We start from the raw sequence: 288,358 nt of genomic DNA, 5'->3' as shown, positions 1-288,358 counted from the left end.
GAAACATGTTGTAGTTCACGGTCCTGTGTTCCCTTTCATGAGGAATATATAAAAGTGGCCACTTCCACACATACTGATTCAAGTTACTTTTTTACTACTTTGTGACTCAATGTGTAGAAATGACATGTGATTGTCTTAATTTGTTATTTTTCTATATAAGAACAAATTTGGACTTTATCCAACGAGCATATGCTTATTGCCCACTTGCTTATATTTGGAGAAGTGTATATCCTTTGTCAGTGTATTATCCATTTTTTGTGTAATTCCAAGAGATCCTTATTCATTAAAGTTATGAATAAGTTCCTTATCTTTCTCATATCTCTGTTCATGCACTCAGTCACTCAGCCATGTCTGACTCTTTGGGACCCTATGGATGGTAGAACCCTAGGCTACTCTGTCCAGGGAATTTTCCAGGCAAGAATATTGGAGTGGGTTGCCATTTCCTACTCCAGGGCATCTGCCCAAGCCAGGGATCAAACCCAGGTCTCCTGCAACTCCTGCAGTGACAGGCCGATTCTTGACCACTGAGCCACCTGGGAAGCCCACTCTTTCTTGTCTGTTGAATGTGTTTTTCCAGTGTGTGGTTTGCTTTTTAATTTTGCTCATGATGCTTTTCGACATACCCACGTTTATTGTTGTTTTGAAGGTCTGTCCCATTGATTTGAGTCTTTCTGTGTCAAAGTCACAATATTTTATTGTGACAGTTTTAGAGTATTTTAATATTTTATGACACAAGCCTCCTATTTTATTTAATTGAAAAAACTTTTTGGACTATTCTTATACAGTCATTCTTTCTAAAATCCCACAGTCATGTTGAATTTAACAAATGATTGCACATCTGAAAAAGGTGTTCATATGTCTTTTGCATTTCAACTTATTGACACTATAAATCATAGCCATTTATTCTCAAATTAAACAGTTTAATGTCTTAAATAAACTCAAATAATCTTTTTCTTTCTCTTTCCTCTACTCCTCCCTTACTTTGGATCCTTACTGGTTTTGTATCTGGTTTATTATGAGTCACCAAAAAAAGACTCACTACCATACAATCTAGCCCATTCTCCAAACCATAGTGTTTTCTTCAAAGAATCAAGTCTGATGAGTTTTCCTGGTTCAGAAAAGGTTTCCACACCCTTCAGGATGAAGTCCATTTAGCACAGTGTACAAGGTCCTTTTATAATCTAGTCTTTGAATATCTTTCCCTTCCCCATCCCTCACCATTTATTCTCCCCTCTTCCATCCCAACCTAAAATGAACCTCTTTGCTGTTCCCAGAATAGGCAATATACTCTGTCATTGGTGCCTCTGCCCAGTCTGCAGCTTCTATAAAAACAATCTCATCCTTTCAAGGCCATGATCCTTTTGGCCTGTCTAATATCAATTCATGAAACTTGGCTCAGCCTTCATCTTTAAGATGCCTTTCTTTATCCAATTTTGAATTTATTCTCTTTCCTATGTAGTCTTAGCACATCTCATCCATGCTGCTATCTTTACAATGCTCAAACTGCACTGTTATTGTTGCCGAGTCTTTCAAGCCAAAAATGATAGCTTTTGTTACTTTTGTATCTCCAGAGTCTAGCACAGTGTCTGGCATATAAAAGTTGCTGCTGCTGCTGCTGCTAAGTCCTGTCAGTCGTGTCCGACTCTGTGCAACCCCATAGACGGCAGCCCACCAGGCTCCGCCGTCCCTGGGATTCTCCAGGCAAGAACACTGGAGTGGGTTACCATTTCCTTCTCCAATGCATGAAAGTGAAAAGTGAAAGTGAAGTCGCTCAGTTGTGTCTGACTCTTCACGACCCCATGGACTGTAGCCCACCAGGCTCCTCCATCCATGGGATTTTCCAGGCAAGAGTACTGGAGTGGGGTGCCATTGCTTTCTCCGGGCATATAAAAGTTAATATATAATGATTGATAGAATAAATATCTCTCAGTTTCCACATTTAAAAGAGGAGGATGGTATTTCCACTGAACAATGTTCAGTTCAGTTGCTCAGTTGTGTCAGACTCTTCTCAACCCCATGGACCACAGCACACCAGGCCTCCCTGTCCATCGCCAACTCTTGGAGTTTACTCAAACTCATCTCCACTGAGTCGGTGATGCCATCCAACCGTCTCGTCCTCTGTTATCCCCTTCTCCACCTGCCCTCAATCTTTCCCAGCATAGGGGTCTTTTCAAATGAGTTAGCTCTTCGCATCAGGTGGCCAAAGTGTTGGAGTTTCAGCTTGAACATCAGTCCTTCCAATGAACACTCAGGACTGATCTCTTTAGGATGGACTGGTTGGATCTCCTTGCAGTCCAAGGGTCTCTCAAGAGTCTTCTCCAACACCACAGTTCAAAAGCATCAATTCTTTGGTGCTCAGCTTTCTTTATAGTCCAACTCTCACATCCATACATGGCTACTGGAAAAACCATACCCTTGACGAGACAGGCCTTTGTTGGCAAAGTAATGTCTCTGCTTTTTAACATGCTGTCTAGGTTGGTCACAACTTTCCTTCCAAGGAGTAAATGTCTTTTAATTTCATGGCTCCAGTCACCATCTGCAGTGATTTTGGAGCCCCCCAAAATAAAGTCAGCCAGTTTCCACTGTTTTCCCATCTATTTGCCATGAAGTGATGGAACCAGATGCCATGATCTTAGTTTTCTGAAAGTTGAGTTTTAAGCCAACTTTTTTACTCTCCTTTTTCACTTTCATCAAGAGTCTCTTTAGTTCTTCTTCACTTTCTGCCATAAGGGTGGTATCATCTGCATATCTGAGGTTATTGATACTTCTTCCAGCAATCTTGTTTCCAGCTTGTGCTTCCTCCAGCCCAGCGTTTCTCATGATATACTCTGCATATAAGTTAAATAAGCAGGGTGACAATATACAGCCTTGACGTACTTCTTTTCCTATTTGGAACCAGTCTGTTGTTCCATGTTCAGTTCTAACTGTTGCTAACTGACTTGCATATAGATTTCTCAATAGGCAATTTTTCTGGTATTCCCATCTCTTTCAGAATTTTCCACAGTTTATTGTGATCCACACAGTCAAAGGCTTTGGCAAAGTCAATAAAGCAAAAATAGATGTTTTTCTGGAACTCTTGCTTTTTCAATGATCCAGCAGATGTTGGCAATTTGATGGTTCCTCTGCCTTTTCTAAAACAATTTTACATAATGGTAAAATTAAATACATAAATGAGAGGGCTTTGAACACTATTAATTAGTAGACAAATACAGAGTGATAATCAAATAAACAAAGTTATATTCCCCAATGATTAGAGTTGTTATTTCCTAGATAAAATAAGAAAATACATTTAATTAAATGATTAAAATAAATTTAATCATTGACTTTCTTTAAAACCCATTGATTCTCAAGGATAATTTTGAGTATATAAACACTATATTTAGAACTTTTTCATTAATGGGTAAACATGTGCTTAGGACATAAAGTCATAGTTATTTCCACCTAACCTTTATATTTTGTGACATTCTCAAGTTTGGAAACTTTCCTTTGCTAAAAGGTTATAGTCTATCAAACTTTTTTACAAAGAAGTTTTTCAGTTACCTCAAAATAAGAAATCATATTTTTTTTAACAATCTGAAAACTGGATAAATTCATTTGGGAATGCTTTTAAAGGGCAAGTCTGCATTCTAAATAACAAGTTACATGTATTAAATGAGTACAGTAATAATCAGAAAGGCTGACCTTAAATCTCTAAAGTTGCTGATAATCTTATCACATAAAAAAAGACCATGCAGTGGAAAGTTTTTTCAGCTGCCTGTTAAAAAGCAGTTTATAAATGGACTGAGAAACTGTGATCTCCTAAAACATTAAAAAATTAAAGATAAGCTTTTATGTTAATAAATGTATCAAACTGATTTATAGAGGCTATTCAGTTTTGCTGAAAACTTAAAATATTTGTCTTTAGTAATATATATGTACATATGCTTGTCTTAATATAAATTTATTTTGTAATTCTTTTTTTTTTAATTTTATTTTATTTTTAAACTTTACAAAATTGTATTAGTTTTGCCAAATATCTAATGCAACATGATTATGATATATTTATTAGGGTCAATGTTTTTTTAAACACAAATATGTAACTTAAGAAACAGGAGGAGTGATCTAAATCCTGTGCCCATTTTATACATATTATTGACTAAACATTTATCTAAAACGTTCAGAAAAATTTCATAAGTTCACTTCTAATTTTAATTGATTATGATCTAAAAATGTATACTTATATTAAATTTTACTTTTGAATTGCTTAAATTACTCTTAGATTTTTGCTTCTTTGTAAATGTCTTAATGTCTTAAACAATTAGCATTGCTTTGATCTCTCTTTTGAACTTCTTGGCTAATATTAAATCTATAGGAGAAGGTCACGACAGAAGATGAGATGGTTGGATGACATCCATCACCGACTCGATGGACATGAGCTTGAGCAAGCTCCAGGACTTGGTGATGAACAGGGAGGCCTGGCGTGCTGCAGTCCATGGGCTCACAAAGAGCTGGACATAACTGAGTGACTGAACTGAACTGACTAATATATTTGAAGGAACAGTTTTTATCCTTCAAAAAATAATGCATATATGATATAACTTTTGTGTATAGTGCTAACCTTAAAATGTCATGAATTAAAATAATACAAAAAATAAATAAATAAGAAGAGAAAGAGAGAGACTTCTCTTTCCAGTGGTTAAGACCCCATCCTTCCACTGCATGGGGGCACAGATTCGATCCCTGGTCAGGCAATTAAGATCTTGCATGCTGCAATGCGTGGTCAAATTTTTTTTTAATTATATATAAAAATAAAACAATGTATTCTTCAGAAAAGAAAAAACAAAAGCACTTCTGCTGGATGTGGTGGGGTGGGGTAGAATAAGCAGTGGTTGTAATGAATCTTCCAAATACTAAACTTCCCTTACACGTAACAATTCTCATCCTTCAATCTTGTTTTTGTTTTCATTGCTCTTTCTGGCTTGCACACTTTGGAACTAACTTTCCACAGGATATATAACCCCTTAAACACTTCATTTCCTTGGATTAATTCCCTCTCTTAACAAAGTTCCCAGCCCCTTCTTGCTGTATCCTCACCACCAAAACGCTTCATCAAACACATATGGATGCAGACTTGAAGATATGGCTGCACATCTTCCTTTTTCCAAAGGACGGCAAAAATGATATGGTGGTGGAGAGTCTGATGTATACAGTGTGTTAGTCACTCAGTCATGTCCGACTCTTTGTGTCCTCTGTCCATGGGATTCTCCAGGCAAGACTACTGGAGTGGGTTGCCATTCCCTTCTCCAGGGGATCTTCCCGACCCAACGATCAAACCTAGGTCTCCTGAATTACAGACAGATTCTTTACCAACTGAGCCACCAGGGAGATCATTCCTTTCTTGTTGACTTCCTCTTCAATACTAAAGGCAAAAGTATTTTCCCCCTCAATACTAAATGTTGGTACTTCAATGGACTCATGATAAATTTTTTAAAAATTAATTTTTCATCATTTGGCACCAGGGTTACTGAAAACAGTTTAGTATGTTATTTCACTTCCATTTGAAATGCCAGCATGGAATTTTTAGCATCTTGGATATGTTGTGGGATCGACACAACAGACTGACTATTAAGTTCATAAAAAGTGAATTTTGCATATTTTTAAATATACTTTTTACTTCTTAGGAAACAAAAAAAAATGATTAAAAAATAAAATTGACAAAAGTCACATAATATTAGGGGTAATACAGATTTCCAACAAATAAGTTCCTATACAGTATTAATTGAAAAGACTGATGAAACTGAAGCTCCAATACTTTGGCCACCTGATGAAAAAAGCCAACTTACTGGGAAAGATCCTGATGCTGTGAAATGTTGAAGGCAAAAAGGAGAAGGGGGTGGCAAAGGATGAGATGGTTGGATACTATCACCAACTCAATAGATATGAATTTGAGCAAACTCTGGGAGATAGTGGAAGACAGAGGAGCCTGGCATTCTATAGTCCATGGGGTTGCAAATAGTTGGACACAACTTAGCAGCTGAACAACAATATACAGACTTGTTTGAACTTTTTAAGAAACAAATATGCTTCTTTAAAAAAAAAAAAAAAACTGAACCTAGAAACTTTAGTGTGCACTACTTCAGGGAGCAAGCAACCAAACAATGCTTCATGTAGTAAGAAAGAGAGAAGTTACTTAAAACATTATTTTTACCCACAATAAGTGGTATTGGACTTCCTTGGTGGCTCAGTGGTAAAGAATCCACCTGCCAATGCAGGAGACTTGAATTTGATCCCTCACCCAGGAAGATCCACATGAACAGAGCAACATAAGTTTGTGCACCATGACTATTGAGCCTGCTAGAGCCTGGAACCACAGCTACTGAAGCCCATGCCCCCAGAGCCTGTGCTCCACAAGAGAAGACACCGCAAAGGAGAGCATGTGCACCGCAACTAGAGAGTAGCTCCAGCTCTGTGAAAAGTAGAGAAAAGCCCTAGCAGCAGTGAAGACCCAAAAGTAAATATATAATTTTTTTAATGGTATTATACATTTTGAAAACCTGATGTATGTGTCTCCACATTAGGAATAAACCTCCACTTGGAGAAATACACTTAGACAGACAAACTCATGGTTGGTGGCAGGATACATCTCCTCTGTCATCCAGTTGTATTTCTCAAGCTCTTTTTCATCAATGTCAAGGAACCCTTCTTAGTTACAACCTTCCGTCTATAATACACCTTATGTTCTAAGTTCATGTTCCCCAAATGTTTAAACTCTTAGACCTTATAAGGCCTTTTTGCTCTTATTTTCTGAGGCTCCTCATGTAAGATTTTTTAATCTACCTTCATTTTCTGTCATTTTAAAAGTACGCTTTCTGTATTTTATTTATTTATTTATTTTATATGTGGCAATTCTTAACGATATGTTGTTGTTACTGATATTTAATTTCCAGTATATAAAATATATGAACTTCTGGGGTATAGTTTAAGGAGTCTGGCAGTGGAGTATAACCATGTAAGCACCACCAAAATCAAGATATAGAACATTTCCATCAGCTCAGATAGTTCCCTCCTGCCCCTTTCCAGTCAGCAACTCCCACCAGAAACCAGCCCTGTTGTGATTACTTAGATTACTTTTGCCTGTTCTAGAAGGCCATTAACATGGACTCACAGAGTATTTGTTCTTCTATGGGTGTCCTCTTGTTCAGCATAACGTTTTTATAGATTTTGCTATATATATCCATAGTTTGCTCCTTTTTCACCACTCAATCATTTTCCATTTCATAAATATAGTCTGGTCATCCTGAAGGTAGACATTTGAGCTGATCTCAATGTTTGGCTATTATAAATAAAATCACTGTGAAGATTTTTATATGTCTTTCTGAGGACATATGTTTTCATCAGTTAGGGTAAATATATCAAAATGGTATTGCTGGGTCATAGGTTGACTTTCTGTACACTTTAAATATACTTTCCCAAAATATTTTTTTAAAAATCCATTCAATACATTGAATCAAATTGTCACCTATAGTGCTTGCTCAATTTCCATTTGTGTCTGATTCTGGGCTATTTAATCTCCTCCATTGTTCTACCTATTTATTCCTATGCTGTTTTTACACAACATTACACTGTTTCAACTGTCACACCTTAACAATACGGTTTACTATGTCTTTGATAAAGTCCTACTCATTACTCTGCTTTCTCGGAATGTTTCCAAATAATCTCACATATTTAGTTTTCCAATTAAATGAAGATTGTGTTGTCATGTAAAAAAAAAAACAAAAGAAATAAAAAACAAACAGAAGGGGTCTATGTGGTATATTTCTTTATAAATAAATTTACATAAAATTCACACCTTTACAGTGTTTATTCTCCCATCAAGGACATGTAATGTCTCTCCCTCTATCCTGATATCCTTTCATCTCCATTTAGCTGGTTGGTTTCTGCTTTGTCTTCACACAGATTTGCTATATTTTTCATTAAGTTTATTCTTGACATCCTTTGTATTGGTCTTGGACTTTGTATGGGAGATAAGATGCCCTGTTACTGGTTTAAGTGTGAAACTTACCCCTGCTTCTCAGGCCTTATTTCTAAAAACATAATTTTTTAAGAACTGTGATAGGCTTCCAGTCAATTTTGTTCTTGAAAACTCCATCATTTAAAACACAGCACCAGAAATTTTGAAAGAGGAGGCTTCTCCGTGCATCGCTACATCCACCTTGTCACTGATTCTCAATAGCTGTAAACGTGACCTGAGAACAGGCCTGCAAAGCTTTGGTTGCTTAGCAACAAATGGGACTAACTCCTCCTCTCCCCATTCTTCTAGAAATAAAGGCTTAAGCCTCAGGGCCCTGAAGGGAAACATCAGTTAGAACTCCCAGTAAAGGGCCTTTCTTCCTTAATCTGCTTTTGCTTACTTCTAAAAGCCCATTCTGCATTCCAAGCTTTGGTCACAGGATGAATTTATAAAGGGAAGTCTCATCACATAAGGGACGGAACCTGTACAGGAAAGCACCTCAGAGAGGCCAGGGTTCCAAGAATGTCCAGTTCCTCCATTTTCCAGTACAACATTATTCCCTAGTGTAACATTATTCCCTGTCAGGGTCTCAATCTTAACCAAAGAAATAGGGTTCAATAGAAGCCTCTGCTGCTATCACTCAGTGGTCTCTGAGCAGGAAGCAAGAGCAGAAAACACTTCCTGCTACAAAGACAAACTATCTATGCATTTCTCTGTCTGTTCTCCACCAGGAAGCCCAGGACAAGCTTCCTTAAATATATCTCTTCTACTGCTGTACTTCAATTAAGGCTACAAGGAGTTACCAATTCACTCCAACACTCTTCTACTCAGTTCATCTAATTCCCCAAATTTAAGAGATGAATCTCTTTTTTTTTTTCCAAAGCCTTTTTCAGCTTAAGACACAGAGCACAGGACACTAGTCAGACCATGGCTTGATTGTCCTTGGTTCCATCTCTGATTCCTTCAGCCGGAGCTAGGGACAGGCCAAGGTTAAGGGATGAAGACCATGACCTTTATCCTCTGGTTAGATTAATATTACATGGACTAAATGTGTCTGGGTAGTATCAATCAGCTTTTCTACCATACTTTTCATTTTCTTTTAATTTTTGAGTTGTTTTGTTTCAGCTGTCTTCCTTTTATACACCCTAGACACTGTTTTCGACTTAATTTGAGGGTACATCTTTTAAATAAATGAGAAAGAAATGAATTGTGGAAAACCACTTTCATTTAGATTTAATAATAGAATTTAAATTTAATAATTTAAACTAAATATATTAAATTATTTAATGTAATTAAGGCAATCACCATTTATGGAACATAGTATATGCTAGGTGCTGTCACAATCCTTTTTTTATATAAGTGACATATTACCATTTAATCCTCACACATAAGGTGTTTATTACCCTCATGTGGTAGATGAGAAAACTGAGGCATGAGCAGATTAAGAGATGTGCACACACTTAATCAGCATTCCAGAATGGGGACCTCTGGGTGACTGATTGTAGAGCAAGCTTATTTCTGTCATCTTAGTGGTTTTCCAGGCTTTATGCTGACTCCTCTATTTATAATTTGTTGCCTTATGGTTGCTATTTCCTTCTTCACCTCTTTTGGTTTCCTTACTCCTGTCCCTCTGCACTTCAGACCTACTCCTTCACAGGATGGAGATTCCCTTCTTCAGCTGAAGGAACTCAGGCTACTGTCAAAAAGCCAGATCAGGGGAACAAAGTGAGGAGGGGCTGGGTGCTCACTTTACATTCCTGGGATGCCAGCAGGGCCCTGGAATGTTGTCGAACCACGATGGGAAAGAGGCTCCAAGGCCCCATCCTTTCTGAGTCAGCTTGCAGCTCCAATCTTTGTCCCTCTGATTCCTGCCAGAATTTCCTTTATTTCCTGTAAGATTGTTACACTCTCCAAAATATGGCATCTTCCTTTAATTCACTTCTCAACTCTATATTTAGGAGACAACTTGGGATGTCTGTGGTCTCTATTTGGTGCCATTTCCAAAATAAGAATCCTGTCCCCCATCTCACTTCACCTTACCCCTGTGGTTTCTTTACTTTGATCAAAGAGGCCCTTTTTTTTTTTGATTGGCAGTAGAGTATGTGCCTTTATGCCACTAGAATTCTAGATTTGTTAGCTTCCTTGTGATTTATCCTATTTTAGATAATTTTTAATTCATTTCCATCTACATGAGGAACGTTTTGCAGCTACCCAATATCACCAAACTATGCCTAAATATTTCAGGAATGAACAATCAACAAGAATGAATTGTTTCTGTACACAGACTTTATTTAACTAGGGTACCTAGAAACAAACATTAAAGAAAAACAATAACAATGACAACAGATGGCAATGTTAATATTTATATAATAAACTCACTAAGTATTTGTATTTATTATAAATTAATACTTATCTACCAGGAATCTAAATGTCATGATAAATGCTATGGATTTATCAAAAAATTCCATTGAGACCAGGAAAAACATTAAAAGAACATTAACCTGTTGGACAGCACAAAGTTCACCAGTTTCTCATTTATAGTTTGTATTCTGGGATGGAGCAACAAATTAGATTCTGGATGTCTGACAAAACTTCACTGACTCCAGTAAAAGTCAATGGAAGTTTGCATGAGTTAGGTCATATACCTTAAGTTATTAAACATTAAGTACAAATTTGGACTAACAGAAGAGAAATTGACTAAGGTCAAGCAGTTTATAATTAATATGTAGACCAATAAGCACTGCAGAAAGTTTAATTCCAAAAGCTATTCTGGAATAGGACAAAAATAATTTAAAAATTAACTAAGAGAACCCTCAATGAATCTTATATTTTATTGAAACAGGTAAACAGAATAGTGTAACAATGTCTTCTTTTAAAGCTATAAACTACTAGCTGAAAAATGTTCATACTCCATGTGGAATCATCTGCCACAAAAACATATTCCTGTGGTTCTATTAATAAAAGTAGGGAAAATGTGTGTGTGTGTATATATATGTATATATATACTCATATATATATATATATATATATATATATACTCCATTAGTGTTTCAGAAACTAGTATAAGAAATACACTTCTTAAGTCTTTCTGCTACAGAAATATAGCAGCAAAATAGTCTAAATATAATATTACTAAACCTCATAAAACACAGAATCCTTTTTCACCACTCACGTCCTAAAAGGGGGCTGCAACATGGTCAGAACTATTTTTGGTTTTGAAAACATCAATTATGAAAGCCATTAGGATTGTGTTTTTACCAGCAACTGCTTACCACATATCTGGGAATTTGGTATAATTTTCACAAATGAGGTAGCTAATGCAGTTTTATGCTATAACTTACCTCAAAATAGTACCATACCTCTCAAGGAACATCCTAGGTCTTGGAAATATTGAGTGCTACACAGGAATTTATATCTATGCTCTTCAGAAAAAAGAAAAAAATATCATAAGACATGTAAACTTATGAAAGGAGAGGCAGGTGGAGCAGTATGTGAGAACAAAGATGACAGAAAGAGGGATAGGATTTTTAAAAAAGAGAAAACCATGACCTCTATTTGGCTAGAAAGTAATGATTCTGTTTTAATGTGAAGTATTTTCCATTGCCTTCTAGTTACATTTCATACATTTTCCAGTCAAGAAAAATACTTACTAAAAAAATTATGGGATATGGCTGAAAGCAATCCTTTTGCCCTCAGTGAGGTGGCAATTAACTCAGTAAGTGTTTAGCATCCAGTTGTAACCCTGTGATCCTTATATTCACCTAGCAACAAAACTGGTTTATGACTGTTCAGAATATAATTTTTCTACTCTGAATCATTTGCATAATAAATTACTTTTGTGACTCTTTTTATTATACTTGAAATTATTGCTTTACTTTAAAAAAATTAAGGAAAATGTGTCTTCTATATTTGGAAAATGATTTTTAAAAATCTTTTGCAACCTTTAGTCTTAATTCCGAAGACTGATCAAAGCTAACATTAATCTTCATTACAAACCAATATTGTCATACCCAAGACAATACCCAAAACATATTCAACCTAGTCATTTCAAGGCAACCTGTTAATTCCTCTTGGAAAGACAACTCTTAAGCCACACACACCCCAGGAGCTACACACAGTGTACCAACTTGTTGGTTCAAAAGAAGAAATGTCAAGGTAATGAAAAGTAATCTTTACATACACTGAAAAACAAATTAACAAGGTGGAGAATTTCTAACTTGTCCTTTTGCTCCCCAGATTGACACTGGTCCGGATCTAAGGAAGCTGGCACTAATTATACAAGGTCTTACCAGCAATGGGGCATTTGAGATAAATAGCATGAAATGAAGTATAAAGTAACTAAACACAGTGAATAGGATTCAGAATTAAAAACTACTCCTGTTTAACAAATTCCAGTGTCACAATGGCCAGACAAATAGTATAAGTTAAGTGACTAGATTCTAAGTACATATGTGTAGCCTAGTGTGTAGTGGGATCTGTGGCAAATTGGAGAAAACAAGTCAAGGGGTAGTATGTAAAAATGTATATATACTATACATTTTTTAAAATACAGAGTCACTCATTAAATATTTATTAGCACACTTCTGATCAGCACTCATTCCTTGGTATCCTCATTTCAGGCTCATGGCTTTAGAATCATTAATTACCAACGACAGTCAATGTTATAGTCTAGTCCAAACTCCTTAGCTGAACTCATATTGTCACATCCAGCTGCCTATTTAACATTTCCACTTGGATATGTACCAAGCACCTCAAATATAACACATTCTTGATCCTTGATTCTCCCTCTGAAATCCAAAAGATCGTCCTTCATTCTTTCCATTCTCAGTGAATAGCTCTACCACTTGCATTTCCTCAAATTAAAACTTTCAAGTGGTCCTGATGCCTCCCCTCCTTTTCTGGTATTTTACTATTCTTAAATCAAATCATAGTCATCTGGGCTTTACTTTGGGCTTCACTGGTGGTTCAGATGGTAAAGAATCGACCTGCCATGTGGGAGACCTGGGTTCAATCCCTGGGTTGGGACGATCCCCTGGAGGAGGGCATGGCAACCCACTCCAATATTCTTGCCTGGAAAGTCCCATGGACAGAGGAGCTTGGTGGGTAACAGTCCATGAAGTCACAAAGAGTCATACAAAACTGAGCGACTAAGCACACACACAATACTTAAATCATCATCATCTGGGGTTTGCTTTAGAAATATTCTCACAGTCAGACCATTCCTCACCATGTCCACCATTACTGTTCCAGTTGTATCTGTATCCTGGACAATTGCAAATAGCCTATTAACTATCACCCACCCAATCAGAGTTGAGGATTGAGATGTAGACATTACAAGTACTTACTATATAGCACAGGGAAGTCTGCCAAGTATTCTGTAATAACTTAAATGAGTAAAGAATTTGAAAATGAATAGATGCATATGTGTAAAGGAATCACGTCATAGTACACCTGAAACTAACACAACAGTGTTAATCAGCTCTGCTCCAATATAAAAAAACAGATTTTAAAAATTATCATCTTGTTTCTATTCATTTCCTCATAGCCCTACTCCAGGCAGCAGATAAAAATTCTATTAGATACTAAGATAAATAAAATTAAAGTCCTCCAGAGACATTTAGCTTCAATAAAATGATTTAAGTTAAGGGAGAGAAAAAGTATGTTCAATACTCCTCTACCTCAGAGATTTGCCCTCTTTGTTCCATCACTCTGATGGACACCAAATACGCACATCTCATCACAACCACTGCTCTGGAGCACTCTATCATTATCCAGCATATTATATATGTTCTCTTGTTATTTATTTGTCTTATGCCTCTAGAATGAAAGCCCCAGAAGGGCAGTCTTTGTCTATTTTCTTCACTGCTGCATTCTGAGGCAAGAACTGTGCCAGGGATGCAATGGTTGCTCAATAAAGGATGGATGGATGGATGAATAAATAGTTAAGATCTAAATCCAGACATGTAATCCCAAAGTATGTTTTCACCATGAAAGAGCTTGACTCCTAGATGGTGCCAGGTCATGAGGATCCTTAGGAGTTGAAACAAAGAGTTGTGGTTCTATTCTGAGAGCAAGAAGTTATTGAAATTTCTCAAATGGAAGAGTAACACAATTGGATTCACATTTAAGGAAGATTACTTTTAAAACATCCCTGAAAATATTTTGGATGGCAGGAAACCACTTAGGAAGATTTGCAATAATATCAGCAAGAGATGCTGGTAGCTTGGAATAAGGTTTTAGAGATAGAGATGGAGGAAAAAGAAACAATTAGAAAGCCTTTTTAATATCGATTCATCAGGGACTGGTGACTGACTGGGGAGGTAATTGAAGTGAGGAGCTAAGGATAATATACATAGTTACGGATGTCATTCTCTGGGATGGGTTGACTTGGGGGCTAATCAGTTCAGTGTGGTCATGCTGAGTTTAGATGATTGTAGAACACCCACATGGAGTTTTCATAAGGCCAGCAATAGAGAGGTCTAGCTTAGGGTTTAGATTTTGGAGTTATTTATTATATAGACTATATCTGGAGTAATTGAAGAGGAGATCAGTCAAGCAGACTATGAACATAAGAAGTTGAAAAGAATTTCGGATGAAAACATGAAGAAAAACACATAAAAGGCAGGCAGGGGAAGAAAAGCTTGCAAAGGAGAGTAAGAAGGATTAGTCAGCAGGTAAAAAGAAAAACCTTATTTCTGTTTGCCCAGAAAGAATTAAAGCAGCATACTGAAGTGCCTAATACATTCTCAAGAAATAGTAGGTACCAGGAGACTCTGAATCAAATTACACCATCATTCAAAAGAGCTAATGTGTAAAACCATCAGAACAGAGGAGATGGACAGGCTGGAAAGACATAATGGGTTGATCAATACAATGTCATGCTTGGTATTAAATATGGTATATGATAAATAAGCAGTAACAGACAGCAAGGTGCTGGGAAATGTCGAGTAGAGAAATGATGACAGAGGAAATAAAAGAAAGGAAAATGAAATATCATACCAGGGCTCAAAGCCTATATATTCAGTTCCACCTCAATCTTTCCACTATATTCACTGTTTACTGGTAAAATTTGCAGCATTTTGAAATCTCTGGAAATAGCCCCTCTTAGGAATATGTAGATTTAGTTGGCAAACTTTTACGTGGGTCTCTCTGTAATTCTACAGTACAGAGTTGTGTTGCTCATTGTTAATTCTTATGATAAAGAGACAGTGATTCAAATAGGAAAATCAACAAATTCAATGATTGTTTCAGAGTATTATTGCAAGATCTCTGAGATTGCTCTTTGAACAACTGTAAATGTCATTTCTCAGTATAATTTTACATAATTAAGATACTCATGAAAAAAGTTGGTATTACTTTTAACAATATGTCTTGTTTAGTAAGAGTTCAAATTTATTGAGCAATCAGCATGTACTTGGGAAACTTTTAAGTGTTATACATGTATCGACTAATTTAACCTGCACAACAGATTTTATAACTATTATTATTATTATTATTATTACTGCCATTTCACAAATGAAGAAGCTGAAACACAGAGAGTTGGTATGTTTTGCTTGCTCAGCAGTACAGACAAGAACTCTTACGTCTGACTATAGCACCATGTTCATTTTCTATGGGCTATTATGCCTCCAATATGTTATCATGTTGGCCATTCATTCACTCATCCACATTTCTTTTGGGTCTGGAAGATCCCCTGGAGTAGGAATTGGCACCCAGTTCTAATATTCTTGCCTGGAAAATTCCATGGGCAGAGAAGCCTGGTGGGCTATATATAGCCCATGGGGCCACAAAGGATCCGATGCGACTGAGTGAATGAGGACACAAATATCAAACACACCTTACAAAATGTCATGGAATGGTATCATCAACATTTTCTGTGATGCAGTATTAATTTTTTTATGTTGACAGTAGAAGCAAAGTTTCTTATGTTGCTTTTTGAACTGAAGAATCATACAGAAACTGAACTCAATAATGAAGCACTTACATATAGATTTTAATATGAAATAAATATAAAATTGTGATCAATATTTAATCTCTTACAAATAATGGACTTATTTCCATTTCCTGGTCAGAAAACCTCAGGAGAGCTCCTCAGCTGACAGACTGATGACTGGGAAGGGAGCACAGCTGGGCAAGTACTCTCCAAAGTAGCTCCTGAATGCCTGGTCTCTCTGCACTGAAATCGTTTAAAAGACTCATGGCACACCTTCTAAGTTCATCTTCTTGCATTTTCCTTTTGCCGCCATCAATTTCAAGTTTTCTGTAATTTCTCATAACTTAATCAATGTATTCACTGGCTAACAGGCATTTCTGACTACAATTTTATTCCTAGAGAATACTGTTGTTGTTTAGATGCTCAGTCGTGTCTGACTCTGTAACCAAATGGACTGTAATCTACCAGGCTTATCTGTCCATGGGATTTTTCAGGTAAGGATATTGGAGTGAGTTGCCATTTCCTTCTCCAGGGGATCTTCCTGACTTGGGGACTGAACCCACATCCCCTCTATTGGCCGGCAGGTTCTTTACCACTGAGCCACAGAGGAAGCATTGATAATCTGTATATTGTAATATCATATATGAAAAGTACATGTAAATAACTTTTGACTTAAAATAGAAACCATATAAAGCATACATTTAATTTAATAATTTCCATAAATGGACTTCAATGTCATTCATGTCTGATAAATATGGCTAAAATGTTGTTCAGTTGCTAAGTCATGTCTGACTCTTTTGTGACCACACGGATGGTAGCCCCCCAGGCTCCTCTGTCCATGGGGTTTTCCAGGCAAGAATACTGAAGTGGGTAGCCATTCCCTTCTCCAGGGGATCTTCCTGACCCAGAGATCAAATCCAGATCTCCTGCATTGGCAGGTGGATTCTTTACCACTGAGCCACCGGGGAAGCCCTAAAAATGCTATATTGAAAAGGTATAAGAGTTTGGTGTGGATTATGCCAGGTTGCAAGTCCCTCCTTGGTTGATGTTAAAATGTTGAAAGTGAAGGTGTTAGTCCCTCAGTTGTGTCCAACTCTTTTCAACCCCAGGGCCAGTAGCCTGCCAGGTTCCTCTGCCCATGAAATTCTCCAGGCAAGAATACTAGAGTATGTAGCCATTCTCTTCTCCAGGGAATCTTTCCAACCCAGAGATTAAATCTGGGTCTCCTGCATTGCAGGCAGATTCTTTACCATGTGAGCCACCAGATCCCTGTAATTAATATAAACAAGAGTTGAATGTGGAGTAAATAAATGAGTGAATCCTTGCATTTTCAATTTTATTCTAGACAGAGATATATAGGTATTGAGATGCTAGAGAAAAGTATTTGTACATTTGCAAAAACACAGAGTCAGATGTTCCTGAGTGTTGCTCAGGGAAATTTACATCAAAAGCACATGATCATTTGTAAATGATCCTGGTCCTTCTTAATCTAGTAGTAGAATTAACATTTCTTGAGGTGCTTAATTTCTAATTTTCCTGTTTGTTCAAAAAGTAAGTATAGGAAGGACTGGAGCGGCGGTGTGATGTTGGAACAGTTCAGTGTCTTGCCTGTAGTTGTGAATACAGGAATGAACACAGGTGAGGAAATCCTGAAGAACTCCACACCATGTATTCACACCCACAAATGAGGAAAAGTAAACTTGGGAATCTGAATAAAATGGCTGGATCGAAAATCAATGTCAATATACTGGTTGTGATAATATTTTATACTATAGTTTGGTAAAGTGGTACCACAGGAGAAACTGAACAAAGTGTGTAGGGCTCTTTTTGTATAATTTCTTATAATTGTATGTGAGTATATAATTATTGCAATGAAAATTTCAATGAAAGGTAATTACACAATTTAACTTTATTAAACACTGAGGTAAAATAAAAATCACATTAGTTTTTAAAAACCTACTTTTTTATGAATTAAAAATTTTCCTGTCTTAAATGTATTTTAAAGACCACTGTGTTTCTCTTACTGAAAAAGTACTTCATATTTCTGTAATTATTTTATTTTTGTAACTTTGATACTCTCTTCTGGGGCTCCCTCATTTGTTAATATTCTCATAAGTAGACTTTTTGCACAGACTGAAAAAGTGACCAAACAGGTTTTGTCTAAACCAGGTAGGGGGAAGATCATATTTTAATCTTGAAGTAGCAACCTTTGTGGGCTCGATTGTGTCTGACTTTTTGCAATTCCATGGACTGTAGCCCTCCATGCTCCTCTCTCCACGGAAGTTTCTAGATAAAAATACTAGAGCGGGTTGCCATTTCCTACTCCAGGGGATCTTCCCAACCCAGGATTGAACCTGAGTCTCTGGGATTTCCTGTAAACTGGCAGGTGGATTCTTTATCATAATGCTTAATTGAAATTGGAAGTAGAAAAAGTAGTTTTAACATGGAGGAAAACTACAATTTTTTCCCAAGTTGGATGGTAATAACATCAAAACAGAAGGACTTCCCTGGTGGTGTGGTGATTAAGAATACTTGCAACGGAGGTGATGCATGTTCAGTCCTTGGTGGGATAACTAAGATTCCGCATGCCTAGGAGAGACTAAGCCCATGTGCCGCAACTAAGGAGCCTGCTCCAAAGCCTGCAGGCCATAACTAGAGAGTCTATATACCGTAGGCCGCAGTAAAAGATCCTGCTTGACACAGCAAAGCTCCTGCATGCTGCAACTAAGGTCCAATGCAAACAAACAAATAAATATTTAAAAAGAAACAGTGTGATAGAGCAAAAAAAAGGGGGAGGGAAGAAGTAGAAGAGAAGATGAAAGAGAGGAAGAGGAAGGAAAAGAAAAACAGTACTCATTAAATATTTATTATAACTAAAATTGGGCTTCCCAGGTGGTGCTAGTGGTAAAGAATCTGCCTGCCAAAGCAGGAGATGCAAGAGACATGAGTTTGATCCCAGGGTTGGGAATAATCCTTGGAGGAGGAAATGTCACCCCACTCAAGTATTCTTGCCTGGAAAATTCCATGGGCAGGAGCCTTGCAGGCTACAGGCCACAGGGCTCTGAACAGTTGGATGTAATGGAGCACATAGCTAAAATTAATCTAAGTGCTTTGGTTTTATGACCTCATTTGATCCTTATCACAATCTTAAAAGATTGATAATATAAATATCTCCATTTTAGAGATGAGAAAATTAAGATGAAGAGAAATAAAATAATTCTGTCAAGGTCAAACATCTTGTATGAGTCAAGGCTTAAATTAAAAGCAAGGTAGATTCCTTTGTAACTTTAGTAGCTCAAACAGTCAAGCATCTGTATATAATGCAGGAGACCCGGGTTCAAACCCTGGGTTGGGAAGATCCCCTAGAGAAGGAAATGGCAAGCCACTCCAGTATTCTTGCCTGGAGAATTCCATGGACAGAGGAGCTTGGTGGGCTACAGTCCATGGGCCCGCAGAGTCGGACACAACTGAGCGACTAACACACACACCCAGATTCCTTTATGGGCTTCCCTGGTGGCTCAGATGGTAAAGAACCCACCTGCAATATGAGAGACCTGGGTTCAATCCCTGGGTCAGGAAGATCCCCTGGAGAAGGGATCGGCTACCCACTCCTGTATTCTGGCTTGGAGAATTCTATGGACAGAGTAGCCTGGTGGGCTATATATAGTCCATGGGGTCACAAACAGTCAGACAGGACTGAGACACTAACCCACAGAAGATTCCTTTTGGCCTTTAGTTTTCTTCAATATATCCAAATCCTAAGGTAAATCTTTCCTTTACTTAAGGTAAGACGACATTAGCTAAATAAAATGTTGATACTTGGCTTTTGGCTAGAATTACATTAACAGAACTGATAACACTGATAATTTCTTGCTAATCTTTAGAACTTTAGATGAACTGTCCTAACGTCTTAGGAATTTTTGTGGTTTGAGGGGAAAAGTGAAAACAGAAATTCCTGTCACAGCCTTTCCTATAGCAAGGAAGAGAAACAAGCAAAATATGAAACAATAAAACAATGATGTTTTCATATTCAGTTTAGTTAACAGTTTTAGAATCATTAATATGTGTTAACTACAGTATGATGCTAATGAGATCAAATGCACATTTTCATGTTTGATTTATTAATTTTACAAATATTTATAAAGGACTACTATATGCAAAGAAATATTTTGAAAGCTAGGAGCAACATGGAAATATATAAATTGTAGTCTTTGACCTCAAGGAGCTCAAAAACTATGCAGAAAGATAAGAAATATAGCTAAATAAATTCAGTGCAAGACAGCACATGTTGAGATTCAGATAAATGGCAAAAATAAAACATTTTAGTAGATGAGTATAAATATAATTCAGAAAGGGTGTCAGTTATGATATTTAACTAGCCTTGACAATAAAGGCAATTTATTGACTCTCAGACTCAAAACATCACTTGTAGCAGAAGTTGCAGGCAAGGCTTGATCTGGCATGTCTATGGTATTCCCTAAGGAGCAGTCTGTTTCTCTCTTCAGTTTACTTTCTAGAGTGGCAAATTTATTCCAAGGCTAGTTAACCTTGTGGTTGCAAAATTACCAATAACCACAATAAGAGGTTGGGAGTTAGAAAAAGAAAGCATGAGAGAATGATTGATTGACTAAATTTCTTAACAAAATCACTAACTGAATCTTGGACTTCCCTCTTATTGAACCATTTAAGTTCTCTACTGACTCTTAACCAATCTCTCTGAGCAGGAGAGCTGTGGTTGCACAGCACTAGAGCAACTGTGAGGAGATACCCCACACCCAGGGGCAAATAAGAAGCCCCAACAAGATGGTAGGAGAGGCAAAATCACATTTAGAATCAAACTCCATACCCACCAGAGACTCTTAGAGGGCTCAAACAAACTTTGTGCACACCAGGACCCAGAGACCCCTTAAAGTCTGAGCCAGACCTGTGTTTGAGTGTCTCCTGCAGAGGTATGGGTCAGCAGTGGACTGCTGCAGGGACAGGGGCTCTGGGTGCACCTGACTTGGATATGGCATAAGCCCTCTTGGAGGAGGTCACCATTAACCCACCATAGAGCCACCAGAACTTACACAGGACTGGGATACAGACTCTTGGAGGGAGGGCATAAACAAAACCTTGTGTGCACCAGGACCCAGGAGAAAGGAGCAGTGACCCCACAAAAGACTGGCCCAGACTTGCCTATGAGTATCCAGGAGTCTCTGGCGGAGGTGTGGGTCAGCAGTGGCCTGCTACAGCGTTGGGGTCACTGAGTGTAGCAGTGCATGCATGGGACCTTCTGCAGGAGGTTGCCATTATCTTCATTACCTACACCATAGTTTGGCCTCAGGTCAAATAACAGGGAAGGAATACAGCCTTGCCCATCAACAGAAATTTGAATTAAAGATTTACTGAGCATGGCCCCACCCATCAGAATAAGACCCAGTTTCCCCTTCAGTCGGGTTTCCCTAGTGGCTCAGACGGTAAAGCGTCTGTGTGCAATGCAGGAGACCTGGGTTCTATCCCTGGGTTGGGAAGATCCCCTGGAGAAGGAAATGGCAGCCCACTCCAGTATTCTTGCCTGGAAAATCCCATGGACCGCGGAGCCTGGAAGGCTACCATCCATGGGGTCACAAAGAGGTCTCTCCCATCAGGAAGCTTCCATAACCCTCTTGCCTTTCTCTATCAAAGGGCAGACAGACTGAAAGCCACAATCACAGAAAACTAACCAATCTGATCACATGGACCACAGCCTTGTCTAACTCAATGAAACTATGAGCCATGTTGTATAGGGCCACTCAAGACAGACGGATCATTGTGGAGAGTTCTGACAAAACGTGGTCCACTGGAGAAGGGAATGGCAAGCCACTTCAGTATTCTTGCCTTGAGAACCCTATGAACAGTATGAAAAGGCAAAAAGATAGGACACTGAAAGATGAACTCCCCAGGTTGGCAGGTGCCCAATATGCTACTGGAGATCAGTGGAGAAATAACTCCAGAAAGAATGAAAAGATGGAGCCAAAGCAAAAACAACACCCAGTTGTGGATGTGATGTGATGGAAGTAAAGTCTGATGCTATATTGCATAGGAACCTGGAATGTTAAGTCCATGAATCAAATTGGAAGTGGTCAAATAGGAGATAGGAAGACTGAACATCGACATTTTAGGAATCAGTGAACTAAAATGGACTGGAATGGGAAAATTAATTCACATGACCATTTTATCTACTACTGTGGGCAAGAATCCTTTAGAAGAAATGGAGTAGCCCTCATAGTCAGCAAAAGAATCTGAAATGCAGTACTTGGATGCAATCTCAAAAATGACAGAATGATCACTGTTTATTTCCAAGGCAACTCATCTATGCCCCTACCAATAATGCTGAAGAAGCTGAAGTTGAATGGTTCTATGAAGACCTACAAGATCTTCTAGAACTAACACCCCAAAAGATGTCCTTTTCATTATAGGGGACTGGAATGCAAAGTAGGAAGTCAAGAAATACCTGGAGTAACAGGCAAATTTGGCCTTGGAATACGGAATGAAGCAGGGCAAATGTTAATAGACTTTTGACAAGAGAACGCACTGGTCATAGCAAACACCCTCTTCCAACAACACAAGAGAAGACTCTACACATGGACATCACATGATGGTCAATACCAAAATCATGTTGATTATATTCTTTGCAGCCAAAGACGAAGAAGCTCTATACAGTCAGCAAAAACAAGACCAGGAGCTGACTGTGGCTCAGATTATGAACTTCTTATTGCCAAATTCAGACTTAAATTGAAGAAAGTAGGGAAAACTACTAGACCATTCAGGTATGACCTAAATCAAATCCCTTACAATTATACAGTCGAAGTGAGAAATAGATTCAAGGGATTAGATCTGATAGACAGAGTGCCTGAAGAACTATGGACGGAGGTCTGTGACATTGTACAGGAGGCAGGGATCAAGACCATCCCCAAGAAAAAGAAAGGCAAAAAGACAAAATGGTTGTCTGAGGAGGCTTTACAAATAGCTGTGAAAAGAAGAGAATTAAAAGGCAAAGGAGGAAAGGAAAGATATACCCATTTGAATGCAGAGTTCCAAAGATGAGTAAGGAGAAATAAGAAAGCCTTCCTCGGTGATCAGTACAAAGAAATAGAGGAAAACAATAGAATGGGAAAGACTAGAGATCTCTTCAAGAAGATTAGAGATATCAAGGGAACATTTCATGCAAAGATGGGCTCAATAAAGGACAGAAATGGCATGGACCTGACAAAGCAGAAGATATTAAGAAAAGATGGCAAGAATACACAGAAGAACTATATAAAAAAGTTCTTCATGACTCAGATAATCATGATGGTGTGATCACTCACCTAGAGCCAGACATCCTGGAATACAAAGTCAAGTGGGCCTTAGGAAATATCACTATGAACAAAGGTAGTGGAGGTGATGGAATTCCAGTTGAGCTTTTTCAAATCCTAAAAGACAATGCTGTGAAAGTGCTGCACTCAATATGCCAGCAAATTTGGAAAACTCAGCAGTGGCCACAGGACCGGAAAAGGCCGGTTTTCATTCCAATCCCAAAGAGAAAGGCAATGCCAAAGAATGTTCAAACTATCACACAATTGCACTCATCTCACACACTAGTAAAGTAATGCTCAAAATTCTCCAAGCCAGGCTTCAGCAGTATGTGAACCATGAACTTCCAGATGTTCAAGCTGGATTTAGAAAAGGCAGAGGAACCAGAGATCAAATTGCCAACATCTGTTGGATCATATAAAAAGCAAAAGAGTTCCAGAAAAACATCTACTTCTTCTTTATTGACTATGCCAAAGCCTTTGACTGTGTGGATTACAACAAACTGGAAAATTTATTAAGAAATGGGAATACCGGACCACCTTACCTGCCTTCTGAGAAAACTTTATTCAGGTCAAGAAGCAACAATTAGAACTGGACATGGAACAACAGACTGGTTCCAAATCTGGAAAGGAGTATGTCAAGGCTGTATTTTGTCACTCTACTTGTTTAACTTATATGCAGAAATGCCAGGCTGGATGAAGCACAAGCTGGAATCAAGATTGCCAGGAGAAATATCAATACCCTCAGATATGCAGATGACACCACACTTATGGCAGAAAGTGAAGAATAACTAAAAAATCTTTTGATAATAGTGAAAGAGGAAAGTGAAAAATTTTGGCTTAAAAGTCAACATTCAGAAAATGAAGATCATGACATCCAGTCCCATCACTTCATGGCAAATAGATTGGGAAACAATGGCAACAGTGACAGACTATTTTGGGGGGCTCCAAAATCACTGCAGATGGTGATTGCAGCCATGAAATTAAAATATGCTTATTCCTTGGAAGAAGGAGTTATGACCAACTTAGATAGCATATTAAAACGCAGAGACATTACTTTGCCAATATGGTCCTTTTGCCAAAGATATGGTTTTTCCAGTAGTCATGTATGGATATGAGAGTTGGACCATAAAGAAAGCTAAGTGCCAAAGAATTGATGCTTTTCAACTGTGGTGTTGGAGAAGACTCTTGGGAGTCCCTTGGACTGTAAGGAGATCCAACCAGTCCATCCTAAAAGAGATCAATCCTGAGTATTCATTAGAAGAGCTGATGCTGAAGTTAAAACTCCAATGCTTTGGCCACCTGATGGGAAGAACTGACTCTTTTGAAAAGACCTTGATTCTGGGAAAGATTGAAGGCAGGAGGAGAAGGGGATGACAGAGGATAAGATGGTTGGATGGCATAACCAACTCAATGGACATGAGTTTGAGTAGGATCCAGGAGTTGGTGATGGACAGGGAAGACTGGCATGCTGCAGTTCCTGGGGTCACAAAGAGTCGGACATGACTGAGCAACTGAACTGAACTGAACTGAGTTGGGGAATTCCACCTATTATGTTGGCTTAGGTTATGATTGACATCATGACTGTATAACTCAAATTGGTATCACTAATGACTACAGCCTTAAAGAAGCTAGATGAACCTAATTTCTGTCAAAACATGTGAGTTTTAGACAATGGGTACTGCAGAAAGAATCCCCGAGGTTAACCAACTACTCCACTAGGGTTCCCTCCATGTATTTGTATACACGCTTCTTTCCATACAAAAGCCTTCTTAAGAGAAATATCATTTGTGGTGATGACTGAAGAAAGAAAGAAATATACAACGATCCAATCTTCTTTTGATGATATCAGGGACACTTAAAAATGTTCTAGTGATATAAAGACATCATTATATTCAATTTACTGGAGTGAAAAGTGAAAGTGAAAGTAGCTTCTGACTGTTTGCGACCCGATAGTCCATGAAATTCTCCAGGCCAGAATACTGAAGTGGATAGCCTATCCATTCTCCAGTGGATCTTCCCAACCGAGGAATCGAAACAGAGTCTCCTGCGTTGCAGGCAGATTCTTTACCAACTGAGCTACCAGGGAAGCCCTTACTGGAGTGAAGGAGCAGTAAAATGCAGTTATTCAAGTCTCCCAGATGGACATTTAGTTTCATGTGGAGGACAACGTTCCTAGAGGCAGAGTTGTTTTGCTTCCTACATTTCATAAAGAATCTCCCGTTCATTCTCCACTCATCCAAAGTGAAAAAGAAAGAAGTTTTAGCCACTCAGTTGTGTCTGACTCTTTGCGATCCCATAGACTATAGCCCACCAGGCTCCTCTGTCCATAGAATTCTCCAGGCAAGAATACTGGAGTGGGTAGCCATTCTCTAGGGGATCTTCTCCAGCCAGGGATCAAACCCAGGTCTCCCACATTGCAGGCAGATTCTTTACCCTCTGAGCCACCGGGGAAGCGTCCACCCCCAATTGTCCAAGGAACCCTCTCAAAGTCAAAATTTTTCAAAACAGTAGCATTCTATTTAAGATAGTGAAACTTATCTTTCTCTGTCCATATTTATGGAGAGGCTTGCCTCTCCTGATATCCTATCCCTGGAAATGTCTGTGTTGTTCTTCAGAAGCCTTGGAACTAACTTCTTACCGTAATTCCTGTTACTCGTGTGTGCGTGCTCAGTCGCGCAGTTGTGTCCGACTCTTCGCGATGCTATGACCTGTACCCACCAGGCTCCCTCTAAGGTCCAAATTGCGGCCACCCCCTCCCCCGCCACATATTCCCAACTCTCAAATTTGATTTCATGATTTTGTCTCCATTTCCCACGGTGAGTCCTTTCTTTCTATTGATGCTATATATTATAAAATTTCTCTTAAACTTCTCTTGCACAGTTTGTATAATTGTCACCGAAAAATGTTAAATGAAATAATCATTTTATGATCTTATTTCATTACATTCTTCTTAAACAAGACTGGATTTTTTTTTAGAAAATACCACAGCATATTTTAGTATCTAGCATAGATCACACCTTTGCCCTTCTCATATCACTCAGTGGAGAAAAGAGAAATTGACTGGTCCTTAGGTCTCCAGATCTTTAACCCATCATTACCATTTTTTTCTATTTACTTCCTTTGATATTTAGAGCATTCACCACTTTTTAACTATTTGCACTTCCTTTTTTTCTCTCTGCCTCCCTTTTCCCCCAACAAACCTGACTCTTCCTTTTTATTTTTAGAATGTCAGAGTATGGCTTACATTTTTCTCTTTGTCCTTAAAACCAAGTACCATATCCTACCTGGCAGTCCAGCAATTAAGACTCCAGGCTTCCAATTCAAGGAGCCTGGGTTCAATCCCTAGTCAGGGAACTAAGATCCCGCATGCTGTGGTGTGGACCAATAAAAAATATAAACAAACTGAGTACCGTCATCAACAATTTCAGACTATTTGCTGAATGCTCACATTATAAAATGCATTTAAAATTCTTTGCTTTCTTTAAATCCATTAAATGTATGCCTTCTCTATAATGGTGCTCCACCAACATGACCAAATTTTTATAGATGGCATTTTCATAGGGTTCAGATTTACCAAGATTTCAGTCTTGATCCTCTCTCTCTTTGACCATACATTTACCTATCATCTGTCCCTCTCCCACTGTACTTATTATTTATTTTCCCTCCACCAGAGCTTAGTTATTTGATTCCTTCCACTTGACTCAGTCCAGGGACCCCTTTAAAAAGAAAATATTGGAGTATGGTCGATTTACAATGTTGTGTTAGTTTCAGGTGTATAGCAAAGTAAAAGAGTTATATGTATACATATATCCACTCTTTATTTTTTTAGATTCTTTTCCCATATAAGCTATTACAGAGTACTGAGTAGAGTTCCCTGTACTATACTGCAGGTCCTTATTAGTTATCAATTTTATACTTAGCAGTGTGTGTATATGTCAATCCCAATATCCCAATTTATCTCTCCCCCTCCTTATGCCTTGGTGGCCATATGTTTGTTTTCTATATCCATGACTCTACTGTTTTGTAAATCATTTATGTCCTTTTTTTTTTAGTTTCCACATATAAATGATACCATATGCTATCTGTGGTGATTGTCTGTGTCTGACTTATTTCACTCAGTATGACAATCTCTAAGTCCATCCATGTTGCTGCACAACCAACCCTTCTTGCTGCAACCATCTAAGTCCCAGGTTCCTTCCCCTGCCCCACAGAGTAAAGCTTTGACTGGCCCTTCAAGGCTTTTCTCACATGTTCATAATTTTCCATTTCTTTTCTTATGGTTTCCCAGTACAAATTACACTTTCTACTTAAACTAGTTTAATTACTTCCCTATGGATACATCAGTGATTATTTTTACTTTGTAATCTGTGTTCACCCTCTTTTCTGTAGAAGAAGGAGGCAGAGAAGTAGGTTATTACTTTGGTATCTACCAAGTCCTTCTCACTCTAAGAAATCATTAAATCTCCACCCCCATAAGACTATCCATGTCGACTCAAGCATAGAGTGGTTCCTGTTTCTTCTGAACACCTGTGACATGTGTCTCTACGATTCACTTTGGACCCTTTAATATAGACTTTATGATTAATTTGTCATGTGTATGGAGGGGCTTTTATTCTCAAGGACACAGAATCCCTGAGGGCAGGCTCCATGCCTTATGTTTCTTTGTATTTTCTATGAAGTGCTAAATACATAAGAAAGTTAAAGTACAGAATTGTTGAATGAAGTAAATGGAGAATAACTTGATTCTAAGACAGCAAACCCCAATTTACATGTTTATTATACATTTGATTTAAGCTACAGTGTTTAGTGGCAGAATAATGAAACAATGTAATAAGAAAGCACACAGTTCACTTTATTTAACTTTTTTTTAATGAATTTAACATAATGATCAAGCTTGCAGGCTCTTGAATCAATAAAATCTAGGTTTCAGTGCAAATTTATTAGATGCGTGAGTATGGGGGACTTTCTTGACTTTTCTCTAGGACTTATTTCCTCATATTTCAAATGGAAATTATAATATTATCAACCGTATGAGTTTTTTTAGGATTAGAGCAAAATACTTCACACCCTGTTGAGCACTTAGTCAGTGCCCAATAAATAGTAAATATTATTAGAAGATATCCATAGTATAAAAGCAATTTATTATTCTAAGATATTATTATGTGGCTTAACCAGTGGTTACATAAAAACCAAAAAATGCTTTCCCTTGGTGCACACTGACTTTGTTGTTCAATTGGTCAGTTGTGTCTGATTCTTTGCGACCCCATGGACTGCAGTACACCAGGCTTCCCTGCCCTTCACCGGCACCTGGAGTTTGCTCAAACTCATGGTCCCAACATTTCATGGCAAATAGATAGGGAAAAAATGGAACAAGTGATAGACTATTTTCTTGGGCTCCAAAATTACTGCAGATGGTGACTGCAGCCATGAAATTAAAAGATGCATGCTCCTTGGAAGAAAAGCCGTGACAAACCTGGACAGCATATTAAAAAGCAGAGACATCACTTCACAGACAAGGGTCTGTATAGTCAAAGCTATGGCTTTTCCAGTAGTCATGTACGGATCTGAGGGATGGACCATAAAGAAGGCTGAGCACTGAAGAACTGATACTTTCGAACTGTGGTGCTGGAGAAGACTCTTAAGAGCTAGAGAGTCCTTTGGGCAGCAAGGACAGGCAACCAGTCAATCCTAAAGGAAATAAACCCTGAATATTCATTGGAAGGACTGATACTGAAACTGAAACTCCAATACTTTGGCCACTTGATGTGAAGAGCCGACTCATTGGAAAAGACCCTGATGCCGGAAAGATTGAGGGCAGGAGGAGAGAAGGGGGCGACAGAGAATGAGATGGTTGGATGGCATCAACGACAATGGACATGAGTTTGAGCAAACTCTGGGAGATAGTGAAGGACAGGGAAACTTGGTGTGCTGCAGTCCATGGGGCCGCAGAGAGTCAGACATGACTGAGCGACTGAACAACAACAATAACAACAAGTCCATTGGAGTCGAGAATGCCATCCAACCATCTTATTCTCTATCACCCTCTTCCATCCTGCCCTAAATTGTTCCCAGCATCAGGGTTTTTTTTCCCAATGAGTTGGCTCTTGGCATCAGGTGACCAAAGCATTGGAGCTTCAGCATCAGTCCTTCCAATGAATATTCATGGTTGATTTCCTTTAGGATTTACTGGTTTGATCTCCTTGCTGTCCAGGGGACTTTCAAGAGTCTTCTCCAACACCATAGTTCAAAAGCATCAGTTCTTCAGTGCTCAGCCTTCTTAATTGTCCAACTCTCACATCTGTACATGACTACTGGAAAAACCATAAATTTGACTATATGGACCTTTGTTGGCAAAGTGATGTCTCTGCTTCTTAATATGCTGTCTAGGTTTCCCAAGCATGCCAATAATTATTACATGAAATATCAACATATGTATTTTGCAACAGGTAGTGTGCAAAGAGAGAATCAATGAAAATTGTCCAAAGAAGCATCTTTTTATACCAAGTGTCATGTCCTCCAACAAGTATCTGTCAAAGTCATCCTAGGTAACCAGAATCTCCCTACTACTGCCACGTGTGATCAGCACCATTGACATCTACTGACAAGCCTTTCTATGTTCAGTTTCCTCTTAGCCAGTGACCATTCTCAACTACACCCAACTTTCAAATGCTCTAGATTTCAGTAAGAAATTGTTTCTGTGTTCTATGCAGGGGCTACTGTGCTTTTTTTTTTTGCTTCTTGGACCATGTATGCATCTTCCCTACAGAATTCAAATGTTTAAAAATAGGATGCAAAGTCATGAATTTCTTCCTGCTAAGGCTTCTTTCTTATGTTGACAATTCAGTACCTCTTCTTACTCTTTATACAGAGTAGGGTTTGCTAAGTTTCTTCAGAGTGAGTCAATCAACAAGTACCTATTGAGTGTCAACTATGTGTCAGACACAGTTTCTATATGTGGAATCAGCACCTCTGCCCTCAAGTGATGTATATTTCAAAGGCATGAGATTTCAGTGACAAAGGGGCAATCACATTCCCTCATTTCAAGTTCATTCATTCTCCTCTTTGGGCTATTGGACAACAAGCTTCTAAGCTACTGCAAACTCTTTAAAATACTAGTGACTTTATGAGTCATTCAAAGATTATCTTCTCCTCAAAATGACTCTCCTTTTCAGTCCTGGAGCTGACAAGGAACTCCAGTAGACTCCGGGTTCACTATCATTAAGCAACAAATAGAGATTGTCAGTCTCTTGGGTGTATTAATGACAAGCTGTATCTTAAGTGAAACTGAATGCTCATCAACTCCTAAAATATTTGCCCACAGGGGCAGTTTTAAGCTCTTCTAAACCTACTTAAGAAGGTCAGAGGTCATAGCTCTGAATTTTAAGTAGGGTGTTTCTATTACCCTAAATCCCTGGAATATAGCAGTGGTATCGCCTTAAACAAATACTGAAAATATTGCCCTGATTTGTTGAAACAATTTTAAATGCACATGATTTAAAAAAAAAAAAAAGCAACCCAATCTAACTAAATAAATAAACATGCAAAATTTTTTAAAAATGGATTTGAAACCGGGTGAGAAACTATGTGTCTACTTTTTATACTATCTTTGCAACTATTTTTCCATAAATCTAAAACTGTTTTTAAATGAAAAGTTTATGTTTAAAAGTGGTTCCTGTCAAAAAGAGAGAAGAAAGTTGCAGATGTCATTTATTAATATCTCCCTTTATAGTTTTATTGTTGTTTTAGGTTATTTTCTTATTAAGAAGCTATTGGGCAGGAACCTAAAATTATATTCATTAGATAAACTACATTATATTTCTTCTTAAAACCTCTTGCTTGATTTGCCAAGAGTCAAGCAGATAAAAAAAGAATGTTGTTCTAACTCTCATACCAGATTAAAGAAAGACTTAAGTGCATTGACACATATGTTGTCCTTCATATATAATCATAAGGCTGACATCCTGTCAATAGCACTCAGCTTAGAGCTGAGCGGTGGTGACAGGTTGATGCTAAGCTACCCACAGAGTCAGAGAACATGTTCAGTGGAAGATGGGCCTGAAGCTTGGCTGTGAGTGGGGCTAAGTTAAAACTGATTTTGGTATGCCTAGATGAGAGTCCAATCGTATTAGAGGGGAACTGAGCTTCCCAGGTGGTTCAGTGGTAAAGAATCCACCTGCCAGTGCAGAAGATGCAGGAGACACAGGTTCAATCCCTCGATCAGGAAGATCCCTGGAGGAGGAAATGGCAACTCACTCCAATATTCTTGCCTGGATAATCCCATGGACAGAGGAGCCTGATGGGCAACAGTCTGTGGGGTCACAAAGAGTTGGACATGACTTAGTGACTGAACATGAGCACAGGGTATGGAATTCTTTCTGCCTTTGGCTGGGATGTTTACCAGGAACTGAGATAGGACTAAACTTGCCAACACTGGTCCAATGGTAGAGTCTTTAAGCCAGTGGTTTTGAAAGTGGGGTATGCCCATCCTTAGGGGGTCTGCAGAAAAATCTCTTGGGGTTAAAGGAAGAAAATTTTAGAATTTGTAGCTACTTTTTATATAGGAAAGAAATCTATTTAAATACACTGACATTTGGGGACCTCCCTGGTGGTCCAGTGGCTAAGACTGTGAGTTTCCAGTGCAAGGGGCCCGGGTTTCATCCCTGGTCAGGAAACCAAGAGGGCTTCCCAGGTAGCTCAGTGGTAGAGAATCTTCCTGCCAATACAGGAGATTCAGCTTCGATCTCTGGGTAGGGAACATCCCTAAAGAAGGAAATGGCAACCCACTCCTGTATTCTTGCCCCCAGTATTCTCCCATGTACAGAGGAGCCTAGTGGGCAGGCAGAGTTGGACACAACTTAGAGACTGAACATGCTCACAGGGAACTCGATTCTACATGCCGCAACTAAGACCTGATGCAGCCAAATAAATAAATATATTTTTTAAATTTACTGATATTTAATACATGGGTTGACCCTGGCATCACCCTAGATCTATTTAAGTGATTTTTGAAAGAGGGGATCACTGTTTTCTCATGAGTTGCTTCTATCAGATGGGATTTTCTAGGCCATTTCTTAGTCTCTCTCCCTCAAACCCAATGTAGTCAGTGTTATTTGAGCAGGCTTCTCTCTTGGGGAGGCCAGCCCCTGCCTAGTAAGGCCTAGACTGAACAGGTAAGTCTGCTCATTATGGGGTCTTGTTAGCAGGCCCATTCGGCTCCCACATTGTTACATTCTCTAACCTAAATTTTGGTAATAAAAATGATAATTTGTCTTCACCTACATGTCATTTTATTTCTCTATTTGTTTATAGAAGAGACCCCATTAGAGATCGCAACAGTCTTTTATCATATATTATTATAACAATAGGAAGTTTTCTGAGAAAAGTGTTGGAATTCCACAGCTGGAGGGCTTGTCACTGATATTCTCATTCATTCACTCACTTTCATTCTCTTACAGGTCACACGCATACCAGTAAGTGGTATTATAGCTGTGCCAGATATATTTCATTGATTCCTCTAAATCTAATCTTTTTACCCCTTCACACTGTCCGCTGTGCCCTGAAAGACTGAGTTCAATGGGCTACACGCCAAATCTCCTTTGACATTCAGTTTCTGGTCAGAGATATCTTCTGTTGCTACACTGCCCATGCTACTGCTGCTGCTGCTGCTAAGTCGCTTCAGTCGTGTCTGACTCTGTGCGACTCCATAGATGGCAGCCCACCAGGCTACCCCGTCCCTGGGATTCTCCAGGCAAGAACACTGGAGTGAGTTGCCATTTCCTTCTCCAATGCATGAAAGTGAAAAGTGAAAATGAAGTCGCTCAGTCGTGTCTGACTCTTCGCGACCCCATGGACTGCAGCCTTCCAGGCTCCTCTGTCCATGGGATTTTCCAGGCAAGAGTACTGGAGTGGGGTGCCATTGCCTTCTCCATACTACCCATAGACATTTTCAAACATTTAAATCACCAATTCCTTCATGGTGGAGGTAATGTTTTAACAATGAATAAAATAAGAATTGCTATTTCAAAAAAGTCATGCTATGGAAGGTATATTTTGAAAAGGAATTTCTGAAATGACTTAAATATAATTTTTTGTAGATTAATGTAAATAAAGCTGCCATCTTTAAAAATACTTCTCAATCCTCATACCTAGAATATTTAAAAATAGAATTTTTTGACTTGCTTAAAAATATTTTAGTGAGTTTGAGGTTCATTTGTCAAAATTAAAACAGTCAGCCTTTTAGTTGCTTTGTAAGAACCACTAATCAACATCAGGGAAGATGGAAATTCAAATTTAGAAGTCAAATTTCAACAAAATCTTTGTGCGATTTTGTGAACAGAACTGAAAACTGAATATCGTATTTTTTTAGTGCAGGCAAATATATATGTCTTCCATTTGGCTCTACCTCTGATGATGAGGAGCTCTTTTTCAGATGTGATAGCCATGAAGGATAAGTATTAAGCTGAACTTCTAAACAGACCTTTTCATTGCTTCAACAAAAAGTTTTAAACCAAGATTTTAAAAAATAAAAGTTTTGGTCATACTACATAAAATAAGATGGAAGGAGCCTAGTTCTCTTAATCACTGCCTCATAAACCTCATATGAGGTATGTCTCACTCCTCATAAACCTCCAATAATGTGTTATATGAACAAAAGTAAGCTTTAGTATATTAAGGCACTAAGATTTTAGTGTTCAGTTACTGTAGCTATCCTGTACAGATAAAAAAAAGAAATTGGTTCTTTGACATCTGCTGCTATTATAACAAAACCCCAAGATAAGTGACAGTGATTTAGTGACTGACCAGCAGAAGGTAAGGATGTATACTAAAGCAGCCAGGATCTCTGGAGAGTTCTGCCATGCCTCAGCACATTTTCAGTAAGGCTGTTATGGGAGAACTTGGAAGGCTAACCACAAAGGACTGAGTCTGTAGCTCTAGGGAAAGAGGTTGGAACTTTCACTGCAAGACTGTATTGGCCACTATCTACCCAAGAAAGACATGCACTCAGGTGAGTTTGGGCTGATTTTCAGGTGGACAATGGCAAGAGTAGAAAGTTCAGGGATCAAGGGCCTTCCATGATTGAAATGGGAATAGCTTTGGGACCTTAATTAAAAATTGACCCCGAGTCACAAACGCCAGTGAAGTTTCCCAAACAACTCCTCCCTTATATTAAGAGAGAGCCTTTTCCACTATAGCTTATTGTTGCTGATTGCCTCAAGGTTCAGTTCAGTTCAGTTGCTGAGTCTTGTCTGACTCCTTGCGACCCCATGGACTGCAGCATGCCAGACCTCCCTGTCCATCACCAACTCCCGGAGTTTACTCAAACTCATGTCCATTGAGTTGGTGATGCCATCCAACCATCTCATCTTCTGTTGTCCCCTTCTCCTCCCTCCTTCAACCTTTTCCAGCATCAGGCTCTTTTCAAATGTGTCAGTTCTTTGCATCAGGTGGCCAAAGTATTGGAGTTTCAGCTTCAAAATCAGTCTTTCCAATGAACACCCAGGACTTATCTCCTTGAGGATGGACTGGTTGGAGCTCTCCAAGGGACTCTCAAGAGTCTTCTCCAACACCACAGTTCAAAAGCATCAATTCTTTGGCACTCAGCTTTCTTTATAGTCCAACTTTCACATCCATACATGGCTACTGGAAAAACCATAGCCTTAACTAAATGGACCTTTGTTGGCAAAGTAATGTCTCTGCTTTTTAACATGCTGTCTAGGTTGGTCACAACTTTCCTTCCAAGGAGTAAGTGTCTTTTAATTTAATGGCTGCAATCACCATCTTCAGTGATTTTGGAGCCCCCAAAAAGGCAGCCACTGTTTCCACTGTTTACCCATCTATTTGCAATGAAGTGATGGGACCAGATGCCATGATCTTCGTTTTCTGAATGTTGAACTTTAAGCCAAATTTTTCACTCTTCTCTTTCATTTTCATCAAGAGGTTCTTCAGTTCTTCACTTTCTGCCATAAGGGTGGTATCATCTGCATATCTGAGGTTACTGATATTTCTCCTGGCAATCTTGATTCCAGCTTGTGCTTCTTTCAGCCCAGCATTTCTCATGATGTACTCTGTATATAAGTTAAATAAACAGGGTGACAATATACAGTGTTGACATACTCTTTTTCCTATTTGGAACCAGTCTGTTGCTCCATGTCCAGTTCTAACTGCTGCTTCTTGACCTGAGTACAGATTTCTCAATAGGCAGGTTAAGTGGTCTGGTATTCCCATTTCTTTCAGAATTTTCCACAGTTTATTGTGATCCTCACATCAAAGGTTTTGGCATAGTCAACAAAGCAGAAGTAGATGTCTTTCTGGAACTCTCTTGCTTTTTTGATGAGCCAGAGGATGTTGGCAATTTGATTTCTGGTTCCTCTGCCTTTTCTAAAACCAGCTTGAACATCTGGAAGTTCACAGTTCATGTACTGTTGAAGTCTGGCTTGAAGAATTTTTCACATTACTTTACTAGCCTATGAGATGAATGCAATTGTGTGGTAGTCTGAGCATTCTTTGGCATTGCCTTTCTTAGGGAGTGAAATGAAAACTGGCCTTTTTCAGTCCTGTGGCCACTGCTAAGTTTTCCAAATTTGCTGGCATATTGAGTGCAGCACTTTCACAGCATTGTCTTTTAGGATTTGAAATAGCTCAACTGGAATTCCATCACCTACACTGCTGCTGCTGCTGCTGCTGCTAAGTCACATCAGTCATGTCTGACTCTGTGAAACCCCATAGATGGCTGCCCACCAGGCTCCTCCATCCCTGGGATTCTCCAGGCAAGAACATTGGAGTGGGTTGCCATTTTCTTCTCCAATGCATGAGAGTGAAAAGTGAAAGTGAAGTCATTCAGTCATGTCCAACTCTTAGCGAACCCATGGACTGCAGCCTACCAGGCTCCTCCATCCATGGGTTTCCAGGCAAGAGTACTGGAGTGGGTTGCCAGTGCCTTCTCCATCACCTACACTAGCTTCGTTCATAGTGATGCTTCCTAAGGCCCACTTGACTTCACCTTCCAGGATGTCTGGCTGTAGGTGAATGATCACACCATCGTGATTATCTGGGTTGTGAAGATCTTTTTTGTACAGTTTGTGTATTCTTGCCACCTCTTAATATCTTCTGCTTCTGTTAGATCCATACCATTTCTGTCCTTTATTGTGCCCAACTTTGCATGAAATGTTCCCTTGGTATCTCTAATTTTCTTGACGAGATCTCTAGTCTTTCCCATTCTACTGTTTTTCTCTATTTCTTTGCAATGATCACTGAGGAAGGCTTTCTTATCTCTCCTTGCTCTTCTTTGAAACTCTGCATTCAAATGGGTTTATCTTTCCTTTTCTCCTTTGCTTCTCTTCTTTTCACAGCTGTTTGTAAGGCCTCCTCAGACAGCCCTTTTTTTTGAATTACTTTTTCATGTGGATGGTCTTGATCCATGCCCCTTGTACAATGTCACAAATCTCTATCCATAGTTCTTCAGGCGATCTGTCTATCAGATCTAATCCCTTGAATCTATTTGTCACTTCCACTGTATAATTGTAAGGGATTTGATTTAGGTCATACCTGAATGGTCTGATGATTTTCCCTACTTTATTCAATTTAGTCTGAATTTGGCAATAAAGAGTTCATGATCCGAGCCACAGTCAGTTCCCAGTCTTTTTTTGCTGACTGTATAGAGCTTCTCCATCTTTGGCTGCAAAGAATATAATCAATCTGATTTCGGTGTTGACCATCTGGTGATGTCTGTGTGTAGAGTTTTCTCTTGTGTCACTGGAAAAGGGTGTTTTCTATGACCAGTGTGTTCTCTTGTCAAAACTCTATTAACCTTTGCCCTGCTTCATCCCATGTTCCAAGGTCAAATTTGCCTGTTACTCCAGGTATTTCTTGACTTCCTACTTTTGCCTTCCAGTCCCCTATAATGAAAAGGTCATTTTTCTGGGTGCCTCAAGGTACCTGCACTTAAATTGAAGGAAAAACATAGGGATCAGGAAACAGAAAATAAGGCAAGTTTAATAACTATGCCTAGTTAAAAAAAAAAAAAAAAACTAAACAAAAAACTTTGGCATATGGAACTGGAAGGGAACACATCAGAAACTTGCCAAAAATTATTTTTTAAAAATTAATTTGACTGCACTGGGTATAGTTGCAGCATGTGGGATCCAGTTTCCTGACCAGGGATTGAACCCGGGCCCCCTACATTGGGAGCTTGGAGTCAACCACTGGCCCACCAAGGAAGTCACCCCTAAAAGACTTTTTGAAGGAATTTTAGTGTCAGGGAAATTGTGAGCCAGAAAGTCGTTAAAACCACCCTTAGACAAGAAGAAAGATACCGAAGCTTCACAATCGACAAGGAGAGGGCTTTCCTCAACAACCATGTCAGATATTTCTGCTGAGGATAATGGCTAAGGAAGAAGCTCTCAGAGAGATGAGCCAAGGGTCATAGAAAGCAGATTCAAGGACAGAACGAGAAACTGCATCTCGGGCAGTCAGCCTTGGGTAGACAGTGCCTACCCAAAGGATTCATCATTTTTGTGGGTCACTGACAGCTGTGTGTAACCTATTCTTTTTCTGACTGGAAGCTTTTATTGCACTTACACTCGGGGAGGGACGCAGCTCAGTGAACATAGGGAAGGCTATATAATTTGCAATGTCCACTACAAAATAAAAATGTAGGGCCCCTGGGGAAAGTTGCCATTAAAGCAGGGGTCCCCAACCTCTGGGTCATGGACTGGTACCTCCTGTCAGATCAGTAGCAGCATTAGATTAGAAATAAAGTGCACAATAAATATAATGTACTTGAATCATCCCGAAACCATCCCGCACTCCTGCTCCAGGGAAAAATTGTCTTCCATGAAACCAGTCCCTGGTACCTAAAAGGTTGGGGACCACTGCATTAAAGGCACTAAGCTATAAAACCTTATCCTTTCTTTTACAGCATTTTTTGACTTAATGGTATTTTATATTTGCTACTTAATGTTATTCTAAATAATATTTAATTTTATTACTCATCTCTCTATTGTGCCATGCCAGTTTTAAATGCAAATATGAGAGCATTTAACTCATGTGGAATTACTGAAATTACACAATTCTTATTTTGTGGCTCAAGCATGCATATGCATTTTGTTCCTGCCAGACCAGTGGAAATGCTGCATACTCCCAATTCAACTGTTTTTATTTTGCTTATCCGTGTATGCACATTCCTTCAATTTGCTTTACTACTTTTGGCTCACTGGTGAGTAAGGAAGGAATGAAAGAAGGAACTATGATTGCTCCATCTTTCTCTTTCCTTCTATGGCATCATTTTATGTAAGTGATTGGCTAATACAGGGAAAAACAGCACAAGAGAAAAGGATATGTTAATGATGCTCCTTGGTCTTTCGTATGTCTTAGAATGCCATTGCCTTCTTTCTGTGTTCAGAGCAAGTTATTGGCTCAATCAAAGCACAGTCTTTCAGTGACTGGATGGAGCCTTCGATGAGCTCACTTAGGGAGAGATGAGTAAGCTCTTTGTGTGGGAAAAAGAGTGAAACAAATATTTGCTAAATAAAGAGATAGACTATTGTACTCACCAAAACCTATTTCTTTTTTCCTTCAGGGCACATAGTTAGACCACATTTCCAAGCCTCCCTTATAGGTAGATATGCCATGAGACCGAGACCTGTCAGATGGAATGTGGGCAGAGAGATGCAAGAATGCCTGCCCACCAGCACTGTGCTTGGCCCATACTTTTCCCATGATCCCCTGCTGTCTTCCTTCCCTTGTTCATCAGGGAAAAGCAGAGATTTCGGCAGAGGCCTCCAATCCCCAAAAGACATGATTGAGCAAATTTGGAAAGGTCCTGAATCTCACTAAATTCTTTGAGCAAGGGACGAAATTCTAATGTGTTAAGCCCCTGAGATATTTAGGCTAGTTGATTATGTTAGTCTCTTCTGAATAAGAGAAACTTCTACCCTCATAAGAAGCTATTTTTAACAGGGATTTATCATCATGAGGACTTAAGTAGCAACAAGTCAGGTTGTCAGCTGATCCTGGAGACTGGACAGACACAAGGGTCAGTTCACAGACTTAAAGATGTTGGTGGTGGGAAATCATTGGTGCAGGAGGCCACTGGTTAATTGCAACATCTGGGTCTAGAACTAACCATGGATGTGTATGTTAAAGTTATGGTTTTAAAGTTGGTAAGCCATGATGGAGAGGGGTAGGGTCAAGAAGATTTTATAAAAAACCAGTATTATATATAGTTTCTAAGAGACCTTCTGTGAGACCTAAGTAGCACCTCTCCACCCGCACTTCTTTATTCTTTGTTATTATGACACCTGCTTATTTCCATCATGACATGTAAAACAGATATTCATTATATATTTAATTGCTGAATTCTTGATTGTCTGTTTTATCCAGGAGAATGTGTTTCATAGGCTTAACTTTGTCAATTTTATTAACTCCTGTGTCCAATAAAAGTGTCTGTCACTGAATGAGTGAATAAATAAATAAGTATATGAAACATACAAAACCTACACTCACTCACTGGGACATTTAACACTTCAGATCCTCTTCACTTGGCTCCTGCCATGTCCTCTGGTACATGGTGAATGGCTCTCCCATGATTGAGCTCAGTTTTGCTTGAATGGATTGTTGACTCATGCTCTTCAGTCTCTACAGCACTGGACACCCTATTCCTTAGACCTCTGCCATTTGCCTGCTGTTATTACCTTTGCCCAATACCTGCCCTGCCTCTGCTTGAGTAGATCTCCTAGGCCTTCTTCCTTGGATTTGGATGCTTTGTCCTTAGATGTTGCTGTTGTTCAGTTGCTAAGTACTGTCCGACTTTTTGAGACCCCATGGACTGCAATATGCTGGGCTTCCCTATCCTTCACTACCTCCTGAAGTTGGCTCGAACTCAGGTCCGTTGAATCGGTGATGCTATCCAACCCTGTGCTCATCTTCTCATTCCTGACCTATCTTCAGACTCAGGAAGTCCAAATGATACTTGCTTCATACCCAGGATCATGTATCTTCTTTCTGCCATTCTGAGTCTAAGCATACCCAGAGAGCAGCTGCTTTTCAGCTCTCTCTCCAAATATCCTTAAGCATTCAACATAGAACAGGTTATTTGGGCTTAGCTCACCAACTATTCTGAACTAATGTGGTTCATTTCAAACACATAAACTTTTTAAAATAAAATGGGACTGCTTAAAATAAAAGAGGAAAGGATTTACTTCAAAACTAAATTGTTGTTTCAGTTGCTAAGTTGTGTCTGACTCTTGCAACCCCATAGACTGTAGCCTGCCAGCCTCCTCTGTTCCTTCTCCAGGGCATCTTCCAGACCCAGGGATTGAACCTGTGTCTCTTGCATTGGAAGGCAGATTCTTTACTACTGACCCACTAGGAAAGCCCTTAGCACTAAGTAGTACTGGGGGAAAAAATGTTGATACTGTGCTAATCAGACATTAATCTCAAGGAAGGTCTGGACGGTCAGGGACTATGTATATACTACCTTAAAAGTGCTATGCACATAGCAAGTACTCAATAAATATTTTCTTATGGATTGCTTGGTTGTTGTGACTAGATAATTTTGACTGATATTGAAGTAGTGGAATATGCCAGAAAGTCTGTTCCTAGTTCCAGTCCTCTTTAGTAGCCTTGGCTTACTATCCAAATGATTACAGTCTGAGCTAAGTCTCTCATAGCTACATTTCATCACACTAGTGACAGCAGTGAAGTGGCTGAGTGGATGTAGAAACTGTTCATAAAATCATTTCAAGTAAAGGGCTTCAAGATCTTTCTGTTGTTATTCAAATCTACATCATTATTTACCACAGAACATAAAATACAAGGTATCGTGTATTTCCTCCATTATTGAACTAATACCAGCCAAACCTGTACACTACAGTTGGTCACTCAGGATTTGCTTCCTCAAGCATCCTATTCTTTCACTAAATTGTGGATAACTGGAATTGACAGTGTCATTCAATGCAATAGATGAAAACTTCGGTGTTTTGCAATGAACAGGCCATGGGCAGTGGATGCAGAAAACTGGAAAGTTATTATGTATCCATATTGAGACAAACACTTCGCTGCTGCTGACAGACTGTAACTTTTTATTATATGAAAAAAAAAAAGTAAGCCCCATGGGTTGCCATGGAAATGTTTATGATGTCACAGAGGATGATTACTCTCGTAATCTATAAGCAGCAAGAGCAGATGTGCTTGTAAGAAACAAAGATCTTGTTTTCATACAAATGTTCTCAAAATAAGACACAAAAGAAGAAAAATACCCAGAGCACATGATGCAAAGGAAAAGAACGGCTTCAAAATAGAATGTTGTACAAAGTTTTCCATAAAGCTTCAGCTGCTCCTCAGAGCACAACCAGCTTGAACATGGATAGCAGACGTAAGTACTCACAAAATTAGTATTCAAGCTGCACAATGTCTCTTTCAAAGACTTCAAGCATACTTGCATGTACAATTACAGAAGCAGGTAATGAGGGAGATTTTTATTTTTCCTCTATTGTTGTTATTGTACTTAGCTAGATAAGTCTCTATAAAAATTGCTTTGTTAACTATAAAAGTAAGCAATATTTATTAGTTCTATTGAAAAGATCTTCTGGTTCTTATTATAAGAACCATTGGATAATTTTCCAAAAACACACATTATTCTGTCTATGGAGATGGGTAGCAACATATCAACTTTTAGCAAAGAATTAAAGCTAAGTAACAATAATCTGCAAGCTATAGGTTTTTTTTTTTTTTACAATTTTATTATTTCACATCACAATTAATTTCACTTCAATTATTAGAGATTTTAAAAAGGATATTCAAAGTTTATGACTTGGACATCCTGGAATATATAGATAGGATAAATAATATATCAAATGAATGAGTTGTGTCAAAATATATTACAGTGCTTTCATTATGTCACTTTAAACTTAATCCTATACCATGGTGGTCATTGATACCTTCCCAAGTTAATTTTCCAGATTCTTAAATCACTCTTCCACAGTAACCTTAAATATTTCTTAGCATTAATCAAAGTTTAAATAATAAAAATGAATTAATTATAATAAAGTTCTCACTCCATGCAATAAAAAAACCCTCTCCATCCAACTTGCAACATGGATTTGCCAATAAAAATTTTAATTCTGATGTAGCTAAATGAAAGATATGAACCGAGTGGAAAGGAGATGAACTAACAATTCCGACAATTCTGAAAATATATTGCTCTTAAAGAAATCTACCACAGAACAACAGTTTAGATGAAAACATAAAAGGTAAGTCTAAAATATTAATATATTGAGCTATAAGTCTGCATTACTATTAGTAGCATATACTTATACATTTAATTTTACTTTCCATTTAATGTCCAAAGTAACTTTTTATTTTCATTCAAATGAAAACTTAATTTCTCAGTTTTACTGAGAGGTAAAAATACTAAAATTACCTATAGTAAAAATAAATAAAAGTTAAAGATTAAAAATTAAAAGTTCACCATGTTCTCTAGCCTTAGTTAAAAGAAATTGAGAATAAGTAACAGGTGTTTCTGAAAGCTAGACTTTAATCCTAGTTTTAGTTCTGTGATCACATTGAAGTCATACACTATTTTAAGACATAAGCTCACTTTTTAAAAAGTACATAATATGAATACAGTACTCTAAATGGACACCAATGCTAGGCGTGCACAATGTGAACTGAAATACTATAGTATAATCTCTAAAGAAGAGGATTAAAAACACTTAAGAGGCTTTTTCTAAACACTGCGAAGATTTAGGAGAAACAAAGAGATGTTTATTTAATAACCACAAAAGGCAGTAATAGTTTGGTTGATTTAGTCAAAGGCCTAAATTTTTTAAAAGGCATAGATATTTGAAAATAGAAAAAGAAAAAGGAAATTGCATTAAAAGTGATTTTTAGTGAATGAATAATTAGGCAGCATTATAGTATTTTATACTATATTATTGATGAGGGATTCACCTCTATAATTTTTATTAAAAATGATAATACCAAATTTGTGTAAATCACTGTATCAAGAAATAAGGATTCTAAAGAAAAAGACCCAGTCTTTCTATAAAATTGCTCTAGTATACTATGGGAGATAAGATGCAGACGCATGAAAAAATAGATTTTCAGTTCAGTTCAGTCGCTTAGTTATGTCTGACTCTTTGTGACCCCAGGACCTACAGCATGACAGGTTTCCCTGTCCATCACCAACACCCAGAGCTTCCTCAAACTCATGTCCATTGAGTCAATGATACCATTCAACAGTCTCATCCTCTACTGTCCCTTTCTCCTCCTGCCTTCAATCTTTCCCAGCGTCAGGGTCTTTTCAAATGAGTCAATTTTTCACATCAGGTGGCCAAAGTATTGGAGCTTCAGCTTCAGCATCAGTCCTTCCAATGAATACTCAGGACTGATTGCCTTTAGGATGGACTGGTTGGATCTCCTTGAAGTCCAAGGGACTCTCAAGAGTCTTCTCCAACACCAAAGTTCAAAAGCATCAATTCTTCAGTGCTCAGCTTTCTTTATAGCCCAACTCTCACATCCACACATGACTACTGGGCAAACCATACCCTTGACTAGACGGACCTTTGTTGGCAAAGTAATGTCTCTCCATTTTAATATGCTGTCTAAGTTGGTCATAGCTTTTCTTCCAAGGAGAAAGTGTCTTTTAATTTCATGGCTGCAGTCACCATCTGCAGTGATTTTGGAGCCCCCCCAAATAAAGTCTCTCACTATTTCCATTGTTTCCCCATCTATTTGCCATGAAGTGATGGGACTGGATGTCATGATCTTCATTTTCTGAATGTTGAGTTTTAAGCCAACTTTTTCACTCTCCTCTTTCACTTTCATCAAGAGGCTCTTTAGTTCTTCTTTGCTTTCTGCCGTAAGTGTGGTATCATCTGCATTTCTGAGGTTATTGATATTTCTTCCAGCAATCTTGATTCCAGCTTGTGCTTCATCCAGCCCAGCATTTCTCATGATGCAGTCTGTATATAAATTAAATAAGCAGGGTAACAACATACAGCTTTGATGTACTCCTTTTCCAATTTGGAACCAGTCTGTTGTTCCATGTCCAGTTCTAACTGTTGCTTCTTGACCTGCATACAGATTTCTTAGGGCGCATGAAAAAATAGATTTTACTGTGAGTTAAATGATAACATTATTGATGTTGATAGTAGATACCTAAATAAGTTAACCTAAATGAAATTACAAAGGGTGTATTTATAATGTATGGTAGAAACATAGATCCAGGACATAAACACAAAACGTGGTTTAATGACTCAATATAACTAGAGCAGTTTACACATAAGGTGTGAGTGAATACAGTGTCATTTCATACACAAAGCTTTTGTCTATAGTTTTTTTTTTGTCTTTGATTTCATTAAAAATGCTCAAGTCAAAATTTCCCATCTTAAAGATTCTCAACAAGAGAAAACAAAAACTGGATTCTTTTTTAGTCTTTGAGGGAGATAATTTGCAAACTGTAAACTTTTCATCCCAGACCTGAGTATAGTTGAGTTGAGTTCTTTGTTGCTAGGTTAGGTTTTTCAAGTCAAGACACAGAGGCTCTAGTTTTCAGTTGGCTGAGGTCCATATAAAAAAGTCTGAATCTGAGATATTTTATTAGGAGGAGGATGTTTTGAAGAATAAGCATGAGATATGGGTATTCTGACTGATGTGGCAGAGAATATGTTTATTTTTCTGATTTTCCTTTTAAAAAATGGAAAGAGATAAAGATACTGGGAAGGAACTCAATAGAAACATAAGATACAAAGCAATGGTCAGCTTTTATGTCATTTTAATAATTGCCTTAACTGCAATCACACTGACTTCAGAATGTCTTTTGTAAAACTGCCACTCAGAGTATTTGCTTACTTAAGTAAAGAAACACAATATAACCTTTACCAGGGAGCAGAGCTTGTCTCAGCCTTGCTTTGATCAGTTACAAATATTACTTCATTTAATTATTAAAAAAAAAAACCTTATGAGTTAATTTATATCATTAGGATGCACTTTAACAGATGAGGAAATAGAGTTTAAGAAACAGTTTCAACTGTTAAGTAACACAGTAAATGACAGAGCTGGGACCCGACCCTAGGCCTTCCGGATTGAAGACTCTGGATCCTTGTAGCACCAATGGCACTTTTGTCACTATCAGCTGGGTCAGATTTCTCTTGGAGCACTGAGCTGGGAAATGTAGTATGTTTGGGCTGCTGATTTCACAGCTTCCTAGATAATTAGGATTATGTCATCTATAGCATGTTTCCTCTTTTGCCTGATTACTATGAATTCAGAAGTATGTTTTGTGTTCAACTGCAGCTTTTTGGGGGAGAAAGCAGTGGCAACCCACTCCAGTACTCTTGCCTGGAAAATCCCATGGATGGAGGAGCCTGGTAGGCTGCAATCCATGGGGACGTGAAGAGTCAGACGCGACTGAGCGACTTCCATTTCACTTTTCACTTTCATGCATTGGAGAAGGAAATGGCAACCCACTCCAGTATTCTTGCCTGGAGAGTCCCAGGGACGGCGGAGCCTGGTGGGCTGCCATCTCTGGGGTTGCACAGAGTTGGACACGACTGAAGTGACTTAGCAGCAGCAGCAGCTTTTTGGAACCAAAAAGTTTTTTTTTTTTCTTTCCCCTTTGCTTTCTTTTATGTTACACATAGGATTTCATCTTACTGTTCTCTAGAGTTGAGTTTGGAGAAGGAAATGGCAACCCGCTCCAGTGTTCTTGCCTGGAGAATCCCAGGGATGGGGAGCCTGGTGGGCTGCCGTCTATGGGGTCGCACAGAATCGGACACCACTGACGGACTTAGCAGCAGCAGCAGCAGAGTTGAGTTTAAATTCTTTTAGGAAGTATTGGAGGATCAACCAATCATCAACTTTGAACAGCATCACTGACTCAATGGACCTGAGTTTGAGCAAACTCCAGGAGATAGTGAAGGACAGAGAAGCCTGGTGTTCTGAAATTCATGGGTCTGCAAAGAGTCTGACACAACTGAGAGACTGAACAATAGCAACAGTAACCAGAAATCAGTCTTGAACAGAACTTCTGTTTTCCAGTTGACAAATCAAAAAATTACAGAAGACCAGCAGTGACTCCCATCAAACATTTAAGATAAGATGTGGCTAAACTAAATGGAAAGCTCACCTGAAACCAGCGATCTTAACTGCTTCTAGTATTTAATGATAAAAGCACATATATTTAGTTAATTTTGACCTTTTCAAGGCATTCATTCTTTCCTTAAGTAGCACCAGAACCTCTGGTCACTGTTCCATTCTATTTCATTTCTTAAAAAATTGCTGGTTATAACACTCAGGAGATCAGTCCTGGGTGTTCATTGGAAGGACTGATATTGAAGCTGAAACTCCAATACTTTGGCCACCTCATGCGAAGAGCTGACTCACTGGAAAAGACCCTGATGCTGGGAAAGATTGAGGGAAGGAGGAGAAGGGCACAACAGAGGATAAGATGGTTGGATGGCATCACCAACTCAATGAACCTGGGTTTGGGTGGATTCCGGGATTTGGTGATGGACAGGGAGGCTTGGCGCGCTGCAGTTCATGGGGTCGCATAGAGTCGGACATGACTGAGCGACTGAACTGAACTGAATGGGTTGCAACCTGAATTTGAAAGACATTGTTATAGGTAACATTTTTTGAACCTCTACATCACTTCTAATACTCTGATATTCATTTAGAATGGAGTGGAAAGCTAAGGAGAGGAATGGGTAATCTAGCTTTGAATTTTAGCATGCAATGAAAGACATAGCTACATAGAAAAATATTTCAAAGCCATGTGGATGGCTTAGAAACAGAAAACAAGTTTGTGAATTACAGTTTTAGGCAGTGAGACTGATTTCTTATCATCAGGTAATTCTGAAAAACTGTGCATAGATTTTTAAATAAATGATTCATATTTTAAATCAATGCTGCATGCTTTCTACATTAAGCATTCCTATGGACAATTTATTTGTAAATTAAAATGAACATTTTTAGAAAGTGAAAAATCCCACTCATTTTAACTTGCATATTTATTTACCAAGATGACTGAAGAATATCTATAGCTCAGGGAAATGGCTTTATCTATATTTCCATAAATTACATTGGCAAGCTTTATGTCTCAGTTGTATTATCCTATATTATTTGTAGACTTAAATACAAATATCTAATTGACTTAAAGGTCTCCTTTGAATAATCTGTAATGGAGATTTCTGTTTTTAGTGAAAGTAAAACTGTTTCTTTTTTTTAAGAAAAGACTCTTCAATTCTATTTTGATTACATGTTATGTTGGTCTTTAAAGGCACATTTTGGCCTATGGCTGTGACAAGAAACAGACATAAGAATATTTTGCTTTTATCAAGACTGTTAATTTCTATTTACTTTTTGGTATTGTCATCTGACTTATTTTCTCTTATCCTTTTGCCATCAGCTCTCAGTGTATAATGCTTGGCAAAATCCAGTGACTTTGGTGAATAAACCAGACTTTATGTGATCCAGAGGCCTTAAGCTGCCTTGTTTTCTTACCCTGATTTTGAAGGAAGAAATGGAATTGAGTTGGCAGAGAGAAAGACAAAGCCGTCAAAGTTCAGAGTAAAGAGTGCTCGAAACATAAATGCAAGAATTAATATAAGCAAGCTATAATCTAGACTAGTGGTCATTTTATGACAACAATCTGTAGGAACTTGGACAATGTTAACTGTTTGTAAAGAACTATTACTGGAATCTTTCATTTTGTAAAATAAGAACTGCTACAATCTCTGGCCACAAAATTAAGATATAGATAATAACAGGCATATTTAACCTCTAAAGGCCTCTTTGTTCATCTGATTCTAATTTAAAGGAGTCAGAAAGTTGGTAAGAAAATTGAAATGGAGATGGGAGCTTCAGTGATCAACATATTTCTTTTGTACTCTCAAATACTATCAGTATCTGGTATCTCCTCTCCTCTAATTTCGGAGAAGGCAATGGCACCCCACTCCAGTACTCTTGCCTGGAAAATCCCATGGACAGAGGAGCCTGGAAGGCTGCAGTCCATGGAGTCGCTGAGGGTTGGACACGACTGAGCGACTTCACTTTCACTTTTCACTTCTATGCATTGGAGAAGGAAATGGCAACCCACTCCAGTGTTCTTGCCTGGAGAATCGCAGGGACGGGGGAGCTTGGTGGGCTGCCATCTATGGGGTCGCACAGAGTCGGACATGACTAAAGCGACTTAGCAGCAGCAGCAGCAGCTCCTCTGATTCAATGCCTCATTACTTCAGTTCAGTTCAGTCCAGTCACTCAGTATTGTACAACTCTCTGCGACCCTATGGACTGCCCAGCTTCCCTGTCCATCACTGACTCCTGGAGCTTACTCAAACTCATGTCCATTGAGTTGGTGATGCCATCCAACTGTCTCATCCTCTGTCATCCCCTTTTCCCACCTTCAATTTTTCTCAGTATCAGGATCTTTTCCAATGAGTCAATTCTTTGCATCAGGTGGCCAAAGTATTAGAGTTTCAGCTTCAGCATCAGTCCTTCCAATGAATATTCAGGACTGATTTCCTTTAGGATTGACTGGTTTGATATCCTTGCAGTCCAAGGGACTTTCGAGTCTTCTCCAACACCCCAGTTCAAAAGCATCAATTCTTCAGTGCTCAGCTTCCTTTATAGTCCAACTCTCAGATCCATATATGACTACTCTCACATTCATACATGACTAAACACTACTTCATCCCCTTCCAAATCTTTCTTATATAGTTTTTGGAACTCTTCTTTCAAACAAAACAAACAAATAAGCAAATCCATATTATATTTTCTCACTTATTTAAAAATAATTTATTTCCTAAATGAAAGAGCTTTTCCTTGGGGCTACTACTCCCCTTTAAGGCAGGGGGGAACATGTTACTTCACATAGAAACAAGGACACTTTTAAGAGTAAAATATAGCACTATTAATAACTGCATCAGGATCACAGGTGTAAATCAGGGTTGTTATGGGCAAACTAGATGCCATGGTCACCCTAACTATAATTTCCATTTCCTCTGATGCTCCTTCTGCTGCTCTTCACTGCCTCTCTCCCTTGCTGTTATTTATCAGCTGCCTCCTGGGGACTCATTCTTCAAAGACTAGTTCAGTATCTTCCTGTTCTCCCAAGACCCAAGATAATCTCCTGATTATCTTGTCACTTTTCTCATAATCCACATTTTGGAGGTCAGGACTCTCAACCTCCAGTCTGGATCCTGTTTTCTTGTCCTCAGCAGAGGCACCAAATTTCTCTTCCCGGTCCTCTATACTTACATACGTGTCACTCAGAATTCCCTCTTATATAAGTTATTCAACCCCAGTGGAATCCCAGGTCTCTGTATTGCTCTACTTCCCTCTTGGTCAGTACCTGACCTATTAGTATTCTTCTCTGTATAGCTTACTCAATCGTTGTTTCAATCTATTTCTTTTAACTGAAGATCTTTGATCAGTCTCCCAGCTCCCTACCTGCTGGAATTTCTACACTGGACGCACGTGGTTCATTTTGTTTCCAGATTATACCTGGGCTCTGAGACTGGCTATTGTTTCAGCATGGAGCACACTGGTGGCTTACTTGTGGTCACCAGCCTCAACTGGTTCCTCTATTTCACCCATCAATTTTCCATACTTTTTTAAAGTTAGTCTCTCTCATATTCTTTGTAGCAACCTATTCCAAGCTTATTCACTCTTTTCTTAAAACTTGGAATACAGTCACTTTTCCTTTCACTCTTAATAAATAATACTGATATCTTCTTCAAACCCTCCCCAACTCCCCATTATGTCAACTAACAAACTTATTTGCATCTGCATCCACCCTTTCTTGCTTAAGTACAGAGGTTATCTCCTTATCAGGAACTAATTATTTCACTTGTGCTCTAGGTTATTATTTTTTTCTGTCTCCTCAGGAACTTCACCAATTTGCTTCTATCTTCAATCTCTAAATCGTTATTGACAGCTTCTCATCAGCACTGAGGGATGCTGATGTCTTACACAAAAAACCAAAACTTTCCTCAACTACACATCCTCCTCCAGCTACTAGCCTCTGCCTTTACTTTTATAGCCAAACTCAGGGACATTCCTGCTCCATACAGCCTCTCTCCCTCACTTATTCTCTCAACTCTGATCTGTTCTTTGCTGTCATCACTACAGGCAGCATTTGTTGCAGTTAATTTCTTTCTCTCTCTTTCTCAGATCTCTAGGTTTCCATCTCAGATCTCTGAATGGTTCCATTTAGACAGCTTATCTCAAAAATATCGCTGTCCCTCACAAATCTCCATAAGCAAGCTAGCCTGGTTGAAGCTGAATATCCATTGAGGTTCTAAAGCAGGCCAAAGGCTGAGTCTATAATATTCTCAGGGGTCAGAAGAGAAATTTGGCCAAAGGACAAGAGTCATGTACACAGTGGTATGACCTTAGGGAGCTTCACTGTTCAGGGTCTGGCCTTTAGCCTTGTGGGGTAGCAGAAATTCAAGTTCCTAGCTGTACTACTAACTAAAAATGTCTAAACTCATAATACATGGTTGTACAAAATCCAAGAAACATCATTTATTCATAAAGAAAAACATAATTGCCAAGTTTGTTCTTGCCATGTAGGAAAATGACATGAAGAGTGAAAATATCACAAAGTTTCTAATGTTGGTTTTGATTTAAGGGCCTCTGTGTATGATAATTTGCCTAATGGTACCAGGTCTCAGAGCCTGTACTGTCCACCTGCACCTCAGGAATGACCTCTGAAGGCAATCTTCCCAAAGACTTCAGAGTAAGGTACTCCTCTCAAATTCATATTACATTGTGAAAAAGATGACCATTTTAAATTTTTGCTGTCTAGGTTTAATTGGCTTGGTTAAATATTTAACTAGCTTTCTGTTAAGCATTCATCCTCAAACATAAATACCATTGTTGTTTAGTTGCTAAGTTGTGTCTGACTCTTCTGGGACCCAATGGACTGTAGCCCACTAGGCTCCTTTGTCCATGGGGATTTCTCAGGCAAGAATACTGGAGTGGGTTGCCATTTCTTTCTCTCGGGGATCTTCCAACCCAAGGATTGAATTGGCACCTCCTGCTTGGCAGGTGGATTCTTTACCACTGAATCACCAGGGAAACCTAATGTAAATATTCAGTTCAGTTCAGTCGCTCAGTCGTGTCCGACTCTTTGTGACCCCAATAATCACAGCACGCCAGGCCTCCCTGTCCATCACCAACTCCCGGAGTTCACCCAGACTCACGTCCATCGAGTCAGTGATGCCATCCAGCCATCTCATCCTCTGTCGTCCCCTTCTCCTCCTGCCCCCAATCCCTCCCAGCATCAGAGTCTTTTCCAATGAGTCAACTCTTCGCATGAGGTGGCCAAAGTACTGGAGTTTCAGCTTTAGCATCATTCCTTCCAAAGAAATCCCAGGGCTCATCTCCTTCAGAATGGACTGGTTGGATCTCCTTGCAGTCCAAGGGACTCTCAAGAGTCTTCTACAACACCGCAGTTCAAAAGCATCAATTCTTCGGCACTCAGCCTTCTTCACAGTCCAACTCTCACATCCATACATGACCACAGGAAAAACCATAGCCTTGACTAGACGGACCTTTGTTGGCAAAGTAATGTCTCTGCTTTTGAATATGCTATCTGCTGCTGCTGCTGCTAAGTCGCTTCAGTCGTGTTTGACTCTGTGCGACCCCATAGACAGCAGCCCACCAGGCTCCCCCGTCCCTGGGATTCTCCAGGCAAGAATACTGGAGTGGGTTGCCATTTCCTTCTCCAATGCATGAAAGTGAAAAGTGAAAGTGAAGTCGCTCAGTCATGTCCGACTCTTAGTGACCCCATGGACTGCAGCCTACCAGAGTCCTCCATCCATGGGATTTTCCAGGCAAGAGTACTGGAGTGGGGTGCCATTGCCTTCTCCAGAATATGCTATCTAGGTTGGTCATAACTTTCCTTCCAAGCAGTAAGCGTCTTTTAATTTCATGGCTGCAGTCACCATCTGCAGTGATTTTGGAGCCCAAAAAAATAAAGTCTGACACTGTTTCCACTGTTTTCCAATCTATTTCCCATGAAGTGATGGGACTGGATGCCATGATCTTCGTTTCTGAATGTTGAGCTTTAAGCCAACTTTTTCACTCTCCACTTTCACTTTCATCAAGAGGCTTTTTAGTTCCTCTTCACTTTCTGCCATAAGGGCGGTATCATCTGCATATCTGAGGTTATTGATATTAAATATTAGGAAATGTTAAATTATTTTTAAGAATATATTATGAAGATATCAGACCCCTTGTTCATTTCATTTGTTGGCTATTCCATAATGTTTGGGGAAGCTCTTCTGGATTAGGGCAGGTTATTCAAAATGCCCTAAAACAAATTTCCCCCAATAAAGGTATTATTTCTTTTTGATTTTAGGGGAAAAAACCTTCCTATTGAGAGAACAAATGTGTAACTTTTACACCTGTGCAAACTTGGATAGAAAAAAAAACTAATTAAAACAGTATAGGTTTATCCATCTACTCCAATATTCACTGTATTTGTAGATTAAAACAGAAATAAAAATTCTAATCTCACAGGCTTCACTTAATGGGTCCTAGCAAAATGTCCAAATTGACCTTTACTATAAACTGAGAGCTGCTCTCTACTAAGACAAAACCTGTTTCTTGAAATTTAAAATGTCATTGAAGAACACCATAACTATTTAAAATCACAAAGTTCACCACAAAAACTCCTTTATTCTTTGCACATATAGGTGAAGTAAGTCTACAAAAGGGAGGAGTTTGATGCTTCTGTTTCTTGGCGCTATAAATCAGAAATGACCCCCTTTGAAACAAAATGTGCAAATATGCTTGGTGATCCAGAATTTAAAATTAAGTTCTTGTCTATATCTCTTTACTCAAGTCTTCAGAAGGTAGTTATCCTTTAATTCATCCTCAGTGGTTCTCTTGTCTTTGCTTGTTCAGAAGAGCTCAAGGTAAGTACTCATGAATATCTGATGCTAAAGTATTAGATGTCAAATAAGTTCTGTTTCACACACAATTAAGCACTGGTTTTGGTAGAATTCCATGCTGGCACCACATTTGAATAACCTCCTAAGAACATCGTAGACATTCAGTTTTCCTTTCAAATGTTTTCAGTATCAGACAGTATTACGAAATGGGCTGGATTTAACTACAGCAACAGGCTTGTATGATTAATAAATATATTTAGTTATTAAGAAGACAGAATAGCATACTGGTAATTACCATGTGGTTTCTAGAACTTAAAACATATCTTTAAGTCCAGCTCTGACATTGTAGGGCTCTGGCCTAGATAATAATGTCTCCAAGCTTCAATTTCTTCATACGAAATATGTGGCTAGTATTATCCCTCTAACTTGGGGCTTATGATGCCTGGCATAAAATAAATGCTTATAGTGACAACAACAAAACCTATGGCTTTCTTAGTCCCAATGGCACCCCAATTTTGTTGAGATTAGTTGAATCATCAGTTTAAAGTACTGCATTACATTATACAGTATTCTTTTAATACTGTGCCTCAAATAATTGTATTGTTGCTGAATAATTGCTCAGTTTTTATCACAGGTGCCATGAAAAATGTACCTGAGTACCTTGTTTGCTGTGTTTAGTTTTGTTTTTGAGTTGGCTGCCAGAAAGCTACACATTTTGTGGCCTGACTTAAGGAAATGTTTACATGGGAATTTTATGTAGCTTTAGTACTATTCTCACTTAATGTTTTCGCATGTTTTACTTTCTTCTTGCACCTCTAAATTTAATATTATATATGTAAATATAATACTATATATAATTTACTAATTATATAAATGTAAATATATGGTGTTATTGTTAAAGAATCCACTTGCCAACACAGGCAACTCAAGAGACGTGGGTTCATTCCCTGGTTTGGGAAGATCCCCTAAAGAAGGAAATGGCAACCTACTCCAGTATTCTTACCTGGAAAATTCCATGGACAGAGGAGCCTGGTAAGCTACAGTCCATGGGGGTTGCAGAGTCAGACACGACTGAGCAACTGAGCACATGCATTTATATAAATTGAGCACATATAATTATAGAAATTATATAAACATATATCCTTATAAGCTACTTTAAATCAGTCTAGAACAAAGTAGAATAAAAAATATAATAAAAAATGAAGTGCTGTAGATTCTGCATGAAGATTTCTTTCTCAAAAATAGTACACTTGAAAGACACAGTTTTCCAATGAAGCAGTTTCTGGAATATGGTTATGGGACATTTGATGATATCCTAAGTCTACTAAGTGGGACTTTCCCTGGTGTCTAGCACCTCACCATGACGTCAAATTTTCTGTACCTTTATGAAGTTTGAGTAGAGCTTCTGGGGGAGAGATTCTGATGGTGCTATTCTCATCTTCATAATTCATGTCTTGGGACATTTTAGAATGCCAAACTAGCCTCTATTTTGAGCTAACCTTTCTCTAAACCACAAGCCATGAAAACTAGATGACATTTGACTTTACTACCTGAGAGTGACTTGATTCAGTTCCCTCCTTCCATATCTCAAGCCCTCTTTCAGATTCATCAGACAGGAAATGGCTTCCAATACCTATCCCTGTAAGGCTCTTAATTCCCTAGGTTGCCACTATCTGGCTATAAAAAGAGGAAGGTTGAATCCCTGGATTCTTTCCTACACTTACTATTGCTAATGAGTTCTACTTTCTTCCATCGATACAGGACTGTTTAGGGACTTCCCAGGTAACTCAGTGGTAAAGAATCCACCTACCAATGTGGGAGACCTGAGAGACTTGGGTTCAACCCCTGGGTCGGGAAGGTACCCTGGAGGAGGAAATGGCAACCCAGTCTAGTATTCTTGCCTGCAAAACTCCATGGACAGAGGAGCCTAGTAGGCCACAGTTCCACGGGTCACAAAGAGTCGAATAGAATTGAGCATGCACACACACATACAGGATTATTTAAACCTGTGATTAAACTTTGCTAGATGGTGAAACAATTTTACAAAGAGCTGAGGCTTCTCACAAACACCAGGCATATAATTCTGTGAGCTTTTCACAGTATTAAAAAAATCAGGATCATATGCCTATTGGCAATGGTTTGACTACCAAATATTCCTCTTGAGATGCAACCTGCCATCACTTTGCTTTAGACTATGAATATCTCCAGCAGAATCCAACTATTGATGCTATAGATCTCTAGGCTAGTTGGTCCTATGTTCACCTTCCAATTCCAAAGTCAAATGATCACTTTTGATTTTCTTCTTATACTCAGAGGGTGTTTATTATTCTGTATCTAAAGTAATGCTCATGAGACAACGTATTCTTTTACTGTTATCCTCCATTCATGAACTGTGTCTTCAAAATTTGAATCATCTTTTTATTTCCTTGTACTAATATTTTAATTGGAGGTTTCCAATAACCTCAATATACTTTCTTTCTTTGATAATTTCATGACTTGCTAGAAGAATCTTCTTCCCCATGCTTTTTGAATTGTTTTACAAGCGTCATCTATCTGCACTTGTCCAAGTTCCTTCATTTTTGCACTGATCGTACTCATTTCTTCAAATGCTGAACACATCTACATTTTAAAGCAATTATGGAAGTTTCTAATGACATATCTAGAAATGTATACTTTCATTTTCTTTTCCCCAGAAATCTCTCCTGTCTTATCCCCTTGGTCTTAGTTTAACTCCCACGATTTATAATTCTCATTTGGGATAGAGATAGCTTATCACCTGCTCTACATCAAAATGTGCTTTCTAGAAGAAATCTGATATTCTACTGGACTGTGAATTTGTCATAATGCTACCTTTTCTAGGGACATGGGTATGTGCACAAGACCCTTATCAAACTGCAAAGTGACACTCTCAAGAACTGTTCAAAGAAACTACTGTTCAAGGTGGATGGAATGAGAAGACCCCTACCATGTGGGACTCACATGCCAGCGGGACAGACTCCAGACCATCAATGTAGTCACGGAGGCAAAGTTGGAAGATATTTACACACCTTACTTACGAAATGGATTTGATATCTTAGGATGTTTTCTTTGAAACTATGGTTCCATTTAGGGCTTCCTTGCTTCTTCACAGTGCCAATCTAGGTTGACAGGAGAAAGTGAGACCATTGTTCCATATCCTGCTTAAAAAGAGAACAACACTTCAAAGAGAACACCACCACCTGACAAAATAAAACAAGCAATCAGATTTAAAACACTGTGCCTATGTGTGCTTGGCAAACTTAACTTTCTCAGGAATTCAAATAATTTTAGGGCACCTTCTCTGGTTGGTTATGTTCCATATCTACCACAATAAAACTAAACAAGAAAAATCAGTATATAACTAGTTTCCAAAAAATGTCTTCTTTGATATTAGGAAAGTACTGCAGTGTTTCAAATTGTCCCTTTCTTCCCTCTGCTAAAAATAAAACCCAAACTTAAAAACATAAAGTTAATTGCTTGAATAAACAAAAATGAACTTTTAGTCTAATTCTTTTAAAGGGTACTAGGACTTTTAAATCTAAAACAGACAAAATAAATTCTCTGAAGAGAACAATATTAATACCTCATGATGTACCCACCCTTAATCTACTCTGCCTTTTAAAAATGTTCTTTGCTAACAGTACTTAGTAATTACAGAATTAAATCTGTTGCATTCTTTGATAGCTTGGTTTATGAACGATCAGATATTAACATGAAATAATTTATGAAACAGAGAGGTCACATAAATGTATTTTACTCAAAATATTTTTAACCAATTTTACTATTCATACATGTAAAACTTTATATTATCTACTAAGGTATCCACATTCTTCACATGGGTCATAAGACAGAGTCGACCTGTTAACGTTATTTGTAACATGACTTATGAGCCAAGAATTGATCAAATTACTTATGGAATTAGAGTATATCTTTGATCTTGTATACTTTTTGGCCCTTGAAAACAGATTAACACATGGAAGCTAGGTGAGTATGGGGCTAGCTCCATATTCATCCATTTAATAATTACTGAGTACTAACTCCTGTCAAATCCTGTGGTAATTCTGAGAAAACAACAGTTAGCAGGACAGACATAATCTCTGTCCTTAAAAAGATGACATTCTTGCGGGGGGAGTGGCAGGGATTTTCTTTTAAAAACTCAACAAATGAGTAACATTTACACAATGTATAATGAAAGAAATATGCCAGTGTAAGACAGGGATCAGTGTCTGGAGGGAGTTTCATAGGATGGGATAGAAGGGAGGACAAAGAACCAGCTATATGAAAAATGGTGGGGGTGGGGTACGTTTTCTCTCTACCTCCTCAACCCGCCCTCAAAGTGAAAATTTATCCAACTGGATATAGTAGCCAATGAACATACTATTGTATTTTCTTAGGATACATTTTTGTGTTAAGTATAACTATAACAGTACTTTAAAAATGTGTGCAGTTATGGCAAAGGCTGGAAATATAGATATCCTTTGACCTACACAAACAATGTTGAGAAAAACTGTGAACAAAGGGAATTTCTAGTTTATACAAAGGTTTCAGCCCCTGGAGAAGGAAATGGCAACCCATTCCAGTATCCTTGCCTGGAAAATTCCATGGATGAAGGAGCCTGGCAGGCAAGAGTCCATGGGGTCACAAAGAGTTGGATATGACTGAGAGACTTCACTTTCTTTTCCTTCCCAAAGTGGAACTGTTGAGTTTCAGAGCCAGGATTATTTGACTGCAAAGGATGAAACGGAACCCTAGTCTTTGTATGTAAACATGGTCTTGACTTCTTTGGCATGAGTTTGATATACCATGATCTTCAAATGAGAAAGGAACTTCAGATGTTAAGAAGAGGGAAGCTTCCCCAAATGATCTAATTCTCACAAGGGACCATGAGATCTTTGCCATTTTAAAATTTGGGAATCACTGCCTCCTGCCCAAATACCCATCCTTGGGGAGACAGGGCCATCAAATGTCAAGTGTCTGAATACTTGGCCACTAGAGGGAGAGAGTGTGCCTCTGGTGATTAGGGAGCCAATGAAAGGAACTCAGGAGAAGGATAGGCTTTCAAGGGAGCTAAATTAAGCTCTAACGAGCCAGGGGCAAAGACTCTATCAGCTGTGGTGGCTTTGGGGAACTTGAAGATGATTCCTTAGAACTTCACAACGAATCCACTTCTACTAACAGAATTAAATTGCTTAAACTATCCAGACACTTCATTTTAATTCTGAATATGTTTTAATTCATCTTTTCTAAGGACCTCCACAACTTTCAACACTTCGGCTTAGTCTAGAAAAGTTATGTTACCCTTTGTATACTGGGAATTTTATATATTAAGAACATTTCAATCTTGTATGATAATTTAAGATTAAAATTTTTGCTATCTATTCGGATGATTAGAATGATTTGTGGAGTTCTATGGTCTTTCCCAAATATAACTTTAGGAAAATCACTTTTATTTAGATAATTGACAGGTTAAAAAACAAAAAACAAAAACAAACAAACCTGCTTTACCATCACATAACTCACAGCTGTTCTTAAAATCGTCTTAAAATTTGTTGTTAGCCTGAGTCCAAATGATTTGCTCTCCAATGAAAACTGTTTAATCTTGTTTACAGCACAGCACCAACCACCATTTTCCATGATTTAAAAAACAAGCTTCTTAGTACAGCTGTTTAATAAATCCAACAAATGAAGTAAACTTTAAAAAAGGAATTCATTAAAAATATTAAATAAAGTTTATACAAGTCACAGGATGTCCATGATTTAGTGTGTATCAATATGAAAAGAATTCCTTCCCAGTCTCCGAATCTAAAGACATTATCCAAAATTTCCCAGATATACAGAGTGATGCTTAAGATACAGTTGACGATTTTATTTTCAATGTATCATTTCTCTTCTCTCAGCAGAGAGAAAAAAAACCTCAGCAACTATTTCTGGGATTCTTCAAAGGAGTAGGAGTACAGCGCCTGCTCCTACTCTTTCAGCATTGATTTTCTACACAATCTGTGATATGGTTTCTCAGAAATGCTGTTTGGCAGTGCTGAAAATTTCACGTGTTTTCAAACTTAAGCCATCCAGACTACACAGTTCAGTATTTTCAGCTCCTTTCATTTTCCTTTTCCCTTTAATTATAGAAGTCTCTATTCCCTCTTTTTGCAACTGCGGTCAGAAAGATGCTACATGCGACTGTTTGCAGAAAGAACGTTTTTGTTTTTTGTTTTTTTCTTCTCATGACGATTCACAGAAGTTCTTCCCAAATACAAAAGCTGCGCTATAGCTAACTGATGACACTGAGAGACAACGCTTTACTCCTAACAACTTTTTAGACCCTTACCCGTTCATTCTTTGACTGCGGAGGATATGCCACATGCCCGGGGTGAAAAAGCAAGTAGACACTCTAATTTTAAACTTGCACTGTAAAGCACTTTCAAAATAGTAATAGTTGAGCTGCATCTCAGACCTGACTTTCCTGCTCAATCCATTCCCCAGGACCCCTCTCTCCTGCTCCGAGTCCGGGTTGGTCGGGCGCCGGTTTCTGAAATCGCACCGCACAGTTTATTGCGAAGCTGAGTGGGTGGGTCCACGCGCAAACCCAGACTCCGGCCAGGACGCCGAGCCCGGAGCTCCGCGTCGCGCGCCTAGATCTCGGTCCCGCGCCCTTCGCCCGGCCTCACCACAGATCCCAGTTTGAAAGAAAACTTCACGAGGCCGAAATGAACCTCCCCTGGTCGCTGCAATTCTTCCTTTCGAGCCGGCAGAAAACGTGAGATTGATTACGACTCGGGGAGGAGTGGATGGGGGAGGCTGCCGGGGCACTCTCGGAAGCGGGTTACCTGGTCCCCACCCCCCCGCCCCGGCTTGGGGGGCGGGGTCCGCCGTCCGGGGGCGCCCGGCCAGGGGCGACGCGGCCCGGCGCGCGGGTGGGCGCGAGGGAGGGAGCGCGTCGCGGAGCCGCCGGGGCAGCACTTGTCCTGTAATCGATTGCCGAGCGCGCCGAGCGGCCCAGCGCGCAGAGACGCGCACACGCGCCTCGCCAGCCCGCGCACACACACATACACACACGCACACACAAGCACAAGCGCCCCGGCCCCGCACACACGCGCGCGCGCGCGCACGTCCGCCCGCGCCCAGGGCCCCGCCACCCGCCGCCAGCCCGCCCTCCGCCCGCGGCGTCTGCGCGAGCCCGGCCGGCGGGGGAGATGTGCTCTGGCTCCGGCGGATCGGTTTCTCGGGGTTTGACCAGCTGTCCCGGGCTAACCCTGCTTCTCGCTGAAGATGGAGGAAGTAAAAACAGGATTACCCTTAGCTACAGATCCACTGCCTTAGTTTCCACCACCAACTGCAGTGCACAAACACACGTTAGGCACAGGAAAGAAAGAAAGAGAGAGGACACACTAACAGTAAACACAAACAAAAGGGTGATGGGATTATTTTACTGCATGCACTGCTGAGGTAAATCTCCGCTTGGCTTTTGCGTGGTGAAGAACAGCTCTTGTTTTATTTGTCTTCTGATTCATAGATTATATATAATATGTGTATCTGATTTTCAAGGTGGGGGGAGTGTTTTCAAAGTTAAGTGTAATGATATAGCATCTCGTTTTGCACCGTGATGTGATCAAATGACTTGTTGCTGTTAACCAGTAATAATAAGATATAGATACTATAGATATTTTTTCTCTGGGAGGGATGCATTGTGGTTATGATTAGGCTAATGATTTCTGTAAAGGACGCTCAGGGAATCGGGTTGAAGATGATGTCTTCTGCCTTAATTTATCGTCCCCTGCTTATAATCTGTTTCTGGGATGTTAATCGATTAATCAGTTCTCATCTCTATAGCTGTCATGGATTTGGACTTGTTTTGCTTTGTTTTAACTTGAATTCCAAGAAAGGTGGGGTAGCTTGGAATAAATTGCAGCTGTGTATCTATCCCAGCTATAAGGGAATATCCAAATCCTGTTGGAATTAAACAACAACAACAAGCTGGTATGACACGTAAAAAGGCAGCAGTTAAATCACTTTGACAGGTTCTGGTGTGGGCGAAAGAGATGGACTTAAGATTTAATTTATTATTACTATTTTGCCAAGGGCGAAAAACTGTCCTGTGAAGTTGGCCTAGGTTCTTTGCTGGGTTCCCCCTGACTGTCCCTCCCCTATGCCCCCCCCCCCCCCTTCTTTCAGTTTTCTTGTCTTAGCTTTTGGTCGATTCTTAAGGAACCGGTGGATCAAGTTTTTTCTCTTCTTGTTAATCGCATTGCTGTAGCACTGACTGACCTCCCTCCCTCTCTCTCTTTTTTTTTTCCTCTTTCCTGAAAGTACGTGGTGCCATTCCTGAGTGACTTTTCCTACTAGACCATCCCAAAGGGACGAGGGGGAGGGGTGAAGGAGGAGGAGGTGGTGGTGGAGAAGAAGGGGGGTGTTCCTTCTCTCTCATTTCTTGGTTTTGTTTATCAGCCGATCTGTTTGCTGGATTTGGGCTCGGAATGACCCACCTGTAAAGTGCTTTTCCTTCCTCCTCGCCTTGAACTCTGCAGGGGGCTTGGCTTGGAAGGGGCAAGGGAGGGAAAGAGAGAAGGGGGAAACACAAAAAACTTCTTTCTTTCTCTCTCCGTTTATCTTCAGCACGACATTGTCACCTCCTCTTTGAGGGGTTAGAAGAAGCTGAGATCTCCCGACAGAGCTGGAAATGGTGATGAATCTTTTTTAATCAAAGGACAATTTCTTTTGTATGTACATTTCGTTTCTCTTTCTCCTTTTCTTTCTTTCCTTCTCTGAGGGTTAATAATCTTTTCATTGATGGGGCAGACTTCTTTCGCTTCTCCCTGACGTTTCTTTCTTAATATGTGTGTGTTAAATGTGTACATTTTTAAAGAGATAAACTCATTTGTAAAATATCCGAAGAAACTGCTCCCCTTTTAAACTTTATGGATGCCTTTCTTTAAAGCCTTATGTAATCATAATTTGAAAGAATTTGGTAGCAGTACAGCAGGTTGAAATTTAAGTGCTGTGTAGTGACTGAGTTGGGAATTTGATCTGATTATTCCATAAAGAAGAAAAGTTTTTTTTTGGGGGGGGGGGTGGTAGGGAGGGGTGGTGGTGAAGAAGGGGAGGGGAGGGAGAAGGGAAGTGGTTTTGGAGACAAGAAGTGAAGCTGCCTGTTTTCCAGTAAGTAATGGAGAAATTCCAGGAGCCAGGGCTAAATATACTTGGCGATCAATACAGAAATGGCTCATTGTGAATAATTTAGCTGCTGGTGCAGTGAGAGTTTTGAAACTAAAGGCAAAAAGGACCAGGGCCAAAGGAAAAAAAAAATAAGTAAAAATCATCTCAGGACATGTCAATTCTTTAAACTTTTTTCTTCAAAGAATACAGTTAGCTTATCGATCTTTTCATTATGTGGAATCAAAGCTAGGGGGTGTCATCTCATACAATTTATTTTTGTTTCTGAGAAGTAAGTTCTTCTTTGTGTCATTGGTGCATGAAAATAATTCCCCAAACTTTATAAAAGTGATCTCCTTCCCCACAGCAAAAAGTATATGAATTTTTTCAAATTGGAATGTATTAAGTAGTCTCGGCATTAGTACCCAACCATGGTCTGGCAGTAAATTAAGGTTATATTGAACAGGTGCTCACACAGAACTTGGGGCTGGCTAAAATGTCAATACAAGCCGGGCAGTTGGGTAACTGCTGCAGAAACCTTCCAGAGGTACTTGGGCACGAAGTTGTTTTGTTTTGTTTTTCCTGTTTGTTTGTCCTCCCCCCTCCCTGTTAGAACATGATGAACCAACTTGCAACAATTGTGAATAGAGCTATCTGTATACTCGGAAAGTCCTCAGACTGCAGCTTGATTGTAGGAAGTAGTGAATGGTAAAATACTTCAGTCCCAGTTAAAGCGGGCACATTTGAGGTGTATCCCCTTCCTCTTTTTTTCCCTCTAAACTGAGTCAATTCTGATGGAAAGTCATTACTTTCTCGATACAGCCCATCTCACAGCACACTTATCTTTCCTATCCTATCTCCAGCAGGAATCAGATCATTTGCAGAAAGAGTTCAGTGACTTGCAAATGAGCACATGCAGTACACCATAGTATGTTTCTTGGGCACAGGTTGCAGCCGCAGCAACGTGGGCTAACTGCTTGGAGCTTCATATAAGTTAAGCATTTAATGGCAGAGACTGAAAGGAATCCTTGTGTTAAGGGTATAATCTTTTGTATTGCAGCACTGCACATTGACTATGGAAACAGAGGCTATTGATGGCTATATAACATGTAAGTATTCATTTTCATTCATCTGTTACTGGTAAATAAAAGCATGTTTGTTACCTGTATTTTAACTTCTGAATTGGAAATTTTTATCAAGAATTGTATACTATTACTGTCTGTTCACAGTTTCACCTTGTAAATGAGTTTGAGAAAATAGCAGGAAAGTGACATAAGAAGGAACTATAGATACATACTTGCCATATTAAGGGTATTATTTCAGCCAGTAATAGTTTAGCAGATCAAAACTTTCCTACTTGATTCTTTTCACTTAAGTTTAGACTAGGTTGGGTTACATATATGTCTACTAATATGGCATGTACTAAATATTTAGTACTCTGTTACCTAATTTTTCAGACACAGGATATGAAAGAGAATTAGCTCACTTAAGTTGATTTTTTTTTTTAAGCAAACTCTCAAACATCCAACTCTCTGGCCAACGTTTTGAAAATACTCATTAAAAATACCGGGTGCTTAATGATTAAGTTAGATGTTAAAGAAAAATTTTTTTCAAGTAGAAGATCCTTTAGAAATTAACTACTGCATTTGTCCTTATTTTACAATTAAGATGAATGTGGTAGTGAAATTTTATAAATGTTTTATTGTGTGCTGGTTGTGGCTTTTCATCATTTCATTCATTTATTATATATTTCTAAATAACTCTTCCTTATAATTTTTTGAGGGAAAAATGTATTTCATTAAAATTTCAAGACTATGCATGCTTTTGCATATATGATTACAAAGTTGGTAATTAGATTTTAGGTGACAGTGAATAGAGACCAAAAGATTTTATTTTGTGAAAACAGGTGACAATGAGCTTTCACCTGAAAGGGAGCACTCCAATATGGCAATTGACCTCACATCAAGCACACCCAATGGACAGCATGCCTCACCAAGTCACATGACAAGCAGTAAGTCTTCATTTTATGATTTTTTTTTTCCTATTTCTCTAGTGATAGACTTGAATTTGTTAGGTCTGTAGGGTCCACTCACATTGTGGTGTAGCTGCTGCTATAGATTTTGCTAAAGAAAGAACAACACAGATTTATTCCTGCTCATTTTGGTATCATAAAACATGAGCCTCCTCACTAGTCTGAACTATCCCAAGGTGGCATTTGGGAGCTGGTGCTTACCTGTATCAGGTAAGAAATGTTAGGCTTTGCTGGTTATTCTTTTGTTTTGCCAGGTTTATGACGATTTATTTTTTGTTGTTGAGTAAAAAAACTATGGAAACATGTTACTTCATAGTAAAAAAAAAAAAGAAAAGGAAAAAATTATCTTCTCTTGCCTTGGCACAAAGCTAATACATTAGTGGTAGAATCGTAGTGTTAGTTGCTTTTTTAAGAAAACGTGGAATTTCTCCTCCAAAGCATTGGAAGTAATATGTGACTGAAAATTTGTAGAACTCATTTACATCCATTTCTCTGACGAAGTGAAAGCATTTTGTTTTAGGCTGTCAGAAAAGAACTGAGAAAATTTGGAAGGATATTTTGAACTTGCTGGAATAGTTTTGGCTACTGTTTTTGATAAAGAGTCATTCTTGATATCAAGATATAGCAAACATTGTTTCTGTGTAATAAAAAAGCAACTTGCATGCTGTCAGTGACAGAAGATAAATACTTTATTAAGGATTTGGTTTGTTTTCTCTTAATTACGATGTTTCATAAGTTGTCAAGTGCACATGCTTTATTACTCCTACTTAAACTTAATTTGAAATCTGTTTCCCTTTACTTCTGATATGTGTTATATTCTTATATAGAAGGGACATCTGACTTCCATCTAAATGCAATTTAATTTAAAAGCTTTCTATTTGGGTGACATGTGAAGGAAAGGCATTTTCTTTTCTTTTTAAAGAAGATTTAATAACAAGAAAACTGAATCATATGATGAATTATGAGCATATTCTTAATATGTTAATTCTGATTATCTTGAGAGAACAAATTTTTCTTTCCACTTCCCTCTTATAGCTTTCAAAACTAGAGTTTGTTGTAAAGTTACTAGCTTCATAGGTAGTTAAGTCTTCTGAATTATAAGCAACAGTATATAGAGTACTGGTAAATACATTTTGCAGTTTGTTATCTTTAAGCGACTCTAGCTATTGACTTGAAAGTTTGAGCTGTATGAACTTGCTTTACTTTTTTAAAAGTTTTCTTTGTTTTTATTAATGGGAATCACTTCCTAGGAAGATTTCATTCTAGAAGCAGTCACTGAAATTCCTTTATCACAGAGGAAGAAAAATTAATAGTAAGGGAATGCATGTTAAATTATAGTGCTAATCTCTTGTAATGGATCTTGTAGCATTAATTAATTTTTTTGCTAGTTGACTATTAATTTGATAAAAGTTACATACTGTTGCAATATAGAGAGTATAATTTTTACATTTTAACATTTAATGTGACTAGGTCCTTGGCAATATAGATTTTTATTTTTCAGATAATTTTCATTTAATTTCCTAAAGCATAAAGATAGATTGATATGCAGTTTCTGTTAGCTTAATATTTAGCTTAATATTGTCTTTAGAAACGTTGAGTGTAAGGGGTAGGTAATAATAGGTAATCAGACTTTGTTATCCCTGAGCCACCACTAGAATATCAGCAGGAAAATGCTTGTTAATTGGTTAATTAGATCCTTTCTTTGTGAATTTGATTTTGGTTTTGAAGTAATCCTTTCTAAAAGGCAGTTCACTCTTATTTTGAATAAACATTGCAGAGTTGTAGACATGATCAATTTGGACAAATAAGAACTGTGCTTTTGATCTTTGAATTTTTCTCACCCAACAACAGTAAAATTATGTTTGGTAAAGAGGTTTTGTTTTTGTTTCTTCTTTTTTTTTTAACTTACTAGCCTGTGGCAATTCCATCTTAGTAGAGTTTTTGGCTAAGCTACATGTGTTTTCATGTTCTTTTCCAAAGAGTTGCAGGTTAAATATTTTGGCTCTCACTTCAGAGCTGTCTGTTGCATCCTTTACATAGCCTCTATTTACAGTATCTAGGTTACCCACTTAGGTGTTAGATGGAGAAGATACCCATTTTTCCTCTCTTTTAGATCTAGGAGCATATCAGCATTTTAGATTGCCAAAGCAAATAGCACTAGAGAGGGACTCTTGTCTGTTAATTAGAATAAGAAACCTGTAGTTGGTCACTCAGATGTTTTTCTGTGACTTGGAATAATGATTTGTACATTTGCGACTTGGCAAATCACTTGTGGCCAAGATCAGTAGTTTACCTAAATCTCTTTATATGCATTGCTGACTTTATTCTATGAAAAGATCTTATTTATTTTCCGCATTTCTTTAATATCTTCAAATAGTCTTCCTAAAGGGCTGTGACTTCCAGAAACAGAATTGCAATTTTGATTGAAAGTATTAGAGCTGAAAGTAAATGTGAAAACCTTTATAGATAGAATAAGATAGGCTCCGTAGCAGTAAGGCGGGGACAGGAGTACATGTGTAAGAGGTGATAAGTTATTTTAAAACAGTTTAAAAAAATAAGAGAAATAGTATCTTTGATTTTTATGAGATAACTAACGTCCTAGCAGTAAAGTAACACTGCCATGTGAGAACCCACTTATTTTCACTGTAGGAAAGTGGTCAGTTGTATTCTGAGGTCATAGTCATTTGTTTGGGTTATTTGACGACTGTTGTAAGATGAAGGGTACCTGTGCAACTTGCTGCCAGCTATTGTATAAAAAGTAATGACAGCAGCTATCATTATTTGACAGTGCTAGAAGAGAGCATCGGTGACTTGGGAGAGAACTAAAAATGTACAATGCCTGACAGTCTTTGGTTTTAAAATTCAGCATGTAAGATAATCTTAAAAAGATGTGAGAGGTATTCGTGAACTTAACATTTTGTAATGAGTACTTCCTATGTTTTCGAGTGAATTTTCTTAGAGAAATTTGGACTTTTTCTTCTAGAATGAGGTTCTCTTTGATAAGAAGATGGGCATTATTGCCTGAGATCATTAGTGTACATATTGAGTCTGCTGACAGTCTCCTGTGTCAGGGATGACAGTCTGTGCCTTGATGGCTACTGGAAATACACAGTGTTAAGTGATTTTAAAAATAGCATCTGGAAGTTAAGAATCTGAGACAGACAACTCAGACAGAACAATATAAAAATAATCCATATTGTATTTCGGCCCATCGAATGAGACTTTATTTTGTGATTCCTTCTGTCTCTGGGTTAGCTCATTTCCAATTCTTATATACTTGTTTCTGTATTGGTTTCAGATTATTCTGTAACTGCTGCTGAGTATTTTGAAAGGATTTCAAGGTTCAAAAAATTGTAATTAATCCTATTTTCCTTATCATTGTCTGCTTTTATAATGCCAGTAAATAAATTTTCCTTGGAGATAGCTAATGGTGTGAAAGTGCTTTGTGACACAAATTTTTTTCCTATTACTTTAAAACCTTTACATAGATCCACTTCGCAGTCAATACCATTTATCAGTCAGTTTGATGGCCAAGTGGCATGCGTGGAATTGGAAGAAGTAGTAATTCTAGTTTTACAAGACTCTGACCAATAATCAGGTCAGCGAATCTAGTTTATTCTTTTTGGAGTGCTTCACATTCATTTTTTTTGTTGTTGTTGTTAGCTGGTTTCCATTTTTAGAACCTTGTGAAGTGTAAGTATATTCTGGTTTCTATTTTTCCTGTGTGGAAATGGAGGCTTGAAGAAATCAGTTGTCTTCTAAGGTTCCTTAGGAAAAGGATGAAGTTGTCAGGATTGGGACACTGATACTACCTTGTGGGTTAGTTATATCATTGATATCTGTAAAATGTCATTATCTCAGGGTGCCCAGCATGTCCACAACTGACCCATGTTTTAGTGACAAAACAGTATTACAGGAGTAGAATAGGGTTATTATGAGGGTGGAGTGATAACAGATAATCTTGTTAAGCAGATGCTCTAATGCACTTTTAAAAATATGGCTTGTATCTTGAGACTCACCAGCTTTCTGAGTTGTCTTCTGTAGCTTAGCTTGGCAGTTACCCTTGGTTGGATTTCCACAGGACACACCCTGATATAACACCAGATGGACTTGATGTAAAAGCTCATTCTGTTTTTCAATTGTAGTACTTAGTTTTGTATATATACGCAACATACCTTACATTTCGTTTTTACTTGTTAGGAAATATTTTTAAAAAGTTTGATTTGATTTCTTTATAGCTATCAGCAGTGTCATGGCCATGTACCAAAAAAGAAAAAAAAAAGAAAGGAACTAAAGGAAGTATATATGAGCAGGGAATTAACAGCAGAATTGCTGGTTGTTTTTTTTTTTTTTTGCTCCTCATTCTGCCTCCTCCCCATCTTTTAAGTCTGCTTTGAAATAAGAATAAATGTCTGTCTTGGAGAAACAAAATAGCTCACTGTAGAAGTGTTGTTTTTATTGCCTCTATCTTTGTCTAAATTTGTCTTCTCCAATGAAAATACACTGAAAACAGTATAACATGATTGGTTAGGTTCTTTTGGGACTCTTCCTTCAAGCTGTCAGGAATTCAGATCTCTGGGTCCCAAGCTCTTCTCTCCTCACTTTGAATATCAATATATTTTAATTTTATAATGTTCTAAAAGATTAGTAGCTGTGTGACAGTCCTAAAATGAGGTACACCGTGTTGTTTTTCTTTGCCTTTTTCCTTTATATCTGTTTAAATGAACAGATATAAGTATATTTTATACTTAGTGATATGGTAGTAGTTTCCTTTTATGAATTAATCAGGCTCAGGAATCTCTGTTGAAATAGAGAGTATTTAGGAACTATTTCTCTTAAATGCTTAATTGCACTGGTGTGAGAAAGAGAAGGGGAGTATAATTTATTGAGTATATATTGGATGCCTAGTGCTTTATACTAAGTACATCCCTCTTATTTCACTTAGTCTCCACAACAGCTCTGTGAGGATACTTCGCTTTATAATACCGAAAACTGAGGCTTAGAAGTAATAGATTGCAGGTGGTTAAAAATATGGGCTTTGGAGTTATATACCACCTTGTTAGAATTCTTGCTTTGCCACTGATTTGCTGTGAGATCTCAGTCATCTTACTTCACATCTCTGAGCTCCAGTTTCCTTATCTGTAGCATGGGGATAAACAATCCTTACCTCAGTGGACTGTTGTGAGGTTTAAATGAGGCAATATATACAAAATACTTAGCACACTTCCTGGCACATGCTAGCATCTAATCAATAATCACTGCTCTAACACTCAGAGCAGGCACATTGCTTCTGCACCAGTCCATGATTCATAAGAAAGCTTTTTTTCAAATCCATGTTTGTTTGAAATTCAGGTCTTTTGCTGTTTCCATTTTACTACAGAGGTCCATGGAACGGAAATAGGCATTTCTAATAATTTAGGGTAAAACTGGCAGGAAAAAAAAACCCTCTGTTATTTAAAGGATCTGTGAAGATTTGGATTAGAAAGAAGTAGAGTCCGTCTGTATGGCAGAATTTTTTTTTTAATTGGGCTTCAGTGTTCCTGAGCCTAGTTTTATGTTTTTGATTACATGTCAAGAAAATCATCGCTCAGCATTGGTACTATAAAGACACCAGTTATTACAAATAGAAAAAGTCCTCTTAATAGAGTAACCTAGCCATATCTAGAATCAGTTTTTTTCTTTGAAAATCTGTATCTAAAATTTTACCTCATTTGTTGCTTGCGGTAGAACCGTAAATTCTCATTTGATGATACCTGATCAAGCTGTAGGCCTGATTGTTGTTAATTGTGCATTTTGAGGGTAATAGTTTAGGTGTTTTAAATTTGAGATCAACTTAAAATATAATTATCACTTATAGGCATTTGACACGTTGCTGTATTGTTCTAGCTGATTAATTCGACAAATATTTGTAGGCAGTCTTTTATGTGTCAGGCACTGTAGGGTAGATTCAGAGGTGAATGGTACACTATTCTTGTCCTCCTGGAGCTCATACTCTAATTTAAAGAGACGGATTCATTTTGATATTTGGCAAAACTAATACAGTTATGTAAAGTTTAAAAATAAAATAAAATTAAAAAAAAAAAAGATTAAAGGGAAAGATTTTTCAATGGTGAGATCTAGGGTGTTTTTTCCTTCTTTCTATTACTTTTTTGTATAAGTTATATTCAAATGGCTAGTTGTTTCACTTTATTCAGGTCTCCTTGCTAGGAAAAAGAAAATAAACTGCTTAAAAAAAATAAATAAATAAAAAATAAAAAAAACATAAAGAGACGTCTAAACAAGGCAGTATTCTGTGATAAGCTCAGTGTTATTATTATGGAGAGCAAGGAGTGGTACTGGTTTGGGAAGACTTCTTGGAGGGAGAGGCTCTTTAAGCTGAGACTACTAAATGAATAGGATTTAGGAGAGAAGCTGAAGGCTTGTTCACCAATGAACCCACATGGGAGCTGAGAAATAGTACGATTATGTTCTGGGAAATAAAGCAGATTGGTATCTGTGGAGTGTGAAGTTGGAATCTTGGAATCTGAAGCCTGAGATGACTCTGGAGAATTAATCAGGGCAAGATAATGGAGTATCTTATATAAGAGAAAACTTGGATTTCATTTTCAAGGGAGCACAAAATTTAAACAAAGCTGATGACTTCAGTCTTCGTATTGACAGGAATCATACCAGCTATAACAGGAGTAAAAATGTTGTAGATGGGAACCAGTCCAGAGGCAGGGACTTCTTTAACAGGCTTCTGCAGTGATAGAATGAAAAGTCATGAGAGCTAGTGGTAGTGCATATAATAAGGAATAGAAGGATTTGGGAAATAATAGCTTAAAGTGGACAGGACTTGGATAGAAGTCTTAAGGAGAGGAGAAATTTCATGATGATGATCTCTATTGGATAGATGGAGTAGGTTCCATCAGGGAAGATAGAAAATAGTGAAGCAGGTTTCTAGGATAAAATTTAGTTTAGTTTAATCCTGCATGCAGAGTGTTTGACGCACCTGTGGAATTTGGGAGAGGCTAGCAATCAGGCAGGAGGATAGATTAAACTAAGTGTGAATTTTCCTAACTAGTGAAATCTAACATGTTAGCTTGTGATTTTGTTATTTTTCCTCCTGTATTACATTAACAATAGTTTAGTATTTCTTAAAAAAAAATTCTTCCCTAAGTAATTCTCAACATTTCATCATTGACCATATTTTCCCAACTGCCCCCATAAAATCAAAATTTTATATTGAAACACATGAGCACAGGTTTTAATGAACTCTTTTTGCTTAATGGAGTCCTTTTATGCTAGTGTCTGAAGTTGGACTAAGGGCTTCCCAAGTGGTCCAGTGGTGAAGAATCCACTATGCAATGCAGGAAACACGGGTTTAATCCCTGGGTTGGGAATATCCCCTGGAGGAGGAAAATGGAAACCCACCCCAGTATTCTTGCCTGGAAAATTCCATGGACAAAGGAACATGGTGGGCTACATTTCTTGGGGTTGCAAAAAGTTGGACACGACTGAGTGACGGAGCACAGAAGTTGGGTTAGTTGTTGTGACTGACTCTGATTTTTAAGCAAAACATGCTAGCCTTTCAACTTCAAATTTTGTGGTATATATAATATCATAACTTTGATGGTTACATATTTAAAAAAAATCATAAGGCTAACGTATGGCATGTACTCCAAGTCCTCTATCATAATGGTTTGTCTTTATTCTGTAACCTCTTTCTCATCTATAAATATATAATTTAAAACATGAGGAAAGATTTATTAAAAAGTACTAGCCAGTTCTGCTATGTTACTAGCTAAAGAATTTCATGATTTTAAGCAGAGTCTTTTTGAAAACCTTGTCATAAATACGCAACATGATATATATCATTTGAAAATCATTTGGTATAGAATTGTTTTAAAGTTTATGATATTGTGCTACTTGGGATAAAAGAATGTAGGGGGGAAAGTGTGGTATAGAATACATCTTAATCTATTTCCTCAAAATATATATTATAGAACTCTATCTTAGAAATGTAAGCTGTACCCAAGACATCATGAAAATTCAAGTGAATGTTGATGATGAAAAGAACTTCATCTGAGATTTCCTTTATGTAGAGATTCAGAACTCGCTATAGAGACATTTTTGTCTTTCAATTGTTGATCCAACAAACGTTTTTTAATGTTTTTTTTTGTGTAATTCACTGCTGATACTCAGGCATCAAAAATAAGTTAGGGATCTTTTTAGAGGAGGATGTTATTTTTCAAGGTCCAAATGAATTCATATTTAATTTGTAATATTAATGATCCTCTTGCATTTAGAACCAAATAAGTGTGATGTGCTCACCATGATTTATATCGATTTTCAATAAATAAACTGCTTCTCACCTTTTACACCTGAGAATTCTTCAAAAGTGTATAAATCTAAAGATGCACAGTGAAACAAAGGCGAAAACACAGTGAGCTTCTAAATTAAATTCCCAGTGGAGACCATTTCCTCAAGAAATTTTTTTATAATCTAGTATTTGGTTCTCAGCCTTGTAAGTTCCAAAACTTGATTAGTGGCACACATAGAGTGATCCCATATCTCATGGTTGACTCACATTAAACAAGTTTACAAAGTTGATGTTTCAAATTGGAATGCCAATTTATGTCCGTATTTTCATTAAAAATAAACCTCCAACTAATGTAGGATCTTGATCACTCCAGTTGACTTAACCAAATCATTTTTTTCTTGTGAACTGACTTATATGGGTAAAGCAACAAAAGTCATTTTGTTAGCAAGTAATCCAAACACAGGGAGTCAGTTATATCATTCAAGTGTTTAATGGCATCAGGCTAAAAGAGTCTAAAACGTTCCGCCTCACAGTAGAGATAGCATTGCCATTTGGATCATTATGGTTGAAGTCTTCTGTGTAGTTCCTTCTTCCCTGCCAAGTTGCTTCAGTCGTGTCTGACTCTGTGCGACCGCATAGACGGCAGCCCACCAGGCTCTTCCGTCCCTGGGATTCTCCAGGCAAGGACACTGGAGTGAGTTGCCATTTCCTTCTCCAATGCATGAAAGTGAAAAGTGAAAGTGAAGTCGCCCAGTCGTGTCTGACTCTTAGCGACCCCATGAACTACAGCCTACCGGGCTCCTCCGTCCATGGGATTTTCCAGGCAAGAGTACTGGAGTGGGGTGCCATTGCCTTCTCCGTCCTTCTTCCCTAAATGAACTTAAATTTAGATTCCCTAGATACAGGCTGAGCAAAAATACTTTTGAGTCTTTTTTTTTTTTTTTTCCCTTGACTTCCTTGGCTAAATCCTCCAGATTCAGTTTTTAACTTATACGTATAATCAGGTTATAACCAATTCTTCCTAGCCTAGGACCCATTCATTTTCTTTAGTGTACATTTTACATTTTTGCTTAGGCTTGTTAAATGTTGATTTTACAGCCTAACTCTATGAAAGCTATCTTATAATACTATAAAGGATATCCCAACTACTATTACCATAAATTCAAACTTCCATTCACAGAAATGTTGATATATGATATGGTCAGCCATTTAAGAGGTTTTAATATCTGCCTTAGATGAAGATAGGACTTCCCTGGTGGCTCAGACAGTAAAGTGTCTGTCTATAATGCGGGAGACCCGGGTTCAAACCCTGGGTCAGGAAGGTCTTCTGGAGAAGGAAATGGCAACCCACTCCAGTATTCTTGCCTGGAAAATCCCATGTACAGAGGAGCCTGGTAGGCTACAGTCCATGGGGTCACAAAGACTTGGACACAACTGAATGACTTCACTTTCACTTTCACCTTTGAATGAAGATAGTAGTACTGCTACTTGAGAAAGACATCTTATATAAGCTGGGGTCTTGAAGAGCTTCTAGTTTATAGGTCAGGAGAAATAAACATCACACTAGTTTCATGAAATCTTGGAAATAGTTCAACCACAGCAAATGAGATTTTATAGAAAATTATAGTATTTTAGGTTAGTTAATAGGGAAGCTTGTCTTAATTACTGAGTGTGAATTTAAGAATATTTTTTCAAAGCACACAACTTTATTTTGGGGCTGTACATTGATTATAAAGAAGTTAATTAGAGATTTTCCAGATGTGAATCTCTGCAGAAAATGTCAGTTTCTTATCTGTGGGTTGGCCAAAAAGTTCATTAGGCTTTTTCCTTAAGATGTTATGGAAAAATCTAAGCAATCCTTTTGGCTAACCCAATATTCTTTATTCCCAGTATATAGTATCATAGTGGGTCATTGTAGGAGTCCAGTAATTTTTTGTTGAATTTAGGAACTACTTGTGATTAGCATACTGCATAGATGTATTTAAATAATGTGTTTCTGATCTGTTTGAGGAAATTTGGAAAATTGATTTCTTAGATGTTGAAATAATTCTGAAATTCCATCTTGTTATGTTCTTTATTAGGATATGTATTTATACCATGTCTCAGTTTCAAAATGATTTTGTAATCTTCAAATCAGATCCAAACTGATGATCTTCAAGATTCTAAACATCTTTTAAGTTTCATACTATTCATATTTGGGCTTCTCTCATAGCTCAGTTGGTAAAGAATCTGCCTGCAGTGCAGGAGACCTGGGTTCGATTCCTGAGTTGGGAAGATCCCCTGGGAGAAGGAAATGGCAACCACTCCAGTATTTTTACCTGGAGAATCCCATGGACAGAGGAACCTGGCAGGCTACAATCCATGGGGTCACAAGAGTCGGACATGACTTAGGGACTAAACCACCACCACTATTCATATTCAGTAGACTCCAAGTTAGTGTAAATGTTTCCATGAATATTTTATAGTCATCTTCATCATCTTCATTACAATAACTTTATATGGCATATTTAGAGTTTACAGATTTCAAGCCACGTTCTTATAATTTTAGAATCAGTTCTCTATCACTTATTTAAAACTACATGTACAAAATGGAATGCTTCAATTAACTTTTCTTATGCTCTTCAGATATTTTGAGGAGCATATAATTAATCAGTGTAAAGTCACGTTCTAATAAATTAACATTCTGGGTGTCTACACCTTTGACATTTTTGTCATTGCTCTCTTATTATCATGGAAGCTGTAGCTCTCCTTACACCTGATGGTGTCAACTTTACCTACTACTTACTGAGACATCAGTATGCAGGGCTTGGCCGTATTTTGAAGTGCTTGGGAAACTGATGTTTCTGTTGAATTTCTGGCTGAATTCTAAAGAGGAAATTTTATTATTGTTTTTTGTGACTATATAAAACATTCCCCATAATGGTCATTTTCATGAAGAGACTTGTTTCGTTTTTGTTGATCAAAACAAACATTTTAGCAAGTAATATTTACATATGAAAATATATTTATTTTATAAGACATATCTTTCAAGTCTTTTAATCAAACTTATGGCAATACCTTTGATGTCTAGATAGTCTGAGGTAGATTGCTTGTTTTCAATACATTTGTTACCTTTTTTGTTAGAGAAGTAGCATTTATATACCTTTTAGGATTGAAGGTTTATGTTTAATTCCTGACTGAAGTAGGTTCACTTATTTTTGCTAGAAATGATTATTCACATCATCCATATATCACTTAGAGCTTAAAATTTGGGCATTTAAGAATTTCTTAGGTATTGTTAATAAGTAGGTAGTATCTAATCATTTCTAGGTACTGCTTAAAATTATAAATACTTAAAAACACTGATTCTGATGTAGCTTTGAATATATTGCTGAATATGTTGCTGAATGCAAAATGTTTAAAAGTGGTGATAGGTTTTGTTTGAACATAATTGAGAACTAGAAAAAGAAATACGAGATATTTTCTGTGAGTCTGCTGCTTTTAAACCCCCGAAATATGAATTACACACTGCCATCTGTCTGAACTATGACAAATTAATGACCTAATGACAGTTTTTGAATTTAGTTTTTTTGAAACAAAAGCAAACAAAAGAGACACCTCCCCAAGAAAATATAAATTAAAATAAATTATCTTTACATAAATTGTGTTTACCATAAGACTATTTACATAAAAATTTTTTTATGAATTTGAATAGTTTTAGTCTCACAGTTTGAGTACAATAACGTAATGAATTTAAAGATCCATTTTTCTTTTTCTTTTTTTAAGCAAATTAGAGAAACTATAGTTAACTAAACAGTTGCTTTCGTACAACTATATGTATGAGAGTGCCATTTATGTTTTAAAAGCTTGTGTGAGTATGTGTGTAAAAGCAAAGAATAAGAAAGGAAAGAAGAAAGGAAAGATCAGATTACTGGTAGTGTTCACTTTGGGTTATGTGACAGCAAATAGGGTGTTTTATTATTTATTCTAAATAGTTCTGCATTATTTGGATCTTTTATAAAAGATCTTTTACATGATGACCAATGCTAAAGCCGGGGTATTGCAAATGCTGTCAACAGACTTATTGGATATTATTTTAGATTTAGTCTGAGTGTGTTTTCTTAATGGCTCTGATATAGTGGAATTTCCAAACAAAATTTCATGCTCTGACATTTTTTGGGTGATATTCATTCAAAGCATGAGATACTATAAAGTAAATAATGTACTTTTAAATGTACTTTTGGCAATTGCCAGAACATGTAGCATTATGATGCCAGTGGAAATACATGCAGATAGCATTATGATGCCAGTAGAAAGGTGAGTAGAGTAAGTTAAAACTTATCCTTAGGTTTTCCATTCTACCTTGTATATTACAATCAAGTTTACTTTTTTAAAAGACCCTTAGTCTGTTTTTCATGTTCATCAATTTAAAATTCCATTGAGTGTTGCTCATTGCAAGCAAAGAGTAGATAGAGGTGTGAAGTACAGAGAACAGAGAAGACAGCTAGTTAAAGAAAAAATACCAGTGGCAAATCCTGAAGGGAGGGATAAGCCACTGAACTGATTTAGCAGATCCAAGAGAAGGAATACACAAATGAAAAATAGGGTCTTCTCCTCCCTTTTTTCTTCTTTAAGAAAACATAAATAAATACCTGAATTTATATACTTAAAGAAGTCACCTTCTGCTTGGATGAGGAAGAATGTAGCCATAAGATTAAGGTGGTTTCTGGTAGAAGATAAATACTGATGGTCGATAGAAAGAAGTGTAGTTTTTCAGATGTCTGAATGCCATAGAGTGAAAGATGGGGGTCGACCAGTTAGAAGAACTGGATTCCTAAGAGTATTAGATGGGAAGATTTTAGTAGTAGCAGTTGGTAGTACCTAGAATAGATTGTTTTCTGTCGTAAACCAGGGGTGTTACTGAGGGCCATCTCGGACTAATAATCTATTGTTTTTATCTTTTACAAAAGTGACTGAAATATATGTTGTGTCTGAGAGGTATCTTTTGTTCCTAAATTATCATGGATGCAGTAAATTTTGGTTTCGTACCCCAGTTGCCTTTTAACTTCCCTTCAGTGGGAAAGGGCATTAGGGAGTTAGGGTGACGATAAACCTGCCAGAAACATTAAGAAGTCTTTCTGCTTTCTTTCTTTTTACTGTCATGGGAGGTGACAATGAAGAAGGAACTTGATATTGAGCAGATGAGATGGGTTTTGCATCCAGTTTTTGTTCTCTGATCTCTCATTTTTCCATTTTCCTCCTGAAATATCTAAGACACAAGCACTGTTTCAAAAGACTTTCTTGAGATCATACCCTGTCAGAGATTTAGAATTCCCAGATTAACTGTTACCCACTGGAATACTCTTCTAAAATTAACCTTGTGATAAAAATTATCAGTAAAAATTATCAGATGTGAGATGAAGTTTACACATGTATTATTGTTGAAGGGAGGGTTTGCTAAGTCCATAAATAATGCAAACAAGATCAGGGTATATGTTTAACTGCCTTAAGAATAAATTAGATTTAAGTCTATTAAAAGTAATATATTTAAATAAAATATATTTAAACTATTCAGTAAAATATTTTAGACTATTCAGAATGCTTTCACATCTAACATAAAATATGCTCATTAAAACTTGATCTTAATATTTATTTAAGCAGTCTCAGAGGAATCTCTTCTTCCTGGCATTACTTAAGCATTTTATTTGTTACTAAAAAATAATGAACATATAGTTTTAAAAATACAGATCTGTATGAATTTTCTTCTTCCCCTTCCTATGTAGTATAAAAAAAGTAAGCCTTGATATATATCAAATGTGTAACCTCTAGACAGATATTTCATCTCTTAGTGTCTCAGTTTGTAAACTAGGGATATTAATAATCTGCCTTGTCAGAGAAATGGCGAGCATTAGAAATAACATACATAAAGTCTCCAGAATGATGACTGGCATGTGGTAAGCTAACTAGAATTGTGGCTATTATTTGATTGTTAGATAAATAGAGTATGAGAAAAAACTTGAATCAAATAACCAAGAAAAAGATCCCACATACATTTGTAGCAATAGTTTTCTCGAAAGGCTGTGCTTTTCATCTGCCTTTAATCAACAACCATTTTTAAAAAAAGTAGTCCAGAGCTATTGCCGATAAAACCCAAGATATACCTGCATCACTGGATGTTTTTGCTCTTCATCTGTCTGAGTGCTGTTAGGTCGTCCTTGTTTGAAAAGAAATATGTGTGCAGATATGAGGCAGTTATTAATTCTGTTGTATTCAAATCAGTTACTAAAGAAATGAAACTGAAATTACCTAATTAATGCAGATCACAAATAAACCTGTTCTGTTTGTGAGGGGTGTAATTGAAATGGTAATTATGCGGTAGGAACGCACTTCACTTGAGGATGGCAGTTCCAAAGATGTGTTTGGTGGCAAAATTTGACTGCAGAGTGTGCCTCTCTCCTGACCTGGCCCAGAGGAGGGTCTTGTTTACTTGTTTACTAGATATTTTGGGGAGGGAATGCCCAGTGTGGTTCTGAAATTCCATGACTTTCCATATTCACAGAGCTGTGTGTCCTACAAGGTAACTACCCATCTCTCTATTACATATCTGGAATTCTCAGAACTATGTATCAGACCCCAGTCATGTCCTTTTTATTCCCTCTTTTCTTGTGAACAGTCAAAAAGAAAAGCGGATGTTCTTTTAAAAGATTTTATAGTAGTACATATAAATAAATTACTCATAGGTCATTTGGCTAAAAGATGCAGAAATCTTTGTAAATCCCAATGAGATCATTTAAAGATATACATTTTGCTTTTCATGTCTGAAGTTTACGTCTTCCTGGGTCTGGGTTCCTGTTAGCATAGTGACTGTGCAATCAGTCCTTAACACCAAATGACCATCATTGTCCCTGAATAGTTTCCTCTCTAAAAACTAGAAAGGCTTTATCACTTCCTATCTTGTATCATTATTCCATTGCTTGTGTACATCTTATCTCCCCTATAAGACTGGAATCTCCTTGAGGGCAGGGAAACTGACTATAATCTCCACTGCCTGAGGGTAGTGGTCAGAGCCTGACTTGACTGCTGATCAGACTTGGGTTTGTGATTCAGTTTAAGCTGTGTATTAGTCTCCATTTCCTTGTTTGTCAAGGAACCTGTTGGGCTACAAGCCATGGGGTTGCAAAGAATCGGACATGACTTGGCGACTAAACAGCAGCAACAGCACAAGAAGTAGGCGGAGTTAGTCCTTGTCTCGGGGTTGTTGTGACAATTAATAAGTTCAGTAAAGCTTCTAGCACAGGATGTAACACATTTCAAGAAATATTAGTTTCTCTTTTCCTCAGAAGTTACCTAGTACAGTGGCTTATACATGTGTCTCTCAATCAAGAAACTTGCCTGTTACTTTTTCATTACCTTATGAGTTAACATGAATTGCTTATTCGGCTGGACACATTAGAGTTGTAACTCAGTTATTTCTGTAACTTATTGGTCAGATTAATCCCACAAGTTTGGTCCCTTCAGTCATCTGTCCTAAGGATACATCACCCAGCTAGTCTTTTTACCCACAAGGCAGTTTTAAAATAAATGGTCTAAAGTTAGCACTAGCTTAGGCTCTTAAACTCTCTTCTCAACTCTCATTCAAGCAGAATACTGTTAGACTAAAAACTTCAAGTGCTTAGAAGCTTCACATGATTTCATAAAAATGCATCTTTTTAGGCCAGTGTTGCTCTACAATACTGAGATAGATTTTATAAAGACTCTAAATGATCTGTAGAGAATCTTGATTTTATATATATGTATAATAAACATAGTATAAACATATTATGTATATTATATAAATGGAAATTTATCCCTAGACATTTTGGTTATTTGTTGTTAAGTAGTATGAAGTAAGAAATATTGTTGAGAACGTTTATACTTTTAAAATTATTACTCAGTATCCTGTGATAAACCATAATGGAAAAGAATTTTCAAAAGAATATATGTGTGGGTACATATCTATATATATCTCTATGTATATATATATCTGAGTCACTTTGTTATAGAGCAAAAATTAATACAACATTGTAAGACAACTATAATTCAATAAAAATAAAGTTATTATTATATCTAATGAAGGTTTCTAAGTTCTATGATTCAAGATCTCTCAAATCATGGCTTAGCCATTGAGTAGACACATATGAAAATGGGAGTATTACTGCTGTTGTTTTTGGTCAACTCTTAACCAGTAGGTAAATCCCCAAAATTGTTTAAAAACCCATAAATTGAATACCTTTTCCTTGAAAGTCTGCACAGTTTTGCTTATGCTAGATAGTGAAGCCAGACTGCAAATTTCTTAGAGCATTTGTGATACTTCTCATGTTTGTCCATGATATAATTATTTTAACAGTATTTAAGGTCAGCTATCCAACCTTTAGGAAATTTTTTTTGGTTTTTATCTGTATCCTTTCTTGAAATAATTGTTTTAAGGGTATCCAAGCAGGTTTAAATGTTATTTGGAAGCTCATAAAGTGTTATTCCCCTGGGTGTGTGTGTGTTGGGGGGTGCTGTGTGTCAGTCCTGTCTGACTCTTTGTGACGCCATGGACTGTATGTAGCCTGCCAGGCTTCTTGGTGCATGGGATTTCCCAGGCAAGAATACTGGAATTGGTAGCCATTTCCTTCTCTAGGGGATCTTCCTGACCCAGGGATTGAACCTGTGTCTCCTGCAATTGGCAGGCAGTTTCTTTACTGCTGAGGTTCTATAAATTAAGCCCATAATATTTAACTGGCATATGTGGGAAAGCAATGTACTTACTCCTAATTGAACTGAAAGTGCTTGTATCTCTATCCTAGGAATTTAAGATAACAGGTCATCTGCATTTTTATGCTGAAAAGAACCTTTTAGGATAATTCAGTTCAGTTGCTCAGTCATGTCCGACTCTTTGCGATAATCTGTAATTTTCTGTTTGCCATCTTTTTCTTTATTTTGTGAGCACTTGGAGTTGAATTATTGTAAGATATTTTTGCTGCTAGAAAGGTTGTTTTTAATCAAAGTGCCTTGTTACCTACGTGGGTGGCTCTTTAGGATGGTGGAGAACTTCAGCACTACCCCAGTTGCTTGCTTTTCAAATGTGGAGCTCATGGATGTTTTGGATCTGGAGGGACATATCTCTGGCAATTAATGCCTATTAGTTGTATATTTCACTGTATAGTAATAAAGCCTTTTTTTTTTTTTTTTTTTTTTTTGCTTTAAAATGCCCTCATGCTTTGATTTGATGTTTTACTTCTTTGCTGCCTGTGAGAGACCCTGGGCTTGGTAATTAGTATTTATTTCCAAGTTTCTGTTTTTACCATGTGTTTTGATTTTTTAGGTTGTTGGTTATTGAGATAAAGGAAATGGTCCAGTTAGTTGCCGTCAGAAAGCTACAAGCTTTTGATAGAAAAGTGGGAAAACATCTATTGCTCCTGTCTGAGAGAAAGAGAGAGAGGGAGTGGCTTCATTCAGATCAGATCAGTTGCTCAGTCGTGTCTGACTCTTTGCGACCCCATGAATCGCAGCACGCCAGGCCTCCCTGTCCATCACCAACTCCCGGAGTTCACTCAGACTCACGTACATCGAGTCGATGATGCCATTCAGCCATCTCATCCTCTGTCGTCCCCTTCTCCTCTTGCCCCCAATCCCTCCCAGCATCAGAGTCTTTTCCAATGAGTCAACTCTTCACATGAGGTGGCCAAAGTACTGGAGTTTCAGCTTTAGCATCAGTCCTTCCAAAGAAATCCCAGGGCTGATCTCCTTCAGAATGGACTGGTTGGATCTCCTTGCAGTCCAAGGGACTCTCAAGAGTCTTCTCCAACACCACAGTTCAAAAGCATCAATTCTTCGGCGCTCAGCCTTCTTCACAGTCCAACTCTCACATCCATACATGACCACAGGAAAAACCATAGCCTTGACTAGATGAACCTTTGTTGGCAAAGTAATGTCTCTGCTTTTAAATATGCTATCTAGGTTAGAAGTGTCATAATCAGTGGCTATCAATTCCTCAGTGAACAGAAAACATCTGGTACTCACCTTCATCCATTAGCAGCCCTTATGTTTCCATCTGCAGATCACGGTGTCTTTCTCACTTTCTTTCTTTAGTTACTGCTGATGCTTTGACTTTCCAGTCTGTATTTGGTACTGTTCCTTTCCTCAAACTCTGCATCCAGTCCATCAGAAAAACCATTGGCTCAACTTTGAAAATATATCTTGAGTTTACATAATTTTCACCGTGTTCACTCCTACATCTCTAGTCTGAACTATCACTTCCTAGTCCTCTAAACTTAAAATATTACAAAAATTTGTAGCTAGTCTTACTGCAACCATTATTTATTCTCTTTGTCCCATAATCCACCCAATAGTCAGACCTGAACATTGTGAAACCGAGACCAGATTATAACCATACATTGCTTTAAACACAAAAATTTTCTATTAAAACAGAATAAAGTTGAAATTCCTTTCCAGAATCTACAAGATCCCATAGGACATGGGTCTTGCCTCTGTCTTTGACTCCCCTTCCTCCATTCTTCTTCTTATCTGCTAAACTCTAAAAGGTACTTCCCTTCTTTCTTCTCCTTGGACATGGCAAGTTCAATCCCATTTGAGGGTTTGGAACACTCTTCCTAACTTTGCACGAAGCCGTCTTCATTTTTGTTCTCATTCATCTGTTGCTCCTTTGAAGAGACCTTTCCTGAGCACCCTAGATAAATAAGCCCCTCTCAGGCATTCTGTGACATTGTCAGTTGCTCAGTTATGTCCAACTCTTTATAACTCCATGGACTATAACCCACCAGACTCCTCTGTCCATGGGATTTCCCAGGCAAGAATACTGGAGTGGGTTGCCATTCCCTTCTCCAGGGGATCTTCCAGGGATCTTCCCAACCCAGGAATTGAACCCAGGTCTTCTGCATTGCAGGTGGATTCTTTACCATCTGAGCTACCCCAACAGCTGTGACATTACCCTATTCTATTTTGTTGTATGTTACAGTATCTGAAGTTATCTAATTTATTTGTCTTATCTCTCACCACGCAGTTGAAGAACATTTGTGTAGGTCACTGATGTAACCCAATACTCAGAACTGGGCCGGGAACATAGTAGGTGATAAATATGGATTCAAAGTCTCATTGGATTCCTGTCCTTTCCCTTCCATAGATAGAATTGTGTGTGTGTGTCTGTGTGTGTGCATGCATGTGTGCACCTGTGCATGTGCATGCACCAGTGTAGTAATCATAATGTTTTATACTGTACTATCTATTCCAAATTCTGTATTGTAGAAATCTGTGTATTGGGGCCCAAGGTCACATGGGGAGAGAGTAGCAGAGTGCTTCCTTGTGTTCTTGGTCTTGGCCTGGTGTTGCTTCCTTTGCATAATATGCTCATTCCTTCTTTTCATTCATTTGTTCATTTACAATAAATATTGGGTACCTGTTTGTTCTGGAACACTGCTGTCCCTGTGGGTGCAGCTGTCCTTATGTTTTGGGATGGGGCCCAGTGAAGGTGGTTGAGATTTTCAAGTTACATAGACCTAGGGTCAAGTTCTGCTTCTGCTCCTTACTTTAAGATGCATGTAGGAAATTGCTGAAATTTTATTGTTTTCTAGTTATGTGACTTTGGGAGTGTTCCTTGTATTTTTTACATTCAGTTTCTTCAGCTGTAGATCATAATACCTGTCATAAGGTTTTAAGAAATGAATGTAATAACTTCCATAAAGAACTTCATTTTCTGGCACAATTAACTATTATTCTTGTAGGTTATAAATATTTGCATATGATTTTTTATAGTTCTTAGATATGATTCCTAAGATATTACTTGGGCTTCCCAGGTGGCACTAGTGGTAAAGAACCTGCCTGCCAGTGCAGGAGACGTAAGAGATGCGGGTTTGATCCGTGGGTCAGGAAGATCCTCTGGTGAAGGGAATGGCAGTCCACTCCAGTATTCTTGCCTGGAGAATTCCATGGACAGAGGAGCTTGGAAGGCTACAGTTCACAGAGTTGCAAAGAGTCCTACATGCCTGAAGTGACAGCACAGGATATTACTTGAAATATAATTAGTATCAAGTCAGTCTAAAATTATCTCTTGCCTTTTAGAGAATATGTGTATTTTTCTGATTTGATTGTTATAACATGTAGAATACTCTTCTCCACTAAACAAACAGATTTGCCGTCTTCAAATTTCACTGTTTCACAAATCCGTTGTGGTGTTTCACAAGTTTGTTTTATTTTGGTAACTTTATTTAGCTTTTCTATTTGATTTTCTATTATACTTAATGGTATTTTAATTATTATGGTTGATTATTATGGCAATTTAATAGTCTGTTAGTACTTAGGGAAAAGAATCTTTCATAAAAACAATCAAATTGATTTCTTTAGTTCTTTGGATGTTTTGGAAATGCAGTTTTTTTAAGTTAGTTAATTGGGTAGAAAAATTACATGTTATAATTTTTAGAAAAGAAAATTGATATATCTAACCAAAAATTCTGATAATAGATTAGAATCTAAAGAGAACATGAAAACAAGATACCATTGATTGCAAATTACTTTTATTCAGATTGTGTTAACTCTCTTCATTCCATGACTATCTTTCCATAATATAGATCAATAAGGTGTTCAGAATGGGATTAACTATCTGGAAGGAAGTGGTGTTATTGAAACCCTACAGCTGGAAAATATGAGAATTAGAAACTTCATTAATACTGGATTACATAATTATTCAGTGATGAAAGCCTGCTACGTGGAACTGACATACTGGGTTTTCTTTTTGGAAAATAATATTTGAATTGTAATGGGGTTCCGCTGGGTATTTAGTAAAATGCAATTCACTAAGAACGCACTTAGCATTTAGAAAGAGACCTAACCTCTGTAGCTTGTTGGTTTGGTACTTCTGATGTCGATCTGGGGAGAGGTTTGAAATTAGGATGTAAAGTCAGAACAGCATGACTTCAGCTAATGTACTGCTTGCCCTTGACCCCTTCTCCACAACCTGCCAGTAATGATAGGCCTTTGACAAGTGTAATTGCCTAATGCCCATTTTATTTACAGTTTTCATAGCTGATGAATTATAAGAAAAATGTCCACCAGGACCCGATTGTTTACCTCTCTTAATAGCCATTTACAGATGGTGCATGTTGTGGCTGCTACCATGTACTATAATAGCGTTTGATATAACTGTCTGCTCACCATTCTGTATTGTGGTTGGAGCTGGAGAAATAGAAAATTGGTCATTTCCCGGCAGATAGCAGTAAGTTTCAATTCAGTCAGAATGCTGTATGTACTGTGATAGGTTTATAATTATTACCCAAAGATGGATGGTTTTTTGGTGAGTGTAAATTTCTGCAGCAGTAATCCATTAAGAAATCAATAATCATTCCATTCTGATGTGTAGTTCCTATTCACTGTTATAAATGTGTACTCAGAGCTGAAACCAGTGCCTTTTTTTTAATTGTATTTGACACTATTGGAAATGAGGGGATTATTATAACATTTCTTTCTTCAATCCGATTCCTTTTTCTTTGCCTGCATTCCCTTGCACCATATGGCATACCTAATGAAAGGCTGCATATTTTCATACTATTTGAAATTTTTATTTAGACCACCTTTAATGTTTTGGTGTCCTTTTCTCCATCTTTTACTTAGTTGTTTAATAATAATTTAATTATAAGTTTTAAGGACCTCAGCGTTTCTTTAGGCAACATGTAGGTGATTTATTACCAAACATACGTGACAAGGAAAGTGTGGTAGTTTCTCCCCTTTAAAATAAAATTATAACCATAAAGCTATACTCTCTTCATAAAAAGCAAATCGAACATTCATGTGTCACTCATACTTGTTAACTAGTGTGCCATGTGCCGTTGGGGGAAGCAAGGATTAAAAACATCAGCATTGACCCTGCTCTCAAACCAGCTTATGTTTTAGAGAAAGAGAGGCCGAAATCAGCACAAATAACATAAGGATGTGAAGAAAGAAGAAAAGTGGTGGGGGAAATGTCAGCTCTGAAACCATCCATTACGTAAGTTCCGAGCTGGAACTTTGGTGTTATGGTATGATAGTGCTAGGGACGAGGGGGTGTGGGTAGTGAGCCTCATCCCACAGGGGATGTGGCCAGTGTTACAAAATTCTGCCATGGTCTGAGGCTGCAGAGTAGTCTAAATAAAGATTCTAAATGAAAGTGGCAGAGGGGCAGTGTAGAAAGTTAAACAGTAGAGAAAGATAAAAAGTGAAATGTAAAAGCCCTACTGCCCAGAAATCCCAGTCATCTGATTCTCATGTTACTGATTTCTTAATTATCCTGCCATAATTTTTTTATATTCTAGTGTGTTCAGGATAGTGCTAGTTCAGCTAGAATATAAACTACCACGTCTGTTTTTTTTTTTTTTTTTTCCTTTTCGTCTAATACTAGTAGGATTTGTTGCTGCTGTTTAGTCGCTAAATCATGTCTGACTGTTTTGTGTCACCATGGACTGTAACCTGCCAGGCTTTTCTGTCCATGGGATTTCCCAAGCAAGAATACTGGAGTAGGTTACCACTTCTTTTTCTCCAGGGGGTCTTCCCAACCCAGGGATTGGACCCAGGTCTCCTGCATGGCAGACGGATTCTTTACTGCTGAGCCATCAGGGAAGCCCACCAGTAGGATTACACCGTTGTTTCTAAGGTTATTTGATGTATCTCAATTATGGTTACTTAAACATTATTTCATATGTTTGTTAGTTGGAATGCCTGTGTTAATATCTGTCCAGGAAGAGTGTTTCTGCTTCAGCATCCAGGAGAAATTATAATTAAAATCTCTGTTAAGAACTAGGAGAAAGAATTAAAAAGATTTTACTTGGGGTCCATGTTTCAAGGCAGATTTAATGGGAAGATACTGATTGATGTTAAAAACTTCCAAAAGTTAAATATGACAGAAAATGTAGCTTTTATTCCTGTTTCTGCTTTTATTTCACTGGTTCATCTTGCTAAATCACATAAGAAACTCTCAAGGTATTTAGTACAGCACTTCAATAAAGTTCAGAGGTTTACAGAATCTTAATTGTTAAACCATGAAACCTGGCTATCCATGTAGCATAATTCTTTTAGGAGAAAAGATTATGTATCTCAAAGATAGAAGTAGCAAGCAGAGAACACAGAAAGAAAAATAAGGTGTTATTTAAAAATTGATTGATTACATCAAAGGTGCTAGTTTTTGAATAGGGAGGGATGTTTTATAGGGTTATTTAATGAGCTAAGGCGGAGAAGGCAATGGCACCCCACTCCAGTACTCTTGCCTGGAAAATCCATGGACAGAGGAGCCTGGTGGGCTGCAGTCCATGGGGTCACTAAGAGTCGGACACGACTGAGTGACTTCACTTTCACTTTTCTCTTTCATGCATTGGAGAAAGAAATGGCAACCCACTCCAGTGTTCTTGCCTGGAGAATCCCAGGGACGGCGGAGCCTAGTGGGCTGCCGTCTTTGGGGTCACACAGATCGGACACGACTGAAGCGACTTAGCAATGAGCTAAGGAACTGCCTACATGGGACCTGAATTCTCCTTCTTTATTTCAAGACTGGCGGAGATCTCTGAGTTGGTCGGCTCATAAGCAAGTTGAATTGTCTAGAAAACACTCACAGGCTAGGCCTACCCTGAAGAAGGCTGAAGTCCAGGACTCTTTTTGTTTGTTTGCTTTCTGGTACGCTTTTTCAGGAAACAATAGGTTGCTCTCATGCGAGAACCTGAAACATGGTTGAAAGCAGAGAAAAGTTCATTTCATGACATCTGTGTTTGAGCAATTATATATCCAAACGTGTTGTCATTTTGTAGCTTCCAGTCTGTCCCAATACCTAGATTGATGGCATCCTGTTGAAGAGTAGGCTAGAGGTCACCAAGGACCTGGGCTTGTTCTTTGACTCAGAGAACATCCTGAGATGGAATAAACTTGAACCTTTTTCCCTTTCTTCTGTAGAATGGTGGTTTGAGGATGTGGCTGATTCAGTCTCTGCTTTTTGCCTATAAAATCACATTTAAAAATATCAGGCTTCTAAGTTCTGCTCTGGGTCTGCAAGTGTGTGGTGTGTGTGTGTGTGTGTGTGTGTGTGTGTGTGTGTGTGTGTGTGTGTGTGTGTTTACACCCATGTCTTTTATCTCACCACTGAAATAACCTTGGTGCATCAAACACTTTACTTGGAAGTGACCCCAGAGGTCATTTAGAACAACTTCCTAAAGAAAGCAAGAATATTCTTGGCAGCACGCATGACAGGTGGTCTCTGGGATTTTGCTTGACCACTTCTCTGCGAGAGAAGCTGTGGTATTGTTGGTCAGCTCCGATTCTTAGAAAGTCCTTCTTTATATTGAGCCCTCATCTGCCTCTCTGGAATGTCATTGCCTTTTACAAAGACACAAGCTAAACATCTCAGGGGAATTTTAGATGTTTTGTTCTGCATTAGTGCTTGTAATCCTAGGTTTTCATTGTGGGTTTTTAGAGTTTTGAATTGGCCCCATGTTTAAAAGACTGTCATAATTTATTCTAGGAATAATGCCATAGTTAGCATATATAGCCTGTCTTTTTCCATCTCTGCCCAAGTAAACCATTTAAGTTTGGTTAAGCAACAAAAAATAAAATAAAAAACTTTAACTTTATTTTCAGTAAGTTACATCTTAATAAAATCAAAAGTAAGTTATTTTACCCTTAAATCACTTGTAAGTCTTTCAACAGTTCAGATTAAGACAATATGTTGCCTGAAAACCGAGCATGTTTTGAAGATAGAAATTCACTGATTATGTTTCCATTTCAAATGGAATGCAAAATTTTGACTTTTTAGCATTACTATTTCCCCTAAAACTTGTTGCTCTAAGACTTAAAAGGGAAGGGCATATAGAAAGATGTTGCAAAACTCATGTTAAAAAAAAAAAAAAGGGATCATCTTTCAGACACTCATTTAATTTAGGATATGGAAACTTAACCAAAACTTTCCAGCCGAAATTTCTTGTGAAAGAGTCCTAGGTGAAAAAGATAAGATGAAATTTCCTGACAGGGGTTGTAGGCACCCACAGTTATTCCTCCCAGGGCATTAGCAATATTTAAATTGGCTTATGACTTTGTCTTTCTTCCCTGCCTGAGTGGCAGTTTCACTATGCCTTTATTGGATTTACTATTGTAATTGGATATGGAATTGTGCCGGGAAGCATATATTTCAATATGTGCACCTTAGCAATCTAAATTGTTAGGATGGTGACTCACTCACATTTAACAGGGGAATTAACTGGCTTTGTCTGTGTGTGAGCATTTGGGGAGAAGCGGACCCTAACTTCAGAGCTATACTTATGGGGGAAGTAAAGCTAGATAAACTAGCCCTGGGAATTTCTCTTGATTAGCCAGGTGAGGGTTTGTCAGACATGTCTTTGCTTTATTTTGAAGAATTATCTAATTGGGGATTCCCTAGCTGAGAAATGGTTGGATATATGTTCAGGAAACCTGTTAGCCCATTTAATGATGCCACTGCAAGTTTGTTAAGGGTGCTTCAGCAAGTTCATATAGTACCGTTGGGTCTGCTGTCATGGCAAGGAACATCATGAAATTCTCAGGAAAGGATAATCCTTTTACCCAAGTTATTTTAAAAATACTTGTGTCAGATAGCCCTGTCTCCCCAACTTGTTTGATCACAAGAATCATCGGGCTTATAAAACTAGAGGCCCACACCTCACTCCAGGTGAACTAAATCAGAATCAGCAAGGAAGAAACCTGTGAGTCTGTGATTCTGATATCAGGCAAGTTTAGGAAACACTATCAAATAATATCTATGCAAGAAACTGGAAAGGCCTGCTTTGGGAAAAAAAGGCAGTGATTGCTCCAAGGAGCTAGAGGATTACAGCACATTACTATCAAACACTAAAATGTCTCTTCTTTTTCCTGTGATGATACAAGAAGAATATGCCAGACTGTGTCCCTAGAGTTTTCAGGGGATGGGGGAAAGGAAAGGTGGAGTTTGTTCTTTTCAAGAAAAAGCTAAAAATGTAAAAATATATTCCATTGCTTTATTGCAGCAGGCAAAAGATCTTTACTCTTTTTTTCTCATTTCTTTTTCTTTTTTTCTTTTCTCTATCTGCCTTTGGTCATTTTCCTTTTTCTTGGCCTTCAGGGTTACTTTGTCTGGGATGTTTAACAAAACCATGTGCAACATTTTCACACTGTGTTTTCCAAGATGGAGTAGTTTCTCTCTCTGCTTCTCTGTCAGTTGTATTCCTTCAGCCTGTTTACAAAAGCCAGACACATGTTCCTGTTTCAGCTTGGGAGCTTGTGCATCTGTTGACACTTCAGCACTGAAATAATCAGTTTAGATTTCAACAGCTGATTAGTGCTCAGTTCTAACCAAACTGAGAGGGAACTCTTAAGAATGGTAACCGATATTGTGCTACTTAGTGGTCTATACAAAAATGTAATAATGATCATTTTAAAGCAATGCTGTGGTTATAAAAGGCCACTGCCACTGCTTCTTTATTGTACCTCAGAATAGCTGACCAGTTTGCTAAAAGCAGCTCTTTCAAGAATAAGCGCAAAAATTTCATTAGAGTCCTTTCACTTACAACAGCTCTGAATGTTAGAAAAAAAATATTGGAATATCCTATGTGATCTGCTAAAGAGTTTCACAGCTTCCACACTGAATTACTACTGAATGTAAGAAATATATGTAATGGTACAGTTTGGCACCCAAGTACTGATTGCCTAAGATAAGATGCCATATCCCCATGACTTGCAGCCAAAAGGAAAGAGGAGAGGCCTGCTTTAAATGCACTTGTGCAAATACTTACCTACTTGACCTTACACTTCTCTAACAGTCTGTAGAAACAGGCTAGAAATAGAATCAGAGAACATAAGAGAATCAATAGAAATAATAGAAAAGATAGAATCACAGAGCATGAAACCGATTTATTGCTCTTCCTCTAAAAAGAATGAAACTTAACAGGTAGAAGTAATAAATATATAAAAAATTAAATGTCAGTTGAACATTTTAGATGTGAATTTGAGGCGGTCAACAAGCATCAGTTTCCCAAATATATCCATATAATTAAGGCAGAGGATCCACTTATTTTTGGGGGGAAGAATTGGAGGTCATCTGCCTTCTAGTTAGAGACATAGAATCAATAATTTTCTTTCTGTAGCCTTGTCATCTATTTCTTTCTTTAGTACAAATCTGTTTTATCATTCTCCTTCCTTAAAACATTCATGACTCCCTTTAACTATGGGGAGTTATAAAGAACTCTATTACCTCCTCTGTGTTAAAGTGTAAGTTGCTTAGTGGTGTCTGACTCTTTGTGACCCCATGGACTGAAGCCCACCAGGCTCCTCTGTTCATGGAATTCTGCAGGCCAGAATACTGGAGTGGATAGCCGCTCCCTTCTCCAAGGCATCTTCCCAACCCAGGAATTGAACCCAAGTCTTCTGAATTGCAGGCAGATTCTTTACCTATTGTGTTATGGGGGAAGCTCATTTTATACTATACCCTTTATTAAATAACACAATTTATTAATCTTCATTTTCTGAAGTTCCCTTCCACATACACCATGATTCAAACAGACACTTGCCACATCTGTCTGGAACATAACAGTTTCTTTCAAATTGTCTCATCTTTGCATAAGCCCATCCCTTTTCCTGGAATTTCTGTCCCTTTTCCTTGACTCCCAAGAAACTCCCAATCCTTAAAGAGCAAACTTTACTGCTGCTTTAAAGCTCTAGTTGTTCCCCGGTAATCCTGTAGCATTGAGTGTGTGCATATTTCTATTATAGTATCTACTGCATTCTACTGTTACTGTTTTATACCTGTCTTCCATATTAGCCTTTGAGATCCTCCATTGCATAGCCTATCTCTTGTTCATTTCCTCTGAACCCGTGATCATGCAACTGCACCAGGTACAGAATAGGTGCATCCCTCTCCAATGTTTTATAATCAAAAGACTAAGGGAGAATGGATGGGCTTTCATAAAGTAGATGGTAGTGAATTGCATTTGGGAAAAGACAGATGGAGTCCCCTTTGGTTGGGGGTGAAGATCAAGAATAAAAGGCCAGTTTTGGTCTTATTTCACCTGCCCTGATTTGAACAGGATGCAGTAGGAATCTATAAAGGATGGTGACATCTAAACCTAGATCTGTGGGGATAATTTTGCCCTTAGCACTCAAGCCTCTTGAGGCCTCGCTTCCTGCTTATTCTTGTAGTTTGGCACTACAAGTATGAATATGAAGTATGTAGTATGGATATGAAGGACTTCTCAGGTGGCTCTAGTGGGAAAGAACCACCTGCAAATGCAGGAAGCCTAAGAGACATGGGTTTGATTCCTGGGTTGGTAAGCTCTCCTGGAGAAGGGAATGGCAACCCACTCCAGTGTCCTTGCCTGGAGACTCCCACGGACAGAGGAGCCTGGTGGACTACATACAGTCCATAGGGTGGCAAAGAGTCGGGCATGACTGAAGGACTGAGCACAGTATCGATACACGTCTATAGCTGGGCCTCACAGTAGGCTAGAGCATTAATAAGCAAAATTCCTATGGACTTCCTGCTATGTGTCATCTGTAACAGAATAATAACAGTGGTACACCCTTTATTCTTCGTCCTTCTCATATTTCTTCTCTCCCACACTTGCATCTGTCCTGTTTGTGCTGGCTCATGGTTTTAGACTTCTAATGAAACTTCCTCTGGCTAACCCTAGGGAAATTTGTTTCAGCTCAGGCATTTGCCCTTTGTCAAGCTGACCTATTTCATTAAAAAAAAAAAAAAAGAGGTTGTTGTGGGAAGAGTACTTAGAACATTGCAGGAAGGGGCATGCCACTGGTGCCCCAATCAAGGTTATGTAGATAAGGCTAGCTTTAGTGAAGCATTTGAGTTGTCTCTGGCCCTTTTGCTATTCTTTCTTCTTTCTTAGCACTCCTTTTAGAAACCCACTTCCCTTGTGGTACTTTCTTGTTGCTTCACTGCCCTACTCCATCCTGCCTCCCTTTCAGGGTTGTGTGATACTAATATTTGGCTCCACTATCCCACTCTATCCAAATCAAAACCTGTCTATGGCAGCAGGAATCCTTCTCAGCTTTCTGTCTTGTCATAGAACAATTCGGTAAACTCATTCAAGCTAAGTTTTTAGAGGCACATAGTTTAATGTATTACAGTTGTCTTATAGCAGCATGTGTGCCTTAGATAGAGGCTTTTCTAGAAATGCAGTCTTCAGCTGTTGTAATACGTTTTCAATCATGGGAATTTCAAGCATCCAGTCATACTAGAAGATATGGAGGAAAAGTTTGGGGCCCATGAATATTTTCCTTTTATTTTCTATAGAATTCATAACTTTAAAGTAACTTTTTCCAGCCCCAAAGTGGTATTTGACCTGTGTTGAGATGTTTTTCCCCCCCATGAGCACAGAATATCAGCAATAAAGACGAACTTCGTGGTTAAAAAAATTAGGGAGTATTAGGATCTGGAAGTGATTTCTTGGCCATTCTTTGCGTGAGTGTGTCCGCTTTAACCTCTGAGCCACCAGGGAAGCCAGTACACATGTTCAGTCATGTCCAACTCTTTGTGACCCCATGGAGTGTAGTCCGACAGGCTCCTCTTTCCATGGGATTTCCCAGGCATTGGCTTGGGTTGCCGTTTCCTTCTTCAGGGGATCTTCCTAACCCAGGGATTGAACCCACATCTCCTGCCTCTCCTGCATTGGCAGGCGGATCCTTTACCACTGAGCTACCTGGGAAACCCCTGGCCATACTTTGACCCTGTGCTAAATAAATTTTTGGGGTAGGAGAAGTCTCAGGTGGTATCTGTAAAGCCTTACAAGAGCTTGAGCTCAAAACAAGATTTGAAACTACCCTTGTCAGTTTGTTGGAGTGGGTGTTGTTTACTTTCGTTTGTTTTGTTTCTATATAAGGAACTTGAGGGTATAGTTTTATAAATATCAGATACATTTACAAATGTCTTTAGATATTGTAGAAATATGCACTTGATAATCTTACGGCAGTAGACCTCCGCCCAGCCCTTCTCTGTGGATAAGCAGTGCTCTGTCATGTGTGGTGTGGAAATGTGTGCTTAATTTAATAATTTCCACACTTGTCAAAACACTGCTATGGAAAAGAATTGCATCTGTTTTGGTAAGGTTCCATTAAAATGACAGCTTTTAAATATCTGTAAAGATGAAATTGGGACTTCTGTGGTGGCTCAGATGGTAAAGAATCTGCCTACAAATGCGAGAGACTGGGGTTTGATCCCTGGGTTGGGAAGATCCCCTGGAGAAGGGAATGGCTACCCACTCCAATATTCTTGAAATACTGGAGAATTTCATGGACAGAGGAGCCTGGCAGGCTATAGTCCATGGGGTCACAAAGAGTTGGACACAACTGAGCGACTAACACACAAACATAAAAAGGTGAGATTGCCTCAGGTGTAAAAATATGTTTTCCAAAAACATACCAAATTTTTCTATTTTTGGTATCCAATGCATTTCTCCTGGGAAAGAGGGATAACCTAGTCAGTTCGTTGGAACACACAGAACAGGAAGTCCTTAATATAACAGGGGGGATTGTCTTTAAGTCTGTTTGTAAACCAATTTTTCTTTTTTATTAAAAATGTATTTTTGTTCCATATCCTGATTATGGTGGTGGTTACATGAATCAATACATGCTGTAAAGCTCAATTTTTTCTTGTTGATAATTTAAAAGTAAAATGTTGGGAAGGAATGTACTTTTCATTTGAAACCATGGTAAAATGGTGTTAAATTTCCAGAACAACCATTGATAAAGCTTAGTTAATATGACATTTATCTTATCAATAGAATTATGCAGACTAGCAATTTCTGAGGAAATAGCATTTCAAATCAAACATCAGAACTTGAGGAATGTATTTCTCCCTGTATAGTCAGGAGTTCTGGTGGTAGTAGTGCTAAATGCAGTCATGATGACTGTTGTGCTTGAGGTAGGGGCTCTGGTTGAGAGTTGCAAGAGGATTGACTGAGAGTAACTGATCAAGAACCTGACCTTAGCAGGGCAACAGTGTTGATATGCCTAACATTTTGCGCAGAGCTGATGCTCAACTAGTGACTTGATGTTAGAGTCGAGCTTCAGCCTAGCTTCTTCCTAGGTTGAAATCCTGGCTCTACTTACGAGCTGTGCAATCTTGTGTAAGTTACTTAACCTCTCTGTGCCTCCTTGCCCTCCACTCTAAAGGTTGTGAAGATCACTTCTCTTGTAAGGCTGTTGAGAGGGTTACATGAGCTGTTAACAGGGTTTGGGGCACATAGGAAGGGATCTTGTGACTGTGAAATGCTATTATTACATAACTGTTGGATGAATGGCACTGGCTCCTGTGGCTTTCTGTACTGGGGAGGCAGTGTTGAATGATGCTGGCTCATTTACACGTGAACTCCTTGATTGAGGTCAGGAGCATTGGAAATTAATCTCTTTCGTAGTGCAGCATAGAATACACAGATGTCTAAAACTAATGTTTGTTTCTTTTCTTTTATATATATCTTTAATTCTGAGCTTTTTTCCTATTGAACTTGAAGTGTCATTGAGTGAAAATTATGAGGTATATCAGTTCTGTGAAGGATTTATCCTATCAGTTAGTCTTCCTGGATTGTGATTATTAGATGTGAAAAATCATGATTGAATTAAGTATATTTTAATGATATGCATTTTCTGGACTTGCTTGTGGTCCAGTAGTTAAGATTCTGTTGGTTACAGGGAGAGTGAGCTTGATCCCTGGTTGAAAAACTAAGATTCCCTCATGATGTGTGGCATGGCCAAAGGGGGGAAAAATGCATTTTATTGTCAATGCTTTTTATAGAAAGAATGTAGTTTAATTAAGGAGAAAAGGAAAATATTCCTAGGTTAAAAAAAAGGGGTACAGCACTCATCTCACAATCAGAACCGATTGCTGTGCAAAATAATAATAACAGAAATTCTTATAAGTCATTTACTGTGTATCAGATACCATTCTAAATGCTTTGGGTGTAATTTATTTAACAACATATGTATATCAAGGTTATTTTCTATGCCTTAATAAACACAGGAGTAGCTGGGATCATATATTTAAAGATTGCTTATTGTTTGTTTTTTCCTTAATAGTATACATTTTAAACAGTTTCCTTGTTCATATATTAAACATATATACACACATATATGTATGCATATGTATATATATGTGTGTGTGTTTGTGTATATGTTTATCTCATGATTTTTAACAGCTACTGAGTATTTCATTCTGTGGTAATGAACCTACCGGTAGGTCATTTTTGTGCTCTGTAATCACTGGAGAGTTTACCACTTAAGATATTGATAATATCATTTTGTTTCTCCTAAATTAAGTGTTATTCACCAGAAAGTTAATAAAGTATCATCTATTATTCTTATTAAAAGAGGTTCAGGCAGTACATTATTGTATCTAAGAGTTTCACCCTGATTTTTTGTGTATAAAGTAAGAAAGATCTGATGCAACACAGCTATTTTTTTCCATCATGCACCCAAGCAATGTGATTCTGAGATAGCTATTCATTTCTGAGATGTTGTAAATTTAAATAAGACCTAAGTATTTATTAATATTATGCCATGTGAATAATTAGACTTTCTGGGTTTCCTGACTTTGGCAGGTAACATTTCTGTTATCTTTGGTTTTGATAGTAAAACCTTGCTTTAATCCCAATATGATTATTCCATGATAGTAAAAGAGACATATTTGTTGAGATCCACATGGTTTAAGTTATGCAGTCCCTTCAACTATCCCTTTAATTTATTTGTAAGGCAGGAGATGCGAGTGATGGATTAGTTTCAGGGTGTGAACCCCAGTCTCTGATTGTAATTTGGAAGATATGTGGATCCAGAGTTGATGGGCAGGATGCCTAGTTAGCCAGGCGAGCTTCCATTATCTCAGGAACCTGCACCAATTAGTCTCCTATCATTTTGAGAGAACTCACTCTGAAAACAGACATGTTCCCAAGGTGGTGAAGAAATAAAAGGAAAATTTCTATCTGAGCTTTAATTCCTCCACTATTTCAAGCTTATAGAATTTCATCCAGCTAATGGGATTTATTTGCCAGAGGGCTAATGTCTGAGTTTTCTCTTCAGTCTGTTTCCCTTCCTCCTACCTCAGAATAAGACTAGTTCATCTGTAAGACATACAAATGTTTATTTTCCTAGGCCAGAGCCTTGCATAAACTAAAAGTTCAGTAAACTTATTGAATACTGAATGAATGAAATTAGTTGAAGAACTGTGTAGCAACATGAAATGTAATTTATAATAATATATGTGATTGTATATATTTATCTTCCAGCTTTTTCATAGCTACCATGTCCCACCATTACCTAATTAAGCTGTTATTTTTGCCTTCTTGGTGATCAGTTGAATCTACTGTATTGCAGGTTTTAAGAGTTAATATGTATTTCCTTTAATTCTACAAAGCTTTTTCCAGGAGGGCTTATGCTTTTGTTACATCAGAGGTTTATATGTTGATCAAAATCATATTAAACCAGACATTGTGGAGGATCAGATCTTTACACCTTTCTGGAGACTTTTTAACAATCTCAGAGCTTGATTTTCATATTCTTTTTCAGATACTCTGTTTCATGACGGTTCATACATTTGGTTCATATGATGTACATCACATAGTCAATCTGATCACTAATAATTACATCTCTCAGGCCCATCCAAGACTAAATCAAAGGGTAAAACATGAAAGGCTAGAGTATTAATAAGCAAAAAAAGAGATCTTTCTTACTTAACATTGTATTTAATAAAAATAATATTTTAATTTTTGTTTCAGTTTACCATTAGAACCTATCAAAATGATTAGAGTTCTCATCAGAATAAAACAACAACAACAACAACAAAAAACAACTCTTTTCCTATAACACAAACACGTACGTACACCCTCTTATTTTAGATGCAGATTAAATTTTAGATTTCTCTGAAGAAGATACCTTCCCCCCCCAAGAAATCCCATTGTCACCATTAGCAAATATGAGCAGTGAAAAAAAGTGTTGAAAAATTCCAGTCAGCTGTTATTTGAACCTGAGTTTTGGATTGGTCATTGATGTTGAAGGAATTCAAGAAGACGTGGAAGGACAGAGTGCAAGACCCCAGCAGATGTATCAGGCAGGACTGTTAGAGGCCTATTAAGAAGAGGGCAGTGCTAGAGCTTCAATGGGTCACAGGGTTCTGCCAGCCTGTTCGCACTTGCCATTCTTGTGATAAGTATGAAAATACCCATTTACTTTTATTTCTTTCAAATTTGGGTGCCCGTTGCCCTTCCTTGCTGAATACATGAACATTTTAAGAACATAATCCCAGTCAGATTTAGGAACATCTAAAACAAATACCTTCCTTCACCCCTTCCACTCAGTTAGAAAAAAAATGTTCCAAATGTCAACAGGTACAATTGGAAAATAAAAGAGAGAGAATAGGAAAAACAAAACTTTTTACTTCAAATGTTAACTTTTAAACACAAGTTTCTCTTTGTTTTGTGGAGAGACACACACTTGTATATTTAAAGGGTTTCTTGAGATTGTACTTGATGTTAATGTAACATATTTATCAGAGGTAGCATAATTATTAGTATCATTGGGTATGTATAGTGGTCAAATTCCAGCAAGTTGATGGAAAAGTGAACCCATGACTAATAAATACGTATTCTTCATTGGCTTCAAAGTTCACTTTCAAGAGACCCTGAAATGCTGGGAGTTAAGGAGGAAATATGGTAATATTATCCTCCAGACTGGATTATAAGTTGCTTTTACACCTAAATACTGTAAAAATACTGTACAGAGCCTCTTGATGAAACTGAAAGAGGACAGTGAAAAAATTGGCTTAAAACTCAACATTCAGAAAACTAAGAACATGGCATCTGGTCCCATCACTTACTTCATGACAAATAGATGGGGAAACAATGGAAACAGTGAGAGACTTTATGTTTTGGGGCTTCAAAATCACTGTGGATGGTCACTGCAGCCATGAAATTGAAAGACACTTGCTCCTTGGAAGAACAGTTGTGAACAACCTAGACAGCATATTAAAAAGCAGAGACATTACTTTGCCAACAAAGGTCCGTCTAGTCAAAGCTATGGTTTTTCCGGTAGCCATGTATGGATGTGAGAGTTGGACTATAAAGAAAGCTGAGCACCAAAGAATTGATGCTTTTGAACTGTGGTGTTGGAGAAGACTCTTGAGAGTCCCTTCGACAGCAAGGAGATCCAACCAGTCCATCCTAAAGGAAATCAGTCCTGAATATTCATTGGAAGGACTGATGCTGAAGCTGAAACTCCAATACTTTGGCCACCTGATGCGAAGAGATGACTCATTTGAAAAGACCATGATGCTGAGAAAGATTGAAGGTGGAAGGAGAAGGGGACGACAGAGGATGAAATGGTTGGATGGCATCACCCACTCAATGGGATTGAGTTTGAATAAACTCCGGGAATTGGTGATAGACCAGGAAGCGTGGTGTGCCACAATCCATGGGGTCACAAAGAGTCTGACATGACTGAGCGACTGAACTGAACTGAACTGTAAAAATTGAGCTTCCCGGGTGGTGCAGTGGTAAAGAATCTGCCTGCCAGTGCAGGAGATGCAAGAGACATGGGTTTGATCCCTGGGTGGTAGGAAATGACCGCCTACTCCAGTATTCTTGCCTGGAAAATTCCATGAAGAGAAGAGCCTGGTGAGCTGTAGTCCATGGCATCACAGAGTCGGACATGACTGAGCACACATGCACACACTGTAAAACTCAGGGTACTTTTGTCCTACAATTCAGACTGAGTGAGAGTTGCACCACTGTATATCTTCTGGATTTTTTTTTGTTACAGACATGCCCAGAGCCAGCATGGGTGTGCACTGTTAGTCTTGGTGGATAAAATAAAAGGATTCATATTCTTCTATTATTGTGAGAATGACCACTGGATACCTACATACTTTTATACAGATGTTTGCTCTGTGCTATCTCCACTTAATTTTGAATCCTCTAATAATTAGCATATAAATCTAGAGAAGGAAGGATATGTGTTCCTACCACCTCTTTTAGTGCCACAAGCTTCTCCAGTAGGAGTTCTGGGTAAAAGACATTGAACCTATGATTTCAAGAACCGGATCACTGAGTTCCTTATGGATACCTGTAGTTACATCAAGGATCTCAACCAGAATATTAAGGAGTTAGGGGACGGACAATAAGCTAGAATGTCCTTTAAGTGTCTTTAAGAAATAGCATAGAAGCGTTTCTTGATCATCAAGTTTACAGATTTGAAAATCAGGAGGAAAAGACTACATCTACTATTTGAGTTACAGTGTAGGTAACTTCTTTATAGTGTACTGTGCTTGTGCTTAATTGCTCAGTTGTGTCCAACTCTTTGGGAACCCACGGACTGTAGCCTCCCGAGCTCCTCTGTGGGATTCATGGGATTCTCCAGGCAAGAATACTGGAGTGGGTTGTCATTTCCTCTTCCAGGGAATCTTCCCCACCCAGGGACTGACCTGTGTCCCCTGCATTGCAGGCAGATTCTTTACCACGTGAGCCACTAGGGAAGCTCTTTATAGTGTACTAGTAAATCATATACTGGAAAAGGTCAGTTTTCATTCCAATCCCAAAGAAAGGCAATGCCAAAGAATGCTCAAACTACCGCACAATTGCACTCATCTCACACACTAGTAAAGTAATGCTCAGAATTCTCCAAGCCAGGCTTCAGCAATATGTGAACCGTGAACTTCCAGATGTTCCAGCTGGTTTTAGAAAAGGCAGAGGAACCAGAGATCAAATTGCCAACATCCACTGGATCATCGAAAAGCAAGAGAGTTCCAGAAAAACATCTATTTCTGCTTTCTTGACTATGCCAAAGCCTTTGACTGTGTGGATCACAAGAAACTGGAAAATTCTGAAAGAGATGGGAATACCAGACCACCTGACCTGCCTCTTAAGAAACCTATATGCAGATCAGGAAGCAACAGTTAGAACTGGACATGGAACAACAGACTGGTTCCAAATAGGAAAAGGAGTACGTGAAGGCTGTATATTGTCACCCTGCTTATTTAACTTATATGCAGAGTACATCATGAGAAATGCTGGGCTGGAAGAAGCACAAGCTGGAATCAAGATTGCCGGGAGAAATCTCAATAACCTCAGATATGCAGATGACACCACTCTTATGGCAGAGAGTGAAGAGGAACTCAAAAGCCTCTTGATGAAAGTGAAAGAGGAGAGTGAAAAAGTTTGCTTAAAGCTCAACATTCAGAAAACTAAGATCATGGCATCTGGCCCCATCACTTCATGGGAAATGGATGGGGAAACACTGGAAACAATGTCAGACTTTATTTTTGGGGGCTCCAAAATCACTGCAGATGGTGACTGCAGCCATGAAATTAAAAGACGCTTACTCCTTGGAAGGAAAGTGATGTCCAAACTAGATAGCATATTCAAAAGCAGAGACATTACTTTGCCAACAAAGGTCCATCTAGTCAAGGCTATGGTTTTTCCAGTGGTCATATATGGATGTGAGAGTTGGACTGTGAAGAAAGCTGAGCGCCGAAGAATTGATGCTTTTGAACTGTGGTATTGGAGAAGACTCCTGAGAGTCCCTTGGACTGCAGGGTGATCCAACCAGTCCATTCTGAAGGAGGTCAGCCCTGGGATTTCTTTGGAAGGACTGATGCTGAAGCTGAAACTCCAGTACTTTGGCCACCTCATGCAAAGAGTTGACTCATTGGAAAAAAACTCTGATGCTGGGAGGGATTGGGGGCAGGAGGAGAAGGGGACGACAGAGGATGAGATGGCTGGATGGCATCACTGACTCGATGGATGTGAGTCTGAGTGAACTCCAGGAGTTGGTGATGGACAGGGAGGCCTGGCGTGCTGCAATTCTTGGGGTCGCAAAGAGTCGGACAAGACTGAGCGACTGAACTGAACTGAACTGGTAAATTATAACTATTTAGCATGCTTACTGGCTTATAAAGTCCTTAAGGGACTTATGTGCATCTGTATATAAAAGGGAGAATAAAAGAGAAATCTTAATGCTTATTTAATTCAACAAATTTTTATTATTTCCAAGGCTTTGGGAGGGAAGGCACAATCCAGATGAGATGTTTAGATCATATTGACATGCTCATCATTATTTCTAATAGGTCTTAGGAAATCTATATTTTTAATGTTTTTTTTCCCCTTAGTTTCTATGTTTTATGGATGCTGTTTTTCTTTTGTTAACTGTAGGATAACTTATTTAATCTTCATAGGTAGATACTGTTGCCCACATCTTAAAGACGAGACATGGAACTACAATTAAAAGCCATTAAGAAGTAGAACTGTGCTTCAAGCCTAGATTTTCTTGCTGCAGAGTCCATGTTCTTAACTAGTATGACAATATTTCCAAAACTACAGATTGTATTTTATTAGTGGGTTGCAAAATTAATATAGTGTTTTTAACTAGAAGTTAAATAAAAATGATATGGAATAAAAAGGAAAAGAATATATGTATTTGTGTGTAGTAAATGTACATTTCATGTAGTAAATATAAATATTCTGTGAAACCACTTTGCATAGCCATATGCATATATTTAAACATGTAATATACAAATATATTTCTATACATATATATATATGTTGTATATACATATACACTCAGAAATGTATTTCTTTTTGTGCATCTAGGTCAAAAATTTTAAGCCACCGAACTATACCATAGAGCAGTCAGTGCCTTGAAAAAATAGATGTTCAGTATATCTTTATTAAGTTGAATTAATGTTTTGTTACATTTTTAAAATTCCCTACAAAGTATTAGGCTAAAAGGCTTTACTGAGCATGTAATTTTCCTGAGGAGTATAACTGAAAATGTTAGTTCCATAGTTCCTAACCAATGCACCTGCAACAATCCAATATAATTAATTAAGTTCTATCTAATCCCAAATCTAAATTCAAGTTCTCTTCCCCAAATCTTTCTGGTTGGAAATTTCTTATCACTTTAAGACTTGGTCTCTTACACTTTAATACTGTCAATTAACATGGCCGTAAATAAGTGGCAATTCTTAAAAAATAAGTCAACCAACAGTCTAGGTTCCATTAAAGTAGTAATACATTGCCAACAAGTGGGTTTTATTTCAGCAATACATGGATAGTTCAGTAGTAGGTAATCTGCTGTTTATCATATTAAACTAAGGAGAAAAATCACATGAGCCTATCTCTATAGACACTGAAAAGACATATGAAAACAATGAACAATTAACAACCATTCTTCATATCCAATAAAATAGGGTTGAAAGGAGACTTCTTCAGTGTTATAAAATATATTTATAAAAGCTCAAAAGTCATTATGATTGATAGGAACATATGAAGCATGCTTAACAGAATTGGAAGTAAGACAAAATCCAGTTCACTCTCTCTACCAATATTTAATGCTGTACTAGAGAAAACTGTCAATGCAGTTAGATAAAAGGATACAAAAATGTGAAAGGAAGAGATAAAACAATAACTATTTACAGATGATAAGATTTTATACTCACAAACCTCAGAGAATCAATTAGTTGAAAAATGATCACAAGCAATAACTTTGTAATGGGAAAGTTCAAAATTAACAGATGTTTTATTTAATTATGTAATATTTCTAACTAAGGAACATGACAAAGAGTACTTAAAAATGGGAAGAACCACTGTATTCTTTGACAGGTATATCATACAGTCCATATCACATACTGAACCTATAACAGCATCCATATCTCATACTCAACATCAGGATAAACTTTGAATTGGAACAAAGTTTTAAATGAGAAAGATGAAACTATAAAGGTAGTATAAGAAAATATAAATTTCTTATGGTCTTAGTATGGAAAAGGCTTTTTTAATAAAATTCAAAATATGAAAGTTGATTTTAAAAGAGTAATTTATTTGAATTGATAAAATCTTAAATTTCCACATGGCAAAACCATTAGCAAAACCATCAATAATAAGTTGAAGGTAAAAGTTGCAACTCATTATGGCTAAAGATCTGGCCTCCCCTTTATGTAACAAAACCTAATAATTGACAAAGAACACCTAATGAATATCTGGTCATATTATGCTATTACATAGTTCAAAGGAAAATACCAGTGACTCTTATAAAGAGTTTCAAAACAGAAAAATCTAAAACTATGCTTGATAGCATTTTAATACAGTACATTAGCAAACTACCAAATGTGTAATAGCGTACTATATTAGAAAGACTACCAGGTAATAAGGACTCTTATACATTGTTGATGAGAGTGTAAGTTGGTATGAATATGACTTTAAACAATATGCATGAGGTTTGATTTGATATTCCTATTTCTACAAGTTTATGATATGTTTATAAAATGTTAAATGTACAAATGTAGTCATTGCAGCAGTTGTTTTATAGTAAAAATGCAAAAACGTTTGAAAATCATGTCCATCAGTAGAGTATTGGTTAAATAAACTAGGTACTTTAACAAGGGTGTATGTAAAATGGTGAATCTTATGGCTATGGAAAGATTTCCATAATATATTACTGTTAAAAAAAAAGTACAGAATAATAGAAGCTGCTGCTGCTGCTGCTAAGTCGCGTCAGTCATGTCCGACTCTGTGCGACCCCATAGATGGCAGCCCAACAGGCTCCCCCATCCCTGGGATTCTCCAGGCAAGAACACTGAAGTGGGTTGCCATTTCCTTCTCTGGTGCATGAAAGTGAAAAGTGAAAGTGAAGTTACATTTCTGCAAAAAAGAAATTATATTTAAAAATATAATTATATATTTGATCATTATATTAAAAATACAGGAAAAGTTATATAAGAAACCAATAAATAAATAAATATGTTTTGTGAGTATTTTGGTAGAGAGTAGAAGGTTGAGAGCCAAGCAGATAAAGGAGTGGATTCAAAGTAAGACTCTAAACTTTATATTTTGTTAAAGCAAGACTTTTCACTGTATACCTTAAAACTTTTTTTGAGCACTACAAATACATATATCTAGTCAACAAAATAAAGAAAAGGTAAACAATGAAAAGAAAAAAAAATGTTATTCAGTAATTTTCCTCACAAGTGGTACTAAAAATGTCATCCTCATGGTTCCATGCAAGTGGGACTGTAAGAGACTAGCATAGTCCATTCATTTTCTTTCCCTCCACAACTTAGATGTAAATTCTGCACATTCAAATCATTTGTTGATAGTTTTCTCTACTGTACACATTTAATAATTTTAATTGCATTTGTCTTGGTTTCTACATTTTTTTTTTTTTTTTTTGGTTTCTACATTTTAATACCATCAAGCAACCTTTATCCAAAAATATGTGTAAGTGGTAGTTTAAAAAAAACAGTTTAATAAAAATTAGGACTGGAATTAATCTTAAACATTCCTGGACATCATAATATAATGTAATTATATTATATGATATTATATAATTATATAACATATAACTCTGAAAACTGTAATATTATTATAGCTCTCTGAATATATTTTGTCTTGCTTATGCTTATCTCCTTGCAGTATAATATTGTCAGCTTGGCATGCTGTAACACGATGGTAATAGTGCTGATGTTAAGAGCTTGTTTTCATTAACATTAAAATACAGTTAATAAATATGAATATACAGGATATAAATATAAATGAGAAAATTGAACATCTATTCAATATGGGGTTCAAGAGCTACATCTTATATTTTGGTATGATTCGTTTATAGCTGTGAGAATTATTTAACCTTTTGGAAAGTTGGTTTCTTAATGTGTAAAAAAGATACCAATATGTGCTTGTCTCATAGGGTTGTGGTCACGATTAAAGTGAATGCTTTTGAAAAAAACTTCGCATAGTAGATGCTGAATATAAGCACTTATTAGTTTTGTGGTGATATTAATCGTGATATGCAACGCTAAAATTCCAAGATGAATTTTATTTAGGCAGTGTGTATACAGTTGGCCCCTACCTATAATTGAATATTTATAATTATTCAGTTCATTTTACTTGAATGATAAATTCATTTTATTTGAATGAAAAAAGGGAAGTTGATTACAATTACAATTTTAAGCTTGTGTCTAACTGAATTCTTCATTTACTGAAAGTTTGGTAGACTCAATTGTTAAAATCACTTTTAAAATAATTTCTTTGAATAGAATATTTGATGTGAAGAATTAGCTGTTCCATTTAAATTCTTTGAAATATTTTAAATAATGGTTGATTGTTTAAAAAAACAGGATATCCACTGGAGAGGATAAGATACAGCCTAAATGTAAAAGGCTGCACAAGTTTGTTTAGTAGGGTCTCAAATTTGTAAATACAAACCCACTTATAATTGTATGTATACTTTTTGAAAGATAGGGAGAATATATATCAAATGTAACAGTAGTTATCTTTCAGTGTTGGAATTATATTTGGTTTATCCTTTTTTAGATTTCTGAATTTTCTACAATAAGCAGGTATTGCACATATGTATAATATTTAAAAAACAGTATGTTTTTGTATCTACTTTGAGGCTAGATTTCAGAATGAGTAGAATCCTAATACACATGCCTCCTAAAGAAAAACAGTTCAAAGCTTTATTAACTCTGTTAGTGGAATCCTATTCCAGAAGTGTAGAAGTTGGCACCTGGAAGCACTCTTGGCACATTTTCGTATCGAGGAGGGGTTTATTTTGGTAAAGTAACACTACCACTGTAGCCTGTTGGCTACTGAAGTGGGATCAGATCTCAGGTCACATCAGTTCAGTAGCTCAGTGTAGCTCAGCTCTCTGAAATTGTGGGCCACACTCAGGGTGCTTCAGAAGGTGATCTCTATGTCTTTTCATGTATCAGAATCTGCTTGTGGAGACCAGATACAGATCACAGGACACTGGGGATGGTACAAGTAGTATATCAACCTAATATAGGGACAATTATTTTATGCTCTGCAAACATGGGTAAAATGTAAAAGCAGTGGGTAAAGTTGTGCCAGACTTCTGTTCAATTTAAACAAATACCCTACTCTCCAATGAAATAATTCCATATCTTATATAGTTTTCATTATCTCATTTTTCAGCAACTAGTGTTCTTCTGGTTCACATCAGACATAACATTCATTATGAATACTTTGGGGAATATTCAGTGAGTTACACAATGAAAAGAATGTCTTGTGGGTTTTTATTTAGCAATTTCAATCATTTTCCCCTCAATTTATATGCATTACACCCTTCTGACAATTCAGTTTGGTGTCCCAGTTGTCTTTATGTTACTGTCCGCCTAATATAGGATCATGCCCCTGATACTTTTCATTTTATTTAATCATAGTTTTTGAGAGAGATTTCAACCCCCTTCATTTTAGAGATTTAAAAACAGACACTTAAAAGTTAGTGAATTGTCCAAGTAAATAGATAAATTTCAAGACTTTTGACTTCTAATTCAGGCTGTATTATGGTCTACCGTGTTCTAGTTATTTTTGAAAATTCTCAAAAATGTTGTCATGAAAGGCCTAAGGTTTTTATATTATCTCTCTTGGGAGTATAGAAATACATATGTGCAATGTATGTTTAATTCTTTTTTCTCCCCTATATATTCCTGAGGAAGATATATATATATATATATATACATATATATATATATATATATGTATATATATGTATGTATGTATGTATACATAAAGTATCAAATTATCTAAATTATCACTGAAACCTCTGGCACATTAAAGTAGGAATATAGTTCTTGTACTATCTGAACTTGAATCACAGTTCACTTGTGTTACCTATTAAGTTTGAGTCAGGTTCTCACTACAGATGACTAAATCTGTTCTTTCTATAGTGAGAGAATTATATAGAGACAATTCTACACTTAGAATTTTGAGATTTTATTGGAACTGGAAAAATGTATGTAATCTATATATGAAGTGAAGTGAAGTAGCTCAGTCATGTCCGACTCTTTGCGACCCCATGGACTGTAGCCTACCAGGCTCCTCTGTCCATGGGATTTTCCAGGCAATAGTACTGGAGTGGAATGCCATTTCCTTCTCCAGGGGATCTTCCCAACCCAGGGATCGAACCCGGGTCTCCCGCAAAGACAGACGCTTTACCGTCTGAGCCACCAGGGAAGTCCTAATCTATATATACTTAGTAATAAAGCATGCAGTATGTCTGGGATCAAAGATTCCCCTCTTTCAAAAGCTATAACCAAAAGTCATGAGACCTTATAATTATCATCTCTTGACATGCATGTAATGAATTTCACCCAAGTAAGAAGTAATTCTTTCTTTTTTTTGACTTGCTGAGCAAAGTTCTCAAGGGCAAGGGATTATAAAGAATACTCAGAGGGCCATTATTTTGTTTGTCTTTTATGAACAATCCAGGTGTTTTGTGATGACCTTTCTGTATGTATTTGAGAGAACCCTAAGTGTTTCTGAATCTGTACAGGCTAACTCAGCCCTCCTTATGACGTGTGTGTGTGTTAGTCGCTCAGTTGTGTCTGACTCTTTGCAACCCCATGGACTGTAGCTTGCCAGGCTCTGCTGTCCATGGGATTCTCCAGGCAAGAATACTGGAGTGGGTTGCCATTGCCTTCTCCAGGTTGCCATTGCCTTCTCCAGACCTAATGATATAATTATTTCTAAATTTATTATTTTTCTCATTTCTCAACATCATGATGTATCTCTTCTTTAACTTATGACTGGATGAGTGCAATGAGATATTTTGAATAAAAATTACATTATAATTTAAAAATATTTTAGCTGAAAAACTATTTAAAATGAGAGAGATACTTTTTAGTACTATTGTTCAAATATTATATATTAATCAGATGTTAAGTACATGTGTTATTTAATGTTTTCATCTTGGTATTAAGTGGGAGCAAGACATGTGAGAATGAGAATTAAGACAATTTACTTTTAGATTTTCCAGGTGGCAAAGGGCTTTTAGATATTTGGTATCAGTATGGAAAATCTACTAAAAACAAATGTATTTCCTTAAGAGTGGTTAGACCACCTTTTCATTTAGAAAGAGTTTGGCCCCCTCTTTCCATAATTGCTTTTTTAAGAAGCCATGGGAAAAATTTTTAAATAGGATCAATGTTAACATATTTAAATGCTAATTATTTGATTTATTATTTTCATTCATTATAGTTGTACACCTTTTTTAAAAAAAGTAGTGAATGAAGAAGTTTAACAGTTTAACTAAGTTAAGTAAGTTTAGGTGAATTTATATCTTTAAAAGGAAAAATGGAATCACATATTTTTGATTATTAAAGTATAAAGAAAATGTTCTCAAACAGGTTATACATTTATCTTTTGCCCCAGTGATGTTTTATTATCTAAAGTAGGCAAAAATTAAATAGTGTGAAAAAAGTTGTTTCACTACTCTTAAGCTCTTAGTCCCAATGTTACCATGAAATTGTTTTCTGATAGAGTTTGGTTAAACTGTAAGCTACAGCATAGCAATCTAACAACAGAGATTTTGAACATGCCAGTCTATCAGTAATTTTTCTGAAGAGATTTTCTTTTCACCCTAGATTTTTAATTTTCAGTGTTTGATAGATTAAGAAGGATCTTTGCACTGTCTTGATTTTTGTGACAATTTTATAAGGTGGTAAACTTTCTGTAAACTGTTGTTTTTGGTAGGGAAATACACACACATCTATTATACTTCTTGAAATGTTTTAGATAAAATCACTTCATCCACTGATTTGGGAAAGTTTGAGTTGATCAGAGGTGATGTAATATATTGTATGTAAACAAAACTTTCCGATAAGAGAAAAACCAGTTCAGGAATTAGAATATCATTCCTTCATCCTGTGTGTGTGTCCCCTTTCCTTCATTTCAGTGGTGTATTTTCACTAATAGTGATGTCAGGTTCTTTAGGGAGCGGGTGGAAAGGAAAACAGCAGGGGAGAAGAGGATTGGATCTTTGGGGAATGACTGGGAGGGAAGGCAGTTGGGGATTTGGTTTCTATGGGTAGCTCATGGGAGCAGGCTCTGCACTAGGAGAGGAATCAAATCTTCAGGGAGGTTCAGGGGAATAAAGGGTCGGGAATTGGCCATTTTAGGGAGTCATTGGAATGGAAAGAAACAAAGCCATGAAGGAATTCTTTTGGATTCTCCTCCAGGGAGACCAGTGAGGCAAAACAGTAAGCTCCTTCAAGAAAATTCTGGGATAGACTCAGGGAGTGAGAGGAGTGGAGTCTCTCCACGATTTATGTTGTTGGCTCCACTGAGGTCCCTGGTGTGAGGAAGGATCTAAGTAGTGGTAGTTACAAATTGGATGGCTGTGTAAATCTGTTTGCGTTTGTGAATGTTGTCCTGATTTCCTCCTCTTTTTACCAGCTTATCTGAGTCTGGGAATGGCTGAAGGCTTTATTGCTATCTGTGTGTTGCTTGCTATGTGGATCTTTTAAGGTGTGACTTTATCAAAGTTGACATCTAAATGCAAAGGAAAATGCAGGGCAAGCTTGTTCTAGTTGGGGTTCCTGTCCCCAGACCATAGTGATGTGGAACAATGGATACATTACCTGAATTCACAGGCTGCAAGCAGAGTCCCTGCTTCCAGCTTGTCCTTATCAGTGTTTAAAATAGCACCCAGGACTATGAGTACCATCTATCAAGAGAACACCTCCTTCTTATTCTCCTCTTTTCCCGATCCTTTGTGCATATTTTAGGGGGGAAGGCTTTTGTTTGAGTAGTTAGAAAATGTGGAAAAACAAGATTACAAGGTCGGGGTGAAAGTAGTACAAGATTGGAAGAATGAAACTCTTTTTCTTCACTGGGAGTAAAATGATACTCTTGGCTCAAGGCCAGAGAAACACAGGAGTTAGGATGGTGCAGACAGGCCTGGCAACAAGTTTGTTACGGAATGGGCTGAGGGAGCCTTTTCTCTGCCCCTTGGTGTATTGTTGTATTTGCCTTTTAACTCTTTGTTTTTTTGGTCCGTTGCAAGCCTTGGTCTCGATCACACTCAGGTTCAAAACCACAGCAAAACAAGTCTTTAAGGCAACTGTCGGGTAGCCTAAGAGATAGGCTAACAGGTTCTGTTTTAACCCAGCTGATAATTTTTTTTTGCTAAGGGTTTTTGCAAGGCATGGAATAGTAACCCTTTTATTCTCCTTCTACTTTATTTATATTGCAAATGAAATCTGAAGTGTGTGAGCACCAAAATAAAGGAAACAAAACACAATTTTATGCAGAAAATATATACATATACTGAATGTGCCTTTTATAGGATATAATTAGCATTCCTTTTATTTAGTGCATTTCAAAATATACTATTCTTTTTGCAATTTTAACATCCTCATAAATCTGAACACCTTATTTGTGATTAATAAAGAATTTTACAGTGTTTTTTTTTTGTAATAATTGTTCCAACATCTCTAGCAAATCTATATACACTTTAAGATAGTTCTTTTTACCTTCAAATATTGTATTAATTATCCAAAGTTTACAAAACAAACATTTATTGAAGATTAAGATTAGTTTTACGAAAACATTTTCTTTCAGAGAATGAAGGTAACAGTAAGAAAGGCTAAAGAGTTTCTGCTCTTTCCTTAAAAAAAATTAAAAAACAAAGCCTATTTATCTTTTGTCCGGATGCCCTCTTTCATTTATTCTTTCATTGAATGTACATTCATTAAGTGCCTGGTAAACTTATATTAAGCCTCTCCTTGTTAGTCTCAGTTCAGTTCAGTTCATTTCAGTCGCGTCCGACTCTTTGCGACCCCATGAATTGCAGCACGCCAGGCCTCCTTGTCCATCACCAACTCCCAGAGTTCACCCAGACTCACATCCATCGAGTCAGTGATGCCATCCAGCCATCTCATCCTCTGTCATCCCCTTCTCCTCCTGCCCCCAATCCCTCCCAGCATCAGAGTCTTTTCCAATGAGTCAACTCTTCGCATGAGGTGGCCAAAGTACTAGAGTTTCGGCTTCAGCATCATTCCCTCCAAAGAAATCCCAGGGCTGATCTCCTTCAGAATGGACTGGTTGGATCTCCTTGCAGTCCAAGGGACTCTCAAGAGTCTTCTCCAACACCACAGTTCAAGTCTATTGATGTAGTAAATCAGGTTATCTTTTGTAAGCATTAATAAGAATATTTTTTAGGCAGTTCAGGCTCTGGAGATAGTCATAGGTTAAAATCCAGGTGTTTCTGTTAGCTGTGATAAACACATATACATGTCTGTCTATCATCATTGATCACAATCGATCATCATTTACTCCAAAACATTGCTAGCTACTGACTTTGTGACCTCATGTGAATAAGTTAATATCTCTGAGTTTCAGGTGCTATACCTATATAAGGAGAAGTGATAATACTTACATTTGTTGACTTTGTCAGAACTAGATGAGGTATATGTTGAAGCCTCCTCTGTAGTACTGGGAACAGTATAGGAGCTCAGTTATTTCTTATTGTTATTGTTTATAGTATCATTATTGTGACTAGTCTGTAGGCTTGACCTTGCAATTATTTTCTTGCCTGCATGGTCTCTTACTCTCTTATTTTTCCATTACTGTCTAGTCCACAGTATTATAGAGTAAAAAAAAAAAAATCCATTTTCTCTGCCCTCTTGGTCATGCTTGTTCCTATCTGCATGCCTTCATACATGCTGCTGTAGAGTAGTGGAGGAATGCTGATGTAGCACTCCTCAGCATTTTTTTTTTTTCTTCCTCTGGTACAGCTGGGGATATGACAGAAAGAGTCAGGTTTTATTATTTGTAAATTTTTTGTAAATCAACAGTATATTTTTCTACAAACTCAATAGAACTGGTGCCTCCTTTTTTAAAATAATATTTATGGTCTTATCAAAAATTTTTACTCTATACTCAGAGTCCTTATGGACTTCCCGGATGGCTCAGTGGTAAGGAATCCACCTGCTGGTGCACGACATGTAAGAGACGCTGGTTCACTCCCTGGGTTGGGAAGATCCCCTGGAGTAGGAAATGGCAACCTGCTCCAGTATTCTTGCCTGGATAAAACCATGGACAGAGGAGCCTGGTGGGCTACAGTCCATGAGGTCACAAAGAGTCAGATAGGATTGAGTATACACACAGGTGGGTCCTTATGCATTCTTTTTGTTAGTTTCTGATAGTGAGTTACTGGTATATTAAGAAATTGACATTGTATTAATATTTCTTTTTTAAAATGCCTTTATGTTTTTATGTTGAAAAGAAACTAGAGGTAGAAAAACAACTTGGTGATTGTGAAGGGCTCCGGTATATTTTTATTAGAATTGCATTTTACGGTCAAATACTGTACTGCACAGTGCATTTTAATTCAGCACTGAAAATTCAATCTGCAGTTTTTTTTCTTTTTTCCCTTTCACTTTATGCTCCAAGAGTTTATTACCTTTGCTCCAGCTGGAGAAAAGTTGGACAAACAGATACTGTGACAACTGCTAACAGTACCACATCTTGGCTTTCCTGGGGACAGAAAATCGTCAGTTAGTTCTAGGATTGTGTATCTGTTCCATCTGAAAGATAACACTCACAAATTAGAATTAAAATATAATTGAAAAAAGAATTGCCACAACTTTAAAACTATTTATTGTATGTACTTCTTTCTTGGTTTTACCAAAAAAAGTGAAAAATCTATGTAGCAGATTGAGGTTTACAGCCTGGGATTCACTTCCTATTGGCTTGAAGGGTAACACTGTTCTTCTAAGTGTCAATTTTAAATACTAGTAACTGGTTATGGGTCAGTTGTCTGAAATGTTAGATTTATTTGTTAAGACAGGAATGACATTCTTTCCTGTCCATTGGACAGAGCTAAAGTGAGAATAAAATGGTGAGACTGCCCCTTTGCACTTCAGGTGTGAATGTACTATCGTTTGTGTTACTGATTTCATTGCCACAGCTACTATCATTAGCATCTTGGATCAAACATGGAACAAGCTGTACTATATTCTGTGTATGAGGGAATACAGAGACTGATTAAAAGTGTTTTCAAAGGCCCTGGATTATTTTTTGATAGCTTATTGTGACCTTATACAAGGGGGTCTTAAAAGTTATTTTCCATTGTAGATATTAAGCATTTTTAATCATTGCTTTTTGAACTGAAATATAAATTTAATTTGGACCTAGGGAAGGCTCTTTTCCATCTGAAACTCATTTGTTTTTGTAACCTCAGAATCATCTTCATAACTGGTAGTGAATTCAGTCTCTAGAAAAACCTCAAAGTGAAGAAAGCTAATATGTCGTTAAGTCCTTTCTCTAGGGAATTCTTTAAGGCACGTTGGAGTGAAGGTATCCATTCCATTTTATTCCTGATCTCTTCAGGACTACCTTGGGTAAGGAAATGTTTATTTTGACATCTGAAAGAAGAAAAGTTCTTTTGGATGGGAGGGATAATGAGTAATGCTGGTTTATTTATTTATTTATTTCTGGCCATCAGTAGCATGTGGGATCTTAGCTTCCTGACCAGGGATTGAAGCCACACCTCCTGCAGTGGAAGTGGCGAGTCATAACCACCAGCCACAAGGGCGGTCCCAGTAATATTAGTTTAGATTACCTTTTACCTTCCTTTCCAGTGCCACGCACTGTATAGTGTTTTAAATAACCAGAGAAAATGGCTCTGTAGCCTGATGGATAGCCCATTGGACTTATAAATAACCAATGAAAACATTTCTGGTTTCTGAGATTTTTTTAGGTGGGCCTGAAAGGTATGAAGTGATTGAGTGACTGACCAGACTTTGTCATTATAGACTTAAGAATGTTTTCTCTCTAACTCATCTTGTCTTATTGTGTTATTCTCTTCTTAGGGATAGAGATACAGGTGATTTTTATTTCATTAATAAAGGGATATTTCTATCCCTTCATTTTATATGCATATAAAATACATAAATATATAAAATATACATATATAAAAGGTCAGCCTTAATGAAGTTTGACTGCATAGATAGAGTCTATATTGTTATTTGCATTAGTGCCAAAACTGTAAGAGATTGTGTTGAAACCGTAGAAAAGACATAATAAGCATTATATATTCTTTAAGAAGGGGTTCCCTGGTAGCTAGGCTGGTAAAGAATCTGCCTGCAATGCCAGAGACGTGGGTTCGATCCCTGGGTTGGGAAGATCCCCTGGAGAAAGGAAAGGCTACCCACTCCAGTATTCTTGCCATGGAGAAGCCCCATGAACAGAGGAGCCTGGTGGGCTACAGTGCATGGGGTGTAAATAGTCGAACATGACTGAGTGACTAAGCACAGAACATCACATTCTATAAGAAAAACTGAACTTTTTAATATATTATTGACTTTATTGGCTTTATACTGTTGGATTTCTCTTTAGCTCTATGCAGGTATAATATGTAGCACTTTTTTGTTTTTTGTTTTTTTATAGTGCCATCTGGAGTAGCAACAGGTTTTGTTAAAGTCACCAAGTATTCTAAAATACATTGTAGCTAGATTAGTGTGAGGAATTTCATTTAATAATTTATATGTAAACCTGGGAGGTTTCTCTTATTGGTTGTTTTTCATAGTTTATTTAGTGACTGTTCTACAGTATAAAAGTTATTCTATACTGCTCTGTACTAAATCAATACTAAGTTAAAATCTAGTTCCTTCATTCAGTAGCCTTTCAAAGTAGTAAATTAATGATGTGGATTTTATGAAGGGTTCAAAATGGTATATTGGCTATTTTATTGTTTTTTTTTTAATATCCCATTTGAATTATTGAGGTCCATGTAAATGAAACATCATCAATATGAGAAGGATTATTAGTTTTTAATTTTAGTTGGTTTTATTATAAAGCAGTCCCTATCCATCATTCCTAATATCAGATATTCTTTATAGCAGTTCTACTTAATGTTCAGTCTATGGGGCCAGGAAGTGTTGTTACCAGTTGGCCTTGAGATAAATACAGAAATTAAGTGTTTAAAGCTTTTAAAAAAGATTGACAAAATAATACAGTTTTGGAGCTTGTATTTTGTCTTTTTCAACTTTTACTTTTATTGTATTAAACAAAGATATTTGTCTGTGACAAATTAGAAGATTTTTTTAAAGGTGGCCCTTCACAGATCCTTTGACAAGCATTGCTTTAGAGGACGTAACATAAGGAAAGGCACCTATATGTTCCATGTCAGTTACCTTAAATGCTACATATTAAAATATAAACATACCCCAAACCAACCTATATCATTAACCTACCTGTGTAGAATACCACATGATTTTTATGAATGAAACTAAAATGAAAATGAGGGCCAACTCTTCATGGCCTCTAAAAAAGCAGAGCTTTTACTATAGGCTGTATCAGATCAGATCAGATCAGTCGCTCAGTCATGTCCAACTCTCTGCGACCCCATGAATCGAAGCACGCCAGGCCTCCCTTGTCCATCACCAACTCCCAGAGTTCACTCAGACTCACGTCCATCGAGTCAGTGATACCATCCAGCCATCTTATCCTCTGTCATCCCCTTCTCCTCCTGCCCCCAATGCCTCCCAGCATCAGAGTCTTTTCCAATGAGTCTTCGCATGAGGTGGCCAAAGTACTGGAGTTTCAGCTTTAGCATCAGTCCTTCCAAAGAAATCCCAGGGCTGATCTCCTTCAGAATGGACTGGTTGGATCTCCTTGCAGTCCAAGGGACTCTCAAGAGTCTTCTCCAACACCACAGTTCAAAAGCATCAATTCTTCGGCGCTCAGCCTTCTTCACAGTCCAACTCTCACATCCATACATGACCACAGGAAAAACCATAGCCTTGACTAGACAGACCTTTGTTGGCAAAGTAATGTCTCTGCTTTTGAATATGCTATCTAGGTTGATCATAACTTTTCTTCCAAGGAGTAAGCGTCTTTTAATTTCATGGCTGCAGTCACCATCTGCAGTGATTTTGGAGCCCAAAAAATAAATTCAGCCACTGTTTCCACTGTTTTCCCATTTATTTCCCATGAAGTGATGGGACTGGATGCCATGATCTTAGTTTTCTGAATGTTGAGCTTTAAGCCAATTTTTCACTCTCCTCTTTCACTTTCATCAAGAGGCTTTTGAGTTCCTCTTCCCTTTCTGCCATAAGGGTGGTGTCATCTAGATTTTAATTTTTTATGTGTATTGTGCTCTAAAATCAGGAGCTAGTTAGGTGTAGAAAAGGAAAACTCAAGTATTTGCTCCAGTGGTAAGTGGGTACAGGAGTAAGGTGAGTCTTCATGATACATGTTGACCTCAGAGTCTGTTCGTACCAGTTATTAATAAGTGCAAAATTTTAGGGATAATGTGTTCAAATTATAGTTGATACTGTTCATAGGGTAAGATCTTTCATCTCAAAAGGGGGATGAGATGTGATTTTTGAAAGGCTTTCCAACTCATCATGGGGACACAGTTACCCAGCTCTTGAGATCTATGTATATAGTATTGGCATCTTAAAGCAATACTTATGGTATTTTTCTCCTTCTTCCACGTCTTTAATAATCTGTTTTCTCTTTATCTTTGCAAATGAAAAGAAGGAAGGAGGGGTGCGAGGGAGGAGGTGTGACTTTCCTCATGTAGAGTCCTCAGCAAAATAAGCCTTTGGATCTTCATCAATGATAGGTAAACTCAGTTGGTATTCTAGATGCTTTTCTTCCCTAAAGCTCTGTAATCCAACCAGCTAATATTATAATTTGTTTGTCTTCATTTGATCATTCTGTTGCTGATGATTCATGTGTTTATCTGCCTGATCACCTTTGGAGGGTGTTTATAGAGATTGAGGATAAAAACTGTCCAGGGCGAGACTAGAAGGGATGACTGACTCCTGGTTCTCTGCTAATGATAAAGGCACTGGATAAAATGGAGAAACAAGTGCCTGCATGTGTTGGATTTTGTTAGTTGGATCCAGCTCCAGCAAAGAGATGAGTGAGGTCACATCAGTGCGTCAGTGCCTTGGAAGGCTGGGAAGCTGGAACTGGTGCAACTGAGCCAGTCCCCAGACAAACAGGTTTTAACCAGGACAGAGTGAGAGAGAGCTTTGCTTTGGGGACTCTTTGCCCATCACCTCAGGCAGTGAATCTGTTCATATTTTACTCTGTTCATTTTTTGTATCAGAACAACTTAGTTATGAAGACATTTCTTCTTCTGTAATGAAAAGGATTGCTAATGTTTATATTAGTCTTTAACGGTTTTTGTTTGTTTGTTTGTTTAGAGTAAGAAGCAAAGGGAATATTAGTTAAGGGAGCAATAGTAAGGATGACTGTTGACCATCAGCATCTTGTGTGAAATTAAATAGAGATTAATGTAGTACCTGCCTCAGTAATGTGCTTAAATATTTTCAGGTTTTGTGACATCAGACTCAAACCCCTTTAGACTCTACAGTGAGATTTTTCTTATATTTCTTGTAAGTGGAGATTTGGATTCTTAGGCTCAGCTGCTTCACTGTCTTCCTTTGCTTCCTTTGATTTTACTCCTCTGTAATTTACTTCCTTTTGAGTTGAGATCAATGATTCTTATCTCTGGATGCACATTAGAATCATCTGTGCTGTGTTGTGCTTAGTCATGCAGTCGAATGGGACTGTTTGCGACCCTGTGACTGTAGCCCTCCAGTCTCCTCTGTCCGTGGGGATTCTCCAGGCAAGAATACTGGAGTGGGTTGCCATGTCCTTCTTCAGGGGATCTTCCCAACCCAGGGATCGAACCCAGGTCTCTGGAATTGTGGCCAGATTCTTTACCATCTGAGCCACCAGGGAAGCCCAAGAATACTGGCCTTGATAGCCTATCCCTTCTCCAGGGAATCTTCCCAATCCAGGAATCAAAACGGGGTCTCCTGCATTGCATTCTTTATCAGCTGAGCTACCAGGGAAACCCTTAGAATCATCTGGGGATGTTTAAAAAAAAATACTGATTGTTGGCCCCACCCCAGACCAATTTAGTGAAAATCTTCAGAGGTGGGTTCAGGCATCTGTAATGATTTTTTAATTTCCCTGGATAATTCTGATAGTGAAGGACTAGAACCACCAATATAGAATGATATAGTTGACCTAATTTTGGGGATTTTCTGGGATTAATTACTATGTGTTAACTTAAAAAAAGTATAATTCACAGTGTCTTTTGTTTTTCAATATTGAGTCAGAAAAGTGTCCTTAGATATGATCTTGCATGTTGGCAAATTGTATCTGCCAGTAATGGAGTATGGAGTATAAAGATATTTGGTGAAGGATCATGTAATTTTTATCATATTTTATCATATTTAATTACACATAAATAACTGGTTTGTCATCAACTATATACTGGTAGAGGGAAGGGTGGGAGAGTAAGGAGTGAAGGAAAGGGATTCACATTTATTGAGCCTCTGTGTGCTCTATGTGCCAGGGTCTAGAATACAATATTCTCTAGTATAGGAATCACTATTTCCCCTTGTTTATGAAGAAATCAGGATGCAAGCATTTGTTAATTAAATTTGATTATATCTCACTAAGTCATAGAATCTCATGGGTATGATTGATTCTAAAAGTTACCTAAGGTAATTTATGTGCTGCACAGAAAGAATAAATGTGGAGATTTCTGGGTGCTTGAAAAATGTTAAATCAGGTATGAACCGGATGGATTTAAAATATTTGTCAGCAAAAGTAATTGTGATTAAAAAAGTCCTGATAAAGAGAATTGGTATTATACATATTATAAAGTATAATTGTTTGGTTAACTGTGCAGAGTTTTATTTTTTTCTTATCTATATAATAATTTAAAAAATCTGATAATTATAGCAGAGATTGAATTTTACTTTAATTTTTAGATATGATTATTCACTAATAAAATGTTTTAAAATATTGCATATCAATGTATATTACAAGTCTGATTCTTTCCAACTATTGAGTATTTCTAGAATTCCTAGAAATTCCTAGAAAATGTTCTAGAACTCGAACATCTAAGATGATTCCACAGTTGTACTAAATGAGTACAGTAAAGCATCTTGTTATGAAGTCTGCCATCAGCCTTGATTTTACTACGTATTCAATGTATTATCTCAGTCTTAAAATATGAAAACAATAATAGTTCCATCTTTCAGTGACCGACATTAAGTTGGCAGTTTTCGAAAATTTGTTTTTAATTTTAGGGGATAATAACTTGTGTGACAAACTCATCTTTATAATGTTTTAAAAATCAGAAAAAGAAAAATAATGTTCATTTCTGTTTTACAAGCATGAAATACACACTTAAAAATGAAATACCATGTTACATCCATGATACTTAAAAAAGGATTAAAATTACTGAGATTATTTTACATGGCTGATATTGGTTTCATTGATAACATTATTGGTAACATTGTAGTTTTCACACAATACACATACTCACAGAAGTACAAATGGTACCTCATTTTGGAAGGAAATTTTATAGTGTATATCAAGACCTGTATATTGTCCATAATGATTTTTTACCTACTAATTCCTCTTTTAATACTCTAATATTAAGAAACTAATTAGAAATACGGACAGAGTTTTATGCATAAATATGTTCACAAAAGCTTTATTATTGGAAACTGTTTTTGGAAACAATGCTTAGTAAATTATGGTTACTATATAAAAAGAAGTGTTATGTAACATTAGAAAATTATGTGATGAAGATTTTCTTAATGGAAAGTGATTAGATTATTTTAGAGGAGTAAATAATACATACTATATAATGTGTATTATATATGTGTGTATTATTTATATACCATCTCAACTCTTTGAAAAAGGATAATAATACATAATTTATCTATCCATTTGTGGTCTCAACTCTCTTTGAAAAGAAACAACAGAAAGAGACATGCTAGAATGTTAAAAGTAGGGATAGATTGTGGATGCTGGTTTATCTATATTGTATATACTGCTTCTATGTAATGAGACCCTATTGCTGTGATAATCAATGGGAAAACCATAGTTTATATATAATTATCTGAAGCTTTATTTGGGGGGCCCAGGCTTGAGTCACAATTCCTAGAGATGTTTTTAGATATTATTATCTATTTTTAGGGTAAATCTTTTAGCAATTAAATTTGTGAAAATAAGTCTATGTAATTTACTCTTCAATAATGTTTAAAACTATTTTCATTATCTAGATAAATATTTATTTTCATATATTTTTTCATTGAAGAGTATTTATGTTTCTGTGTTTTCTCGGCTTGTGATATTTTACTTCATTTGTGTTCTCTCACAATATCATTTTGTTTAGTTATGCTTGTATGCATTTCTCATTCATTCATGTATCTGTTCATGTAACAATCATTTCTAGAGTGCTTGTTGTGTGCTGGATACTTTTTTCCTATTCACAGATCTTCCTACTAAAATATTTCGATTAGTTGGGTGAGTAAATTAGATACACTTATTTTCGTAACTTTTGAATATGATTTAATTCAGTGGTTCTTATTTAACTGGTTAAATATCAGTGTATTTGTCTGTTCAGGCTGCCATAACAAAATACTTTAGGCTGGGTGGCTTAAACAACAGAAATTTAGTTTCTCACATTTCTGAAAGCTGAAAGTCTGAGATGAGGATACCAGCACAGTTGGGTCTGGTGCTGAGAGAATCTTCCCAGCTTGTACATGGCAGCCATCTCACTGTGTCCTCATAAGGTAGAGTGAGAGGGAAAACCCTCTGGTGTCTTCTTTTAAAAGGACACTATACCCATTATGGGAGAAGGCAATGGCAACCCACTCCAGTACTCTTGTCTGGAAAATCCCATGGACGGAGGAGCCTGGTAGGCTGCAGTCTGTGGGGTCGCTAAGAGTCGGGCACGAATGAGCGACTTCACTTTCACTTTTCACTTACATGCATTGGAGAATAAAATGACAACCCACTCCAGTGTTCTTGCCTGGAGAATCCCAGGGACGGGGGAGCCTGGTGGTCTGCCGTTTCTGGGGTCGCACAGAGTCGGACACGACTGAAGTGACTTAGCAGCAGCAGCAGCATACCCATTATGAGGACCTCACCCTTATGACCTCATCTAAATCCAATGATCTTACAAAGACCCCCATTTCCAAATATCATCAAATTGAGGGTTAGAGCTTCAACATATGAATTTAGAAGGGGAGGGATACTATTTAGTCCATAGCAATCAATGTATTTAAATGATTTACATGCATGATTCTAGAGTGCCTCCTAGGTTGTGGGTCACTGTTTTAAATGAATATTGGGTTTATCTAATGATTTATTCTGTGCTTATGTAGCACTATAGTTTTTAATTTTGTGGTATATTTTGGTTGATTTTAATTTACTTTATCCTAAAAGATACTTCTCTATTTATCACTCTTTATGATGTTCAGTACTTAAAGAGCTTGGTCTTCCCAGGTGGCTCAGTGGTAAAGAATCTGTCTGCCAGTGCAGGAGACGTGGGTTCAATCCCTGAGCCAGGAAGATCCCCTAAAGTAGGAAGTGGCAACCCACTCCAGTATTCTTACCTGGAAAATTCCATGAACAGAGGAGCCTTGTGGGTTACAGTTGATGGGTTGCAAACAGTTGGACAAGACTGAGTGACTGAGCATGCATGCACTTAAAAAGCTTATCTGCAATTTTGACATTTATCCTCATTTTTCTTTAGTTTTTCCCAAAGTCTGAAACTTTGACTTCAGGTCTGAACTTAAGATTAATGTTTCTAGCTGTATTTAGGATGTTTAGTAATAACTATAAATAACATTTTAAGCTCAAAATACTAAAAACTCAGAATTCTTATATACTACTGCACTCAAATTTATTCTCTTTCCAAAGTGTCTTATCTGTCATTAGTATAACCCTTAACTCCATATAGTTCTTTAGGCTTGAAATATTGGAATCACTGATCACTGTATACTGTTTCTCATACCTTTCCTTTAGTTTCTTTTTTTTTTTTTTTTTTTTCTTTCAGATTTCTCTTGGTTTAATCCTGATCTCTCTCATCCTGCTCCTGCTTGTCTCACTTTAAGCTTTCTTTTCCCAGGGCTGACACTGACCCAGAACTCAGAGGTATAGCTTTGCTGGTTGCTATAATACCAAAATGCTTTTGTGCAGGTTTGGTAAATAGCTTTTAGCCCCAAGTCCTGCGAGTATCTAGACTCTGTCCATAAAGACAGTTTGATGAGTGCCCCCTTGCCTAATATGATATCAGCTAGCCAGCTAGCTTGTCTCAGATTATGCATAGCAGCCTCTGTCTTCCTATGAAACTCCTCTCCCAGGCCACTGGGGGCACAGACTGCTTTAAGAGAGATGGTACCCCTGGTGGCAGTGCTGGTAACTCATCCCCAACTCCCAGCAAATGCCAAGTACCCGTCTGGGCTCTTGAAGCTCTGCCAGTTCCTTGCCAGCTCTCTTCTACTGGTGCTTCTGAGAGCTGCAGCCTCTCTACAGTGTCTCAATGTATGTAATGGTCAGCTATGAAGACTGTCACTCCAGTCTTTACTTCATAATAATTATCGTGGGTTAGTAGCCTCTCACTGGCCACTTACCTTTAGCTACTTTTCCCTCTAACGTATTCATCCTAGGCAGAAGACTTTTCCTAATTTCAGCACTCCTCTGACCAAGAGATAGAAATCAGAACTCAGTTCAAACCCTTTATCAAATGACCTTACCATTTCTGTTTGGTATTTCATGCCTCTCAGATTGATCTTCTTACGTACGGTGTTCTCATTTTCCTTTTCATCGTTTCCCTGAAAAATTCTTGGAAATTCTCTATCTTGTGCCATTCCAAGTTAGTCATTTCCTTTAAGTCCTACCTCAGCTTTGAAACCTGTGGTCACTTCTTAGGTTTATCATGACCTTCACTTCTTATAATCTGTATCAGCCTATATCTTACAAAGTATTCGTTCTAGAACTAGAAAGTTAGAGTTCACCTAGTTGATGTTTCTAACTCAGCAATCCTTTCTGAAAAACCTTTGATGTACAATGAAGATGTTTCTCAAGACTGCAAAACTGGTGGTTCTGTTTTTAGACACCTCTGGTTATTATTTAGTTATTTAATACAGTATTTTCAGCTGTTTACTATGTGCCAGACACTTAACTTATTCTGTAGTAATGAATAGAACAAACATAGCTCTGGCCTTAAAAGAGCTTATACTCCAGTGTGGGGAAAACATAAAAAACTGTAGGCACATGCAGAAATGTGTAATGATGTTTTATGATAGGTGCTATGAAAAAAAGAAGTGTAGGAGGCCAAAGAGAGCATTAGGGCCTTAGTTTATATTGAATATTGAGAAGAGGTTAACTTTTAGCTAGAGAGAAGGTAAGGAGGGGAAACTCACAGAGCAGTGGAGTATATATGTGTGCAGGGCCCATAGGAAGGAGAACAGTATTTTTGTTGATTAATGCTCTGAAAGAAGGCAGTCGGGCCTAGCATTTGTGAGTGAGATGAAGGACAGGACATGTTGTGATGGGAGAGGTAGGAAGGAGCCATATGACAAATACTTTCTTGTAGATGGTGGGAGGAAGTTTGGATTTTTCTCCTAATGCAAATGAGCAGCTATTGAAAAATTTAAACCCTGAGTTGGCAGGATTTGAATTGTGGGTATTTTTTGGAGGGGGGTGTGGCACTTTTTTTAATTTAGAAAGGCTGATTTTCTGTATTAATTAAATGATTTCTTGAGTTAAGCAAATGTAGAGCAAGAGCACAGCCATCATCTTAGAACAGAAAGCTTTCTGACTTCACTAATCAAAAGCCACCACTCCCTGAGAATACAGGTGTGTTCTGCTCTGTAAAGCTGGTTCTTGGGGAGGAGGAGGTCATAATTTACACAAGATGCTTAGAGTTTCCTTGGAGAGAAAGAACATTAGTTCTTGGTCTTTGTTGAGATGGAGCTGTATGGCCCCACCTAAAACCCAGTCTCAGAAAAGGGCAGTGGGAATTGTGAAATAAAATTACCTTGAGGAAAAATTTCCTGAGGACAGAAAGTCAAAACTCAGTCTGGGAACCAACACCAAGAAGGGCTTTTGAGTTCATGGGGCTGATGTTGGAAAGTCGTGTAGATATAGTCAGGATAGTTTAGATGCTGAGGAAGAGCAGCCGATTATATCAAGTGTGAATCATAGAGTGAGGGCACCCATGACAGAGCTGGGTACCGCATAAAACCTGATCATCAAGCCACCGTGGCTTGACTAGGCGACCCAGGATGGTGCTGGGACAGACGAGACCAGCATTGATGGGTGATAAAAGAACTGGAGCCTTGAGGGTAGCAAACTGATTAATGCTCCTGACTCCTCCTTGCAGTATAGTTTGTAGACTGCACGTCTAGGGCCAGCAAGAGTCCTAGCCTGTTATAAAGTAAAAATTTAAATATGACCACAATCAAATCTTAACATGGCACTGCAAGTCATTTTGGTTACAATGTATTAAAGATGGCTTATTTTGAGAAAATGGATTGGCAAATGCAAGAGAAAAAATGGAGACACTAGTGGACATTAGGAAACCAGCAATAATAGTTCCGTTCCGTTCAGTTCAGTTCAGTCGCTCAGTCATGTCTGACTCTTTGCGAGTTTGAATTGCAGCATGCCAGGCCTCCCTGTCCATCACCAGCTCCCGGAGTTCACTGAGACTCACGTCCATCGAGTCAGTGATGCCATCCAGCCATCTCATCAACTCTTTGCATTAGGTGGTCAAAGTACTGGAGTTTCAGCTTTAGCATCATTCCTTCCAAAGAAATCCCAGGGCTGATCTCCTTCAGAATGGACTGGTTGGATCTCCTTGCAGTCCAAGGGACTCTCAAGAGTCTTCTCCAACACCACAGTTCAAAAGCATCAATTCTTTGGCGCTCAGCCTTCTTCACAGTCCAACTCTCACATCCATACATGACCACAGGAAAAACCATAGCCTTGACTAGACGAACCTTCGTTGGCAAAGGAATGTCTGCTTTTGAATATGTTATCTAGGTTGGTCATAACTTTCCTTCCAAGGAGTAAGCGTCTTTGAATTTCATGGCTGCAGTCACCATCTGCAGTGATTTTGGAGCCCCAAAAAATAAAGTCTGACACTGTTTCCCCATCTATTTCCCAGGAAGTGATGGGACCAGATGCCATGATCTTCGTTTTCTGAATGTTGAGCTTTAAGCCAACTTTTTCACTCTCCACTTTCACTTTCATCAAGAGGCTTTTTAGTTCCTCTTCACTTTCTGCCATAAGGGTGGTGTCATCTGCATATCTGAGGTTATTGATATTTCTCCTGGCAGTCTTGATTCCAGCTTGTGCTTCTTCCAGTCCAGCCTTTCTCATGATGTACTCTGCATATAGTAATTAGAACTGGAGTGATAGTAGTAGAGAGAAATATTCTTTCTTTCTCTAAGATGTCAAATTCTTCCTGCAAGAACTTTATTGCTCCTATACATCTTCCATATTTCCAACCTTGAACTTTGGTACCTACCTTACATTGCTCCTTATCTTCTCATTAAACATCTCTAGTTCCTTCAGTGGTTCCTCAGTTGGATGATTTATGGAATCCAGACTCAGCCATTCAGAGGATCAGGTATCCTTGTCAGCTGCGTATCATCCACAGGTTTGACAAACATGCTCTACATACTTCTTTTCAATCTGGTTAACGTAACCCCATGGCATACAACTTGAGACTTTTCTTCAAGTGAACATCTTTTCATTAATCAACACTTTTTGGGTGTGGTTGTTTAACCTGTTATGAAGGTATCTAACTCTCATGTTATTTCCTGCATATTTCTCCATTTGGACCTTAAGAATATTGGGAAAAGTTTCTTCAGATTTGTAAGTTCAGAGTGAACAAAGTCCATGTATTTTAATCTACCAGCCTAATTGAATCAACAATAAAAGTGCTATCCTTAGTGAACCCATATTAGAACTTTTAAAAAAGTTGTTGCACAGACAGCTAATTTGCTTACTAATTTTAATAGGTTCATCATAAGCTTACTTATCTGATTTGCAGAATTCACGTTCCTTGACTTTAAAAGTTTTAAAATTACCCCACCAGTGGTGCTGTGGCCCCTTTCCTCTTCTCTATATAGTCTTTCAAAAGGTTCTTACAGTAGTTAGTAGTTTCTTGATCACTTCTGCATCTCCTTGACCTTATCTGAGCTTGTTTTAATTTTCTAAGGTGCTGGAACAGAGTAATACAAACTGGGAGACTTAAACAATGGAAATTGATTGTTTTAGAGTCTGAAGGCTCGAAGTCTGAGATCAAAATACTGTATTTGTGGGGCTGATTCTTTCTCAGGGCTGTGAGACAGAATCTGTTCCATGCCTCTCTCCTAGCTGCTGGTGGTTTGCTGGAAATCTTTGTCTTTCCTTAGCTTGTAGCTACATGGTCCTGATTTTTGCCTTCATGTTCACATGGCATTCTCTTATAGTGCACATGTGTTCAAATTTCCCCTCTTTATAAGAATCCTAGTCACCTTCATCTTAATTACATCTATAATTTTTAAAAATCTTTAATTTTAAAATTGATTTATTTCTTGGTGAAAATGAAGAATGGTATAAAACCATTTCATTGTTTAATTCTCTGTATATATGGCCAGAATATCAAATAAAAATGTGAAATGAGCCTGGAACTAGTACCACAAAAGGCCATGTTTGTTTCGTCTCCATTAGAAGGCTTTAAAAATGAGAGAAAAAAGTTATATCTCACCCGTAGGCAGAATCTAAGTGTTACAGATATTACCAGCCTGTGACTTCCAGGTAATGACACATAGACTTTAGTGAGCAGATTAAGGTGGTTTGGGATTCCGACTACCAGCCCCACACACCTGGTTCATGGAGATTAACCTTCCTCGTGGTGTTCCTAGTTACCAACTCCTTTGGGAGTCCACTATCACTTCACAAATGACTGGAAATTGTTCTCTGGATTATCACTACCATAGACTTACTGCCATTATTGCTCAAATGTCTACATCTGCAACACAAGAAGTTCATTGACAAAGACCCTCTGTTGTCACTGTCTATCAGGAGAAATCCAGTGCTTATATCAGTGATTCCATATGTAGCTTCTGAGATTTTTTTTTTTTTGGAGGCGCCAATTCTGTGTCATACCATGTCATCTGGCCTTGAACAAAGGCTGCTAGTATCCAGATTATCACATAGTGCCTCTTCATAGGTTTCTGGTCATAGTCACTTTTCCAGAATTTCGTTTCTCATGAAGTTCCATCATTTTTTTTGGCCCTAATTCTTCTACTATAAGCATTTAATCTCAGGCAAGGAGTCCCATGGGTAACAGATACAAAACTACTTTGGCCTCTATAGTTCTCTGTTACTAACCCTTAATTCAGTTTCCTTTCTCTTCTTTATGGGGTGAAGGTTTTCATGCTCATGAATGGTTGCAAACAGAATTGGGTCATGAGAGTGGAGATGACTTTTGGGGCCCTAGATCTGTAAGCCAAAAGTATCCTATTACATAAAGCACTAGATTTACTGAGTTATGTTTTAGGATTATTCTTGGGAATTATATTTTTTCATATTAGAGGAATAGCAAGACCAGTGCAATTAATAATAGTGCAGATGAGGAGAAGAAAATTATGGGGTGATAAATATTTCCAAAAGGCCATTCTGGGTAATTTGTAGGGCATGGATAAAAAGAGCAGTTGTGCAAACAAAGCGACATTAAGGTAACCTGGGAGAAAGTGATCTATGTGCAAGATGGTGATGGACCAACTCAAGCAGGAGCAGAGGAATGTCAGATGTATGAACCTTTCAGACTTGCTGAAGGATTGGAAGTGGCATGTGGAGGAAAAAGAGGTGTCAGGAATGACTGCTAGTTTTGACCTAAGCAATCTGGTGAATAGAGATGTCATTTACTGATATGGGTGGATTGAGAGAAGGGTTGGATCTGGGGACTGAAGTGAGGAACTCTGTTTTGAATAGAGGAAGTTTGAGATTCATTTCTATAAGACATGAAGATAGAAGTCTTGACTTATAAATAAAGGGTCTTATCCAAAGCACTGGAGAGGCAGCATGTTCTTCCAGGGCAAGGAAGAAATTCCTTACAATGTCATTGAGGTCCAAACCTGCCAGACACTGGAACATCATGCATGAGACTTCCCCACTAACACGTGTCGCAGTCTTCTATGTATGGTGGACCCTGATTGTTCTTCTATCTTTGTCTGTTTTTCTTTTTTCTAAATCTTTAGTCTCCAAGATTTTGCTTATTATTAATAATTGGAAGATATGCCTGTTATTTACTATTTTAAGATGTTGTGTCCCCATCTACAAATGGGGATAATATTACTTAATGACTGTGTTGTTTTGATGATTACATTAGGTAATATTTGTGAAAATCTTAGTACAGTGCCTGAAATGTGATTAGTAATATAAATATCTTCCATTATGATTATTTTTGACAAACAATATTAATTTTTAAGCTGATTTGAAATATTTAGCAATGATACAAGGTATGAATGAAAAAATAATAATTGATGTTTATTACACATATATAGATAAAAGAGATCTTTTCTTATTAAAATTAGTTGGCATTTTTGTACCTCCAAAGAACTGCCAAGTGTTAAAATCAGAATTCTGCATTTTATAAGCCCTTGAGGGGGTTTTCTGAATTGGAAATATGGTCATGATACGAGTTGGTATTTGTTGTCTCATAAGATCTGGCTTACCTTTATGCAGATCAAAATTCCCACAGAAATAATGAGTCAAATACAGAAGCAGACAGCATTTAGATCACTTTTTTTTTTTGGGCTGCTCTACTAGGGTTAAATCTTACCATATGTTGCATATCAAGACATTTGATTTGCTCAGGTTTTCCATTCCTTTGACATCTTCTAAATTTTGTTTTAAACCCAAGATTACTTCAAGTGTACCAATGATTATGGAACTATTTTTGGAACAGAGTAAATGTATCCTAGAGAATATTATGTTAAGACTCTTTCTATTACATGAACAGAGCTATCTTGAAGAAGCAAAAGCCTGATCACTTAATAAAACCACAGTGTCTCCTTTGCCCATCCCGTTGAACCTGGAAGAGGGCCAGACATGGCCAGTATAAGGTTAGATTCCATTCCATCAGCATAATAGTTAATAATAGTTGACTGACAGGGATGTGAAGGGTGCCCCCTTTTCCTCCCTGCTCCACCCCCATTCCAGGCTAACCTCTTTAGGGAACAGGCCATTCCTTTCCCCATTCCTAAAATTCTTTGCTCAAGCACAGCCAGGGGCTGCTGGACTGGTGCCTGATTGTATAAGGGGTGGGGGGTATCGCTCGGCATGAGTGGTTAGTTCCAGTAGTTTCTGCTGAGGAAGTCCAGAAACCTCCAGACAACATCTGTGGGGATATGGAAGAAAGGTGAGCCGCCCCTGCTGTGGCTCGTGTTTTGCGTGAAAAATAAGAGGACTCTTGTCCCTCATCTGAACTTAATAGCACATCGAGATCACTTCTACCTGCATCCATGGGTGAATTCTCGTCTACGGAAAGTTAGTCTATTTTTTTGTGAATCACACCTCATGTCTTATATTAGTTTGCACTGTTCAGTATTTTCAGAGAGTGTAGTAAATTAGTAACATTATGCAGCTTTCTCTCAGCCTTTTTTTTTTTTTTTTTTTTCCCCTGTTTGGATGTAGGTATTTGCAGGATAGGAACTATTCAAACAGCTACAGCATTCCAGAGATTCTTTCCCTGGATTCTACATGCTTACATTCAGAGTTTTACTTAAATATTGAGGAACGCTACTGAATATTAAAGAACCTAAGATATTAATATAGTGTTCAGGTGAAAATTCAGAAGTTTTTTCCTAAGTCCAGGGAATTCCTGTTCTTAATGGGGTGATGATTCCTATTCTGAGCAGTCTTGAGATCTGTAATTCGGTGAAGTTAATATTTGGTGTGGCTTGCTGTTTGGATTAGCAATTATACTTTACTCCACATCTCACCAAGACAGAGCCGCTTGCTAACTTTTAATCACCGCCTTCTCAAGTTTAAGAGCTTGGCCAGAGTGATCCCGGAAAGTCTCAACATTTTCCAGTGAGTAAAGTCCATCTCTTTTGGAGATCTTGACACCTATCGTTAACAAGGTGCAACCTCCTTCAGGATAATTGAGAACAGAGACCCGCTCTTCTGTATGCACAACAAAACATACAGAGGTTATGCATCAGGATAAGATAATTTTTCAACAGAGTGCATTATATTGACCAGCAGGCTAACCCTGCATCATGTCGCCTCCTTCATTCTGCTGATTATGTTGTGGGTTTCAAATGTTTTTCTCAGGTCAGTTTCCCTATCATTAATGCTGCAACACCTTTACTGAGTAGATACCTACTCTCTCATTCTTTTATTACACCAGAGTGAAACCTGCAAGTTACATTCTCACAGGTTGATGAATACACTCCAGTTTTACTAGCTTTTGTTCTTGTTTAGTTGCTTAGTTGTGTCTGACTCTTTGAGACCCTATGGGCTGTAGCCCACCAGGCTTCTCTGTCCAGGGGGATTCTCCAGACTAGAGTACTGGAGTGGGTTGCCATTTCCTTCTCTACTAGCTTTTGTAAATGAGATTTGAAAATAGTTTTCTAGAACACAGAATATGATGAATAAAGTCTTTAATCAGGTTTTACTTAACACAGCCTTATTTGAATGAAATCATAGTGAACTATGTTAATATTTGATGTGAACGTGTTAGTATACATGCCTTTCATCCTTTAAGATGTCAGTGGTGTCACTTAACTGGCAAATTTGGCTGATAACAAGGATGTGTCCCGAAGCCTCTATTTTTTATAATACATATAATCCACAAAATAGCTGTTCTTTAGCACCTTTTAATAAAAGGAGTTCAACTTCTTACTTTAAAAAATGCTTCTTAGAACAATTGCTTTTATCACCTGTTTATATTATAACTAATCAGAAAGATAACTTGGAAAAGGATTCAGTTGGATTCAGGAAACATTTTCTGCATGTTAGTTTGTGTCAGCCACTGTGTTAAGTGCCTGCAATGCAGAGGTGAGTAAGATTGTTCTCAGGTCAGAGTTTAATAGAAGAGACAGTAAAGTCATATCACTGCCCTTACTGTTGGGGTATAGATTCACTATTCTGATAACACCCATTAATTTTGCCAAAATTCATTAGAAAAGGATATTCTCTAGGGAAATGATTTGGGGCTGTACCTGGTATGATGAAAGCAGGAAAATGAGGACAAACAGGACATCCAATGAAAGGGAATATGCGTGAGTAAAGAGCGTTGGACCAGTGTATGATGGGGAAGCAGAGAGGAGCTGATGCAAAAGTTGCAAAATACAACTTCCACAAATTCATGTTATTGCTATTTTTCAGTTTAGAGAAGTGGTAGCAATATATTTTTTCATGTAATGCCCATTCCAACAAGATCTTGGGGCTTTGTTGCAACTTAGAAAATACTTCAAGAAGAGATGGTGAAGGGACCTGTTTTTCTCAAATGCTAAAGGCTGCAGAGGTTTTCAAATAAATAGCAAGAAGAACTTACTGAGATTGAAGTCGCTTGGTTTCTGATGGGAAAGAGAATTATTATGTCATTTACACTTCATTCATTCTTTTTTTTTCATGTTTTCAAGGATTTCTTTTATTTCCTCAGACATACAAAACATAGGTATCTTATATGCTCTGATTATTCCAGTATCTGAAATGGCTACAGAATGTTATTTTTCCTGGCACGTTCATTCATTCTTGTGTGGATATGTACAGCAGTGCTAATGCACTATCTGCTATATACCTACTACCATCCTTGATGTTGAGAAGACGTCAGGTGACTAAGATAGATGTGATACTTGCTATCATCACATATCTTTCCTTAAGAGCTTTAAGAACCTTAAGGTTGGGGAAAGTCAACAGTTGTTCTCTTCTCAAGTACACTTCTGTTTTAAAGAGACAAATGGTTTTTTACTCATATATTTTATCATTTTAAGATTGTTTCAAAGATATTTTTGTTTGCTTTGCTTCTAGATCTCATACATGTTAATGTTTGTGTCCCAAACTATAATAAAAATAATTACTAAATACATAACACTGACTGTAGGAGCCAAACTAATATTGGGTGAACAAACTATAGGTTTGGAGAATCCTTTGAGCAAGGAAAGAAACAGAGAACCAACTTTTCTTGAGTGCGTGCATGGTAAGTCACTTCAGTCGTGTCCAACTCTTTGCGACCCTATGGACTGTAGCCCACCAGGCTCCTCTGTCCAGGGGATTCTCCAGGCAAGAATACTGGAATGGGTTGCCATGCCCTGCTCCAGGGGATCTTCCTAACCTAGGGATCAAACCCATCTCTTATGTCTCCTGCATTGGCAGGCAGATTCTTAACCATTAGCACCACCTGGGAAGCCACTTTTATTGAATACCATTATGTGGTAGGCCTTAGGTGAGATGATTTCATATACTTTACACCATTTAATCCTGGGAAAGTATCTGTGGGAAGTGCCTTTCATTCAGTTTTTTATATTGGAGAAACATTCTAGGGGAGAGAAACAGAGGCCAACTAACTTGCTCTATGATACACAGCTGTAAGTGACAGCTTTGGGATTTGAAATCAAGATGGTTTGATTCCACAGCATGTGTTCAGTTTACAGTGGCTTCAACAGGGGTGTTTGAATAATTGGTAAATGATAAGCCTCAGATTTGTTATTTAAACTGAGGCCTAACTTACTTCAAAATCTGCTCTTTCCCCTAGAGCTTGTGCAGGTTACTTAAAGTTTATTATTGTAAAAGCAGAGGGTTTTTGATACTTAATTTTAATATTTCTTCCTTTCTATGCTATAGTTTTTGATATTGTTTTGCTTATATGGTTCATTTTAACTCAAGGTTGGAAAGTTTATTATCTTCTATTGAAAGTATAAAATGGTTATGATTGTTCAGTTGCTAAGTTGTGTTCAACTTTTTGAGACCCCATGTACTACCACATACCAGGCTCCTCTGTCCTCCACTATCTCCCAGAGTTTGCTCAGATTCATATCCATTGAGTCAGTCATGCTATCTAACCATCTCATCTTCTGCCTCCCCTTTTCCTTTTGTCTTCAGTCTTTCCCAGCATCAGAGTCTTCTCCAGTGAGTCAGCTGTTTGCATCAGGTAGCCAAAGTACTGGAGCTTCAACTTTCAGCAGCAGTCCTTCCAATGAATATTCAGGGTTGATTTCCTTTAGGACTGACTGGTTTGATTTTCTTGCAGTCCAAGGGACTCTCAAGAGTCTTCTCCAGCACCACAATTCAAGAGCATCAGTTCTTCAGTGCTCAGTCATTATGGTCCAACTCTCACATCTCTACAGGAAAAATCATAGCTTTGACTATATGGACCTTTGTTGGCAGTGATATCTCTGCTTTTTAATACACTGTCTAAGTTTGTCATAGCTTTCCTTTCAAGGAGCAAGCATCTTAATTTCATGGCTGCAGTCACCATCTGCAGTGACTTTGGAGCTCAAGATAGTAAAATCTGTCATTGCTTCTACTTTTCCCCTTCTATTTGCCATGAAGTGATGGGACCAGGTGTCATGGTCTTAGTTTTGCTGCTGCTGCTGCTGCTAAGTCGCTTCAGTTGTGTCCGACTCTTTGAGATCCCATAGACAGCAGTCCACCAGGCTCCCCTGTCCCTGGGATTCTCCAGGCAAGAACAGTGGAGTGGGTTGCCATTTCCTTCTCCAATGCATGAAAGTGAAAAGTGAAAGTGAAGTTGCTCAGTCGTGTCTGACTCTTTGCAACCCCATGGACTGCAGCCTACCAGGCTCCTCCGTCCATGGGATTTTTCCAGGCAAGAGTACTGGAGTGGGTTGCCATCGCCTTCTCTGATCTTAGTTTTATGTATGTTCAATTTTAAGCCAGCTTTTTTCACTCTTTTCTTTCACCCTCATCAAGTGGCTCTTTAGTTCCTCTTCACTTTCTGCCATTAGAGTGGTATCCTGTGCGTATCTGAGGTTGTGGTATTTCTCCTGGCAATCTTGATTCCAGCTTGTAATTCATCCAGTCTGGCATTTAACATTAATATACTCTGTACTCTGCATATAAATTGGAGAAGGCAATGGCAACCCACTCCAGTACTCTTGCCTGGAAAATGCCATGGGCAGAGGTGCCTGGTAGGCTGCAGTCCATGGGGTTGCTAAGAGTCGGACATGACTGAGTGACTTCACTTTCACTTTTCACTTTCATGCATTGGAGAAGGAAATGGCAACCCACTCCAGTGTTCTTGCCTGGAGAACCCCAAGAATGGGGGGGCCTGGTGGGCTGCTGTCTATGGGGTCGCACAGAGTTGGACACAACTGAAGCGACTTAGTAGCATACTCCTTTCCCAATTTTGAACCAGTCAGTTGTTCTGTGTCCAAAACAGAAATACGAAGGAAAATAAATATACAATGCTTTGGAGAACTTAAATGGCTTGCTAATAACCCTGAAAAATAAAATTTCAACTTTGAAATTATATTTTATAAACATATTTCAGAAGGAAAAAGAAAATCTTGAACAAAGGTAGTGAAAGTGTCCCCAGCTTTTATGAATATCAGTTCAGTTCAGTCGCTCAGTCGTGTCCAACTCTCTGTGACCCCATGAATTGCAGCATGCCAGGCTTCCTTGTCCATTACCAACTCCTGGAGTTCACCCAGACTCACGTCCATCGAGTCAGTGATACCATCCAGCCATCCCATCCTCTGTTGTCCCCTTCTCCTCCTGCCCCCAATCCCTCCAAGCATCGGAGTCTTTTCCAATGAGTCAGCTCTTCGCATGAGGTGGCCAAAATATAGTCAGTTTTAATTTGTTGAAAATCCCATCAAAACAGTTGTCTCCAAAATGTATGTCCTTTTAGTATTCATATAAAGTTGACAGCAGTTATTTTCTTATTTACATACTCACACCAAACTTTGAATAAGGACACTTTTATCACTTCCTTCTTAAAAGGTAAATTTTTGTGTTATAAATATTCCTTCACATCATGCATATTGAGGGCTTTGAGTAATTTGAGTGATGTAAATGCCGACTATGAATATAAGAGCCAAACTCTATAGACTTAGAGTTTTAGAATTAACTCTGTCTAAGGATTTGCTTCATTACCATCACAGGCACTCATTCTATAGTGGGCTTTTGCTACTTGTATCAGTTTTCCTGTTATTATAAATGTCGTGACTTCTGGCATGACTATAACATTACAGGATGAGCTAGTGAAAAAAATATATGATAAATGAAAGAAAACACTTATCTGACACTTATCGTACTTTGTATATCTGTTCATTTATTTAGATAGTTGCTGTATTTCCTTAATTAGGCTGTAAGATTCTTTAGTGTAAGGATCATTCTTTATCATTACTTTTTATTACCTGAACTTAGCACAATAATTTATACATGTAATATATATGCGCTGTGTCATGCTGAGTCACTTTGGTCATGTCCAATTCTTTGCAACCCTATGGGACAGTAGCCTGCCAGGCTTCTCTGTCCATGGGATTCTCCAGGCAACTGCAGTGGGTTGCTGTGTCCTATATATATATATAAATGGCTGTTGGAGTTCTTGGCAGATTGCATTAACATGTAGTGCATAACACTGAATAGAATAAAACTAGAAAAATTAATTTCTATTTGGCATATTACTAAAAATCCTGGAGTTTTCATATACTGGATAACTTGTAGTCACCTTCACTTATAACTTGATTCTGTGTTCCACTACTTCTTTGGATGCTTTTATTAGGTCTGTGGTTTAGTTTAGTTCTAGTTTAGTTCTCGTTAAAGTATATTTAGTAATCTGTCTGACTTTATAGCCTGACCTCTGACTTTAATGGCTGAATATCCTTAACAGACTGAGATTCTGGACCCTAACCAGAGAGGACATTAGGAGCTGTGCGGTGGAGAATTACATTTGTTAGTCCTGCTCTGACCTTGGCACCTCAGTTCCTTAGGGCCTGAGTGTGTGGTTTGCTTTCAGGGTTTTGAGTTTCTTGCCCTTTCCCCATAACTAGCTTCAGAGCAGCAATTGTTTATACTCTATTATTTCATACTCATACTGCATTCATACATGTTGTTCCCTGTTCCTGGATGTCTTCCCACACAGTTTGGCAAACCTCATGTTTCAAGATGAAGTTTTGTCATATTCTTTGGGAAGCTTTCTTTGGTCTTCCCTCCCTTTACACTTCCTCCCATATCTAAGTCCGCTTATCTATTTGCACGCATCCCATGGTATTCTCACTATTTATTGACTTTCTGTCTCTACCAGACTTTGAGCTCATTGTAGTTCAGTATATATTTAAAAGAATGAATGACTTCTGCTACTTCATTTTGGATCATTGCCCATCACCTGTCTTGCATCTGCTTTGAGAGTATTATGGATACTGGAATGGAATTGAACCTAATAATGATATACTCATATTCTTTTTTTTTTTCCCCTTCTGTTCTGGCTAATATCTTGATTTCAGTATACCTTTGGTTCATGTCCCAGTTTGAGTCTTTGGAAAACACTGGCCAGCTCTGTGTGTTGTAAGTCTTCCTAAACTATTTCTTACACTCTTCCCAGGCCTACTCTTGAGTTTTATGGGCAGTGGTTCTGCCTCATTCATCTTTCTAGCCTCTGAGTTTATGAATTTGCCTAGGTTAATAAATGTTGGAAAATGAAGAAGAATTCTAATTACTTTTTATCAATTTTAATAAATTTATATTTTAAAAAATCCTGCCTACCGCTTAGAAAATACTCTTTATGAAAGGAATTTTTAATGATCAGGAATGACTTAAGAATACATCAAGACTATACTAAGCATTTCATCTTCAACTAAATTTAGGATTATGGAGAGAACTTAGTAAATGATCTTATTTTTCCTCCATGTGTGTTGCAGTTATTAATGTGATCAAAATTAGTTAGGATTTTGAGTCAGTGATATGCATCGTGTAGTTTTTGGTAAATTATCATCAAATCATTCTTTACCATGACTAACCCAGATATTTTATCTTAAATTTTCACTGTTTCAAAGATAATATTGGGCTTTTAAAAGTATCCATGAGGTCTGTGAAATTTTGCTATATTTAAGCAGTTCTTTGAAAGTATTTTCTAAATATTTACTACTTCTCACTTACTTTACATACAGTTTTAGTCACTTGCATTTTACCCATATCTCTTACTGTTGTGCATTGTTAAAGGTTTGATCACTTATTTTCTATTTAAATCATTTTCAAGGTTCTTGTCTTTCTAAATTACACTTGCTGCACTTTTATAACTGTTGCCTCTGGACTGACTAATCAACTGATTGATTTTCTTACCTATTTTCTCTTTAGTTTTAATATGGAAAATTTGAATAATAGAGACATAGATGTTTAATGAGCATTCATGCATCCATTACTTAGCTTCAGTAGTTACCAATTCATAGTCTTTTATTTTTTTTAGCTATTCCCCAAATAATTATGTTAAAGTAAATCTTCAACTTCTTAGGAATAAATAAAATTAATTTATCACTAATAAAGCATAAATTACTGGATAAGCAAAATAAGACTTTCTTTCATCTATTATGGGACTTCCCTGGTGGCTCAGAGGGTAAAAGAATCTGCCTCTAATGCAAGAGACCTGGGTTCAATCCCTGGGTCAGGAATATCCACTGGAGAAGGGAATGGCTACCCACTCTAGTATTCTTGCCTGGAAAATTGTATGGACAGAGGAGCCTGGTGGGCTACAATCCATGGGGTTGCAAAGAATTGGACACGACTGAATGAGTAACTCTGACACTTTACCTGTTACCACATTAGAACTGAATATACCAGATATATTTATATTTATATTTTATAGATACCTCAGGTTATAGAGTAGCTCATACTTGGTGCCTTTTTTTTTTTCTTAAGAGTATCTTTATTCCTTTTGTTCCTTTGAACTTTCTAGTTGTAAGTTATAGGAAGTTGAATTGGGACACAAGTGATTTTTAAGTGTTAATTTTTGGGGGGCTAGAAATAGCTCATCAATTTATCAAATTAAATAGTTGGTTTCTTAAAAGCTTTTGGTAGGGTTCCAGGGAACAAAGGAAATGATAGGTGAATTTTGATTGGGGCAGATGATAAGAAAGCATATACAGAGTCTTGTTCATTTAGGATGTGTGTGGAAAGGACACACTAGACATCAAAATGGAGAGTGAAAAACATGGTCAATTAGATGCCTTATTGTCCCTCGTAGTTTTAGTAAAATGGAAGTAAAAGAGAAAAAAAAACAAAACTTCGGATATTTTATTCACATTTTATACAGTTTTGTTTGAACTGGCAAACATATCCTGCCCAATTGTGGTGGGATGATATACGCTTCTTTTCTTGGTAGTGTGTAAAAAATTTTACAATGGAGATTTATGGATTGCCGGGGTCCAGCCCCGGCTAATCCAGGGTATTCGAAGGAGAGACGGGTCGGCGAGGATCAGGAAACAACTGCTTAATTAAACGTTAATTAAGGATATAAAGAGTAATAGAATTAGGATAGCTCAGTAGGAAAATTCAGTGGAGAAAAGAGGCTGAGTAGCTTGGTTTACGCGGGAGACCAATAAAACTTCAAGACAAGAAGTTTGCACCACTTACGTAGGCCACAGGCGTCCTTCCGTTCTCCTGAAGGAGAGGAGACACTGAGGCCTCCCCGGTCGGATCTTAGAAGCCCAGGCATAATTAGCAAGCATGGTGGGTTCCGCGCTCCAGATGGAGACTCAGCCAGAATTTGAGAGAGAGAGCGACATGGGGAGACCGAGTTTCGGTTAACAAGGCCCGCACTTTATTTTCCAAAGTAGTTTTTATACCTTAAGTTGTGCATAGAGGATAATGGGGGAAGGGGTGGAGTTATGCAAGGACAGCAGTTCCTGGTCCTAATCGAAGCCAGGCTTTCAAACTTATCATATGCAAAAGTTCAGGTGAATTACATCATCTTCTGGCCAGGAGGCCTGTTAACATTTTAAGAAACTTATTTTTCTCTAAAGGTGATTATTCCAAAGTCAGGCACCAGCCTCCAAAAAAGCACTGGACAAAGCTGCATTCCTATAGGGCAAAGGTGAGGTGGGCTCAGTCAAGAAATGAATTAACTTAAGGGTCCAAGCTTACAAACATTGAGGCTACTACTTAGATTTCTATACACCCATTATATCAATCAATACACTGCCAAGGACACAGTAGGTAAGGAGTATGGAGACTTAGCAGCAAACATTGGCCCAATAAGTGAAAAACCCTTTACCAATACAATTTCTAATCAATCTTTTAACTACTCAAAAGAATCTGTGTTTAGACAGTTTAGAACATCTCCTGCCTCTCACAGTTGGGAGGCTCTGAACAATCACATGTGGCCGGAAAAACCTATTCAGGCAGGCTAGAGGACTTCCAAAGGAGTTTGTAGGTTGAAACACTGTCACACCCAGGAATTATTAACTGGAGCTGTAAGCTAACTCTTTTTTCAGAGAGAGGTAGTGGGGGACAGCCCCCTGTAAAGTCAGAGGTGTAGGTGAAAGCACAAAGCAGAAAGTAGGCAGGCTCTGGTTTTGGGGGTAGATGCTCGAGAATTTCCAGGGGGACTCCTGAGGCTCGATCCCGCCTTTGCGTATGCCGAGCCTCCTTCCTCATGACCTTTGTCATGGGTGGAGCTCCTCACGCTGGCTCCCGGCAGTGATAGAATTCCACTTGAGCTATTCCAGATCCTGAAAGATGATGCTGTGGAAAGTGCTGCACTCAACATGCAATATGCACTCAATATGCAATATGCCGGCTCCCGGCAATGGATCAAGCCTGTTGCTCATAGATATTCCTTCACCTCACCCCACAGAATAAGAACGTTAAAAAAAAAAAAATAAGAAATGCAGTAGTTCTAGTTTTTTAGATTAACCTCATGGACTAGCCCTTTTATTATGAACCTGGTATTTCAGAAGTTAGTACTCATCATGTGACTGTAGTCTTTCATGGATCCGGAAACAGAAAACTCTTAGAGAATACAGTTTGGATGTGAGGTTGACATGGGAGAGAAGGATGATCTTGGTATAGCAGGAAATTACAGTAGAGTCTCATCCTGTTTGGGGATTTTTCTAACTGGCCCATGCTTATGTCAACTTCGAAAAAATAAATAGCCAGTTATCTCACCAGTAAAATGAGTTTATTCAGAAATAGTCATAGGAATTGCAGTTCAGGAAATGCAAACTATGGCAGTCTATAGGCAAATGCAAAGAACACAGCAGGGGAACTTGCTTTCCTAAGGAAAGTTGGGAGTTGGAGGTATGTTCTAAATGAAAGTTCTTTGGAGGAAAGTAAGAGTTCATCGTGGCGGTGGCCTCTCATTGGCAGAGATATGGCATTTTCCTTTGGCTTAGCTTGTTGCTGGACAAGAAGAAAATCTTCTTTCCTTCTGCTGGGGGAATAAAGTGAAGACATCTTCATGTCGGAGATACAAGGTACAACTCTTCCTGTTAAGGGGTAACTGATGACAAGTGGTAGGGCATGAGAGTTCCCTCTGCAGGTATTCCTGACTCTAATTTTAGTTGAGATTTCCTTTATTAATTTCACATCCCCCCTTTTGATTAAGAACTTTTCTTGAAAGCATTGCTTATCAAGAGTCAGGTTCTCCACATCTAGTGGTTTGTCCCTATATGCCAGCAAGGACTTTTCCTGCTTGCCATGTCCCATGTTGGAGAAAAAGTGCACTGGAAATGGCTTGAGGCTACATTTGAGTAACAAGGAAAGGTAGTTGGGAGAACTCTCAGGCATTTCTTATCCAGTCTGTATTTTGTCATGGTTATAAATGTTGTTTCCTAATTTTACTGTGTTTTTACCTCTCCAGAGGCAGTTTTCCATGTGCAACAGGAGATGTTGGCTATCACACAGACACTCCCTTGCTCAGCAAGTAGATAATCAAGTGCTATATTATTATCCAATACTATTTTAGCCACTGAGTCAGATATCACTGCTGAGCTAAAACTGCTTTGGCTGTGGAATTGGCCACCTTTGTTAGGGAGAGATTTCTGATCATTTGTTCCATTGGCACTTATTCCCATCTATAGAAAGAAAGCTCTAACTATGGAGGCAGACCCAGAATCACATATGCTTCTTGGATGTTCTCCTTTAGGGTGATTATAGAGGTTTAATGAGATAGACCAGTGGGATGCTTCTATTATGTTATGAAGAGAGAACAGAAAAGTAAATGCAGCAAGTGCACACTGTCCTTTTATCCTTCTGCTGTCAAGGCAGTGAGTTGCCTAAGCATAAAGGCCTTACCAAGACCTCCACATGTAAAGATGTAGCCAGGAGGTTTGCATAACTGACAGTGTCTCTGGACCCATTCACTGTTACAGAGACATTAACATCATTCAGCCAATGCTCAGACATAATATTAGTATACATCAAAAGGCTATTTAAATATATGGGTATATTGACTTCTGTAGCACATTTAACAGCCACATGTCACAGGAAGCAGTAGACAGGTGCATTAGGCGTCCTGTTACAAGGGGAACAGACTCCTACTGAACCCATGAAAATACTTTGTTGTTTTTCAGTCACTAAGTCATGTGTGACTATTTGCAACCCCATGAACTGCAGCATGCCAGGCTCCCTCGTCCTTCGCTATCTCCCGGAGTTTGCTCAAACTCATTTCCATTGAGTCAGTTATGCCATCCAACCATCTCATCCTCTGTTGCTCCCTTCTCCTCCTCCTACTCTCAGTCTTTCCCAGCATCAAGTTCTTTTCCAGTGAGTTGGCTTTTCACAAATACATACTATTCTGAAAAATAAGAACATTTAACAAGAGTTTCAGAACCTTTGAGGGATCATGGAGGGAGAAAAGGATTAATGCTTCAACCTTTGTTACAAAGGTATATTTTACCAAATTGCTCTAAGTTATAAATAGCTTAAAGGAGAGAAGAAAAAGAAGCTCTTTACCTCTGGAAAACAAAACATTAAAGCAATTTTTTTTTATTAGAGTTTAAGATTATCCAATTTGTTATTAAGATCTTAAGCTTAACAAAAACCTGTATATTAGAGTACCTATGAAAGTTTTTTCCATCCCCTTTGACTCTGAGTAATGTTAACTTTAACAAAGCCAGTTATTTCATCAGCAAAATGAATTTTTTTCGGGAATGAGCAGAGGAATTCCAATTTGGGAAATGAAAGCTGTGGTGGAGCATAGGATGTCCAGAGAACAACGGAGGGGAACTTGCTTTTATATCAAAAACTGGGAATTGTCAGCAGGTGTTACAAAATAAAGTTCAGTGGGGTAGGAGTTCAGGGTGGTGATGGCTTCTCATTGGCCAAGCTGTGGCATTTCTCACTGGTTGAGCTTGTTACTGGACAAGAAGAAAATCTTCCTTCCTCTTACAGGGGAAGTAGAGGCACTTTCCCGTTAGTAGCAAAGTAGAGGCACTTTCCTGTTTGAGATGCAAGGTCCATCACTTCCTTCTTACGGTAATTGATGAGGAGTGATACAGCTTGCGGAGAAGGCAACGGCAAGCCACTCCAGTACTCTTGCCTAGAAAATCCCATGGATGGAGGAGCCTGGTAGGCTGCAGTCCATGGGGTTGCTACAAGTCGGACGTGACTGAGCGACTTCACTTTCACTTTTCACTTTCACACAATGGAGAAGGCAATGGCAACCCACTCCAGTGTTCTTGCCTGGAGAATCCCAGGGACGGCAGAGCCTGGTGGGCTGCCATCTATGGGGTCGCACAGAGTTGGACAGGACTGAAGCGACTTAGCAGCAGCAGCAGCAGCAGATACAGCTTGAGAGTTCTGTCTGCAGATTTCCTGACTCTAGTTTTAGTTGAAGCTTCCTTTAATAATTTTTACTCTTATGAAGGAGATAATTGATTTAATGTTCAAAATTAGGTAGCAACTCACTTTATTTCACCAAAATGTAAAATTTCCTTTCTGGCCTTACTTTGAAAGACAAAGCCCAATATTTGGCTCAAAAATAAACAAACAGCTACCAAAATGTAAGTTGTGACTCTTCATCTTATTTTGTAATTTTACTCAGGTCAATTGAGTTTCCTGAGATTCAGTTTCTTTATATGTATTTTGAAAATACATATACCTTATATTGTAGTGTGATGATCTAATGAGATGGCAGATTTCAAAAATTTCTATGAACTACATGAAACTATCTAAGTATGAGTTCCATTATAATGTAAACAGACAAAATAGTCTTATAATCTGTATAAGGGAAAATTCTGCCTTTAAAAAAATGTGTATTTTTCTTTAAATGTTTTCATCAAAAATTTGAATAAGCTATGCATTTTTTTTTTCAATTTCCTTAACAATTTCAGTCTGGTTTTACACAACAATTCTTATGTTGTTGTTCAGTTGCTAAGTTGTGTCCAGCTCTTTGCAACCCCGTGAATTACAGCACACTGGGCTTCCTTGTCTTTCATTATATCCCAGAGTTTGCTCATATTCATGTCCCTTGAGTCAGTGATGCCATCCATCCATCTCATCCTCTGTTGCCCCCTTCTCCTCCTGCCCTCAGTCTTTCCCAGCATCAGAGTCTTTTCCAGTGAATCCATCTTCAAATCAGGTGACCAAGGTATTGGAGCTTCAGCAGCAACAGACCTTCCAATAAATATTCAGGGTTGATTACTTTTAGGATTGACTGGTGTGATCTCCTTGCAGTCCAAGGGACTCTCAAGAGTCTTCTCTAGCACAGTTCGAAAGCATCGATTCTTTGGTTCTCAGCCTACTTTATGGTCCAACTCTCACGTCCATACATGACTACTGAAAAAACCACAGCTTTGACTATATGGACTTCTGTTGGCTAAGTGTTGTCTCTGCTTTTTAATACACAGCCTAGGTTTGTCATAGCTTTTCTTCCAAGGAGCAGGTGTCTTATAATTTCATGGCTGTAATTATTGTCCGCTGTGGTGTTGTAGCCCAGGAAAATAAAATCTGCTACTATTGCCACTTTTTCCTCATCTATTTGCCATGAAGTGATGGGACCAGATGCCATGATCTTAGTTTTTTTAATGTTGAGTTTTAAGCCAGGTGAAGCTTTTCACTCTCCTCTTTCACCTTCATGAAGAGGCTCTTTAGTTCCTCTTTGCTTTCTGCCATAAGAGTGGTGTCATCTACAGATCTTGATTCCAGTTTATAATTCATCCAGCCCAGCATTTTACATGATGTACTCTGGATATGGGTTAAATAAACAGGGTGACAATAGACAGCTTTGACAGTATGTAACCAGCTTTTTTTATGAGGTAACCAGAATTTTCCTTGAAGACTTTTAATTGTATGTGTCCTGATTTTATAAATGCATATGCTTGATTTCTTATAGTGAATTGTAGGATTTTTTATAGTGAATTGGATGTGGAAGTGGGCTGTGTTGCAGGCTTTTCTTAATTTAAAATAGCTTATAGAAAATTTCCTGAACATTTGAAAATGAATAACCATACCATAGTATTGAGGAAAGGAAATGACAGTATTCCATTTCCTCTCATTTATGTGTTAAATATTTAATTCCTGAACTGTCATAATAACTGTAGTTAATACATTTGTCTTTAGAGCTGAAAAGCATTTCACATACATTATCTCATTTGATTTAATTAAAAGACTAGTGTACAAATACTGAATAGATAGATCCATAGATGCTATGTCAGTGAAACTAAATTACAAGCTGTCATTTAATTTTCAGATTAGCATTATATGCTTAATACACATTATTTCCTAATAGTTCTGTCTCATTTATGTCTTATGTATATCTTATATTTAGGAATTCTATTATTATTTTAGTAATGACATTATGTCGTTGGAATCCTTTCATGTTTCTGTATATTGGAACAAATGGAACATCTTATCTACAAGTGGGTTTCTCTGTGTAAATGAAAAACTGTGAGATAATTCCTATGACACGTTCATTCCTGAAAAGAATCTTGGGTTTTATGGGGCTTAATTCATTTTTTTCTCCCTGTTTGCAAAAATCTAGTTTTAGCTTAAATGTTCTCATGTGTAGAAAAGGTTTGGGAAACATCTATATTGATTTTTACAAATAGCAATTTAAAAAATAGTTTTTGTGTGTCTGTGTTCTTTACAATGTATATGTGAATTGCTGTAATGCCACAATTCGTCTGCATTTTGCTGTGTGCCATTAACCTAAATTTGGTAAAGTCTAGTGCCTAGATCGTGGTATATTTTTAGTGTTTGCTTTTAATTACTTTATGCCCATGAGGTTGAGGTTGTGTTGTGCTTAGTTGTGTCTGAATCTTTGCAATCCCATGGACTGTAGCTCGCAGGACTCCTCTGTCCATGGAATTTTCTAGGCAAGAATACTGGAATGAGTCGTCATTTCCTACTCCAGGGGATCTTTCCAACCTAGGGACTGAACTCGTATCTCTGGCATCTCTTGCCTTGGCAGGCAGATTCTTTACCACTGCGCCACCTAGGAAGCCGTTCATCCCAGGTGAGGAAAGATCATAAATTTTCTTTCCATATTCTTCAGATTGTATGTCAGTGCTTGAATTATACCCAGATAGAAGTCACATGAAGACATTTTATGTGTATTTTTCACCCCTAAGGAGTATTAAAATAAATGTAGTGTTTTTAGTATATATTACCTAATGGTTATTTTGTTAATATTTGTCAATTAAGGAAAATTAATCAGCTATTTCCTTTGAGGACACTAGTTTTATTTTTAAAGAAGGTTTTTATACTGCCTCAGAAAAGCAATATTTATACTAGAATTGTCAAATGACAGTCAATAGATAATATATTTTAAATGAAATCCAGAGCAAATGTAAAAAAAAATGTAATACACTTCTACTAATGACATTGTCAGAACATCTACCTACATTTAAGTCACATAGAGCATATGTATGTATTTTTTTACTGAGTAGCCCTTGTTCTTATTTCTTGGTTAATTTTAAATATTGCTGCTGATATGCTGATTTTAAGTATTTAATTAACCATTTTGCTAATGAACATAAACATACATGGCATGTGCTAATGGATTATATCACTAATACATACCATAATTTTTAGGAAACTTTTCCCAGTGAGGTCTACTATTTCATATTTAGTGTTAATGAATGGGAACGAAACATACATTCAAATATGGATAAGACTATATTAAACCAGCAGAACAAAATAAAACTTTTTAAACTGATCAGAATAAGGCAGTGTTCAGTTCAGTTCAGTTCAGTTCAGTCGCTCAGTCATGTCGGACTGTTTGCGACCCCATGAATTGCAGCATGCCGGACCTCCCTGTCCATCACCAACTCCCGGAGTCCACTCAGACTCACGTCCATCGAGTCAGTGATGCCATCCAGCCATCTCATCCTCTGTTGTCCCCTTCTCCTCCTGCCCCCAATCCCTCCCAGCATCAGACTCTTTTCCAATGAGTCAGCTCTTCGCATGAGGTGGCCAAAGTACTGGAGTTTCAGCTTTAGCATCATTCCTTCCAAAGAAATCCCAGGGCTGATCTCCTTCAGAATGGACTGGTTGGCTCTCCTTGCAGTCCAAGGGACTCTCAAGAGTCTTCTCCAACACCACGGTTCAAAAGTATCAATTCTTCAGCGCTCAGCCTTCTTCACAGTCCAACTCTCACATCCATACATGACCACAGGAAAATCCATAGCCTTGACTAGACGAACCTTTGTTGGCAAAGTAATGTCTCTGCTTTTGAATATGCTATCTAGGTTGGACATAACTTTCCTTCCCAGGAGTAAGCATCTTTTAATTTCATGTAGATTTCAGCATTTTTTTAGGTGAGACTGTCTGAATCATGTTAATGATAGGGCATCAGTTTCATAGAAATGTACACAAATCATTCAAATGTGAAAATCTTAAAAGTTAGTTTAAGAAAAGACACTACTGTTTTATGATCAGGATTTCTTTGTATCTCTCTGGCCTGAGTACGTTTTGTGAAACTTTAAATAAAACTGTAATAATAATCTCCTGTGGTAATAATAATAATATTATTAATGTGCTAATAATATTACCACATTAATATGCTCAAAATTTTTAAAGAATATGTAAAAAAGAGTTTCTTTCTCATTGGAATCATTTCAGAAAATTTGATATATTATTACTAGTAAAACTTGGTAAATATTGAAGTACAGAACAGAGTCTAGATTCCAAGTGAAATTTATACCATGACTTCAATGAGGTAATTATTGTTTTGTTAGTCTTAAAAAAAAAAAAAAATTGCCAGTCAATTGGATTTAAGAGTTTTGTTGTGTTTTAGTAAATTCTAACTAATGTTCTGTCTGGATTTTAATCTTTGACAGAAAATATTTGAATATAATACTTATAAAATGTCAGAATGGGGCTCTCCTGGTTGGTTAGACATTAAAGAATCTGCCTGCAACGCAGGAAACCCACATTCAATCCCTGGGTTGGAAAGATCCCCTTGGGGAGGAAATGGCAACCCACTTCAGTATTCTTGCCTGGAAACTCCCATATACTTATAGACATGTTAGAATAATTTTTTTTCTTTATATTTTGTTTTATATTAAGTTACTAGTGAAGGGAAAGCATGAAAAACAAGTAACACTTATTTTGTTCATTTTTTAGTTAGAGATGGGTCTGTCTCATCCAAGTTCTTTTCCCTTACTTTTTGCTATTTTATTATACTGTTAATTGGTCTGATATTTAGATCAGTGCTCTGGATATTTACAACAAAATAATGAAAATTACTGTTACTTTTTTAAGTTTGAGAGAATGTTGAACAGTTACATGATTGGGGAAATGTTACAGGAACTAGATCAAATAGTTATGTTTCTGATCCCTGGGGATTAATAAGTAAAATTAAAATTTGTTTTTTTCTCAACCTGCAGATTTTGTTGGTTTTAGAGACAGTTTTTCACTTCATTCTGGATTTGTTTAACTTATGAGTTTGTACAGACCTCTGACTCTTTAGAAGTCAGTGTGGTTTTCACTTTCCTGATTTGAGTTTTATGTGTTTAATATGAGCTTTGCAGTTTAGAAAGGTAAAAATTTATGTTGAATTTCAGCTAGCTGCTTTTCTTGTGGTATAGAAAGTACATCCATCAAAGGTGTAATATGTTCCCTATCAATTTACCCATCAAGCATTGAATAACTCTGATCATAACTGTAAGACATTTTCATGATTATGAGAAAACATTTGTATAATACTTCCCTGGAAGTGTTTTCTGTTTGACTTTCATAAAGTTATTCTGTGGGAAATATGGAGTTAGTTTACTTCCATTTACTCATTGGGAAACTGAGATACAAAATGTTTTCCTTCAATTTTACTCACTGAAGCCCACCACTAAGAAGTAGTAGAATTTAGGCATCTTTCTAGTCCTGTGATGGGTTTACTGTGTATCATTTCCTAGTACCATATTAACTGCATTCGTTTCTTTTATTGACCTTTGTTATGTTTCTTAAAGGAATGGAAAATGTGATTTTCTTCTTTCCACACATCATGAAGAATATGGACTTATCATTATTGTTTAAGAAATATTTTAAGGTTTTAAGGAAAATATTTATTTCTAATCCTTTGTACGGAGAAGGCAATGGCACCCCACTCCAGTACTCTTGCCTGGAAAATCCCATGGATTGAGGAGCCTGGTGGGCTACAGTCCATGGGATCGCGGAGAGTTGGACACGACTGAGCGACTTCACTTTCACTTTTCACTCTTATGCATTGGAGAAGGAAATGGCAACCCACTCCAGTGTTCTTGCCTTGAGAATCCCAGGAACAGGGGAGTCTGGTGGGCTGCCATCTATGGGGTCGCAGAGTCGGACATGACTGAAGCGACTTAGCAAGCAGTAGCAGCAGCAATCCTTGTAAACCTTCTGCCATCTTGCACCCATGACAGAACTATATTAGTACTGAGTGATAAGCATTTTACTGTTTGTTACTTTTATGCATTATTAAATTAGTAAATGAAACATTAGGCATCATTAGAGAGTATGTTACAATGTTAAGCAGAAATAAAATATATAGAAAGAACATAAATTCAGGGTCTAACTGGATAGGTTTTAGTGGCCTAGACTTTATCAGGTTCATGCGTCATTTGAGTTGAAGTTTCACATCACTTTCTGGGCCATATTTAATTTCTATTGGGTTAAGACTTAAAGAAAAGCACAAAATAAGAACAATAGAAAATGTAGTCTAGTGTATTAGACTTGAAAAGATACTCTATGAATAAAGATAAAAAGATACATAAATAGTAACCCGTTCTCTTATCAGGCTTACTTTTAAGAGTGCTAAAATTCACTAAGGCTTTATAGACATTTATAATTAAAGTCAGGATAAGGAGACAGGTTTCTTTGCCTTCTCTGTTTTAGAATGAGCTGCTTTGTGACATGTTCCATTATAGGACAGGTTCAATACCAGTGAAAGATAATGCTGATAAAGCCCACAGCTGGAGTAGAAGTAAATTCTAGACTATCTACCTCATTACTCCCTACCTTTGTATAGTACTACATATTTTGGCTGGTTTTACTCAATATACTAGTTGACGACAGACTGTTTTTTGTTTGTTTTTAAAGAAGCAGTTGGTAATATTTGAAGAGTTCAGCAGTGGAAACAGAAATAAAACCAAAGGAAAGAAACAGGAAAATTTTTGACCAGTTATTTAGAAGAATTTCTTCTTCTTCTTTTTTTTTTTTCAGTATTAGCTGATTTGATTAGGAAAAGAAAAGAGATTTTAATGTTACCCTTGTCATGCAAGGCCAGAATTCATTGTTTCAAAATGGAACTGACAAGTGAATTTCATTAAGACTGAGAAAATGGCAGCATAGTGAAAGCTTGCAATGATTATTATCAGCATGTAGAAGTTGTAGCCCAGCCATTACTTTTTGACCAAATGTTCTATTACATGTCAGAGTGGTCTTGTATCTAATGATGGTGAATAGAGTGGATTTTGTTTTAGGTTTTCATTCAAATTTTGTGTGTGTATGTTTTAGCTTTTTTAGGGTTTGCTCAAATTGTTGGGCTACCTTCATAGTGGAAAAAGGCAGTTAGACAATTTGTTTATATATGTGGTAAAGGAACTCTAGGAATTAATAGTGAGATGTACCAGCTACTGCTGCTAAGCTGCTAAGTCGCTTCAGTCGTGTCCGACTCTGTGCGACCCCACAGACGGCAGCCCACCAGGCTCCCTCATCCCTGGGATTCTCCAGGCAAGAACATTGGAGTGGGTTGCCATTTCCTTCTCCAATGGATGAAAGTGAAAAGTGAAAGTGAAATCACTCAGTCGTGTCCGACTCTTAGCGACCTCATGGACTGCAGCCTTCCAGGCTCCTCTGTCCATGGGATTTTCCAGGCAAGAGTACTGGAGTGGGGTGCCATTACCAGCTGCTACTTAAATGTATATTTTTCAGTGGTAAATATTCTGCTTTGTTGGTTGTTTCCATTTGTTGTTTGTTCATCTCTTTCTTGTTGTTCGTTACATTTGTTGTTTGCTTGTCTGACTCTTTTGTGACCCCATGGACCGTAGCCTCACCAGGCTCCTCTGTCAGTAGGATTTTCCAGGCAAGAATACTGGAATGGTTGCCATTTCCTTTTCCAGGGGACCTTCCTGGACCAGGGATTAAACCCACATCTCCAGCCTTGGCAGGCAGATTCTTTACCACTGAGCCACCTGGGAACCCTAGTTGTTTACATGCTAAAAAGAAAAATTCACATCATTAGAACAGTAATGAACTTAAGTGATTTCTGATAAAAGGGTATATGGCAGGGCTGCAAGTCCTCAATTCCAGGAGTTTTAGTGACTTGCTCAGAACCTCTCTTGTTCTAAACTCTTTGCCATTATGCTAACTCCATCCAGACAGACTTGAGTGATTGCTGTCCTCCTTTGCTTCCACCTGACATAAGCAGAGTATGAAGGCAAGTACTCTCTCTGATTTTGTTACTCTATTTTTAGTGCTTAGCAAAGTATCTGGGGCAAAAGTTATACCCAAACATTCCTGTGGCGTGAATGAACACTTACACTTTTGCCACCTCAGAATCAGGCATAAAATTCTAACTCCTAGACTCATTCATTGCATTCTGTTCTTTGTCTATGCAGATTCTTTGTACTTTGGTGTAATTTGTTTCATTTTACTTACTTACATGTTACTCAGTAAATGAGTTTGTGTTTTGTTTAGTGTTGTGTACCTTTATTCTGTATTCTAAGGTCAGTTCTAACACACACATGTGTGTAGAACATGCAGTAAAATACATCTGAGGATGGCACCATCAATAGAGAATGAACTTTGAATTCCCACATTTGTAGAAGTTGTTTTCTTCCTCCTTTTGGTCCCCATATGTGTGGAAGTTGGTTTCCCCTCCCCTTATTTGATTCCCTTTGTAACCAGTGAAATATATTCTAAGGGTATTTGTCTGATTTCAGAGGCATAGTGTTCATCATAGCTTTATGATGTTGTCCTGATCCTCAGCTTCCTCTTCTGTAAAATGAAGTTTATAACTACCAGAAAGTTCTGTTTGGGAATTAAATGGCTAATGTTGACAACACTCAACAAAATTGGCCTTCACCAAATGTTAGTACTTCTCTCTGTCTTTTCATCTACTCCTCCCATGGCTAGTAGGCATTTCAAATTGACCCACATAACGAATGAATTCCTGTGCCCCACTGATACTGGATTTAGCCTTTGAGATCCTTGTCTTTCTTTTTTAGAGTACTATTTTGAGAGGCCTGGACACCGTCATTGGCTCTCCTGTCTTCTTTTTCCTCCTCTCAGGCTCTGTACTTGTCACGAGACCTGTGTTCCCCTGGCACTCTATTCCTCTTGGAGAACCACGTACATAGTTGGCATCATCTCTGTCTCCATCATAAGCCAAGCTTGTCTTCTTCACCCTTACATATACTCCAACACTTAGCAGTGTAGTGTGTAAATTGCACTTTCTGAATATGTAATGAATGAATGGATTTGCTTACTTATCTCTTATTTTTATAGGAAAGGGATGAGACATGACATTTAAACCTTATTTGATCTCTGTACATCTCTTTCTTAATAACGTACCTCTCTTTGCCAAAAATGAGCATAGTTAAAATTATGTCATGTGCTTTCTATATTATCTGAAAAACTACATCAAGATTTTATTATATTCCGTTAACCTTGAAAATCTATAATTCTGGTGTCAGCTGGGAGTTTAAAGCTTCATGAGTTTAAGGATGTTAGTTCAAATTTCAGAGAGAGATTTTTTTATCTCTGAGTATGAACATTGAAGCAGACATTTGAAAATAAATTTAGCCCTGAAATGCATGAAAATAACAGAGTATACTAGGTATATATTTTTAAAAAATATTAACTGTGCAATTAAAGGAAAGATACCAATAGGCAAATTAATCGTGCAGCATGTTTAAACTATTAGAAATAGCACTAAAGGAAGAAAATAAAATTAATTTAAATGATACTGTCAGATCAAGGAAAGAAAAAAATATGTATAGCTTACACTTGCCAGGCACATACTGTTAACTTTGTTCAGGTGGCAGCTTTTGTGGTCTGTTTTAGTTTCAGCTTGTCCCAGAAGGTGTTGCTACACTGTGAAGGTGTTAAGGCAGCATAGTAATGGAACAAGAGATGAAACGAAAGGCTCATAAAATGTCTTATCATCTGGGCCTTCCTGGAGAAACCTCACTTCAATTTTTGAGTGGTCAGCATGACATTTTAAAGTATGGAGAAGTCGTGTCATTATTTCTGGACTACTATAGTAGTTAGAGGAAAAAGATTTAAAGTTCATTGCAGTAATTGCTGACAGCTTCCATGGAATGAGGTACTTTGGTAAGTGTGTGCTGCCTTGCAAAAAGGCAGCCTACTGAGAAGAGGACAGTGAACTGTGAGACACATGTGACAAAAATCCTAGATTTGGGTCTTTTTGTGCCCCTGAAATCACTTCACTCATTTTGAAAGTGGGCAAGAAGTAAAAATGCCCTGTCAGGTTCAAGCAAAGAAAAATTCTAGGCTTCTAAAACTAACAACTTGTATTACATTTCCAGTAACTTAGCATGTATAAAACCTGGTGACCAGTTGTTGGAAGGATCAAGTATAGCTGGTATCCCTGGGCTTGTACTGTCCATGTGAAGTACTGAGGAAATCCGTACTGTAATGCATTTTCCCCTCCCTGGAAACCTGCAATTTGCCTCTTAGTCCCAGATGGGGAGGAGACTTGAAAACAGCCGCAAGCTATACATAATGGCAGGGTTCACATCCTGACAGGGACACTGTAAAATATAAGAAAATTTCAAAGAAGTCTTCATAGCATTATTTGAGTCAAGGACTTTGTGCTTTTTGTGAAGGTTGTAGTACTCTTTTTTTTTTTTTTTAAAGATTTGAATATGTTGTGTTTGTTTAGCTTTTTTTTTCCCCCCTTCTAGATGCCAGCCAATATTCAGCTGAGGGAAACACATGCGGATGGGACATTCATCACATTTTACTATCTTCTGCTTAAGTACCTAACATTTATTGCTTAAGAGAGAACATCCTACACACCTGTCAACTTGGTTTGCAGTACATATACTATGTGTGTGTGTGAGTCACTCAGTTGTGTCCAACTCTTTACAACCCCGTGGACTGTAGCCCGCCAGGCTTCTCCATCCATGGGATTTTCCAGGCAAGAATACTGCAGTAGGTTGCCATTTCATTCTCCAGGGGATCGAGCCTAGGTCTCTGACATTGCAGCGGATTCTCGACCATGTGATCCACCAGGGGAACTCATATACTATGTATAAACACATATATTCACATCTGAACAAGCTCTTACTTGTAATCTTCAGAAATACACTAACAGGTATGCTGTTTTCAAGTCAAATATAAAAGTTAGATTTTTTTCTAAACCCCAAACCCAGGAACGTATTTTGTATAAAGACATTTTTATTTATTTTTCAAAGCTTCTTGAATTTCTTTCATCTTTATTGAAGATTGACAAAACTAAGATATTTAAAGTGATGGATTGATGTATGTATACATTGTGAAAGAATTCCTTCAATCTAGTTAATAAATGTATCTATGCCTCTCATATTTATGTGTGTGTGAGAACACTTAAGTTCTATATTCTTTGCAAATTTTAATTAAACAAAACAGTGTTATTGACTTTAGTTATCATATTATACATTAGATCCTCAGATTTATTCATCTTCTGGCTGGAAGTTTGTACCCTTTTGCTAATCTCTCCATATTTTCTCTTCCACCCATCTCCTGGCACACACATTCTATTCTCTGTTTCTGTAAATTTGGCTTACTTTAGATTCTACATGTAAGTGATACCAGTGCAATATTTGTCTTTCTCTATCTGACTTATTTTCATTTTGTTATAAACAGGATTTTCTTCTTTATTATGGCTGAATATTCCCTTGTAGTTATATTCCACATCTTCTTTATCCATTCAGTCATTGAGAGAGACCTTGGATTGTTTCCATATCTTGACTTTATTAAAAAAAAAAAAGATAAAATTCATCCAAATCAGAAAGAATGAAGTAAAATTATCTCTATTTGCAGATCAATGATGTATATAGAGTACCCTAAAGACTCCACTTAAAAATTGTTAGAACTAACAAATTCAGTTAAGTTGCAGGGTACAAAATCAATATACAAGAGTCAGTTACATTTGAATACACTAGCAATTAATTATTAGAAAAGTTAAGAAAACAATCCCATCTATAATTGCACCCCAAAAAATGAAATACTTAGGAGTAAATTTTGCCAAGTAGGTGAAAAATCTGTACATTGAAAACTTTGTACACTATTAAACATTGATGAAAGAAATTGAGGAAGACACATATAAATGAGAAGATATTTTGTGTTCTCGGATCGGAAGAAGAATATTGTTAAAATGTTTATGTGACCCAAAGGATTCTACAGATTCAATGCAATTCCTATCAAAATTCCAATGTTACTTTTCAGAGAAATAGAAAAATATAGCCAAATCAACTTTTGAGAAAGAACAACAAAGCTGGAGGCATTATACTTCTTGATTTCAAATTATATTATAAGGCTATCGTGATCCTAACAGTATGATATTACCAAAAAAAAAAAATAGACACAGATGAAAATAAAATAGCCCAGAAAAAGCCCCATGCATGTATGGTCAGTAAATTTACAACACAGGAGCCAAGAGAAGACATGAGTCAAGGACAGTCTCTTCAATAAATGGTGCTGTGAAAACCGGACAGCCACATGCAAAAGAATGACACTGGACTACTGTCTTACTCCCTGCACAGAACTGAATTCAAATTGGATTACAGACTTAAATTTTAAACCTGAAACCATAAAACTCTTAAAAGAAAACCTAGGGCATAAGTTTCTTGACATCAGTTTTGGCAATGATTTTTTGTATAGAGAATATTACATTGAGATACTAAGTAGCTAATTTTTTACATAAAAATCATTTTTTACATAAAATTTCAAGGATAGTCTGTTTGTATCCTATAAGTTACATATACCATAGACAGAAGGGACCTCAAGAATCGTGGCCTCAGGCAGGTAGGCTTTTATCTGCACAAGTAAGGAGCATTATCTAGGTCTCACAGATGAGGAATCTAAGTCTCTTAGAAGGTAACGCATCCAGTCACAGGTGACAGAGATGCAAGATCAGCACAGAATCATAAGTTAAGAGGTGAAAAAATAAAACTCAGTTGTATAAGTTTTAGTCTATGATTGGAAAGTATCAAGTATTTTAAAGGAAGTATTTTTTAAATGAATAAGGGGCTCTTTTGCATCTAATAGCTGTAGTAACTTATGTTTACAAGCTAAAACAAGCTATTTGTATGCCCTTTAACAATATCAGACACGTCTGTTTAATTTGCTTTCTATGATGCATAGAACAAACTAAGTCATCATTTTAAGTATGTTTCATATACTTTAGCTATGAACGTTAGAAAGCTGGTTAAAGGATGTTCCAGAAATGGAAACAGACAACACATTCAGTAATCAGAACTTTGTTTCACATATCAATGACATGCTTAAAGTAACTACTTGCAATTCAGAAGAAGCTATTTTTTTTGAAGCAGTGATCTTATGAAAGTATTGTTTGATTACTTATGCTCTGCATTTTGCAGTGAGATTTTATAGTAGTAGCAAATGCTGGGGGAGGGCTTACAAATCATTGTATTTCACATCATAATATTTTGCTGTGCATAGGTGCCCATATATAAAAACAAAAATTATATATATATATATATATGTATGTATGTATGTATAAATGTCAGAAAGGCCATGAAAGCAAGGACCATATCTGTCCTATTCACTGTCTGCATTGTGGTACCTGCCACAGAGCAGGTGCTCGGTAATTGTGAATGGATAAATGAAGCAATTCTAAGGAATTTTCACAGTCTTTCATACTGTGGTTATTGAAACACAGTCTTCTAATAAGTTGATAGCACTTGTCTTATAAGTTTCTGCCTGTAACCATGAATCCCCATTAATCTCCATCATTCTATTTTAAACTCTTTAATTTTAAATATTTTCTATTAATGTTACCCATTGAATATATACACTCCAGAAAAATATAGCGTCATTCAAAACCAACATGTATTCATACATCTTTCCTCTCTCTATGCTTGCCCCCCATCTTAAGTGCCACCTACCTTCTCTCTTTATTATATATGTCATACCCAGCCTGTAAGTACTGTCTTAAATGCCACTTACTTCATGAAGCCTGTGCTTCCCTGTAGTAAACAAACTCCTGTAGTTACATTTGTTTAATGTCCTGTGTTTTATAATATGCTTTCATATGGTAACTCTATTGATAAGAAGTGAAATAGCTCTAAGGTTGTTTTATATACAGTTGTATTTAATGCTCAGAATAGCCCTAGGAGGCAGGCAATATCATTATCTTGACTTTATAGATGAGAAAAATGAGACTGAGAGGTTTCTTGAGGTTTCTTAAGGTCATGTCACTAATAAATGAAAGAGTCTGACCTTAAACTCTTGAATACCGAATCTCTTAGCCATAGGCTCTCTGCCTGCACTAAAGTGACTCTGCTTCCCAAGCTTTATGATTTTTATATCGAGGTTATTATCCCCAGTTTACATAGTAGGAAACAGGGACAGTGTTAAATGACTTCCTCAACACAATATTTATTTGGCTGCGCTGGGTCTTAGTTCCAGCATACAAGATCTTTTAGTTACAGCACATGAACTCTTTAGTTTCAGCGTGTGGGATCTAGTTCCCTGTCCAGGTATCGAACCAAGATCCCCTGCATTGGGAGCACGGAGTCTTAGCCTCTGGACTGCCAAAGAAGTTGCTAAATGACTTCTTAATGTTCACATATGTACTTAAATAAAGGTATTCTAGTCCAGCATTTCTATTACTCACCTAATACCTCCTACGGTGCTTTGTAATTATTTTATCTTTTAACAGATTCACTCTATTAGACCGACTAAAGTGTCTATTCATTTGGGGTAGGAAACAAGTATGAATATTGCAAAAAACAAAAACAAACAAAAATATTACCGCTGCAACACTGTAGGAAATAAAATTTGCTGGGTGATTGTTCAGATTCATTTTTCTTAATCACAACTATAAGTTTTCTTTTTTGCTACTGCTTGATTCATTTTCTTGATTTAACATTTTTAACCAAACAGTCCTCTGCATCTCAGCGCCAAATATTGACTCTGCTTATTTCACACAAATAGTGAAGTGTTTATGAAAAGAACATCAGGGAAAGAACTTCTGTAGGCTTGATGTTTGTTGTGGGTTTTGGCACTCAGGGATACTTGAACCCAGGGTAGGAAAGCTGTTGGGTTCCTCCGTCACTTTCTGTTCAGAGACTCAGTAAAGCTGATGAAGTGCATCTCCTGGCGTTGGTTCTTTCCTCTGTCATTCTTGCCCCGTAATGGAAATCCTGCTCCATTTCTTATCTCTTTCTCTTTAGCGTGCCGGCGGCACTGCCTTCTGACCTGGTTTAAGTGTCCTCAGTGACCTCTGGCGATCTCATGTGTGGATCCTTTCGAGAATATGCCCACTCAGCTGGATTTTATAGTAATAATTTTATTTCTTACAGAAGTTTGGTTAGAAAATTTGTACTCCCCTTATTAAAAGAGAGAATTTCAGAATGCAATTTGCTTCACAAACCTCCCACAGTTATGTTAAGCAGATGGTTGCCAAACACCAGTTCAAAGTAGATTGCTCTTATATGAAATAAAATCCATGCTCAGAAAATCTGGCAGTGGAAGCTGGTCTTCTTCCAGAACAGTCTCTCAGACAAATTTCTCTTTACTCAAAGCTGGCAAACTACTACACCTGTGTTCTACATGCAGTAGAGAAAATGGCAGATGGCACACACCGATCCAAAGTTACTCTTCCTTAACATACTGGCATCCCTGTTTTCCTTTACTGTTAACTGGTAACTGATTTTGCTTTTGATGACACAGGGGAAATAGCAAGAATTTGGTCTTTAGTTCTCAGTTCTAGTTTCAGATCTGGCTCTGAATAGATGTGTGACCTGGACAAGTTACTTCACCCATTTTGAGCTTTAGTTTTCTCACCTGTAAAATGAAGGTAGTATTATATACTTCACAGAGCATCTGTTATGATTATATCAGTGATGTATATAATGCACTTAAAGTCTTTTCTTTTATGCAGTGGCCCTTTAATTAATGTTATGTTGCTGATTTGTGTTTAATACCTAGCTCTATTATAATTATTTATGTGCAGTCTCTTAAACAAAAAGAAGTATGATAGGTAAATCAGCTGCAACAAGAGTTCAATGAACATTCACTGAGCATCTAGTATATGTAAGGGGAAGACAGTTTTACAATTGTGAATAAAGCATTTCTTTTAAAAAATCTTATACCATAGGGAATGTAGTGTGTGAAAGTCACTCAGTCATGTCTGACTCTTTGTAACCCCATGGACTGTACAGTCCATGGATTTCTCTAGGCCAGAATATTGGAGTTGGTAGCCCTTCCCTTCTCTAGGGAATCTTCCCGACCCAGGGATCGAACCCAGGTCTCCAGCACTGCAGGAAGATTCTTTACCAGCTGAGCCACAAGGGAAACCCAAGAATACTGGAGTGGGTAGCCTATCCCTTCTCCAGCGGATCTTCCAAACCCAGGGATCAAACTGGGGTCACCTACATTGCAGGTGGATTCTTTACCAGGTGAGCTATCAGGGAATGTAGAGTTAAAGGCAAATATTTGAATGAAATCACTGTAATGCATCTTTTTGCACAGGGAATACTTCATGAAAAAGGTAGAAGATAAGTGAGCTTTGAGGGGCTTCCCAGGTGGTGCTCGTGGTAAAGAACCTGCCTGCCAGTACAAGAGACATGAGACCTGGGTTTGATCCCTGGGTCAGGAAGACCCTGTGGAGGAGGGCACGGCAACCCACTCCAGTATTCTTGCCTGGAGAAGATCCCATGGACAGAGGAGCCTGGTGGGCTACAGTCCATAGGGTCACACAGAGTCAGACATGACTGAAGTGACTTACATGCAATGAGCTTTGATGATATGCTGACATTGATAGAAGTAGGAGAAAGACTCTAGAAAAAATAAGGATCAGTAAAAAAAAAAAAAAAAAAAGTAAATAGGGATGTATGGGATAAGTTCCAGGAAGAATGGCTGCAAAAAATATGAATAACTAAGGGAGTAATAGGACATAGGACCAAGAGCAATGATGGAACTGCTGTGGAGGTCCTTAAAGTCCACACTGATACCTTTGTCTTTAATTTGTAGGTAGCAAACAGTCCAGTTAAGGAAAACATTTAAAAGAGTAACATGAGCTCAGCTTTAGGAAGAGAATTGAGGGTGTGGAGTGTGGCAAAATCCTGAAGAGAGACCCAGCTAGAAAGTTGTTGAAATTGTTCCAGGTGAGAGGACATGGGCAGTCTTAAAAGGAGTTCTGTGTTGCCCATTAAAATGTAACAAAAAGAAGTTGGATATGCAAGACATGGCAGATACTGAATCTCTGGGACTTGATAAATGCAGTCATTTATTTAAAGGATGGATAACAGGATAGACTCTTGTTTGCCTGTGGCATTTCTGTTTAAACTAGGCTTATTTTCTCCATGTTGTACATTTCCCAAGAACTAGTTGTCTGCCGGAAAATAAAAACTTCATCCTTGGGCTGCGGTGGTGCCACTGTGCTGGTCAGTAAAGGTGTGTTGTCTGCTGATGGGCCTGTTGTAGAAGGTCATGTGTGTTGTGGGAGAGCATCAAGGGTCACAGGTCTCAGCTCCTTAGTTTTACTTGGTTTTTCTTTTTCAAGGAGGTAGAGTAATTTTTTGGTATTTATTTTGTTGTGACGATCTCTTTAAATGTACATGAAATATTGCATGAGCTACTCATCGATAGGATTTATCTTTGTAACAAAAATTGACACAAGACTGTCAAAATGTGACCACAAAGGAAGTCCTAAAATGCCATCCTCTATAACTGTTGGTTTAGAGATTAAAGTTGATAATAGCGACTTATTCCTCAAATGGCTGTCTTTACCTACCACCCGTAAGTCATGACAGGGAATATAGAAAAAGTAGGGATCAGGAAAAGGATTGAATATTGGCAGATTCTTCAGGAACTTGTTGCACTACGTGAACCTATCCCTGCCTTGAGACCAAAGTAAATCTACAAATGAAAAAGTATTTCATTTGAGTAGGCACAAGCCTCCCAGATTTGAAAGTATTCATCTACACCTCAGTTTATGGAAACGTATTTTTATTTTATCTGACCCATGTGGGCTTGAATTCCTGGTAACTTCTTCAACTTATGGGCACAGTTTTATAGCATCAGAAAGATCTATTTTCTCAGGACTGATATTTTTTCTAAATGTAATACTACTATTAGTTACTTGCTTAATTGGACAGGCAGTATTGTGTCATAGGAAGATGGCGAAGACAAAAGGCAGAAAATCTTGCATTGATATTTACTAGTTTAGCATCCTTGGGTATGTTACTTAGCAACCAACCTCCATTTATCTGTGTCTGTCCTACCTATAATCCACTGTGGTTCTGAGTATCCAATGAGACAATGTGAATTGTTTTAAATCAATAAGAATTATAAATTATTTTTGTATTATTACAATTATTAGAAGGATTCTAAATCCTTAATGTAGAGACTGTTTTATCTAGGCTTCTGTTTTCAGGAACATCAAGTGTTATTTTCCCCATGTTTCAGGTGATGCAGGAGGCTGAGTCAAAATAAACAAATTTCCCGAGGTCCCAGAACTAGTTAAGTGGCAGAAAGGGAAGTAAAGACCCTGGTTTCCTTCAATCAAGTGCAGAGTACTTTTCTTCTATAGTGCTTTTAGAATAGTAATCATATTTCAGAACCAGGACTGTCTTGATCAAGTTACTCTAGTAGGTCTAAGAAATATATAATCTAACTATATTGGGGAAAGGAGAGAGAGAGAGAGAGCAGAGACTTAAAGAAAATGAGGTAATGTGATGTGCAGACTTAGAATGCTACCCCCAAATGCCTCAGCTGCAGTTGAGTGACACCAGTGTCTGGACTTGTCCAACCATTTCTAAAATGAATACTTTAAGGATGCTACGAGGGAGCTGTTTTGTAAGATGTATGTATTAATTTATTTCCAGTTAAAAGGAACAGAGTGTTTATATTGTGTGAAAATTTGTTGAGGAAATTCTTTGAAAAATGATTGCACATACCTTAATTTTTGTTGTGAGGATTTTACTTTAATTGTGTAGATGGCTGGAAAGTTGGTTAGTAAATAATTATGCTTTACTTCAGAGTTTGGAAAGCAGTTTGTGTTTTTAACACATTATTTAAACAGCTGCTGTGCTGTTAACATGAATTTAATCATGTTTGGTGTTTCTTGTTTGAAAGTTTAAACCAGAGTTGTATGAGCTCAGAGGCAACTTCAACAGATTATTAGATAGACATATTGATTCAATTAGTGTGTATAACACCATTTCAAGTATCTGGCATAGCCCTGGAGAAATTGATGCTTGTAAGTAATAACACAATGTAAGTGTCCTCTTAAATGTTCACACAACAGAAACCAAGCATATGAAAGTCTACTTACACATCACACCTGAAAGGTTTTTTCCCCGAACTTGATAAGAATGGCATTTTAGCTATCTTTTATTAGCACTGTGAAAGAAATATTTCTTTAGCTCCCATAGTGTTGACTACTTACTTCCTTAAAAATTGAGTTGAAAATTATAGTTTGGAAATTAAACAGAAATAAATCACTAAGTGAATAGTAATTAAGATAAAAGGCCTATTTTATACTCCATAAGATAAATATTATATCTTTTCAAATACAGCAAGTAAATCATAATCCCTTTGCATTATTTTCCTTGCTAGGAAATTTCAATTATCTGTTCATGGATGAATAGAATAAACTCATACTAATAATAAAGTTTTAAGTTGTATAAAGTTTAATTTAGATTTTAAATATATTTTAATAATGGTATTTTAGGTTCTGGTTTCTGTGATTTTTCAAAAACTTGACATTTAACAAATGATAGGCTTATCTGTGAAAAGCTCATTCTAATGATGAGGATATAATTTATTTCACTTTTATAATTCAAAATTAACTGAATATATTTCTCCATCTGTGTAAAAAAGTGATCTTCCCCCCAGATGTTAAAAGCGGAGAATTTTATTTGAAGCCATCAAGTGCCAGACATTGCAAAATCAAATGCTCTCGTACCATCTTACATAAGTTGGTAATTTGGTCAAGTTAATAAAAAATAGGAATTTCTAAGGAAAAATCTCTTCACATTTATGTACTATTTAGGTCAATAAATTCAGTATGTAACCAAATTACATGCTAGTGAAATATTTCCTGTACTTTTTACTCATAAACTCTTCCTTGAGCTGGGTACATACCATCCTGCTAATACAGGTTTCTTATTTAAGTGAAAAATATTCTTCAGCTTTTAATCTTAAACCTTCATAATCAATTTTAGCAAAGTATCGATGGCAAATAAACTTTTGGGGCAGCACAATATTAGGCACATAATAAGTATTTGCTGGCTCAATGAGTTTTAAACAGATTTCATTTTGGTCCTTGTGTCTTATTGATTGAAGTGGATGAGCTCTACTGTGTGAGGTCTATTAATGTATGTAACAGCATTGTGCATTTCATTTTTAAGTGGTATACATTTGGATTTTGAATTGTCTTTAGTTTTTAAAGTATAATAGTGGTAATGAAAACGTCATTATGAAATAGACTGAATTAAAATAATGTCTTTTAACAGCTTCACGAAACAGCATGATTTTTCCCCATTTGGTTTTCTGCCTTTTTTTTTTTTAAAAAAAAAAAGCAGTGATCTATATATATGTTTAGCTGTGTAAATACCCTTATTAGGTTATCATTTTATTTAATACCATGCTAGTGAATTTAAGACAAGTCCAATGTAACTTTATCCACTCAGTAGTATGTATCTTGAAACTGATGATTATGAAGGCTTTGAGTGTAGACAATCCAGTATGTTTACTGAAAAGCTTTTATTATTGAAATTTCTTTGGCCTGGGAATCATTTATAAGAGCTTTTATGTGAATCTCTTTACTTCTTGGCATTGGGGTGATCACATGTAAATGGAGGTGATTAAAACATGCATTTTTATAGAATCTATAAGCTATATCCTAAAGTTCAAGAATAGTAGTTGGAAAGCATAAAGAAGGGGATAAATCTTTAATCCTTAAACGTTTGCATTATGAAGCAATTTTTTTCATAACTATATATGTGGAATATTTTATCCTGAAATATATTCAAAGCTTTATCTGTATAAAATTGATTATAAAAGTCTTTTCAATCAACAATTATTATCCTTTAATTGTGTTTACAAACCTCCAAGTGTACTAAAAGAATCAAAGTAACAAAGAATCAGTGTAACCTTTTTGGATACTTTAAAATTCGACTCTTCTTTATTTAAAACTGTGAAATGTATCATCTCCTTCAAGTTAAAGGGGAAAAAAAATACCTATAATAAACATTTTATTTTTTCATTGAAAATATTCACCAGCTGTATATCATAGTTATTTGTGGCTACAATATTGAATAACAAAGAACAAATTGATCAATTAAAATCTTATTTCACATCCGTTTTTCATTGCTAATTATTCTGACAAAATATTGTTTTCATTAAACTGTTAATGCTTCTCAATATATTAAAATGTGTATAATTTCACATGGATATGCTTGAATTTTTACATTCTTCATTTTCTATCAAGAAAATAAACTTGAAAAGTAATTCTTGTTGTTGATGTACAGTAATAAGATTTCATTTATACTAACATTTTCTTAGAAGAAATTAGCCATGTATTAGAATGCCTTTCTTTTAACCAAATTATAAAAGGAATACTATATGATAAAGAGTTAAAGTTTAATTTCAAAAATTTGACAGCGCCACTACTTTGATTTTTATTCAGTGATTAATTTATAGTGACTTCATGTAACTACAGTCAATATGTAATTTATAATTTAGAGTATACATTTCCCAAACACAAATTTAATCATTAATAGTTAAAATATTAGATGCCCTAGATTAATTAGAAAAATCCTAAGTAATAATAGGATAAAAATAAATAATAGGAGAATATCTTGTAGGTTCTTTGAGTAGGAAAAATATTTTATTTAACAGTTAAAATTCTGATCATTTTAAGTAATCACTTTTATCTTAGAATTTCAACTTAATTTTGGTAAGATGAGCTAAATATTAATTAGAATGGAATTTTATTTGTACAATAGGACACCATATTTAGCTTCCATGGTGGCTCAGACGGTAAAAAATCTGCCTGATATGCAGGAGACCTGGGTTCAATCCCTGGGATGGGAGGATCTCTGGAGAAGGGAATGGCAACCCACTCCAGTATTCTTGCCTGAAGAATCCCCGAGGACAGAGGAGCCTGGTGGGCTACAGTCCATGGGATCGCAAAGAGTCAGACATGACTGAGTGAATAAGCACATCCACCATATTTATGAAAAAACCTATGCCATGTATATATTAAAATGTGTTGCATTTTATTGATTTACTATATCAATAAATATGAATTATTATTTACTATAGCAATAGTATATATATTCATACAAAGCAAATACATAATTCCTCAGAGTATAATATTGTTAGAGAAAAGATTACTATAGTTTTGTTGTTCAGTCACTAAGTTATGTCCAAATCTTTGTGACCTCACGGACTGCAGCATGCTGGACTTCCCTGTCCGAAACTGTCTCCCGAAACATGCTCAAACTCATGTCCATTGAATCAGTGATACCATCCATCTCATACTCTGTCATCTGCTTCTCCTCCTGCCTTCAATCTTTCCCAGCATCAGGGTCTTTTCCAGTGAGTCAGCTCTTTGCATCAGGTAGCCCAAGTATTGGAACTTTAGCTTCAGCATCATTCCCTCCAGTGAATATTCAGGATTGATTTCCTTTAGGATTGATTGGTTTGATCTCCTTGCCCTACAAGGGACTCTCATTGAATCTTCTGCAGCACCACAGTTTGAAAGCATCAATTCTTCAGCACTCAGCCTTCTTGATGGTCCAGCTCTCACATGCTTACTAGACTCCTGGAAAAACCTTAGCTTTGACTATATGGACCTTTGTTGGCAAAGTGATGTCTCTGCTTTTTATTATGCTGTCTAGGTTTGTCATAGCTTTTCTTCCAAGGAGCAGGTGTCTTTTAATTTCATGGCTGCAGTCACCATCTGCAATGATTTTGGTGCCCCCCAAAATGAAGTCTCTCACTGTTTCCATTGTTTCCCCATCTATTTGCCATGAAGTGATGGGACTGGGTTCCATGATCTTCGTTTTTTGAATGTTGAGTTTTAAACCAGCTCTTTCACTCTCTTTCACTTTCATCAAGAGTCTCTTTAGTTCCTCTTTGCTTTCTGCCATAAGGGTGGTGTCATCTGCATATCTGAGGTTATTGGTATTTCTCCCAGCAATCTTGATTCCAGCTTGTGCTTCATCCAGCCCAGCATTTCTCATGATGTACTCTGCATATAAGTTAAATAAGCAAAGTGACAATATACAGCCTTGACGTACTCCTTTCCCAATTTGGTACCAGTCTGTTGTTCCATGTCCAGTTCTAACTGTTGCTTCCTGACCTGCATACAGATTTCTCAGGAGACAGGTCAGGTGGTCTGGTATTCCCATCTCTTTCAGAATTTTCCACAGTTTATTGTGATCCACACAGTCAAAGGCTTTGGCATAGTCAATGAAGCAGAAGTAGATGTTTTTTCTGGAATTCCCTTGCTTTTTCTGTGGTCCAGTGGATGTTGGAAATTTGATCTCTGGTTCCTCTGCCTTTTCTAAATCCAGTTGGCACATCTGGAAATTTTCAGTTCACATACTGTTAAAGCCTAGCTAGAAGGATTTTGAGCATTACTTTGCCAGCATGTGATATGAGTACAGTTGTGTGGTAGTTTGAACATTCTTTGGCATGGTCCTTATTTGGGGTTGGAATGAAAACTAACCTTTCCTATTCCTGTGGCCACTGATGTGTTTTCCAAATTTTCTGGCATATTTAGAGCAGCACTTTAACGGCATCATCTTTTATGATTTGAAATAGCTCAGCTGGAATTCTGTAACCTCCACTAGCTTTGTTCCTAGTAATGCTTCCTAAGGCCTGCTTGACTTCGCACCCCAGGATGTCTGGCTCTAGGTGACTGATCACACCATCGTGGTTATCCAGGTCATTAAGACCTTTTTTGTATAGCTCTTCTCTGTATTCTAGCCACCTCTTCCTAATATCTTCTAATTCTGTTAGGTCCATACCATTTCTGTCGTTTATTGTGCATATCTTTGCATGAAATGGTCCCTTGGTATTGCTAATCTTCCTGAAGAAATCGCTATTCTTTCCCATTCTATTATTTTCCTCTCTTTCTTTGCATTGTTCACTTTAGAAAGCTTTCTTATCTTAGTTTCTTACTATAGTTTACCACTTCTTTTATATTTAGTTCTAGTAAATCTATGCTTTTGGATATTCATCTCAAGTATGTTCTTCTGTAGATAGAAAAGAAAGTTCTAACCATAATGGTAACATCTCATAAACTGGACTTTTTAAACTATTTTAAATTTTATTTTTTTACTGCTGGGTTCGTTGCTGCATGGGCTTTTCTCTGGTTGTTGCAAGTAGAGGCTACCCTCTAGATGTAATGCACAGGCTTCTCATTCTGATGACATCTCTTGTTTCAGAGCATGTGCTCTAGGGCTTTCAGGCTGCAGTAGTTGTGGCCTGTGGGTGCTCAGTATTTGAGGCTCCTGGGCTCTTAAGCACAGGCTCAATAGTTGTGGCACTTGGGCTTATCTGCTCTGTTGCATGTGTGATCTTCCCGGACCAGAGATCAAACCCATAACTCCTGCATTGGCAGGCGGATTCTTTTACCACTGAGCCAGCAAGGAAGCCCTGATAAATTGTTAAATAACATTTTTACTAATGTTTAATGTTGTTTTACTGTCCATATTCTAATATTCTCCTGAGGGAAAAGATAATTTAGTAGAACATCAAGTCATAATTTTGTACTCTTTTGAAATTGAAGAGGCCCATACGTTCAGACTTAACTTCTTTTAGATATACCTTTCTTCAGTTCCTGAAATGAAATGTGGGTAGACTTTATACTCATTAAAGGCAGCTTATCAGATGTTGACTAGTTCAAGAATGTAAGTGATAGCATTGCCGTGAAATTTGTGATCTTTAGTACATGACTTTAATGTGTGGGAAAATTTGCTCACAGGCTGGTATATGAAATCATGCTACATTAAGTCATATTTTTCATTTGTTTTCTTTCTTAATTTTCCCTTTATGTGACAGTTACAAATGAAACATGGGACTATGTAGGGTAACCAGTAGTATTTTTACATTGATTAGAACAGTTTTCCTTCTCAGAAAAAAATGGAAGAATTTCTCGGAATATGGAAAAACTATAGAAGCAAGATATGGAATCCAGAAGTCATAATTGTTATGGCTTAAATATATTTAACAAAAATGTTAAAACTCAAAATGTAAAAAATTTAACATACACGCCAAAAAAATACCCTGGAGTAAAAAAATATACCAAAGTTTTTGCAAAACATATCAGACACAGGGCTAAGTTCCTTACTATATAAAGCATTTAAATTCAGTGAGAAAGGCTGACAACCTAGTGGAAAAATGGGCAAAGAATTTTGATAGGCATTTCTAAAAAAAAAAAAGAGAGAACACATTTAAACATGAAAAAGATACCCAACTTTATTCACAATAAAAAAATGCAGATTAAAAGTCTAAAGTAAGATAACTGGTTTTTATCAGATTAACAGTTTTGTATGGTATATTATACAATAATGTCTATAATAGCACTAAATAATCTTAATAGCCTGGGTGAATATATTATGTTTGTAAAATAAATTTTATGCAGGTATTGGAAAAGAACAGTGTAGATTTCTGTGTTTGTGCCTGTGTGCTCAGTTGCTCAGTTGTATCTGACACTTTTGTGACCCATAGACTGTAGCCCACGAGGCTCCTGTGTCCATGGGTTTTCCCAGGCAAGAATAGTGAAGTGGGTTGCCATTTCCTTCTCCAGGCAATCTTCCCAACTCGAGGATGGAACCCACATCTTCTGCAGCTCCTGCAAAGGATTCTTTATATCACTAAGCCACCTGGGAAGCCTGATTTCTTTGTACTAATGTGGAAAATATTGAACAGATATTATTAACTGAAGAAAGGAACATTAAAGTCAGCTCAGTTTGTGTAAAAAGAGTGACCTGTATATACACATGTATACACATATGTACACACATGTACACACACAATTCTAAATAGAAGACAAGGATTATGGTTGATTTTGAGACCAGAACTGAGGAATGGGTGAACTTTAGGTAGAAAAGGACATAATTTTCATTTTTTATCCTTTCAGCTCAGTTCAGTTCAGTTCAGTCGCTCAATCGTGTCTGTCTGACTGCGACCCCATGGACTGCAGCACACCAGGCTCCCCTGTCCATCACCAACTCCCGGAGTTTACTCAGACTCATGTCCATTGAGTCGGTGATGCCATCTAACCATCTCATCCTCTGTTGTCCCCTTCTCCTCCCTCCTTCAATCTTTCCTAGCATCAGGGTCTTTTCAAATCAGTCAGTTCATCGCATCAGGTGGCCAAAGTATTGGATTTTCAGCTTCAGTATGAGTCCTTCCAACAAATATTCAGGACTGATTTCCTTTAGGATGGACTGGTTGGATCTCCTTGCAGTCCAAGGATCTCTCAAGAGTCTTCTCCAACACCACAGTTCAAAAGGATCAGTTCTTCAGTGCTCAGCTTTCTTTAAGGTCCAACTCTCACGTCCATACATGACCACTGGAAAAACTATGTCTTTGACTAGATGGACCTTTGTTGGCAAAGTAATGTCTCTGCTTTTTAATATGCTATCTAGGTTGGTCATAACTTTTCTTCCAAAGAGCAAGTGTCTTAATTTCATGGCTGCAGTGACCATCTGAAGTTATTTTGGAGCCCCCAAAAATAAGTCTCTCACTGTTTCCATTGTTTCCTATCTATTTGCCATGAAGTGATGGGACCAGATGCCATGATCTTCGTTTTCTGAACGTTGAGTTTTAAGCCAGCTTTTTCACTCTTCTTTTTCACTTTCATCAAGAGGCTCTTTAGTTCCTCTTTTTTCTGCCATAAGGGTGATGTCATCTGCATATCTGAGGTTATTGACATTTCTCTCAGTAATCTTAATTCCAGATTGTGCTTCATCCAGCCCAGTGTTTCTCATGATGTACTCTGCATATAAGTTAAATAAGCAGGGTGACAATATACAGCCTTGACATACCGCTTTCCCAGTTTTGAACCAGTCTGTTGTTCCATGTCCAGTTCTAACTGTTGCTTCCTGACCTGTGTACAGATTTCTCAGGAGACAGGTTAGGTGGTCTGGTATTCCCATCTCTTTAAGAATTTTCCATAGTTTGTTGTGATCCACACAGTCAAAGGCTTTGGCATAGTCAATAAAGCAGAAATAGATATTTTTCTGGAACTCTCTTGCTTTTTTGACTATCCAGTGGATGTTGGCATTTTGATCTCTAGTTCCTCTGCCTTTTCTAAATCTAATCCTTTACGATGATTCATTTTTTGTTATTCTGTTAATGGATTCTTTAAACATATAAGAAAATACCTTAAAGAAAATTCTTAATCACTTAATTAAAATGCTTCAGGGAATACTACCTGAAATACTTCTTGTATGCCACAAATATCTTAGCATATTGGAAATATTAAGATGTAAAAATATTGTCTATACTCTTCTCAAAACCCAGTAAAGCAGTGTTAATTTCTAAATAGGGTAAAACCCAAGATATACATATTCTATTAGAGATGAGGCAAGAAGGCTGTGTATCCCTTTGTAGTTCTTAGGTTAGTTTACGTACTGTTTCGTTAATTGATCTTTACAAAAACTTTATGGAATAAAAACACTTTTGTCCAAAGAAAAATAATAGTAAGCCCATTTTTTATATTTAGACATTTAATGCTTACATCTGTCCTAGGAAGTGGGTGCCATTATCATCCCGATTTTGTAGAGGACATGGAGAACTTAGCACTATGCACAACGTGACACTCCTTGTGTAATACTAAGTACCACTGCTAGACACTGCTCTTAATAGCTCAACTATTGTGCTTAAACATTATTCTGTAATCTGAATTCATCTCCACTTTGTAAATGAAAGACATAAGATTCAGAGGTTAAGTAACTGGTTCAAGATTATATTGCAGTAAATGTCAAAGCCAGTTCTCCTAACTCAATCTAGTGATCCCCACGTTGTACCACACTGTCTGTGGTTCACAGGGGAGTTCCATGGAGGGAGTATGGAGGAGTCATTTTGATAGTATGTGCTGCCTGTCATAAGAACTAACAACGAGGCAGAGAAGGGGTGGTTTCTCTAAGAAAACAATTGCCGTAAAAAAAAAAGTACTTCCTTTTTATGAAAATATTTCCTCTATTCAAGTAATACCAAATAATTTGTTTTGCTTAGTAACTTTGATATGGTTTCTTGAGAAATTTTCAAGATCAGTGGATAAAACCTGGTATTCTCTTAAAGCTTGCTTCTGCTCTGTGAAAGGACTCTGTCAGCAATCCAGCATGAGGGCTGTGCTAACAAAATTCCAACTTTTCTGTGGGATGATCCAAAAACAGCAAACAGAAGGCATTAAATTTCTTAACAGTCACAAGTGTGTGCATGCATGCTATGCCATTCCTGTCATTCACTGCTTTTTGGTGTGCATAGATTAAAGTTGGAATACTTTGATTTGCAGACTAATATGTTCTATGGAGAACTTTTTTCACACAGGAAATAAAAAAGCAGAGTAGCTTAAGAGCATGTGACTTCTGTGCACTCTGCCCTTCATCTATATAACTCTCAACTGATTGTATTATTTAGTCTGATTTTTAGAATATTTGCCTTGCCTGGATGACTTCATGTGTCTAAGACATTTGCTGGCTTAACATCCCGAGTTGTTTCTCTTGCTCATTTCAAAGGCAGGTTTACACAAGTGCTCTAACGGAAAACAGAGACTATGACTTGTGTGTGTGTGTGTGTGTGTGTGTGTGTGTGTGTATATATGCTGCTAAGTCACTTCACTCGTGTCCGACTCTGTACGACCCCATAGACGGCAGCCCACCAGGCTCCCCCATCCCTGGGATTCTCCAGGCAAGAACACTGGAGTGGATTGCCCTTTCCTTTTCCAATGCATGAAAGTGAAAAGTGAAAATGAAGTCGTTCAGTCGTGTCCGACCCTCAGCGACCCCATGGACTGCAGCCTTCCAGGCTCCTCCATCCATGGGATTTTCTAGGCAAGAGTACTGGAGTGGGGTGCCATTGCCTTCTCCGATGTGTGTGTGTGTGTGTGTGTGTGTGTGTATGTGTGTGTATATATATATATAGTTAAGAAAAGGTGTAGCTCAGTGGGTTAAGTAGTATCTCTCTTCGCCTTTTCATAATCCTGTCTCAGTCACCTTAATGACAAACTCAAAAATCTAACAATACCAGTTGTTTAAGGACTTGCTTAAAAAGTGTACCCCTGAATTAAAGAAAAACATGTGTGTAAAAATAAAGCATCATTCTCTTTACCGTGAGCTTCCCTAGGTCGTCTTCACTCTCATACCGAAGCTTCACTGGAGTACCTTGGAGCAAAGCACGTATAATGTTGCATGAGGGATGGACTTTATTCTATAGAGAATATGCTGTATTCTACAGTATTTCCAGCCATGTTAATAGAATGGCAATGTGTGGGAAAGAGATGTAGGTGACTACACATAACATGCACTCAAAATGTCTTCCTTTCTTCTTTAAATTACAGCAAATTCAGTAAAGCTAGAAATGCAGAGTGATGAAGAGTGTGACAGGAAACCCCTGAGCCGCGAAGATGAGATCAGGGGCCATGATGAGGGTAGCAGCCTAGAAGAACCCCTAATTGAAAGCAGCGAGGTGGCAGACAACAGGAAAGTCCAGGAGCTTCAAGGCGAGGGAGGAATCCGGCTTCCGAATGGTAAACTGAAATGTGACGTCTGTGGCATGGTTTGCATTGGGCCCAATGTGCTTATGGTACATAAAAGGAGTCACACTGGTAAGCAGCTGAAAGAATAACCTGATGACTGCCTGTGACATCTGATGTTGATATTACCTGACATCTATTCTCTTTCCTTTTTATTCAGGGGTGGCAATGGTGAAACTCCTTTTTCAGAATTCTGCTAGTATTGGATTGCTGAAAAGCAGCAAGTAGCCTGGGTCTTGACTTCCAGCCTTCAGATCTGAATAGCATTTCAAAAAGAAGTTTGGGATTCAGTTTCCACAGTTCTTAATATAGCAATAATATGATGAGGGTTCAAAAGGTATAGGAGAATTTCATTGTGTAACTTGATCTTTTTGTACTCCTATACATATTTTACCATACCCATGGGCAGAGAATAGAGTTTGCTAGGTAAACATTTATCCTATAATGTGGTCCTCATGCATTTATATAATAGTGGATCATTTTCACCTTATCTAATTAACTTCTTGAAATACAATTTTCAATCAGTCTTTGCCTTCCATGGGTCTGTGTAGGAGACAGATACTTATTTTCCCCAGTTCCAGGATGTCACCCTTTTCCTGTAATTTTTAACTATAACTCCTGCAAGGAGATAACATAGGGTAGAATGTACCAAAGGGTGGTTGGAATGTGTACTCATAGAATCAGGTGAGGAAAAGGACCTCAGATTAATATACTTTTAGACATCTGAGTAATGAGAAAAACCAACTCATTTAGAAGGCCTTATTTAAATCTCTTTAAATCCTTTGGTAAAAAATTTAAATTCTTTTTGATGTAAACACAAGAAATGATACTGTGATAAGGTAGGTGGATCGTTGACTCTTAAAAAGTTTCAAAGTCATATGAAATTTGATTTAAAGGTAATGATAGCTTTAACTATAATTCAGAGAGGTATCATAGAGCAAAACAGTAATAAGTCATACACTCAGAGTTTTAAAATATGACACTCTTTTGGAAGAGAGATAAATCACAGTAAAGACATTGATTTAAAAGACTTCTAAGTAATCAATTTAGTCAGTAGATGCTTAAAACATGAGAGATCCTGGGAACATTGACGTCTTCTTAGTCCACATTTCTCATTTACACATGAAGAAAATGAAGCCCAAAACAGTTAAGTAATTTATCCATCATTCCTTATGTAGTTAAGAGCATTTTGAGGCTAGGCTCAGTGTTTCCTGATGTCCAAAGAGGTTTTGTTCAAGTATTTTGTGCTTCATATATCAATACTCTAAGGCTGATCGTTTCATTATAGTGAGAAACTACACCTTAGAATCACTGTTACCTTAATTGGAATCATCAACTTCAGGGCCTACACTCTTATTCAACCATACAGTCAGTTACATTTTTACTTTTTGTTTTGAATTTCCTTTTTAAATAGCATCATATTTTTAAAATATTTTTTAGAATTTACAGTAATATTTGTATTACTAGTGAAGATGGTTTTTCTTTTAATTGTTAGAAATGTCTCATGGAAACAATTAAAAGATCAAGCTAAGTATCATGTTTGATAAGAAGAAAAGAAAAAGACTGTAGAATATGAGTCTACTCTGTTTCTGTGCTCATGAAGTTATTCTAACTGCAGGTCTAAAAGAAGAGATCCACAAAGTTATGATGTACCCATCATCTCAGAGAGATTATATTGAGGGAGATAACACACTTTGGGATGTCTCCGTCTCACATCTAGCAATGTAGAAACTAAATAAAATTAGTAGAGTGACTTTTCAGTTGAATTGCAAATAGTATTCATTTTAAAGCTGAAAAATATATTTAAAAAATTTTTGTAACATTTTTAATAAACCTTTTTGGTCTTAGTTAAGAACATTCAAAAAATTTGAGTGTACTCTGTTGAAAATTTAGGTTAATTGATGTTTCACTGTATCTACAGTGACTTTCATGAGGATTGTTGGTTTATAAATACAGAAATAATTACCCACCTACTGTACTGTCCATTTGATATTTACTACAGTAAAGTAGAGTTGCTGCTGCTGCTGCTAAGTCGCTTTAGTCATATCTGACTCTGTGCAACCCCATGGACTATAGCCTACCAGACTCCTCCATCCATGGGATTTTCCAGGCAAGATTACTGAAGTGGGTTGCCATTTCCTTCTCCAGGAGATCTTCCTGACCCAGGGATTGAACCCAGGTCTCCCACATTGTAGGCAGACGCTTTACCGTCTGAACCATCAGGAAACTATTTCTAAATAGTTACACAGATTTCCATGAGTCCTGGGAATATAGGATTCACTCAGCTGGTAAAGGCAAGGAAAATAAACTAAATAGACTTTTAAAAAATATTCTTGGAACTCTATGAATTTTTAATATTAATAAATATTTATTAGAGTATTGGGAAATTTTTATACTTTTCTAAGATCTGGGTGGTTTTTTGTTAAAAGTTACTAATAATTCATAGAGGTGCTTGGGCTACTTGCCACACATTGTTAACCATGAAATTGTGATGTGTCTTTAAATTAGCCATTTTTATGTGTATTTCTGATGACCCAGTTTATGTGTCTTAGTGGGTCATGACATTTTCAATTCCATTTTAGCACTGTGGGAATAGAAAGTCTATTTGTGTTTCTTTAGATTGGCAACAAATGAAGTTGAAATATAGACATTAAGCAAATGTTTTCTCCTTAATTTGATGAACTATCTTCATTTTAGAACTTCCCCCTTTCACCATTTATAGCTTGCTGGTATAAAAGACACTGTCTTCAATCCTTAAATCCCTTTGAGAAACATAAGTTTCTGTGTTTTTAGCTCACAGAATGTCTAATATAAAATTGATAGTGGAAAAATACACAATCACCCAATTTATTAAGATGACATGGAGTATCAGCTCTAATTCACTTCTTTTTCTTCTTCTTTCATACTCTACTAAAGTGTCAATTCCAGTGCCTATTAGTGGCTTGGTGTTACCTCGTTGGTATTGCTGCTTTAGTAGATAATCAGGTAATATTGTCATCGGATACTCCAGGCACTCTTCACTGGGAATGAAGTGAGAAGAAAAGAAGTAGGGGTAGTAAATCAATTCATGCATGAACACAAATTGATACAAACACTATAAATATAAAATATTCTTAATTTTGCCTCTCTTTGGGGTAGAGTACTCTCATCTTTGTAACTTAAGTTTTCAACACCATATTTGTCCATTGCAGCTTTGTGGAGCCATTCTCTTGCTCCAAGGCCCTCTCTACACATAGTTGGGATTTTTCGTATTTGTAGGTGGTGGTTCCAGCCAACAGAGGCATACCCTATGCCTTTGATTCACCAAAGTAAACTGATGCATGTATATTTGCATTTCAATTGAATAAACACAGATCTAGAATTGTGTTTATGAAAATATATAAAATATCGAAATATAATTTATTCCATAATAAGAATAGTAGATAATTTCACTCAGTGAATAAAAATGGTCCTTGACTAGATGAGTAGATTGATTTAAAAAAAAGAAACAGATTTAGGATGCAAATGAACAATAATGTGGCTACATGACTACATCTTAATTGTTCTCCTGAATCCAGAGTTCTTAATCTGACTTCGGTGCCCACCCATCAGAAGATTATCACAGATACAATAGCCTACTTAATGTTTTTGAAGTAAACCTAAACTCTATAGTGTTACTGATGTGTTTAGTAAGTTTGTAAATTTCTCCTTAAAGTTGTTTTTGTTTACCTGTGATGAATGTGATTAATATATATATTTTAGACAATATGTAATATTTAATATATATTTAAACCAACTTGAAAAGGACCAATTGATTCAGTTTATGTATTAAAAAAAGAATTATTAAAAAATAACTGAGATGTATTGTTTCAAGTTACATAGACAATACAGTTAGTCAACTGAACCTTTCAGTTAATTATCAGATAATTTTATACATATCTCTGTAAGGTGTAGGCCAGGAAAATCATTTCTCAAAGCTTCATGTGCTTGAAATCAAAGTGCATTATTGCCATAGTCTCTTTCCTCTTACCAAAACTGGGCTCATGACCATTACCTTCCTCATGCCTCTTTCTTCCCTTCCTATGGCCATGGAAACAGAATTAGCAAACACCTCACTAAGACTTACTCAGTAACAGGGCAGTGTTTCTGGCTATAATTAGACATTTCTCCTACCCCTTTAAGATGATCATATAAATACAGAAATAATTCTTATTAAAAATATTTGAGGATATCTGGAGTATTTTGTAAATGTAACAACTAAATTACCCTGTCATTAGTCTCATAATTAAGTGAATTAACAGTTATTTTTAAAAATGATCCTTACTGTTATTTTTCAGATTAGCATTATTTTGAATGATGAATTCAGTAACCTAAATTAGGGATTTTAAAATATTTCAACTCAAGGATTGTAGGAGGCTTAAATAAAATCAAATTTAGCATTCTACCAGGAGTATTTTCCCAAGGCAAATATGATTTCAAGTATTTTTGTTCAAATACTAATTTGTTTTAAAGTTATTGAGTACTAATTTGTGGTTGCCTGGGAAACCTTACATAGATTTCAAAAGTTAAATCAAATATATTTATTAAAATGTGTAATTTGCATTTGCTATTTTTTTTTACTCTCTAAAAAGTTAATTTCAATAATAAAATCCTCTTTCCTTTTTATTACTAATTCCATGACATGAGTGAGGAGTAGAATATTATGATTTTAAAAACCTTTAGGCTGTTATTCCATTGAAAAAAGCCAAAGAATTAAGTTGTATATGTGTGTATGTCTGTGTATAAAATTTTTAAAATGATTTACCAAAATTAAATTTATTTTTAAACTTTGATTATTTTATAAGATATTATATGAGAGGTTTTAGGTTAAATGTCTCCATTTTAACCTGTATTTAGTGCTAATTTTTCAGTTTTACCAAATGAATCAAACAAATTAAACTAGATAAAATTTAAGGTAATGTTAACATTATGGATAATTCTTTTTCAACCATCAATATAGGGACTTTTTGTAAACTTACATCATAAGATCGCCAAAGAAAAAAACCTAAAACTTTGCTACCCACACACACACAGGTTACCTTTATATATATATATATATATATATATATATATATATATTTATCTATCTATCTCATTGAATTCCAAAATGAACAAGAACTACAGAATTCAAGATACATCTGATCTGTCCATTTTTCTTTAGGCTTTATAATCTATATGATAGAATGTGCAGTGGTAACTGCTAGAAGGTGACCATTTTATTTATCCCTCCTAGTAGTTCATGATGGTTTGGTGATGTTATTAGTTTGATCCTACTTACCAGTTTCACACGCTCACCAAACTACATGTTTTTAACTTGGGTGACTCTCTTAATAGCCTGTTGATGGCTGTCGGTTGACAGACAACTGATAATTCTGGCTTAAACAATTTTAGAGCAATATCAGTAATAGTAGAAAACGTTCCCATCAAATAAATTATTTTCACAAGAAAAAGAGAATATATGTACGGGAAATATCTGAACGAATAATTTTCTTTGGATTTTCTCTGATTCTATCAGGAAATTTTGCCACAGATTTTATTGTTAGTGACTGGGTAAATCTATAGACCTAAGCTCTATTTTGAGATATTTGTGGTAATGAGCTTTGTAACCCAGTTCATTCGTTGAACATCTTTGGCCCCCTGATAAGAAAATGATCATCTAGAGAGTTAGACTATAGATCCTTTTCAGCTCAAAGTTTCTGTCATTTTTTTTTAAAAGAGATAATAGCATGGTATAATAAAGAGAGCAAGATTTTGTCGTCAGATTGACCAAGAGTCATGTTCAGCTCCAGTACTTATTATCTGTGACTGTAATCAGATGCTTTGATATTTGAACTTCCATTTGTTTATTTGTAAATTGAAGTTATTAATACCAAATTAGTAATGCCATCCTGTGGTTTGAAATATATGTAAAGCAACCTGTAAAACCAGTTAATTGATGGCACCTGGTTGTTCAACCAGTGGCCAATGTTCTGACTGTTGTTCTTTCCAGTCAGTGACAAGAATCCTGTAAAATTTATGCGAAGAAAGGAAATGGCACTTGATCTAAAGTTTGGGACTTTGGTATTAGCAAAGCAAATTCGAGGAAGATTAAGGTTTAGAGGACATAGGAGGGAGATGGACATTCTCAGCACAGAGAACTGGCTCTGGTTAACATTGTAGATCCAATTAGTCACTTGCACATAACCTACTTGATCTTCCCCACCTCTTTACCCTTCTGCAGGTGAACGTCCCTTTCATTGTAACCAGTGTGGAGCTTCTTTTACTCAGAAGGGCAACCTTCTGAGACACATAAAGTTACACTCTGGAGAGAAGCCGTTCAAATGTCCTTTCTGTAGCTATGCCTGTAGAAGAAGGGACGCCCTCACAGGACACCTCAGGACCCACTCTGGTAAGTGGCACCAGCTCTTTAAGAAGAAAACTAAAATGTGAGAATTCAGAAGTGTGCTATAGAATAATTCAAAGCAACTTATAGCTTTGGTACATAGCTGAGAATGAGGTAGATGATTTTTTTTTGTATACATTGAATAACTGACAGATTTTGCAGGATGCATTTGGCCCTTCTTTTTTAAATTTATAGACTTGGCAGAAAGGAGTACTGTCAACTGAAGAGTTTCAAGCCATTGATGAAAACAGCTGTTATATAGATTTTCTATAATTTTTAAATTTTATAATTATTAATGAAGTAATTGTGGTTAATCCAGAATAATGGAAAACCCAGTAAAAAAAAAATATAGTTACATGTTGATGTTAGCATAGAGGAGAGGAAAGCTGTCATGTTTTTTGACTGATAGAGTACCTGGGCTGGGACTTCAGGGGGTATCAAATATAACTATTTTAAACTTGAAAATATTATGTTCATTAGAAAATGGGCTGTAAGAGTATTTTATATTTCATTTTAACTCTCCTTGTTTCTTTAACTTTCAAACCATAGTCATTGGATGCTCTCTGAAACTTTTCTCTGCTTCATAAATCATTAGAAAAATCTAGACTGATTTTTTTAAATGCCAGAATATAGTACATAAAAGCAAAAGAATGATTAGAAATCTGAATGAATTTCATTTGATTTTTAGCATGAATTGCTATACCCAAGAAGTTAAAGGTGGAAAATTAATATCGAATACTCTTAAGCCAGTTTTATATGCTCCTTCTGTTCATAATGACATAGTAAAATTTAATTTTAATATGAAGATATGATGAAAGTGATATTTTCATCTACATTGACAAATTGACAGAGTACTGTGGGTTGTGAGGTAATGCTTGTATTATCTTTCTTTACATTTTTCCTGTTAATCCTTAAGGCTTTACCCAGTTTTTTAACATGAATGAGAAATATGTAAAACTATTTAGACATTAACTCGATTAAAAAATAAAATTAATGAATATTAAAATATTTTAAGTATATGCTTTATATTCTTCCCTGACTTAATGCAGTTTACTCATTTCCAACCATGACACATTATATTTTAATTAGAAATTATGCTGTGAAAATTATATATTAAAGTGGTATTGTTTTATTATAAGAAGTATTCTTTATTGAAAAATACTTTTAAGACCTGACAGTTATTTCCTTTAGCTGGCCATGAGCTCTGGCTTATTAAAGCATTAGTCAGTTGACAAAGGATTATATTAATATAAAACATAGCTTTCTATGGGAATGAAGTTGAGGCAAAAATATAGCTGTAAGCATGTATTTCACTCTTTGCAAAATTTACAAAATTGTGTTGTTTTTAGTATCATGGTTTGGTGTATACGTTTACTCTACCTGGTGATTGCTAGATTCAAGGTTCATTGTCTGGTGACACCTCCAGAAGACATTTAACCTTCACCTCAATTTGTTTCCTTGATTTCTTTTTTGCTCTTTTAAGAGGTTTATCCCTGTGGGTAGTGTCTAAGAAGTCAAGACACCTTGGTTTTTGTATTAGACTGAGCTGGGCAGCTACACTCAGTTTCTTTATACATATTAGGCATGGCTCATCTAGGGGTTCCTATTTGGTGTCTAGTGGAGTGAGGGGAGGGAAAGATGGTGCTCAAAAGAAAGCCCCTTACATTGGCTTTGGCAAGGCCAGACACCATAATTTATATGGTTCAATATAATTATAAAGTTTATGTGCATAGAACAAAGCTGTTTCTAAGAAACTGTATATATATATATATATATTTTTTTTGGCTGTTCTATATGGCTTGCAAGATCTTAGTTCCTGTACCAGGGATCAAACCTGTGACCCTGCAGTGAAAACACATAGTCCTAACCACTTCACAGCTAGGGCATTCCCTATGAAACTGTAAATTTTGTAAATAAATACTTTGCTACTTTGAGGTTCAAAAAAAAAAAGATATGTCTCTATAATTGCCATTATGATTTTGCAATTTGGTATACTACGTTATGGCTTTTGCAGATATATAAACAGATATGCTCAAATTGGCTAATAAGGGAAGTTTAACAGAGAGATGAAAGGGACAGATGGGTGTCATCCACCTACTGCTTCATTAAGGTGTGATATTAGCTCAGACATACTTTGAATTCAAAATACTAGCCGTCACCAATGCTGTTCATAATAGATGAAGCATAAAACATAGCTGCCAAAGTCCATGCTTCTCTAACTGATCAGAAAGCTCAAGTTGGTCATTATAATTTTCTTCATCCACTGCTGATTCCATCTTCCCCTTACTTTTACCCTCTTTTTAGCACCTGGGCTGGACAAGGTTCTTTGATGGGTGATCACAGCCTAATTCCTAAACGTTTTGAGTATCTGGTGACCTTTTCATCCTTGGATTACTATAGCTTTTCAATAACCAGAATTACTGGACAAGTTTTTGTTAGAGATGTTCCAATAAATCTGCTGAGCTTCTAACTTAGTTGTCCTTGCCCATATCATATAGCAACAACCCCAAATCATTTTAGTAATCTGGAAAGTTTACCACCCAATAGCCTATTTCTCTTTCTGTTAATTCAGTAGCTTGAAAAGCCCCATATAGGCAGGGAGTAGTCTCAGCTTTCAGTAAAATAGTAACAGAACTCTGATCCCTGGTGAAAAGTTTGGGCATTGAGATCTCCAAAACCAGCAATCCCAAGGTTTTAGCACAGGAAGTGAAAACCCTTTAAGTGGGTTATTTGATGTATTGTGGCCACTACTACCTTAACCTCTTTGTAATCAAACATGCGCTGTGGCAATGGGGAAGATAGATGACTTTAGGCATTTATCATATGCTATAGAACATACTCAAACTTCTCCCAGCTAGCAATCATACATGAACCATGCCACTTGTGGGCCAGTATACTCCATTTGACCCAATGATTCTAGATAATGTGGCATGAGATATGGCTAGTGAAATCTGGAAATGGTTTGGGACCTTTGCTGTATTTCCTTTGCCTTCAAAAGAATTTCCTGCTTAAAGCCAATATTTTAAGGAATACTATAGTGTTCTTAAAGGCATTCTGTTACATCCAGGTGAGGAGGAGCATACAAAAGCACCAAAGGAAGGGGAGGTAAATCTATATCCTGAATATCTATCAATTCCTATGAGAATAAATTTCCCCCTCCTTCAGGTAGAAAGTTCATTGTAATCTGCCAGTCACTAATCAACTGGTTGATCCCCTTGGAGAACAGTGCCATATCAGGGTCCCATCATTGGAAGGTGGTGAACTCAGCAGTTGTGGTAGTTAAATTAGTCACAGAGCAGGGGAAATCTATGTTGTTAAAGTCTATAGAGTTTCCATTATTGCCCCTCTTTTCACTTTGTACGTGGGCCACTTAAGCAGGCACTAGGGTAGCTAGGTAAAGAATCTAATACCCATAGTATAGATTATCTGATTGTTTTGAGTCACCCATCACATGATCTTTTCCAGACTGCTCAAAGCGTCCTCCACAATGGATGCCCTCTGGAGGGAATTCATGTAAGATACCACATTGTCACTTTTTGTACCAGTTCTAAGAGGCACATATGCATAACTCTCCCCGAAGCCTTCTATCTCCAATCTTCCAGTCTTGTTTTTCCAAGTCCTTGACTATATGGCCATGCCATCTATCCTTCCTCATCTATCTTTTCTTACATGCAAACTGTACAGCTGGAGGGGTTATCTTTTCACTACTAGGATTTAGGGGGAGCCCTCTTCATTGGGCCTCTAGTATAATAGTTGCAGCTAGTACCAAATGCCATGCAGTCCATTCATAGGCTGGGTTCATGCAGTTTTATCCTATGTTAATTGGTCATTGAGAACACCTCATGAGGCCAGATTGTGAGATGGTAAAGCAGTAGTGGCAGGTATCAGAGACACATGAGCTACTTGCTCATGAAGTAAATACCTGGGTTTCCCAGACCTGTGTGGCCATTTCATTTAATAGTGAAATGCTCTTATGCACATCTTATTTTGTATGTTGAATCAGATTAACACATAGTTCATTTTGTATAGTTTGAGCCACACAGTCATTTGGAGTTTTGTGTCCTAATACTCAGTCTTAACAAGAGTCCAATAGCAAATTAGGAGGTACTTTTCAAATGGCAAATCATTATTGAAAAGAGCACATATATTTCCTCCATTGGGTATCTGCGCTCCGATCCTGCAGTAGCAATTACATCACACACCATCTTTGCTTGACACATGTATTTCCCAAAATCATGGCATTGCTGGATCCTAGGGCCAGAGATCTACATGGCAGCTTTCATTGCAGGAGAGGTATACTGCAGTCCCAGTATACCTTTCTTGCCCCAGTCTGCTCTCAAGGTTGACAGCCTTGTGGATTATTGAATACGTGTATCAGAGTGGAATACCCAAACATAGTATATCTTGTTCTAAAATTCAAAGAGGGGGCACCACATTTTCTGCCTCCTCCTTCATGATGAAAGGTACAAGGTACAGCAACTTATCATTAACTGTAGAGGCTCTGTTTCCACATGCCTGCATCGCTGGGCCCCTAAAATTTCACCACTACTGCAGGTATCTAAATTTTCATAGAGGTCACCTCCTATCCTCTGGCATATATCTTAATGAGACATTTTAGTGTTTACTACTTCCTGCTCACCAAATCCAATTGGTATAATACCATGAAGGTAATGCCCCAGGTTGATGTTATGTGAGATGTCAAGATGAACAAGATTTCTTTGCCCTATATTATGGCAAAGAGAGGAGAGTTGACCTAGCCTTAGGGTAAGATGGTCAAAGTATGTGTCCCTGCACTGTAAAGGCAAACTGCTTCAGACTATCTTTATTGATAAGGAATTACTTTTAAAAGAAATTAGGTTGGTAGTTCCATACATGGTGTCAGGGGCTGTGTTAATACGTTCCAACAAAGATACTATAGCTAGAACTGCTTCTGTATTTGCCATTCTGATATAACTAAATCTTCATTCATCCACAGAACCATCTAGGTCTTGCATTAGCCTAACAAACAGTTTAAATGGGTTTGTAGTAGGAATGACCACCCCAGCATCTTTTGGTTTTAGTTTACTGTCTTGGAAGAAATGACAGTTCTAAGGGCTGTGATTTCCAGTATGGTAGCCTCTAGCCATCTGTGGCTATTAAGCACCTGTACACATGGGCTTCCCTGTGGCCCAGTGGTAAAGAATCCGCCTGCAATACAGGAGACACAGGTTCAATCCCTGGGTCAGGAAGATCCCCTGGAGGAGGAAATGGCAACCCCCATCCAGGATTCTTGCCAGAAAAGCCCATGGACAGAGGAGCCTGGTGGGCTACAGTCCATAATGTCACAGAGAGTCCGATATGACTAAGACTGAGCACACACATATGGTTAATACCACATGTTGAATATACCACATTAACAAATTGAAAAATAAAAGCCATATGGTTATCTCAATAGATGCAGAGAAAGCCTTTGACAAAATTCCACAGCCATTGATGATGAAAACTCTACAGAAAGCAGGAATAGAAGGAACATACCTCAACATAATAAAAGCTATATATGACAAACCCACAGCAAACATTATCCTCAGTGGTGAAAAATTGAAAGCATTTCCCCTAAAGTCAGGAACAAGACAAGGGTGCCTACTCTCACCACTACTATTCAACATAGTTTTGGAAGTTTTGGCCACAGCAGTCAGAGCAGAAAAAAAAAATAAAAGGAATCCAAATTGGAAAAGAAGAAGTAAAACTCTCACTGTTTGCAGATGACATGATCCTCTACATACAAAACCCTAAAGACTCCACCAAAAAATTACTAGAGCTAATCAATGAATATAGTAAAGTTGCAGGACATAAAATCAACACACAGAAATCCTTTACATTCCTATATACTAATAATGAGAAAACAGAAAGAGAAATTAAGGAAACAATTCCATTCACCATTGCAACGAAAAGAATAAAATACTTAGAAATATGTCTACCTAAAGAAACTAAAGACCTATATATAGAAAACTATAAAACACTGGTGAAAGAAATTAAAGAGAACACTAATAGATGGAGAAATATACCATGTTCATGGATTTGAAGAATCAATATAGTGAAAAAGAGTATACTACCCAAAGCAATCTATAGATTCAATGCAATCCCTATCAAGCTACCAACAGTATTTTTCACAGAGCTAGAACAAATAATTTCCCAATTTTTATGGAAATACAAAAGACCTCAAATAGCCAAAGCAATCTTGAGAAAGAAGAATGGAACTGGAGGAATCAACCTGCCTGACGTCAGGCTGTACTACAAAGCCACAGTCATCAAGACAGTATGGTACTGGCACAAAGACAGAAATATAGACCAGTGGAACAAAATAGAAAGCCCAGAGATAAATCCATGCACCTATGGACACCTTATCTTTGACAAAGGAGGCAAGAATATACAATGGATTAAAGACAATCTCTTTAATAAGTGGTGCTGGGAAAAAAACCACTTGTAAAAGAATGAAACCAGAACACTTTCTAACACCATAAACAAAACAGATTCAAGATCTAAACGTAAGACCAGAAACTATAAAACTCCTGGAGGAGAACATTGGCAAAAAACTCTCTGACATACATCACAGCAGGATCCTCTATGACCCACCTCCCAGAATATTGAAAATAAAAGCAAAAATAAACAAATGGGATCTAATTAAAATTAAAAGCTTCTGCACAACAAAGGAAACTATAAGCAAGGTGAAAAGACAGCCTTCAGAATGGGAGAAAATAATAGCAAATGAAGCAACTGACAAACAACTAATCTCAAAAATATACAGGCAACTCCTGCAGCTCAATTCCAGAAAAATAAACGACCCAATCAAAAAATGTGCCAAAGAACTAAATAGACATTTCTCCAAAGAAGACATACAGATGGCTAACAAACACATGAAAAGATGCTCAACATCCCTCATTATCGGATCAGATCAGATCAGATCAGTCGCTCAGTCGTGTCCGACTCTTTGCGACCCCATGAATCGCAGCATGCCAGGCCTCCCTGTCCAACACCAACTCCCGGAGTTCACTGAGACTCACGTCCATTGAGTCAGTGATGCCATCCAGCCATCTCATCCTCTGTCGTCCCCTTCTCCTCCTGCTGCCAATCCCTCCCAGCATCAGAGTCTTTTCCAATGAGTCAACTCTTCGCATGAGGCAGCCAAAGTACTGGAGTTTCAGCTTTAGCATCATTCCTTCCAAAGAAATCCCAGGGCTGATCTCCTTCAGAATGGACTGGTTGGATCTCCTTGCAGTCCAAGGAACTCTCAAGAGTCTTCTCCAACACCACAGTTCAAAAGCATCAATTCTTCGGTGCTCAGCCTTCTTCACAGTCCAACTCTCACATCCATACATGACCACAGGAAAAACCATACCCTTGACTAGACGGACCTTTGTTGGCAAAGTAATGTCTCTGCTTTTGAATATGCTCTCTAGGTTGGTCATAACTTTCCTTCCAAGGAGTAAGCGTCTTTTAATTTCACGGCTGCAGTCACCATCTGCAGTGATTTTGGAGCCCCCCAAAATAAACTCTGACCCTGTTTCCACTGTTTCCCCATCTATTTCCCATGAAGTAATAGGACCGGATGCCATGATCTTCGTTTTCTGAATGTTGAGCTTTAAGCCAACTTTTTCACTTTCCACCTTCACTTTCATCAAGAGGCTTTTTAGTTCCTCTTCACTTTCTGCCATAAGGGTGGTGTCATCTGCATATCTGAGGTTATTGAGATTTCTCCCAGCAGTCTTAATTCCAGCTTGTTTTTCTTCCAGTCCAGCGTTTCTCATGATGTACTCTGCATATAAGTTAAATAAACAGGGTGACAATATACAGCCTTGACGAACTCTTTTTCCTATTTGGAACCAGTCTGTTGTTCCATGTCCAGTTCTAACTGTTGCTTCCTGACCTGCATACAGGTTTCTCAAGAGGCAGGTCAGGTGGTCTGGTATTCCCATCTCTTTCAGAATTGTCCACAGTTTATTGTGATCCACACAGTCAAAGGGTTTGGCATAGTCAATAAAGCAGAAATAGATGTTTTTCTGGAAGTCTCTTGCTTTTTCCATGATCCAGCAGATGTTTGCAATTTGATCTCTGGTTCCTCTGCCTTTTCTAAAACCAGCTTGAACATCTGGAAGTTCATGGTTCACATATTGTTGAAGCCTGGCTTGGAGAATTTTGAGCATTACTTTAGTAGCGTGTGAGATGTGTGCAATTGTGCGGTAGTTTGAGCATTCTTTGACACTCATTATCAGAGAAATGCAAATCAAAACCACAGTGAGGTACCATTTCACGCCAGTTAGAATGGCTGCGATCCAAAAGTCTACAAGCAGTAAATGCTGGAGAGAATGTGGAGAAAAGGGAACCCTCTTACACTGTTGGTGGGAATGCAAACTAGTACAGCCACTATGGAGAACAGTGTGGAGATTCCTTAAAACACTGGAAATAGAACTGCCTTATGACCCAGCAATCCCACTACTGGGCATACACACTGAGGAAACCAGAATTGAAAGAGACATGTGTACCCCAATGTTCATCACAGCACTGTTTATAGTAGCCAGGACATAAAAGTAACCTAGATGTCCATCAGCAGATGAATGGATAGGAAAGCTGTAGTACATATACATAATGGAATATTACTCAGCCATTAAAAAGAATACATTTGAATCAGTTCTAATGATGTGGATGAAACTGGAACCTATTATACAGAGTGAAGTAAGCCAGAAAGAAAAACACCAATACAGTATACTAAAGCATATATATGGAATTTAGAAAGATGGTAACAATAACCCTGTATGCGAGACAGCAAAAGAGACACAGATAAATAGAACAGTCTTTTGGATCTGTGGGAGAGGGAGAGGGTGGAATGATTTGGGAGAATGGCATTGAAACATGTATAATATCATATAAGAAACTAATCGCCAGTATAGGTTCGATGCAGGATACAGGATGCTTGGGGCTGGTGCACTGGGATGACCCAGAGGGATGGTATGGGGAGGGACGTGGGAGGGGGGGTTCAGGATGGGGAACATGTGTACACCCGTGGCAGATGCATGTTGATGTATGGCAAAACCAATACAATATTGTAAAGTAATTAGCCTCCAATTAAATAAATTTAAATTAAAAAAAACACATGTTGAAATGGTATTTATTAAATATATTATGAAAATTAATTCCACCTTTTAAAAATGTGGCTATTAGAAAATTTTAAATTATATATGTGGTTCATTTTGCATTAGACAGCACTGTTCTTGTCTTTTTATAATAGCCCTCCTACCCTGGGTCAGGGAACCAATGTAAGGATTCTTTCCATTACTGAGTGCACTTATTCCTGTGGTATTGTAAGATGGGCTTGGGTGAAGTCTTCATATATATCTTGGCTTCCATAAGCTCCCACTTTGACTGGTGGGCCATAGTTGTATTTTAGGTTCCAAGGATTAATGGCAATTCAGAGGTAATATAATGCAACTGTCTAATAACCTGTGGAAGGATTTGGTATTATCCTTCTCCCAGTTCAGTCACTGTTGTAAATGGCCACAGGTGGTTCTGAAATGGCTATGAGGAAAATTCATAGCATACAGCTATGGCCAGGTTTCATGGACTCTGTCTCCACCTAAAATTATGTGTGACTCTGGGTATGTGAATATACTTAGGTCTAGGCAGTGGATAAGAGATCATGAATCCTCCTATGGTGACTAAAGTTGGATTTTTGCCCATAAGACCTAGAGGGTTTCTGTCCATGTAAGACAGCTAGCAGTTTGGTATTCCAGGTGTCTTTTTCATTCTTGGGGAATCTGAAACCCATTAGTCATTCCCATAGAACCCTGTGGCACAAAACACATTGATCTTTACCCCATCGCTGTGGCTTGTTAAGGTAGCCTCACCTTCCTGAAATTAATTTCTACCACATAGCTTCTGCCATCTCAGAAGATCACAATAGATGCCTTTAAATTAAGAAGCTCAGATCTGTTTGCAACATCTATCATTGTTCTCTCCAGCCTAGAGAAGACAGTTACCAGGAAGCTTCTCAAGCATGCTGGTTATTTCCTCACCAGTGTAATTTTTTGGTGAAGGAGATGTCCCACAGGCCATTGCGGGGTATTGTTATTTATAATAGATCCTTTTCCAGTATTCTTACATTCTTGAGATTTTGGAATTTTACTTTGCTATGCCAAGAACATTCTGCCATTTCAACTTTTTTACTGTGTAAGCTATCATTGAATCAAAGGTTCAATTAACCAGTCACTCCCACCTGCTCAAGACAATAAAATACTAAATCCCAGATGAATGTTCCTATAGATAAATTGGCCTGATCTAACATTGTAGTTCACCTTCTTGATTTAAAATCCTTAGAATCAATCCATTCCCTTACATGCTAACTGGACTCCTACTGATAAAAATTGGTAAAGATTTGCAGTTATTTCAGTGTATAAGGTTGTCACCTCCTGGATATCCCTTGACTTTGGCTATATTAGGATCTAACTTGTCATGAGCCTGGGGATTGTGAATGGTAATAGAAATGAGTTCTGAAAAGAACTGCCATTCTCCGAACCAATTGGAAGTCCTCTTACTATATGGGAATGCTGATTTATGTGATAGTTGGTTTCCTTGAATGGGGAGGCGTGAAGACAAATATGTCTTCTGGCAAGTCATGTTCTGTAGGGTTTTAGGAATTCAACATTCTGAGCCTCAGTATTTCATCACATAGTATCAACACGTGTTTCACTCTTTCCCCACCATTACCCCATTATCAAGAACTAACAGTGGGCCTGTCTAGTGGTCCAGTGATGAGGAATCTACCTGCCAATGCAGGAGTTACCGGTTAGATCCCTGGTCTGGGAAGATCTCACGTGCCATGGAGCAGTTAAGCTCGTGTGCCACAACTACTGAGCCCACATGCCCCAGAGCCAGTGCTCAGCGACAAGAGAAGCCACCACAATGAGAAGGCCGTGCACTGGAACTGGAGAGTAGCACCACTGGCCACAACTAGAGAAAAGCAATGAAAATCCAGCACAGACAGTAAATTAAAAAATAAAATTATTAAAAATAGATTTAGAAAAAGACCTAATGGTATTGGTTTTGCCCATTTTATTCAGTACGGCAATCCCATCACCCTTCAAATCAGATTCTGGAGTTGATCTTTAGCCTTATTTACCTGAGCCTTAAGTAAATAAGGACTGTTTTAAAGATGATTCAGGACCTTCAATTTGTTCTTTCTCCTTCATATAATCCTTTGGGCTAACAGAAGTAGCCATGTAACACTACAGTCTTCACACAGACACCACTACTGTCCTTTTAACAAATGAAGACCACAGCTCCAAAAGTCTTCCTTTCACTTCATTCTATGATACCATCAGTGATAATCTTGAGTAATCAGGTTGCCAGCACATGCATAGAATTACTAGGATTTCACTAACTTCCTGATAGGTGGCCCTTCTGTTCCCTTCAAGCATGAGAAACTCAATGTCAAAATGCCTTGTGGACTCTCTAAGGCCTTGGGCCACTCTTGCTACCAATAAATAGCATCAGGGCCTTGATAGGAAAGCAATGAGACACTCAAATGGAGAAAATGCAGGAGACATTGACGAAGCACTAAAATTTACAGGAGAAAGAGCAGGCATAAAAGAAACCAACAAGGGACAGTTGGAATACTCTAAGGCTGCAGTATTAGGAAGCCATTAGCAATCCCATGTGGAGAAGGCAGTGGCACCCCACTCCAGTACTCTTGCCAGGAAAATCCCATGGACAGAGGAGCCTGGTAGGCTGCAGTCCATGGGGTCGCGAAGAGTCAGACACGACTGAGCGACTTCACTTTCACTTTTCACTTTCATGCATTGGAGAAGGAAATGGCAACCCACTCCAGTGTTCTTGCCTGGAGAATCCCAGGGACGGCAGAGCCTGGTGGGCTGCCGTCTCTGGGGTCACACAGAGTCGGACACGACTGAAGTGACTTAGCAGCAGCAGCAATCCCATGTCTAAAGTGTTTGTTCTGTGTGTGTGTGTGCACTTGCATTCAGTCTTGTCCAACTCTTTGTGACTCCATGGACTGCATCCTGCCAGGCTCCTCTGTCCATAGAATTTTACAGGCAAGAATACTGGAGTGGGTTGCCATTTCCTTCTCCAGAAGATCTTCCCGACATCTCCTGTCGGGAAGGAGATGTATCCACAATACAGGGATCGAACCCACATGTATTGTGTTTCCTGCCTTAACAGGCAGATTCTTTACCAACTGCACCACCTGGAAGAGGTCACTGAAATTAGGAGAGGTAGGAGACGGTTTTGAAACTCACCTTCAGTGGAGGAATATACCCCTACTAACCTGTGACTGAGGAATAAACAGCTTGGCCTCACTCTTTCCATCTCTCCTCTTTTGCTGATGTATGTTAGTCACCCAGTCGTATCTGACTCTTTGCTACCCCATGGTCTGTAGCCCATAGGCTCCTCTGTCCATAGGATTCTGTAGGCAAGAATACTGAAGTGGGTTGCCATTTCCTTCTCCAGAGGATCTTTCGGACCCTGTGATCGAACCTGCATTTCTTATGTCTCCTGCATTGGCAGGCAGCTTCTTTACTGTCTCTTTTGCTAATACCTTATGTTAAATGAGCATGACCAGAAGCCAGGGGACAAAGGAGCCTATGGATGAAGCTGATAGAAATTAGCTTTTTGCAGAAGCAGAGCAGCAAAAGGTGAAAAACGGCTATGGAGGTGAAAGAGAATATGTCACAGATAAGCTAAATATAAGAACTAGTGCTTAAACTTACTAGTATAGGGTATTAAGTGTAATATAATGATTTTAATTTTAATTTCAGTTTTTTATGAATAATATTATTAGTACAAAGTAACTTGCTTCCTCCTTCTCCATACCAACCCTTACTTTGGGTAATGAGTGCTCATTGTTTTATTTTCTTTAGTTAGCTGTTGTGTTCTAGGGTATTTATATTGCATCTTTGTTTCCTTTGTTTTAGATTAGAACATTTTCCTTCCAGTAGATTGGTTAATAATGAGGTTGGTTTTGATATGCACTTACATATTTCTGTGACATTTTTATATGTCATAGAGAAATATGAGAAAACACTTAGAAAAATATCTGGGATATAATATCAGTATCAGTTCAATATCAGTTCATTCACTCAGTCGTGTCCAACTCTTTGCGACCCCATGGATTGCAGTACGCCAAGCTTCCCTGTCCATCACCACCTCCTGGAGCTTACTCAAACTCATGTCCATTGAGATGGCGATGCCATCCAACCATCTCATCCTCTGTTGTCCCCTTCTCCTCCCGCCTTCAATCATTCCCAGCATCAGGGTCTTTCCAAATGAGTCAGTTCTTCGCTTCAGGTGGCCAAAGCATTGCAGTTTTGGCTTCAGCATCAGTCCTTCCAATGAATATTCAGGACTAATTTTCCTTTAGGATAGATACATCCGATATAGTATACATTCAATAAATGTTAGCTCTTTTCTTTCTTCCTCTTTTTTTTAAAGCCCTATAAGGTCCCATGCAAACTGAAAGTTTCTATTTGGAATTCTCTGGCAAACTCTAGAGAAGGGGTTCCCCAACCTCCATGATCTAATGCCTGATGATGTTAATAATAATAGAAATAAATTGCACAATAAGTGTTAACGTGCTTGAATCATCCTGAAACCATACCCCCACCCCCAGTTTGTGGAAAAAGTGTCTTCCATAAAACCAGTCTCTGTTACAAAAAGGTTGGGGACCACTGCTCTAGAGGACACAAGGCAGTGTTTTGATTTTGATTGTATAATCCTAATAGGTTATGACAGGTCATGTCTGGGATTTCTTGAACTCTCTATAGCCTTGTACAAGGCACATCCTATGGATTATTCGTTTAATTAAATCTCTTACCTGAGAGAGCAAAACCAGGTAGTTTATCAATTAAAAACAGTAAATCTAGCAATATGAGAAGCTTTCAATAAAAAGGCCAAGTCCTTTCCTTTCAGTGAGGAATTTGGTTTTGGAATTCCATGTAGTTTATCTGACCTAAACCACACTCATAACACATCATCTCTAATTCCATTTTTAGTTTCTTTAAAACTTGAATACTTTGTGAAACAATCAGACTTCTATTAAATTTATCAGATTTTTGTCACTAATCTTTAAGATTGCCTATTTATCAATTTATCAGAGTTATTTTCATCTCATTTTTATTGAATCTTTCCAGAGTGGTAAAATTAGTTTTTATAGAAATAACTTTCTTTCTGTACTTATTTTATTAGAATATGTGTATTTGGTTAATTTATTTAATTATAGTAATAGGTACAGCTGGCATAAATAAGTTTGGATGGAATCATAACTGACTCAGTGTAAGTATCCAGTTCAACTGCCAGAAGTGTCTATGTGGGCATCCCAAAGAGCAGCCTGTGCGCACCAGCATTTCAGTGTTTTTCAAAGGATTGGAGAGACAGAAAAGCTTCTTGTTAATATTATTCCTAGTTTATAGGTGAGGAGACTTGAGGCATAGAGAAATCACCCAGGCAGAGCCTGGATTCAAACCAAGACAGTCAAACTCCAGAATATGTACTCCACGCTATGGAATAAATGATACAACCTCATATGTTTATTTTATCCTCTGTCTTGCTAAACTCTGGGCTTCCCTTGTGGCTCAGCTGGTAAAGATTCGCCTGCAATGTGGGAGACTTGGGTTCGATCTCTGGGTTGGGAAGATCCCCTGGATAAGGGAAAGGCTACCCACTCTAGTATTCTGGCCTGGAGAATTCCATGGTGTGTATAGTCCATGGGGCCGCAAAGAGCTGGACGCAACTGAGCGACTTTCACTCACTCACTCACTGCTAAACTGTGTAAAGTTAACTCCAAGTGATAAACTGAATACTATCTGGAAGTCAAAAAGTCAAGACATCTGGGTTTAAGAACAGGCTCATTGCAAATTCGCTGTGTGGCTTTGTCACATCACTTAATTTAATCTTTAATCTCCCTGTGCTGCTCATATTATATAATCTGTTATCTTTTCTCCTGAGATTTTGCTGCTCATTAGTCGCTGAAACCAAACTTGACAGAGTATAAGAGTATTCCCCACTCCCAAATTATTTTGTTTGTTTGTTTGCTGTTGTTTGTTTTAACTTTCAAAACAAATTTGCATAAAATGGAAGCGGTCTTAAAAGATTTTCAGATGACCTGCATAGACTAGCATCGCTTCTCTGCAACTATCTGCTAACATAAATCTCAGAAAAAACCTTGATACAGAGAGTTTCTGATTTTGCATTCTAATTGCAGATATAGTTTGTTCACATAAAGTGCATTTCTTTTTAAAGAATATTTTTGAAATAGCTCTCTCTGTGTTGCTGAATACCAGTGAAAGTGTAAAACAGTGTTGGATATTCCCTCCTTCTCTTTTACCAGTTAGTATCTGAATGAAAAGATGGGCTTAAGTGTACAAAGTCCTGATTACTTGATTTGATTGCTTGTTTTAAATTTTGATTACAGTCATTGATAACAGTTTTTAATTTTGAAAGCATGCCCAATTTTATGAATAATTAATAAATCTCGGCTCCCTAAAGAGCACAAATATTTTGGTAGTATTTTCCAGTATTTGACATGGAAAAGTTTGTTTTCTAACAATAATTTTTAAGCAGTATAATATTATTTCTGGAAATAGATTGATATGATCATCTTTTCTCAGGAGTAGATAATTCCTGTTAACAATGCCTAGATTTTATTCCCAACTTGCTAAGATTATAATGGGAGAAATCAAACTTTCCTTTTATTTGTTATGGCAGTGCTATATTTCATTTCTGAAATATTGTCCATTCAGGGGGAAAAAAGTGAAATAATGCAATCTAAGTTTTATCTGTACAACGATCATCAGTGTTTATTTCTTTGTTTTTTAAAACTATTTTCATTTAATATGTTGTAGAGCTATTTTACTGGTCTTGATGCTGGGTATTTCATTAGAATTGCTTTATTTTATGGCAGTTATGTTGGCAAAGTGTAAACTTTACCCATTAACCTTAGATTTACACACAAATCGCCTACTTTTCTTTACATAAGTTTATAATATAACATAGTATTTCTGTCAGTTTTTAGTGACAAATCAGAGAATCAGTGCACCTGCTACAAAAAATTATTTTATTAGTTTTGTCTATTAGATTTTTAGTTTAACAAGTGATCATAGTCCTTTCATTCCTTAGAAATTTGATTAGTGTGCTTCATACATTATATATTACTTCTTTTAATTGTCTTTATTTACCCAGTACACTGGGGAAATAATGTTTCAATTAAGCCCTGGACCCCTATTAATCAAAGCAATACTTACCATACTTATTTTTTAATCAAGGAGGAATGAAAGGTGCATATATTTTCCTAATTAGAACTTCAGGTATATTTCTCCTGTACTTTAATACAGTGCTCAAATTAAATATTTAAAACGTAATAGAAGAGTATGTGTTTTTAATGTATGGAAACTTACATAATATATATGCTTTATAAATTTCTTTGTATAAATAGTAAAGAGAAAAAAGTAAGTAAGAATGCCTTTTTCACGGTCCCAAATGTTTTTATGCCATATCTAAAATTTAGTTTTGGCCATGGAATTGTACTGGGCTTTGTTGTTGTTTAGTCGCTAAGTCACATCCGACTCTTTTGCGACCCCATGGTCTGTAGCCCACCAGGTTTCTCTGTCCAAAGGATTTCTAAGACAAGAATACTGGAGTGGGTTGCCATTTACTTCTCCAGGGGATCTTCCTGACCCAGGGATCAGACCTGGATCTCCTGCATTGGCAGGTAGATTCTTTAGCACTGAGCCACCAGGAAAGCCTGTACTACACTTGCATTCTTACCAAAAAAAAAAAAAAAAATCATTGCTAAAAAGGGAATCTTTCATTTGAAAATGAAAAACCCTAATATCCCAAGGAAGCGTATTCATTGTCTCTTGTTCCTTGTTTATTGTAACATTATTGTTCAGAGATATATAAATAAAATACCCTTGAGTAAGCAGAAAAGTGTAGGAATTTTTTTTTCTGATTTTAGCTTTCAATTAAATTAGCTTTCAATTAAATCAGTATTTATTATATAATTTCTGGAATATATCACCTAAAAATAAACACTTTGTAAAGTTAGTTTATGTGATATATCTATAGCATATAACCCTAGAGGAAGAACTATTTGAGGAACCTTCCAGTGTCAGTTTCTTGACTTAAGATCAATAAGCCTACATTATTCTGAACAGATGCCTACTTTATTTCCAGAACACCTCAGTTATGTTGATTTTTCACAACACAGTTTGTAATCTATTCAAAGTTTGACAAATTTTGCTAAAGAAGTTTGTTCTTTGTATCTAATTGTCAGGTTAAAGCTATTTTGTCCTATAAAAAGCAACTGGACCAGATGTAACATATAAGAATCCATTTGTTAAAACAATAACATCCACCATTTTTAGTTGTTTTAGATAAGGACTGTTTCCTTGCTTTTGAATATATTTGGATATTCACATTAGTACAATATTAAACCAGCTAGCAGGCATTTTTAAGGTATAAACTACATGCTGTCAGAGAAGCTGGTAAGAAAATATAGTTTTTTCATTCTCTTCAACTTTCTTGAAAATGAAGTTCAAAAGTGGCAGCTGGCTGGGTTTGAGTTAGTGCTAACCTTGGACCATATTGCTAAACAAGTGAATGTCAAATGCTCTAGTTCTGTATTCTCATACGAGACAATCTGTTAATTTGCCATGAGCGTGATTATGCCCTCAGATGGACAAAGGAGCCTGTTAGGCTGCAGTCCATGGGGTCGCTAAGAGTCGGACACGACTGAGTGACTTCACTTTCACTTTTCACTTACATGCATTGGAGAAGGAAATGGCAACCCACTCCAGTGTTCTTGCCTGGAGAATACCAGGGATGGGGGAGCCTGGTGGGCTGCTGTCTATGGGGTCGCACAGAGTCGGACACGACTGAAGTGACTTAGCATAGCATACTATCATTCCTTATTAGGGGACTGTCACATTATTTCCTTAAATTCCTGGCTGATTAGGAGTTCCATAAACTGTTTGTCTTCCAAAGCAGTGTGGCATTTATAATCAATAACTGTCTCCTGAAATACACCCTTTCCTTCTTATATATATATATTTTTAAGTTATCTTCCCCTCTTGTCTCTCCTCTGCCTTCCACTCTGTTTTTCTAATAGATTTTTTTCCCCTAATCCTTCAATGTTTGCTTCAATATTATCCCACTTTATTTTTTGAGGTAAACAAGTATATAATTAAGTACTTTATGTTTCTGTTACATACGAACTGCTTTTTATAACATGGATTTGCTACAGGTTATAGACCTTTAGACATTCATAGGACTGATTATTTTGTCAAAGAAGGATTTTAAATGTCTGAAAGTTGGGTATGTGGCCAAAAGACTATCATTATCAGTTATTTCCATACTGACATTGTTTTAAAACCAGATCGCCATGACTTTTCTACCCGATTTGCTAAAGAGATCCATTTAAAAAATTCTAAGACAATGACCAGTATACTGATAAGACGTATTGGATTAAATTTTGCTGGTTATAGAAATGAAGTCCAGTGCAGCTCCTTCATAGTAGTGGTGGTGCATAAAGTGCAGTATAACTTGTACTGCAGACTTCCCTTGAGAAGGAACTGTTTTCACCTGATTGTAGACCTGGCGCCTGGCCCACTCTCTGGGTGATCTCCCAAGTGTGAACTCTCCCCACCCTCTACCCCTCCTTTCCTTCCTGGAGGTGGTTGATAGAGGAGGATTACATTGATAATTACACAAGCAGTGTCAGTTGCACACTTGATTTGCATAACTGTGTTCTGCTGATTTCACCCATCAGGTCCTGACACTTAGCCTGTGGAGCCTCTCTGTACGCTTTGCAATAAACACTGAAGAGAGGGAATGGGATTAGTGTCTCCATTCCTGATTCAAACACACATGTACCAACACCTTGCCCATGGAGGGAGAAACCACTTTCAGTCAGGCCAGCTGCAGTGACAATTCATGTGACTTCTGCCCAGAAGAACATATTTTCCCCCAAATAATCATTATATACTCTTCCTTATATGTTCCTTATAAAAGAAATTAAATTTTTAATAGCATTAAATTTTCAAGCAGCAGTATACACAACATGCTTCTTTAAATTTTAGATACTTATTCAGACAAAGGAGGAGAAATATTGTATGATAGCCTTTATATGATGAATCTAAAAAGAAATTACACAAATGAACTTATTTACAAAACAGAAACGGGCACACATACTTAGAGAACTTATGGTTTCAGAGTGGGAGGAGGATGGGGGCAAAGGATAATTAGGGAGTTTGGGTTCAACATATGTACACTACTGTATTTAAAATGGATAACCAACAAGGTCCTGCTGTATAATACAGGGAACTTTGGTTAATGTTATGTGGCAGCCTGGATGGGAGGGGAGTTTGGGGGAGAACAGTACTTATATACATATGTCTGAGTCCCGTCACTGCCCTCCTGAGACTATGACAGCATTGTTAGTTGGCTGGTGTTTAGTCATTAAGTTGTGTCTGACTCTTTTGCAACCCCATGGATTGTAGCCCACCAGGCTCCTTTGTCCATGGGAGTTCCTCCAATATAAAATAAAAAGATTTTTTTTTAATTAGACACTAATTTCTAGAAGGAGTAATGGAAAAGCAGTCTTTCTTCTCTAGCACATTCTCATCCGATAGAGCTCTCCATTTTGGTTCAAAGACCAAGTCAGATTAGTTGACTGCCTGAACCTTGCCTCCTTACCTTTCTCTGTTCTCAGGAGTTCTAAAGAAGTAAGCAGAAACCATGGACCTATTTCTCATTCTCAGTTTTCTGCAGACTGCTTTAGTAATTCAGTTTTGCATCCTACTTGTTTGTTACTGTGAACGGTGTGAGCTTGTGGCTATTTCATGTTATTCCTTGCACAGTGCTGAGTCTGCAGGCCTGGCATGTTTGGAACTCCATGGCAGAAATGTAAGGGCAGCATGCCAGCTTCTTTACTCACCCTGTGTCCAGAAAGGCACATCACACTGTTTTCTGTTTTGTTGAGGGTTTTTTTGTTTTTTTGTAAGCTAACCTCCACCCTCTCCTTTTATTTTTTCTACTTGATCCGTGCATGTGAGTCAAAGAAACTTGTTCATCCACAGCCTGTACTGTCTTGCCAAATCTTGTAAGAAAATTCCCAAATGGCAGATAACCATACAAATGAGATAAATATTATAACCCAATATCATTTGTTATAAACATATAAAATATATTTAGGATATAATTAAATTTTTGCTTAAGATATCATAAATCATCTATCAACATGGTTTCTCTTTAAATTGTACAAAAATAGGATGATAATACTCATGATAAAAATGAAACATCCTAAATTCTGCATCTTGAAAGACATTACTGTGTTCTCTTTTGCATCTGTATTCCTTATGCTGTATCGATTGAATGAATGAAAGAATCTACAGGTGCTTTCAGGTGAAAATTCTTACATTAATTAGGAAGTTAGTTTTTTAAGATTACTGGAGATCAGTTATGGTTATGTTTCCTAGCAGATGATAAATGTCAGGCTATTGTAAAAATTAAAGTTATTGGCTAACATTTAACAGGCTCTTATTTTGTGACAAGCACTATTTTAAGGGCCTTATTTTACAGTTAAGTAGAGTCAAATTTAAGAGAGAGATGCTAATATCACCACAATCTATAGTTTGAAATATCATGTGTATGATCCCTTATGTCAAGTTTTATCATAGTAATGTTATTATTCTTTTACATTACTTTTTAAATTTTCATTTTGCCAACGATGTATTATTTGGATTAGATTTTTAATTTATTTTTAATTGGAGGATAGTTGCTTTTGTCATACACCAACATGAATCAGCCATAGGTACTCATATGCCCCCTCCCTCTTGAACCTCTCTCCCAATTCCCACCCCATCACGCTCCTGTAGGTTGTCACAGAGCACTGGGTTTGAGCTTCTTGCTTGAATTAGATTTTAAACACACACACACAAGCACACAAAAAATGCTCAACATAATAAAACTAAAGAAATGTATCATGCTTAAATGAATAAAAGTGTCCCAGAATGCTGGAGGACATATAAAAATTTAGAATAAAATAAATCTAAAGCAGAAAATGAAGAGGAACTAAAAAGCCTCTTGATGAAAGTGAAAGAGGAGAGTGAAAAAGTTGGCTTAAAGCTCAACATTCAGAAAACGAAGATCATGGCATCTGGTCTCATCACTTCATGGGAAATAGATGGGGAAACAGTGTCAGACTTTATTTTGGGGGCCTCCAAAATCACTGCAGATGGTGATTGCAGCCATGAAATTAAAAGACACTTACTCCTTGGAAGGAAAGTTATGACCAACCTAGATAGCATATTCAAAAGCAGAGACATTACTTTGCCAACAAAGGTCCGTCTAGTCAAGGAATTGGTTTTTCCAGTGGTCATGTATGGACGTGAGAGTTGGACTGTGAAGAAAGCTGAGTCCCGAAGAATTGATGCTTTTGAACTGTGGTGTTGGAGAAGACTCTTGAGAGTCCCTTGGACTGCAAGGAGATCCAACCAGTCCATTCTGAAGGAGATCAGCCCTGGGATTTCTTTGGAAGGAATGATGCTAAAGCTGAAACTCCAGTACTTTGGCCACCTCATGCGAAGAGTTGACTCATTGGAAAAAACTCTGATGCTGGGAGGGATTGGGGGCAGGAGGAGAAGGGGATGACAGAGGATGAGATGGCTGGATGGCATCACTGACTCGATGGACATGAGTTTGAGTGAGCTCTGGGAGTTGGTGATAGACAGGGAGGCCTGGCATGCTGTGATTCATGGGGTCGCAAAGAGCCATGGGGACACAACTGAGCGACTGAACTGAAGAATAGAATAAGTTATCTATGTGAGAGTGCTTTTCAAAATTATGCTGTGTTATAGTCAAAATCTTACCATTATAACTACATTATGCATATTTCACATGATTCCCAATTTATTCAGGAAAAACTCAGATATGAATTGCTTTGCCTGAGTCTAGAGTCCTTGCTCTCAGCCACCATACCCCTTTTTTCCAATCTATTCCTCATATAACAGCCAGATTGTTATTTTAAAACACAGTTTAAATCATGCTATTTCTCTGCTTAAAATCTTTTAATGGCTTTGCATTGTTCTTATAATAAAATTAAGCTGTTAATCATAGCCAGTAGAAGTTCTGCCCACCTCTCCTGTTTGAGCATATACCACTTTACCCCTCATTTTGTGTTCTTTGCTGCCTGAGGTTTCTTAATTTTTATCCTACTCTTGGGGTTTTCTACTAATGACCCTAGACGTCTCTACCTTTAGCTCTTCCCCCAGTTCTTGGCATGGTTGCTTGTATCCTTCAGATATTTGCTTCAGTGTCGTCTCCTTGGAGATAATGCCATTTCATAAACACCCTAGCTAAAGCATCCTCTTAGCTCCTCTCTGTCTTGCTCTCTCTAGCCGAGAGTCTTATAAAACTTGAATCAGAATCTGTGGTTATCTTTTTTGTTTGTTTATGCCTACGTTACCTGTCTCCTTCCACTTGAATATAAGCTTCTGAGACTGTCTCTTCTGTCTTACTTATTAAGGTGTTCCCAGCTCCTTGAATGGTGTTTGGCAAAAAATACTTGTTGATTAATTGAATGATGAGGGCCTTATGGTATAATGTACCTACTCTAAAAAAATTCTCATCAAAAGAAAAGGAAAGAAAACACTGACCTATTCTAATTTCTATAGAGTCAGCTAATACATATTTTTCACATTTGTCAATTACACAGTATACATACATATATTTTCTTTTCTTGTGAAATTAGATGTAGCTCAAGAGTTCTCTTTTTTATTCACTTCTGGATAATAAACATAACACACCTAAGTGATGGCCTCTCTCAGTTGAAAATCCTTGGTACCGTGTGAAGAAATTTAAAAATGCTTTCAATCCATCCATCCTAAGTCAGTTTAGTCATGTCTAACTCTTTGCGCCCTGTGGTCCATAGCCCACCAGGCTCCTCTGTCCATGGGATTCTCCAGGCAAGAATACTGGAGTGGAGTACCATTTCCTACTCCAGGGGATCTCACCAACTCAGGGATCAAACCTGTGTCTCTTGCATCTTCCACATTGACAGGTGGATTCTTTACCACTAGTGCCACCTGAGAAGCCCTTATTTGTATGTCAGGCATTTTTTTAGGTGCTTGAGATACAGAAATGAAGAAAAAATATCTTGCCCTGTGAAACTTAACCTTTCAGTGAAGTAAGATTGATAATTATTATATTTAATAATAAACATAAGTTAACTAATGTATAAGCTGATGAAGGCTACAGGCAGAAGAAAAGTTGCCATTTATTAAGCATCTACTATGTCAAGTATCTTGTTAAGTTTTCTATATGCATATTTTTATAATTTTTACAAAAATGCTATGACTAAGGTACGACTAGTGCCTTATTTAGCTCAGCCTAGGGTTCATACATAGGTGGTAAGTGTTAGGGCTCTTATTAGAAAACTAAGTTGAAACCATAGTATGGATATATGTATATACATCATTCTTTACCCTGTGTGAATATTCCATAAATTATAACAGGTTACCTACTTTGAATATAATTGGATCTCTTTGATAACCAAATTTCTTATTTGTGTCATTACAATATAGGAAAGCCTTGCTTACTTCCCTGAGTTATTATAATATTGGAAAATCAGATAAGAAAAGTAGTTTAAAGAGAGAATAGAAATCATACCAAAAAGAAATGCTTCTGTCATGGGATTATTTATTTATTCCATAGGCCCAGAAAGTTCTTCTTTGGTTTTATCTATTTTATTCCCATAGTAACTGTTTTGCATATTTGTAATATTGAAACAGTATCAAATATACCTGTTTGTCTTGTGTCTTAGATTTCTGTTCCATCATGTCCTTGCTATGTTATAACTTTTTCATGTTTGTAACTTCAGTAGCTCCTTTTCTTATATTCATCAATCAATCAGTTAGTTAAATAATTATTTTTACATTGTTGTGCAAGAAGTAGACATACCTCTGAGTTCAATGGTATATGAATATTATGATCATTATTGTGATTGTACATACCACACTTTAGATAGTTGGTAAATATGTGTGGTATATACAACTGACTGGTATATACTTTTAACAGCTGCAGAAATTCTGAGATTCTAACATCTTTGGTTTTTAAGTAGTTTATAGTCAGAGATAGAAATAAATAGTAATTATATTCTATATGATAAAGAAGAGCTGAAAATCAGAACTGTTAACACTGCCAAAATATTTTACGGTGTATATTTTGTTCAGTTCCAGTTAGGTACCTTATTTCAGGTGTTCAGTTAAAGTGATCTTGGGAAACTTGTTACTTAAACAGAATGATAGAAAAGTAGATGTCAACAATATACACTCTTACGAAAATAACCTTACATGAGACTTTTTCTTTTTACAATTACGCTTATTTTTTCCACCATGAGCTAAAAACAAAAAAAGATTATCTTGCTTTCAATTATCTGTGATAGTTTCATTTAAAAGACTCATCCACACTTACGTACTATTTTCCATGGTGTTTGTGTCCTTATGCTAAGGTTTTAATTTGAAAATTAATCATACTACATTATAAAGCAAATGGAAATATTTGAGTGGTTAAGGAATGTCAGCTCTGTAAAATCAAGGCTAACGTCTGTCTTATTCAGGGTTGTATCCACTTCACTTTAAGACTCTCAGTAAATGTATGTTAAATGAATGATACAAGAATTATATGTCCTTGTTAAATACTTGGCAAATCCTATAAAAGAACAAACAATAAAATACATTAATTCTGGCAGTGTGTGCCTATTTTATTATCATTGTGTAGTGGTGCTCAATGTACATCCATAGAAAAATAGTTATTTGAGAAATTAATAGTTATTATATTAAAAGTATTATAAAATACTTTTATATTCAAACTAATTTGGGAAAAACATTGGGTTAAACAGATTTTATTTGGTTGTTACTGAATCTTATCACCTAAAAGAACCTTGTTTCCTCATATATACATTGTGGATCTCTGTGAAGTCCACCTAATTGTACTAATTCATGAACATATTTGAATATTTAACATTCTCCTTCCTTGTCATTGATAAATTCTGCCTTCAGACATAAAAGTTATTTTACTGTGATAATTTTTGATGGGCACCTAATTATACTGAAATGATTTAACATAACAGGTTCTCTTTGGAAAATAGCTCACTTTCAGATAGGAATTTGTTTTCTTTCTAAAATATTCTCTTTCTACTTAATCTATAAAGAATATAAAGTCATTAAGATTTCTAAAGATTTTGATATTTGGCAAAACTAATACAATTATGTAAAGTTTAAAAATAAAATAAAATTTAAAAAAAATAGAAAAATAGTTGTAGATAGTTCTCAAAAATTCTGTATCAGGCAGAATTTTGAAACAGTGAAATAAATCACACAGAGGAAAATTACTAACAGTTTCAACTCATAAAAATGAAAAACATCTAAACATCAAAAAGTCATAAAGTAAGTATAAGAAGTGAGTCAAAGGTTTATTAGCCTTAATAGATACAGAGATTGAACAAATCAATGATAAAGACAATAACAATAATAATGTAATTGATAAATAAGTAAAGGTATTGAATAGATAAAGAATGGCATACAAATGAGTGTTTCTTGTTGTTTAATGTTCAGTTTCAATAATGCAAGTTAAAAAGAAATATTATATTGAAGTTGTTTAGCACAGAGATTCCCCAAACTTTCTTGGTTCACAGTGTTCTCGGTGTCTCAGTAAGATTTTCTAGTACCTTTAGGCCTAAAATACATATATCTAACAGTTTCATTTATTAAGTAGTGGAATTCAAAATGACTCAAGTACTCCTGTCCCAACCACTTAATAGCCATTTGAAAAATAGTATACCTAAATTGAGGAAGCTGGCGCTTCCCTGATGGCTCAGACAGTAAAGAATCTACCTGCAATGAGGGAGACCTGGATTCAGTCCCTAGATTGGGACGATCCCTTGAAGAACAGAATAGCTACCTACTCCAGTATTCTTGCCTAGAGAATCCCATGGACAGAGGAGCCTGGCAGTCTATTGTCCATGGGGTTGCAAAGAGTCAGACATGACTGATAAACTAACACTAAACTGAAAGACAAAATGTTTTCATTTCATTCTTCCAACAGTTGTGGTTACTAATGGGAATGCACATCTTGTTGGGAACTGCACAACTTCTCCAATTTGGGAATTGGGTTCAATACAATCTCTCTCATTTCCTGTTCCATGCTGATTTTCACAGGGTACTTGCCTTGTCTTGCAGCAACTGCTGAAACCTAGCTTCACAAAGATGATGTCAATGAAAGAAATGTAATGTGAAGTCATGTTGAAACCGTGAGCAAGTAATTCACGTGGCACCTGAGGGGTGTTGAGTATTATTTGTTGTTGTTCAGTCGCTCAGTTGTGTCTGCCTCTTTGGAACCATGAGAGATGAGAACAGCAGTGTGATTGGATAATGTACAAAAATTAAGTTCTCCATGAATGCCTTGTACATATTAATTAAAACTGCATCACCCTTAAAAAATCCATATGCCTATATTTCTTTTCCATTTTCAGTTCATAATAGCAATAAGGAATTTGATGCTGGGAATTTTCTGGGAATTAATAGCCAGTGGATGTTAATGGTCCTTGGCTGTACCTTGGGCCATCCACTCTTTGTTAGTCATTAATCCCTATGAAATGCCCAGCTATTGCATAATTAACTTTCATTTTTGTTGTTCAGTTGCTACGTTGTGTCCGACTCTTTACACCCTATGGACTGCGGCACACCAGGCCTCCTTGTCCCTCACTATCTCCCAGAGTTTGCTCAAGTTTGTGCCCATTGAATCAGTGATGCCATCCAGTCATCTTGTCTGCTGCCACTCTCTTCTCCTTTTGCCTCAATCTTCCCCAGCATCAGTGTCTCTTCCAATGAGTCGGCTGTTATTATTCCAATTGTTCCAATCAGTCGGCTGAGTATTATTATTTTCCTTCAAAATTTAAAATATCCTGTGCCTATCTTGCTTTAAAATATCCTGCCTAAGAATGTACTTCTAGGTCCTAGGAGTACCTTGCTATGACTCAAGGGTCACAAGCTAGCACATTAGTGGAGAATTTATTATTTTAATGAGAGTACTCATTGTTGAGAATATGGTGAAATGGTTCTCTTATATACTACTAGACTGAATATGAATTGTTAAAATCTTTTTTGAGGCAGCATTATAGCAGAAGGGATCAAGAACATTAAAATTGTTTATATTCAAGGTTCATACAGTAAAACTGACCACTAATTCAGATCAGGTATAACTTGTGTGTGCGTACTAAGTTGCTTCAGTCGTGTCCAACTCTTTGCGACCCTATGGACTGTAGCCCACTAGGCTCCTCTGTCTATGGCATTCTCCAGGCAAGAATACTGGAGTGGGTTGTCATGCCCTCCACCAGGCACGTATAACTTATGGGTACTAAAAACAGAAAAAAAAATTAATGATAATTTTGCCATATTTCAGGACTTTTCTTTCTTTAGATTAGTTTATAATTCTGTAAGAAATACTCAGCTTCCCTGGTGGCTCAGACGGTTAAGAATCCACTTGCAATGTGAGAGATCTGGGTTCAATCCATGGGGTTGAGAAGATCCCCTGAAGGAGGGCATGGCAACCCATTCTAGTATTCTTGCCTGGAAAATCCCCATAGATAGAAGAGCCTGGTGAGCTGCAGTCTGTAGGGTTACAAAGAGTCGGACACAACTGAGCAACTAAGCACAAGAAATGACCAAGAAAAACATATCAAATTTATTTTGAGCATTTATTTATAGGAAATGGCTATATTTAATTTTACTAAGGGAAATGAATGTGATCTGTGCATAATGCTCTGCTCCTGATTTTATGTGTTTGATGACAAATGGTAAATATATTTTCTGTATATAGATGTATTTCTTCACATGTTTCTGTATGTATAAACAGACATACATCTATATAAAGAATAAAACATTTACCACTTGAATTAGTGCTATTGTAATTTGTTTTATAGGTTTCACTAGGATTACTCTTGAAGTGACATATTTCAAGAAAATATAAGTGAACAAGACTTGGTTGTGCTATGTAACTTCATAACACCCTGAATTTATGGTAAACATTACCATGAATTTATGGTAAACATTTCTACATCACAATTCTTTATGGCTATTTGATTTGCTCTCTCTTTTGGGTAGGTATGTGGGATTCTTAGGAGTATAGGTGCAATATTTCCTATTTCTAATTTCTCATAATGACAGATGGAGAAAATACTAGCAAATTTTTTTCTGATTGAATAGTTGTCAGAATTGTCAAGTTCTCTCTTGTTATTGTTGTTTAATCACTAAGTCATGTCCGAGTCTTGTGACCCGATGGTCTGTAGCCTGGCCAGGCTCCTCTGTCCATGGGATTTCTCAGGCAAGAATACTGGAGTGGGTTATTGTTTCCTTCTCCATGAGTTCTTCCTGACCCAGGGATTGAACCTATGTCTCCTGCCTTGGCAGGTGGATTCTTTACCACTGAGCCACAAGGGAAACCCCAAGTTCTCTTTACTGCATCTCTAATTTGTAATTCCTTCTTCAGGTCAGTAGTCTGTATATCTCTGACAGATTATAGTGATAATTCTTTCTTTTTTGATTAGTGTAGGATTTTTGTGAGGGAGAGTATGTCAAAGAAGAGACTGTATTAACTTTTGAGATGGTTGGAACACTGACCCTGCTCTCTTCTGTATTTTAGGACACTTGGTTTTATAACATATTCTTAGAATTACATTTATAAGAAACTTTATTTCAGTTACCTGAAGTGTAGTCACAGTAAAACTTACAAAGTTACTGGTATTTAATTTCTTTGTATTTAACCTGATTGCTAATATAAATCTGGAGAAGGAAATGGCAACCCACTCCAGTGTCTTTGCCTGGAAACTCCCATGGACAGAGGAGCCTGGCAGGCCACAGTCCATGGAATCACAAAAGAGTCAGACATGACTTAGCTAGTGACTAAACACACCACACACTAATATAAATTTTGTTTCCAGTCATGATAAGGATTAGGGATCAGATTTACCCTCCTGCTTTGAACAACTAGAATACCAGACAAAATATATTATATGACTTTGAGACATTGAGAACAAAGGTAGTGAGGGCTATGATGACCCCAGCTTACTTCCTAGAAGCAGTTCTAGGCCACAGTGCAGGACTGGCAGATCCAAATAGAGCTAGGCAGTCTCACTGTGAGGAGACAGAGATCAGAGTTCAGGGAGACCTCTGTACTTAGACATCAAAGCAGAGTATCAGATGGGGGAAACTGCACAGGGGGGAAAAAAAAAGTTTTTCAGAGGTCCTTCTTTTACTCTTTGGTTAAATAGTGATCTACCTATATGTATTAGGAAACTTCCTGCAGCTGGGGAAAGAAACACTAGAAAACAGAAGGCCAAACAATTCCTGGAGCTCTTTCAGAGCTGAAAAGGAGTTCATTCTCAGCAGCCGATGTGGAAAGACTTTGTCATGTGCAGGGCATTGAGTTAAGTCCTCAGAAGGATACTGCCATAGTCCTGAGGCTACATTAGCCTAGAGATGAAAGAGTTCTCTAGATCTGCCTTGAAGCATAAAAGCAAATACCAGAAGGATCTAACAGAGTCCGAGTAATGTAACTTCATGGCAGAGCAAGTAAACCATAGTTTAAAGAAAAGCAGCAAAATCTAGAACCTACTAATGTAAAATTTACAATGTCCATTACCCATTAAAAAATGAAGAGACGTGCAAAGAAGGTGTAAATTATTACCCACAGTCAGTAGAAAAATCAGTCAGTTGAAAGAGATCCAGAAATGACCAAACTGTGGGACTAATAGATAGGGTTGATAAAACAGCTATAATAAATTTGCTACTTATGTTCAGGAATATAAAGAAAACATGAACATGATGAGAATAGAAGTGGTACTTGGAGGAGCACATATAGAATTAAGTCCTTGTATTAAAAAAGAGGAAAGGTCTTAAACTAATTAAACTTGCTTCTTTAGAAGTTATGAAAGAGGAGTAAAATAAGTCTAGAGTATATTAAGAAAGGAAATAATAATGAAAGCAAGAACAAATAGAGAAAATCAATGAAATCAAAGGCTGATTCTGTGAAAAGGTCAATAAAATGAGTAAACCTCTAGCCAAGGTTAACCAGTACAAAGAATGAACATTCAATTTACCATCATCCAAAATGAAAACAGGCCATTGCTAAAGCTCCTACAGCTGTAGTGAACTATAATGCAGATATATTATGAACAAGTTTATAATGAAAATGCTCAGTGATACAGCTGTTTTGAGAAACAGCTAAGCTGTTTCTTAGAAAGTGAACCAGGTACTTGTCATATAACCCAGGAATCCCACTTTTAGGTTTTAACCAAGAGAAAGGAAAAGATGCATATACACAAAGACTTGCCTGCAGATGTTTGTAGAAGCTTTATTCCCAGTAACCATAGACCAGAACAGCAAATAGATGGGGATACAGGGGCTGACTTTATTTTTCTGGGCTCCAAAATCACTGCAGATGGTGATTGCAGCCATGAAATTAAAAGACGCTTACTCCTTGGAAGAAAAGTTATGACCACCCTAGACAGTGTATTAAAAAAGCAGAGACATTACTTTGCCAACAAAGGTCCATCTAGTCAAGGCTATGGTTTTTCCAGTAGTCATGTATGGATGTGAGAGTTGGATTATAAAGAAAGCTGAGTGCCGAAGAATTGATGCTTTTGAACTGTGGTGTTGGAGAAGACTCTTGAGAGTCCCTTGGACTGCAAGGCGATCCAACCAGCCCATCCTAAAAGAGATCAGTCCTGAGTGTTCATTGGAATGACTGATGTTGAAGCTGAAGCTCCAATACTTTTGCCACTTGATGCGAAGAGTTGACTCATTGGAAAAGACCCTGATGCTGGGAAAGATTGAGGGCAGGAGGAGAAGGGGATGACAGAGGATGAGATGGTTGGATGGCAATACCAACTCAACAGACATGGGTTTGGGTAGACTCTGGCAATTGGTGATGGATAGGGAGGCCTGGAGTGCTGCGGTTCATGGGGTCACAAAGAGTCGGACACAACTGAGCGAAGGAACTAAACTGATAGACCAGAAACCACCAAACTAGTAAACAAATAAACTGTTGTATATTCATATGATGAAATAAAAATAATAAACTATCAATATATACAACAACATTGTTGAATTTCAAAATCATTATGCCGAGTTAAGAAACTAAAAAAAAAGAAAAGAAAAGACTACATACTGCATGATTCAGTTTATATGAAATCCTAAAAAAGACAAAATTGTACTGACAGAAGTAAATCAGTGGTTGCCAAGAGCCAGCTGTGGGAAAGGGAGTTTTTTGGGGTGATGCAAATGAAAATATTTTAATTGTGGTGATAGTTATAAAACATATACACTTCCAGACTCCTTGAATTGTGTACTTAAAGTGATAGTCTCCCACAATCAATACCCTGGCAAATCATTTATCTTTTACTAATAGAGATGGTTAATTTCCATGCTATTCTTTCTTATGTGAAATAACACTATATAATCCTCCTAAAAGACTTCAGCAGCATGACCAGCAGTCTAAGAGAAATTGGTCAATGTAAGTTTTTCCACCTGATTTTAAAATTCAGAAACACATCAGTTTGAAGTCAAACTGATACAAAGTTTAAATTGGATCATTGCTATCGAAAGACATTATCAACATATAGTGGTAAACTCCCATATCAAAATTAATATTTTTTTAAATATTATTACCAGTAATAAAGTGATGCTTCATTCATAGACTTTCAAATTTTAATTCCAAAATTTCTTAAATAGAAAAATTAATCTTAATTCCCTTACTAATATAATTACAATCATTATGGTAGAGTTAAGAGTAGTATTCACTTTAAGCAATTTTAACTCAGTATCAGACCTAGAGAACATGATGATTTATGAGTTTCTACAAACCATTGTTGTTGAACTTCAGTATGTAGGCAACCACCTGGCAAGCTTCTTAAGCATGGGCACTTCAGAGGACTCCCATAAATTCTAGGTCCAGCATAGAAAAGGCAGAGGAACCAGAGATCAAATTGCAAACATCCGCTGGATCATCAAAAAAGCAAGAGAGTTCCAGAAAAACATCTATGCTTTATTGACCTATGCCAAAGCCTTTGACTGTGTGGATCACAATAAACTGTGGAAAATTTTTGAAAGAGACGGGAATACCAGACCACCTGACCTGCCTCTTGAGAAACCTGTATGCAGGTCAGGAAGCAACAGTTAGAACTGGACATGGAACAACAGACTGGTTCCAAGTAAGAAAAGGAGTACATCAAGGCTGTATGTTGTCACCCTGCTTATTTAACTTAATGCAGAGTACATCATGAGAAACGCTGGGCTGAAGGAAGCACAAGCTGGAATCAAGATTGCTGTGAGAAATATCAATAACTTCAGATATGCAGATGACACCACCCTTATGGCAGAGAGTGAAGAACAACTAAAGAGCCTCTTGATAAAAGTGAAAGAGGAGAGTGAAAAGTGCGCTTAAAGCTCAACATTCAGAAAAATAAGATCATGGTATCCTGTCCGATCACTTCATGGCAAATAGATGGGGAAACAGTGTCAGACTTTATTTTTGGGGGCTTCAAAACCACTGCAGATGGTGATTGCAGCCATGAAATTAAAAGACGCTTATTCCTTGGAAGGAAAGTTATGACCAACCTGCTACTGCTAAGTCACTTCAGTCGTGTCCGACTCTGTGCGACCCCATAGACGGCAGCCCACCAGGCTCCCCCATCCCTGGGATTCTCCAGGCAAGAACACTGGAGTGGGTTGCCATTTCCTTCTCCAATGCATGAAAGTGAAAAGTGAAAGTGAAGTCGCTCAGTCGTGTCCGACCCTTAGCGACCCCATGGACTACAGTCTACCAGGCTCCTCCATCTGTGGGATTTTCCAGGCAAGAGTACTGGAGTGGGGTGCCATTGCCTTTTCCATGACCAACCTAGACAGCATATTAAAAAGCAGAGATATTACTTTGCCAACAAAGGTCTGTCTAGTCAAAGCTATGGTTTTTCCAGTAGTCATGTACGGATGTGAGAGTTGGACTATAAAGAAAGCTGAGTGCCGAAGAATTGATGCTTTTGAACTGTGGTGTTGGAGAAGACTCTTGAGAGTCCCTTGGACTGCAAGGAAATCCAACCAGTCCATCCTAAAGGAGATCACTCCTGGGTGTTCATTGGTTGGACTGATGCTGAAGCTGAAACTCCGATACTTTTGCCACCTGATGCAAAGAACTGACTCGTTGGGAAAGACCCTGATGCTGAGAAAGATTGAGGGCAGGAGGAGAAGGGGACGACAGAGGATGAGATAGTTGAATGATATCACCAACTCAATGGACATGAGTTTGGGTAAACTCTAGCAGTTGGTGATGGACACAGAGGCCTGGTGTGCTGTGGTTCATGGGGTCGCAAAGAGTCAGATATGACTGAGCGACTGAACCGAACTGAATGGTACCCAAACATCTGCATTTTAAGAGCAGTCCAGGTCATTCTAATATAAGGTAGCATGCAGTTCATACTTTGAGAATCATTGCAAATGATAATGTTTGAATATGGGAAGGGAATCTTGTTTTATAACAGACAGTTAAATAAATAGCACATTAGAATAGAATAGAGGAAGCAGTTTTATATTTCCACATATTCCTTTGTCTTACAAATACGTGACTGCTTTTTGGAGGCTAAGCATTACTATCATGTCATGCTTATATTTATCAAAATAGAGAGTTACGGCACTTTCTTCCAGAGCCATAGGATTCCAGAATTAAAGGTGATATTGTCTATTGCTGTCTAAACATGATGAAATGAAAAGCTACATCTGTCTTTACTCTTTAATCTCTACTGAAATCACAGTAGACATTTATTGAAGTATAAACTCATAAGATCAAAAACAATGGAAAGGATTGAATAGTAGCCAATGGGAAGCTGGAAAGAAGACAGAGGGAGTTCCAGAAGCTCTGGAACTTTGAGTGATTATGGAAGGGAATAAAATATGAGTAGCAAGCCATCTGATGCTTCAGAATCCTGAAAAATCTCTGAACTTTGAAGAAACAGGACTGTTAATGGTAGCGATGAAACTCTGGATTAAATATAAAAGGATTTCAAAATCTGAATACAAAACAGGCCACAGAGCCACTCTCTCTCACTACATTCAACCAACTGTAAGAAAATAGCATTTGTTTTTTGAAGATATTAAATTGGAAAGATTCTACCTTAGGGACTCCAGGAAAGGTAGAGAGTAGGGAAAACTTCTTCCCTGGTAGCTCAGCTGGTAAAGAATCCACCAGTAATGCAGGAGACCCTGGTTCGATTCTGGGGTCAGGAAGTTCCCCTGAAGAAGGGATAGCTTACCCATTCCAGTATTCTTGGACATCCCTGGTGGCTCAGATGGTAAAAAATACACCTGCAATGTGGGAGACCTGGGTTTGTTCCTGGGTTGGGAAGATCCCCTGGAGGAGGGCATGTAACCCACTCCAGTATTTTTGCCTGGAGAATCCCCATGAACAGAGGAGCCTGGCGGGCTATAGTTCATGGTATCACGAAGAGTCGGAGATGACTGAGTGACTAAGTACTAAGCACAGGGGTAAAGCAAACTTAAAGCAGGGAGATTATGTAAAAGACTGCAATTGTACATTTAGATTCTTGGCCCTATATCTTGCCTTACTTCCGAAATACCATCTAGCTTCATATCACCCCATCCCCCAACACCCCCCCACCCCAACCCCACAGGAGCTGGAAATTGGAGGCATCTTCTCAAAGGGCATTGAAAGGTTCTAGAGAAAAGACATGGATATTTATTTTTAGGGGTCTGACAATAAAAAGATTGCTTTGTTACTTGGTCACTCTACGGTAGTTCACAAACCTCACCTGTGTTTCCTGGACTTCCAGTTAGCTTTTCTGTACCTCACTAATAAATATGATCCAAGCCAGGCTTCAGCAATACGTGAACCCTGAACTTCCAGATGTTCAAGCTGGTTTTAGAAAAGGCAGAGGAACCAGAGATCAAATTGCAAGCAAACATCCGCTGGATCAAGGAAAAAGCAAGAGACTTCCAGAAAAACATCTATTTCTGCTTTATTGACTATGCCAAAGCCTTTGACTGTGTGGATCACAAGAAACTGGAAAATTCTGAAAGAGATGGGAATACCAGACCACCTGACCTGCCTCTTGAGAAACCTGTATGCAGGTCAGGAAACAACAGTTAGAACTGGACATGGAACAACAGACTGGTTCCAAATAGGAAAAGGAGTACGTGAAGTCTGTATATTGTCACCCTGCTTATTTAACTTAATGCAGAGTACATCATGAGAAACGCTGGACTGGAAGAAGCACAAGCTGGAGTCAAGATTGCCAGGAGAAATCTCAATAACCTCAGATATGCAGATGACACCACCCTTATGGCAGAAAGTGAAGAGGAACTCAAAAGCCTCTTGATGAAAGTGAAAGAGCAGAGTGAAAAAGTTGGCTTAAAGCTCAACATTCAGAAAACTAAGATCATGGCATCTGGTCCGATAACTTCATGGGAAATAGATGGGGAAACAGTGGAAACAGTGTCAGACTTTATTTTTTGGGGCTCCAAAATCACTGCAGATGGTGACTGTAGCCATGAAATTAAAAGACGCTTACTCCTTGGAAGAAAAGTTATGACCAACCTAGATAGCATATTGGAAAGCAGAGACATTCAGTTCAGTTCAGTCATGTCCAACTCTTTGTGACCCCATGAATTGCAGCACGCCAGGCCTCCCTGTCCATCACCAACTCCCGGAGTTCACTCAGACTCACGTCCATCGAGTCTGTGATGCCATCCAGCCATCTCATCCTCTGTCGTCCCCTTCTCCTCCTGCCCCCAATCCCTCACAGCATCAGAGTCTTTTCCAATGAGTCAACTCTTCCCATGAGGTGGCCAAAGTACTGGAGTTTCAGCTTTAGCATCAGTCCTTCCAAAGAAATCCCAGGGCTGATCTCCTTCAGAATGGACTGGTTGGATCTCCTTGCAGTCCAAGGGACTCTCAAGAGTCTTCTCCAACACCACAGTTCAAAAGCATCAATTCTTCGGTGCTCAGCTTTCTTCACAGTCCAACTCGCACATCCATACATGACCACTGGAAAAACCATAGCCTTGACTAGACGGACTTTTGTTGGCAAAGTAATGTCTCTGCTTTTGAATATGCTATCTAGGTTGGTCATAACTTTCCTTCCAAGGAGTAAGCGTCTTTTAATTTCATGGCTGCAGTCACCATCTGCAGTGAATTTGGAGCCCCAAACAATAGTCTGACACTGTTTCCACTGTTTCCCCATCTATTTCCCATGAAGTGATTGGACCAGATGCCATGATCTTCATTTTCTGAATGTTGAGCTTTAAGCCAACTTTTTCACTCTGCTCTTTCACTTTCATCAAGAGGCTTTTTAGTTCCTCTTCACTCTCTGCCATAAGGGTGGTGTCATCTGCATATCTGAGGCAGACATTACTTTGCCAGCAAAGGTCCGTCTAGTTAAGGGTATGGTTTTTCCAGTGGTCATGTATGGATGTGAGAGTTGGACAGTGAAGAAAGCTGAGCACTGAAGAATTGATGCTTTTGAACTGTGGTATTGGCGAAGACTCTTGAGAGTCCTTTGGACTGCAAGGAGATCCAACCAGTCCATTCTAAAGATCAGCCCTGGGATTTCTTTGAAAGGAATGATGCTAAAGCTAAAACTCCAGTACTTTGGCCGCCTCATGCGAAGAGTTGACTCATTGGAAAAGAGTCTGATGCTGGGAGGGATTGGGGGCAGGAGGAGAAGGGGACGACGGAGGATGAGATGGCTGGATGGCATCACTGACTCGATGGAAGTGAGTTTGAGTGAACTCCGGGAGATGGTGATGGACAGGGAGGCCTGGCATGCTGCAATTCATGGATTGCAAAGAGTTGGACACGACTGAGTGACTGAACTGAACTGAATAAATATGAATGGACAATGAACTTTAAGGCACAAGACACTTAAGGAAAGCCTCAAATACAGATACCCATATAAAAAGGAAAAAAGCCAGAGAAAATAGACAGTATAAAAAAGAACTTTTTTAAAATGAAAATATTTTGCTCAGATAAATGTTGTTATATCTATGAAGTAAACAATACTATTTTTAAGAAAAAGGGAGGAACTCATAGACATTTATGTTAGACAGAAAATACTTCGCAGTACGATTCAAAGAAAAATGGAGGAATTTTTTTTTTTAAGTTAAAATGTTAAAAGGATAGTTAATACAAAGGGAAACGATATTTCAAGAATCAGTCTGAAAGGTCTAATATCAAATAAATAGAAATTCTAAAGAGAGAAGACAAAGAAATAGATTGTTATTAGATGGGGGTGGGGTGAGAGGAAGACTTATTAAGTGCCTTGTAGAACTACTTTATTTTCTTAAGTATGGGCATAATAACTGTGGTAAAAAGGAAAACAAATAATTATTAAATAGAAAAGGACTAAGGATGCTAAGGCAAACTAAATCAACATATCATAATTCTAGAATCTGGGGAATAAATTGTTACCTAGTGGGAGCAATAAAAATATTATGTATAACATGGGGAAATGTTCAAGATGTATTTTTCAGTTACATAAATAGATTGTATGATACAATATATAAAATAACCCAGTTTCATAACATAATATATTTGTGCATGTTTAAAAATTACAGTAGGATAATATAAAAATGTTTAAGATACCTATCTGGAAATGATGTAATTATGAATATTTTTTTGGTAACTTTTAAAATTTTCTATGTAGATGCATTGCTTTTAAAATTAGTAAAAGATGCAGCAAAAACCAGTGAGAGGAAAATATTTAACAAGTTAGGAAATGACGTCATTCATGAAAACACCACTTAGTAGTCCTTGCTCTTGAACAAATCATCTTACTAAACTCTTTGAGGTTACAAAGATATAAGACACTATTTCAATTTCTCAAGAAACTCAATTCTTAACACAGGGGTTAGGAGAACCAACCCCCCCTCCCTTGCAGTGGAAAATCTACCTATAACTTTACGTCAGTGCTGCATATCCAAGGTTCCGTATTTGTGGAATCAACCCACTTCAGATTGTGTGGTAATGTTGTTGCTTTAGTTGCTCAGTCATATCCGACTCTTTAACAACCAGGACTGTAGCCCACCAGGCTCCTCTGTCCATGGGATTTCCCAGGGAAGACTGCTGGAATGGGTTGCCATTTCCTGCTCCAGGTTGCAATTTCCTTCCTTCTTCCTGACCCAGGGATCAAACCTGCGTCTCCTGCATCGGTAGGCAGATTCTTTAGCACTGACCCACCAGGGAAACCTGTGGAACTGTAGTGTATATATATATATATATGTATATATACAGAAAAAAAAAATCACATATAAGTGGACCCCTGCAGTACAAACCAGTGTTCATGAGGCAAATGTAACCACAGATAACTCAAGACAGAATGTTTTAAGTTTCCCAAGTGTGTACAGTTACAGTTCTTTAGTGAGAAAGATTGCTTTTGGACAGAACATGGTTAGGGAGATTGAAAGGGTGAGTAGGATTTCAAGAAGTAGAAGTTGTATGAAGTCATTCCAGAAAGAACTAAGACTCAGAAGTGTAAAGGTACAGGGTAATCTGGGCTGGATCCTGGGATAGAAGATGAAATGTTTCCTTTGGGACCAGAGTAGGATGCTAATGCCAGGTACAGGGCTGTGGACTTTGTTCAATAATGTTGTTGAGGAGGGGAGTAAATAATACACAAGGAAAGAGAAGACCTGCTTTGAAGTCTTATTAAGCTCACTCAGGTTCATGATAATGAAGACTTTTACTCAGATATTGGTTCTGAGAGTGAAAAGGGAGGGGTAAACTTGAATAATAGTTTGAATGTGAGAAATGAGATAGGAGGCAGCAGCAGTGGTTCCTTGTCATGAGTCCGGTTTATTAAAACAGTGGTAATTCTTGCACAAAAGACCAGTGGGAACAAAGAAGTAATTTCGTAGAAGAAGATAATGTTGGATATATTGAATCTTAGATTTCAGAGAAATACGCATGAGGCCATGCTACAAAGGTATTTGAAAGGAAGAATTCAAAATGCAGTTATTCAGCAAATACATACTGAGCACCTCTTATGTTTAATGATACAAGACATGCTGCTGCTTCTGTGCTCAGTCGTGTATGTCTCTTTGTGACCCATGGACTGTAGCCCTCCAGACTTCTCTGGCCATGGGATTTCCCAGGCAAGGATACTGGAGTGGGTTCCCGCTTCCTCTTCCAGGGGATCTTCCTGACCCAGGGATTGAACCAGCGTCTCCTGCATTGACAGATTCTTTCCCATTGCACCTCCACTATAATTCCAAATTGAGTAAAACACAACCTCTGTCCTCACAACAGAGCTTGTTGTTTGGATAAGAGAAGCAGAGATCAAATGGATATTTACAATGCAATAATCAAAAGTGATGTGGACAGAGTGCTGTGAGAGCACAGAGGGGAAACTATGTCCTTGGACATACCTTCCCATGACCGTGATCACTTTTAAAATATTTGTGACAAATAAAAGCTTCCAAACAGGGGGAAATTATTCAGGACTTGATTTGGATATTTCATAGAAATGAAGGCTTAAGAGGGAAAAGTGGGAGACTACTGTTCTAAGATCAAAACCCATAGGTTCGTATATATTTGTCCGGCAGGAGAAGGTTGAGAAGCCAGGGAATGAGGACCCAAAAACTGATGCCAGAAGCTAAAATCAGAAGATTCAAGACTAGTGAAATTTTGATAGTTCAAGGAATTAGGAAGATTTAGGAATGATTAACGGAGAAGGCAATGGCAACCCACTCCAGTACTCTTGCCTGGAAAATCCCATGGGCGGAGGAGCCTGGTAGGCTGCAGTCCAGGGGGTCGTGAAGAGTTGGACACGACTGAGCAACTTCACTTTCACTTTTCACTTTCATGCATTGGAGAAGGAAATGGCAACCCACTCCAGTGTTCTTGCCTGGAGAATCCCAGGGATGGAGGAGCCTGGTGGGCTGCCGTCTATGGGGTCGCACAGAGTCAGACACGACTGAGGCGACTTAGCAGCAGCAGCAGGAATGATTAAAATCTACTAGCACATCAGAGACTATGGATGACTTTAAAAAAAAAGTTTCAGTAATACTAAATGAAGCTGTTTCAGATAGTGAGACTGTGTAAATAATAATATTTGTAAAAATAAAAGTAGCAAAAGAGTGGTCCTTTTCTGTGTATATACCTATGTTATACATTTTAACTCATAGAGTTGATAACTATTATACAGTTAAACTCCCTATATATAAATATATAGGGAGTAAATATAAACCATATTTTCATGACCTTGATTTTTAGGAAATATGGGTGTCCACTAAGCCTATTGTAATCATTTCATGATGTATGTAAGTTGGATCATTCTGCTGTACCCTTTAAACTTACACAGTATTGTCTGTCAATTATATCTCCTTTAAACTGAAAGAAAGAAAAAAAAGAAATATCAAAGAACTGACAAGAAATGATCTTGTAGGGATAGAAGAGCCATAGGATTTGGCAGGGACTGTTGATAATGTTTGAAACAGTTTTCAAAAAAGAGTAGCAGGAACACAATCTAGACTTTGAAGGAGCTAAGAACATGAGAGTAAATAGAAAGAGATGACGGCAGTTCCCAGAAACACTGTCTCTCCTCTGCCCTCTGCCCCATCCCCATTATCTAACTTCTGTTTTTTCTTCAGCTGTCAGCCTAAATGTTCAACCTCAGGCAGACCTTCCCGCCCAATCTTCTCAAACTAAATCAGGGTACCAATATTATACTAGCTTACTGTTCTTTAGATCCATAGAATCTACAATTTGTAATGTATTGCTTGTATATTTCTTTAATGTCTGTCTTCCTTGGTAGACTGTTGCAATCATGAAGGTAGGCACCATGACAATTTTCTCTCCACTTTACATTCCAGCCTCATCCCAGGGTTGGTACAAGGTAGGTTTTCTGTAAAGATGTATCACCTGAGAGAAGTATATCCAAATTTCTTGGATATAGAATAGTTACACAAGATGTGAAAGTCCAGCCTGAGACCTAATACGTGGATTGCTGGAATGGAATGCAGATGAAGACTTGGGGAAATGGAGAGCAGTTTACTCAAATACCTGTTAGACTCACAGAGGACAAGGATGGGATGAAAAAGAGAGTGATGTTTTTACACAAATTGATAACAAAGTAAGAGAAGCTGATGGGATAGAGTTCTACAATGAGAAGGTTAAAATGTTTACTGTCTCTTTTTCCTTATCTGGGGAGTTGGGCGTTTATAAAGAGTTGTGAGCCAAGGCGAGTGGACTGGAACTATGTTTTAATTAAGTTAAAAAGGTGTCAAGTTGCTTAGAGAAATAAGAGGAAGAAATTATCAGAGGATATGTTCACAGTAAAACATAGGTATCATAGGACACAATACGACAGGACTTACAAAGGGGTAGACAGAGCTGGTGGAACTAGTTTATAGTGGGCTATTAAATACAGTATATATGCTTAAGTATTAATTGCTCAGTAGACTTGTTCAAAGCAAATTCATCAAAGATTTTTGTCATATGTAGCCCCAAGCCACATGTCTTGGAATGCAATTACCTATAAATATATTTATATCATTTACACTAATGTTTTTAACTAAAGTATTTCTTGTATTTCCTAATGCTCTCTCTCACAGTGCCACAACACTTCATGATATACAAAGCTACCTGGTGTTCACTTCCCAGAAATTCTTGGTTCTGATGAATCGAAGTTACTTTGCCTGGTATTTTTAGAAATGACTAATCCTGCCTTAGATAGTTTTGTTTTTTGAGACAGTTTAGAAAAAATTGTGACTGTGAAATAACTGATATGAGTTTATATGGCCCTCAAATACAATCTAAAGGTTTGTTTGGTTTCTTAAATCAGTGTAGTGAAATTTTATGTAGCTGTGAATACCTTGTCTTGTTAAAGTATTTCAGTTTGTTGATGATCAGTATAATAGCATGGGTTTGTAAAGGACCTGGAATTAGGGATGCTTTCTTGGACCATGAAAAAGAGTTGTCTGTCTGTTCTCTGGGTGAAACAAAATGATTCCTAAGGGAGTCAAATGAGCGCAGCTCGCCTGATTCACTGTGTGCTTTACCAAGGGCTCTGCCAACAGATGCCCTGGTGTTTTATGGATTTTCTGCATCCATTCAAAACAAAAAATCAAAGTATTTTGTGATACCCTTGTGAATAGTCATACATTAAAACACACCTCTTTCCCTAAATGTATTTTTTTTTCTTCTTAAATTTTTAAAGTTTTTTTCTTTAATGTAAACACTGAAGTATTTACAGTATCATGAGATATGGCTATTAGAAAATAATTCACTTCCTGAATGTGAAATACATAATTAAGTATCACTATCGTCGTATAACTAAATATGTTAGGCTTCAGTGGTTATTGTTAATAACCTTAACTTAAAGCACCTACATTCTTGGTAATGTAAGAACAGTGCTGGGGTGGGAGAATAAACTGTTGTGCTGCATAGTTTTGCATGTGTGAATAGTTATTACCAAGGTGGAAAGAAAAGAGAAACTCTCCTTTTATCTGTATTTTTTCTCATCCTTTGAGTTCTTTCTAGTCTTCTTGGTACTGGTGAATAACCTTTTCATTAGTCAATGACATTTCGAGTTGTTGCATTTTAGTTTCCCTCAGTAAAATCCTCTATCCTTAACCCGAATAAATAAAAATAATTCTCATCATGTATCTAGGACACTCATAATTTGTCTTTTGAATGAGTCAAAGCTTTGAGAAATGTGTAAATGTTAAGAGTCTGATACTTTGAAGACTGATCATCAGCCTCTCCTGATGTAGGAGACAGCACGATTTTGATTCAGTATTTCCCCTGTCGCCAAAGGTACACTCTGCCTTTGCTTGCTGTCGCTTAGTCTTGGTAGAAGTTTATTATCTTTAATCACCTAAATCGGAGTGTGGAGGAGGAAGAGATTTAAGTCTGAAAAGTATATAACTGCTTCCTCCAGACTACCAAAAGTTAGCTGGTAATTTTGCTCTGGACTGAGGCCCGACAGCACACTAATCCTGAGTTCTCTTCACAGTGGGTAAGCCTCACAAGTGCAACTTCTGTGGACGGAGCTACAAGCAGCGCAGCTCGCTGGAGGAGCACAAGGAGCGCTGCCACAACTATCTCCAGAATGTCAGCATGGAGGCTGCCGGGCAGGTCATGAGTCACCATGGTGGGTAGCGTGGCGGTCCCCATTTTCATTCCCCCCTGCTGCTTTTGTCATTTATTATGGGTTAAACAGTTCTGTCTACCCTTCAGCATGAAGGTAAAGTTTTACTCTGTTTTAGAGCAATTGTAGATCATACTCACTTTGTATGGGATTTCCTTCTTAAGTGCTTGAAATTAGTTAAACTTTGGGACACTTTGCAAACAAGCTATATTGAGTTTTGATGATACACCCAGTTTATTTCTGATAGCCTGTGTTTGAATTAATATCATAATGGCAGATGGCCTTGAATACACCAAAGTACAGTACTGTTTGGTCTTTTTCATTCACTGCATCAAATAGTTCAAGATGGTTTTATGTAAGTCTATAGGTTTTCTAAAATAAGTAATTGGTTACTTGTATATTTACATTTTTCTTAGGTAAGTAATCAGTGATATAATTGAAAATGTCTCCAGTTTGTCTTGTGGTTTATCTTGGAAGTTACTGATTTTTGCTTTCTACAAGTATGGCAAACAATCTAGACCAAAATTAGGTACCACTGCCCTCCACAAAAATCAAAACCCAAACAAAACATCTGGACCTGCACAATACACAATAACAAGTAGGCAAGCAGTCCCTCAGGTTTATTCAACTAATCATTCTCTATTACCAAATTCTTCCCTGGTGATCCAGTGATTAGAACTTTGTCTTCCAATACAGGGAGTGCAGTTTCAATCCCTGGTCGGGGAGCTAAGATCCCACATTTCTCTAGGCCAAAAACAAAACAGAAAACAGAAGAATATTGTAACAAGTTCATAAAGATTTTTAAAATGGCCCACATCAAAAAAATCTTTAAAAAATTCTCTATAACTAAAAAATAATGTTAGTCAATCAGCCTCACAAAGTGTTATGAATTTTAATTCTTTAGATTTGGAGCATCTCTTTGGTCCTACAAATTATATTTTTATAATGATTGATTTTACTATTCATATAAGCATATACAAAAATGGTAACATTGATACATTTATATCTTTCATTTAGGAAAGATTTGGTCAGTATTAATTAGTACAGTTGAGAAATCCTGTAGTCACTTTTATATAAGCATCTCTTTTGTATTTACAGATAGCTCAAGGATTATTTATGGGAGATTGTGGAACTGTGGAATTGTGTTTATTGGACAGCTAGTGATTACTTTTTGATGAATCAGAAATTTTTTCAGTTATTATTTTGTTACCTTGAATAATTGAAAAGTTTCTTTGTATTGAAGGTAATTTATGTTATTAATTCTGTCATTATTGTGACTGAGTCCTTTTGTTTTTATATTATCGTTAATTAACATTTTTGAATTGTTTTAAGTCTTTGTAAACTTGGTATTGTAAGCTTGCATTACTGGGCTTATGATGGCAACATAGGATCCAGAGCATTGAGGTTAAAATTGTGAGGTTAAACTGCACAGGGAGTACAGTTTCAATCCCTGGTTGGGGAGGACCAACAACTCTGGTCTGGCTGTGTGGTGTGTGTCTGTCTCACTCAGTCTTGGTGTGAGAATTAAATGTGATTGGATGGGCAATGAAAGCCCAATAAATAGTTATTTTTACTATTTCAGGTAATTAAATATTAAGAAATAAATATTGCACCCCCTATAAAGTTATGTTACTTATGACGTTAATTAGACCTTTGAGGTTTCATTTACTGAGCACATTGTTTCTGTTCAAATTGTTGCTTTTAGAGGTGATTTGAGGCAAGGTAGCTGATGGAGGCTTGGGGCATGCCAGAGTTTTCTAGGACACCTTATGGCACTACTACTAACTTTTCTGTGTAATGTTCTTTCATTGTGATTTTGATATTTGACTGGATTATTAGTTTTATGAACTAATTTTTCATCCACAGTTATTTATGAAACTGTGTTGCAAACACATGTGTATATGAAATAGAATCTCTCCTTAAAGACCATATATTTTTCTAGGGAGGTAAGGCATACATAAGTAATTATAGTCAGCATGTTAACTATCTGTTGAGAGATTAATCAGCTATAGAATATGTGGTGCCAAAAATTTTAACAGATGTATTCTGGGGTAAAAAGAGTTCTAAACAATTGCAGCCTCAGCATCAACCTCTGTTCCCCAGGTTGCTTAGCCTTTGACAGGCAAAATGCCTTTACAGATGGTTTGAAACTGGAAGAGTATGGAAAATTGGAAAGACACTTGGGTACTGGGTAGGGCAGGAGATAAAGCAAGATGGAGTGTGTGTGTCTGTGTGGGACGGGCACATAGGTTTTGGTATCATTTATAGACCCAAATATTTGTTCTTCAATAATGGATGGAGTTTTAGCCATCCAATATAAACCATATAAGTTTATATGACTGCTATTTCGTGCTGCACTTTTTCTAAATGTGTTGCAGTAATAAGTTGAGATTATCCTTAACCTCTGCTTCCTTTGTTAACGTATAATGTCTGAGGTAGGAGTTGATAATCGCCATAAGAGAGACAGTATAGATAAAAAATGCTACTAGTGATCATCATTAACCTGTCTCATATACACGGCTTGGCATGCGTCTCGTTTTTGCCAGAGCCACAGTGTCTAACTATTCTATGACACTGGGTCTATTATTTTGCCTTTTCTTTTAGCTGTAGACATGGGGGTTGCCATCACTGTGGTCACCCATTAGCTCTTTGAAATTAATGACTATTCTTTCCTTTTCATAACTGACATTGTTATATTTCCTAGCCTCTCTTTCCCAAAACATGTTCGTCCCCATGTTGGCTTCTAGTGAAGTCTGAAGTCAAAGAGACTTTCTTTCACTTCAATTCAGGAAAACACCTATCATGGCCTTGCTGTGTGCCAAGCTCTATGGAATGTTCTGAGAATATAAAGATACATGGACATAGTTTTGTTCTTATATTTATAGTCTTGTAGGAAATACATAAAAGATAAACAAAATGAAGCAAATGCTCTAATAAAGGTGTATAAACACTTCTCCTGAAGCACAGATGCAAAAGTCACCTAACTCTAGAAAAATCAAGGGAAGTTTCTTAAATGAAGTTTTTGCTTCATACATAAGGATGAGAAAAAATTGCACAGATCAGATTCACAAAAAGTATACATCCCAGGATGAGAAGTTGTCTTACGCTAAGACTTAGAGGTATAAAGGAACATTAACAAGTTTCTGGATACTGAACACAGTTGGAGTTCAAGGGATGGTAGGAAATGAGACTAAAATAGTAGGTTGTGATGCAGAGATAGAGTTTTACATGCTAATGCAGTTTTTAAATTTCACTGGGGTAATCTGTGTCTTCTAAGAAACAGCATCACCTATGTAGAACATAGGATAGATGCCTGACTGGAGTGTGAGGAGAGACTAGGAGTGAGAATGCCAAGGAAAAGATAAAGAGGAGCAGCAGGAGAAAAGTATATATTTACAAGTTTGGATCAAAAGTTCTCAAGTTTGGTAAGAAGGAGGAAATTAATGACTTGCAGTTTTAGAAGTAAAGATAAAAATGAATTGAATTTTATGGCAGATTATCTTATTTAAAAGTTATTTTATGCTCATTTTTCAAGTCTTCTCAGCTTGAAGAAAAAGCTTTAACAAGCAAAGTATGTAATTAGCTTTTCCTCCTTGCCTGAAGACAAAAATGAAACTGTGAACCAAAAAGATGGCCAAGTTTAAAGCAAGAATGTATATTCTTAGGTTTATGTTTTGAATTATTTGGTAAAGGGAATTTCTTTATTGCAAGGATGGAGGCGTAATTGGTAACATATAAACTTCTAGTAAGCTTCTTTCACTGGTTTCTAATGAGTGACAGCATTTCAAGATGTTTGTTTAGTAAACATCCACTGATTCTTATTTGTCTCACATCATCTGAAGACAGAGTCAAATAAAATGCAGTCCCTACTTGAGGTCGCTTATCAACTATTAGAAGAAAAAGACCAGTCAACCAACAGTTACAGCACTGAGTGATAAGCATTATGGGAGCACAGAGGACAGGTATCTGAGTCACAGTGGATGTCCAAGAGGAATTTCTAGGGAAAATTATGTTTGAGTGGAGTTTTGAAAGGCAGAAGAGCAAGCTAAATAAATGGAAAAGGGTGTTTCATGTGGAGAGAACAGCAAGTATAAAGAAATAGAAATCTAAAGGAGCATGGTGGGTTAAGGACCCCCAAGTACTTATGTATAATTAGAGCCCGGTTGCTAAAGGCAAGAAAAATTGGAAGGTGATGAGGCCTGAGAGAGACAGTGAAGGACCTATTGTGCTAAGCAAAGAATTTTATGAATTTTATTCTTTATCCTAAAAAATATTATGCTTACATTTCATTGCTAGAAATGTAGGCAGGAGATCAGAAGAGTCAAGATAGGACCATGTAGACCATGGCAACAGTCTCCTGATTGGTTGAGTTGGGCCTAGTAGCCATCAATATTCAGAACACTTAAAACACTGAGAGCAACTATAAATGTAGCATCTAAGACATTTGGTATCTCCATGAGTATATATCTGAGGAGGGAGGAGGAGACTGGATGAATGGGCAAAAATCTAGGATTTGCCACAAGTCTCTAGTATGGATGACCATGTAGATAGTGCTCTTCACTGAGATGGAAATTAGGAAACTAAGAGAAAGTTTAGGGAGGGAAATAGAGATTTCAGTTTTTGAACAAATTATCTTTTATGCACCTGTGAGAGACAGCCAAGTAAAACTGTCTAGAAGGAAGTTGAATATATAGATCTCAAGCTCTTAAGAGAAGTCTCAGTAGGCAATAAAGATGTGGAAGCCATCCTTATATAGATAGTAATCTAAAGTAACAGGTTTTATAAGGTTATATAGTTAAGTATGGAATGAGACATCTAGAGAAAGACCAGGACACATTAAGAAGGGGGGAAAAAGAAGTGCAATGAAGCTGAGTGTGACTAGAGGATGGGAAAATGGAAAGAGTAATTTCAAGTGTGGGCACTGTCCACTGTTGTCAAGAATATAATCAAGATAAATGAAAAATTTCTTTTTATGTTCTTCAACATGGAGAAAATTTGTGATAAAATAGAAGACATGTGTTGTCTTTATCATACTTGCCCTTCTTCTCCTGTAGTTAACAAAGCTTCCATTTTCCTTTCGAGAGCTGTCCTCTCCTATTCAGTGAAGGCACAGTGGGACTGTCAGTCTAAGCGCCCTACCCTCTTCTGGGGGATGTGGACATGTGACCTAATCTAGGTCTCTCAGAGTATGTCTTCCTGGAATTTGAAATTTGAGTGGATTGTTTGGCAAAATAGCAATATTGGAAACACTCATATGGTTCTATCTTTGTGATTTATCAATATGATGAGATAATGAAATAATGCAAGGATAAATACATTTTATGCTGGTTATAACTTTAAAAATAATGTCAAGAAAGATATTTGGTTATGAAATTTGTTCTAATAAGTGAAGTTGATATTTTTTTAGCCTAGTTGAATGTCACACAATACTATTAATACATTACTAACTAGAGAACTTGTTTTGTGTTTCAAATAATGTATATCTGGAAACATTTTGATGAGTTGCACCCAGATTCATGAAAGCAAATAATTGAGATTAGTTACATAATATATAAAATGTATCAGATCTTGTCTCAATGGAAACCTTAAATGTATTTCAAACTTGTTTATACAAAGTCAATACTAAAATAGTGGCTAAGAGCCCTGCTCTGGGTCATACCACTTAGGTTCTACCTAGATATAAACACTGAGAAAATGGTTCAATTAAGTTTTTTTGAAAAAATAAAAACACATTGTAAATCAACTATACTTCAATTTAAAACACAGTGTAAATGAACTGTACTTCAATTCAAAACACATTGTAAATCAACTACATTTTTTTTTAAAGCACAGTGAGAAAATTACATCTTTGGGTCTTTGTTTCCCCATCTGTAAAATGGAAATGGTAATTGTACCTGTCTCAGGGGGTTGTTGAAAGCATTAATTAGATTATCAAATGGAAAGCCTTTAAAAAGTACTTAGTATATAGTGTGAGTCTGTTGTTTTTATTATTGCCAGTATGGTAGAAGCAAGACTATTATTTGATATGTAAAAGTCTGTTGTGAAGTAGAAGTAAGACCAGAGCTCTGCCAAAGTCATTGTTTTCAGTTCACATGAGCTTCATTGAACTTGGGACAAATCACCTGAATTGAGGTGGATGTGGTGTGGGACAGTTCCCACACCCAGGTTTCGTTTTGAGTGTTAAATGTGTGCAAATGTGAAAATTCAAGGTGAGACTTGAGCAAAACTGCCAAGTTTTAGACAACTCATTTCAAAACTAATTAGTATATTCAATTTTGGGGCAAACCCTGTTAACCAGTTTTGCTGTTTTTTAGCAAAATTTACAACAACAAACATTTTTTTCTTTCCTTATTTTATTTCGGATCTTGGTTCATGACATATTTTCATCTTGGGCCCGTTCATGGCCTGTATTTCAATTAAATAGTTATTTTTTGATGATGTAGTAAGTGACCATGAATTCAACATCTAAAGCAAAAGTTAAAATTTTGACAATAATCTATATCTAATTATATGAATACCCACCATATCTTCCTGGACCCCCTTACCTGAATTCCTATGGACATTCATTCTTTGCTTTAAGTTGTTTATTTTTTTCTTATTTAGTTGTTCCTAAGAGAGGACATGTTTTAAGTAATGTCTAGGGACATACTTTTTGCATTTGTATATCATGAATTATAGCAGTATACAAGTGTTTCTTTGTTTCTAAGTCTCATCTTGGAAATTTTTCCAAATTAACATTAAAAAATTATAGGATCCCTTGTCATTAAAATAGAGATTGAAGATTGAATTTTTCTGGCCCAACCACCTGCCTATACTAGGTTAACCCAAAACTTAGATTGAATGTCGATATCTTTAAGCAGATCAGAATTACAAAAGCATCTTCTGATGCCATTTTTCATTTCTTCAAAATCTATAACCTGTATTGGTTATTAAATAGGTCACCTGAATTGTGCACTGGATTTTCTTAACTTTAATCTCTTGCCTTCTTACTTGTAGCGTCTGCCCCTATAAAGGATAATGCATTGTATTTCACACTGTAAAGCTATCATTCTGTAAATCATTTTACAGTGCATGATGAACAAGATATCCTGATATGAAACCTTTAGATTTCCAAACAGTGCTAACACAAGTTCAATTGTTAAAAAGTAACAGTAATCAAAAAATAATAAGTTATGGTCTTTTCTGCAAATGTTGGTTTTAATCCACTGATCAGGCTTCCCAGGTAGTGATAATGGTAAAGAACTCGCTTGCCAATATGGGAGACAAAAGAGACTTAACTTCAGTCCCTGGGTCAGGAAGATCCCCTTGAGGAAGGCATGGCAACCCACTCCAGTATTCTTGCCTGGAGAATCTCATGGACAGAGGAGCCATGCAGTGCTCTCCAGTCCATAGGGTAACAAAGAGTCAGACACGACTGAAGTGATTTAGCACACACGTGCAGTCTGTCTCCAGTGTTACTCTATCTTTAAATATCCTTTGAAAGTATTTTTGTTCAAAAATAACTTTAAGTTCTGTGTCTATACCATACATGTCAATATCTCATGTCAGTATCTATGAGCCAATATATTAACCCACAGCCACTTAGACAGATGGGATGAAAAGGGAGCAGTGCAGGAGAGTTTATGTCAGATGAATTAGAGCAGTAGTTTAGTGAGCAAATATGCCAATTTGGAAATGGATTCTTTTATCCTGCTGAAGAGCTCTTTTTAAAATAAATTACAATCATAAAGCTGTCACCGTTTACTATGCATGGACATGTTCAGAATCGGATCTTCTTCATGAAGGCTGCTTTGTGCAGGTAGGTAGCCACAGCCAACAGGGCTCACAGCTCTTTCAGCTCATCAGATAGAAAATCTGCTACAAGAAAATACACGGGTGAAAAAAACTGATTAAATATGCTGCTCTTCTGTGTGTCTGTATAAGCTTTCATCTGAAACAAGTTGACTTGCTTAAATTGTTTTAGAAAAATAAACTCCTAAAGCCTTCAGAATAGTGCAGTCTTAAAGTTAGTATTGATTTTAATCAGTGCTAAAAAACACTTTCAGAGGAATAAAACCAGAAAAAGAACATGTTGGCCACCACTAGTGGCAACAGTGTATGTCATTGATCTGAGAGAGACTTGGATAAAAACAAGTTCTGTGTGTGCGTGTGTGTGTGTGTGTGTGTGTGTGTGTGTGTGTGTGTAAAATTAAGAGTATACTTTAACATTAGAGGTCATTCTTTCTAATTGCTTTTATTCTAGCATGCTAGTTTTTATGTTTGTATAACACATGTTGAGGTCGAAAGTCCATCTTTGCATCTTTTTAAATGTTGAAGAAATTATCAGATTACATTTTTTGTATGGTTTTATATAGTACCTCCTATGGAAGATTGTAAGGAACAAGAGCCTATTATGGACAACAATATTTCTCTGGTGCCTTTTGAGAGACCTGCTGTCATAGAGAAGCTCACAGGGAATATGGGAAAACGTAAAAGCTCCACTCCACAAAAGTTTGTGGGTAAGCATTACAAAGGATTTTATTTCTGTAAAAGCTAATTTTAATGAGCAAAGGCATGTTCCCATGTATATATGAATACATATGGTATGTTTCAATTCATGAAATAAATGGTCATCTCTTTTCCCCATTATACTACACACAAAGTATGTGTGACATTACACGCAGACACATACACACACTACATACCCTTAGGCATGTGGGCCTAAGAAAGGGAAATGAAGGAAAGAGTGATAGAACTCCATTGTTATCTCAAATTGAAGCCTCATATAAAGGAAGTGAAAGTCGCTCAGTCATGTCCAGTTCTTTGCGACCCCATGGACTATACAATCCATGGAATTCTCCAGGCCAGAATACTGGAGTGGAGCCTTTCCCTTCTCCAGGGGATCTTCCCAACCCAGTGATTGAACCCAGGTCTCCCACATTGCAGGTAGATTCTTTACCAGCTGAGCCATAAGGGAAGCCCAAGAATACTGGAGTGGGTAGTCTGTCCCTTCTCCAGGGGATCTTCCCGACCCAGGAATCAAACCAGCATCTCCTTCATTGCAGGAGGATTCTTTACCAACTGAGCTATCAGGGAAGCCCAAAGTAGCCCTCATGGCCTGTACTTACATAAAGTATAATAACAAATAACAATACTTAAAGGAAATGCTGTAGACTATTAGCCAGGTTTTTAATCCATTTTCTTTCCACAAAATTAATGCTTTTAAAGAATCTGTCTACCAGTGCCGGAGACACAGGAGATACGGATTTGATCCCTGGGTTGGGAGGAGTCCTCTGGAGGAGAAAATGGCAACCCGCTGCAGTATTCTTGCCTGGCAAGTCCTATAGACAGAGGAGCCTGGAGGGCTATAGTCCATGGGGTTGCACGAAGAGTCAGACACAGCTGAGCACGCATCCCCCCCAAGTATTTAATCTAGAATGAAGAGAAATCTTTTTTTCCAATTTTGCATTAAAATAAGTAATTCAGCAGTCTGCATTCAAGATGTTTCATATTTGATCTTTGTTTTCATGTAGTTTATGTTTTAAACTGAAAAGATTAGGTGTGATATATTAGACTTTCATTTCCAAGCCATCAGATATTCTTTGTTACACTCAGGGTTGGCATCATTCTGCATACTATAATACTATAGTTATAAATTATCTCTGAGGTTACAGAATTATCTAGCTATTTTCAAAAAGAGCTGAATGAATAACAGATTAAATATAAATAATTTTCATTATTTATATATATAATATATATTCTTATAGACTTATATAGAGTAAAAATTGGAAAGATAAAAAATAAACAGATTCTCATATTCTAGTGTCAAAATAAATTGTGGAACATCTTTATGAGGGTTGAGTAGTAACTGAGAGAAAACCTTTGCTTTGGTTATTTCATAGGGGGAAGGGTGATAAAATTCTCCTATCCCAGTAAACACTTAGAGATTTCTTTTCAATCTAAAATTGAAGAACTAACAAATCACCAAAATATGAATTTTAAGACAAGCTGGAGAAGTTAACTGACAAAGTTCATTGAAAGAAGCCCAAAGATCATAGTTTATGCTAGGTCAGTTTAAAACTAGGGCTTCCCAGGTGGCCCTAGTGGTAAAGAACCCACGTGCCAATGCAAGAGACCTAAGAGACATGGGTTCAATCCCTGGCTCAGGAAGATTCCCTGGGTGAGGGCATGGCAACCTACTCCAGTATCCTTGCCTAGAGAATCCCATGGGCAGAGGAGCCTGGTGGGCTGTGGTCCACAGGGTCTCAAAGAGGTGGACATGAATGAAGTGACTTAGCAGCACACACAGTTTAAAACTAGCCCCTGAGAATATACTCACATCTGTTTGGGGCCCTGAGTCACTTTTATTTCTGTCTCTCTTTCTTCCTGCTTATAAATAACCTTTTTTAAATGCCAGTTCTTCTGTTTTACAAAATTGGTTAATTTGCTGGATGTCTATTAAATGTCTGTGTCATTGGAAAAATATGAAATTTATTACTATTCTGTTTTAGTTCTCATCTTTATAATGTTTTCATGTTTCCTATGACTTAGATGCTACTCTCAATTTGACTTAATTACATCCCTTAGAAAAGAGGGATACATTAAAAAATTTTTTTATTCTAAAATAAGAACATTAGTTTTTTATTAGAAATTCATGATATTTTTTTCTTTATTTGGATTCTGTCCTAGTGGTAATACACAATTGACCCTTGAACAACACAGGGTTTGGGGCAATGGCCTTAATACAGTGGAAACTTTGCATATGATTTACAGATGACCCTCCTTACACACAGTTGTCCATATCCACCTTTCTGCATGGATCATGCAGTACTATGGTATTTACTGTTGGAAAAAATCCTCCTATAAGTGTACCTGTGCAGTTGAAACCCATGCTGTTCAAGGGTCAACTGTGTAACAAACAATTGCATAGTAGTTTTTCTATGATGCCTTTTGAAATGAGAAATATCATCATTCCTCACTTACTATAAATTTCTGTTTATCACTTTCCTCAGTTAAATACTCTCCTTTGATTTTATCAAGCTCTCCAGGCCAATGATCCTTGAACTTGCTGTGTATTTGTTTCATCCTCTCTTTTCTTATCCAGTTTGGATTCCATGACTCTGTTGTCTTACTCTCCTTCTGTCTTTCAACTAGTAAAATGCCTACCCTCTAATGAAGCCAACTGAACCTCTCTTCCACATCTACATAGCTGCTAGTAATTTTAGAGAAAATCCCACAGCCTTTTAAATTGGCATCGCTGTAAATAAATGAGTAACTGATCTCAAATACTAATTGTTCCATCCCTACTATATAGCGGCCTTCCTTTTATCCACCCCTGAACAGTCTTCTCTCATATTCAACACATAGGGCCATTTCAACCTTTCTCTACTCTCCCAAAATATGGTATCTCATACCTTGGTGATATTACATCTAGATTCTTTGGAAATAAGAACATTTGACATGATTTCAACTATCACTAATCCTGTAAGATAGGTGCAGCCACATGAATGCTCTCTTCTTTCATGGATGAAAACAGCATCCTTCTTTCTAATTAATGCTTCTTCTTGTTCCCTGGAATTCTCCTATCCCAGCCCCTCAAATAACTTGCACTATTGTTTTCCCCCTTTGTCACATGTATTTTTAACATGTCCCTTCTATTGGCATTTTTCTTTTGGCATTCAATGTGATAAATTCTCATCATTAAAAAAAAAAGCTAACCTCAAACCCAGGTCTTTTTCCAGCTACTACCTACTTTCTCCTTCTCTTCAAAGATGTAATTGTTGAAAGAGTTCTCTGTGATTGCTTTCTATAATTTTTTTTTTTTTTCTACTCATTCTCCAGCCTACACAGCCTGGCTTTTGTCCTCATGTTCTACTGAAATTATTCTTTATAGTGCCAAGTCCAGAGGACTTTCAGACCATTTTACACAACTGAAGCATATTTTCACTACTGAATAGTTAATACCCTTAGAAACACTCTCTTTCCTTGATTTCAGTGACACTGATCTCTCTTGCATTTCTTCCAGCTTCTCTGCCTGCTCCTTCTCAATCTTCTTAATGGATTCCCCCTAACAGTTATGCAAATGGTTCTACAGTCCTAATGGAGGCCTCGATTCATATGCCTAATTATTTTAATATTATAAATCAGGCTTAAATTAAAAACTATTGTGTTCTAACCTCCTAATCTGGAAGACTGAGTTCAAATAATATAGAATTCTCAGATTCCTCAGAGTTCCACACCAGAACTTGAAGGCATGAGCAGAGCAAACCCCCTGGTGTGCAGTCAGTCCCCTCTTTTAAACCCACTCCTGATTCTAAACAGCACCAAAGAGGGGCCTCATGCATGTATGTGTAGACATTTGGTCTGCACATCCAAATTCTTTTCATGCCCCACCTGACTCACAGCCCATAAAGAGTAGTGTACTGGCCATTCTTCAGGCCTTAGAGTGTACCTACCAGCAACAAAGTTGGTCCTCAGGGAATGAACACTGTGAAGAGGACTCTGCAACTCTCAGTGCAAGTTCTGGGCCATTTGGACAAAGAATTCTGGCATGCTGGGCACCCAGAGTGTAGTCTAGGGTGTAAGCTCCAGATTGGCACATTCCCTTGGCCCTGCTGCTGCTGCTGCTGCTAAGTTGCTCCCTTGGCCCTACACATTCCTTATTCCTTCATAAGGAGTGAGACCCAGGGCTCTCTAAGCATGGGACTCTCTCTCACTTGCCCTAGTCTATGGGCAGGTGTAAAAATCTTGATGTTCTTCCAGGTTCCACTTTTGACCTTCTGTTTTTCACATTTTACCTTTGTACATTATGCCTTTGTGATATCATCTATTTCCATGGCTTCAGAAGCTAATTTCTATTAACTGATGATTCTTATATCTGTATCTCAAGCCCAAATCTCTCTCCTGATTTTGAGACTGTATCTCAGTACTTATTAGACATGACTATTACTCATAGTCTTCCCCAATCTGATTTCACCATCTTTTCTCTCCCATTGCCATCCACTAAGTTTCCCAGGCCATAAACCTGGGCTTAATACTTAACCTCTTTCTTTTTCTCATTCTGTGTCTAGATAATCAACAAGTTCTAGCAACATTTTATAAAATTTTCTCCATTCCATCTAGTTTTCTCCATTTCCACTGCTACTGTACTAGTTGAAGCCACCCATGATCTCTACATCCCTGTAGCAACAACTTCCTAAATCATCTTGCTAAATAATTAGCTAGTTAGTCACTTTCCTGTTTAACCCTTTCAGTTCTTACCTCTCTCAGGATAGATTTCAAGTTCCTTAGCTCTTGAATAAGCCCTGAATTATCAGATAACAACTTTCTCATCTGTTTCCATTCTCAGCCGTATGCAAAGTGTTAGTAGTCCCTAATATGAGTCATGCCCTCCTGCCTCTGAGCCTTCCTACCAGCTTCTCCAGCCCTTACCCTTCCTTTACTTCGCTAATATCTGTCATCACATTCATTCCGTGATGTCACTTTCTTCAGGAAGCTTTCTTTTATTAATACTGTGAGTTTTGTATTCCTTAGTTAACCCCATACCACATATCACACTGTATTATAAATAATCTCTAAATTGTTGTCACACCCTCTAAGCAGTGCTTCCCTGGTGGCTCAGTCAGTAAAGAATCTTCCTGCAATGGGGGAGACCTGGGTTTGATCCCTGAGCTGGGAAGATTCCCTTGAGAAGGGAAAGGCAACCCACTCCAGTATTCTTGCCTAGAGAATCCCCATGGACAGAGGAGACTGGTGGGCTACAGTCCATGGGGTCGCAAAGAGTTAGACACTACTGAGTGACTAAGCACAGCACAGCTTAACTTTTAAACTCTTGACACTGCAATATCTTAATTGTATGCTATGAAATAATTACTCATATTTTTTTTCAATTTTCATTACTCTGATCATTACCTTCCTCTCATCTGGGAGACCTTGCTTCAAACCTGAAATAATACTAGCCACATAAAAGTATTTTTCCAGAATACAATTCTATGCATCAGTGTACATGTTAGTCAAAGTAAGCATTAGTAGGAGAACACATTGATTTAATTGCAGAATTTTTAAAAGATAAAATACTCTGTCCAAAGCTGGCAATATTTGAAGGAGAAAAACCTAAACTACTATTTTATGCACCAACCCTTTAATTGGTTAAGCTTAGATATTATGTTGATATACAATATTGAAGTAAAATTAAATTAGTTGAAGTAAATGTTAAAAAGTAAAACTACAAATCTCTCTCAGTCAAGAAAATATATAGAAAAACTAACAGTGGGTGTTACTATAGTTAATAACATATGTGTTTAAATAAGAAAGGGGTGATGCAAAAATGAATGATTATCCATTTCAAGAAGCAAAACAATGAAACGACCATTTTCAAGTTTATAATAAGTAAGTGCTTTGGGAAATACCCTATTTTTATATAGCCCTAAATTTCATTCAGTTTATCAATTAAACTGTTAAAAGTATTTTAATTGTGGCATTTAAAATTTTTCCAGAATGACATATATTTGGTCTATAATCTTTCTCTAACATAGCAGCTAAGTCAACCAAATTAACCATACATGATAGTGAGATAACACAGGTGTTATAACCGTATCACTCTCGTTTTTATGATCTTTGAGGCTTGGTCACTGATGTTTAAAATATGCAAAAACAAGGAAATCTCTGACTATTTTTACCTGGTATCTCTTCTTTCTTCTACAGTTTCTGAGCTCTAGACAAGTGGAAACTTTGATAGAGAATGAAAATAAGATAACACACACTCAATCATACCTTTCAGGCAAGATGAATTTTCATGATGGCATTAGAACAAGTGCAATGACTTGTGACATTTTTATTACTAATCCTCTCTGTAGGTTAAGAGTATTTGTGAGTCTCAGCAGAATTAAAGAGCCTAAATACTTGATCTAAAGAATGAGATATACCATATTATGGAAAATGAAAGTGATGAGTTAATTTTGTACGTATATATCCTTAGTCAAGCTATTCATTGTGTTGTATTCTTTTTTTCCCCCCTTTTTCCTTTTCTCCCCCTCTTCCATTCAGGAGAAAAGATCATGCGATTCAGCTACCCAGACATTCACTTTGATATGAACTTAACATATGAGAAGGAGGCTGAGCTGATGCAGTCTCATATGATGGACCAAGCCATCAACAATGCAATCACCTACCTTGGAGCTGAGGCCCTTCACCCACTGATGCAGCACCCGCCAAGCACAATCGCTGAGGTGGCCCCGGTTATAAGCTCAGCTTATTCTCAGGTCTATCATCCAAATAGGATAGAAAGACCCATTAGCAGGGAAACCTCCGATAGTCATGAAAACAACATGGATGGCCCTATCTCTCTCATCAGACCAAAGAGTCGACCCCAGGAAAGAGAGGCCTCTCCCAGCAATAGCTGCCTAGATTCTACTGACTCAGAAAGCAGCCATGATGACCACCAGTCTTACCAAGGAAACCCTGCCTTAAATCCCAAGAGGAAACAAAGCCCAGCTTACATGAAGGAGGATGTCAAGGCTTTGGATACCACCAAGGCTCCTAAGGGCTCACTGAAGGACATCTACAAGGTCTTCAATGGAGAAGGTGAACAGATTAGAGCCTTCAAGTGTGAGCACTGCCGAGTCCTTTTCCTAGACCATGTCATGTACACCATTCACATGGGTTGCCATGGCTACCGGGACCCACTGGAATGCAACATCTGTGGCTACAGAAGCCAGGACCGTTATGAGTTTTCATCACACATTGTTCGAGGGGAGCACACATTCCACTAGGCCTTTTCATTCCAAAGGGGACCCCTATGAAGTAACGAACTGCACATGAAGAAATACTGCACTTACAATCCCACCTTCCTCAGATGTTGACATACCTTTTTTTTTATTTTTAAATATTGTTACTGTCGTTAATTCTTATTTTGTGGACGCAGTGTCATTTGCTCTGCCTGATTACAATAAGGAAGAAACGGAAGAGAGAAGAGACAGGGGACATTGTTCCTTAACAGCTTGACTTGTTTATTGTGTGGGAATTTAAGAGCAGTTCATTTCTGCCATGCATAGATATAAGGTATATCATGCTTTGAGAAAAAAAAATCACTAGATTCATAAAGATTCATCTAAGGATTCTAATTTGCCACTGATGTTCAGGATTGTGCAAAGGCAGGAAAGATTAGCATTTTCTGGGTTGGACTTTCACAGTTTTAAATGGGATAAGTAATTTTATTGGTCAAAGAAGAATTTGTTTCAAAATGTAAATTGTTTTCCTTTTCCTCTAGAGATCATGGAACACACACACATTATTTTCCATGATAACTCCTTGGATGAGTAGTTGTTGTGGGTTCTATGTTTACTTCCCCTGTGGAATTTATAATACGGTATGTTGTACCCTGTACCATATAGAAAAACTTATAAACTACAAGTAGTTAAGGACAGCTACAATACATCTGAGGTCCTATGATCTTATTTTTCTAAACTTAAGCACTGTTTTTCCATAGTTTTGATGACTTGCATTTTATAGACACCCTGGCAGCCTTACTTTGAACACCTTTAACAAATAGTGTTTTTATCTAGTTTTCAGAATAACATATGGTCTAAGAGTGGCTAAGAGGCATTCAGTAGTTTTCAGAAGGGACCTCTACTTTTCTTAAATTTGTTTGGGAAGTTTTCTTTTACAGCTGTAATGTGATGGCAGCATAGTATACGTATTCCTTTCTAAAAAGTATGCTTACGATTGTCACTTTATCAGCATTTAATCAGTGTTAACCAGTCAGCAGAAAAATATCGATATAATTAGGCTAACAGTAGGGGGGAAAAAACCCACTCAGAAATCCCTTTTCTGGTATTTCTCTTTTCACTAGTTTTATTTTTCAAGCTTTGACCCCCCAGTGTTTTGTCCATAGTCTGTTCATCTTTTATTCTTCTGGTGGAAAGTCTTAAAAATCTTGCTGTAGGCTATTTCTTTCAAAATCTCCTCAGAGCAGTTGCTAATTTGACCCAAGTATGGTAACTTAAACCACATAAGGTTATGGAACTAGGGCTATTTATTCTAGTATTTCTTCAGTAATAATATTTACAACTTTTGGTACAAGGAAAAAGCAACTTCTTTGTAACCGGTGCATTATAGATAAAACAGAAGCTTATTTTTACCCTTCTTGGAGTCTAGAATGCAACCGAACCTCCAAGCTAAAGTGTTCAGGTCCATACTTTTCTGTCTCGAAAACATGAAACTATTAATATATATAAGCTCTTATGAATCTCAGTCCCTTACTAAAGAATTTTTCTTCTTTTAATTCATGTATATGTTGGCATATTTCATGGACAGATTTTAATTTCATTTATATGGGTGTTCTGTTTTTTCTTTGCAGTTTAACAGCATTAGAGGGGAGGAACTGAGTGAAACTGATTAAATTCATGTGTGGGGGGCCCACTTGGAGGGAGAATTCGCTGCTTGTGTTTAGAGAGGACAGGCCTGACCATGACTGGATTGTCTGATAACCATTTCTGAATGTTGAAATTACATTAAGCAGTAAGTGATAACTGCTCTAAAAAAATCATTCCGTGGGATGTTGAAACTGTTTTTTAGTGCAGAATGATGTGAGAATTAGCAACACTAGAGAACTATGATGGATAAGCAGGTCTGGCCCAAGTAATGTTCATCACCCATTTTCAGTTTGCCATTCACTTGTGTAAGCAACGTCTAAGCACTGACACCGCTAGAGCTAGGCAAAAGATGGTTACAACTCAGCTCTCTTTCACTCGCCCTCTGTGGCAATTATTTTTGGAGAAATACCCAAACTATTCCTTTACATCTAAGAGAAAGCACCAAATTGGAGATGTGAAATGTTTTAAATAGAATGTCAACTGTCACTTTTTTTCCTGCATGCTCGGGTGCATTACCACATTGTGAACATACAATGTATTATTCATAAGTGAAGCATGTCTTTGAGACGTACCCCATCTATCCCAACCCCGCATATATAATTGGAATTTCATGTTTTTTCCTTTTGGAGGGAGGTAAATAATTTAAGGTTAGTGATTTTGTGTTTTACTGTAATTTAAGGAAACATTTGGATGGCAGTCAATATGTTCATAATTTTGGCTATGTGTGAATTTCTGCTGGCATCATCTATAAGTTTTTTTCCTGCTTACTAATTATTTTTTCAGTATATGAACAATCATGTGCCTACCTGCCCAGGGATGTAACTGAATTCAGTGGACCTACAGAATTGTAGAGCTACCCCCTGAGGACAGTACTAATGGCACTCTCCCTTTCTGATTCCATCTTTTTGAAAATCTTTTTTCAAAACGTTTCCACCACTGTATTACTTGTACTTTCTTAGCTTCATAGGAGGAACAACTAGGGATAAAGATGGCTTAGGGTGTAGCAGGGGCAAATGAGGACAAGGTCAATTCCAATGTGTAGGTTAGATAGAATTTTTGTGGACACAGTGCTTTCTGGGAAACTCTGGATGGCTATATTTGCATGCTTCTTCACAAAAGGAAATATGCAAGGTGGTTGCACCTAAAAATAAATATGAGGGGCAGACACCAAATAAATCAAGTTTTACATAACAGTTATATGCTCAGTTTATTTAGGTGAGATTTCACATGAGAGTATTTGAGGGGCATGAAAATGGGTTAGCCTCTGTATTTTCCAGTTTGGCAAAAATGCATCATGTTGTTTTGCCCTAATTTTGCCCAGAATTTTATTTATATCCAGCTCATGTTAAAAGATATGTATTGCCTCTCTCTAAAAGTGGTCAATCACTTTTTTAAAGCCATTCTAATCTGGCTTTTTACAATAGTGAAAGTGACCAGTAAGCAAATTGGAAGAGATTTCAAGCTGTTGAAACATATTCTGTTGTGAATCTTCTGGAGGGACAAAATGGGAGAATGAGAGACTAGGATTCAGATCTGGCTGCAAGGAGGAACTGTATCCCATACATACGTACAAGCTGCTGTGTGCATGCATCACAGTATACATACACATTCTTTTAAAGAAAATTCATAAAAAAAAGAAATTAATCAGGTGTGTTACAGGAGCCTATAGAGAGTTAAAATTATGATTAATACCTGAGCAACTTAATAGGTTTACTTTATCAGACTGTATAGAGAAATATTAAAGTTACTAGTCTATCTTTAGGAGTGGTCACAACTATTCAACTTAAACCTTGAGTCTTTACTATGTAGTTCCAGAACAAATCAAAACAATGAATCAAAAAAAACTTTTAAGCTGATTTCACATAACCTCTAAAGTGAAAGAAACACAAATTACTCTTAAATAGGAAGAGTTTTCAACTTTTACTTGTTGGCAAATGGAGAAAGGCAAGAATGTTTTAGTGAGCTCGGTATTGTTTTTATTTATGGGTTTTGTGTTTCAGTCTTAGACGTCACAAAACCATTAAGTTTTTATGATATTTTATAAATGTTTGACAAAAATTACATCAGTGAAGGCATTTAGATGAAAATGATGTTTTACTTTGTTATCTTTAAACTGATTCCTTAAGGTGAATGGAAAAAGAACAGAGAAGTCTGCAAAAATACAAATAAAAAACTCTATGCTCCTGGTTTCAAGACAGAACTTAGATTATGGGAGGTATTGGCTATGTTATTTTTTAATTTTGAATTATTCATTTTACAAAAAGGGATAAGTTACAATTTTTGATCATTTTTCATTCTATTTTATATATTATTTCAGTAAATATTGTCTGTATGAAAACTATTCTAAAACAGAAAATTCCCCAGAGGCAAAAGAAGAAAAGAGTAGGGGGGTGAAATTGAAGTTTATATATACAAAAGTTATCTTAGAAATGTTTTTAAACCTCCAGTTTCTGCAAAATAATTAAAATATACAGTAACTGGTCTTAAGATCCTGAATTTAATGTATCAGATACTTATAAAATTTATTTATGTTTGTGCCTTTTTAAAATGCATTGAGTGTTGGCTAGCTGTTTAGTTCTACAACACTTGTATTATGCATTTTTAAAAATCACTTAAAATTACTATATAATTCATCTTCATGTTCTTAGGTCAAAACCATTAGAGGAATTTCCCATACAGAGACTTTCAGCTCATCTGCTTAAAGTAAAAGAAAACTTTGTAACCAGATGAGGCTATCTTTTTAGTTTGATAGTATTTCTGAACACCATTACAAGATTATGCAGGTAGTATATGAGGTGGAGGGAAATTGTAGCTGTGAATTGCATTATGGTATGGTATGTATTTTTGTTTTGTTTTTATGGAAGAATAAGTTCTAGTATCAAACAAGGCTTTATTAGTGGAATTTTGAATCAATAAAATACAGTATTGTTTTGGGATTTCACCTATAGTCTAGTGTTCTGCTAGTCTTAGAACATCCTCTTCTAACCTGTTAATGTTGTGTGGAATGATGTAAAGAAGCAGGCCATTAATTCTCCTTGAACAAAACAGAATTGAAGAGTCATATCATATTGCTATTCTCCAAAGCATAATCGCAAATGATTTCCTACCATGGTTGTGTATTACTTGCAATGGATGTGTTAGAATATGACAGCTTTTTAAAAAAAATGAGCTGCTTGTTATTCAAAGCAAATGTCATATGACCAAGAAGCTGTGATATGCTAGTGTTTCTTTTTATCATAGTGTATTGCTAGGCCAAATAATGACACCTTGAATATTTTTACATTTATTGCAGAAACCTAAAATTTTGAAATTTCCATAAGGTTTTTTATGTAACATTATATTTCTAGCTTTTTAGTTTTCTCCTGCTGTACTGTAAGTTTGTGGATATTTTTCACACACACTCTTTGAAAATAAGTTCCTAATTCTGTTTATGGGGTTTTTCTCCCATAACATTGCATTTGTATATTTTCTGTATAAATTTATTGTGAATTAACCTGTATCCCATACAGAGTGGTACGTGAATGACTAGTTTTCTAAGATGTCCTTTTTGTGAATAAAATATAAAATTTAGAGGCCCTCTGCTAAGCCACATAAAGTACAGCATAAAACTTCTTATAGGTTTAGATAAGCCAGTTTGCAGTTAATCTGGCCCTTTAAATTACCTCAAGTGACACACAGTAAGAAAAGCTTCTTCAGTGGGTGGAGGTCACTGATTCCCCAACTATGCACTTATCAGGATTCTACTTAATTTACTGGAAATGGATTTTTTTTTTTTTTCATGAATACACTGTAACAAGGGAAAGACTCTGGGTTTTGTTTTTTGTTATTCTTTTGTGTGTTTGTTTTTTTTTTTTTAAGTAGTTCAGTTTCTGAAACTGTGATAAAACATTTTGACTTGTCAAGTATACTCTTGGATATTGAACATAAATCACGTCCCCTTGTGTGTATCGAAGTTCTTTGTGATCTCTTAAATTTTGCCTGCTTTCACCACCTCCTTTCTTTTTTCTGTCCATGTTCCCTCCATCATTGTCTCTGCCTCTCTTTCCCCCTACTAGTTTGAGGATTAGGTCAAGTTTTTATTTCCAGTTCATAGGTCTCTTAAGTCTTAATTTTTTGTGTATGATTTTTGTTGGCTGTATAATCTGCTGACATATTTTTATATTCAAGTGTAGTTTTCTATTTTTTTAAAAAGTAGTTGAATTAAAACGAGTAAGGTATATAACCCTTTTGTTACTTTCACTTTCAAATATTGGGCATCTAAAATATGACTTCAGAGATTATGTAATCATAAGAACATGATATGTTTCCTTCCTTTCTTGCTGGATTTTATGTTCTGATTTGATTGTTCTCCTAAAATGCGTGTTATGAGAGATGAAACAATTTTTTTTGCAAGAATTTAGAAAGATGTTAAAAATCTAAAGCAAAAAGTCTTAACTATCTCCCAGCTGGGAGAAAATGCTTTAACATTACTCTAATAATATTCCGGGTTTGGAGTGGGCTCTCCAGGCTCCCCATTTGCTCTTAATAGTTGAACCTTTGAGACCATGTGTTATTTGCAGTCCCAGAGCGATTGCTTCTGCTACTTAGTTTAAAAGATGTTTTTCTTTACTTTCTGTACAAGTGCAATACTTTCCTTGAAGTCTTAAAAACGATGGTTATTTTTCTTATTCTTTCTTTAGTTAAAAACAAAAAGAAACCCTTGAAAATTATGGTAAGTTAAAGGACACAACAAACAAAAAGAAAAACACAGCACAGTCAAAAGATTAGAGAACGTGGAAACCGCTGGTCTAATCTCATGGTATCTTTATTTAGACTAAATTTTTGTTGAAATTAGTAATCTTTTGCCTGAGAAATGTATCCTAAAGTTGAAATTCTTAGAGACTGAATTTTTTTTCTTAGACCCTTGTCCAGTGTTTTAAATTAAGAACCTAATTTTTTTTTCTATTTCTCTTTTCTCCTTTGGAAATGAACTTTAAAAGTAAAGCACTTAGCTCAATTTTAAACACTTATCACCTATTGGAGAAAATTTTTAAGAAATATTTGGAGCACTCCTGTTTTCATACAACTTAAGTAAGAGATATTTTTCATATCCTACATATTTATATGTAGCATTCTGATTTTCTTTTTTTATATCTGTGTCCCTGTAGTAAAACTGCTGTAATGTAAATACATATTTTGATTAAAAAGATAACATTTCTTTGGCATTTTTTTAAAAGGCAGTTACTGCATTTGTACAGTATATGTCTTGGCCATTTTAGAATTTTTTTTTCTTTAACAATACCAAAGGTAATTAGACTACTTTAAAAACTAATTGCTTGACAGTTTCTAGGATATTTTAAGTTTTAGAAGCGAAAAGAAAAGATAGGTCAAACCAGTAAACCTCATTTTTTTTCAAACTAATAATTTGGGAAAATAAAAACTATTGTTTAAAAAAGATATATATATATATATAAATATATATGTAAAATTAAAATTCCAGACCTTGTATGTCAGGTTTGCTCAGTGTAATGTAGTTTTTTTAAGGCTCAAATACCATACCTCAGAAAATGAGGTTTACTATGGAAATACTGAAACAGTCTTTGCAGTTGTGTGACAAGTCACCCTGCTATACACCAATTTGGACACCTCCGCTAACAGTTCTATCACTGCAGACTAAAATGTGGGACTTGTATTTCATTTGTTTTTAATGCACACACATACATGTTCTGTGCATGTATGTGGGTATTGTGTATACGTGTATGAGTGTTGTAATATGCATGTGTGAGTGTGTGTTTGTATGTGAGTACAACTAAAGAAGCTGCAGAAACTTTGTAATACTTTGTGAAAAGGATTATATTATAAAGGTTTGTACTGTCTGAGTGCACAGCTACTGGAATAAATTTAGGGAATCTCAGGAACAAGCATATAATTTGTCCAAGATTTATTTCTTCTCAGAAGTGTAAGTGCAGTTTTTAATTCTGTATATTATTTAATATTTTACCAATAAAATAAACTTCTGACATAAAAAGTTTGCTATAAAAACTTTCTGGTGAAAATTCTGTACACAAGCACATTGTTCAAATACAGAAAACTATTGAATCATATTAGGCTTTAGTTATCACTGCCATTGTATGTATGTGTCACACTACCTGACCCTGAGATGTGGATGCATGAAATCAGAAACCTCCATCACCACTGTGTAGTCTGCTAGAGCAGAAAACAGAATAACCTATGGTTTGTTAAGGATGACATCTCTTTTCTCTTCAGGCAGATTTCATATACATCTGATTTTACCCTTACAACAAATCTTAAAATTATGTATGTCAGAGCCTATCCCCTATTTATAGAAGAAAAAAGTAAGCCCTGAGGGAAGAAAGCTGTGACTTGCTCCGCAGGACAGAGTGAATTACACAAGCAGTCCAAGTAATGGTCAATCACCATATTCAAAACCAGCTTTTCTTAGGAGTCAGACCAAGAAATCAAGGATTAAGTCATAAAGATTGTTCAGTCACATTGGCAAACATGGTTGTCTGTTCTGCTTCATGTTTTACCACCATTGCATGAGTCATAATTGCTTCAGATTTTACAAATATGTTTTAACACAAGAAGTTTGTTGTTACAAATGTCCCCATAACTGGAAATGTAAAAGAGTACAAATGATTATAAGATCATTTTATTGAGCTTTAGCTATCATTTATCCCCCACGCCATGTTAAAGTCCACCATCACATTTGAGATGGCCATTAGAATTTTCTTTCGTAAGTATTAGAATTTTATGGATATTTATCACATTCCCCAAAAGTTTCACTTTCACATGCCACAGAGAAGGAAAACTACAAATGAAATATTATTTCATTGACCAACCTTTCATCCAAAATACTAATTTCTAGAAAAATTAAAAAGATGAATTTAAATAAATTACTCCCAGTGTTAACTTTATGAAGAATTCCTTCAAGATCAGCCAGAAATGTTGGATTCTCCTATAGTATTGACAAAAGCAAAATGAAAAAAAATTTAAGCCTGCCATTTGTTCTTGGTTTTTCTATTGCAGTAGCATCAGAGAAAGGATAAATAATTGAAATCTTGATATGCTTGTAAGGCTTTTTATCAACATGCTCAAGCCCAATGGTGCAAGCCATCTGCTGAAAGAGGTTCATTTTTAGCATTTTAGCAACTCTGACTCGTGGTATTAGGGAGTACTAAGATGGATCCATGAAACATTCAACAAAACCTCATGTTTTGTTAATAGCCCTCATAACAGTTTCCCATGTGATTTTTTTTTTTTAACTTCTCTCTGGAGATACCAACAACGATAATTACTGGTAAAACTGAATTTTGCTCCCCTTCTGTGGTTTGACACAAAGCTTGAGGGAGATGCTTCCATAAACTAGCCTATCAGGCAGAGGAGGAATTGACAAACAGGATAATGTGCCCAGAGGGATGGTATGGGGAGGGAGGAGGGAGGAGGGTTCAGGATGGGGAACACATGTATACCTGTGGCGGATTCATTTTGATATTTGGCAAAACTAATACAATTTTGTAAAGTTTAAAAATAAAATTAAAAAAAAAATAGAGAAAGTGAAAGGGGATCCCAGAAAATAGGTACATGCTCAGTCTGAGAAAAACAGCCTTTTTCTTTTCACTGCTGCTCTTTCATCCCAAAATATGTCTTCAGTCAGACCAACGGCTTCTAACTTGACGTTTTGTCAGGCACAGGACAAATCCCTCAAAACAGTAAAAACATTTACTGCCCATATTGGTGTTGAGTTGTTTGTTCTAGAAGCCCTTAAAACAGCTGTATGAGCCTGATCATCTGACCCGTTGGAACATATGCAAAGAAGCAAGATTTTTAAATGCACAGGAAGAACCAAAGATAGCAATGAAGTAAGGTAAGGGTGTATGTTTGGGGCTCTTCTGGTCCTTAGGTAAGCCTGTCACTAAAGAAACAATAGTTATGCAGCATAGTCATGGTGCCCGAGCTAATGGAAATTGGGATCAGAATCAGGTTGTCTCCACTGGGTTTTATGAAATCCCTTGATGGGGAAGGAGGAGAATTTAACCAAGAGGGAATGGGAATGAAGCCCCTGTTATCTCAATGGCCTGGCCCATGTGTTGGTTTTGGTTTGGTGGATATAAAAGCTGAAGAGATGGCGACCCACACAGCTTTTGCAAATGATATGGGAGAGTTTCTAACTCTAGTATTACCCATTCAGAAATCAGAATGGGGAGTCCTGGGCTATTTGGCTGTTAGAGCAGTCAAAGTGGACGTGTTTCTTGGAAGAGGAATATCCCAGTGTAGGAGTAAGTGGCCCTTTTTTCCCTTCACTCCCTGTTTTTTCTCATGATGTCACATAGTTCATCTACATCTCTTTCCAGCTTCTTTCTCACCTCGCTCATCTGTGTCCACAACCCCCTCCTTATCTGTGTCTACACCAACCTTTTTTCTCTTTCCCTACTTGTCTCAAATAACCTGTTGTACCATTTGATACCTGTTCTTCATCCTGTCACAATTCTAATTAATCTGAAGTACAATCACTTTTTTAAATCACTTTTAATATGAATAATTTAGTGCAAAGAGAATATGAGTTTTAACTGTGCCTTTAAAAAAATACTTTAAAAATTAGCACAGTTGTAAATGGCTTTATCTAGTTTACTCTCAAAATTATCATGGAAAGTGTCATCTACCTGATATTTTATTAATAATGAAATAGGTTCAGGTTAGTTGTGATTTTGTTCATAAATACCCCCAATACGTGAAAAAGCTAAAACTACTCCAGCTATACTTAGTCCAGGGTTTCATTTCCAAAAGAGCTTTGTTCAGCATTTGATTGATAAATCCCATTCTTAAACAGGAACGATAAATTTACAGTCTGAATGTTTGTGTCCCCCCTAAAATTCGTAAGTTGAAATCCTAATGCCAGTTTGATGGTCTTAGGAGGTGGGGCCTTTGGGAGGTGATTAGGTCATGAGAGTAGAACCTCATGAAGGATTAATTCCCTTAAAAAAGAGGCCTCCCAGAGCCCCTTAGTCCCTTCTACACAGCAAGAAGTCACCAGCTATGAACCAGGAAGAGAGCCTTCACCAGAATGGGAACAAACAGTTTCCCTGATCTTGGACTTCCAGAATTGTGAGAAATGTCTGTTGTACTATAAGCTGCCCAGTCTGTGGTATTTTGTTATATCAGCCCAAATGGACAAGGACGGAAAATATTACAAGGTAGTGATAACAAAAAATAATATTTCAACAGACATACTTTATAAGTAATGTTTTGCTAATTGTGATATTTAAACAGAATGATTCCAGATAAAACTCCTTGACACAGTCAGGAAGGCTAAGAAACAGCGTTAAGTAACAGAGCAAAAATAATCTGGAATTAAAATTTTTCTGCAGAAATTTTAAGGATGGATTAATTATCCTAAACATGGTCTTCTGAAGACTACTTTCATACTTGATTTTTGGAAGTGTGGACTTTTGCTTATTTACCAATTTCCTCCATAATTAATGGCATTCTTTGCCTGTTTCTAAATCACACTATCCATATCCCCATACTTATTTTCTTTACTTATTGCAGAATTTAATTTCTAGTATTTACACTTTGTTTTCCAACTCTTTTGTATCTAACAAAAAAAAACCTTGAGCTAACTTGTCATGAGAAATAGGAAGATATTTGTACTGGAAGCACTGGCCATGATATCCAAGTGTTTGCAATGAAAAGTTGTCACTTTATGGTATCTTTCAAAACTCAGTGAGTGGCCTGGACATTGTGCTTATTCTTGCCAGGTGCTAAAATCTATCCACTAAGTTATAATGTCATTAATTCTGTAGCATAAGGGAGTTGCCAAGATTCAACCCAGTTTCAACTCTAGCGATCATGAAATGAGTGATACATTTATGATAAAATCCAACTTCATGTTGTGTATCCTCAGGATTCAGACATGTACAACCACCTGGAATTTATTGGCCTTGACCTGACAAGTTCCCCAGTCTTCAGGGATGGTTGCTGTAGTTACGCCGACCATCATATTCTCTTGTCTTCTATGATGTAAGTAAGTAACCCGATATTTTGGCTTTTAAACAGTCTATCCTTTGTCTCCCCACCCCACCCCACCTCCTTTCTTGTTTTATTTATTTGCATCAGATTGTAACATGCGTATATATTACTATCATTTGATAACACTCAAGGGAAAAAAAAAATAAAATAACTGGGACAGTCAATGACTCAGGTTTTCCCAAACTCTTAGCCAAATTACTTTGTAGTCATCCTAACAAATGGTAGAGGTTGGCTATAACCAATATATAACACTAATATATTTTCCAAGTTACAAGTATAAGCCCGGAGTCTTCTGCCTTCTTCTTTAATGTTCTGACAGGTCTGATTATAGCTAAGAATGTGATCACTTGAACACATAATAAGCAGGAGAAAAATTCTGCTTCAGACATATGTAAAGGGACAACATTTATTTGCCAAGAAGAATTTGAGTAGCTTTCACAGGCCTTTGAGATATGAAGTGAGCTATTGCTTAATTCTTTTGAATTAGCACTGTGTTATTCATATATACTTTTTTAAAATTGAAATTCTAAAATGGGCACATGATATTATATAATTAAACTATAGTATACTGAAAACCATTCTCTGCCTTAATTATAAAACTGGTTTTGGCTTTTTAAAAATTATTTAACATCCTGAGATACCTGCCACCATATTAAATGTGATATTGTTCATCATTAGTAACATGCTCCTTTGTACTACATTTTGAACTCCTCTTAATCTATCCTGGTTATAGTTTCTAAACTATAAAAAACTTAACATGGAAGAGTTTGATACTGTGTGGTGATTTTGAAGCCATGCAAAAAATTTGCTAACATATCATTGTATGAGTGTAGATCATCTTTATGGTGTAGGTTTTTTAAGAGGAATTATGTTAGATATGCTTGGAAGAGTGATTTTAAACTCCTGTATGTGACTCAGAAAACATGGTACAATAATCCCAGTTAAAAAAAAAAATCCTCCCAAAATGACCAAGTTAATGGAGGGTATGTGTTTTCTTTTGTATGATCATGTGGCTCATATTGTGCTTCCATGATGGCTCAGATGTTAAAGAATCCACCTGCAATGCAGGAGACCCGGTTTTGATCCCTGGGCCAGGAAGATCCCCTGGAGAAGGGAATGGCTACACATTTCAGTATTCTTGCCTGAAGTCAGTATGCCTTGCCAGCCACATTTCCAAAATGTATATAACCCAACTATAATTATTAGTCACCACATAAAGGTTTATAAGTAGCTTTGGACAATGCTAGTGTTCCATGGTAACCTGGCATATCTAAGCATTAGGGATGGTGATCTCTCAGCCTTCTGCTTTTAGATATCAAATGTCACCTGTAATAATACACCAGTACAGGGGTAAGGGACCAACTAGTATAGTTTGTTCACTTGTTACATTTTAAGTCTGTAAACTCTGGTTTCTATTGATCTACTGCTTGTTCTTTATTTCTCTGTAGGCTGGGTTATAAATAACCCTTGTATTTCTCAGAAGCAAAGACTTTTTCAACTTTTCTCGTTTTTAAGTAAGAGTTACTTTCACTATTTCGAACCCGTGTAAATTACAGATGCAATAGTCTAGAATGGGAAAAGAGCTTTAACTTCTAAAATTTGTTTTGGTCTGTGAGATCTAAATTCATCCCATTTGCCCAGCTATTATGGCCGAACTACATAATAAAACTAATCTGGAGAAACAAGGACAGTGACATCATTGGCCATCTGAATGACTGTAAACATGAATGACCTATCCCACTGCATTTATCACTGCACGAAACAGGCCTGAATGATATGTAGTAATACCTAATTCATGACACAGCGAGGCCTTTTGATGTTTTACTACAAGTAAAGTTAGGCTGCATATGGGTCTAAGTCCTTGATCATTTTATTAATATTAAACATGGAATATTTAGAAGACATAGTTATGGAATCATGTACAGCTTTCAAAACCTAGATTTAAACCTGATTCTGTCAAGGTGAAGGAAGTAAATTATTATCATTTGAAGATGTAAGGTTTTTTGTTTGTTTGTTTTTCTTTTGAGAACCCTGAAGAAATTACTTGGTAAATACTTCTAGAAGAACAAAAACAAGTATGAAACAACATATTTTCATATGAACAACATATTTTCATTCTACAATTCTGACTCAGTGAATGTTACTTATTCTGGGATTCTTGGCAATACCACTTGTGTCCTTGGGGAAATTTAAGCAAATGTCTACAGAATTAACCTTTAGGATGAAACTTTAAGAAGACAGAATGTGTAGATGCTTTTTTTTTTATTAATTTATTTTTTATTGAAGGATAATTGCTTTACAGAATTTTCCTGTTTTCTGTGTCTAACATTAGAATCTACTTGGAAAGTTTGAGGAGACTATAAGCTCTATCCCTTTCTATACCATCTTTTTCTTTTGTGCATGTTTGGTTCCTGTTACAGTATTCACTAGTAAGATCAACTAAAAGTTAAGGGATTAGAATGCCTACTGCAGGCAAGCCACTTTGCTAAGTACTATAGGGAGTTTCCTGGTGGCTTGGGAGTAAAGAATCCTCCTGCAAGGCAGGAGCCGCAGGAGATGCAGGTTCAATTCCTGGGTCAGGAAAATCTCCTGGAGGAGGGCATGGCAACCCACTCTAGTATTCTTGCTTGGAGAATCCCCATGGACAGCAGAGCCTGGCAGGCTGCAGTCCATAAGGTCCCAAAGAGTCAGACATGACTGAAGCAACTTAGCATGCATAGGGATTTCATTCTTTTATTCAGTACTTCCAATATGTCAGATTGTGTGCTTAAGGCATAATATTGAATATGATACACACTGTGTATGCAAAGAAATTCTCTTACAGGGAAGAAGAAAACAGTTAGGAATAAAACAGGATGTGTGTTAGTCGCTCAGTCATGCCCAGTCATGGGTTCTTTGCGACCCCATGGACTGCAGCCCACCAGGCTTCTCTGTCCGTAGAATTCTCCAGGCAAGAATATTGGAGTGGGTTGCCACTCCCTTCTCCAGGGGATCTTCCAACACAGGGATCAAACTCAGGTCTCCTGCATTGTAGGTAGCTTTTTTTTTTATTTTACTGACTGAGCCACCAGGGATAGTTATTACTATAAATGTAAAAGGAAAATGCTGTGAAAATAAGTAGAAGGGAAACCTAATTTAGCACTGGAGTGGGAAAAATAAAAATAAAAACAATCCAGTAGAAGTGACATCTAACCTGAGCCCAAAAAGATAAACAGAAGGGGGGTTCAGGACAGGGAACACGTGTATACCCGTGGCGGATTCATGTTGATGTATGGCAAAACCAATGCAATATTGTAAAGTAATTAGCCTCCAATTAAAATAAATAAATTTAAATTAAATAAAAAATAAAAAAACCCATATTCCAAAAAAAAGAAAAGAAAGCAGTCCTTCTTACAAAAAAAAGAGAAGTAAATTTAATGCATGTGGAAAAGTGAGAAGAAAGGGGACTCTATGCAGAGGGAAGACATTTACAAACTCCTGGAGAGAAGGATGGAGAGAAACCAACAGACAAATAGACAAGATGGAGAGGACTAAGGAGAATCAGAAAGAGAATAAAAGTGATCAGTAACCTTCAGGAGCATATTGCCTTACATTTTCAGTAAGTCATCTGATGAAAGAAAGAAAGAGAAAGTTGCTCAGTCATGTCTGACTCTTTGCAACCCCATGGACAATACAGTCCATGGAATTCTCCAGGCCATAATACTGGAGTGGGTAGCCTTTCCCTTCTCTAGGGGATCTTCCAGACAGACCCAGAAGTAGAACCAGGGTCTCCTGCATTGCAGGAGGATTCTTTACCAATTGAGCTATCAGGGAAGCCCAGTCAATCCTAAAGGAAATCAGTCCTGAATATTCATTGGCAGGACTGATGCTGAAGCTGAAACTCCAATACTTTGGCCACCTAATGCAAAGAACTGCCTCATTGGAAAAGACTCTGATGCTGGGAAAGATTAAAGACAGGAGGAGAAGGGGATGACAGAGGATGAAATGGTTGGATGGCAACACCAACTCAATGGACATGAGTTTGAGTAAGTTCCGGGAGTTGTTGGTGGACAGGGAAGCCTGGCATGTTGCAGTCCATGGGATCGCAAAGAGTCAGACATGACCGAGCGACTGAACTGAACTGAATCTTCAGGAAATTGCATGCTCAATATGGCTAGAGTATAGGATGAGAATAGAGACATAGCAAGAGATAAAACTGGAGAGGTGAGTAGAGTCATTTTTTAGGGCTTTTGTTTTTGTTTTAATTCAAGGAATTTGAAATTGTACCAAGGGAAATAAGAACTAGTGAAGATTCTATTGGGGAGTGACATGGTTAGATTTGCAAAGTTTCTTGGGCTTTAATATGAGACTAGGTTGGAGGGATGCCAGGCAGAAAGTAGACGCTGCTCTAGTAAATCCTGGAAAAATGTAATGGTGACCGATGCTAAGGGATTGGGCCGGAAATGGACAGATGTGCTTGGACTCCAAAGATAAAAAACTAGAAGTGTGGGACCGGTAATTGGTTGTATGTAGGTGCTGAAGAAGAGGGTTAAATTGAGGATGATAGCCTAGTTTCTGAGTCAGAAAAGTAAGTACCTGGTGGTGACTTTGTTGTTGTTGTTTAGTTGCTAAGTCATGTCCAACTCTTTGCAACCCCATGGACTGCAGCACACCAGGCTTCCCTGTCCTTCACTATCTCCCAGAGTTTGCGCAAACTCCTGTTCATTGAGTGTGTGATGCTATCCAACCGTCTCATCCTCTATCATCCCTTCTTTTATTAAAGGATTAAAATCACAGTAGGGAGAAACAGATTTTAGGGGTAGAAAGATGAGGAATATATTGAATAGGTTGAGGATGAAATACCAATGTGACATCCAAGTGGAGATGTCTAGTAGGAAATCAAAGATACTAGTTAAATATCAGGAGAGAGATCTAAGCTTAAGTTCATATAAACATCACTTGATACTTCACATAATATAACATATAAAGTGTATGTTGTGTATACTATATATATACACATTCACACACACACACTCATGCACACACGTGCATACACACACACCATATATATGGTAACATGAAATCACAGGGTGGATGAGATCATCTAGAGAAAGTGTATAGTGAAAAAGCATCCCCTATGGCTCAGTTAGTAAAGAACCCGTCTGCATTGCAGGAGACCTGGGTTCAATCCCTGGGTTGGGAAGATCCCCTGGAGAAGGAAATGACAACCCCTTCCGGTTGTCATTCCAGAGGAGTTCCTGCCAGACTCCTCTGTCCATGGGGTCACAAGAGTTTGATATGACAGCAACTAAATTACCACCACCACAAAGTCAAACTCAAGAGATTAAAGTGTAGGAAGAGGTTTATCAAGGAATGCATAAAACAATAGAAGGAATGAGATGTACAGAATGACTATAAAGAAAATCTGTGACAAAGAATCAAAATGCAGGTCCTGGGGAAATGTGTTGGGGCCAGGAATAGCCTCATAGAAAAGGTGGGATTTAAGAGAGGTTTTGAAAATTCTGTTGGGAACTTCTCAGAAAGATAACTAAAAAGGTTGAAATTGTGCTACAAAAAAATTCTCAGGGAAATATTCCTCAATTTTCAGTTCCTCTGAATTTGAATATGTCTAGGAGAAACAGAGCAGAACCAAAGACCTCAAACAGGCGCGAACACAGACAGCACTTGGCCAGAGAGTGAATCCCCATATACTTCGACTGGGGTGGTGTGTGGTATCCAGTCATGTGTGTCTCCTCTCATGAAGGTTTCAACAGTTTTTTTGTTTTTCTTTGTGATGTATGCAATAGACTACCATTTAGGTGTTTTTTTTTTTACTAAATGTGGCTTATATGTGTTAAAAAAAAAAGCTGTATGTTTGCACTTGGATGATAATACATTGACCATGTATTATCATCTCATCTTGAGCTAGACATTTCATCTTAATTTACAGAGACAGAAACAGGAATCCTTACCGTGAGGCTTCAGTGAATTTATTTATATAAGTCTTTTTTCTCCACTACCAGCTAATCACACGACTGGGAACTGGGGTTTCATCACAGTCAGATGATGTTCAAGGTCACACTAAGGCAGGATGTACAGTTATAGAACAACCCTATAGCCCAACACAGCTTTTAGATGATCTCTTTTACTTAAATAGGCTTCTCTGGGACCCCTTTTTAACCACATTCTATTACTGGTCTTCTGGTAACCTGCCTGCCCTGTAGTAAAATTAACTGAGTTTTCCCATTTATTATCATATAAATCTTTAGCTATGCACACATATATAAATTAACTGGATGCATAAATTATATGATGCCTGATATTATTTTTTTGCAAGCTATGTAGGAAGACACTTACAAATGTAATATGGAAAGAATTTCACATCACAAAAAATGGATACATTATTTAAAATCTGTTATACTAACAGAGAACATCTTCTATGATACCTTATAAGAGGTCTCAAAATATGTTAAATGTGTGTATATTATAAAAATTAATAAAGTTAATTATGGGCATCAACATTTCACCTGAAATAGAAAGTTTATGAGAGTACTTCTAGGTAAACCTAAACCCGTTCATGACTTGGTGATTATGATGTTATCACAGTGCTGTGCAATAGAAATGCAATATGTGCCACAAATACAAGTTTCATATGTTGATATAAAATTTTTCTAGTAGCCACATTTAAAATATACAAGTGAAATTAATCTTGATAGCATTTGTTATTTATTCCAACATACCTAATATTAGCACATGAAAACTTATAAAATATTTTCCTGTTTTTATTTTTCATGGCCTTTGCAATCTAGTTTGTATTTTACATTTATAATCCATCTCAATTTGAACTAGACATGTTTCAACAGCCACATTTCCAAGGACTCAGTAGCAGATATTTGATCTATCCTAATGGATAAACTCAACTATATAAATAATCCTGCGTTGTAATAATGAACGCAGTTACCTTTTATTAAGTTATATAAAAGTCACTGTGGCGATATCCATGTTTTTCTTCTTTCATCATCAGCAAAACAATCATATGATGTAGATGCTGTTGTCCACCTCATTTTCTAGTTGGAGTGACAAGAGACTTAAAAGAGTTTGATGAATTGCCTAAACCTATGGCATTAACAAGTAATGATCTGGCCATAGAAATATGAAGATAAACTATATCAAGATAATATTTATAATTATTTTTGTGTAATTTTGTATTTTTAATTTTCATTGAAGATAGCCAATTTTATTTTAGGGGAAGGAAATTTGTGGTAAAGTAGTTGAAATAAATTGACAGTTGGAAAGTGAGGGACCACTGACCACACCCACCTTGCTTGTGGATTAGGAATTTATAAATAATACAGAAAAATAAAAGAGATGATGTTGCAGAGATAATGATATTGAAGACATTCACCACAATATATACATCTTTGCTGAATAAAACTAAAAATGAGTAACAGTAGAAAAGATAGTAGTATATTCTGGATGTGTTTTAAATCAGATTATGAAAGAATTTGTGGTGAAACACAAAATGTTGCTGAACTGCTACATTATTAAATATACTGAGAGTAAATCAGCTATAAAAGTGTTTAGAAAACCAGAGAATTGATTTTATGTCTGAATTTTTATAAAAATATGAAGCTATGAGTTTGACAACTAAGAAATTTTATATTAGACAGGATGTCTGCATAACTAAGATGAATATTGGGCATGTCTGATTTGGACAAAGTCAAAAGTGGATATAAGAGTCAGTGGTCTGGAGTGGGAGGTGGGAGAATCTCTAATATAAAGATACTGTGCCTATCTTGCTTGCTTGTGCAGGGCTTCTCTACTGACTGCAGCATTGCAATGGTGCTTTCTTCACTCTCGTCATCATCCATGTTTGCCTTTTTTAATTTGTGCCAGTTCCTTCTAAAACACTGACTTTTCAGCCTGCAAATTAGATCTTTTTTCACAAACCCTAAGCTATTTTTTTCCTATCATCCAAGATACCACTTGAGATCAATCTACTCCAGAAGACTTCCCAAACCACATAGGGGAAATAACAGTATCCCCCATGGAGAGAAACCATGGAATGGATAATTTATACAAATGTTCTCATTCCATGGGTTAAGTAATGCCATAGGATATACCTATATCCTTGGGTCTGATTTGCTCTATATAATCTTTCCCACCTCAATTTCCACATTCCTCTAATTCAGACCACATACTCCACCTTATTGCTCATTTGTATCATTTTTCCTTGGCATTCATCATCTGCACTTCCTCCTTGCTCTTCACCTATGCATCTATGAAAGAATTAAGCAAAGAGAATATTAATATTCACAAATAGCTGGCAAGTAACAAAAATTGATTGAGGCCAGGAAATGCTTTACTTCTATTCCTGGAAGAGGTTTTAACTTACTAGGTGGTTAAAGGGGACAGAGTTGAAATAGAAAATGAGCTTTGGGGTACATGGACCAAGGAGACCCCAAGATTTATTTGCCTTGTAATATTACTTACACTATCTTTCTGGCTCAGGTTCTTCATCGAAAGTGATTACAAGTATATGTACATGGCAGAGCTATTTATTTATTTTTCTTGGAAATATTATATGTGCCATTTATATACTAAACATGACATAAGAATAATTTCCTGACTACAAGAGGTATGCAATAGATTAAAGGAAAATAGAAACAAAATGTTAGCAAGAATATTTAAAAGAGACAGGTTGAAAGTGGCTGTCAAGTACAGTGGAGGCAGGAAAAGGGAAGTTATACATTTTACTTTGGAAGATGGAAAGATAAGTCAGGGAAGTCAGTCTATAAATTAAGATGTTGACACTTGAGCTATACTGGAGGAAAGACAGGCTATGAAGAGTAGGTATTCCACCTATTTATGAATAGTCAGCCCTTCAGCAAATATTTATTATGTGGCCAGCACAAGGCGGTGAACACATCATGGTGGAAAAAAAAAAAAAAGAGGTGGTTTGTTTCTAAGATATGCACGCTTCTCCTGTCCTCACAATCCATACAGTCAATGTGAAGAGAGAAAACTGGGTTAACAGAGCAGTCTTGACAGACCTCCACTTAACTGACTTGGCTAACTAATACTATCAATTGCCTTTGCAAAACAAACTGATTAATACTGTGAGTTCAGTGAAAGCTCTCAGCTAGTAGGCTATGCTCCAGAAAGCCTACACGCTTCTCTCACTGGTTGAATTGCATGCTTGCCAAGAATGAGTTGTGTTTATGCCCAAACTATTTATGACAGTTGATTTATTATTGTAACCATGTAATATAATTAAACACTGCTTACATAATTCAGTGAAATAGACTTTAAAATGAAAGAGTTGTTTCTTTGAAAATTCAGTTGAGTATTTTGGAAAGACTCAGTAAAAAGAAATGGTTAAAAACATTTCTATCAAAATCAGGTAAAGGATGGAAAGCAGAAAAGACTCAAAGGAAAAAAAAAATCCAGAAAATTTTGCATTCAGACTTAGTTGGCAAAGTCTTTAACTTTTTCCTCTATTTTAAGTCATCACTACACTTTGAGTAAGGTGAAACTAGAACTTACACATAGTGTACTGTGGCAAAGAAAAATGATGGCTAACATACTCATCAGTCAACATACTCATCTTCAAATCAAAACTCATAGCCCTATATCAGAAAACTGGTGAATGATTGTGCATTTACAATACTAGGCCAAAAAATTAATGTGTATAGATGGCACTTCATAGTTCCCCAATTTGAATCTAATTATTAGCAGTCATACACAATGAAAATGTTTAGTGAAGAAATGTGATATAATGATATGGAAAGTACTGGGAGCTTAGAAATCTATAGTGGGAGGACATAATCAATCCTAGAGAACCTGAGCTCTGGAGTAGGAATAAGCCAGGCAACCAGGCAAAGGAAGAGAGCAGATAAGTAGAGGATCCTATGCAGATAAAATCAGAGACAAAAAATAAACAACAACAACAAAAAAGACATGAGGAACTGAAAAACGTTCAGTGTAGCTGGACCATATGGTGTGAGAATGAACAAGGCAAGTAATCTGGGCTGGAAGGAGGGGCCAGATCCAAGTCTTGAAGCCTTATCAATCATGTTAAGTTTTTGAACTTTATCTTGAAGGGTTTTAAGTTATGAGGGTTATATTATCAGATTTGAATTGGGGTCCAATAACTGGTTGAGGATTGAGGATAATCAGTTGGTGAGCAGCAGAGTTGGAGGAAGAAGATAAATTAATCTAAGTAAGAAATGATGGAAGCTTGGATTAAGGTGTAGCAGTGGATTTGGAGATGTGTGGTGGGGTTTAGAGAAATTAATGAGGTATAATCAAGATATGGTAACTGGTTGAAATGTATGTTTCATAAAAGAGTATCAGAGATCAAGTATAGATTCTCCTAGATTTCTGGCTTAGAAATTTGGTGGATGATTCCACTTATAGAAGTGTGCAATTTGAATGAGCATACAGTTGGTTTGGGAGGGTGAGGGGAATAATGAAGTCCTTCTGGATACACTGTGCACAATTATGTTACTTATAAGACCAGCAAGTGGGAAAGTCCTATGAGCAACTGAGTATATAGAGTTCAGGAAAGAGGTAAGGCTTAAAAGGAAAAAAAAAAAAGATTTGTTAATATTTGCATACAGATGGTAACTGAAACCACAAAGCATAAAGAGGATCTCCCAAAGACAGTAGAACACTAAGAAAAAACAAAAAAATAAAACTGCATAGGAAAGAGTCCTGGGGAAGAATATTGAAGTATGGGTAGGAAAAAAAAAAAAAGAACCCAAAATGCAGTTAATAAAGGAGCAGCCAAAGAATCAGGAGGAGGGGGAGTGTTCCAAGTGTCCATCACTTTTGAGTGAAGATCCCCAGTGGACTTAGTAACACATAGGTCATGAGTTCCCAGGATGAAAGTCACCATCAAGGGAGTATCTGGAGCCTCAGGCAGACTACAGTGGGATGAGAAGTGAGGGGGAGATGAAGAAAGGGAGATGAGAATGCCATTATTTTGCTGTTTCAAGAGTCATATACAAGGTGAAGTATAGAAAGGGAAAAGCCTGAAGAAGGTAAACAGGGCCAGGTCTGAAGGGCCTTGTGTGTCAAACCAGAGGAAGTTGTATTTTACACCAGACAAAATACGTAACATTTGTCAAGTCTGCATAATAGAAACTAGCTCACTTTGACAATAAAGAGGAAGATGGGATTAGTGTAGGGTAAGAAAACTGGGAAAGGAAACTGGTTAACACAAAACTTTCGACAATGATGCAGTTGCACACAGATGTGCTATAAGCAGTTTGCTACTGAAAATCTAGTACTCAAATTTGTATCAGACTGAAATAAATGGGAGCAGATTTAAGTCACCCTCTTTAGTAGCACCACTCCTAACTATTATTCTAGTATGTTTCTCATGGCATGGGAAAGAAAGGAGTAGCGTTATAGCCGACACTTCTAGAATTATACTTGACTGCATTTGAGGGAATGAATCATATGAACATCACCCTGTGTGTTGATGTCAGGACAAAATGGAGAGGACCACTGAGTCAGAGAAAATTGCAATCACTGAGGTAGACATGAGAGAAGAGAGAGAAGTCTCAGTTGTGTCCGACTCTTTGCAACCTCGTGGACTGTACCGTACCAGGCTTCTACGTCCATGGGATTTTCCAGGCAAGAGTACTGGAGTGGGTTGCCATTTCAGGGGATCTTCCTGACCCAGGGATCGAACCCAGGTCTCCAGCATTGCAGACAGACACTTTACATGACTAGGTCCTAATTAGGCATTGTCAGTAGTGATGGTAGAGAGAGGATTGTAGGAGTGAAGTTAGAGTTAGAAACAAGATTTAGAAACCAACTGAATGTGAAAGTGTTAGTAGAAGGAGAATCTGGAGACTTTTCCTCTGGTGGGCCTCAGTTTTTGGTAAAGACAAAGAAGAATCTAAGATCTTACCCATTGCAAGAGAGTTTATTGTCAATAAGGAGAGAAAGAACAGGTTGCGAAGAGTGGGACACGACTGAACGCACACACAAAGAACGAACAGAGAGACACCTCAAGAAAGAGCTCTGCCATGCCTAGGGAGGCAAATAGCCTTGTAGGGCTGGGATACAGAGTTTTAAAAGCCAGGTCATTTTCATAATCCATGGGGTTCCTGATTGACAGCTACAGGCTATATAACAAAATGCTCTACCATGCATGTGTTTCCCATAATTCAGTTGGTTATAATTAGATGTATGTATGCATGGGATATTTATGAGCAGTTAATGAGTCCAATAGCCACCAAAGGTTACTTTAGTACAGGATAGTGCCAGGTGTGCTAGAGTAGGGAAGGTCCTACCAGTCAGCGGGTAGAGGATTTTTATGGTCCCTGACTATTTTGGGAGTATATTAGCTACAAATTTGGAGTATGTTAGGGGGCATATTCGGAGAAGGCGATGGCACCTCACTCCAGTACTCTTGCCTGGAAAACCCCATGGACGGAGGAGCCTGGTGGGCTGCCGTCTATGGGGTCGCACAGAGTCGGACACGACTGAAGCGACTTAGCAGCAGCAGGAGCAGGGGGCATATTAGCTGCAGGCCTGATACATTTCTTGGTGGGATTAGGTGGTTATTGGATGGTTAGCTGAAGGGGCTGCCTCTCATTGCTTTTGGTTAACTTCCTGCCTATCTAGAGGTGAGACATTATTCCCCCAATAGCAATACTCTTTATTAAGTGTTTTAGTATATCAGGAACTCCAGTGAGAACATCTGTAACATACCATCCCATTTCTTCTTCTTAATAGCCTGGCAGAGTGGGTATTTTTATCCTCATTTTATAGAAAATAAAACTGGAGTTTAGAGAGTTTAAACAACTTTTCCAGGGTCTTCCAGATTTTAAGTAGCATAGGTAAGGTTCAAATCCGGATTTACTTGATTCAAAATCATTGCTCTTCATCCTTACCCTACAGTGTAAGTGCTAGTTTACAATGAGTCTCACATTAAATATTTGGTGTGTGATGGTAACATCAAATTGAGATGGTAAATACAAGATGAAGAGGAAGTTTAGAGGGAAAATGTTGAGTTCAATTTTAAATATATTCTGTTTTTTAAAGCCTGGAGAACATTCCTGGTAAAGATGTCTAATAGATAGTTACATATATAAGTCTAGAATTTAGGGCTGATGTCTGGGAAGAGATAAGATTTGCATGGTATTAGCATTTAAATTGTTAAAGTCATGGGGGTGGATGAGATTTCCCAGGGAGACTGTAACATGAGAAGAGAATCAAGTGGAGAGTTAAGAAACACTAAAATTAAAAAGGAGGTCAGGGGAAAGTATCAGTGAAGGAAGCAGAGAAGTAATGTTAACACAAGTTAGAGGGGAGCAGCAGAGGGTGATCTCACACTGAACAGCAAAGCGTTGCATGAGAAGCAAGTGAGGGAAAATAACCCAAGGCCAAGGGTGCTCAAAGGTGACTCAAAAAAGTCCACTAAATCAAGAGGATTGCAAACGAGAACTACAACAGCAGGAGATTTAATTTTAAATTAAAATGCTCAGTTTTATCTAAGGTCTAGAAATATACAGCTTGTGGGAAAGAAAAATATCAACTTTCTGAAGGTCAATTGTCAATGCATTTGAAAAGCCAGCATTCAGCCTTCGCATTCTAGGGATTTTCTCAAAAAAGAAAAAAAAAAAGAAATGAGGAGATGCATTGCAGCATTACTTATGATAGTAACTGTATCACAGTAGTTACGAGCACTCGCTCGCTCTAGAGCCAAACGCGCGTGCGGTCTCAGTCACATAGTCGTGTCCTGCCCTTTGCGACCCCATGGATTGTAGCCTGTCAGGCTCCTCTGTCTAAACTTGAATGTAAATCTGCCACTTACTAGCTCTGTGACCTTGAGTAAGTTACTTAACTTTTCTGAGTTTCACCTTCTTTATCTGTAATATAGTAAAAGGATTACCATAATCAGAAAAGACTGTTATAGCTTAATTGAGTTTGACAAGAATTAAGTGAATAATACTATATTTATAATGAGTGTTTGTTAAATATAGACAAAAATAATTAAAATATCTAATGGCTTGAGATTGATTTAAGAAATCTGTGCTTTATGATAACATGCAACAATAATAACTACTATCCGTGCACCTTTTGCTACTTCCCAGGTGGGCAGTGGTAAAGAATCCACCTGCTAATGCAGGATATACAAGAGATGCATGTTCGATCCCTGGGTCAGGAAGATCCCCTGGCATAGGAAATGGCAACCCACTCCAGTTTTCTTGCCTCGTAAATTCCATGGACAGAGGAGCCTGGTGGGCTGCAGTCCATGAGGTTGCAAAGAGTTAGACACAACTGAGCATGCGTGCATACACACACACACACACACACACACACACACACAAAACCATGAAAAATTGGTAACTATTGAACATTATGGAAAAGCATTGATAATTTATAATTAGAAAAAAAATTATAAACCAAATGAACACAATGCCTCCATTGTGAATAAACAATGTGTACATATGTATATATGACAGTTTTTAAAAAGCTATACATCAAAGTGTTCATAGCTCAATGGTTTGATTATGCATTTTATTTCACTTTTAAATTTGCACACATTTCTAAATTGTGTATGTGCATATACATATATATATATACACACACACATATATACACATGTATATATACATACACATATTATTTTTAGAAGAGAAAGTTAAAAGCATCCTGGAAGCTAGGATATAGAATAATTGTATAATTCTTTTAGGCAAAATTTGTTTGTGAAAGGAAATAAAGAAAGGGCCTACAAGTTAGAGCATATTTATAACCAATGGAAAAACAGCTTATGCAAAATGTCTTATAGACTCTTGTAACCTGGGAGGCTTCCTATAAATGAGGGATGCTATTATTTTTATATTATCATTATTGATTACCATTAAAATTTCTTCTGGCCTCAGACTTTCAGTACCACTACAACTTTACTAAATAGCCAAAAGGCAAGAGGTTATAAGATTTTAAATTGGGAGCATTCTAGAAAGGGTATTTTCTTTATAAGGTGTTGTGGACACTGTTCCTGGTCATCAGGGCAGTGTCCAGCTAATTACGTATAGGACAGCCTCAGGTCCAGAGAAGATAAGACCCTCGATGTCAGACAATTTGTAAAGTAGCCAAGATAAGAACATATTGTTTTAAGATCTTTCTTCCCACCTGTCATTTATACAAACTTATTTTATTATATAACCATTGGACAACAAGTGTTCTACTTTATTCCTCAGAGAGTATAGATTATGCTGCTGCTAAGTGTCTTCAGTCATGTCTGACTCTACGCGACCCCATAGATGGCAGCCCACCAGGCTCCCCCATCCCTGGGATCCTCCAGGAAAGAATACTGGAGTGGGTTGCCATTTCGTTTTCCTAGTATAGATTATAAACCCCAACAAATGTATGAGTTATATCCACTTTATGATGCTTCCTCCTGTGTTAATCATCTGACATATTCAAACCCTACTTGAGCAGTTAATGGCATGAGCAGTAAATTTATCACACTAAATTCATTTCAGTTAGCCACTAAGATAATTCTGAAGACCTATTTTAAAAAAATAATTTCCTTTTGAACTTCTGATTTCTTGTTTTTTTCAGAAACTGAGATACTAAAAGCAGTAGCAAGTAAAACCCCAGGAAAACCTGCAGCCATGTTTCTTTTTTAAATACACCGAGAATGAAACTTGATGACTTCAGAAGTTTTTGATTTTAATAATTATATTTTAAAAATCTTTTCAAGCAGTTAAATCGCTAGAAAATAGAAGCTCTTATAATTGTAATCTGTTGGGGGTTTGAAGTGAGATAAAAACATAACTTTAAATGTAATGCAGAGTATTTTGTGCATATGCTTCAGAATAAAGGTAAGCGTACCATTTTAAAAGGAGTTAATATTGACATATATACACAACCATGTGTAAAATAGATAGCTAGAGGGAAGCTGCTATATAATACAGGGAGCCCGCCTGGTGCTCTGTGATGACCTGGAGGGGTAGGAAGACTCAAGAAAAAGGGGAAACATATATACTTATGGCTGATTTGCACTGTTATACAGCAGAAACCAACACAACATTGTAAAACAATTATCCTCCAATTAAAAATAAATAAAACTGCTGAAAAAAAATTTTTAAAAGAGGAGTTAATTTAAAGTTTAGTTGATCTACCTGTAGCGGATTCATGTTGATATATGGCAAAACCAATACAATATTGTAAAGTTAAAAAATAAAATAACTTAAAAAAAAAAGAGGAGTTAATGTCATTTCCTTCAAGTTTTGAGTCAGTGGCTTTACCAGTTAGCCATTGTCGTAATATTTTAAACGAGGATAATAAGCCTGTTCAGGTCACTTAAACTTGCTAGATATTTAAGTCTGCACATTTAAAAGAAACACAGCCATGTTATCTAAACAGACAAGTCTAACAATTTCAAAGTTCAGGTAGACGTACAACACAAAAGAAGGACTTATCACTACATTAGTGGTTTGCCACAACTCCATAACTAAGCCCCTGACTTCCCTGTCCCCTTTATTCAGCCCGGCCACCCCATCCTAGTCTACAGACAAACAAGCTCTCCAATCTAATTCTTATCAAGATGGAAACAAGGCCAGACCTGCTCTTCTAGATAAAATGCTTTGGCTTCTAACTGCCTGGCTGCTTATCTTTCATCTTGCAGTGTTAACCATAACCCCTTTCCTGACCTGCTCTACTTCTTGTTTTCAGATGAGCAGTAAGGACTGGGGGAAAAAACATGCTTAAATGGACAAGTTCACTCTCTCTTCTCCCTCTCCATTCCTTTTAAAGTCTGTTCAAATCTCTTGATGTTCAAATTGGCTTTCTAAAATGATCAGAAATCACATGCCATGTACCACTTGTAAATTTGATTTCTGTCTCTTTTCAAACTGTTTCTTTACCTACTCTGCATCATCACATGGCTTTTATTAAAAATTAAAATTTCCTGATGATTTTTGGGGAGTAGGAAATTGGGTTTTCTGAGGAATAGCCAAGTTCTTCTCATCCCACCCCCTCCCCATTTGCCTGCCCACATCCTAAACAGCTGAATCATCATCTTGGCTAAGCTCTTTGGTTTGGCTTACCTGAATTCTTGTGTTTTCATCCAAACAAAGCATTGCACTTTCCTGAGCAGGTGAAAGTTAATGCAGTATAGACCTTGGGTAGTCAGGCAATGCTCAGGCTAGCTTGTTATGTGAGGTTAACAGGGCCACCACCTTTCTCTGACCCTCGTTCCTCACCCATGAAGTGGGAAGGTAAAAAAATAAGCTGGTTGTCTTGTACTCATGAGAGTTCTAGGAAACTCAGTTCTCCTAGACTTTGAAATGAAGTAGAACTGTGAGATTGCACAGGCCCCCAGTGTTCTGATTATGACACCTTTACCCCACACAAGTGCCTTACCTGAACCTGCAGGTGTTTGAAAACATGCAGGTTTCAAAAAAACTTGCCCTCCTTGGGGGAAAAATATCTTTCTACTACTACAGTGTACTCAGTTTATTATTTTTTCTTAATGGTGACTGTTTAGCAACATTTATAAATATATATGTGTTACATAGTTGAAAATTATCTCACAGGTGCCCTGCTCTAATACAGGTCTTCCATTTTATTTTGTTAACTTAGAAAAAGTTGAACTTGGAATTGTATAGCTTCATTTATTTTCTTCCTGCAAATTCACATCAAATTGACCCTTTGAAGCCAGTTGTTTAACTGTGTCAGTGTTGTTAATTTTTGGAAAATAGTATTATTGAGTTCAATTTTTAAGTACATATATATGTGCTTACTATAAGGTATTTTTTTTAAGTGCTAATGGGAAAAAGATAAATACCTGCCTTAAATGGTATTGCATTGTCCCTTACAATATCATGGTATTTTCACAATCTGAATAAGTCCATGTTTAGGATATCACCATTCTTGAAAACCAGGAGAAGGTATGTTTCCTGGTTCATATCCCTCTGTATCTATAGATGTTTCTAATGTTCTTTTTTTTATTCTCAGAATAATTGGTCTTCAAATATTACTTTTCCCTGAAGAAATATACTTATTAGAAAATGTTTTATTTCTTATTTCTTATATCTTCTGCAAAATATCACAAGGAAGTAAATTTTTATAGTTTGTTTCTATTTTGACAAACGTACTTGCCCATGACTTTCAATTAAGGTCAGGAAGTCTAAAGAGTAATTGGGCATTTACCTCAATTGAACGTAACTAAATTTGTTGAACTTTTAATTGAAGAAAGCAGGTATTTAGTAACCTGTCACTTCTGAAAATTCTCCTTTAGTTGCTATAGTCACAGACATCTGTCCTCTTCACTGTAGATGACCAGCCTAATTGGTCTACTTTGTTTCTTAGAGACATGAGAGAACTTGCTCTAGACTTTTTTTATTTTCATTGTTCTTTTAACATATAGTAGTCCATGGGGTCGCTAAGAGTCAGACACTTACTGAGCGACTTCACTTTCACTTTTCACTTTCCTGCATTGGAGAAGGAAATGGCAACCCACTCCAGTGTTATTGCCTGGAGAATCCCAGGGACTGGGGAGCCTGGTGGGCTGCCGTCTATGGGGTCGCACAGAGTCGGACACAACTGAAGCGACTTAGCAGCAGCAGCAGCAGGTTCTTGTGTGAATAGATGGAAAGGGACAAGTTTAAATAAAATCTTTCAATGTCAAATGATTGGATGCCTTTCAGTTCATAGAAAACTCTAAAGGTATAGTCTAAAGAGTAAAAAGACAGAGAACCGAATTCTGTGATGGTGTCTGGATTTCACAGCCTTGCTACAACGTCTTTAAGTAAATGTTACTGAAAATTCCGCTCTACTTGGAAAACACTTTTTTAAAAACTAGCTAGTTTCGTGTGTAAATGAAAGTAAAAAAAAAAAAAAAAAACCAGCTAGACTGGAACAAGTCAAGAGAGTTAGAGGAAAACACAGCTAGAAAGGAAAACTTCTGGGTGGGGGTTTGCCTTGAGAACAAATTTGCTTTTGAAAGATAAATCTGAGAAAATGGCTTGGGGCAGGGGGAGTCTGAAAATGGGATGGTCTGTTAGGTTTTCAATCATTCGGGCATGAGAAAAGTGAAAATGTGAATTAACAATGAGAAGACAGAAGAAGCCATAAATTAAAATTATTTTGAATGAAAAAAAAAATGGCCAGGGTATGGTGATTTATTGGATTAGGGGAAGTAGGACAGAGCTAAGTCACAGATGAAGTTTCAGGTCTGAGGGACAGACAGGAGAGTGTTGGCAGTGCTGACATAGTGGAGTGTGTGTGTGTGTGTTCAGTCATGTCCAACTGTTTGCGACCCCATGGAATAGGAGGGAGAACGAATAGGGAAGGTCAGTTGAGAATTTCAGAAAAGTTGAAGAATTGAGATTTCCAAGTATAGTTATAGTCATCTGTACAGTGGCAGAGGTATAGGCTTGGAAAAAGAGAAACTGGGGTTAGTGGTTCTGCTTTTTTTTTTAAGTTTCTTTAGTAAAAAAAAAAGTGTCTATGGGAATTGGGAGAGAGTTTCCAGAATTAATTAAGGCCAGTCATGTTTAGAGAGAAAGCTCAAGTTCAAGTCAACAATAGTTCCAACAGGAACAGCCACACTTGGGGAACTTGAAAAAGAAGGTGAAGAAATTAAAATTTTATTATAAAGCTACAGCAATGAAGACATTGTGATGTAATTGCTATAACAAATAAAGCAATTATTTGTTATTGTTGAAATTAAATAGAAAATCCATACACATGTGGACAACTGGTTTCTGACATATTTTCAAGAGCAATTAAATGTGAAAGGATAGCCTTTCTGACTATGATGCTAGAACAATTGGATATCCACATGCCATTAAATGAGCATTGATTCATACCTTACATCATATATAAAAACTAAAAAATGAATCACAGATCTAAATGTAGAACTTAAAATTTCTAAAGCAAAATATGAAACTTCTGTGACCTTAGGTTAGGCAAAGATTTCTTAGATATGATACCAAAAGCATGATCCATCAGAACAGAAAATGATAAATTGGATTTCATCAAAGCTTAACACTTTTTTGAAAGGCTCTGATAAGAAGATTGGGAGAGAAAGATATTTGAAAGTCATATATCTGATAAAGGACTTGTAGCCAGAATAAATAAAGAATTCTCAAACTCAACATAAGAAAACAAACAAAAAAAGAAAGGCAAAAAGTTGGAAAAGACATTTCACCAAAGAAGATATACAGATGATAAACATATGAAAGGAGGTTCAACGTCATTAGAGAAATACAAATTAAAACCACAATGAGATACAACTATACGTCTATTAGAACAGCTAAAATAAAAATATTGGTCATACTAAATACTAGGTAGGATTTGAAGGAAATTAAACTCTCATACTGCTGGTGGGAATGTAAACTGTAGAGCACTTTGGAGGTTTGTTTACCAGCTTCTTAAAAGGTAAAATGTACTGCCCATGACTTATACATTTCCAAGATTTTTACTCAGAAGAACTGAAAGCATGTAGTTCATAGGAAAACCTGAACATACCTTTTCACAGAAGTTTTCTATGTAATAACCAAAAAACTGGAAGTAATCCACATGTTTTTCAAAGAGTAGTTAGAATTGACATGAGTGGACCAATCCTAGTATACTATGTATACAATGAATTCAAAGTCAATGATACAATAGAATGAATTATTGATATATGCAATAGTAATTCAAAATCATTATACTGAGTGAAAAAAGTCAGGTCAAAAAAAAAGTGAATACTGAATCATAGCATTTATTAAACTTCTAGAAAGTGAAAACTAATCTATAGTGACAAAAACTAGATAATTGGTTGCTTAGGGAAGAAGTGGGGGACAGAGGAGAGGAGAGAGGATTACAGGGGGCCATGAAGAAACTTTGTGGGGCTGATGGATACATTCGTTATCTTAATTGTGGTGATGGTTTCATTGGTGTATAAATATGTTGAAACATCAAATTGTATATTTTCAATATGTTCTGTTTACTGTATATCCATTATATCTCAATAAAGCTGCTAAAGATTAGTAAAAAAAAAAAAAAAAGATTAAGCAGTACTACATAGAAACTCTAAAATAGAAAAATTTTTTTAAATCACAAAGGGAAAATAGAAGGGAAAAAAGCTACTGAAATTTGTAGGAAGAGACAAAAGGAAACCAAGAATGAAGCCAGTGTTTCAAGGAGGATTGAGCAGTTAAAATTAACATGACAGAGATAAGAGTAAAGACTGTCCAATGTATTTGGCAAAGAAAAAATCTACTGCATATTCAGGAAAGGGTGGTGGGGTGGGAGCCAGACTGTCAGAGGCTGAAGGGAGGCTTACTTGAGGCAAGGATGATGGCAGCATCCTGAGACCACTTGTTTAAAAAGCTCAACAATGAAAATGAGAGAAAGAAGATGGTAGCTGGAGGGGACAGCAGAGCAAACTTTTGGTGAAATGTGAAGACAGAAGAAAATAAAAGTGGAATGAAGCAGAAACTAAAGATTCTAGAGATGAAGGCAAAACATGTGTTAACAGGTTTCTTGAGGAATTTGGAAGGGATGGGATCTGAGCCACAGGTGCCAGAGTGAGTCTTGGGAAGGAGAAATTTATAATTGTTAACTCCTGACAGTCCTCCCTAAACAATGGGTTACAGAACACCTTAAGTGGATTTTTTTTAAACTTTGGGGAAAAAAAAAAAAAAACAAAACTATTATTTTGCCAGCAGATTTCTTAGAAAACTTGGATGACTGGACATTTCTGACATTTCTTAAAACCAATCATGATAAAAGAAGATATCATATGAATCATCACCTCTGACCCCCCCAAACTGTGACCTTTCCAGGCTGTAATCTACTGACCACAGCCCATAGGTCGTTGTCCCAAGTGACATAATAGTAACTTCTGCTTCATTAGCCTCAGTATCTTGCTGCTTCAGGAAGATTACTCTGAGTCAGATGTTTTAGAGGAACAGAGAGCAGGAGGAGAGTCAGGGATAAGCTGTGGGTTTATGTGTACGCGGTAATTGGGAAATTTCCATGGAGAAAAAAGAAAACAACCATTAACTGAAAAGCTGAAATATGTTGCTAAGGCTTACAGAATAGTGGGAAGCATGTGAGTTTTAGAACTGGGCAGACTTGGTCTCAAGCCCAGGCTCCTCCTCCTATGTGTGCTATGCGACCATGGGTTCATGCCTGTTTCCATTCAGCCATGTAACACGCATGCATGCTTAGTCAGTCAGTCGTGTCCAACTCTGTGACCCCACGGACTGCAGCCCACCAGGCTCCTTTGTCCATGGGGATTCTCCAGGCAAGTAAACTGAAGTGAGTTGCCATGCCCTCCTCCAGGGGATCTTCCCAACCCAGGGATCAAACTTAGGTCTCCTGCATTGTAGGTGGAGGCTTCCCTGGTGGATCAGACAGTAAAGTGTCTGCCTACAGTGCGCGAGACCTAGGTTCGATCCCTGGGTCAGGAAGATCCTCTGGAGAAGGAAATGGCAACCCACTCCAGTACTCTTGCCTGGAAAATCCCATGGACAGAGGAGCATAGTAGGCTACAGTCCATGGAGTTGCAAAGAGTCAGACATGACTGAGCAACTTCACTTCACTTCACTTCACTTCCTTACCATCTGAGCCACCACGGAAGACCCAGCTATGTAATGGGTATATGGTATACCTCACAAGATTGATCAATGAATTAAAATCCTGATTAAATATATAGTAGAAAATAGGCAAGCAATATAGGGTAGTTATACTTCCTATATTATTATATAGGAAGTGTTTTTAACCCATAAAAAAATACCCTAAGCTGTCATAATTCCAACATTTGTTTACCACAGATAGTCAATGAATGCCTGTTGATATTTAAGTGGTTAATTTAGCAGTCTTCTCTACAACAGTGGCAACCTGTCTAAAGGTCAGATAACGCATCAGCAGGCAAGGATGACATGAAAATGCAGACACTTGGCCTTTCTCCACATTGCCATGTTGCTTTCTCACTGGGTTCATAGTGGGTCTTCATATAACCATCCTCCCCTCTTATCACAAGTGAAGGCCTACAGTGAGGAGACAGTAACTGTAAGGGGTCCTGTGATCCTAGAAGATGAATCCCCAAGGAGGAGTGGAATCCCTGACATTCTTGTATCTTGTAAGGCTGTGAAATATGGCCCATGCCCCAGCACATGTTCACACTTTGACGTTTCTGAGTATAGATCCTTATCCAGATGTGAGGCATAGCAACTCAACTCTTCACTGGGATCAAAGGAACATCTCTTTAAAGTAGATTAATCCTTTAAATGCATACCACATAGTACCTTGAACCTCCTTTAATTATAGTATTAGGCCCACTGCTGAATTATGGCTTTTGATACAATTAAACTGAACCTTTTTAGAACAACCTATAGTATATTGCTGGCATTCTATCTGGCAATTTAAAGGATCTAGAATCTGTAAACCAAATCTATTCTCCCTTTATCAAGGAAAAAAATTTATGAAATATCTTTGCAATGAATGCAAAACCTCAGCAATAAGATGTCTGAATCATTACTGGAAATGCAAACATGTAGTACTAACACATCATAATCACCTTAATCGTTGGTGTTTGTGGGTAGGTCAGCTTGTCTCCAGGTTTACACTACAATTAAGAGCTAGTTCAAGTGCAGAAAATGGAGTGTGGTCTTAGAGACCAGAATGCATTTGCTAAAGATAGCACACCCCTTTGCCCATTTGATCCTTCTGGTGGCAGTTGACTGCATTCTGAGTTCCATGACTTAAGAGTTATAAAGGGTCTGGCATGACCTTTTCCCTACTTAATATCTTGACTGGAATGAGTTGATAACCCAATCCTGGACTTTGATTTGGCTCTGAGCACAACTAAAGTAAGTAATATTACTTTGAAAGGATCTACCACATTTTTTTTCATTTCCTGGGTCCTGGAGACCATATGATTGAACAGAGTATCACTGAAGCAAATTACTTACTTTGAGTTAAAAGAGACACCATCCTGTATGAGTCAAAACCTACAAAACTGCCCCAATTTAGACTGAGCTAGTTGGGTAAAGTTAACATTGCAAAGTGACTACTGTAAAGCGAATATTACATATGTTTAATGCACATTATTGTGCTACATGGTAATTAGGCATAAATGGTAAGCAATGGACATACATGGACATACAATTTTCTTCTTGCTTCTTTAATTTTCCATTTTCTATAAAAAGTATCAGTGTTGATAGCTGCTCTGACACCTTGCCTTAGGAATCTCAGTAGAACGTGCTGTTTTAAAAATGTACTACTTTAAGTCACTCATTCATTAATGATTTGTACTGTTCAACCAACCCATACTGACTGCATCCCTAGTTGTGATGAAGTTTTTAAAAGGATGCTGAACAGCATCATCTCTGGATCTATGCTCTGTTCTCTGCATTTTCTCTGCAGCTGGGGTGTCTGAACTGTGTGGATCCCACCAGTGAGACTCCTCACTGTCTGACCTCCAGACAGGCATAGGAGACAGCACCCAGAATGAGAGGGACATGTGTATTGCAGGTCCCTGCCCCACGTCAAAGGTTCCAGCTCTGCCCACCTACCTCCTCACCAGCACGCTTTCGGTCTCCAGTTCTAATAACGAGCACCCTTCCCCACTGTGCCTTCAGGACAAGGGTCATGAAGAGCCCTTCTCTTCACAAATGCCTCACAGAGATACTGGCCCTGGAGTTTCCTCCTACCCAGCTCACAAAAGCTCACGTTATACTCTTCTCAAACTTCCTTCATTTGAATGTGCCATCCGTTTCCTGCTTAAGCTCTACTGATTCAAAAGGTATGATCTTACCTATATGCGTTTATTTTGTTGTAGTTAATAAGATACAAGGTTCTCATAACATCCTAGTATTTGCTTTATCTGTTGTAATTTTATCAGTCTTGGTATGTGTAATGTAGAAGGTACTGAATATCTACCTGTCGATTGAATGAACGAACCTATTTTGGGTGTAATATTTCCTGAATTACAGTTTCTAACATCAGTATTATTTCAGTAAGATCACTAACGGTCAAACTATATGTTTTGTATAGTGTGATGCAGAAAAACAGTTCGTATTTTCCAGAGTTGCTAAGAGAGCAGTGAACAGAAACACGCTGTAGTTTGCAGTTGTCCTGATGAATTTAGAAAGGACCCAGATACTTTATACCAGACCTTGTTTCCTAAGTTGACAGTCTTATACTTTAAATTGCCAAAGTTCTGTCTTTTCACTGGCAGCACAACATTGATACAGTTGTACAATCACCAACATAATTTTTTCCTAGCAAAAAAAATATATGCTTAATAAATTCAGTTAAGCAACTGATTATTGAGTGCCTCAATAGCATAGGTAAGATAGCTCCAGCAGTCGTGTGAAGAATGGATTGGACGGGAGAGATTGGAGACAAAAAGTTTAGTTAGCAGTCTATTGCTGTACTCAAGCTAAATATTTACTGAGCTTTGTTAGTACTTTGCTTTGGCCGTTTCAGTCCTGCTTAGTTTTGGGGTGGGGCTTGTGGAGCAAAGCTGGTGTTTGAGCTGTTCTGGCGAATTCTTCTGAATTACAGTGTTTACTTTCTTTTTCTGCATTGCCTTTTCTTTCTTTGGTCAACCAATTAAAAAAAAAAGAAGAAGAAGAAGATATCTTCCAGGGACTTCGAGTTACTTGCAGTATAGTTGGGAAACATAATATTAAATACAGGGAAAGTAATAGCAAATTATTAAAGCAGCAGAGGAGTTATCAGAGAGTGGCTTTGGATTAATATCCAAATTAATGGCTTGGTGATAAGGGCCAGAAGTTTATGAGACTAAGAGGTGACTGTGGGCTGAGTATCTTGGGAAATTTTCATGAACTTGAATGATAGGCTAAGAACTGAAAAGAGAAAGGAAGACTTTCATGGAAAGAGAAATTCTAAGAAAGGCAGAGTTGCAAGAAAGTCTTAATTTTCTTATCATTTCTTTTTATCCCTCTGGTCTTCAAAGCACAGAGCTGTCTGAGTTATGAGCAGGGTGGGGAGGTGTTATCGCTCAATGGGGGAGTCTCCTCCACTTCCTTTTTTCCCATTCTTCAAGGCTCAGTCAGACTTGCAATGCTTGTCCGGCGTGTTGAATTACTACCTGTTTTCGAGTCTGGCAAAAGGTCTTGTTAAAGATCCACTTAAATTTCAGACGAGAACTAAAATTGAATATATTTTAATTCTGACATTCATAGGGATGCTATTTCTTCCAGATGTATAAATGGAAGATCTCTCTATATTCTGAAAATTATTCTGTAAATCATGAGTAAAATTACAATCCCTCATGTCAAAGGAGAATTATGGAAAGAAGTCTATAATTGAGTGCAGACTGGTTACATATACTGATTTGGGTGCACTATATATATGATTATACATATGAGATGAACAATTTGTTACTTGCAATAGCCTTATGAGGTAATACTATAAAATCATCCCAATTCTGTAGACAGAAAACTATGGTAAAGTTATAGACTTAATGTCCCACAATTGAAAAATGAGGGAACCAGTCATCAAACTGAAGTGAGTGACTCCCTGTAAATGCCTTGAAAAGTTATGTAACTGATCTGGTTCCTTGTCTGTAAAATCTAGGAGGCTGAATTAGATAATCGTGACATTTGCCCTCATGTTAAAAGTTAAGTATTTGGTTCACATCCTCAGTTCCTGCTCTTTTCACAAAACTCAAGTTTGAAGCTTTCTGTTTCTCACTTGCAAAGAAATTATTTCTTTCCTCATAGAAAATTTGAAATGAATTATTCTGTGTTTTTGAATGACCTAAAGAGAATTACATACCAGGTCCATGATGAGCATCTTCCAGCTTAAAGTTTTTCTCTTCCTGACTTTTCCAACTGATAGAGGACCTATACTTAGGATTCGTTTAGAAAATTGTCCTGTATTATGACAGTCTTCGACATGTCAGTGAATAAGAAGTGGCTCCAATTTGGGTTCCACTGATATTTAATGGTTAATCTCAGTTTATTTAAGTCTATCTACCCTCACAAACGGAGAAGGCAATGGCACCCCACTCTAGTACTCTTGCCTGGAAAATCCCATGGACGGAGGAGCCTGGTAGGCTGCAGTCCATGGGGTCGCTAAGAGTCGGGCATGACTGAGCAACTTCACTTTCACTTTTCACTTTCATGCATTGGAGAAGGAAATGGCAACCCACTCCAGTGTTCTTGCCTGGAGAATCCCAGGGACAGAGGAGCCTAGTGGGCTGCCGTCTACGGGGTCGCACAGAGTCGGACACGACTGAAGCAACTTAGCAGCAGCAGCAGCAGCACCCTCACAAAAGACCGAGTAAGGCTATTCTAATATTGAATCTTTTTACATGGACTGTAAACGGTTTTTCCTGAATTGGTGTAAATGAAACACACTTCTCTCCCCTTGCACCAGCTTATATCCTGTGTGCACCAGCCTTGTAGGATATGAACATTCCACATAGTCCAGCCACCTCAGCATCGGGGGGATAAGGGGCACCGTGACAAGGAAAGAAGAAAGAAGAGAGGGGAGGCCTAGCTTTGAAGCAGAATAAAGCCCTGCTTTGTTCACCATGTCTTGGTTTTGACTATAATAATTTCAGCCGAGCTCCGAGTTCCATGATTATCTCTGCCTCCTGGAAATGGCGTGCAGCGGCTGCCCCTGGAGCAGCTTCTTGCATGGCCTGCAGTACAGAAGACAACAGGGGGTATGAGCAAAAGTCACCCACCACCACCACCACCTTAAACTTAATGAGGGAAGTTAACTTTCAGAGCCTGTCTCTTAAGTACAGACATGGTGGAATAACTGAAATGTCTTTGAGGCAAAGTTTTCCATTCCAAAATGGGATGCAAGGGTTAAAATGCCAATCCCCCTGAAGAAAGAACTCACTGATAGTTCAACTCAGAGAGAAGTGTACCTGAGATAGGAGGGGGCAGAGAGTTTTCTAGTGGAGATTCCCCAAGGGAGAAAAGACAGAATTGGGGTTGAGATCTAAAGACAAGTTTTGTGTACTTAATTATTTTAGTTTAATAAACCAAAAGATTCCATGCATTTAGTATGTTCTGTCTTAATAATAAAGAGGCATGGTACAGATGAACCTAGTTCCCGGACAGGAAAAGAGATGCAGATGTAGAGAACAGACTTGCGGAAGCAGTAGGGGAAGAAGAATATGGGACAAATTGAGACAGTAGCATTGATACACACATACACACACACACACACACACACACACACACACACATTATCATGTGTAAAATAAATAGCTAATGGAAAGGTGCTGTATAACACAGGGAGTTCACTGAATGGTTTGTGATGACCTAGATGGGTGAAATGGGGGTCAGGCATGGAAGGAAGTTTCAAGAGGGAGGGGATATATGTATGCATATAGCTGATTCGGGGCTTCCCAGGTGGCTCAGTAGTAAAGAATCTGCCTGCCAGTTGAAGGAGACAAAGGAGATGTGGGTTCAGTCCCTGGGTTGGGAAGATCCCCTAGAGGAGGAAATGGCAGTCCATTCCAGTATTCTTGCTGGGAGAATTTCATGGACGGAGGAGCCTGGCAGGCTACAATCCATGGGGTTGCAAAGAGCTGAACATGACTGAACAACTGAGCATGCACAGAGCTGACTCACTTTGCTGTACAGCAGAAACTGACACAGCATTGCAAAGCAATTATTCTCCAATTAAAAAAAAACACCAAATAAAGAGGCAGCCAAAGGAGTCATTGACTGAATCTTCAAGAACCCAAGGAATTATTTTTTACTTCACTGTCCAGGTTACGCTCCAGTGAATGTAAAACACCTAATTCTAGTGGAAAAACAAGACCTACTAAGTACTTCCTTTACAATACACAATAAATCATAGGAAACATAGGGAAGAAATTTTGAGATGGGGGTGAGTGTTTGGGAATAAGAGGATCTAGCCCCTCATTTTGTTCAAATGCAGTGCTGATGACACCAGGGATGAGAGAGGAGTATGTCAGAATGTGACCTTGGAATTCAGGGATGCTCTCCTGAGAGGTGGGAGACATGGACCAAGAAGCAGGGTTGTTTCTCCTGGAGTGAGTAAAATGGAATGCTGATGGAGTGCTAAAGTTAGAAGCTTCAGAGTATCTGATATCTTCTATTATTTGTTTTATTTTTCTTTCTTCCTGTTTTCTTTTTCTTTCCCCCTAACAATCTATTGTTACTCATTCAGAGAGTCATGTATGACTCTCTGTGACCCCCCAGGTTCCTCTGTCCATGGACTTCTCCAGGAAAAAATATTGGAGTGGGTAGCCATTCCCTTCTCCAGGGGACCTTCCTCAAGCCACGGATTGAAGCTGGGTCTCCTGCATTGCAGGCAGATTCTTTACCTTTTAAGCCATTAGAGCAGCCACTTCTAAACCATTTCTTTCACCTTTATATTTCTGTTTCTCTTCTATGACTCAGTCTTCAGTATTTAAATGCATCTAAAGGTGATTCTCCTCTTCCATTTTCTGGAAAATATCTGTAGCTCTGGAAAATACCTTTTGTGTCCCATGCTCTAGTTTAGGTAACTACCAATCTGGACTGAAGCCCTTTACGCAGGATGGTGCCTATGGATCTGCCAGAAGAAATGTTGCTTGCAATTGCTTTTCAGAAAATGTCAGGGTACTTCTACTAGTTTGAAAAACTGATAGTTATTAAATAGAGTTTTCTGAGAGACTTCTAGGCAGTACATGAACCTCTTAGCAATTTTATAGCAATTTTTGATTTTACCAAAAGGCGAATGAGCCAAGTTAGAATATATTGGTGAAATGTTAAATTAGTACTAAATACCCCATATAGGGATAGGATAATGGATATGTAGGTCTTTAATAAATTAAAGAATGGGGAAGTGAGCAAAGAAATATTTAAATTGATTTTTTAAGGTAAAAGCTGGAGGAGAATTTAAGTACTGATACGATTTATTCACAATGACTAGATTTAGTTCTCATACCTATGTACATCATTCTAAATATTTTCAGCTGCAGTCAGACTACTAAAGACCTTTAAGGAGTTAAATACAAAATAAAATATATTTTATTTGAGCCTATGATGCACATTTAGTCTTTTAGCTGATGTTATATGATGAATATATTCCTGTTTACCTATTAGCATACACTAAGGTTCCACTGTGGTCACATCTTTAGAAAGTTACCTTTTAAGGATAAAATATAAATAGATGTCACATTCACTTTATGTGGCTTTTGGGGGGTTGTTATTGTCTTTTCTTTTCAGAGGACATGTATTTGTAATAGTTTCATCTTAGCCAAAAGCCTGCATTTTAGTTTCAAAAAGAGATCCCAATGAATAATGGAAGAAAAACTTCACCTTTGAAGGAGTATATAGACCACTAAGCAGTTCATCCTGACTTCTCTGCTAAGACTGGAATCATTTAGGGTCTCAACGTAACAACTTTTTTGAGCAAGAAGAAACATATCCTCAGTAGTAACATAAATAAACTACTCAGTTTCTTTGTGGTTTAAGTGCCACAGGGATTAGGACAAACACAGGGAATAAAAGGGCGATTCTAGGTACTTTTATAGGGCAATTCCAGGTACTTTTATAGAGAAGATGTATCTGCCCTAATCTTGAAGTTAGTTTTAGTCAATCTACGTGTTACAGTACTGACATGAATCAACTTTCTCTAAATCTTGAGTGATGAGGAAAATGAACAAGTTGGGTGGAGCTCGGAAATAAACAGAAGATCTGTAGCATGTATGGGCATGATCTGGACTGGTGTCAGTTAATAGGAGTTTTGAGGGAGGAGGGGTCATATTTGTAAACAAGTTGCAAACATACTGTTGCAAATGATTTGCAAGCAGTGCAGAAAGAAAGACGTATTATAAGTATACAAGTAGCTGGCCTAGAATTAGCTTTTTTGTTGTTGTTGTTAAAAGTAAATGAAAGCAGAATTGCTTGATTTCTCATGCCTTTGCAACTCTCCGTTGTCTCAAGAGTAGTTCAAGATATCCATCTACCCCAGAATTCTGTATACTGAGGGTGGAGTGTGGGCCTTGTGCTTTGCTGAGTCCTCTACTGGGCTTTTTTCTTGACTCAATATTTTGACTTACTATGTGAATTGTGACTAATTGCTTGGTACCTTCAGGCCACCAGTTTCCCCTAGCAGCATAGTAAGTGCTTACTTGCAAAAGTCTTTGTGTGTGAAAATGTGTGTGAAAGACCCACTTTAAAATAATTCATACATAACGAATGCTTATAATTCTAAAATATTTTTTTAAGAAATGCATTTAAAGCTTTCAGTTTTCACGTAGACTGTTAAAGTGATTTCATGCCATTCAGACTGTTTTCTCCTCTTCTTCCTGCTGCTGCTGCTACTAAGTCGCGTTAGTTGTGTCTGACTCTGTGTGACCCAATACACGGCAGCCCACCAGGCTCTTCTGTCCCTGGGATTCTCCAGGCAAGAATACTGGAGTGGGTTGCCATTTCCTTCTCCAATCCTCTTCTTCCTAGGGGTTAAATTTATGTCAATTACATGTAGCTTTGCATTCAGAGATTGAAAGGATTTCAGCAAATTCTCTACTCCTTCCTACAGAATAGAAAGATCCCACTTCCATTTTTACAGTACTGTGATGTTTTCATGGATGTGTTTGGTGATTCCAGATTTATTACCCTAATTATGAGCTAATGAGGAAAGAGCTTTGCAGGGAAATTTGCATCACTTGCTAAAGTAGGACAAATGATCAGCTTAACCAAGATAAAACATCTTGTGTTGTTTGGGACCCTTTAACTCACCAGCAGGGAAGCCTGTCCCAGCCAAGTTAAAGCAGTTTTCAGAGAAAGGCAGTGACTGCTACCTTGAAAACAATAGCTCTCCTGCAATTTTAAGGAGTTTGCTTGGCTGCATCCAAATGTCTTTGAATCCCTTTTAATTAGAGTTCTCCTTTACCCACTTCGACAACCCTTTCTTACTATTTCTAAGAGGAACGCGAAAGAAGATATTGTCTGATCTCCTTACAACCCAATCAGGAGATTGGAAATAATTTAACATAAAGAAAATGTAGCATACGTATAGACTTTTTAATCTGGTATTAAGCTTTCTTCTCTTTTGCTGTTGCTTAGTCACCCAGTTGTGTCCAACTCTTTTGTGACCCCATGAAATGGGATTTTTCCAGGCAAGAATACTGGAGTGGGTTACCATTTCCTTTTTCAGGGGAACTTCCTGACCAGGGATCGAACCCATGTCTCCTGCCCACATCTCCTGCGTTGCAGGCAGATTCTTTACCATTGAGCCACCGGGGAAGCCCCATTTTCTTCTCTTAACACAGTACAAATATTTCATTTTAATATTTTTTTTCCTCTGGGAGCCAGAAAAGATAGAGGTGTATGTTTTACTTTCATTTCTCTTTCCTTCATGTTCCCTCATACAGAAAACAACTTTGAGATTTGTTTTGGAGTTAGATGATCATCACTTTAATAAATAAGTTAAGGACCTGATTTTTAGCCTTTACTTCCTCTTTCCAAGTGTATCCTTCTAATATGCTTCTTTGGAGAATTCTGAGAAATGATACAAAGTATCATATAAGGGGACCACCAGGGTGTTCTTAAGAGATATAGTAGGAGAGGTAAGGAAATTAGTCAGCTAAATTAACTAGTTGTTTTAGAGGACATGAGATCTTTAGTGCCATCACGTTATGCCTCATTAGCGACATCAGTTGCCTGACATTGTCATTATTCTACCCACTTCTTTCTGTGCAGTTTCACCATGTCAGCTTTGATTTTCCCCTGTACTTATTTTTTTCCAGGTTAAAGCTATTATATCACCTTCCATGAGCATTGATTTTTAGTCAGGTGTCACAAATTTCCCACTCATCATTTCCTTGCAAGCATAAAACTGACTGTTACGGCTACTGCAGCACCCTTTCATTATTTCAGAGTTAATCACTTATTCCTATTGGCCAGTTGCTAAGCATCCTCCTTCCATATTAAACTCAATGTTTAAATCTTTAAATGTTCTAACTGACAAACACTGAAACAACTTCCTATCAGTGTGCTTTGACCAAAATAAATCAGTAAGAGAGCAAGAAAGAGACAGCTGATACAAGCATTTGTTTTCAACAATTGTAAAGTATCTATTGTTTGTCCAGAATTGTAATAGATGATGTTGGAAGTGTGACAGAAATACCACCTTATCTTTATAGTGCAGTTGCTCCTCACTAGCCATAGAGGATTAACTTTAGGAGCACTCTCAAATACCAAAAGCCAAGGATGCTCAAGTCCCTTCTATAAAATGGCATCAGATCAGATCAGATCAGTCGCTCAGTCACGTCTGACTCTTTGCGACCCCATGAATCGCAGCACGCCAGGCCTCCCTGTCCATCACCAACTCCCGGAGTTCACCAGACTCACGTCCATCGAGTCAGTGATGCCATCCAGCCATCTCATCCTCTGTCTTCCCCTTCTCCTCCTGCCCCCAATCCCTCCCAGCATCAGAGTCTTTTCCAATGAGTCAACTGTTTGCATGAGGTGACCAAAGTACTGGAGTTTCAGCTTTAGCATCATTCCTTCCAAAGAAATCCCAGGGCTGATCTCTTTCAGAATGGACTGGTTGGATCTCCTTGCAGTCCCAGGGACTCTCAAGAGTCTTCTCCAACACCACAGTTCAAAAGCATCAATTCTTCGGCGCTCAGCCTTCTTCACAGTCCAACTCTCACATCCATACATGACCACTGGAAAAACCATAGCCTTGACTAGACGAACCTTTGTTGGCAAAGTAATGTCTCTGCTTTTGAATATGCTATCTAGGTTGGTCATAACTTTCCTTCCAAGGAGTAAGCGTCTTTTAATTTCATGGCTGCAGTCACCATCTGTAGTGATTTTGGAGCCCAGAAAAATAAAGTCTGACACTGTTTCCACTGTTTCCCTATCTATTTCCCATGAAGTGATGGGACCGGATGCCATGATCTTCGTTTTGTGAATGTTGAGCTTTAAGCCAACTTTTTTACTCTCCACTTTCACTTTCATCAAGAGGCTTTTTAGTTCCTCTTCACTCTCTGCCATAAGGGTGGTGTCATCTGCATATCTGAGGTTATTGATATTTCTCCCTGCAATCTTGATTCTAGCTTGTGTTTCTTCCAGTCCAGCGTTTCTCATGATGTACTCTGCATATAACTTAAATAAACAGGGTGACAATATACAGCCTTGACGAACTCTTTTTCCTATTTGGAACCAGTGTGTTGTTCCATGTCCAGTTCTAACTGTTGCTTCCTGACCTGCATACAAATTTCTCAAGAGGCAGATCAGGTGGTCTGGTATTCCCATCTCTTGAAGAATTTTCCACAGTTTATTGTGATCCACACAGTCAAAGGCTTTGGCATAGTCAATAAAGCAGAAATAGATGTTTTTCTGGAAGTCTCTTGCTTTTTCCATGATCCAGTGGATGTTGGCAATTTGATCTCTGGTTCCTCTGCCTTTTCTAAAACCAGCTTGAACATCAGGAAGTTCACGGTTCACATATTGCTGAAGCCTGGCTTGGAGAATATTGAGCATTACTTTACTAGCATGTGAGATGAGTGCGATTGTGCGGTAGTTTGAGCATTCTTTGGCATTGCCTTTCTTTGGGATTGGAATGATAACTGACCTTTTCCAGTCCTGTGGCCATTGTTGAGTTTTCCAAATTTGCTGGCATATTGAGTGTAGCACTTTCACAGCATCATCTTTCAGGATTTGGAATAGCTCCACTGGAATTCCATCACCTCCACTAGCTTTGTTCGTAGTGATGCTTTCCAAGGCCCACTTGACTTCACATTCCAGGATGTCTGGCTCTAGGTCAGTGATCACACCAACGTGATTATCTGGGTCGTGAAGATCTTTTTTGTACAGTTCTTCTGTATATTCTTGCCATCTCTTCTTAGTATCTTCTGCTTCCGTTAGGTCCATACCATTTCTGTCCTTTATCGAGCCCATCTTTGCATGAAATGTTCCTTTGGTATCTCTGATTTTCTTGAAGAGATCCCTAGTCTTTCCCATTCTGTTGTTTTCCTCTATTTCTTTGCATGGATCACTGAAGAAGGCTTTCTTATCTCTTCTTGCTATTCTTTGGAACTCTGCATTCAGATGTTTATATCTTTCCTTTTCTCCTTTGCTTTTCGCTTCTCTTCTTTTCACAGCTATGTGTAAGGCCTCCCCAGACAGCCATTTTGCTTTTTTATTTGCATATAACATACTGCACATCCTCCTATATATGTTACAATATCTAATACAATGTAAATACTATGTAGGTAGTTGTAAACACAATGAAAACAATTTATAAAATAGTTGCTGGAACGCAGCAGATTCAAGTTTTGCTTACTGGTACTATCTAGAGCTTTTTTCCAAATATTTTTGAGCTGTGATTGGTTGAATCTGTGGATGCAGAACCCAAGGATATGGAGGGCCAACTGTACTTAAAGTCTTGTTATGTGAAGCAATTCTGAAAGAAGAGTTAGAACCTCAACTATAAAGTTTACTCTTTTCTGTTTAGCTTAGTTTTAACTTGTCTGGACTGCTTTAAGGAGAAGGCAATGGCAACCCACTCCAGTACTCCTGCCTGGAGAATCCCATGGACGGAGGAGCCTGGTAGGCTGCAGTCCATGGGGTCGCTGAGGGTCGGACACGACTGAGCGACTTCACTTTCACTTTTCACTTTCATGCATTGGAGAAGGAAATGGCAGCCCACTCCAGTGTTCTTGCCTGGAGAATCCCAGGGACGGGGGAACCTGGTGGGCTGCTATCTATATGGTCGCACAGAGTCGGACACGACTGAAGCAACTTAGCAACAGCAGCAGGACTGCTTTAAATTTTAGAAAAATTCAGTAAGTCAATAACTTGTGTTTTTTTTTAAGCAATGTAAGCAATAATCTTTAGAATTTCAAACAATGAATTTACATTTTTGAAACAGAAACAAGCATTGCCAAGTGAACTTTTTGGTGTAACTCTCACTAGCAGAGCTGACAGAGCTATATCAAAAATACAATAAATCTCTTAGAAATTTGTAGGAAGTAACACTTTCTCACCAATTTTTTGATTAAAGTTTGTTTAATAAACAAGTATTTTTTTCTCTAGAAAAATAAAAGCTAAAATGAACTCTAGCTTTATGGAAAAGAACTCGTTTACAGCAGTATCTGTCTTAAGCAGCATTAAGACCATCACTTTTAAAGAAAAGATGGTATATATATTCACTTGACACAGCCACACAGAAGTCATAGCAAACAAACACAAGATTTCTAAGAAAGAAAGAGGACAAAACCACAAGTATAGACACCTCATTTTGTCAAATGTTATATACAACTACATGTTGGAAGTGATTTTTTTTAATTGTGTTTTTAGGGAAAAAGTGAGAAATGGGGGTCAGGAGGAATTTACATCATGTTCCATAGCAACTCAAATATTTTTAAGTTTCTCTTTGAGATATGCGGTAAAGAACAGCTTTGAAAGCATGTAATATGTATAAAAATACTGTAAGAGGAAATGTTATTTCTCTAAAGTGTAAGTGAGAGGTTAGATTACAAATGTTGACCCAACCAACAAGAAGGATTATAAAACTGCACAGTCTTTACCTGGCAAGTCACATCTCTGTCTTTGCAAAATAATTTCTTCTTTTCAGGGTCGTTTCCAACTTTTCGTTCAGTCTGTCATGTTTCTAATCCTGAAAGGCAGCAAACTTTATTGGAAAGAACATCAGGGCAATAGAGTTATCTGAATAGAAATTCCATATTACTCTTTGGTCAGGTAGCAAGCTCATTTTCTACAGTACAATGTGAATAATTCTAAAGGCAAAACTTGCCTTTGCCTATATCATAGGAATGTTGTTAAAATAAAACAAGGTAACAGATTTGAAAGCATATGAAGAAAAACGTTTCTTGGGCATCTATTAAATTTCCGAATCATGAATTATATGCTTATATTTGGTGTATTTAAGCTCATTTAAACATGAAAGAACCATGGTAAATATCATTGGAGAGGCAGTAGGGGGCTTCCTTGGTTGCTCAGTGGTATAGAATCCACCTGCTAATGCAGGAGATATGGCTTTGATCTCTGGTCCAGGAAGATTCCACATGCTGTGGAAAAACTAAGCCCATGTGCCTCAACTACTGAACCCGGGAGCTGCAGCTACTGAACCCACGCACTGCAGCTACTGAACCCACGCACTGCTACGCCCAAGAGCGCATGCTCCACAACAGAGACGCCACCGCAATGAGAAGCCTGCGCACCTCAACTAGAGAGTAGCCCCTGCTTGCTGCAACTAGAGAAAAGCCTGCACAGCAACAAAGACCCACCACAGCCAAAAATAAATGCATAAATAATAATCAAAAGAAAAGTTGGTAGGATGCATTAAAAAAAAGAAAAACTTAACAGACTATCCATCCAACTGCTAAGCATTTATAATACTTGATCGATTTTCCAGAAGTTTTCTATATGGATAGCCTATTCCTATTTCAGATGCCATTAGCGGTTTGAGTATCCTGAATTTAGGTCTTTATTTTTGCTGAATTATATTAGTTATTGTAAATATGCCCTGTAATTCTCAATACAGTATATCATGTAATGTTACTACAAAGGTTCCTTGTATCTTTTTTCCCATTGATTCTAATCCACACCGTAGAAAATTTGGTTAACACCTATCCCTCTCCTGCCTTCCTTTAGAGGAATTTCCTGCTTACACCCCTTTTACTGTATTATTTATTCTGTTATATAAGATGGCAGTGTAGAAAGCCTACTCTGCAAATAGTAATACACTCCCAGAAGATGAGATAGCTAGAGTAGATTAATTTTTCCTTTTATTTGGT

The 288,358-nt window shown here is 37.4% G+C and overlaps 1 protein-coding gene across 12 annotated transcripts; it reads left to right on the top strand.

Annotated features, from left to right (window-relative positions):
* Positions 1 to 59,780: 59,780 nt before the first annotated feature.
* Positions 59,781 to 246,607, top strand: IKZF2 (IKAROS family zinc finger 2). Of its 12 annotated transcripts, none has more exons than XM_025278187.3 (9): positions 59,785 to 59,920; positions 61,777 to 61,843; positions 63,374 to 63,422; positions 64,220 to 64,324; positions 173,406 to 173,672; positions 179,839 to 180,006; positions 223,115 to 223,252; positions 231,604 to 231,747; positions 238,274 to 246,607. In XM_025278187.3, exons 2-9 carry the CDS (start codon positions 61,841 to 61,843, stop codon positions 238,996 to 238,998), a joined length of 1,599 nt encoding a protein of 532 aa, XP_025133972.1. In that variant the 5' UTR covers positions 59,785 to 59,920; positions 61,777 to 61,840; the 3' UTR covers positions 238,999 to 246,607. The 12 variants fall into 12 exon arrangements, with proteins under 12 accessions (XP_025133981.1, XP_025133972.1, XP_025133976.1 ...); XM_025278191.3 differs by having other exon boundaries at positions 61,777 to 61,880; XM_025278199.3 differs by lacking the exon at positions 59,785 to 59,920 and adding an exon at positions 60,372 to 60,609 and having other exon boundaries at positions 173,406 to 173,594.
* The last annotated feature ends 41,751 nt before the right edge of the window (positions 246,608 to 288,358 follow it).

Source organism: Bubalus bubalis, chromosome 2 (assembly GCF_019923935.1).
Source record: "Bubalus bubalis isolate 160015118507 breed Murrah chromosome 2, NDDB_SH_1, whole genome shotgun sequence".
NCBI classification, from domain to species: domain Eukaryota; kingdom Metazoa; phylum Chordata; class Mammalia; order Artiodactyla; family Bovidae; genus Bubalus; species Bubalus bubalis.
The sequence above is the reverse complement of the archived record's forward strand: the minus strand, read 5'-3'. Positions and strand labels throughout refer to the sequence as shown.

Coding starts and splice junctions, on each gene's coding strand:
- IKZF2 (XM_025278187.3), top strand. Junction 63,423..64,219: donor TATTGATGGCTATATAACAT/GTAAGTATTCAT, acceptor TTGTGAAAACAG/GTGACAATGAGCTTTCACCT. Junction 64,325..173,405: donor ACCAAGTCACATGACAAGCA/GTAAGTCTTCAT, acceptor TTTAAATTACAG/CAAATTCAGTAAAGCTAGAA.